General features: G+C 42.3%; 1 protein-coding gene across 6 annotated transcripts; it reads left to right on the top strand.

The window, feature by feature from the left end:
- Positions 1-51,883: 51,883 nt before the first annotated feature.
- Positions 51,884-280,856, top strand: App (amyloid beta precursor protein). 6 transcript variants are annotated; one of them, XM_021184768.3, is made up of 18 exons: positions 51,884-52,144; positions 101,955-102,122; positions 119,294-119,423; positions 146,380-146,492; positions 149,091-149,284; positions 172,003-172,205; positions 184,476-184,643; positions 187,872-187,928; positions 198,397-198,530; positions 203,673-203,747; positions 204,166-204,324; positions 213,814-213,942; positions 215,473-215,572; positions 257,503-257,724; positions 264,302-264,355; positions 269,978-270,078; positions 272,871-273,017; positions 279,863-280,856. In XM_021184768.3, the coding sequence occupies exons 1-18, from the start codon at positions 52,088-52,090 to the stop codon at positions 279,962-279,964; spliced, it is 2,313 nt and encodes a 770-aa protein (XP_021040427.1). In that variant the 5' UTR covers positions 51,884-52,087; the 3' UTR covers positions 279,965-280,856. The 6 variants fall into 6 exon arrangements, with proteins under 6 accessions (XP_021040427.1, XP_029326334.1, XP_029326333.1 ...); XM_029470474.2 differs by lacking the exon at positions 187,872-187,928; XM_029470473.2 differs by lacking the exon at positions 264,302-264,355.
- The last annotated feature ends 7,502 nt before the right edge of the window (positions 280,857-288,358 follow it).

Below are 288,358 nucleotides of genomic sequence, written 5' to 3'. Positions count from 1 at the left end.
TGAGTATATTCCACAATGGCTCCTCAACCTACCCTGAGACTTCTGTTCACTGAGAGTTTACAGTCTAGGAAATGTACCTTCTCAGTTCATTGCCAGAGCTAAGGTTTACAAGAATACAGGCATGTCCCTGCTGTCCTTGGACAGTCCACATATGAGATGTTAACTCTGGTCACTTGTAATATTATGTTAGTAGTAAAAGTTAGCATCAAAAATCTTACCTGCCCACACATGCTGATTCTGGCATCTGCACAGTGACCACATATCTACATACTCACTTATGGTTTGAAAGAAGAGGGAAGATTTATAAACTGAGGGGGATTCTTTCCTGACTCTGGATGACCCACTAGACAAAATCAGAGGAGATGTATTTGCTGTCTGACTCTTGTTTGTGCAAGCTCAGTCACCTGCAACTAATTGAAGATACCTTTTGAGTGAAGCAGGAAAATAGGCCTGGGTGAAACTGGAAATATCAACGTGAGTGGTGACTGTGCCAAGGTGAACAGCAGAAGGAGAGAATCTTGCTCACACCTTGTGGAGAATGTGTGGAAAGACGTTTAAGGCGATAAACACTAGAGAGATTGCTGAGGTAGGCGATATGCAGAATTCACAGCATAATGACTGGTGCCTCGTGTTCATCTTTGCAGAGGGAGGGGATAGCCATATTATGAACAAAGGGAAATTACCAAAACAACAGAGTAAGGGTAAATATGGAACATTCTTATCTCACAACTGAATGTATCTTGACCTTCAAAGCTACAAGACGTCCCTGATTCTTTCTCCTAGTGTAATATGAGGCAATATATATTTTTGAGATTTGAGTGGGTTCTAGCCACTGAACAAAACTGACCTTCCCTTTCATAGAAATGATGAAACTATTGTCCTCTCTGTGTAAATAGGAAATCACAAGATTCACAGGTAGGTGTTAAATATGTTTGAGATTGTACAACCAGCAAGTGAGAATGTTGGAATCGCCATCTGGATCTACAACCCTTTCCTAAATGCCAATTACACACCCCAGACAACAGATGAATATTCTCATGTCAGAGGAGTATGTGTTACATGCCTGCTTTAAATTCTATGCATCTGTCAACATTAAGTGATAATATGATGGTTGTTGGATTAGGTTAATTAAAGAAACAGTGAAGTCCCTGGCATAGTCATAAATAATAGACTGCATAAACAATCCACATAAACTTAGACTTCCATTTGTCCTACTGTCAGCAGGCGGCTGTGTGGAATTTTCTTAGATTATAACCCAATGCACAAGCTAAGGAATTCTCCTTAGCACTTTTGTCTTTGAGAAATTGATTTAAAAAATACTAAATTCCTCTAGAACATAACAGTCCTTGAGAATGAGTGGAAAACATGCCATGCGTGGAAGTTAGAGTCCTTTATGAAGAATCTGTCACTGCTGATTTGATTCTTGCTTCGTCTTTAATTTTTTAAAAATCCTATCAAAATATCTCAGCTCACTTGAGTCACAGGCTCAAAGCTTTACCTTTGTCTCCATATGGCTGTTGTGACAAAGCCCCACAAATGAGTCTGTCTTAGCAACCCCTAAAGTCAACCGCATGGTCAACCCAAGGAAGTATCTGTGCAAGACTGGCCTTTGTAAGCAGGACTGTGAATGGTCTACAGACTAAAGTATTTGTGGCATTTTGTTTAACCAAGACTGCTCTCAAAAGAAAGCTACAAAGAGAAGAATTCTGTCTTTCTGTCTTGTTTTCTATACCTTCAGCATGTTGAGTGTCAATGATACTTCTTCACCATTCAGAAGGATCAGGTGTGGAATGGGACCGGAGCATGCTCTGCATTTGTCTCCTTCTCCATCATCCTATCATTATACATTAGGCCAGGATCCTAGTATCTGCATAGTGACATGATCTTTTAAAAGACTTTTATGTTATGTTGATTGTATATGTGTGTGTTGTCTGTGTGTATGTTTATGAACATGAGCACAGGTGCCATTGGAGGCCAGGGGTGTCAGATCCTCTTGGTCTGGAATTATCAGCAGTTATGAGCTGTTTAATGTGGTCCTGGGAATGAGATGAGTCCTCTGAAAGAGCAGGATGCTCTTAACCATGGAGCTATCATTCCAAGCCCAGTGACACCATTTTCATGATATCTATTCAAACAAACAAGAGAATTAATATTTTATCCAAGAACAAAACTCTAACTGACAAGCATATTTTGTATTGAGTCTCACACAGTACAAAATAGAGTAAAATGAATAAAGTTAAAAATGACAATGTCAAGTGATAGAGAAACTCAAGGACATTCATTTTTCTGTTACAGAGGATACAGATGTAATTAATCAGCAATCTCCTGTCTGTGTTGACAATGGAATAAGGTCATAGAAAGATTTAGTCAACTAATGTGAAGTGCTCATCCCTCAACAGTATATCTAACACACACACACACACACACACCTCTAAGGTTCACAGAATTAGAAGAAGAGGCAGCAGAATGAGCCAGTGCAGCACCATAGTGTCCTCTAAACATGGCATGATCAGTGCACTCATGAGCTCACTGCAGTGGTGGTTACATACACAAAACCCACACAGAATTAGAACAACATTTTATCATCAAAGGAGGAAGGACTCATAAGACCCATCCCTTCCCTGGAGGACTATTGATTGTCACTGCTTGCTCAGGGAGGGATGTCACTTCAGTGGTATGGCCACTAATGAGTTGTCCACCAACCAATAAATAACCTCCTACCCGTGCTCATACAAGCAAGCCTGCTAAAACTCAGTGGTACACACACACACACACACACATGCACGGGCATGCACAAATGCCCATGCACACACACATACACAACATAAAAATAGAATGGGGACTTTCTGAGGAGAAGAATGGTTTCAGTGAAAAAGTGAGGTGAGACAGAGAAACAGGTGGTACAAAGAACTAATGTTCATTAAATACATATATGAAGATACCAAAGAGTAGAACAAGTTTTAAAGTATATTAAGTCATCACTATATAGAATAAGCAAAAGAAAGATTCAGTCAGCTAATGTGACTCCAGAGTCAACATTACAAAACTGAGACTATAAATACACTTATGTTTTTAAAGGGAATTTCACAGTAATATTAAGAATACAAAACATAATTTAAAAAAAATCAAGCATCATGCACTAGTAGAGTGTAGCAGGCAAGAAGGCCTGGCTTCAATTTCCAGAAGCACATAAATAAAATAAATATCATATCAAAAGCCATCCAGGATAAATGTGGGCTTCCATAGAAATTACAGTACATAGCACTAGTCTAAAGCCAGCTCATGTATCATTGGGACAGACACAGCAGCCACAGAGAATTCTCCAGGGGAAGGAGAAAAGAAAACAGATCTCACAAAGCTCTCAACCAGAAGCACAGAGATATATCCTTAGAGCATCTTTGATGGCCTCACAGTGTCTGTCGTGACGAAAACTTGAATGTAGAATGAAAAGTAGCAATTTGGGATAAGGATAAAGAGGAACAGTGGTAAGATTTGCCATTAATTATTTTCCTTTGTTTTGTCTTATGAGTTAGACTCACTTTGCAGGCAGGGCTAGTTTTTCATTCCTCCTCCTCCTCCTGACCTTCCCCACTCCCATACTGGGATTACAGACACATGAAATGCAAACTGATTGGCGTTGTTGCATTAGAATTGTTTAAGTTGGATCACTAGAGTTCTTTACATTAAGATATAGAGAAAGTCACCACCTTGCTGTCTATAGCAATGGGAGAGCTGGCTCCAAGGTCATCACAGCTGGAAAGCTGGCCCTGCCCTTCATCAGCTGCAGCACTTGAGAGAATAGCACTGCACCTAGCCTAGGCAGCACAGTAGAGCTGGCCCTGCTACCATGGGCATGGGTGATCCAGCCCTGAGGGCACGAGAGAGGGAGATCTGACCTGCCCTTTGTCAGCTTTGGTATTGGGTAAGCTACTCAGAGCCATGTTGGCGAGCTTGTCCTGATGTGTGTGGGTACAGGAAAGCTGATGGTCAGACCAACTCAGCGAGGCTCAGATCCAGAGCTTTGAGTTGGCCCACCACATCTATCCCATCTATAACATGCTGTACTGTGAAAGGACCAGTCCTACAGATCTAAAGCTGCAGGATCTTCACGACACAGAGCAACATCAACAGGGTATTCGAGAGGAGTCCCCATGAGGATCCAGTATTGATCATGTAGCAAAATCCAGAGGCAAAACAAAACAAAACAAAACAAAAACCAAAAAACAAACAAACAAAAAACCCAGCAAACCATGACTGGACTCATTGCAATGAGCATTTAAAAGCAAAGATGTGTGGACAGAAATGTATACTGAGTGACACACTGACATACTACAGCTTCCATGACAAGATGGGGTTTTGTTTTTGTTTTTTAATCTATCTTATTTTATTTTATACTGGGAGAGATTGCAAGGACAGATATAAAGGGACAGGGAGATGAATGGGATTGAGGTACATGCTGTGAAGTTCACAAAGAATCAATAAAAAGTTTAAAAAAAAAAGATATGCAGAAAGGCATTGATAAGGAAGGGAACGAATCTTATAAACTCTAAAAGAAAAAACGAAAATCTAACTTGCCATCTACTGTTCCCAGCCCATACAATAAACCTTGAATTCTTTTAACATGAGACTCAGCACATGGTCTGAGTTTATCAGCAACGGTTTTAATTATCACCTGCGGCAAAGGACCGAGTCATGATGACTGGCGAAAGGAGGTCAGTCGGGAAAGTATGCATGAGCTGATTCCTCTTCTTGTTGCTGTGACAAAATGCCCTATAAAAGAAGCTTAAGGAAGGTCGGGTTTATTTGGGGCCCCCAGTTTGATGATAAGAGTTCATTCTGGCAGGAAGCAGACAGATGAGTGCTGTTGTTCAGCCGGCTTTTACTGGTTTTTATTTACTCACGAACCCCAGTTTATAGCCTAAATGAACTGCCCACATTTAGGGGTGGCTCTTCTTTATTTGGTTAAATATTTCTGGAAACACCTTCATAGATATGCCCAGAGGTGTGTCTCCATGGTTGATTCTAAATTCTCTCAGGTTGACAACCCAAATTAGCAAGCAAAGAGTTAAAATGTGATTAAATTAAACTGGAAAGTCTTAAATAGTGGCCCTTTAGGAAAACTCATTAGTATCGGAACTGTCTTCTTTGGGCTGAGTTACACTTCTGAAAAGATGATATATGCTTTGAGAGCGTTAACAACAGCAACAATGACAACAACAAAAACAAAACAAAACAAAACAAAACAAAAAAACACACACACATGGAATTTTCTGTAGTTCCTCAGTACAGCATTAAATGAATTCCTAGAAAGATGTTATGTCTGCATTGTATGCCTCCCACGTAAAGAAATATCTAGATCTCAAAATTAACACAATGGTAGTAACAGTAGTAGGCCTGCCTGCCACACCCCATTCTACTATCGCCAACCACCAATCAACACAGCTCTTCAATGTGTTAACACAGGGTGTCTCTGCCTTTGCCTCAGCCCTTTCTTCTCTCTCTGTGGATATGATAATGGTGCTGTCTTCCATTTTGTACACAGTAGAAATTGTCATATGATAATGATAATGGGGAAATTATAAAGAACAAAAGTCTGTTTGCTGTAGTTCTACATAGTAGGAGTCATAAAGGTGAAGAATCCAAATCTGGTCAGGACTTTATATTTCTCTGTTATCCATGATGGGAGGCCCAAGGACAAGGAGGCATGGTACAGAGAGATGGAGGGCCGGGGAGATGGAGAGGAAAAGGAAGGAGGAGAAAAATAAGACTAGAGACAAAAAGATCAGGGAAAGAAAAGTAATTCACATTTTTGAAGAGCCAACTTGTAAGGTATCAGCATTTAGGGTCCAACTTATTAACGCTAAATTGCACTGGAATTATATTCTCAGTATATGAACTTTGAGGCTACATCCAAACCATAGCAAAGTGTATCAGCAAAACTATGGTCCCGGTGAAATGGAGATGAAAGCAAGGACAACTGACAAACACATAAGCCCCGTGTTTGTCCTGTTCCTAAGCTAGCTGAGGAACAGGTCTTCTGCATTATACACATGTCTTTTAATAACTTAATCATTGGCATCTAATCAATCAAGAAGCCTGAAGAACCATTCTATGATTAATTAACATTCTAATGTTACGTGAGTTTCATTAACAACCTGGTTGGGGCTTCTCGTAAGTATACGTGGAAGAACTGTAAAACGTGTTTGAGAGACTTGAAAAAGTATAGTGAACTTAAGCAGAGAATGAATCCTGGAGATCCAGAGTCCCTGGCTATTTTCCCCGCAAAGGATATATAATAGTGAATTAATTCCACAGCTTCATCCTTCTGTCCCCTGCCCTAAGCCATATGGACTTTCTGTGCATGGGTGGCAGACATTCTGTGCTAGCTTCATTTAAATAGCATCTCTCATATCAAGGTCATTATCCCACAGTAAAGTGAACCACCAACCCCATTCTAAACTGAATTAGACCTCTCGGTTAATGCTTTCTTATGGTATATTTTTTGCTTTCTTAGTCCCTAAGAGAGTTGATGAATATGATTTATCAGTATGCTTCTTTGATTAATATCTGCTTCTCCTGTGTAAAGTCATTAAGGTAGAGAACATAATTATTAAGTTCACTACTGTATCAATTCTGAGCCTTGTAGATGGTCTAGTGCATAAAAAAAGCTAAATAAATATTTGGTATGTTAATGAAGAGTGACAACTGGAAGCCAGATTTTTCTGACACCAATCTCGTGTTCATTTTACTGCCAAGGAAATATCTTTGTGGAAGTATTGCTTGGGAATTCTATAGAAATACACATGCCTTGGGCAGGGAGTGCAGAAGGAGTGCTTATTCTGCAGACATGAAGACCTGAATTTCAATCCTCAGGACCCATGGAAAGGCTGGCCTATCCTTTGTGTATATTAATCCAGCACTGGAATGAGGAGACAAAGCAGATCCCTGAGGTTGAAGACAGACAGACAGACAGACAGACAGACAGACAGACAGACAGACAGACAGAATGATGAGTTTCTGGTTCAGTGGCAGGCCCTGTCTCAGAGTTAAGGCAGAAAGAATAGAGCAGGACACATAGTGTTCGTCTGTGACATGTTCACATGTGTACAGGCAAGTGTACATATAAATGCAACACACACACACACACACACACACACAAAATACCTCCAATCAATAGAGTGAGAAAGTGTACCTTTTCGAAGTTGAGTGGCATTACAGTTTGAGGTTGCAACTAGCTCATAGACCAGTTGTAAGAACAACTGGACTATATACATGCACTCGAGCACACACACATATATATGCACGTGCATATACAATAGCTACAATTACCAACACTGTGCTTCTACACAGAGAACCCAGGATGTTGGTGTTTTGATTGCTTGCCCTCTATTCCATCACAGATTAGACTCAGGAAGCAGAGATGAAAAGTAGCCCTTCTGTCTTCACTTGGCATATTACCTATGGAAGCCTTTCCCGGAATGGTAAATCATATGTAGCTTTAAAACAGAATTTGATGGTAGAAATAGGTCAATATATGGTGAAACACTTTCCAAGCATGTACAGAGTCCTAGGGTCAATCCCCAACATTGAAAGATGATAGGTAGGTAGGTAGATAGATAGATAGATAGATAGATAGATAGATAGATAGATAGATAGATATCTTTAAAAGAAAATGAAGCTGTAAGACATATTGCTAAGTAAAGGAAGCTGGTCTAAAAAATATATATACTACACAATTGCAACCATGTGACATTTCGTATTTGGAAATTGTGAAAATACATCTAACAAAATACCAGTAGCTACTAGGAATCCAGTAGAACAGAGAAAGTACAGAAGACATGGAGGATTTTCTAGGTGGCAAATTTCTTCCGAATGAAACTACAACATTGATGTCATGGAAGAAAATGTTCCTTTATTCCCTAAAGTTCTCTGAATGGAACCTGAAAAATTAAGCAGACTAAAGATAGAGAGGTTATTAAGAGAGAGGTCATAAAAAGTATAATTTATATTCTTTTGTGAGCATGGGCTCCACAGAAAACAAGCAAAACTTACAGAGGGGGTCAAACCCACCAATGTGTATGCAGGGGGTGGGGGAAGAGAAGTGAGCACACAGGAATGGGGGCGGAGTCAAAAGGAGGCAACTAGAAAAATAGGTAACAGGTTCTCTAGTGAAATTCCTTCAGCAAGTTCAAGTCCTACCCACTGTAAAATTCAGAATTATTCTCCTCTTCATTTAGGAGAAGAGAAAACCTCTACCAGTGAGATTTATTACTGTGTTTAGGCAAAGGGGGCTGCTTGGAAGTGAGTGCTGCCTGAGCTTGCTTCAGCTCCCAATAATCCCTACACCAGGGCAATGCATCTCAGAGCTGCATATTCTGAACCATTCAGCAGGCACCTGTGATTACACCTTGGTCAAAGCTCATAGCACAATGAATGTAACACAAAGAATGGGGGCTGATGCAAATGGCAGACGACTGCTGATAATGATTTGCTATTGGCTCATTGATTGTAAAGTGCACCACAACCTACAACAGCACAAGGCACAAGTTGTTCATCGCAAGAGGACCTGTGAGGAGAAATGGAGGGGTGGAGTCAGGCGGGCTTTCAAATTCTGCAAATCTAAGTGTATTTTGGGGGGCCTTAAATATTATATTATTGATATTATAGTATAACTGCAACATTTCTTCCTTCCCTTTCTTCCCTCCAAACTCCCCCATATGTATGCCCCTTAGTGTTCCTCTTTACTCACTAATTGCCACTGCATGTCTGCATATATAGCATGTGTGTGTGTGTATATATATATAATATATATATATATATTATATATATATATGTGTGTATATATGTGTATATGTATGTATATATATATACACACACATATATGTGTATATATGTAATATATAAATTATATATAATACACATTGTGTAACTATATATTATATTATTTTAAATATACTATAAAATATACTTAGTAATATATTATATAACCATATATTTATTACTAAATATAACTTGTTTAGTTCATATGTTACCTCTTTGTTTTCCGCATGGCTGACCATTTGGCATGGGACCACCAATTCGTGTTCTCTGCCCCTGAGAAGTCAAAGCACACACGTAAAATAATGTGCGTGGAGCACACTAGCAACCATCCCAGGTCCTTCTCTGGGCCATCCAGGTGTGGGTGTCACTTCACTGAACCCTAACACCAGTTCTGTAAAGTGCCTGATAGAGTGTTAGTCTGGTTTCCTTTCTGTTTCTGCGGTAAAATAGTACAACCAAAGCAACTTAACGGAGGAAGGGCTTTATTGGGTTTCCCGTTCCGGGGCTGCAAGAAAGCCAAGGCAGCTCGAGCAGCCAGTCACATCAGATCCAGTCAAGAGCAGAGAGAAGCAAGGCACCCACGCTGCCTGCCTGCTCACCAGCTCTCAGCTTCTGCTCAGGCTGCTCTCTCTTACTTACAGAGTTCTTGGATCCTGTCCATGAGCTAAAGCTACTCTTCTGATGTCAACTAACAATCAAGACAACTCCCCACGCCCCCCAGCCTCCACTCGTACAGGCCAAACTGATCTAGAAAGGTCCCCAACTGAGACTCTCTTCCTAGGAGATCTAGGTTGTGTCAAGTTGACAGTTAAAGCTGACCAGCAGTCACCAGTAAATTGAGCGGGTAAGCTTCCGCTCCAAGGGCACAGGCAGTGAATTTCATCAGACTTCAAAGCTAGGTCCAGAAAGCTCCAAGGCCTTTATGGCAATTTCCCACTAAGTTTTTGTCAGTAACAATAAGTTAAATACAGAGATTCCGTCTCCATCTCCATCTCTGTCTCTCTGTCTGTCTCCCTCCCTCCGTGTGTGTGTGTGTGTGTGTGTGTGTGTGTTCACCTTTCCTCCTGCGATGAGATGATGCGGCACCCACGTGACACGGACCCAATAAGGGGAAGTGAAGCTGACGATAACACTCCTACCCCACACTGCGGCTGTAACTTGTGCAATTTGCAACCTGAACAGAAAACTAAAGTGTGAGTTGCCTTTTTCCTCTTGCTAGTCTCATGGGAGGATCTGTGTTTACTCTGTATCTTAGCAACCTCAGCTTACATTTCTGTTTCTTTCTTGGCTGAGAACTTTCACCTTTTCACTTAAAGGAAGCACGTTGAGTGGTCTCTGTGGCTTGACTGGATCCCCCACATAGATGACCCTTTGCTCCGGGGCTATTACTGAACACGATAAGGATTGCTGGCACATAAGCACTGTGTTACCTCCACAGCTGAACTGAGAATTTTGATGGCTACCGAGCGGCTCAGGGTGGTGGATACAGAGCAGAGATGCCAGGAAAGGTTAGAGCAGAATGGGTGGTATAATTTTCCACTACACTACCCATAGCACCATACAATTTAAAACTTGTGAGCTGGGTTTTTTTCCTAAAATTTTATATTTAATATCGCCAAATCATAGTGTGTGAATATTAAATGTCCCTCAAAGCTCTGTGTGTTAAAAATGTGGCACACTGAGTGGTGCCCTTAGGAGGGAGTGGTACCTCTAATAGGTGTGACCCAGTGGTCGGTCCTAGGGTGATTGAAGGCAGACCCTCAAAAGGTACTCTGAGATGCCGGGCACTTCTTTTTCCTTTTCTCTGTTGTGGCCATGATATGCTTTGCTGCACTGAATTCTCCTGTCATGACGCACTGTCTCACCCCAGGCCCCAAGTGATGGACCAAATAATAATGAAGTGACTGTTCACCAAAGCAAACATAGTCTGTGTGTAAGTTTATCATCTCAGGCTTTCTGTTTGACTGATGGGATGCTGACCAACACTTCAGGTACTGCAGCTCAGAGAGGACCATCACACCTAGGGAAGGGTCAGACTCAAAAACCCTCACAGTCAATCTAACGAGGATGCTGCAGAGCCACATGAGGTCATACAGACTGATGCACTTCCCTAATGATTTGGTGGAGATGCAGCAGGGGGTCTGGGACTTATTATGACTGCCTCAGCACAGCATCAAGTTGCCAAGGAAACAAGCGTGGAAATTTTGAGGTGCAAACCTAAATAACAAAATTTTACTATAAAGCAAAGCTATTCCCCTTCGCACCAAAGATGGCGGAGATAAACAGAGATTGGGAGAATTACTGGCTGAAGGGAGACAAATGGGTCTTATCAGACTGATGCTGATGCAGTGGATAAGCTGCATGTGGACTGCGTTGCTTTGTTTTGTTTTTGAGACAAATTCAAATTTCACTGGTTTGATTGGTTGGTTGGGGTTTTTTTGTTTGTTTTTTGTTTTGTTTTGTTTTGTTTTGTTTTGTTTTGTTTTGTTTTGTTTTGTTTTTGGTTGGTTGGTTTTGGGTTTTTTTTTTTTTTTTTTTTGGTTGGTTTTGGTTTTGGTTTTGAGTTTTTTTTTTTTTTTTTTTTTTGTTTTTTGGGGATTTTTTGTTTGTTTTTTTTTTTGTTTTTTCGAGCCAGGGTGTCTTTGTGTAGTCCTGGCTGTCCTAGAACTCACTCTGTAGACCAGGCTGGCCTCAAACTCAGAAATCCACCTGCCTCTGCCTCCCAAGTGCTGGGATCAAAGGTGTGCACCACCACTACCCTGCTCAGATTTCACTTTTAATTGCAGCCTGGTCTCCACTTTCTATTACCTCAGCTTCCCAAATACTGGGATTACAGATTTGTGTCACTGTGGCCACCAGTCTCTTATGGTTCCTGATTTTAACAACTCAATCCTGGAAAAATTAAGAACATTGATTGTTCATTAGATGGCACCAATGAATGTTTAACTTTTTGGTGTGACAATTTTATTCGAGTTCGATCTTGGGGCTGGGGAGAGGGCTCAGAGTTTAGGAGTGTTTGTGTTTCTTGAAGATAACCCAGGATCAGTTCCCAGCACCTATACACCACAGTCTCTAACTCCAAGTCTAGGGGATCCAACATGCTCTTCTCTTCTGACCTCCCCAGGAGTCAGGCATACTCATAGTGCTTGTACAAAACACTCACAAGAGACAGGCAGATTTCTGAGTTCGAGGCCAGCCTAGTCTACAGAGTTGAGTCCCAGAACAGCCAGGGCTACACAAAGAAACTCTGTCTCAAAAAACAAACAAACAAACAAACAAACAAACACAACAAAACACTCACCCACATGAAATAAAATCTTTCCATCTTAAGGTAAGACCTTTAAAGCCCCAATCAGCTACATATAATGCCAGAAAACTGTCATCCCACAGTGGGGAGGCTGAGCCAGGAAGATGGTAAATTTCTGGCCAGCCTAAGCTACTTAGTGAGACTCTGTCTCAAATCAACTAAGTAATGATTTAAATGAATTAGTATATAATTATATATAAGAAATATATTTGAAACAAATTTTATAACCTATAAAAATTATTGAAAGTAAGCATTATTTCCAGAATTTGTGTCAACGCGCTCTTAAGAGGACCAAGTATGTACAGGTCAAATTAAAGTGGCCGTGACCTGAATATGACAGACTGGCTAGAACAGGATTTGAAGACATGTGGGTTCCATCCTATTGTTGAATATTTTGAATGCTTAGAAAGTATCAATAAAGAGTTTGTTACAAAGCATTGCTAATGTCTCATATTGGTTTTATGCAATAATACGGAATGTAAATATTAATTCTAAGATTAAAGATCATTGAAGTTAAAATATGAGCACACCATACCCAAGAACTTCTACTTATTATTCCAATGAATTACAGCCTGTAGTTTCTAGTAACCTTTAAAGCAAGTAGCTGCAAAATCTTAACTGCTTTCCCTCCCCACTCTGTATGAAATCTCTGCTCAGGCATTTCCCAGTGTCTGCAGCCTGAAAGGTGTGTCCTCGCAGACACAAGGAATCAAAATGACACTGTTGCCTGTTGGTGTGTTCTGTCTCTGCTTGAAAGTCAAACTGAATCCCCAAGTCTGACTGGGCCTACTCTGAGCCTTGAGCAGCAGGTTTGCTAAGTACCAGGGATCACCTACTGTATCCAGGGACTGGATCATGCAGACCCTCCCAAGAGAGTTTCTGTAGTCTGTACAGAGTGTGAGTTGGTTCGTCATTCGAGATGCCTGGGAACGATGATCCCAAAGACTCTTACTGACGTATAGGGATGTAGAAATCATAATAAGGGCCCGGGTGTAGACAAATGGCAGAATGGTTTGCCAAGCATGTGCTAAGGCCCTGGGTTCTATCCTTAGCAGTGCAAAACGTAAAATCACATCAAATAAGGAAAATAAAGTTTGATCTCTTTCCCAGAGTAGTAACTACAGTGTTGAAAAATTATATTTCAGAATAATTCTCTTTTTTGCTCTTCTCTGTCTCTCTGTCTCCTCTACCATCTGTCTGCCTGACTGCCTATCTCTCTCTCTCTCTCTCTCTTTCTCTCTCTCTCTCTCTCTCTCTCTCTCTCTCTCTCTCTCTCTCTCTCTCTCTCTCTCTCTCTCTCTCTCCCTCCCTCCCTCCCTCCCTCCCTCCCTCCCTCCCTCCCTCCCCCCATCCTGATCATGATCTTGGTGTCTCTGTCTGTCCCTATCTCTGTGTCTTTCTCTCATGTTAATAACTGATCCTGGGGTTTTTTGCATGCTAAGCAATCACTCTACTCCTGAGCTCTCTTTTAAATTTTAGTTTAAAGTAGGGGCTCAAGAGGTTACCAAGGCTGACCTGGAACTCAGTCTAGCTTAGACGGTCATTGAACTTGTAATCTAGCTACTGAGGCCTCCCGGAAACTGGCATTACAGGCTAGGCCAGAAGGATCATCTTTTTGAAAGATCTTTGACAGACCTGACACAGGTCTGGACTCCAATGTGCTTCCTTGGGTTTAAACTTTGACTCATGACCTCTGTATAGCACAGTGAATACATTTGTTTCTAGAGGTAGCAGGAAGAAAATGCACTTACCACGTTTCTTTCCCTGAGAAGCTTCCAGAAGGAAAATTCCATAGGCAAGTGAAACACTTCAACTTGGATTGGTTTGTTTGGCCAGCTGCTAGGTATTTTTTTAAATGATGTTTGCCATTTACCTCGGCTAGCTTTGGATCCTAGTACTCAAAATACTCCAGTGCCTGCATTCCTCCGCCTGTCCATAAGTATTCAGTAGTGTCTGAGGGATTTCACTAAACCCAGTGATTTAAAGTTGGAAAGGTCAGGAAGTGGACCACTGTATGATTAGATGACCCTGTGAGATGCAAACATAAAATATTGATTATGCCGGGTGGTGGTGGCGCACACCTTTAATCCCAGCACTTGGGAGGCAGAGGCAGGCGGTTTTCTGAGTTCAAGGCCAGCCTGGTCTACAGAGTGAGTTCCAGGAAAGCCAGGGCAATACAGAGAAACCCTGTCTCGAAAAACCAAAAAAGAAAATGTGTATATATATATATATATATATATATATATATATATATATTATGTAAATTGACAGGTGCATATTGTCTCTGATGACATTGCAGACCATTGAACTGAATTCAACTCTAAGTTACTTAAACCCATCTGCTCATAAGCTATTTGATACTAGGTACATTATTCACTCCTGTGAGGTTCTGTAAAATTGGGGCTGCAGATTATAAAATGGTCAGTAATTATTCAAAACACACACAATTATCCTAGTAATTTACTGACTTAGAACTCTTCAGTTTTTTCTAGAGTAAGAATCTTTTATAAAGAATATTGTCTAAAACCTGAACTCCATTATGGTATTCCCTATATTAGGAGTTTTCGCTGACTAATGGCTGTTTGCACAGGGCTTTCACTTCCTGCAGGTAAGTCCATCTGGGGCATCAAATTACAGAAGAGACCTTGCTTATTGAACTTCACATTGGAACATATGGCATTGTGTTTCCAAAAGCCACTTCTTTCAAACCAACAGAGCTTGTCCAACCATGGCCATTCCAACAGTGTCTCCATTTAGATACTCTGCATTAACCTTGACAATCAGAAGGAGGCAAAGAAAGTTCTTGTAGGGAGGGAAGACCTTTTATTTTCTCTAATTTTCCTAGTTATTAGTGAGGTAGAATCTTTATAACAAAACAATTCGAAAGGAAAAAAATCTCAGTCATTTAACACTGTCTGTGTATGAGAAAGGACTGACTCTCTGGTAGATGGTTGCAAATGTCTACTGCATCAAAGAAGGGTACTGGGACTGCCAGTGAGACAACCTGAAAAAACAGGGAGGCAAAGGACGATTTGCTGCCTTTACTCATCAATGTCTGGTGATTGTCTTACTTCTTTTCCTGGCACAAAAAGGGGATTCCCTTTCTAGAGATATAAATCCCTCCTCAAAAAAATAGTAATGCCTGGGTTTTCAGAGCTTTAGTCACATCACAGTTTCTTAAAGTATCTTTACAACTCATGACACATTTTGAGGTGGTATATTCTGATATCTATATACACATAGCCCAAGGGGATAGTACATTGCCTCTACTTTTTTCAAGATCTATTTGATTTCTTTTAATTATGGGTATAGTGCAGGGGTGAGTACATAGGAATATGGTACCCATGGAAGGCAGAAGAGGACCATAGATGCCCTGGAGATGGGCTTACAAGCAGTTGTGAGTCATTGGACATAGGTGCTGGGTATCAAAATCAGATCCTCTGTAAGAGCTGAAAGTGCTCTTAACTTCCAAGCCCCTGATTCTTCCTTACAGTTATTGAATAGGCATGACTTCATGAAGTCCTGGACACTAACTACCTATTAACTCTTTGCTTTGTTTTCTCTTCTTTTATATTATGTAGTATGCTGTCCTCATACCTTGACCCAATAGACTTCAGAACAACTGTGAAGAACATACTTATATGGCAACCCACCCACAACTCACTCTATACTGGAGCATCTTTCAAACTCTGGACATTCTCTTAAGCCACTCGTAGCAACTTAGCCCAATTCTTTTCTAAACAGAGACAGTTTAGAAGTGCATAGTGAAAAGCTATGTCCAGAAACACCTCCCAAAGGAGAGACAGGCATTAGAAAACAGATGCCTTGGCTTCCCTGAGGGGAATTCTACACATCTCCATAGATGGTATCTGGGATTATAGGACTTCATCCCCAAGGGTTCTCGGGTTGAAATTTAATCTCCACTGTAAATTAAGAGGGTAGAACTCTAGGTTCTATGAAGAGGAAAATAGGAAAGAACATAGTTGGGGACTTTAGCTGGTGAGGGGAGAAGAAGGGTAATAGAGAGGGGAAGAAAGGAAAAATACATAAGGATGTTTGGGAAAACCATAAGGAAACATTGTTTTATATAAAAGTACATACACTGTGTGTGTGTGTGTGTGTGTGTATTATACATACACTTGAGTCTCATGAGTGTCATGTTTTAATTTGATGTGTCTCTTGAAACAAATATTTAATTAACCCTTCTACAATTTGTGTAATCGCTGGTACCCTGTGCGTGTGCATCTTTCTTGTGCTACCCTTGGGATGTCAGGCTCCAGGAATCCTCCAGAAGAACATTATATGTAGTAAAACCAACACTATCTGACAGTTTAAAAAAATTAGCCTACTTTATGGTAAGATCGGATTGAGTTTTCCAGGTCTCCAACTCATCATTGCTCAAGCCTGAGAATCCCATCTATCTGATTTGAAATCAGATGTCCAGCTCATTTCGAATAAGACTCAACACATTTCTTTACATTAACAGACTCAAAAGCAATGTTATCAAATAGGAATAATGTTGATGGTAAAGCTAAAATTGGTTTTGTTTTATTTCTTAAATGTACTTGTTTATTTACAATTTGTGTTTCAATGCTTGGAGTCAAACCTGGGATTTTACAGATGCTATGAAAGCACTCTATCATTGAACTGTGCCCTCAGCTCATAACTTGTTTGTAGGATTTTTTGAAATTAAAATATTTGAAAGTACTTTGAACATCTAATAAGGGGTTACACATTAAAAGAATCAACATTTGTATATTCATTAAATTTGGAAGCGGATTTACATTTGAACAACCAGAATCTCTCAACAATTCTTAAGGTGATGCTACTCATTATTTTTCTTTCATGTGACTTTTTCTCAATGGATCATTTAACCTTTAGAGAAATGAGATTTTGCAAAATACCAGTGGTGCCTCAGATTTGCATAATACTTTCAAGTATCAAGATGATTTGACTTAAATTGTTTTAACTGAGGTTCAGAAAAAAAAAAGGTTTTAAAAAAGCTTTTTATAAGAACTGATAATGTCCTACTTTACAAATGAGGAGTCTATAGTTCTGTCCCTAGTAGCCAGCAGTGCTAGCATTTTATCCTAGGCTAATGTGAAGATTTCAATACTATGCGCATTCCCCATTGGCTCACCATATTTAAAACACAGTACAGTTTGGAAGAAAGTTTCCAGACAGACAACAATCATTCCAAATCCAAGTACACAATAAAGCTTACGGTCTGACTACATAGAAGTCCCTAACGAAGTATATGTGACCGTGAGGGTTGGTTTTATAACTAAAAGGTCTAGAATCTAATATGGTCTCTGACCAAGATAGCATAAAGGTCAGCAGTACATAAAATACATGCAGCATCTCCCATAAGGATGAAGTCTGTTAACTGGGAGCAAAAGATAGTGGTCTAGGGAGAGAAGAGTCTAGGATAATCACTGTGGGGAATTTAGACAAGGTCTATCTCTATAGCAAAAGGTGGGTGAGATCTGCCTCCATAGATAACAAAATGGCTACCAGATGTTAGCAATATCCACTCCCAGCCTTCTGGGCAGAAAACAGATATTTCCTTCTTTGACTTTAGCCTCCTACATTTTTAACACTCCTGGTTCCCTAGTGCTCTGTGGATGCAAGGAGTTTTGTGTCCCCAGCATTGGTGAAATTGTTTGGGAAGGATTAGGAGTTATGACTTCATTAGGAGAGATGTGTCAGTCAGAGCGGGCTTTGAGATTTCCAAAGCCCCAGCCATTCACAGTAAGCTCCACCACCCTACTTCTCCCTCTTTGACTCAAGCTTGGAGATCAGATGTAAGCTCTCAGCTACTTCTCGGGTACCATGCCTATCTGCTTGCTACCTTGCTCCCTGCCATGATAAACTCATCTTGTGGAACTGTAAGTCCCAGTTAAATGCTTTCTTTTATAAATTGCCTTGGCCGTGGTGTCTCCTCACAACAAAAGGAAAGTAACCAAGACAACCAGGTTCAGTTATAAACCATTTGTCCACTAAGTATTAACCTTTCCATGAGAATGCCTTAAAATCATCTCAAGCATTCCATGCAGCTTAATAGAAACATACTCCTCAGTGACAGCATTCAAGTGCAGGATGTCAGGGAATGTGCCAGTAATCCTAACACTCAGGTCAGAGGCAGAAAGAATGCCTTCTAGGACAGCCGAAACTACATAGAATATCCTGCTATGAGAGACAGAAAAAAGATAGGGGGAGGGAGAGAGGGATAGGAAAAGGAAAAGGAAAGTGGAATTGAGGTTTCTCAATTGTGGCGTGAACAGAACCATCTCTCGCTGTTGGAGAAAACATCTGCACATAAATGGAAAAGAAAAGGATTAAGTCATTGATGTTGAAATGGGAGAAATGAATAAGAATTCATAGATTCCAATACAGATAGGTGTGGTGTAAATAGTATATAAACATGAGTGTACATGTTGTCATAGATTCCCTAGTCATCACTAAGGTTAGCTGTGAACAACAGCACGCTGAGGGCAATGAGGACATTTAGCATAAAATTTTGGTTACTCAATATTATTCTCATTTCAAGGAACCATAAATCTTGGTAAAATGCTCAATTGCAGAATAGAAGAGGACAAATTCAAATACAGCCTAGAACGTTTTGTTGTGCCAGGGCTCAGGAAATGCAACCAGTCAATTTGTGAAAATATTTTTTAGGTGAAAATATTTTTTAGGTTCCTATAGCAAGAATTTGAGCATTAAAATACACAAAGACTAGGTTGGGTTTTAGAAGCAATCACTAGAGTAATAAGTTTTTAAAAGATTGAGATTATTTGTTTGGCTCTAAAGGGACTCATTATGACGCACTTACTGAGAACAAGGCAGCCTGACTGCAAAGAAGCCCAGAGGGTACCACCTTACCAGTTGCCAAAGTCAGTCACTGAATGCCACCATCATGGCACAGCCATACTCTAGTGAGAAATAAGCAGCACCATTCCTGTGATGTTCCTGCCAGAGATGTGCATGAATGTTCTTGTCAAATAGCAGGAATAAAGGAAACAGTTGGGGACTTCCTCCCAGCCCGCAGATGTTAGGAACAGGGTGACTCTACGGAGCAAATGACACTAAAGTATACTTCAGCTATCAGGGAAGTAAGCAAGGAAAGCAGGTGAAGGGTGATGTTAATAGTGCATCCTCCTTGGAGTTTCCTGACTTTAGCATTTCTGGTTTGTTTGTTTGTTTTAAATTAGATATTTTTCTTCATTTACATTTCAAATGCTATCCCGAAAGTCCCCTATACCCTCCCTCCGCCCTACTCCCCAACCCACCCACTCCTGCTTCCTGGCCCTGGCATTCACCTGTACTGGGGCATAGGATTTTCGCAAGACCAAGGTCCTCTCCTCCCATTGATGGCCAACTAGGCCATCCTCTGCTACATATGCAACTAGAGACACAGCTCTGGGGGGTACTGGTTATTTCATATTGTTGATCCTCCTATAGGGTTGCCAACTCCTTTAGTTCCTTGGGTATTTTCTCTAGCTCCTTTATTGGGGGCCCAGTGTTCCATCTAATAGATGACTGTGAGCATCCACTTCTGTATTTGCCAGGCACTAGCATAGCCTCACAAGAGATAGCTGTAACAGGGTCCTGTCAGCAAAATCTTTCTGGCATATGCAATAGTGTCTGGGTTTGGTGGTTGTTAATGGGATGTATCCCTGGGTGGGGCAGTCTCTGGATGGTCCTTTCTTCCATCATACTTCCAAACTTTGTCTTTGTAACTCCTTCCATGGGTATTTTGTTCCCCATTCTAAGAAGGAACGAAGTATCCACACTTTGGTATTGTATAGCAGTGTGTGGTTAGTTTCAAAGTGAACTTGACAGCATCTAGAACCTCCAGGGAGATAGTCCCCAGAGCATGCCTGTTGGGAGATTGTCTTGATTACATTAGTTGGTGCTACAAAGCTCATCTTCATTGCGAGTAACATTTGCACTGTGGATGGAGCAAAGGCAGTCTGAGCACTAGCATGCATGTTGTGCATCCTCTGCTCTCTGTTTCAGGTGATGAATGTCATATGGCCAGCTCCCTCAAGCTCCTGCTCCTGTGGTTTCATTGGTACAATGGGCTGTAGCCTGAGACCGTGCAGTGGAATTTACCCTTAAATTGTTTTTGCCAGAATATTTTAAAAATTTGGTAGGACTTATTTTATTTCATTTTATGTGTATTAGTGTGTTCCTTGCCTATGTGTATACACACTTCCTGCATGCCTGCTGCACACAAAGCTCAGCAGAAAGCACCTGATCCCCAGGAACTGAAGTTAGTGATAGTGGTGAGCTACCATGTAGATACTGGGAATCAATCCCAGATTTTCTACAAAAAGCAAGAAGCGTTCTTAACCATTGAGCCATCTCTCCAGCCCTTTATCAGAATTGACACTAAGACAAGAAGGCTGTCTTAAAAAAGGAAAGCAGCAGGGCTGGAGTGATGGCTCAGTGGTAAAGAGCACTGACTGCTCTTTCAGAGGTCCCGAGTTCAATTCCCAGCAACCACATCATGGCTCACAACCATCAATAATGGGATCCGATGCCCTCTTCTGTTGTGTCTGAAGAGAACTACAGTGTACTCACATACATAAAATATACTTACATACACAAAATATACTTACATACACAAAATATACCTACATACATAAAATATACTTACATACATAAAATAAATAAATCTTAGTTTAAAAATGTCCTGCATGAGTGTGTGTGAGTGTGTCTGTTGGTCTGTCCAGGAGGCTGGAAAATGCAAGTGTAGAGAGGCAGAAGAAAACTTGCAAGAATCAGTTCTCTCCTTCTGCTTTATGATTCCCAGAGAGGACAAGTTCCTTTACCCCTTAAAACACCTCACTAGTCCCAAGTAGGATTCTTTTATCAAAGTCTGTTGACCATAGACCATGGAATATCATGTTACCAATCTGTTTTCAAAAATATGGAGGAAATCAAGCTTTCCCTGAACTTTTCTTCTAAGTTCCTATAAATTCTTGAATGCTTTTAAATGCATATTCTTAATATTATTATAAATATTTGTTGCACATCAATAAATTCATAAATAGATGAATAAATAGATGAATGTTTGTTTATAGTATGATGTTGGGATTGAATCCAAGGGCTTTGAATGAACTAGGCAAGTAGTCAACCACAAAAATATATGTCCATTAAAATTCTCATAAAAATATGAATCAGAAGATGGCCTAGTCGGCCATCAGTGGAAAGAGAGGCCCATTGGTCATGCAAACTTTATATGACTCAGTACAGGGGAACGCCAGGGCCAAGAAGTGGGAGTGGGTGGGTGGGGGAGTGGGTGGAGGAGTGTGTGGGGAACTTTTGGGATAGCATTGGAAATGTAAATGAAATAAATACCAAAAAATAAAAAAACAAACACACTCCCCAAACCAAAAAAAAAAAAAAAAAAAACTTTATATGATGTTCATATAAACCTAAACCTTTCACAGAGTTTAAATTAATACAAACTTATCATATGAGATAAATAACATACAGAATGGAGAGAAAATGAATAAACTCAATTCAACTCAGTCATTATCCCTCTTACTAATTTACAACCTAACTGAAGTTGAAGAAAGTCTCAACCAACAAGAAAGACATATTCAATTTAATAATTACATTTCACTTAGTAGCATTTCTTTTATTGCATCAAAGGTTAAGTACTGGTAGGAAAACAAGGTTGCAGATTGTCATTCCTGCTGCCAAGACTCTAAAATATGTTTCCTCCTCACATAGCCCTGATTATAATAATGTTATTTTAGACCATAGTTGATGGCAAATCTCTTCTTCTTGAGCAATTATAATTATCAGGCACACATCTTTCTGTTCATAAAAGGCAACAGGGGAAAGCAAAAGGAAGACTGAATAAACATTAGGACCCAGATCTGACCCTAAAAAAAAAAAAGTCTCTGGATATAATCATTTAGCCTCAACATACATGCTTCCATTCACATAAAATTAAAGAACCAAACATGACTATCTTAATCAGTGTTCTGTTGCTGTGAGGAGATACCATGACCACAGCAACTCATAAGAGAAAGCATTTAACTGGTGGCTTGCTTACAGTTTCAGAGTTTTAGTCCATTATCATTATGGTAGGGAACATAGTGGCATGCAGGCAGGCATGGGTGCTACAGAAGTAGCTAAGAAATCTGCATCCTAGTAAGATGTTCTCTTATGCTCTAAGAAATCTGCATCCTGATACATAGGCAACAGGAAGAGAGAGACACCAGGCCACGCTTAAGCTTTTGAAACTTCAAAGCCTGACTCTAGTGACGTACTTCCTCCAATAAAGTCACATTGACTAATGCTTCAAAAATTGGGCCGCTTCTTGTTGACTAAGTATTCAAGTATAAAATAAGTCTATGGGAGGGTGGCATTCTTATTCAAACCACTGCAATTATAATTTACTTTTAAAATTTTTACTAAATGTGTTTAACAATTTCATATGTGTATACAATATAGTTGATTATATTTGCTACACACACAGGCCCCAACTCTCTTCTAGCCCCCTCCTACCTCTGTCTGCCCATCTCCTCTTTACAAGTTCCTTTCTCTCATTCATATATTTTTCTTTTGTCTTATGACCCACTAGATAGAACCAAGGCCAACTGACTGGCCATAGCTTTAAAGCCTACTGGGCACACAATGGAAGACAATGATTACCCATTTCCAGAATCCACCAGCAGCCAAATTGTTCACCAAGACTGGGTGTAGCTCCATGAGCCCCTCTCCAATCCATGCAGGCAGCCACAGCTGTTGTAAGGCTGTGGTTGCAATGGCCGTATCATGCTCAGGAGAGAGCATGTCACCACTCTTCTCCTTACTGTCCTTCTTCTGAGATATTCCTTAAACTTTAGATGGGTTGTATAAGGGACCTGGCTAGGATTAAGTACTCAACTACCAGTTATTCTCAGAACTGAACAACCACGAGTCTCTGCCTTTAGTCTTCAGAAAGAACTTTCTCTAAGACTGAACATAGTATTTAGCTACGGATATAAACTTAAATATTTAGGAGGCCGTTTGGTGACATGTCAATTTAATTAAATGCCTGTAGCAAGTCCCCTCCTAGGTCTTAAGACGTTATCAGTTATAGATTTTTTTTCCCCCACTGGTTTTATGCTTCTAGTCATGAATTACCTCCAGCAGACCAGGCCTCTAATGCAAACATAGAACAACTGACATAGAACAATTGGTAACATCTATAACAGTCTTGCCACTGTGGCACCATTCATTGGGCTGCTCCTAGCAAGATGCTCTCTTAATGCTCAACTGAATTCATTTTGTTTACTTTGTATCCACAGCCAAGCTATTGCTTTACTTAAGTTGCAGTTGACCAACTTTAATTTCCTTCCACTTTTTAAAATACTGAATAGCATTGTTTTCCTTTATTGTAGGATCTCATAAAGATTCCAGCCTATAACTAATATATGGTCTTAAATTTGTGAAAACCTTCTACAAAATGGTGCTAAAAAAATAGCCATAGAGGTGTCTGTTTTCTCTATGTTCTTGTGATTCAGGATTCCAACTTTTCATTTGCCTAGAACTTTTTGGGTGTTGGTGTGAGTGACAAACACCTGCTAATGCTAAGTTACTAATAACCCTGTGTTTGTCTTCTTATATATACATTTGAGGGCCAACCTCAGCAAGGAGAATCATGGTTAAAAATTTTACTCTTTGTGAAGTACCAATGAATCAGAAAACATTGCAATGTATGAATTCTAGAAGTGAGTGAAATCTATAAAATATAGAATTTCTATAGAATATGCATTTTCTCCTTCAAGATACTCCTAAATTATTTTTCTTGCTAAAGTTTTTCTTAGAAATTAACCAATTAAGAGAGAAGTATGGATTTAGAACAAATGATCTGTGAATTAGATTATGACTGTTTGAATTTTTAATATTTCTTAATGTTATGCCCATTGCTTCATTATGTGAGTGATTTGAGGAATATTAGCTCTGTCTGAACAATGTAGTGGGATGAAGAAAAGATTGATAACCAATGGAATTAATTCTTCCTAAATTAAGTTTCTCAGGGACAGAGTGCTGATAATGAAGAACTCTAGGCTAATGTTAGATTAAAACATAACTTTTATTTATAATTATGTCTTTCTATTGATGTAAATAGCTTGCTTAAAACATAATTATTCCTAAAAGTGACAACCCACAAATACTATGAATCCATATGTACATCTAGTTGAAATAGGTGTAAGCATACTAGTAAAATTTCAGTAATAAAGACAATTTATAAAGAGAATGTGTTTGTACATTAAAATAAGTTGCAGTAATATAAGAGATCATCTCAGAGTGTAGGCACTTCTGGAAATTTCATATATCCAAAATTCATTTACATATTTCTATTAAAGAGTATAATAGAAACTCCTTACAGTCATTAGCAGGGAAACAATGTTCTTTCACGAACAGATAAAAGATTCATCATCAATCACCATAAATAATTTTCTTTTACATGCTGGAAAATTTGTTTCTACAGATTCATCTTAGAGTAAAATCAAAATATTCACCAAAATGTACCAAGTCCTAGTCTTACCATGAAGCCAAATGTCTGCTCTTTCCTCACCCAGAATCGTAACTGTTTTACTTAGCAAACCCACAGGTACTGATAACACATTTAATTTACTAAAATAACTTTCTAAAAGTTGTGACAAGACAGATGTAATGAAAAGGTACTTCCAGTGATTAATCACTATGGTTACCAACCTGCCAGTGGGCTGAGGGAAGACAAGAGGAGATAGATCACGACAGTGGACTTTATTGTGAGACACATTGTGGCCTAACTATGAACAGAGTATTTGGGCTAGGGGATGCTAGATCATTTTACCACTTTTGTGACCATCATTCTGAGCAGAATTTTTTTCTTTTTAGCGAGAAGAATTAAGATACTATGTATTTACTTTAGGCTAGTAACACATTAGAATGCCAAAAGCACAGGACTCTGGGTTCATGTTTGTTTGCTTCTGGACGGAGGGGTGCTTCATTTTTCCTGGTAACAACACCAGAATATAAACTGAGAAGGCTAAGGGCAACAGAAAAGACAGTTATTTTAAGATGTCTTCAATCCCTATTAAACCACAAAAGTGAGCATGGATGGAGGCACACACACAATAATCTCAGAATCTACAGTGGAGGCGATATGGTCATTGCAAGTTCGAGGCTACCCTGCTCTATTATCACAAGTTTCCCACCAACCAGGGCAGTGGAACGAGACCCTGCCTCCAAGAAACAAAAGCAAAAATTAACCATAAAGAAGCTGTATACGTTCGGGAAAAGCCAAATAAACCCAGAAGTGTTTTTGCAAGAATCCCAGAACTACAACCAGAAGCAATACGAAGCAGCTGAATTGTTTGTGAGACACCTGTACCATTCTATGCCTGTCACCGCAGCAACAGAACTCAGTTTCAGCACATAAGAGGTGCTGTCTAAATACTAGTTGAATCAATAAATGATTGGCACCTCCAATATCTTGTCTTTTCCTTTTGAGAAATAAGAAAGGAACTCTTTGTCCAGTGTGTGACTCAGCGGTAGGTATTTCCATTTCGTGCTTTGTCTCCAGCTCCATCCATGGTTCTCTGGGCTTACATAATCTTTTGTCCTCCTGCCACAGAAGCACAACCTGACCCAGGAGATGTGCCTTCCACCCTCTGATTGTTAGGGCAAAACTAGGATGTTCAGTTTCCCTTTCCAGTTTTAAACATTTGAAATCGCTGACCTCTCTGAGTCCACATATTCTTAGTGCACACTCAATAAAATGTGTTAAAGATTCAGCTTTTGCATGATTCCTAATGATAATGAATTCATCAATCCTATTATCAACCACCTTTCTGTAAATGTCAGGCAGGATGTAGCTGACAAGGTCATCGCCATTTAGTACAAGTTCAGCTGACATCTCTGGCTCACCTCTACCTTCCCTGGCTCCTTGGCTTGAATGGTGATAATCATGTCCATTTCTTTTCATTATTCACTTCTGTCAACATTTTCAAGTCCATGCATGTTTTCACACACTTAAGCACACATCATTTGCTATTTTACAAATGAATGCCCTCTCTGGAAAATAGTTTATATAAGTTGAACTTATTTGTCAATATTTATCCTTGAGACTGCCGTGCTTTAAATGTTTTATCCAAAGTTCATCTTTGAATTTAATTGCTATTAAGAAGGATCTGTTAAGAGGTGATCAGAGTGATTTAATACTTTTCTAAGAATGGGTTGAATGTGAACAGATCGTTCAACCTCTCTTGCTCTTGTCCTTCTGCCTTCTGTCATGGGTGATGAAGCACAAAGGCCAACACCATACTCTGAGATTTCTCACCCTCCAGAATCAAGTAAATTTTTGTTCATTACAGATTACTCATTCTCAGACACTTTGTTACAAAGAATGACGGAAGACACATGGCTCTTTTCCAATATTCTTAATTGGAACATTCTAGATGCTAAGGGATTTTCCTCCCTCCCCTTCCCTCCTCCTTGTGATTGTATGGATCATAATACATTGTCCAGGCTTGTAGAGGAATTTTAATTCAGAACATGGCTACTCTGGCAAGAGATCACATCCAAAGACCTTCTAAGTCTGTGTGATCCAGCTGGAATACAGACCTTCATTTAATTCTAGGAGACAGAGGCAAGCAGATCTCCAAGTCCAAGTCCAGCCCTGTATAGAGCGAGTTTCAGGTAAAGAGAAGCTTAGGTCCAGATGTGGGATACACAAGCTTAATCCTAGTACTCAGGAGACAAGAGGCATGCAGCTCTCTAGTGCTATGCAATTCTGTTCAGTAAGTTCTATTGAGTCAGTGAGTGGAGAGGCAGGCAGGGGAGTTAAGTTTCTGGAATTCAGAGGCAGTTTTATTGGGAAAGATATAGTAAGACAGGTTGCAGAGACTGGAGAACAAGGGAGACACAGGTGAAGACAGAATGAGCCAGAGAATGAGAAGGATCCAGAAGATTAGAATGTATTACCAAAATTAATATGAGACCATAGAGAACAGTTCTTAAGAGGTAGAGGGTGAAGGGGTACTTGGGGGGGAAGAGAGGAAAAGAGAGAGAGAAGAGAGAAAAAGAAGTCAGATTGACTCAGTCCACTTGGAGAGGGTTTGAGCCAGAACAGCTGAGCTGAACCAGCCAGCCAGAGCTCAGAAAGAGCTAGAAACAATGAGGTTATTCAGCAGTAAGTCTCAGAGGCTGAAAACATTCTAGGCCTAGATTAGGTTGTACAGAAGCCAGAAGCTTCTAGAATTAGGTCTAGGTTAGCAGAAAGAGGCAGAAAGCCTCCAAGACAACAATTTCTTCAAGAGAATAAAAGTTACTTTTATATAAGTTGAAATCAAACTGGTCAAGCCCATCTTGCCTGAGCCTCCTGTATGCTGGCAGGATAGGTGTGTGCTACCATGCCCTGTGGTTTTCGTTCTTCCAGTTCATAAGCCAGTTATTTATTGAGGGAGTGCCTCACTTCTGAGGGAGACATCAGAGAGCTGAGAAAGAAGTGGAACAAGAGGCGTGGTTTCTGCTTCCACAGAAGGTTGTGGGAGGAATGACACCTCAAAAATTGTTCAGAGTTGAGATAAGGGGTAAAATCTTTCCACCCATCAGCCAGCCTTGGTGGAGGGAGATACGTGAGGTGGTCCTAACTATAGAGAACAGATCTCCAAGGAAATGGGGTAGGAAGGCATTTGCTGAAGGGTGACTTCAGAGTAGCCAGGAAGAGAGTGGCATGCATGCCATGTTTAGCTTAGCAAAAGAAAAGTGTGGCTTTAGATGCACTAATGATCTAGTTTTAGTGTTTTATAGTGGTTTCTCTTAGTTTTCCATCTGACAGGATTTGGGATCGCTGTAGAAACAAATTTCTGGGAATCGCTCTAAGGGATTATCTAATTAGGTCAATGAGGCAGGAATATTCATCCTAACATGGGGGACACCAACCATGGACTGGGAGTTCCCAGTGGATGGGGATGGTGAGTTGAGATTTCAACATTCTGCCTCCCTCCTGGAGGCAATGTGACCAGCCACCTCCTGCTCCTCCACCATCCCATACTCACCATTATGCCCTAGTCTCTGTGTGAACATAAGCAAAAATAAGCAATTCCTTCCTTGAGGCGGTTTTGTGAGGGCTATTTTATTGGAGCAATGAGAAAAATTATTAATATGGTGTCTTAGAATGAATATAGAGAATGAATCTATATATTATACTACATATGCATAGGTACCTATATGAATCCAATAACCCAAAGTATTATAAAGAGATGAAAACAGAGTGTCTAAGTAGTCCTTGTAATAAAAACTTAAATTCCAAATACAGTCTCGTCCTGCAAGTTCAGTTCTGGAGGCTGTGTCAATGGATTTCGATGGATTTTGCAATGCTCTGTTTTTTTCTATTACAAATACTGATAACTTAAGCAATGTCTAGGCTAGTTATATCAGCAGTAGACTGATCAGCACAGAAGTAGATGTCTCTTCATTCAAGACCACGATGGGACTTCAACAATGGCCTCTAGGGTACTTCGATAGAGAACATATGCCTCTTGAGTAACTTGGGGGTGTAGATTTTCAGTTACTTAGTGAAACCTGTTCTCCATTTCCCTTCTATAATCAATGTTGTACAGAGTCCACCACTGATTCTTCCAGAAAGTACTTCTTCTTCCGTGAGGATGACTGTTAAAGATACAACACTGTGCTCCAAGTGGATGGAAGACTCAGCAAGGGAGACAAAACTGTCTCTTCATCTCACTCATGTGCATCTCACTCAGTCTGACGGCACTTTTGCCTTAGGGACAGGGGCATAGGCAGCCTCCTGTCTCCCTTACGGCCTTTATCACTTTGAGGCAGAGCAAGAGAAGGCTCTTGGCCCAACTCAAAGGCCTACAGTGGACTGGGGATCCAGTTCTGCAGTAGAGAATTTGCCTATCCTGAAGCAATCCCTGAGTTTGTTCTCAAGTACAGCAAAACAAAACAAACCCAAGCAAAACAATTCATTAAGGATTGTGCTGCTTCGAATATCATGTTCCTACTTGCTAAGTTACAGCTTCTATGGGCTACAGGCAATTAATGGAGATCAAAGAGAAGGATGGTTACCTTTCTAAAATGACCACAATGGCATCATAAAATGACAGAGTATATCTAAGAAGAAAAGGTGAGGTCACTATTCGTGGGCCATCTTCTGTCAGGAATTCACGGGTGTACAGTGTGATAAGATGCACACTCCTATGTGGTCACATAGTTTCAGAGTATTGTGAACGATCACCCATCTCCAGAGCACAGGGGAAATTCCAAAACAGCCATCTGGGTGGAGCTGAGGTTAAACAAAAGGTGAGCCCTTTCTGTGAATCATGGAGGGTGGAGCTGGGGAAGGATAAGTGTAGACTTGAACTTGGGGTTTGGAAAAGATCTTCTCCAGGCTGAGACATGAGTGGCTTGACATTGCCCGGTCAAGTTTACAACCTACTTGCAATGCTTCTGCAATCTTTCTCAATAAAATAAAGGAAAATAAATTCTTCACTCCAGTCTTTAGTGCCAACTCTAGATCTCATCATTATGTGTAGTTTAATCTGCTCGAGACTTAGCTGTATTTTAGAACAGTGTTAGAAAGTTCTTGAGGTTCAGTGCTCCATGCACACCTTTGGAGAGGAGCCCTCTCTTATATTTAATTCCTATTCAACAATTGGTGATAAATGGGGCACAGAGAGGTTAATGGCTTGCCTGACACCACACAGCTATCTAATTGACAGTTATAAATCATGACATAATTTTTCTTCTTTTAATCATCATTCTCCATTGATGGGCTATATATCAATCAGATAAATGTTCCCTCCTTATCCTAGTGGTATGACCCAGCAACCCTGAGCGATTCTTTGGCTCACAGAGAACACGTCACTGCTTTCACTTTCTTCATAACAAGAAAGTCTCCTGGCTCCATGCCTGTGATTGTGCGTCCCGTCTCGCCACTGGGTGTGTGAACTCTGCTCAGGCAGACTAAATGCTAATACCCTATGCAGCTGTCAGGGGTTGGGCTTGTGGGAAGCACTGATGAGGACTTCAGCTTGGGTGAGAAACCATGCAGGCTAAGGCCGAAATCGGAGCTGGAAACAGAATCAGGAATGGGATGAAGAGGGTGGTCCAGCTTAGCTCAGTGAGTGAATGAATTGGTGTGTGGAGGGGCCTTCTGCAGGAGACCTCTGCACAACAGAGGCTTCCTCCAAGCGCCCCACAGCCGTTCTTGATAAGAGAGGCAGTCCTAGCTTGTCCATTCTCTTTATTGATTGTTCATCATGGAAAATGAGTGCATACTACCTCCTCAGTGTGGGCCAGAGATTAAATAAATATCTTTTGCAGAAAGGAATGTCTGGGGAGGGAAGGTTATTGGCCTATCTACTAGATACCTCCATTAGCATGGAGAACTCTGTGTTCTGTGCTACGTGACCAATGGTCATATTCTTTATGTGGGGAGTTGTGGTCACATGTTCCAGGCCAGGAATCTGGCCGGGAGTAGGTGAAACACCTACCGTTCTCATGTATGAGTTGCTGGGGTTTCTGAACCTATTCAACCTTACCAAGTTTCCTGGCATGGTCCACTGCCCCACAAATGCCCACCCTTTTGTGTCTCCCTTCACAATTTATTCCTATTGTTAGAAATATACATAGAGATCTAGACAGGGGTAGAGACTATCTCATCAAGAACACATTCACCTACAAGGTTGCCTGCAGTTATATCTGCTGCAAAAGCAAAGTGCTTATGGTGTCATCAGGAGATGGTACGCATTTGTGCTCCCAACACTGCTCCGTGCCTGGAATAGCGTCTGATATGCAGCAAATTCTCAGTTACTTTAACAGTGAATATGCAGTCAACAAATAGGATTCTCACAGAAGATTCTTTAAGGGAAGGAAACAGACTAAAATGACTAATGCTTGTTCTTTCCAGTGATAGAGAAATCAAGCAAAGCATCAGCAATTGCAATTCTACTCCTCTCTCTCTCTCTCTCTCTCTCTCTCTCTCTCTCTCTCTCTCTCTCTCTCTCTCTCTCTGTGTGTGTGTGTGTGTGTGTGTGTGTGTGTGTGTGTGAGAGAGAGAGAGAGAGAGAGAAAGAGAGAGAGATTGTGGTGAGAGGGAATGAGAAAGATGTTTAAAAGCAAATACTTATAGCAGCATTGTTTATAATAAATGAAAGATAGAAACAACCAAATGTCATAAGCTAAAGAATAGACAAATAGAATATGAATATGAAATATGAAATCATGTATGGACATAATAAATTGATAGGATACTATAGCATGGGTGAACCCTAGAAACATGCTGTGTGACAGAATCCATCTCAAAAAATGCACATGGCATCAAAAGCATTGTCTGGTGCCCTGTGTGTGAAATGTCTAGAAAGTGACATGTACAGAGGTAGGGAGTAGATTGGTAGTTACTGAGGAGTTGGAGGAGGGGAGAGAGAGAAAGGTGTTATTGGATGATGACAATTCTCTGAATGTGACAACACTGGTGAGTCCTATGTCTGCGATTACACTAACCACACTGAGCTGACACTTCAAACGAGTCAAATCTTCAGCATGTGAATTATATCTTAATCAAGCTGTGTGTATGACAGGGGGAGACACAAAGAGATGGGAATAGGTTTGTAAAATGACCCAGAATAATGGCTGCCTATCATCACCCCCCCCCCCCCCAGGATATTAGTGACAGTATGTGCTGATGATATATTGATGACTTTGGGCCCTCATTTCTCATTTGCTCACTTCTAAGCTCATATAGATGCATTTCAATTTAGTTAAATTATCTCACTCAGATTTCTTCATCATTGTTGTGAGCTGTAAACAACTGAACCAGATGAAGCTTCGGTTTCTAAACCATGTCCATAGTTCCAGTGCTGAGCTAGCCTTTATTGGCTATCATTGGATGCCAAGCACTTAGCAGATGTCACCACTAAGCTTACTAACAGCTCCATAAGGCAGACTGCATTGTTCTCGAGTTATAGAAGCGGGATGGAGCTTTGCCTATCAGAAAAGTATCACCACATGGGGACTTGATAGATCCTGGTTTAATGCTTATGGTCTGATTCCCAGTATATACATTCTGTTCACAATTTATGCCCTCAAAGACTAGTATGCTGGAAAGGATACATAAAAACCAGTTAAAGAGAGTGTGGCATGTCATAGAAACAAACCAGCCAATTTAGCATGATACTCTCCAACAGAGACCAGGGATGTGAGAAGCCTGCAGAACCAGCTGCCCGAATAGTCTGGAGGGAAACCCATGGGCTCTTGGTCTATTCGAGCTGTCTGCTAGGAGAAATACCTTTTAAATCTTATTCCAGCTGAGCAAGCAATAGCACATGGGTCAGTTTCTTTTCTAAAAGATCTAGACTTCAGATTTCTATTTCTAGTCATCAGCTCTACCCTACCAATACAATCTGCCCTCTGAAGGCATATCCACTTCCCCATGTTATTAATAATATCAGACTGTTTTTATCCCACTTTTGAGGATGGGCACATAAACACTGGAGGACTGTCCAGCACATAAATCATTTCAAAACTGAGCTCTTGTTTTTTCCTGTGAAATCTGAGGACCTTTTTTCTGTTTATTCCCTCTGTTATACATCCTCCTGCATCCTCCTTAATGTGATTTTATGGAGACATTTATCCTCCATCCAATCCCCTTTGTCAATTTAGTTGGAAGTCATTCTAACAGTAGATTGCCTAATCTCTTGTCATGATATTCTCCGTGAAATGTAAGCTCTTCCCTGCTTACAGCATTCAAAGTCAGAGATTCAAGTCTAATCCTCAAACACAGCTTTGCCATTCTTCAGGGCAAGCAATTTTTGTCTTTCCAAGCTTTCCTTGTCCCCCAAAATGAATCGTTTCAACTATCAGCAACCATAAAAAGATCACCTCCCGGGCTGGAGCGATGGCTCAGTGGTTAAGAACACTGACTGTTCTTCCAGAGGTCCTGAGTTCAGTTCCCAGCAACCACATGGTGGCTCACAACCATCTGTACTGGGGATCCGATGCCCTATTCTGGTGTGTCTGAAGACAGTGACAGTGTGCCCACACACATATAAATTTTTAAAAAAAAAAAGATCACCTCCCTACAAATAACCATAAGTGTATAGGCTTTATTATTAAAACCATTGACATAAAAACAGACACACAAAAGAAATAAGGACCATTTGAAGCTGAAGCTGGTAGGTTCAGCAAGGAACTGCATGCTAGATTAACCTCTATTAGATAAATGTGGCTGACACAGCAACTTTGGACTTTAGCGGAGCATGTGACTAAGACTCTCATGATATTTCTTTGGATAAGCTAGATCGGGTAAGATAATAGCATAATTATATATAATCATACCTGGCTGATTGAAGATCGAATATATTACAGGATGTTTGTGTCCTGAGAAGAATGCTGCATAGAAATACATAGAAATAACTTATAGCTTCTTTCCTACCGTTGGACCTGCCCTGTCCATTGCACACACCGCTACTGGGTATTTGAAATTTGCCTCTTGTAAGCTGAGTGTAGAGGGGAAAAATACACACCAAACTTGGAAAACCAAGCATATTTAGAAACATGCCACACATCTTGTTAGTTTTTATACTGATTGCATGCTGAAATAATGTTCTGTATATATATAGCATAAAATATTTTATTTTTAAACTTATTGGCTTATCTCTTATTTTTCAGTGAATGTTATTAAAGAGTTGAAAATTGGGCACTGAAGAGATGGCTTGGAGGTTAAGAGTCTTCCAGAAGACTGAGGTTTGTAGAACCAAAAGATAGTTTAACATGTGCTTGGCTGGCTTTAAATTTTTTAAAAGCCAATGAGAAAAGTAGCACAACCGCTAAGATACACTGGATTTTAGAAAGGACTGCTGAGTTACATCAGCCTGTAGATGTCCTAATTCCAAAATGGAAGAAAGGAAGCACGTTATGTTGGAGAGGAGACTTTGCATCTGTTCCAACAGAAAAAGAAAAGCTATATCTTCCATACAAATTATTGAAAATACGATTTGACCAAGGAAAACCCCCTGAAGATCTTGGCTACCGACAAAAAGAGGGAGATTGGTAAGATCAACAAGACAGGTAACATGTGTGCTCATCCTGCTACTTGAGAACAGCTCTGAGACTGGCTGAGACATAAAAAAACAAAAATCTTTGTATAGCCAATAGATCTTGTTGACTACAAAATCCTCGCCACTTTTCATGCCATCCTTTTAAATGGTACAGATAAAAAATGAAAAATTGGTATTACAATCTAATATAATCCAAACTAGCATTTAAAGAAAGACACATGTCTTTCACCTGCCCAAATAAAGAGCAGGAAATTGTCCTTAATTGATCTGTGCACCCTGCGCCTTCCATACAAATGTCTTTATAGAACTATATATTGCTTGTAAGATTTGTGTATTGCAGAATGGAAGGCAAAAAGAAAAAAAAAAAAGGAAAAAAGGATAAGAAAAAAAGCAACCCTGGCCAGATCCCTCCTCCAGGTTGCTATTGGCCAAATCCTGCCTCAATTGACATCATTTCCAGGGATTTGCTTTGAGAACTTCAGAAAGGCAGGAAGGGCTACTAATACGAGATGACATTGGTTCATCCAGGCTTTCAGACATTCCAATCAGGGCTTCATTTAAGCCCTAAACTTTCTTTACACAGACTGCACAACAAATGCTACTGCTAGCTTTCTTACGTCTAACCATTTTTCTAACTTCCTTGGGCTCCCAAGAAAGAAATTCTTCAGCCCAATTCAGCAGGAAGCAATTACAAGAAGACCATCATCTCAGTTCCTTAAGTTGGGGACGGATGGTTTTTGTCATTTTACGGATTATAGATACGTTGTCATTTTAGGGGATGATTATAAGTAGTTATGGTCTTGGATGAAAAGGAAACAAAATAGAGAGCTTAGACAGGGATTTCTATCTCTCCTTTCTTTTTCTCTATCCTTTATTTCTTAGATAAAGTATAGGGGGCTAAAAAGAGGGAGGTATAGAAATATGAAAAATTAGACAAATAAAAAACAAAAAGGGTAGAATATAGTAATATTATAAGGCATCGGACAAATAGGGGTAGCTTAGTGAATATACTCAAACCAAAAATCATAGCCATAATCTTACATTGGTAGCGATCTTTATATTTTGATACAAAACTGAGGTTATATTCTATTACATTAGTACACAATTTTATAGTTTGATACAGGTCTAAAGTTTTTATTCGTATAAATCTTTGTATATTGATACATTTGATACAAAATTTAAGATTAATTTTGTTACAACATAACATATGTATTATTAAACTCTTGTATAGGTGTTATGCCTATGCAATTCACTTAAAAATACAAATTTTTCTCACAGTCTTTTTAATCGATGCTATTGCAAACTATTGGAGATGATAAAAAATACAAGTTATGAACTATTAAGGATGGTTAAGAAATACAAATTAGCAGTCAGATAGTCAAACTCATGTCCACATAAGAGTCTAATTTAATTAATTACAATAAAATGCTTTTAATCTTATTCAGATAGTAAATAGCTAAGAATAAACAACGTTTAACAATTCAGATATACTATAGATAAATAGTTGGTCTTTGAAAACCTCAGCAATGCACAGAAAATGGCATTAAAATTATTTCATTTTTAAACATGTTTTGACTATGAGACAGATCTGTTCCTGATAGCACCCCCACCCCACTTCAAAGAAGATGATAAGCATCAATATCCTTCATGTGGATTTGTTTCAAATGTGGCAAGCTAGCTACTGGGCAAAGAAAATGTCCATGCTTCACCTACAGACAAATCTGTCCAGAAAGGACAAACAGACCCAGGGCAAAGCTCTGCCAAGACAGGGCAACCAAGTACTTCATAATTCCTGCTTCACAAAAAGCCTGTCAGATATTCTGTGCTAGAACGCTGAAGATGGCTGCTCCAACATTATAGAGACTGCCAAAGACAGTCCAGGTGGTCAGCCATCTCTGTCATTTTTATATTTTGGGAAGCTGAATCCATATACTTCCTGCCTACTCACGAAATATTCCTTTCTTTCTCAGGTCTCTGATGGGGTTAAAGATTAAATAGTCATACTCTTAATATAAGATTAAATTGATTAGGATTTAAAAAGATGTTCTAGGTCTAAGAAGGTAATTTTAGGATGGTAATACAAGTTATGATAGAAATTGATTTAGATACAGAACTCTGAACTCACCTGGATAGAATAGATAATAAAACACTTTCTCCTGAGTTGCCAAATACAAATAGACTAGATTTTTGAATGTAACTCTTACCTAATAATTTTCATAATAATTTCATTATTATTTATTATTATAAGAGAAGTCTTTTCATTTAGATTTAAAAGGGGGGGAATTAATGAGGTTTGGTCTGTTGCTATGTATTTTAATGCTAAATTCTGTACCAGAAGGTCTAGGCCTGCAAGTGAATTCTCACCTTTACAAGCTTTTGTTGTGTAAACCTTGTTTGTTAATATAAAACTATTGGTTAAATAAAGTTGGCTACAGCCAATTACTAGAGCAATTAGAGCTAGGTGGGTTTTGAGTTACCTAGTTGGGGGTGGAGAAGAGAGAGACCAGAAGGAAGAATGAGGAGAGAGAGGAAGCCACTATGAGGGGAGACAGACCATGAGCACCTGGCCAGGACAATCAGTACATATCTGAGATACACTGCTGGGGAGGTAGCCAGGCCTGCAGTTAGAAGAGTAGATTAGGGGGTTGACAAAGCCAAATGAAATAACATAATCTGACTCTCATTTATGTGTAAGCTAGTCAGGAATAAGCTTAAATTGGTTGTACTACAGAGATTCAATTCCCAGAACCCACATGTCAGCTTACAACCATATATAATTCCAGTTCCAGGGGGATCCAGGGCCCTGTACTGGCCTCCTGGGTATCAGAAATGTACACGGTTCATAGACACATATACAGAAAAACGTTTACCCACACAAAGTAAAATTTTTACAAGTTGAAAATTATCTGTGTGATTTGTGTTGTATTTCTGTTGATTGAGCTGATTTAGACAAGCTTGGCAATTCTCAGTTTGCATTTGTCACCCAAGAAGCCCCCAAATCCTAGCTTACCACTTATCATACCTCAGTCTTGAAGGCTCAACTGATACCATCTTCTGTCATTCAGCAATTCCTGAATCCCCTCCTTTGTACCTAGCGGTACTCATGGACCATCAAGAGTAAGATTTCCTACTTCACACTTATTGTTTGTTTGCTTTTGTTTTTGTTTGCTCTGTATTCTTTCTGTGTATACATGTGCATATGTGTGTAGGAACACATGCATATACATGCATGTGTGCTCACATGTATGTGGAAGTTGGGGAATAAAATCAGTGTTGTCTTTAAGTGCCAATTAATGTAAATTTCTCATTCCTCCTCTGCAGATTTTTACATAGTAATATTCACTATTTAAATATATAACAATATAAGCCTTGCTTGTCTCTCTCCAGGCAGCTTTTAGCTTCTTAGCCTTGTTTAAAGCAGAAATCTTCAAAGAAACATTGCTGTAATGTGTGCCCCTCACTCTTTTCCCCCATTCCATTCTGAATCCACTCTAAGGATACATTGGTGCCTGTCATTCCCTAAACCCATTCTGGTCATGTCCCTTGGGACCACTGAATCACCTAATCTAATGGAGTTCTTGTATTATTTGATGTACTTGAAACATTTAGCAGGTAATCTAATCATTTTCCCCTGGTAAAACATGTCTTAGATTCAGCTTCTTGGAAATTATTCTACCATTTTGTTTTTCCTGCTTGTGACTTAGTCTTTGCTTGCTTTTTGTTCATTTCTGCTTATCGTAACAACCCCAAAACTTCAAGTACTAGAGTACTGAATACTATGACTAAGTTCCAAATTGTCTTTTTTGTCCCCACTGCACACTAAGTAATCTCTCTCAGTACTATCTCTGTCTTTTCCCTGATTGTCCCTATACATTGTACATCTATACAGTAGGGATCTTAAACTCAAAGATGAGGGGGCATCATAAAGTTAGGATGCTCAAACTATACTCTTTGTCATCCCCAGTAAAACCTGTTGTTCTCATGGCTTTCCCCATTATGGTAAGTGACAACTTACTTCCTCCAGTTGCCATGGCTAAAGCCTTGCGGATACCCTTAGCTCTTTGGCTTTTCATTCACATAACAATCCCATGTAAGTAATCATATAATATCCTGGGCTGTAATTTAAAAGTATATTCTCACACTTCCCTCTTCTTACACCCTCCTATTCTTAGGTAAATTTCTCCAACAGCCTCTTGCTGGTCTCTCCTCTGCTCTCCTTGCTGCCCCTGGACCACTTTCCGTGCAGAAGCTACACCTGTCCCTTTACCATTTCAACTAAGTTATCCCCATCACCTGAAAAACAATTCTATTCGCTCTCATTCTGCTCAAAGTACATAAAGTGGCTTCTGAGGACTTGTATCACCTGGCCTTTAATTTGCTGAGGCTCTCAAAACGACTGGAGGTGGGAGACTTAAACAATAGTTTCCACCGTTCTGGAGGCTGCAAGTCCAGAGTGAAGGCATCAGGAGCGAGGAGTCTTCTGTGGCTTCCTTCCTCCAGGTGGTTGCTTCCTCCTGCATCTTCATATAATCATCCTTGCATACAAGTTCGTTCATGCCCCAGTTTCATGTCCTTATGAGGCTGTCAGCCAAGGTTGGATTAGAAACTTCCAGAATGATCTTAACTTCAGCAACTCTTTAAAGTCAGCGTTTTCAAACTAAGTCACATTTTAATATACTGGAACAAAGGACCTTGACCTATGAAGTTTAGAGAGGGAGACAATTTATCCCATAACAATCTCTTTGACCTCACTACTTAGGGCTCTCCCCCATTCTTCTACTGGAACCTCAAAAGATGTGAGACTCATTCTTACCTTGGCAACTATTTTCCATTCCCCAATACCTGTTTCCCTCTCAACAGTCATAAAACCTCCTCTGTTGTCTTCCTTATTTGTCTGTTGAAATGTTACTTCCTTAGTGAGACGTTTCCTGCTCACCCTAAGGATGAGTGCAAGCTTCCAGTTCCCCTAATACACTCTCCCTGTCCCCTCACTCTGCTCATCTCCCTACACTCTGTGCCAATCCACAACACACTATGTTTTCTGATTTGCATGCTTAGAATTTCACAGTGTTTTCACATTTGTTAAATACATCTCAAGTGAATGAATACATAGGCAGAATGGCATTTGCAGAAATGAATTCATGCATCCAAAGTTTAGTCTCATGAGGAGCTTGGAACCTATACACTAGAAGTCACAATTCAGAAAATCAGATAGAAGAGGACAGGGGATAGGAGGGGAGGGAAGGGGAAGGGATGGGAAATGATTAAGTCTAAAGGATTATTGAATAGCTGTGGGTCCCTCCAAGTGTATTCTTTGGTTGGAGGGGCATGAGCGGGGTCTCTGGCTGTTTGACACTGTTGCTCAGTCTATTGTTTCAAAGACGTGGTTGCCGAATGTGAAGGAGGCAGGAGAGGGGTTGTTCTGTGACTTCATGCTGAAGGAGAATCACATTAAATCAAAATCTTGCTTATCACAGGAGTTCAGAAAGAGGAAAGAGTCATTTGGGCCAGGTGCCCAACTTCTTCTCTTCAAGTGTGTAAAAGATAAGAGAGCTCTTAGCTTGAAAATTCAGGATGAAACTCTTATTTATTCAGAGTCTGTTACTGTGACACCTGATACCAACTGCTCCCCAGTCCCAAAGGTGCTATAAAGCACTTTACTGTGCGGTGCTTTGGTTCATGAGACTAATCTTTACACTGAATGATTAGCACTGAGGACTAATTTCAAAACCAAGGAAGCCTGTGGGTAAAGACACATCCTTGTGCTTCCCTGAGCTATTTCATTTCCATTGTTTTAACATCACGGCTTATCTCCTGGGTGTTGAGTACCTGAGACCAGTGGAGGCACACGAAACATGAAACCTCAGCGCATCCTGTATATATTACCAAGCCTTTTTCTAAGCACGTCTTGAATGTAGTTTTGGAAGTCGTTTAATGATTTGAGTGGAAAGCAATGGACAGTGCTGGTAGAGTCAGACAAAAAAAAAAAAAAAAAAAAAAAAAAAAAACAAATTACCCAACCATTCCCATGTACTGGTTCCATGGTTAAGCAAATCTGGGTTGTGTTCCCTTGTACAGGCTTCAAAATAATTAGTATGTTTGACATTTTCCAGAATTTGAGCCAAGATACATGGTCAGACTCTAGAAAGATCTGAAACACAGAGTTTGTAATGTCAACTGCCCTCTCCCCCCCCCCCCCGCCCCATCATTTCCACTGAACTGTCCTGTCCCTTCCTCTGAGCGAGAAACTGGATCTGCTGTCAGCATCCTTTTCAGATTTCACAGACCCCACAGAATAAGGTGGGGACTGGTGCCTTTTGCTCTGCAGTGCAGATATCAGAACTGGGGTTCACAGACAATTGAAAGAAAATGATGGCAGTCTTGCCATCGGCTTCACTACCTTTCTTTCTTTCTTTCTTTCTTTCTTTCTTTCTTTCTTTCTTTCTTTCTTTCTTTCTTTCTTTCTTTCTTTCTTCCTTCCTTCCTTCCTTCCTTCCTCCCTCCCTCCTTCCCTCCCTCCCTCCCTCCCTCCCTCCCTCCCTCTCTCTCTCCCTCCCTCCCTCCCTCTTATCCTCTCTCTCTCTTTCTCTCTTTCTCTCTTTCTCCCTCTCTCTCTCTTTCTTTTTATTTTGCTACAGTAGTGAGGGTTGACAGAGCTCCTTAACACAGTTAGTGGTAAATGAAGATTTCAATAATGACTCACAGGGAAAAATTACACCCTTGCTCTCCATGTATACTTCATGAGAACTTTTGGCAAAGGTGCCTCTCAAAATTAATCCCACAGCAGTCTCCTTCCACCCTCTTCCCTTCATCTCTTCAGCAGTTCTCCCAAGGGTCCCTGCTCCTCCTTGAGGGCTTTGCCTTGGATAATTAGGGGCAATGCTGTGGATCCAAGGCTTACATTGAGCCTTTTCTTCCTCAACTTAGCAATGCTTTCTCCTTTTCTCAGATGAAAATTTAAAAAGAAGCAATCTCAAATATGGCTTGGATGCTGTCCCATGTTCCCCCCAACTTAAGAAGGAGCTGGTCATACACTTGGATGCTGACATAATAAATATCCCTAAGACTCTAAGCCTGTGTCTTCTACAGAATACTCAGTTTTACTCTGATATTAAACTTTTGAAACAGTTGGGTTTTTTAAAAAGATTTATTTTATTTATATGAGTGCACTGTAGCTGTATAGATGGTTTTGAGCCATCATGTGGTTGCTGGGAATTGAACTCAGGACCTCTGTTCACTCTGGCCCTGCTTGCTCCAGCCCTGAAATTTATTTATTATTATATTATGTAAGTGCACTGTAGCCATCTTCAAACACACCAGAAGAGGGCATCAGCTCCCTTTACAGATAGTTGAAAGCCACCATGTGGTTGCTGGGAATTGAACTCAGGACCTTTGGAAGAGCAGTCAGTGCTCTTAGCCACTAAGCCATTTCTCCAGCTAGCCGTTGAAACAGTATTATGGCTTTAAAATGTCGGTCTACCTAATATCTCTACAATTTCTTTCATTAATTCATCTTCAGAGTCATGCATTGAAACACCTTTTAGCTAAAAGAACCTGTTTAGACAAACTGTGCCTATAAATATAAATTTCTGCAAGAAATATGACCAAAGTCTAATTAGAATGCCTGTAGACCACAGTTACCTAATCCCAGCACCTGATATAACAAACAAAAGCAAAAACCTAAAGACGAGAGGAGCTTCAAGCTATGGTTACCTTCTCTAAAGTTCACGGTGCATCTTAGCACTTTAAAGGGCTCTGGACATTCTAAAAATCAAGATGTTAGTTTAAGTTATTTAATTGTTTTTCAAACATTTGGTTACAGAGCACTTCTAGTATGCATTGAGTACTTATGAAAATTCTTGATAAACTGAATTCCATTGTACACACGTTTGGAAATTTTGCTGGAAAATGTTAGACCATGTATGAAGATATGATATGGAAGTATTAGTAAGAGAGTTTAGAAGACAGAGACCTCATGGGAGGGATAGGGGAGAAAGAGGATGGTAGAGGGATCTGGGAAAAACATGTCAAACACACATGATATACTTGTAAGAAAACTTGCAAAATAAATTTAACATATTTTCTTCTCTAATGCATTTGTACATCAGAAAATAACCTTGATGTGGAAATGTAACTGAGTTCACTCTACATCCATCCTTTTACAGGATATGATAGCCAACTAACTGTATACACCTGACTGCGTAGGGAGATGCCCAGAGAACAGGTAAAACATTGTTTTGGGGTTTGTTTGGAAGACTGTTTCTGGGAGAAATTCACATTGGCATTTACCAGCAAGACAGGTAAATAATGCCCTTCCTCAGGAATACGGGTGGATGTGTTTAAACCACTAAAGTGGAAATGTTTCGAGAGGCACAGCCTTGTGCTCTCTTCTTGAGCTCGAGTGTTGTATTAAATATTTAATCTCAGTTGTTGTTGTTGGTGGTGGTGGTGGTGGGCTCTATTCCACCTTTAGTTATTCAGTTCCCAGAGAAATGACAGGAAACTTTTATAATTACAATAAGCCTTAATCAGCACTAGAGCTGGGCAGATATTTACCCTCTAAGCTGTTAGCATCTACTTCCCCATTAATAACTCCCCAGTTATAACCTGCCATGTTCCATCTGGGCAGCTCTTAACTCCTACTGGCCAGTTAGGTTTTCATGGATTCACCTATTCCGGGGCAGCTTCCTCCTCTCTCAACCTTCTTCCTCTTCTCTCTTCTCCCTGTCTCCCACTCCAAGCCTGGGAACCAAACCACCGCCACCCCATCCCATCCCAACCCTCCACAGCCTCATCCCTGCCTTTCTCTCTTCTGCCCAGCTATAGGAGATTGGCATCTTCATTCACCAATCAGGAATATTTTTGTGGTCAAGGTTACAGAGCATCAGACTACTTTCTCATCCCTGGTAGCGACCAAGCCTTGAACATTACAAGTATTTAACACTACAACACATAACAAAAGACCAAACCTCAACACTGGAATGTTTACCTTCTCCTGTCCCTGGACATCAGAGCTGCAATTTCCTCCGTTTCTTAAGCCTCCAGACTCTCATACTTAACAGTCCATGTTAGTCTCAGGCCTATAGACTCAGGGTTATATACTAGCTATGAAGGATCTCTAGTCTTCAGAAGGCTGTCTGTGGGATTTCTGGGATTGTATCACTTAAGGACACAATAACAAATTCATATATATGTGCAGGAGGGTATGTATGTATGTATGTATCTATCTGTCTGTCTATTCTGTTGACTGTGTCTCTTTAGTACTCTGACACACAAAGACATTTACAGTTCATTTCTAGAATGCTAGTTAAGTCTCCAAGTGCCTACTGGGTTCTTATAAGTAAACATAACACATTCCTGCTTACTTGTGGTATTGTATTTATTGGCTTCTGAATAGCTTTGGGTCCAGTGTTGGGGAATAGCAGTTACAGACAGTGACTTCTACTGATAATTTTCTTTTTTCCTTTTATTGAAAATAGATTCTTTTCTCATATGATATATCTTGAATATATGTAGGTGCTTCCCCCGCCCCCCATTCTCCTCCCAGTTCCTTCCCACCTTCTAACACTACTCTCCCTTTGGCCACCTCCTCTGTACCCTCCTCTGCTTGAACTCTCCTGATGTGTTTAGCCGGCCCCTCCTCCTGACATTCTGATTTGTTCTTCCCAGGGCTCCAGGCTTGGAACTCCCAGTTCCTTCTCGCTAATCCACATACAGAGACACACATACTTTACACCACATGACAATTACTAATGCATTTTTATGGCCCCTTTTTTCTCTTCCCACATATTTTTCTCATATAAACACATGGTTTTAAGAAGCGTGAATGAGTTTTGTTTTGAATTTAGACATTCTTTTCTTTTTTTTAATAAAAGTAGAGATTTTTCATACAAAATATTTTCATTAAACTCCCCATCCCCCAACTCTTCCCAAATCCTCCCTACTTTCCTCCCAAATTCTCCCTACTTCCCTTCCCACCCAAATCCACCCCCTTCTTTCTTGCTTTTTAATCCTACCACAGAGTCAAGTATTAAAAGCCACGATTGATATTTCAACTGATAACTCAACTTTCAGTTTTCATAGCTACATTTACTTTAACTAGAATAAATCACACATGGGACAGAAGATGTTGATTGACAGCTAGATTAGTCTGTTTGCTGGGGACAAGTTGTGTACCTAATGAATATGAATCTGATGCTTTGTTTATATGTTTGTTTAGTCATCCATGTTGCTGTTTACATATATGATATATTCCTACATACCCAAAGCCTGTCCACCTCAGGGATAGGAAACACTGTGCTGTTCGGTTACTCATCAAAGTCTCTAGCATTTCTCTGCCATTAAAGAGAACCCAGTGAATATGTCTTGAGTGTAATTTATACAGGGGTCTGGTTATCTTTGGAATTTACCATCTCCTTAGCTTCAATATTTGTCAGTGTTGAGTGATTACAATGGTTCCAAATGCCAGCAATTCCAAGTGAGACTCGAGACTCTCTGCAGCTGACTCTGGGTGGGGCTTCCTCTGAGCACATGTCCTCCATTCTATAGGACAAGCCCATTTTAATCCTTTCAGTATCCTTCCCCAGCGTGGTGCCATCTGCAAATGGGATGCGTATCTTTTACATACTGGGCACATGTCTTTGGGAGGGGCCAGGGTTTTGCTTAATTCTTACCATACCAACGAAAACTCTAGTCCTTCCTCTCTGACTGAAGAGTATGCTGGGATACAACCAAGAATAGATTAATGCTAAATTTGAGTGGGCTCTTAACCACCTTAAAAAAAAAAAAGATAGTTTACTTTCCAGTTTGAGAGTTTTATTTCAAAATCTTACTAAGGAATTCACCTGTGGAATATTGGGTTGGTATCTGTTGTGCTAGTTGGCAGCCTCTGGCAAAGTGAACACAAAGTCATTGTGAGTGGCTGAGCTTCCAATAAAAGCACTGGTTTTCTACAGGAGATGAAGGCAGTTTCTAAGCAGCATGGGAAACTCCTACCATCACAGATGATGCCCCACTGAGACTACACTGGTAGCATCTCCAAAAAACCTATGGCAATCTCGACACCTTTGGATTTCTACAGTGATAGAATGAGCTAGCTAGCCAATAAAGAGTCAGGGAAAAACAACAACCCAAATGGGTTGACAGTGCCTGTGATCCCTGTGTACAAGAGTGCAGAGGCAGGAGGATAGACCTTGTATCCAAAAGAATTTTTAAAAGAAAATAAGAGGATGAGGATGGAAGAGGGTGGTGGGGAGAAATAGAGGAAGAGAGAAAGAGGAAGGGAAAGAAGGAAAGAAAAGAAGAAAAAGGAGGAAAGAAAGAGAGAAGGAAAGAAAGAAAGAAAGAAAGAAAGAAAGAAAGAAAGAAAGAAAGAAAGGAAGGAAGGAAGGAAGGAAGGAAGGAAGGAAGGAGGAAGGAAGGAAGGAAGGAAGGAAGGAAAGAAAGAAAGAAAGAAAGAAAGAAAGAAAGAAAGAAAGAAAGAAAGAAAGAAAGAAAGAAAGAAAGAAAGAAAGAAAGAGAAAGGAAGGGAGGGGAGAGAGAGAGAGAGAGAGAGAGAGAGAGAGAGAGAGAGAGAGAGAGAGAGAGAAGCTCTGGATATCCAGGATGTCCTCTGGCCTCAAGAGGACATGAATGAAAAGTAATAAGAGTTCACTCTCAAGATTAGATATGAGATTAACTTTAAAAATATATATGACAATCGAGATGCACACACTTTATAGTAGTACTTGGGAGGCAGAAGCAGGAGGATCTCTGTGAGTTTAAGGCCAGCTTGCTCTATATAGTGAGCTCTAGGCCAGCCAAGACTACATAGTAAAACTTTGACTCAAAAGCAAACAAAAGAGAATACATGTGACCATAGAGACAAAGCAATGAAATGCTCAAGCCTTCTATGGAAAGACCACAGGAAGACATAACTAAGGATGCTCAACAAACAGTGGACAAAGCCCTCAGAGGAATCTGTCTGACTCTGCTCTCATCTGTATCTTAGACTTTCCCCAAGGTGTCAGGAAATACATTTCTCATCTTTAAAGCTACTGATATTCTGTTATGACAGTACTGGCTAAATTAAATTGTCAAAACTTTTTCCAAGGGAGACTATCGAGTGCCCTTTTACTTATTCCCAGTGGCCGATGCTCGTGGGAAAGACAAGGCAAGCCAGCTGCATGGGGGTCAGCATGTTGACCTGGTGGAGGACAGAGAGAAAGAAGGCCTTTGCGTTTTCATCTTTACTGTTCACCAGAGTTACCTTCTACCTCAAAAGGATGGGAAAATTGCTGGCCTTTGGTGATAAAGGTGAAGGCTAGTTGGAAGACTCTAGACCGTGTCTGAGCTGATCTCAGTGTGTTCCCGTGATATCTCCTTGATCTAAAATTCCTATTTCAAAATTCTAATCACCTCAAACCTCAGGATGTATCCACGTTTAGACACAGGGTGTTAAAAGAGGTAATTATTCAGTGAAGTCGGAGGGTAGGCTTTAGTTCAATGTTTGGTAGTCTTTACAATGGAGAAATTAAACATTAATACACACACAGGGAAGAATATATAAAACCAGAGAGGGAAGATAAGCAAGAGCTGGCCAGAGGCAGATATCTTAGTAGACATTAGCTCTGATAACCCCATGATCTGGGACCTCTAGCTTCCAGCAATGGGAGAAAGTCTCTCTTATTTACATCACTAAGTTTTGTTGTGGCTTTTGTTTTGTTTTGCATTTCTGGGAACAGATTCCCAGAGCTGCAGAGAGACTAGCCACATACCCTGCCATTTGATCTCAACCCCTAGACTGAGGTATTTTGTCATGGTAGTCTTAAAAAGTTATGGTCCCATCTTCTGGCTCAGACTTACCAGTACTCTTGATGGTGTTTATGGGGCATGGGTGACTGCCTAGATGTGAGAAGGGTTTTCTTTAGCAGTGCCATGCATAAAGCTGGAAGATTTACTGGCAAGTGTAACCATCCTGAGTGCACTGTGCAATGTAGATCGTAACAAAATCAAGGACAGCATTAGGCTACAGACACAACAAGCCAGAACTTATTTACAGTATGGAAGGAAGAGAAATTCTGCCATTTGTGGGACTTAGCTTGTGATAAGAGGACTCTGGAGGTGGGAGTAGCCAGATATCCTTTAGAGATATACAGTGTAGAAATGGTTATTCTGCTGTGTTACAAGGGATAAAATATGTATGGGATCTATAAGTAGTGAGGAGAACTTTCTAGTAACTGGATATTTCAGAGCTAGTTATCCGAAGATAGACTGGCCTGCACAGATGGCCACTGAATGTCTCACAGCGGTCTTATTAAGTCCAGGTTCCAGAGGGATTTCTGTAGACATCTGGTTGGTTTCCTCCCTGAAGATTCTTTTTGTTTGCTTGAGACAGGGTCTGTCTTAGTTAGGGTTTTAGTGCTGTGAACAGACACCCATGACCAAGGCAACTCTTATAAAGAACAACATTTAATTGGGGCTGGCTAACAGGTTCAGTGGTTCAGTTCATTATCATCAAGGCAGGAACGTGGCAGCATCCAGGCAGGCATGGTTCAAGAGGAGCTAAGCGTTCTACATCTTCAGCTGGAGGCTGCTAGCAGAATACTGGCTTCCAGGCAGCTAGGATGAGGGTCTTAAAGCCCACACCCACAATGACACACCTACTCCAACAGGGTCATACCTTCTAGTAGTGCTACTCCCTGGGCTGAGCAAATACAAACCATCACAAGGTCTCACTATGTACTCTGTCTGGCCAGGCCTGACCTGCCTCTGTCTCCGTTGGATTTAAAGGCATGTACCACCATGCTGAGTCCTTCCATAAGGATTCAAACTAGAGATGTTGCTGTGCCTCCTGTGTGCGGGCATGGAAAGATACATCACCTGGGACAGGAAGTGATATTACATTACAGGAGAGGAAGTTGTAAGGTGTAGAAAGCCATTGGAATCTCTGAGTAGTGATGAAATAGGAGAGATTTTAGGGGATCAGGTCGGAGGGCTTGGCCAGTCGTCGGGTAAAAGTCTGACAATGTAAGCAATCCAGAATCCACACCTGTAAGAAAGCCAGGTGCAGGGGCACACATCTGCTGCGATCACAGACTCCCTAAAAGTGAGATGCAAGATGGTGACAGATCACCTAGAAGTTCAGCCTGGTGGAGGACACGACAGGGCAGAAATGACAATAGGGACTCTGCCTTAACAAGGTGAAAGGAGAGACCAGACCACTGAAGTTGTCCCCTGACCTCCCCATATGAGCCATAGACTGTGCTTGCTTGTGCTCTCTCGCACACACTCCATACACTCTTTAATTGGTTAAGAGCACTTTCTGCTCTTGTAGAAGTCCTAAAGGGTTCCTAAAACCCAGGTCAGGCAGCTCACAACAGTCTACAATCCTAACTCTTGGGAATACGACTCCCTTTTGTGACCTTAGTGAGCACACTCACACTTGTGGGCACACAGAGGCGGGCGGAGAGGGAGAGAAGAGAGAGGAGAGAGGGAGAGAGGGAAAAGAGCAGGAATAGAATAAAAGAAAAACAAACTTTTAGGAAATTTTAAATAGAAAACAGGAAAGCTCTTTCTGGCACAATGCCAAGTTGACCGTTTCCTCTGAGCTCATCCTGCTCAAGAATGTGAATGGGATGAACTTCAGTCATGTGAAAGGAGACCCTCCTCTTTTTAAAAATAATTCCTGCCTCTTTCCCCTGGCACATATGGGGGGGGGGCTCACTCTCCTCTATGTTCAGAAGCGCTCAATATAATGTCCCACTGTCACGATCTATAAACGTTTAATCTTGGACAAAAGGTCTCGAGCTTTCATTTCCCGTAAGATCTTTCGAGATCTGGAACTGGATCTGTTCTCCTGGGTGTTCAGGTTCCTTCCTTGTTCCTACAGACAGGAGATCGTGATGATAGGTAAGTGTATTGGGGAAGGAGTGTGATATTTGAGGTCCGCTGTCTTGTTTCTCCTTGAGATTTTTTTTCCCTGTGGGTCTGACTATCAGAACCTCCATGTTCTGATGTGTCAGTTCTTCAGCTTCCCTTCCCCAACTTTCAGATGCCAGAAAAAGGCTGCTGAGGGGTGAGCCTTCTGTGTATGGAATAACCAGTCCCCCTGTGGTTAAGCTGTAGTTAAGCTGTAAGACTATTTTCCTAACCTGTGAATGGGGGTTGGGGGGTAGTAATGACTTCCTTGGATTTGTGTGTATGTGTGTGTTTGTGTGTGTATTCTGTTATGTGTGTGTCTGTAAGTATACGTGTGCCTATGTATATGTCTGTGTATATATGTGTATGTCTGTAAGAGTATGTGTGTCTGTGTGTGCATGTGTATGTATCTGTAAGCATATGTGTGTCTGAAGTGTGCATATGTGTGTGTGTATTATAAGTGTGTGTCTATGTCTGTGTATGTGTGTGTGTTTAGGTGTACGTGTGTCTGAAGTACAGATATGTGTATCTGTGTATATGTGTGTGTCTGTAAGAGTAAGTGTGTCTGTGTATATGTCTGTCTGTGTGTATGTCTGTTTGTAAGTATGTCTGTAAGTATATGTATATATGTGTATATCTGTGTGTATGTATATATGTGTCTGTGTGTGTAAATGTAATGTGTTTGAAGTATAGATATGTGTGTATACGTGTGTGTGTGTGTAAGAGTATGCTTGTCTGTATGTCTGTAAGTATGTATATATGTGTGTATGTCTGTGTGTGTAAGTGTATGTGTATATGTGTATCTATAAGTGTATGTGTGTATGTATGTACGTGCATCCTTGTTGTAAGTCATCCTTAGATGATGCTCTGGGTGCTGAAGCTTTCCACTGTTTTTTTTTGTTTTGTTTTGTTTTGTTTTGTTTTTTTGGAGATAGGATCTCTTTCCTGACTTACTTTACCCAAGAGTCTGTCTCTCTCTCTCTCCCTCCTAAGCAGGTGCTAGCATGGCTGACATTTTTATGTGGCTTCCAGGGATGGAACTCAGGTCCTCGTGTTTAGACAGTAAGTACTTTATTGACTGAGCTACCTCCCTATCCTTTCCTTGGCTTCTGTAGGAAATGAATGCCATATGTAATCAAAGCAAACGTTACTTAGCAAATATTTGTTGTTATTTGTTGAGGACCTTCAGAGGACAGACATTCAGGACAAATACAAAAAGGTATCTGTAGAGTTGGGCAGGTGGTATGTAGGCATGCTGGTAGATGAGTGCTGGCTTCTCAGAAAGGAAAGGGTGGAGACCAGTCCTCCCACCACCACCAGGGATTGGATTCCTTGCTGTGGGAAAGAAAGAGGGGGCCTTCTAGCTTGCTTTCTATTGCAGAGTTATAAAAAGAAAATCACAAACCTAAGCAACTCGAGGACAGGGCTTATTAGCCTCACCCATTCTGATCACAGTCTATCTCAAAGGGAACTCAGAGCAGGAACACAGGGCAGGAACCTGAAGCAGGAACTGGGCAGTGGCAGAAACTGCTTGTTGTTTTTTTTTCCCTCCTGGCTTCTTCAGCCTGCTTCCTTACACAAGCCAGGTCCACCTGCTCAGGGCTGGTCTCCCACATCAACTAATAAGAAAGAATATGTCCCCACAGGTTTGCCTGCATGTCAGTCTAATGGAGGCATGTCTCTCAATTTAGGTTCCCCCTTCCCAGATGACCAGAGCTCATGTCAAGTTATTAAAAAATTAAGCAGCAAACTCATCAGGTAGAGGAAAAGGCTGTGGCCTCAGAAGCCAGGAATGCATCTGGTATACCCCCCCCTCCCCCCGCCCGCTCCTTCCACTAGCCTAGGGAAAGCCAAAAGTTTGGCGTCTGAAGTCACATTAGGTCGGGAGGGTGGTGGTAGTGGGAACATGTCTGGATGGTTCTAATGTAATTTTAACACTGGGAAGTTTGTGTTTAATCTAGGAGAAAATGGCTTTACGGAGGTTCATTTCATTGGATAAGGGCAGATTAAAAAAAAAAAAAAGATCGAGAGCAGAGTTCCAGGAAGAAGTCCTGGGTGATGGGGGTGGAAAAAGAGTCATCACTCAGTATCTTTTCTGGCCTAACTTTGATCTCTTCCCCATCTTAGATTTTTACCTCCCTGCCTCCTTCAATCCCAGATGCCGGTCCCCTTCTCTGAAATTATCCACGTCAAGCAAATATGCATTAATAATACATTTAAAAACCCACTTCCCATCTCCAAACACAGAGAAAAATGGGTCATTCTGCATCCTGTGCCCTTCTCTGGTACATTCTAAAGACAAAAATTCCAGATTGCAGTGGTGTGAAGGGTGACCTCCTACCAAAAGAAAAAGAAGAAAGAAAAAAGAAAAAAAAATCCTGTTTCTTTTGCTAATGTTCTCAGCCTCGCTTCACCTCTCCAAATAGAGAAAAAAGAACTGCGGATAAAAATGCATGCATCGCAGCCTTAGCTCCTCAACCACTTTTGGGAGAGGCCTGCGGGGTCGGGTGACTCAAGCTCGCGCGGGGACGAGCCAAGAGCGCTCCCGACTTCCCTGGAACCTTAACGTCCTACGGTTCACCTTCTCCCGATTGCGGGGCCCTCTCCCTGACCCAGATCACTCCCCAGCTTGGTTCCCAGACCCCATCGGGAGCGCGGGTCCCCTTAAGCCCAAGACGCCGCACCTGTGGGCTCTGGGTCGCCTCCCGCAGCGCTCGGGCGCAGCTCCCCGAGGCTCCGCTAGGGGTCTCTGTCGGGTGGCGAGCCGGGTGGGCGGGATCAGCTGACTCTGCCGGCTGCGAGCCCCGCCGCCTCGCTCCAGCTCTGTCAGTTTCCTCGGCGGCGGGAGGCGAGAGCACCGGGAGCAGAGCGAGCGCGGGGCCACCGGAGACGGCGGCGACGGCGGCGGCGACGCGGACACAGCCAGGGCGCGGCGGATCTTCTACTCGCACACAGAGCACTCGGTGGCCCACGCAGGATCACGATGCTGCCCAGCTTGGCACTGCTCCTGCTGGCCGCCTGGACGGTTCGGGCTCTGGAGGTGGGTGCCGCGCCTTGGGAACGAGACGGGGGAGGCGGGCGCCGGGAGGACGCGATCCTCCCCACCGAGGAGCTTGAATCTTGAGACGCGGGGGACTGTCACGGGTAGACCGCTCCTCGCCGCCCCCGCCTGCGGGCGCCCTGCGCTTCGGCGGCTCTGGCCCAACCCTGCCCGGGGACGCGCTGCCCGAGCGATGAAGAGGGAGCGGGTTAGAACGCTGGGTTCCCCATATCCGTGCCAGCCTAGGGCTGGAAGGCGAGGGGACCAGCCTGAACGCAGACCCTGACTCCTCCCTGCCTCGAGAGCGGGGCTCCGGGATGCGAGAGACACCCAGTTCGAGGGGGAAGGGACACGTGTGGAAAACCGAAAGCGCAGCGTCTCAGGATTCAGTGCCCTGCGAGGAAATTGCCGCCCTTCCCCTTCCTTGGGGTCCTGGGTTGGAATGGGGGCAGCCCTGGATGCTGGGGAGCGCCTGGCTCACACTCCCTTCCCACCCCCGCCTGTCTTGACTGGGAAGCTGGGCTTCGCTCCTGGCGGCCGCGGGCGGTGGCTGCCTGCGCAGCGACCCTCTCCCGAGTCGGTGCGGGGTCGCGCACCGCCGCCTTCCTTTTGCAAACTTTGTGCATTTCCGTGTCTCCCTTTTGTGTAAGTTCCAAGTGATGGGAGGGATCGGAAAGTGCGGCCACCCAGCACCGTCCCTTAACCTGGACGTCCAGGATTCTCCAGTGCACCTCCAGTTTCTCCCTGAGTCTGAGAAGGTCCCCGGGAACAAAAGCCGCGACACCCCGCCCTCGCCGTCCAGGGCGCGGTGGCGGAGCCCTGGTAGCTGGTGCGCCACCGCGGTTTCTTTCCCCGAGCTGCGCGTCTGCCCCCGAGGGCCTAGAGGTGCTGCTAGAGCCCCGCGGTCTCCCACCCCCGCATCACCACCACCTACTGGCAATCCTGTGCGGACTGCAAAGTCCTGAGAGAGAGAGAGAGAGAGAGAGAGAGAGAGAGAGAGAGAGAGAGAGAGAGAGAGAGAGAGAGAGAGAGCCGGGAGTGAGGCGTGCGTCTGGGAAGGGCACGCCTGGTGCCTGGTGGTGGGGAGGCTGAGGCTCCAGGGCATCAAAGGAGGCGTTTGTCTGATTAAGGTGCGGCCTCCTATGGGGCAGATTTGGGAACTCTAGCTTAGTCACCCTGGGGGGGCGCAGGATGCTGGGGAGGGTCCTCAGGGTTCCTTTTTTTAAAAAGGGGGTGCAGATAAAAGGATTGAATAGGGTGAAGATTAAGACGGAGAAGATGGCGCCTCTGCAGTGCAGCAAAGAAAAGCTGTGTGGAGGCTGCAGCCTGTGAAATCCACCCACCACTAGGTGTATAACAAGTCTTCCCCATTCATCCAACTCTCTAGCATGCAGCAGAAGGCTTGTTTTCCTTTTTATCCAGAGATGCCTGGAAGTTGTTTGCGTGGCAGCTGGTTTTATTTCTCTTCGTTTGTACCCTCTTCACCATCCAAGCATTTGCTACTAGCCCTTCCCCATCGTCCTCCTCTTTCCCCTCTACCTCATAGGAATTTTCCCAAAAAGCAATTTCCGGGCCAGTGTTTTCCTGCAATTTTGTGGGGATTGTCTAGGCTATCACACTAGTATGAGTTTTTATTTATTTAAATTTTTTTTAGCTCTTAATTTACAAGGTCATTGAACTTTTACCCCCTCTGATTTTTTTTTTTTTTTTAACCCACAAGTGGCTTCAGAATCTGTAAGTCACCTCAGACTGGTTAAAACAGGTCTTCTAAGAGTCTTAAGAATTTAGTGTTCCTTTTTTTTTTTTTTTTTTCAAAGCCATTTAATCAAGGGAATTCTGATTTCTCTGATGACCTAAGAATTTAATTGTTTTGCTGTACAAAAACACGACTAAGTAATTAAAGGAATAACTTTAATTTTTGGAGCATTTTACTTTTCTTGAGCATTTTTTTTAAACTTGTATAAAAAGAGTCACAGTGTAGGCCAAGATGAACTGGATTTATGTTTTGGCTTGTGCGATTGCATATCCTTTTTCTGCCGAACATTTGGAGATTCTCCTGCAGTTATCGTCACCTTTAAAGGGTGGCTGGGAGCACGACATTCGTGCCTTTGATGAATCACTGGAAGGGTAGGTAATTCATCCTAATGAGGCTTGACAGACTTTGCAGTTCTGCGTCCACTGAAGCCACGGAATTATGAGTTGGCTGCGTTTTGTAAATCACAGAAAATCCGTCTGCTGCAGGTGGCTCTGCAAAAGAACCCGTGTGACGGAGGGTGCTGATGATGGGGTCTTGAGTGTCCTGATGCTGGGGCTCAAGGGTGCTGATGCTGGGGCCTCCAGGGTACTGATGCTGGGGCCTCGTCTTCCAGGGAGTCGGCATTTCCTGGTTTGGTTTTATTTTCCTGGTATGTTGAACAGAGGTATGCGTTTAGCAAACCGTGATGGACTCATCTTGTTTGCTTGTATAGAGCTGATAACTCTCAACTTGCCTCGGTAGTGGTGGCTCCTTCACTGTCTGCGACTGCTGCCCGGTAGTGCCGCTCTGATGGTAGAAGCCTACTCATAGAACAGCGAAGCTGACATTATTTTTTTGACAGGGATCCATTGGAGTCACCGGTTACTGCTTGTCAGTGGGAAGCCATAATACTGGCAGGCTATAAATGCTTCTTATCACCCCAAGGGATAGCGTCCCTCATTACACTTGTAAGGCTGCAAGCAATTAAAAGATGGAACTGAGGAATTGAAAAGGTATATATATATATATATATATATATATATATATATATATATACAGGATCACAAAACTAAACTGGAAAATTCAAGATTTAAAATTAAATAGGAGAAAAATAGGATCAATGGGCTACTGGTTTGAAGGAAGTTGAAGTTACTTTTACGGTTAAGGTTTTTAAGTTTTTAGTTTACTGTTTATGACACACCAATTTTCTATATCTCTGTGTTAAAGATTATCTATCAGTCATCCTGCATATAGAAGTGAAGAAGGTGCTTAATAAAATATTATGCGTTATTTTTGCAGAGGTGTTGTCGTGGGATTTGCAGGGCATCTTTGATTAATACATTTCTTTTCTAATCTCTGCCTTTTATGTCAAGATGAACCTGCACAAACATACTTTAAATATCAAGCTCATGTTTACTTGACTGCATATATTTTATTGCCTTCTCCCACACTGGGTACAGAAGTATGCAGGGTGAATAAAGCATGCACATAATTATAAAATAGGAGTCTTACATTCCAAAAAAGAAAGTACGGATTAGGCAAAGGAAAAAAGAAAGGACACAGAAAGTGGGGTACTCAGAAACTGTACCAGGAGAAAGACCTAGAATTAAAAACAGTAAAGGGACAAGAGGATGCGATAATCCTGGGACGTTTCCCGGGTGAAAGTCTCCAGCCAGGTTTGTGTCCTGGGTCTGGGAATGGAGGTTAAGTATTTGCATGGATTGTATTTGCTCACACACAGACACCAGAGCCTACATGCAAGGCCTTTGTCTTATCTGTATTCCCTGCTCTCGCTTTGGAGCCAGGCATAGATAAGGTTTTACATAATGAAGGCGAGAACAAGTGTGGAGTTCATTTTGATTCATGGCCTCGTCTGTTCATTAGGGACAATTTGACTGATTGATATTTAGGCCAAATCCTGTCTCTCAGCTCTGATCACCTTTACGTAAACCCCAACCGTCTCTCCCCTCATGGAGCTTCCACTCATCCAGGCAAGACAGGAAATCAACAGAAACTGTGGCAGGTGTAGGCCAGACTCTGGAGCTGGGTGAAGAACTGGAAGGAGACCAAGGCTGAAAGCAGCCTGGGAAGTATCCCTAGCACCATGTTGACCAGGGGTGGGTAAGGACAAAAAGCCTCACCCACCATGCAAACTACCAGGAGGGAAGGGAGAAGCAAATTTTCAAACTGCTTCCATTAGGAACGTTAGCCAAGAGTTGTCATCCTCCTTTGCACATCAGGGTCACAGAGTGTCTCTGCCTCCCTCCCTCCCTCCCTCCCTCCCTCCCTTCCTCCCTCCCTCCCTCCCTCCCTCCCTTCCTCCCTCCCTCTCTCCCTCCCTTTCTCCCTCCCTCTCTCCCTTCCTTCCTGTGTTTGTGTATGTGGTGTTGGGATTTCATATGGAGACTTAGGCATGATGGGCAAATGCCTGCTGCGCTACATCCCCATCCCAAGGATTCATGAAGATGAAAACAAAACCAGAAGCAGAAAAGTTCAAGAGTGTTGTCAGAGTTCCACCCAGTACATCAGAAAGAGAATCCCCTGGAGCAAGGCCTGGACATTGGCATTAAGGGCAGAAAAAAACAAAAAAAAATTCTCTGGGCAATTTTAAAATAGAAACTGTGATTTTGAGGGCAGTTACAGATGGACCAATTTGAACCACATTCAGGATTCATCAAGCTGTTCTGAAACCAAACGAGCCAAGTAATGGCATGGAAGCTAGTAGCTGTGCAGGAAAACAGGGAGGAGGGCAGAGGAAAGCTCGGGTCTGTTTGCAGCCTCATCATCTCTCCTTAAGGCTGCTGTGGCTTGACATTACCTCTCTGTAGCCAGGACTGAAGTCACATTCCACCCCCTGGGCTAGATGACCTTGTGGCCTTTTGGGAAACTTGCCTCACAGAGCACACACCTGCGTTTGTGAAGGCCTGGCAGGCAGCCAGCACTGTTCAGCTCCCAAGCCCTAACCTGGTTATTATTGTTTTTTTCTTTCTGTACTTGTTTGTTTCTTGATGCAACCGTGACATCTTTTCCTTCTCGTAGTGGGATCCTAGATACAAACCGTGGAGTGCAGAGTGATAATCAATACTGTCTGATGCAAGAGCTCGTGAGTGCTGTAACCTCCTGCATCTTACCTTCCATGACCTACCCTCCTGAGTGCGTGGGAAAGAGAACAGGCTAAGGTGGGGGAGTGAGCGTGCTCCGGGGATGAGTAGCAAGGATAAGCACTACATATTATATTTCAGTCTCAGTTTGCCAGTGGAGGTATTATTCCAAAAGAGGAGATGTTACATAGCTCTTTCCTTAGTTTAACATGGATTGCTTTTGAGAGAGATGAATATTCATTATGAAATAAATGTTGGGTGAATTTTCTTTTCTTTGGATTGTTCTAGCTAGGAGGTTTGACTGGTACCATCTTTGGGATAGGAAATACCCCCAAGAATGCTGGATTAGAATGACTGCTGTAGTAATTTATTTAAAATGAGTTTGTTTTTTTTTTTTTTTTTTTTTTTGCTACTAGTTTTAAAGAAAGCATTCATCAAGAAATAGCTATAAAAGAGATTAAGGAGAACGTGCGTTCACATACATTCAGTCCTAGCTTCAGTAATGGGTAGAGAAGATATTTTATTTACATTTATTTTGTATGGATACTTTTTTATTTTTTGAGATGGGGATCTGTTTTGATTACTTTTTGTTAACTTGACAGAGACTCAAGTCACCTGGAAAGAGGGACCCTCAAGTGAGAATTGCCTTTATCAGATTGGCCTGCAGGGCGGGGCATTCTCCTGATTTATGATTATTGTGGGTTGGCCTAGACAACTATGGGCGGGGCCACCCCTGAGCAGGTAGTCCTTGGATGTATAAGAAAGCAGGCTGAGCCAACCCCGGAGACAGCGAGCCAGCAAACATCCCTTCTGTTTTAGTTCCTGCCTCCGGTCCCTATTTGAGCTCATATCCTTGGCTATCCTTGATGGACTGTAACGTGTAAGATGTAATAAGCCCTTTCCTCTCCAGGTTACTCTTGGCCATACCTTAAATATTGTATTATCATTTTAAAATTATGTCTATATGTGTGGCTATGTGCACGTGAGTACAGTTACCTGTGGAGAATACAGGCCTTGGATCTCCCGGAAGTTAGAATTTACAGGTGTCTGTGAATCAACTGAATTGGAAGAACCAAAGTGTTCTTAGTCCCCTCAGCCCCCAAGGAGACAGAACTGGAGTGAACATTTGTAATACTGATTTTGAGGTCAGGTGTATTGTTAGGTCAGTAATTTGAACCATTGAGTGTTTCTCAGATGTCTAGAAAAGGCCAGCATTTCACATTGCTTTCTGTTGCTGTGACACAGTACCTGAGACAGCCAACTTAAAAAGAAGAAAGGTTTATCTTGGTTTACAGTTTCGGAGGTTTAAGTCTATGATTGGTTGGCCCCATAATTATGGGCCTGTTGTGAGGCAGCATATTATGGCCAGCTGTTCCTGTCATGGTGGTCTGCCTGGAAGCAAACAGGAGAAAAGAAGAGATCAACATGTCAGATTCCCACACAGTCCCCACCTTTAACGACAGGGGCCCTCAGAAGGCTAAGCCTTTGACCCACTGACCTTAGGGTCATACTTATGATTTAAGCTATAACAAACATGAATCCAGAAACCAAATGGGGGCAAGGTTGTTTGAGCATGCACTCAGGATGCTGTGTCACCTGAGATACTGGCCATGGGTAAATTTCTGTGCTTCTGTAAAATGTAGATAGTGGTATTTAATGTTGTCAAGGATTAATTTAATATATAAGGTCCTCACAAGTAGATAAATTGATATGTATTAATATGTACTTGATGTCTAATGATAACTAGGTGTTGCTACTTTCATAGGAGGGTAGAAAAGTAATATGTTTTTCTCACGCATAGTTATAGAAATCTAAATAATCTTCATGATATTTCACTTATTAGAATAATTAACTCACTTATTGTCTAATTATGAGTAAGAAGAACTTGGCAGTTTGTTTTCTGTAAGGTTGAATGAATTTACCCAAGCATGACTTACACCTGTAACCCCAGCACTATAGGAGACATGAGTGGAGGATCACAGGTTCAAGGCCAGATTGGGCTATGTGAAAAAAAAAAAAGATTTAAATACAGCACAGGTAAAGGGGGTTTTATTTCTGTTTTGTTGTTGTTGTTGTTTGTTTATAAAATATCATTTATGTGATTTTCTATTTCAGTTGGATTTTTAGAAATTTTAGAATGATTCGTGTTCACTGAAAAAAAATAAACAGTAGAGAAATGTGCAGGGTTTGTACAAATAGAGAATGTTCATTTTTAATGCTGTGCATGCTAGCAGTTTTCCATGTGTTTAATATTAAACCACTTTATGCGCTGGCTTGATTATTAACACAATTATTAGTCAGACATCTTCGGGTTTGTGTGAGGACCTGGGGACAGGCTTAGTTTTGTCTTCAGCTAAACCTTTTCAATAAAAATGAATAATCAGGCTTTGTCATCAGAACAGATATAGAAGATTCAAATGCCAGCCAAAGAATGTTGGTCCTAGTGTAGACGGCTGCAACAGCTTCACTCAAGACAGGGCATGAAGGCAGCCTTCCTGTAAAGAAATCAGACTCAAAATAAAATGAGTTTATATAACTGTTGTGTTAGGCTATCAGGTCTTTTACCTATGTCTCAGTTAAAAATACACGCAGAAAACACCAGCAGGTTTGCTCATGTGCCATTTTCTCTCTGTGTGTCAAAATTAGTCTAATGGTATTTGGAACTGTTAGTAAATAAAACTTAGGACTCTGTGGTTAAATTCTGGTTGCAAACAGCATGGAAGGATCAAGAAGCAAAGGCCTTAGGGTTCCAAGTGGGTTTTTGTTAACCAGCTGTGTGTTTAGTATTTGGATGGAGGTTGGTTCTGGTCTGGCTGGGAGTACAGAATCCATTTTTAGGACTCACCTTACTCATAGAAGTTACACAGAGGAAGACCGGATGGTCTCAGGGCCCCGTGTGCAGGGCCAGTGAACCCACATGAGAAATGAGGAAAGGGAACACATTAGAGATGCTTTTGTAACCATGGATCCTGAACCTAGTACAGCAACGAGCACGGAACAGGACAGGAACCCCCTCATTTTCAGATGGCCTGGTTTTTTTTTTTTTTTTTTTTTTCTTTCCTCTCCAGCTCAAAAGATGTTTCAGGTTAAAAATTTCACTCCGAAACAATAAACAATTTACTTTGTTTTTGGTGATTTCCCAGTTATGAAGCTGTTCTTTGTCTGATTTTTCCCCCCTCAGGGAATCAAATTTGTACTGTGTCCTCGGTTTCTAGAGAGCCGAATACTGTCTTTATCTTCACTGAAAACAGTGGGGCTTTCTAAATGATAGTGACAAATTACTCTTCCCGCCTCTCTGGACACTTAGGAGAGTAAGAGATCCGTCATGGAAAGTCATTTGTGTTAAGTGAAGAAATGCTTTATCGTTCCTGTCGCCTTGCTAAATTTCAAAGCTTTAATGACACTCATATATCTTCGCCCCACGGAGACATTTTTGCAGGACAATAAACATGAGGTTTAATCTTACCCTGGAGGTATGTTTGTGTGTTTTAAGATGTGTCCTTTCAGGCCTGGTTACCAAAACTCTCATTTGTTCAGCTTTGCTTTGTCTGCACAATCTTCTGTTTGACATTAATTAAATTTAAAATTAATGTTTTATAAATACATTCCTAAGTTATTTAAAAATTATAGCTGGATAAGTTTCAATGTGTATATTTACTGTGCACAGGCCTCTGCTGCATGAGGACATTTTCATGCAAGTATATGCTGTATGCTGAAGATACTCTCCCCTCCCCTCCCTTCCCCTCCCCTCCCCTCCCCCCCCCTCCCCTCCTTCCCTTCCCTTCCGTCCCCTCCCCTCTCCATCCCTTCCCTTCCCTTCCCTCCCTTCTCTTTCCAGTTTCTTCCAGTTAGCTTCCTTAGTTTCACTTCTACTTTCATATCCCACATACTTACTTTTTATAAATCCACATAAGATCTGGGAACCACAAACGAGAATGCATACAAAACAAGAAAGCAATCCATCTTCCTGAAATTGGCCTGATTAGTGTACGGTGGTTATTTCCAGTTTCTTCTTCATTTATTTTTTTCAAGCAATATAATTTCATTCTTTACGACTGGAAATACTCCACTGTGCATACACACTACATTTTCTTTACCCACTCCTCTGCTGGACCCTGGATTGGTTTCATAACTTACGGGTTGTTATGGGCATTTCAACATTGCTTAGTTATTATGAACATATCTAAACATCGGTATGTCTACACATACTTAATTGGTATTTTACAGTAAAATGAATGAAGCAATATAAATTTATTTTTGTGGTTGTTTTCTGTGCTTTGGATTAAACTCAGGCCATGTGCATCCTAGGTACTGTACCGCTGAGCCACACACATCTCTGGCACTAATCTTTTTAAAGGATTGATCGTTGGAGTTAGAATACAGTCCATTGAGTCTCATCTGGTGTGGTCATAGCTGTGTGCCTCATTTGTTCCTCTACTCAGGGGAACAAAACCCCACTGCATTTCATTTTTAAAAGAAAATAGAATGCTATTATCTCTCAAGACTTGATGGTTAATCCTAGTATGTTCCAGTTATTGAATGAATTTTCAAAAGCATAATTACTTTTTTTTTTACAAATGTATAACTTAAGTTGTAGAGTATGATTTATACGCAAAAGTTACCATGGTAAATAAGCACCATTTCTCAGCCCAGTGGAGTTTTTAAAGCATTTGAAAATGTCCATCTTTTTTTTTTTTAAGTGATACAGCGTTTTTGAAATCTCAGTTTAGCATTTTGGGGAGTGATACTACAATTTACGATACGAAACGTCACATTTTATAGCAAATATTCCCCATTCTGATAATTGCTTGTCATAGCATGCTTGTAACAAGTATAATTTTACCGCCACAATATATTAATTTGAGATGAAAAGTTCTTCAGACACTCCAATAGAAATGAAAAGTTCAAATACGAAGATTAATTTTAAGAATATTTAATTCTCAGACTCTTGTCTATTAAGTAAACCACATTTAATATTAAAATCTAATTTCTTCAGAGAAGTTCCTGGCTAATTTTTCTTACCTGGTGTATTAGTTACATTTTTGTTGCTGTGACAAAATACTGGACGAAGGCAACTTAAGAAAGGAAGACCCCCCCCAATTCCCACCCCTCCACTTCCCACCTGTGTGTGTGTGGTAGTTTGTATCACTGAGGTAAGCTGAGTTATCTGAACTATTCATAGTAACATGAAAGAACAACTGTGAACTGGGGTCTGCTTTGAGGCAGTTAAATATTACAAATGAAAGTGGGACTAGGAGAATACTAGGAATATTAATCTTTGTGACACTAGGGACAATACCTTGAATCCAGATTTATCCAGTATTTGATAAATACTTTTGGTGAGCATTGTAGAAATTCTACAGTGCATTGATCAAGGGTTGCATGGTTTGGTGCATGGTAGACGGTTTAGCAGGGAGAGTGATTTCTGCTCAAGCCTGATCTGAGTGCCCATGCCCAGAACCCATGTGAAAGCATGACACATAACTGTGACCCCCATGCTGGAAGGGTAGGAGAATTCTGGAGATGTACTGGCCAGCAGAAATGGGAGCTACAGGGTCAGTGAGTGACCCTGCCTCAAAAATAATGAGGACATGATAGAGAGACATCACTGCCACCTGACATTGGTCTCTGATCTCTACACAAGCATACGGGGTTTGTTCTCTCTCTCTCTCTCTCTCTCTCTCTCTCTCTCTCTCTCTCTCTCTCTCTCCACACACACACACACACACACACACACACACACACACACTTAGAGACACACAGAGAGAGACAGGAGACAGAGAGAGACAGAGAGAAGAAGGAGGAGGAAGAGGAGGAGGAGAAGGAGGAGAAGGAGAAGAAGAAGAAGGAGGAGGAGGAGGAGGAGGAGGAGGAGGAGGAGGAGAAGAAGAAGAAGAAGAAGAAGAAGAAGAAGAAGAAGAAGAAGAAGAAGAAGAAGAAGAAGAAGAAGAAGAAGAAGAAGAAACTGTACTTCCCAACAGCTGAAAGCCAACACTACTTTATGCCATTCCATTGACAGGCATTAAAAATCTTGTTGAGGTCATTATCTTTCTCCTGTTTACTCAGGCTTGTTTTTTAATGTTTTATGTCAAGTGTTAAATCATTCTACACCAAAGGGTTCAGGAAATTTAAGTTTGCTAGAAGTAAGCTGAATTTTAAGATAATGTAGTTGTGTTGGGTGGGAAAGGTTCTGGAACAACCAATAAAAACTATTTTTTTCTCTCATTTTTTTTTTTTGAGATTGTTTTACTATGTAGCTCTGACTGTTCTGGATAGGACTCCTATCTATCTATCTATCTATCTATCTATCTATCTATCTATCTATCCATACATACATACATATATACCAGTCTGGTTTCAAATGCACAGAGATCAGCCTGCCTTTGCCTCCTGAGTGCTGGGATTAAAGGCATGTACCACTACAACCCAGCCTAATAAAATCTCTTGATGTGAAAGTAGCTTACATCTTGCTGTTAGTAGAAGAACTGCGAAGGGCCCTATTTACAGGACTATATTGGTGATAGTGTAGTGTTATTTAGTGAAAGATGACAGGCGGGAATCCCTGAGGGAAGCCAAAGCAATTTCAGTATGGCTTAAATAGTGAAAGGGAAGCTTGCAGGATGGACGGAGATGTGCCTACCACTGAGTAGTTTATTAACATGGCTGTCAGAAATGTCCAGGACCAAGATAATGAAGGATGGGGGCCCCTAGAGGGTATATGGAATTTATTTATTTACTTTGCAGATGCTCCTCTGTTTTTAGTATATTTTTACCAATTGTTGGAGAATTTCATACCTGACTACAGTGTTTTTAGTTTGTTTTTTAATCACATTCACCATTTTCTCCCTCTCCTAACTTCTCCCAGATCTACGCCCCCTTCTTTCACACCCCTCCCAACTTTATGTCCTCTTTATAACAATAAAAACACCAAGTACACTTTGGGCCAGCCCTATACTCATGGATGTGGGGCCATCCCCTGGAATGTGATCTGCCTGCTAGGGGCCACTCCCTTAAAGAAAACAAACTCTCCCTCCTCCAGAAGCCATCAACTGTCAATAGCTCTTCAGCCAGGAATGGGGATCACAGCCCCTCCCCCTCCAGTACTGGAATGTCGACTGGCTTGATCATGTGCACTTCTTTTACAAGCATTCATGCCTGCTATGTGTTAAGGTTGCATGCACCAGGCCTGCCATGTTTAGAGGGCACCATTTAACTTTGGTCCATCAAAACCCCTGGCTATTAAAACCCTTTTGATCCCCTTCTGTAGTTGGTCCCAAGCCTTGGCGTGAGTGAGGATGATAGGGCTATTCTATTTGTGGCAGAACACTATTCTGGGATTTTAATAAAGACTATGGGATCAGAGTCCTCTGCTCCTTTGTATTTGTGTTGCATTGTTGAGCTTTTATGAACTGGGCTCAGAGGTTCTCTCATGAACTTCTGAGGGTCATGTTGGAAGGACACAGATGACAAGAGTTCAGTGGGTTGACGGTGTTTCTCCTATGTGTGTGTGTGTTTAGTTGTATTTATTGACTTCATAAATAACTGATAAGACGAGGAAAATGTCATTATCAACCTCCTTCCTGGAGAAGAACAGACATTCAATAAAATATCCAAGGGTTTATTGTCACGTATTAAAATGTTTGCAATTTTGAAGTAACTTGGCATGTTGACTCATTGCTCATGGGCTCATTCATATCAGAGTCTGAATACATACAATCCAGTCCCAAGTCCCTGATTCTGTTGTCAGCCATGGAGCTGGGGTAAATGCTGAAATTTTAATGGGATTTTAGGGTTTGGGGTGTCACATGGCTCTATACCTACTTCACAATCTCTTAAGGAATTTGAGCATTTCATTGATTCTGATAGTGATAGGAAGTTATGATGTTTTTATAACTAATTTACTGCACATTGCTTTTCCTTCTTTGATTACATTTTTAAAAAAAGTTAATTCATGAGCATGTACAAGATGGCTTATGTTTCAACAGGAGCCCGTTTTGTAATCTCTGTGATGCTGTAATATGGAGAGGTAGTTCCTGCTGTACCTTGTTAATACCACAGTCTAATGTAGAAGGAAAATGCAGGAAAATAATTACGCATACTATGTCAAAGATTACAATAAAAGCCTATGTAATCTCTTCACAAATATGGCTGAGAGCCTTTGGGCAGGACTTTAAGAGTAAATGGAAGTCGGTCAGAGCAGAGTGGGGTTCCTAGAGATGAAGAACACACAGCCAGGAGGTAAAGGGTTAAAAGTAGAAGCCCTAGCATCTGGGTGATGGGGGTGTGTGGAGGGGTAACCGGGAAGTGGGGTATTATTTGAAATGTAAACAAATAAAATAGTTAATAAAAAAAAGTAGAAGCTGTTGTTATGTGGATATGAGACTCAGGGTTTCAGAAGCCCTTGATGAATCTGAACTTCATTTTCTGAACAACAATGCACTTTTACATGTTCTAGAAACAGCAGTGGTCACTGACAACTATAATTCATCTAGATTTAGGAGCTTTAATGAAAGATCGTGTTAATGTCTGCTTAAGCATGTCATTAAGTTTGTCACACCTAGCTGCAAGGGAATCAGGTAAATGTGTTTTATTAGCCAAGTATTCTGTAGCCAGGAAAGCCATTTCAGGATCTATCATTAGGGTTATGTTTTGTTTTGTTTTGTTTTGTTTTGTTTTGTTTTGTTTTGTTTTGTTTTGATTTGATTTATTTAAAATAGGGCCTCCCTATGTAGTATTAGCTACCCTGGAACTCACTATGTAGACTATTCTCGTCTCCAACTCACAGAAATCCTTTTGCCTCTGCTTCCCACGTTCTGCGCTTAAAGGCATGCACCACCATGCCCAACAGGCTCTATTCTTAAGGACAGAGGAGTCAAATACTTGGCAACAGGCTAACATTCTGTAATGTAAAGGTAGGAGAGGAAAATGAGAAGACCAATAAATGTTCTCCATTAACGCATTATTCTTCATGAGCAATTAGAGGGCAGTTTTGGAATGTTCCTTCCACCTTTCTTACCTGCTAGCTAACCACATGGAAAATATTTGTGGAATGATGGAAGAGGAGGTGGAGAATGCTTCTCATTTGTATGTGAAATCACCGAAGAGTAAAGCTGATTGAACTCAGAGTGTGTTCAGATTCCTGGGGAATACTTCCAACGAAAATACTGAGGGGTTGGGGGGGTAGGGGGGTGGGAGTTGGGGGAGGAGTAATTTCAGGTTCTGGAAAGAAATGACAGCGTCAGTTTCCTTTCCCTGTTTGTAAACTTTTATTTCATCTAGAAACTTTGTTGTTGAACTTTTACTTTGAAAGGGATAGCAGGTGAAATGAGCTTTGAGGCTTTTAGAAAGGACCACAGTATTTAGAACCTTGCCTGAGCCAGATCTGCCCATTATATAAAATCACTTTTTTGCCACTACAGAGCTTTTTCACATCTGTTTATACTTAGTCTCTCTTACCCAGAGTGGAAAGATTTATGTAAAAGGAGAAGAGAACTCTAAATGTATGTCTCACATCAGTGAAAGCGGGGCCTCAGGCTTAACATCCATTTGAAGTACATAGCTACTGTCTAATCATTTCAGTTATTGTAGAAGTAGCCAAATGAAGATATGTCTCTGGAAATTAGAGATGAAGATGTGGGGAAAACCTACAGGTCTAAGAAGGCTTGACAAGATCATCAACATTAGGGAGTGTGTGAAGGGCCTGCCATAGACATTTGGAATTCAGGCAAAGGTTTCATTTAAAATGTCTCAATGATTCGTGACATACTGCACCTGGATCTGTATAATAATAAATGTCTATCATGGTTCCTCAATAGTTTCTCTTTGTTTTATTTTCTAAGTTAGTTGGAGTTTTTCCTTCTCTTAAGTGCAGACCAAAGCCATAGGAACCTGTATAAAGATGTATTTATGCACACACACACACACACACACACACACACACACACACACACACACTATATGTATCTAGATAGATAGATAGATAGATAGATAGATAGATAGATAGATAGATAGATAGATAGATATAAAGTGGAAATAGAAGTTCCAAGTCCACTGTGAGGAGCCAGGGATGGCACTGTTCCATGCAAGTGTTCCCTGGAGACATTTGATCTCTACAGTTGTCTGGCCTGGCCCTATTAGACTGCGCTGTCCAATAAAACTATTGTAGAACTGTTAAAATCCAATTTGAAATTTCAAATAGCCACATAAAAATGTAAAAGAAGATAAAGTCAGAGGTAGAGTGCATGTTTAGCATTTATAATACTCTGGGTTCATCACCAGCACAGATTAGCAGGTGATAAATGATAGATGATAGATAGATAGATGGATAGATAGATAGATAGATAGATAGATAGATAGATAGATAGAAATTCATTCCTTTTTAGTAAGTTCAAATAGTCTTTCAACATGTAATCCACATAAAGCTAATTACAAGATAAATATATTACATGGATTTTTATATCATGTCTTTAAAGTTTTACTGTTGTGCACATTTTAATTCAGATCAGTCATAAGTAGCTGCCATATTGGACAGTGGAGCCTTACAAGGCTGACCCTTCCCACTGCCTTCCAAAACAGGTTCACATTTAGAGGATGGACTCTGCCATCACTGTCTAAGCCCCTTCATTTTACAGGTGAAGATGACCAGATCTAGAGATGCTGGGTTGCTTAGAATCCCATGGCCATTCACCATCAGAAGCCCCACCCTTTAGTCTGACTTCAATCTCTTTCATCATTCTTCCTTTCCTTAGGTCTGTGTTGCTGCAACTACTCACTGTGAGACTGTTGCTGTTGGTTAAATATTGAGCCAGGAGTCTTAAAAACATTTGGTCCACTCAGAAAAGCCACTGTTTGATTTGGTGGAAACTGTTTTGAGCAGAGTAGGTAGAACAAGGCACATTGACAGTTCTCCATGAGATAGTAATAGGAGGTGATAATGGGGACAGGGGTGACTTTATGCTTGTTGGTGTTTCTGTGGGCATTATAGGAGTACGTGACTTCGAATTTTGAAATGCCAGCTGCCTGCTTACAGGAAGGGAGATGAGCTGTTCCCATGCAAAGTTTATTGTCTCGTTGTATGTATAAGCCTACACATGATGAATGTCTTAATGCTTAACTCTCTCTGGAAATGGCAGGGTTAAGCTTTTATATTTCATATTTTTTTCTTGTGTTAGGAACGTGTGTGTGTGTGTGTGTGTGTGTGCGTGTGTGAATGTGCTATTTCTCATTCAGTTATACTTAAAGTGTGATGATTTTTGACAAGTTAATCCCAGTACACTCCTGGCATGTAAAGTATTTTCAGAATGTAAGCCCATGTGGAAATTCGTTGGCTTGGTATGACGGGTTCGGGCAGGGGAGGCATAGTGTGATCCCGTGAAGTGTTCGTAGCTGCCAAGTATTTGTTCTTCGGTGTGAAAGCGTGCTTGACGGGTGGACTTTCATAGCTGGAAGGTGCTTTGCCTTCCTTCCTAAAACATTTATCAGCACGGATGTTGTAGATCGTGTAAGAGAGCTTCTAAGAGAGTCACCTTTATTCGTGTGACTTAGTTCAGTGATCTTAGATTTAGACTTAAGTTTATGTGTTCCAGCATTGGGACTAATTCCCAGCCATGGCCCAGCTTTACCCACAAAGGAACTACCGACCTGTAAGGATATTCATTTGATGCGTTTGCTTTTGTTCCTGGTGCCAGTCATTGGATTTTGCCTATGGTGCTTTATGTGGCTATACTTAGAAGTTTTATAGCTTGTAGCAGTCAGGTGAAAGTACAGGGATATGGCTGAGTACTGTAACTTGCGTCTGTAATCCCAGCCAGAGGCAGGAGGATCACCAGTCCAGGGCAATTTGAGCTACAGAGGCAAACTGAAAAAGGAAAAAAAAAAAAGAGAGAGAGATTCCTTTATTTCCTTTGGCCTTCATACACAAATATTTACATTCTTAATGTACAGTTTTAAGTCAGCCCCTCCCCCCCTTGGTAGTTTGCATAGTACACATTAGCATTTGAAACAAAAGTTTTGAGCTATAAGATGCTCATGGGAGTCATTCTGAAATATGTTTAAGGTGGACTGATTCGGAAAGGATGCAAGTCCAAGTTAGGCTGGCTGAGGCCTCCCCGCTTCTTTAGAGGGTGATACGGAAGGTGTGAGGACCCAGTCTGCTTCAGTCGGAGTGTGGACAGCCAGCGAGGGCAGTGCAGCAAAACCGTGTCTCAGAATCAGGAAGTAAAAAAAAAAGAAGAGGGCAGAGGTTATAGTGGAGAGACAGGGCATTTGCTTAGCATTCGTGAGGCCTTCCATTTAAGATCTCTAGTATTCTGGGAGAATAAAAATAGTCATAAATTCATTGTGGGAAAGTGAGAAAAAGTGTATAAAAGTATGTGTTCTAGCCACTATTGCTTTGTTGTTGTTGTTGTTACATCATATTTAAAAGCATTTTTGTAATTATGCCATAGATTCCATTTCATATCTGGTTTGTTATTTTTATGGTTAAATTCCATTCCTCATAAATTCTTTGTAATTATAACATTTAAAGGGTGCATTCATTTGTTTAAAGCAACCAGAGCTTGGGGCTTTGCTTTGTTTGTTTGCTTGGTAGTTATTTAATATTTTAACAGAGGGGGATGTCTATGTGCTAAGTAAGTGATGATACTCATTTGTCGAGTGATCTAAACTGCTGCTGTGCTCACGCTTCGGCTATAATATGTCCTTAAAAAATGAGATGAACAGATATCATAAAGATGAACAGGGATTTATAAATCTCCCTGCTACCACCCCCCCAGAAAAAGCAAGCAAAAAATCTGGTCTGCTGATTGAAAGAAGCGATACCCCCCACTTACCAGCTCTAGAAGTTTGTCTGTAAGAAGCTGTTAGACTTGACAGGCAAACCTAGCTGCGCCTTCAGCGTACACGTTGGTGATATTGTGCCGTCAGCTTACTGGAGCTACTCAGTGGGAACAGGATTGGGTTGTATGATTTCACAAATGCAAGTAGAACATCTTCTTCCTCGTTTCCTTGCTGCTAATGTCTCTCTTGGTATTACGTGGATAAAGAGAAAATTATAAGCATTAATTCTCGGGAGTTCCCAAAGGTAAGACTGGAAAGCCACCAAAGAGTACTATATTTATCTTTAAATTCAACAATGAGGTGAAACGCTCTTCTCAGAGGTCACCGTGTAGAGTCTGGAGCCCACTTAGCCAGACCCACATCAGCTTTATTAAGGGGCTGCCTACATGTCCAGCTTTATACTACTGCATGGTGTATTAAATAGTCTGTTGTTTGTTTACTTATTTATTCTGCTGGATACTGTGGTTGTGTTCTGCCACTGAGCTACACCCCCGGTCCATGTTCACTTTTAATAAGATAATACTATAAACATATAGTGAATAAATGCCAGTACAGCGCACGATAGATAAATTAATAAAACCGAAGTTCCATACCATCAGCAGAACAGGAATTATAAAAGATGACTTCAGTGTAAGAGGCGAAGTCATTTGTTGAGCCCCAACTCTACATGAAGAAGAACTCACATTCAACCATGGGGGGAAAAAAATGAAAAGACGTGAAATGCCTGATCTCTCCAAACTTCTGCACGACTGGGTAGATAGCAAGCCAAACTCACCAATCAATATATCCTGTGACACTGGGGATTAGTTTGTGGAGGGGAGGGGGGCTATGTAAGCAAGTGAAGGAGTCAAGAGACAAGTCAGAGTCAGTACGAGTGTTAATGGGAACAGAGACCAGGCACTTTGCTGTATGGATTCTTTTGACCCTAAGGCAACAGAGAAATAGCAGACACTTGAGGCTTTTACCCACTCCTCTCTGCCTACATGTGGATCAATTTCCATCATTGATGGTGTGAGCTGTATCAGGAAGGAGTTTATCACTGATCCCGTGGACATGGCACTGACCTTAGTCTACAGAAGCAAACCCCTGGTTTCTTCCATCTTTTTTTCTTTGCCACCAGTAGCTGCTCTTAGCAGCTCCAGGTCTCTTAGACTATGAATCAGTTTAGCCTTCCCTTTGCATGTTAAAATTTAGGATAGTGAGAAATACTGGACTATCTTATAGCCATTTCAGAGTCTCTGCGGGGATAGAAAAAGGAAAGAATTTGCATTAAAGTCTGCTGATCTGTCATGCCAGAGGTGTGATTTGTTAGTTTGGGGAAAACCACTATTCTTTATGGTACATGTGAAAATACTGACTGTGTAAAGAAGCCCCTTATCCGTGGTGAAAACAGTGGTGATTAATAGCAGATCGACCTTCTAGAAGTCAGTTGTGCCCAGAAGTGTGTTTCATGTAATCCCCCGCTGAGTGGGAATTTAAGATTGGACCACATGAACAGTCTGTCCTTGGTGCCTCCTGAGCCACCTCTGCTCTGCCTACGTGAACGATGGGTGGAACTGAGCTATTGGTTCCTGTCGAGCCAGACATCCTCTCCTTGAGGAAGACAGCCTTGGGGTGGGATGGACTGATAAGAAGGCAGGCAGACTGGGAGTTTGTTAAGCCATCAGCCAGTTCTCAACTACTCTGGATCCTCCCTGCCACAGGAGGAATGCTGAGGAGTAAGACCTCCTCCCACCTCCATTCATATTCGCTCCTTGGCTTGGTGTCTTCTCTGCCTCTTCTCGCATCACCTTTCTCCTAGTCATCTAAGTCAGCAGTTCTCAACCTGTGGGTTGTGACCCCATTGAAGGTTGGGCAAAAGATTTTTTTTAGGGGTTGCCTAAGAACATCGGGGAAGTACAGATACTTACATTACGATTCATAACATTTGCAAAATCATAGTTATCAAGCGGCAACGAAAATAACTTGATGGTTGGGGCTCACCACAGCATGAGGAGCTGGTTGGAGTCTCCTTCTCTTTATCACAGCTCCAAATAAGGGAACCCTCAGAAGATCTGGGGGTCACTCAGAACATGGGTCTGCAGATCATGCAAGATCCAGATTATGGATTTGGGTCCTGACTCGCACAGCTCAATAGAAATGCGGCTGTAGAGGAGTGATTAGCTTTCTTAAGCTTCCATTTCCATATCTACAGAGTATTTGTTAATGTAATAGTGCTGTTAGGAGCAATGCTGAATTAATAAGAACGACAAAGATAACACGTGGAAGGTGCTGAATGAAGGATGAAAATGGCTCTTCTTGTCATTTCTTGGCCCCTTCGTAACAGCTCTTTTCTGACCTTTGTATACAGTCCCAACTGTACAGGCCAGTGCTGTGACCCCTTTTTACAAATGCAGGGGCTGAGAAGAGCCCATTTGTCCAAGATTCGTGTCTTCTGTTTCAGCTACTGTCAGATAGCCGGAAGGCTTCCGTTCTAGACGAATTCCCTCCTTGACTGTACCGGTGACCAGGTTGTTAAGATTTTCAGCAGGGCCTTTCTTTCCTTGCTTATTCATCCCTCCAGTTCTTGACCTTCTTGAACCCTACAAAACCTGCTTAGGAAGGAATCTAAAGCATGCTGGTCACAACGAGGACCATTTCCCTGTCCTTCCCTCTGATTCTCCACAGTTGACCAGGCGCCGGTGACAGCCTTGGCTGCTTGAACCAGCTAGAGAGAGCCACGGAATTCCAGGCTGCTTGCTTTCAAAGGGCTCCACTAACCCCTCTGAAAACAAAGGGTTGTTTATCACATATCAAAGCATACCGGGCAGGGATAATTGAGAGATCTTCTGATAGGTCATGTGGTTTGTAGTCTCTGCCTAGGCTTCTGGAGTGGGTGGGTCATGCTCCTGCCTCAGGTAGCATTGACTTCTGTCTCCCAGGATCTGTTCTGTGCACCGTGACTGTCTTGTAGGTGTGCGTAGCATCCGTTCACGATCAACAGTTTATATTTCTCTGCCAGGTCCCCAGAAAATAGATTCACAAAGAAAACCATCTTGTACTTGGGATGGTTTCAGGTGACTCTGATATTTCATGAATTCATAAAACCCGAGTTGAACACAGCACCACCCAGTCTCTGGTTTAGGAGAGGTGGGGTTTTTTTTGTTTTTGTTTTTTTCTTTTTTTTTTTTTTTAGAATGGAAGTATCAACCTGGGTTGGGTTAAATGTTTTCAAGACAAGCCCCAGGCTGCAGGAGGGTTTTGCTATTTAGACTCTAGAGGAACAAGCCTTCTCTTCTCGCCATTGCTTTGCCCTGACCCTGCATGTGTCAGGCCCTATCATATGTTCGGCTGTGTGATCCTGTTACACCCACATCCTGTTGCTGGATCCAAGTGCTTTGAGGCTGTATTAACACAGATTAATTGAACAGTTGCCCTGTGAAAACAGATGCCCTTCGCCGCTCGTTTCTAATAAATTGTCAAGCCATTTAAAAGACTTCCCCTTGAAGAAGTCACATCTCCCCGAGAAGCTGAAGCAAAAGTGGAATGTTTATGTCCCAAATTAGTGTGCTATATTTAAAACAAGTGGCCTCGGCCTGACCAGGACATGATCCTTTGCCGCTTAATGAAACTGCCATCCTCTCCCTCTGGATTATATAGTGAAGTTGGTTCTACTTTCTGTATTCCAAACCAGAAAGCTGTTGTAAAGAACTAGCCAGAATAAGACATAAGACATAATAAGTCTTCAGCTATTTGATGTTTTCTTTATAAATTAAAATTATAACTGACTTTGAAATAGGAAACTAAGCCTGGCCTCCCCTGAACCAAAAATTAAAATTTTAGTAACATTTTGCTTACGGGATGTTGTAATAAAATGCTCTTTGCTTAAGATGAGGGTATTCCGTCCAGTGACATTCTGAGTTAAAGAACATTGAGAATGTATTATAGATAATGTAATATGAAACCAGAAGAACATTCTCTCTAGTTGACAAAGATATGCACAATACAAAGATCCAGGTATCGATCTGATGCTGTTCAGAGATTGAGAAAAGCCGAGAGCAAATCCTATTTCAAAGTGCAATTCAAGTAAAATTAGATTCAGTGAGACTCTATCATTTACCCTCTCTTGTAGTAAATAATAAGGTAGAGGTGCGAGTCTAAGCTGTTACCTAAAGGAAGTGAAATGACCCAGAGAGATGAGCATCCCATGACCTCCCAAATGGAATCCAAGCAGTTGAACTTGCAAGAGTAGACACTAGATGACAGTGGATGGGGGAAATGGGAGATGTTGTTCAAAGGGTAGGAATTCGCAGTTAGACATGGGTACATCATAGAGAGCTGGAGTATAGTTATTGTCACTGTAGTTAATAATAAGTGTTAGATTCTTGAAATAGGTTTTAAGTGTTCACACACATACAGAACGGTATGTGTGGTGATAGGTAACTTCATTAGTTGGTTGTTATTTAATTACTTAAAATTATATATATATATATATATATATATATATATATATATATATATATATAAAATCTCAAAACATTATCTCGTGCATGTTGGATAAGATAACTTTTATTTGCTACTTCTTTTTCACAAACCCACCTTGCACTTCATTTGTAAAGAGAAGTGAAGTCCCTCAGCTGGAGGGTAAGAATATCGTGTAGGCTTCAGTAAGCATTTGTCATTACTGATGCTGCTGTAAGCCAGTGCTCATAACTGGCTCCTCTCACCTTCCTCTGCCAGATGTTCTCAGTGGCTCTCTGTTGATGCTTGCAGCCGTATTTCTGAGGGACACCACAGAATGTCCTTAACCCTCTGTCTTCAGGATCAGTGTTTATCCCACAGTAAAAGAAACAAATCACCCAGGTTGCTTTGTAGCATGTACAAACCCCAAAAGCTCACATAATGACTATGTGACACCGTAGCCACCACGTAACGGCTGATGACAGATACTTTCTCCCCGTTTTAGTAACACTCTGATGCTCTTCTGTCCCATCAGACTTCCATGTCTTTACATTATGTGTTTATTAGATCCTAGGCATGATGTATGCAGGACTGGTTGCCATCAAAATAGATTGTAGAGTTTAATGGGAAGTCTGGGAGTTGACATCCGTACCCTATGTAAAACAAACCAACCAACCTTTTATCGTTGCTGATGAGCTGTCATTGAGTAATAGATTTCCCACATGGACCACCACTTATACTCTACTAATTCTAATCCAGATTCTGTAGCTCTGTTGTCTGTTTAAATCTGAATTCTTTTCTCTTTACTCCATCTGTTTTGTCAGAGCCTAGTGTAGAAGCGGTGGACTTTGAGCCTTACATGGACCCAGGCCAACAGTTCTTCTCCCCATATCCGGAGACCAGGCTTTGCCTTTTACAAGAAGGAAACTGCCTTTCTGTTCCCAGGACAAAGCTCCCTCGACTATAGTTGCCGCATGTTCGGCTCAGAGGTTTGCACAGTCTATGTGTATAGGCAGGCCATGGCCTTGCTGGACCTGCTGGAAGATGGCTAGCTCTCTCTGGCTAATAGTTGACTCACTCAGCCTGGGATGGAAGCTCTGGCCTGGACCAGACTCTGGTCAGTGTTTGTTAATCTCAGGGAACATTCCACAGCTGCTGATGTAACTCAAATGACTGGAGCCAACTCTCCTGGACCGGTTAGAGGGCTTGCCTGGATCAGTTAGAGGACTGGCTGTCACTCAGTTTATCTGGGGGAATTCTGTGAAGTGGGTGTTACTTTCAGTTCCTCCATGGTAAGGGGAACTTCTCTCCTCTTATCTTCTTTTTTTGCAAAGTGTGTTGTTTATAAAACCAAACTAGCATCTTTGGGACTGTGGTGGTGCACCGATCCCCGATTAGCATCCTTGGGAATAGGCTGCAGAAGGATTCATAGTTCAAGACAGACTCAGCTACAGATGTTCCAGGCCAGGCCAGGTGACATGAAACAGTGTCTCAAAAACCCACAAAATAAAATCATCAAAAATAGAGATGGAGTTTATAAACGATATGGCTACTATTTCATCTGGTACCCTATTCAACATGATCCTCACAGTGCTTATAATTCCTTTTGCTTGAACATTTTTTTTTTTCTCCTGAGCTGGGGCTCAGACCAGAGCCTTGTGTACTAAAGTAAATAGTACTGTACCAGTGAGAGCTATCCCAAGACTGAAATGTCTTCTTATTGAGAGATTCCTCATGAAATGTATACTGAGGCTTTTGTTTGTTTGCTTGTTTTTCTAAATGTGATTGCAGAACCAGATAATTTGTGAGACTGCCCATGGTATGAAAAGATTAGTTTTCATAGTCTGGGTGTGGGCCAAGACCTATTGTTTCTGATGCAAACCCAAGACCAAGGACTGCTGTTGCAAACCTACTTATATGACTGCCATCTTCCTAAAGAGATTTTTAAAAACTTAAATTAAAAAAGCTTCAAGCAGCCCAGGCACAGTGTGCACACCTGTCACCCCAGTACCTGGAAAGTCAAAATCAAGAGTTCAAAGTCATCCTCTGCTATGTACAAAATTCCAGAGAACCCTGGGCTCTGAACCTGAGACTGTTTTAAAACTCGAAACAAACAAACAAAACAAACAAACAAACAAAAAACTCTCACATAAAAATTAGACCAATAGAGTTAGGAAAAAGGCCACTAGATACCAACATACATTTTGTTACTAATTTTAAAACTATCCCTTAGATGCACAGAAGTACTTATCAGATAACCGCAGCTTAGGGGTCGCCCAAGTTTACTAGGAAGCCATCTGTTTATGGGACAAACATGTATCTGCTGTCATCAGGAAGGTCACTGGGGTAGCTGTGACTCAGATCCACTAAGGGACGGGACAGAAATAGGACTCCTATCTTTTGTATCTCTGGGATGGTGACCAGAGTGGTTTATGTTGTTGCTATGTAGGCCCTTTTTTAAAACTCCAAGCTGTAAATACTGAATTTTAGAAGCACATCGTCATGGCTTTAGAAAAACAACAACGGGCTAGGATTTCCGAAGGAGCTTGTGGCTTCTGCAGCTATTCCTGATTTGGTGTTGAGTTTCTGTTCTTACCAGGTATTCTGACCTCCAGCGTGGGCTTCTTTCAGAACACTTCAATTAAAAATGTAATTATTAGTGTGGCATTCGTGAGATCATGCCCTGGTAGAGCTTTAGAGATGAGAAGACAATGTTTGAAAATTGATTGTCTCCTTCTGACATGTTATCCCGGGTTGGAACTCATGTTCACATGCAGCTCAGGTCGCTAGGGGTGTTGGTAAGTACTTTCACCTGAGTTATCTTCCCGGCCACCAATCAGAACTCTTAGCAGTCAAAATAAAAGGGGAAAAAGGGTTTCATTTAGTTTTAAAAAGTCAGTGTGGTTTTTTTTTTCAAGAAAAATAGAGATTAGATTTAAAAAAACACATTATAAAGTAATTTTTAAAGCCCTCTTTGTTTTTATTGCAACTTGTATCAATTTCTTTATTTGGCTTACCTTGGGACACCAGGAAAAGAGCCAAGGTTTCCTAGAACACAGCTTGAAATCCAGTGTTCCAAAGGCCCCCCAGTCTGCGCTACCATTTTTTTTAAATAAACCCAGATTTGAAGATGAAGAGATAAGCTGACTGGCCTTGAAGTTAGGGCCAAGGCCTAACAATAGCTTTGAAACCAGTTTTATGTTTACAGAAACCACCAAACCAGCCAGGCATACTGACACATGACTTTAATCCCAGCACTCAGGAGACAGAGGCAGGTGGATCTCTTTGAGTTTAAGGCCGGCCTGGTCTACAAAACAAGGTCCAATACAGCTAGGGCTGGTACAAAACGAAATCCTGCCCCCCTCCCCCCCCAAAAAAAATCAAAAGAAAAAGAAAAAGAAGCAAGCAAGCAAAGGGAAAGGAAGAAAGCAAGCCACCAAGCCAGCCTTAGGTCCAGTGTCGTTGATCAGACAGTTCATCTGAGTTTGTCACCACTTAGCTTTCTGGGGAGGAGAGCAGGGATTATATATATATATATATATGGTGGATAGAGATAAATGAACAGCTATTTAAAATGCCTTTTTTTGTACTTACTTATAAGTCAAATCTGTGTAGATACTAAAGATGAGTTATAGAGACCAGACTTCTGTTTTATACATCAAATTTCAATTTTTTTCAACAGTAACCTTATTGAGAACCTACGTGATTTACTTAAATGAAAAAAGGCTTTCCCTAGATCCTTATGGCTTTAGGATGGAGCCTAGTGGTTACACATTTCTCACTGCCTTAGTTTTCTGTTACGTGATCCGTGATCCCTGGGAGCCCTTTTGACCTGTGGCAAGGCAGCACAGCATGGTGGGAGCGCATGGCTCATTCACCTCATGGCTATGACTGGGGAGAGAGAAGAAAAGATTGGAGTCTCCACGTCTTCATTAAGGACACACGCCCAAAGACAGGAAGACCTGCAAGGGAAAGATCACCAGTGTGGAATTTATTCTCAAAAGTAAATCCAGATTTCACCATCAAAGCCTCTGGCTTCATGGTGAGGCATATGCGACATGCCTCTGACTTGGTAGAGCTAAAGACAGGAAAGGAGAAAAGCTGAGGGGCTGGGGGGTGAGGGGCACTTGTACTTTTCATGTCTTCCAGCCAGCGCTTGCACTTGCCCTCTTATGGAAGACTCGCCATCCGGACAAAGGAGGATAGTTACGGCTGAAGAATGAAGTTGCTGAGTAAAATGAATACCTTCTCTATTTTTTTTTTTCATTTTATCCTGGTACCTGGCAAAGAAAATGGAAAAATGAAAATTTGTTTGGAAAAAAGTCAAAGACCCGTGTAATTGGATTAGGGCTGGGGATTGTAGCACTGTTCAGATCACTTGGCTAGCGATGCCCTCAGTTTATTCCTCAGCATTGGTGGGGAGGGGTAGGGGGAGCATGAAGGGCATAAAGGACATATGAAGGCAGAAATGGTGGGGGCTGAAGAGAAAGCTTAACAGTTAAGGTCACTCTTTGCATAGTCAGGAGGACAGAGTTTGGATCCCAGTTCATTTAACAGCCCGGGCTTACACTGTAAGTGTAATTTCAATTCTAAGGGGTCAGAGGCAAGAAGACCAGTGAGCATTCTGCTCCCCACCCCCACCCCCAGCACATAAAAAGTCTCAGAGCCAAGAAAGGACGGTGCCTCAAAGGAATAGACAGAGTGGTGGAGGAGGAGGAAGGCTACACACCACATGGATGCACATATACTCAGACAGACACACACACACAAATAAAGTATGCATGTACTCACACCAACAGACATACAAAAAAGTATGCATCTACTCACGGACAGACGGCAGACAGACGAAAATAAAGAAGTCTTTCAGCAGAAAGAGAGAAACTGTTGTTCTTGATGCTTGAGGCAGGGGAATCACAAGTTTAAGGCTAGCCTGGGCTTAGATTCTGTCTTTAAAAGGAAGAGGGTGAAATGGCTTAGTGCATAGAGGTGATTGCCTCTAATTTACCTCTAAGTTATAAAGGTCATAAGGCATTCATATTTATGTCTGGTTTTCAAACTTGAACTTCCTAGTCGTTTGGTCAGATTTTTTCATTCCTGAGTAAGAAGTTGGAAGCCTCTACAGGTAATCATATTAGCCAGCTCCACCTTCATGAGAAGCTAGGATCGCGAGGTAGGCTAATCTTGGCTTTATCCCTGGCTTACTAAGTGATTATACACAGAGATTGGTTCTAATAAGGGATATCTCTTCCTGTCTACTCCTTGGAAGGATGAGTGCAAAGGTCAGGGAGGCCTGATGGAATGCTAAGGTAGGCTGATTCTGAACAATAATCTTAGGGATGAATGAAGGGCGGTACATTTTTACTCTGAGTCCACTGAGTGCGTCAGACTTGTAGGGTTTATGAAATGTCGAATTATCTTGACTCTGAGAAAAATGGTCAGTTATAGTTTTAGAGGAATCTTTATAAAATCCTGGGTTAAAAAAACAATGTATTCTCAGTTTGCATCCTGCTTTATTCACAGTAGCTCTGAGTCACAGAAGATAATCACCCCTGTTGTGTGGGGACCCAACGGAGACAAGTGACTGTGTTCCCCTGGAATCACAGAGAAACCTAGTATGAAAAGCATATTGTTTTATAAAAGAAAATAATTATGCTTCCTGTTATAATGCCTGAAAATCCATGGAAGAAAGAATCCAAGGAAGGCTACTGAGGATCGGTGACGATACTAGTAGTTGTAGTGAAGAGGTGGAGGAAAACATTGCCAACCTCACCACGCGGGCTGGGTGGACAAGCTGGAAGGTGAAGCAGGATTGAAGGCTATTGGACACCTGCCCTTAAGTCTGTCACACATTGTTCTAAGTCCACAGAGTAAGCACCTATCTTCAGCGAGTTGTCATGAGAAGACAGGTTTAAGACAGGATTTTATACAGTGTGTACCCCCTGTAGATTCAAGTTTCAAGTAGGATTTTTTTTTCCCCTGCCAGTTTGATTAGAACCTGGCCAGTTGCCTCTTAACTGCTAAACACTAATACTTTGGAAGTTCCCATGAAATATAGAATAAAACAAAAAGCAGAAGCAAAGGTCTAACACAACAAAGGGTGGGCAGACACCTGCTCAGTCCTGTCTTCACTGCATTTGAAAGATCCCTGCCGTGTGACTCCAAGTCAGTGGATTAGAGACAGAAACTTACGCTTTTCATGTTCAAAGTCAAGGTCAACACTAAGTTAAAGTTCTGATGCGGGACAGGAAGGGAGATTTATTATGAGTTATCTATTGAATACATAGTCAACCAGATCCTATTGGGTGGTGAAAGCTCTCTCTTACTAGTTATGGTTGGTTTTTCTCTTATTTTATTGGTTAATTAGTTGCTTTAGTCCAAAATATGTGTAACAAGATGGAGTCTCTAATCTGTTACTGATTAGATGAGTCTACTGATACGTCCCCTGACCAATCATACATAACAAGCAATTAGCACACTGAAAAGCAATTTGGATCTAGCATGACACAAACAATTACGTCAGTTGCTGACATCAAAATCCCAGCTAGAGTGGTAATAATAACTGAATGTGTGAATAGGTTCTCTTTTTTTTTTTTAGGCTGCCAGTAAGTTACAACCTTTTCTTGAGTTGAGTTTCAGCAATGAAATATAGTGAACTTCTAGTGTAGATTGGATTGAAGTAGGAAGACCAGTTACCTATCTATTTTACTGTTCTTGACATCAGGCAATCCTTAGGGTGACTGCACAAATATTTAAAATTAGGTAGAGACACTAAAGGGAGGGATCTTTTCTGAGTCACCACAGATTATTACTCTTAGAAGGGGTTTGAAGATTCAATGCAAAGAACTCTGCGCTGTGGCCTAACTTAGTGCTGCTTTTCCCCTTCAAACAGAATAGGAACAACCCAGTGTTTATGTGCTCTTTGGGTAAGCACTAAGCCAGAGGATTCCGTACTTATAGAGATGAGTAAATATGGAGATGCTGAACAAGTCAGGCAGAAAGCACAATTGCATAGCAGGCCTGTGGGAAATGAACAGTGGGGGACCGAGTCTTTAAATGTAAGGAAGAACTGATACTAACTTTTGAAAAGAATATTTTATGCGTCCAGATAATCTAATTCATTATACAATGTTCAATTTGTAGGTTTGTTTTTGGTTTTGGTTTTTTTTTTTTTTTTTGTCATGAATGAACGATTTGCTGCAATGTCTAACTAAGGTATATATTTCAGGCTGAACTTTATTCAGAACGTGAGCATGTGGCATTGCTAATAACTTCTCTGTTCCCTTTACATGGAGGCTTCTTTGATGTTCCTTAAATATCATATGTCAAGCATAATTTTTTTATGATGATATAATGTCTTATCTTGATGAGATTCCTTTCTAAATGTCCCTGCTTGCAAGAGGAATCCTTCATTTAGTGGCTCGTCACATCAGATTTTTGATAATCCAGACCTGGATGTCGTTTCATCTCAAGGTCATAATTATAGATCGTGTTAATGTTGCTTATGCTCCCCTTAGGAGAGCTGTTGGATCTTTAAGATGACTTGAATTTGGTGACAATATTAAGTCTATTGCCATTGAATTGCTTTTCGATTCAGAGGGGTTTGCTTTGATTAGGGCTTTTTCTCTAGTTTATCATTCCTTTTGGCTTGTATAAAATATTGTCCCTTCATACTTAAAGTTGTACATACCATAATAGGTACTTTCTTTTTCCATAATGATTTAGGTACAGACAAAACTAATAATGCTAGTTTGTCGATTTTCTCTTAGAAGAAAGGAGTCAACGTATTTAAATGCCTTGCTGAACACACTGCTTTCTGCTCTGGTGTCTTTAAGAAAGAAAGAAGTTGATAAGAATCCCCATGAACTGGAATTCTGTTATATTTTTGCTAGTAAGCCATGGCATTGGTAAATAGTGCAGTATTCTATTTCATGGACCCTTTCACTATTTTATTGATGACGTAAATTTATATTGCCCCAAGATAGGTGTACTCAATGGAAAAACAGAATTTCTTTTTTGTAGTAAATTCCCATCTAAAGGATGGTTTTAACTGCTTAAGCAGGGTCCCCCTTACTCCCACCCCAGGCTTCAGATTTGTTGTTTTCTATGATGGTGAGGAAGGACGGGAGCGGGGCTGCTACTAAAAATAAGAATTGCTCAATCAAGGTGAAGTCTCTGTTTTTGGTGTTTTAAGTTCACATACTTGTGCTGTCCAGACTCGAATGAATATGGAGACAGGAATTAGCCTTCAGCGTAGTCTTGGCCAAGCAGCTGAGTCATTTCTGTATACATATCTTAATGGTTTGGAATATTTTAGTGAAGTCAGAGTACCTAGAACAGAAATTCTCCAGAGTTCCCAGTTGTATAAAACTCAGGAAGGACCTTGACCTTGATTCTCAGAACTTTCCAAGTGTTAAAGAAGACATTATGCTGGATGTAGTGGTCATGTCTGTAATGCCAGCAGTCTGAGGCAGAAGGATTGGGCGTTCGGTTCTAGCCTGGGCTATTTACTGAACCTCTAGCTTAAAGGGAAAGAAGGGTTATTAGTTTTCATGTGTTGCTATAGTCAGCTCCAGGACACACTTGTGTTGGGCAAGCTTTTCTAAAGGAGTGGGGTGTGCCCCCCTCTCCTTTTTTCTCCCCTCCCTTGATCTTCCTTGTGTCTCCTCCCTCTCTGGCCCCCTTTTCATTCTTCCATTCTCTCCTCCTCAGCTCCATTCCCATCACTCCCCTCTCTCATTTCTTTCAAAGGCTCTTGCTATGTAGCCCATGCTAGCCCTTTCCTCATCCCCCTGCTTTCCTTAACCTCCATAGTACAGTGCTGTGATTCCAGGAACATGCCCAGCACTGTGCCAGCCTCTTGCTTTTTTTTTCTACAGGAAAAATTCCTTTCCGAATTTTCGTCTTCATTTCCTTCTTTCCCTTCAGTCACCTCACTCCACACTCCGCTGGGGATCAAACCTAGGGCCTTGTACTTCTGTTCTGTTACCAAGCAACGGAAGGAGCAGCATCCCCTTGACCTTGTCATCTCACCCGTTCTGTATTTTCTTTATTAATTAATTTATTTGCTTTACATCCTAATTGTGGCTACCTTCCTCTCCTCTCCTCTCCTCCCAGCCCCTCCCTCTCCCCTCCCCTCCCCTCCACCTCCCCTCCCATCCCCACGATTCTCCTGTCCTCCCTTTCTCCTCAAAGGAGGGGAGACCTCCTATGGATATCAACCCACCTTGGCATGTCAAGTTGCAGTAAGACTAGATAGATCTTCTCCTATTGAGGTTAGACAGGGCAGCCCAGTTAGGGGAAAGGGATCCGAAAGCAGACAGTAGAGTCAGAGACAGCCCCTGTTCCTGCTGTTAAGAGTCCCACATGAAGACCAAGCTGTACACCTGTTACATACATGGAGAAGGGCTATGTCAGTCCAATGCATGCTCTCTGTTTGATCAGTCTTTGTAGGCCCTAATGGACCTAGGCTAGTTGATTCTATAAGTTTTCTTATTATGTCCTTTACCTCTCTGGTTCCTTCTATCCTCCTTCTCTGTTTTGTTTTGTTTTGTTTTGTTTTGTTTTGTTTTGTTTTGTTTTGTTTTGTTGTTCTAAGGCTATGGCCCAGGATTGCACACACATAAGTGTACCACCATTGAGAGTGGCTCTCATTTCTCATCAGAGAAGTTTTTCTCTGCAGACTATTATAGAAAATCACACTTGGCTAAAAAGCAGAAAACAAGTGATCATGCAGGGCTCAGCTCTAATGGACCCATCTACAACATAATATATTTCCTGCACCCAACACTCAAGGAACATCTTGGAACAGTGGCTAGAAAGACTGTAAGAGCCAGAGGACCAAAAGCGTGAGGTGAGATTGTGTCTCCTAGAACTAACAGAGAAGCTACACCCAGGAAATGTCAACAGTATGGTCACCTGAACAGCGATACGACCACTAGACATGATAAGGTGGAAGGCAGAAATTTCACAGAGGCCCCATCTTTAGACAAATAACTGTAGACAGCTAAGGGATGCTAAGAGTGTGAGATGGAGTCTTCCCTAGGGATGAGTCTCTTAATTAGTCATTTCTTGTCTTTTGCAAGCCAGTGCCAGGTAAATAGAAAGAAACTCTGTGATCCTCAAATAATGTGTCTGTCTTTCACATGACTTTTTACAACATTTGGCTCGATATCCTCTGTGACCGTATGAGATGCCACCATCAGCAATCTTTTCCATGCATTAAACAGCAGTGTGCATCCTGTGTTTTAAACAAGACAGAGAAGGCGCTCTGCTCTGCCTGCTCCGAGGGGTGGAGATTTCCTGCGTTTCACTCTGTCCTTCTAAGGGACGTTTAGCCGGTTGGCCTTGGTATGGTATTCACCATGTCATGTGGTACCCATAAGTATAGCAGTATTTACCAAATAGTAAGATTCTGGCCATTACGTCATCTTTTTACTTAGCTGCTGCAGGACATGCATAACATGCAGGACATGCAGGAGTGCACTTCAGCCGATTCTGGCATCCGGAGCTCCTGCCCTTTCTCTTCTGGTTCTCGTTCACTAATCATCTTTACTTGATGCCATTTTGTTAAATTTTGCAAGTGTCATTTTGGAACCTAGAGATGGGGTTTGAATATATACATCTATCATCAGTCATTTCATGTTTATTTTGTAAAATGAAAACTTTTTTTTTTTTGAGAGGGGAGGCAGTGTCTTTCTATACAGACCAACCCAGCCCCAAATTCAACGTTCTTTCTGACCCTGAGCCTTCTGAGTGCTGACATCTATGTGCCATCCGGTCTTGCTGGAACTTTAAACAAACCATCTTTGTTCATTTTACCTGTATTGTCTAAAAGGCAAAACAGACCCAGCCAAAAAAAAAAAAAAAAAAAAAAAAAACCCAACACCTTGACTTTCACCCTGTATAAGGCCCTTATAAGATCGAGGACTTTTGTTTTTTTGGTTTTTTTATCCTTGTAAGTTCCTGAATTTTATTTACATACACATTCGAAATTCTTGCGATTGACCTCTGAAATACCACAGGCCTTTGCAACCTCAGATTTTTTTTTTCTCAGCCTGTTTACTTCCTGTCTCCTCTCCTCATTTGGCATGGTGGCTCTGCAGGAGTTTTATAATAGCACTCACCACTCCTGTTCCCTGGAAGGATTCTTGTGGTTTTATTCACTTTACTTAAATACTAGTTAAGTTATGATTGGTCACCCATTTCAAACGGCCTAGCACGCTGTAGCCCGATGTTTGCTTTAAGGATGGCTATTATTTCGACTTCTTAAAAACTTGTTGCTCTGTATGGAAGCAAGATATATGTATGTGTAACATAAAAGATACCTTCTAAAACTCTTCAAACTTGTCTCTTTATAAAAGGAACATGTAATGGAGGGGTCTGGGTGAGCTCTCCCCTACTGTGTAAATGGACCTCCTAGCCAAATGCATTTGAGAAAGCTTGGTTAAAGTGACCCAACGCTTCTACTCTCCAGATACCATGAAGGAGCTTCTCCCCGTGTTTGTAAACAGAATGCGTCCCCCCTCCTTGAAATGGCATTTTCTATAAACCAGTTTTTGAGAACATTCATTTAAGAATTAAGTAAGGTCTATAGTCATACTTTTAAATTTCTCAAATACCACTTGGCTGTTCTGATAGATAACCACCTAATGATAGATCTAGTAATTTAGTATTAATAAGTTTATACTACAAAAAATGTGTCCATATGAGAAGTTCTTTATAAGAAACAATTTTTCTTTATTCTATTATTTTCAGAATCTTGGTATGTTAGCCTTGAATCCATGCCCTCCTACCTCAGTTTCAAAACTACAGACACCGGTGGCTGCCGTGCCCAGACCTAGGACAAAAATTGACTGCTGTAGCTACCTAGATGAACCAAGACAGCCTTAACAGTTTGAACTGTGCTCCTTCGTCTCATTTAGAATTAGTGATCCACTGCGAACGAGCTGTCAAGAATGGAAGTTCATCATCCACGTATTAGCCACCAGAGCTCACTTTGCCGTTGAACTGGGAATTAAGGGCTCTAAGGGCTCGGAGAAGGTTTAAAATACCACACGGCCTTGGTGAGTCAGCTCTACCACACACACTGCACTTGTCGCTTCGTAGCTGGGAGTGACGACATATGAGCTGCAGTGTCCTTACTCGTTGGTCTCCTAGAGACAACTTGGCAGGCAGACATCTTGCAGATAAATGGGGAAAGATTGTCTATTTCAAGTGGCATAAGACATTCCTTAAAGCAGTGTGTCATATCTGCTTATACAGTCAGCATTTTCTGTGGAGCAGAAAATCTCCTCTCAGGCTCCCTGAGTACACAGCAAACATCTTTGTGTGGGTAGCGTTCAGGAGGCTTCAGTGGCTGTCCATTCAGTAGCTCTGTTGTCTGTAGATGGGTCAGGAAATTTCTTGTGCCTGCATACACTTCTTTTTTTTCTTCTTCCTGTTGAATGCAAGCTTGGTCAATCTGGGTAGCTTTTTTAAATGCTCACTCACTATATACATCTCCTGTGTATTACTGAACTGGAATTTAAGGTTAGGCATTGAAAACTATTTCAGAGAGAAAGGAACTAAGGATGAAAATCAAAAGGCTTGGGCTGGAGAGATGGCTCAGAGGTTAAGAGCACTGACTGCTCTTCCAGAGGTCCTGAGTTCAATTCCCAGCAACCACATGGTGGCTCACAACCATCTGTAATGGGATCTGATGCCCTCTTCTGGTGTGTCTGAAGACAGCTACAGTGTACTCATACACATAAAATAAATAAATAATTCTTCTAAGAAAGAAAGAAAGAAGGGAGGAGAGAGAGAGAGAGAGAGAGAGAGAGAGAGAGAAAATCAAAAGGCTCTCTCTTCAAAGTTATAAATGCTAAATTCTAAATAGGACCTTTTCTCATGATACAAACATACCAATCTCTTCTGTGATTTGTTCTGTTATCCAGTTCCTAGAGCAACCCTGAACCAATACTCTGAATTTTCTAGATATAGGCAGTGATGGATTAGACTTGACTAAAGATGCAAGACACGGGGAAGTTTCTGGAAACATTTTTTAATTCATAAGTGTTCATAAGGGTTTTGCATTAGGTAATCAAATGATACAAATGATATGTGTACATATGGTTGTTATCCCAGAACAGTTAATACATTATTCAAATAGTTTCCAGTGACGTAGCTTCTCTGAGTTGGTCTAAGGCACTTAAAGAAACAATGACGACTATTTGGAAGTCTTTAGTGACAAAGAGGATTCCAGCTGGCTGTGTTGATCTTGGAACCAGGAAGGACACTAGAATGAGATTCTGTGGATGTGCTCAGAAGCAGAGACCAGCCCATCGCCTACAGTTATGTAGGGTGGTTAAGATCACCTGCACCTGTTCTTGACTGATAAATTATAAGTTGAATGAACACAATGAAGGGGTGTGTCCGTTACTGTATATAATGTAATTATGGCCTATCCCGTGTGATCACGTACTGAAGGGATTACCTTGCTTTTTAACCTGTGAATTTGGATCATTGGAGTCAGAGTGGGGCTTCATCCTAATATATTTGTAATGTTTTATCCCCCTTTGTATTGTATTGTAGGATTCACGGTTATAACGTCACATTTTGTCGTTTGGATTAATTATTTTGGTATGTATGAGAAGCAGAGACTCGTGGACTCAACCTCTGTTTGAGTACATGTTGGTATTTGGTTTTCCTGTTGGAAATTGACCAGGATTTATTTCATGCATGCTTTACACGAGCCTTACCACTCTACCTAAGACTCAAGGCCAATTTTGATGTATTCTCTTAGAAACACAGAGGTAAATAATAAATGAGTTTTCTCCTAAAGATTTAAACGCTTAGCTTAGAATTTCAACCAACACACTGTTGAGATTTTTCAGCCAAGTACTTCGGTTTCCTGGGAGAGGGTGGCCTGTGGGGGAACCCTGATGTCTTCATGGTAGGTACAAGCAGGGCCAACCATAGTGTGATGACCGACTATCCCAATGACCTTGCGTTTGCACATGGAAACAATTCTGGAAGCAAAGTGACTTCAGAACCATGGGAGTTAGCCAGTGGAGAGCCACTGCATGGTTGAACTACACATGTGGAATCAGTGGTAAGCCTTCACTGAAAACTACACTGTGAGTGTAAAACCGAGTGTTTGTGAGAACTGAAAACCCATCTTCCTGAGGGTCTGAGAAGGATGCTCTTGCTAATTACTGCCTCCATTTTCCTTATTTAGAATGATATAGAATCATGTAGAAAACAGCCCCAGGAAAGAAGGAGCCATTGTAATACATGGTGCCATCATTTTAAAAATCACAGCTATGTGCATTTTGCTTGGTTTATTCAAACAAAAGTGTCTGTATCTGTATCAGTGTGGTTTGTGTGTGTGTGTGTGTATGTGTGTGAACACTCTCTGGATAGATTGTGTAGTAGGACTTAAATCTTCCTATCACCTCTTATACTCCAGAGAATGATGTAGCTTGAGCCCCATATCACATCTCCATCTCCATTTCAGGACTTAACCTCTATAGATCTGTCAGAACATCCCTGGAGAACAGGGCGTACATGGTGACAGTGGAGTTCCTTCCCCCCCCCGCCCCCCCCCCCCCGCCTGTCATAGGAAATGGCTGGCATACCCCTCCCCCTGAACTCTCCAGCCCAAAGGCTGGGCTACCCTTCTCTTCTGGCTCTTTTCTGTATGATCCAATGGTCCTTTTGTGACCTCCTGTCCTTTTGTTGTCTTGATCTTCCCTCTCCCTTTATGGCTCTCCTCACACTGCCGGCCTCATCTTTACTCTGGGCTGTCCCAGATGTTTCCATCTCTGGCTATGCTCTCCCTCATATTTACAGTGAACTTTCTCCTCTACTATACCTAGGAGCAGTCCTGTCTGCCAGTTTCCTTTCTTACGTGCATTCTCCTGCAATACAATTCACTTTTGTAGGGGCTGAGAAGGGGCTGGCTCATCCTCTTACACCAACGAGCATCCTTCTCTTCTGGTTTTTTGGCTATGGCAGTAGTTCCATGTATCTTCATTTAGTATATACTCAAGGCTGCCTAGCTGCTCATCCTGAGATGTCGTGACTCCTTCCCACACTCTCCTGTGCTTCTTATCTGCTCCAGTCATCATTGTGCCTAATCCATACAAGTGCCCCCGTCCTGTGGTGTGTCCAGTGAGACACCACCATCCTACCTTTCTTTATTCTTTCAGTGCTTTCTGTTCTGAGGTGAGCCTTGTCTGAGCCTGTACCACTGGTTTGGATCTCCCCACAGTCCTTCTCTGTGGCTATGCTTAGTTCCTTGGAAATGTTTACATGACCCTAAGTCACCAAACCAGAACTTCCCTGAAACTTTGCCTCTGACCGACCGAGACAATTCTGTCCTGTCTGCTGGAAGTGGCAAGGACTCCGTAGCCATCAGCACCGAGTTTGAGTTTGGCTTATCTGTCAGCTGTTGGTTTCCCGTATGATCCTCAAAGTATTTTCCATTCACTAGTTCACTAGCCTTTCTTTCACTTCAAGTGTTAGGTTAGGAGTGGAAATCTCTTGAGAATCCCTTTGTGCAGCTGAAGGCATCTCAGCTGCAAGAACTAAAACAAAACAAAGTAGCTGATTGGGTGCTTCATTCACGAAGTATGGCTGGCCACTGTGTTTGTGCAATCCTGGAGCCCAGTGGGACAAGCTGATGTTACTCCTCTCAGGAATGTGCTATCCGAGCACCAGGAAGTGAACGGAGCTGCCTGGCTCAGAAATCCCCCTTGCTTTGTGAGCCTTTGCCTTTAGAATGTCCCGAGGTCAGGCCAAGTTCAGCTGCAATTGGTAATGGCCTAAGAGGGAATTCTGTGTTTTCTTTTCTCCACTTGCTCCCACTGCAAAAATCTTATATATCCCTAAGTCGGGGTTTATTTTGTATCGTTGCACAGATTTGTCAATATCGACAATTTCTTTGCATTTTGATTTTTATGTTTTTATTTTTTATGCCGGGCATTCTTTAGCTCTTGTATTCATTGTGGGAGGGAGGCAGGCACGTTGTAGAGAGCAAGGAAGTTGTCACAGGAGGTGGAGTCGCGTTTATCTTGTTTGTACTTTACAAACTAAACACAAGCCTTCGCTCTGCACTTACAATGTTTAGCTGGATGCTAGCTGGCAGTAAAGACTTCACTGCTCTTATCACTTTCCACTTCAAATTGCCCCCCTAACACAAAATAGAGTGTTGTTATATCCCTTTCAGAATTATAGTCCACCCCCCTCCAGCATTGTGGTTCTGAGAGCCTTTGTTGCAAAAGGAATGGCAATTTGAAAAAGTGTTTTTTGTTTTGTTTTTTGGTTTTGGTATGGCTGGAGGCCATGAATAGGGAGGCATCTTTGATAGTGCCTGACTCTAAGTTATTTGAGAAGGATAGTCTCCCTGTTCTTATCAAGCACATAGCTGGAAACAGAAACCTTTGAGTATTCTTTACAACCCTGGAGAACAAATAATCTTGGCTTACCCTAAGAGAGATAAGGTAACAGAAAGCGACTGGAACAATGGACAGGAATGCTGTTTTTAAGTGACCACCAATTTTCACATGGACTCCGTATTCGCTCTGAGTCTTTCTTGTGCCCACAAGGCAGTTTCTGCTACACCCAGTGCCCCTGTGGTAAAAATACAATACCATGAGAGGTATAAACGCAGGGGAACGGCAGATGAGCCAATGTTATGAAGCTTTGGATAGAACTAAACCAAGGGATACAATGTAAATATTTGTTCTGCTCATGTAAAAGAGTGATTCACGCTCTCATCCTGAAGCATTCTCTGTGACTCTGGTACACAGAGAAAGGTGACGTCCTAAGGCCACAGATGGTTGCTCAAGTGAAGACCTAGATTCACTTCAGTCCTGTCTGAGTTGGTCACTGGTCTCTTGGTATCTTTACATGAATATGTACATGCGTTTCTCAGAATAATGTGTGGTAAGAACCCTCACTGGGTATGCCACACCCATTTGAGCATATATTGCTTTCACCTTGGGAACCGTGGCCATAGTGACGTGTTTGCTGATGAAATTTGTACACAACTGACCACAATTAGTACAGGATTTCCTATTCATATAGCTCTATGTAAAGTGTGAGTAGAGATATAGTCTACTTGATAAAACATTGTATCCACATTCGAAATATTTCCTTGTAAGTATGTATTGGCCAAAATAAAATATATACAACTGAAAAACCCTCAGGTGGCTAAATCGTGTCTTTGCAGACGTCTCAAAGAGAAAGAATCGGAGGAGGACTGTGTAATTAGTCAGAGCTAGAACTTGGTAGCAGTCGATTGGCATCTCCCTATAGGCTTCAGGGCTGATGCTTAGAAGAAGATTGCTTCTACTTAGGTTTTTCATTCCCAGATCTATGGTAAGAACCAGCATCATATGGATCATACACCAATGCTGGTCCTAAGTCCTGTCATGCATCACATACTGGACGTTTACGGCAGTTCTGGCTTAGAAGGCTGCTATTCAATGCAGCTAGTAGTTGAGATTTTCACTTGCTAAGGGAAGGTATTTACTGTGTATAGTGAGGCCCAAGGTCTGATAGAAAAGACGACGGGAAGCAAACCTGAAGGTACATTTACCAAACACAAGTCTTCACTGTTGCTTATTTTCAAGCAAAAGTCTATTTATAAGTGAGGTCTGTGGTAATATTTTGACTTTTAGTTGTGACACTCATTCCCCCCCCCCCCAAGGCTTACTTTTAATGATGGTTCTTAAATGCTTTAACCTCCCTTTTAGCCCTCTACCCACCAGATATAGTGGAAAGGGATACAGGGAAAGTACATCTGTTTAGAAATGGTTCTTTGGAGCAACTCCCTTTTGTTTTGTCTATCAATCAGCAGTTCAGTTTACAGGTTAACAGGGCAGCTTGACTCACTCACAAACACTTCACGGATACACCAGCAGTACAGTTTGGCAAAGTCGGTATAGCAAGCATGAATCAGCAGTGGTGGCACTACCTATCAGAGACAGCCAGGCCTCAACCTCCACTTGAGTCAGCAGGAGGGACCAAGGCCAACAGGAATGCCAGCAAAAGTTCTCAGCCTCTCTCGGCAAAACAAAGATCAGTGAAGACAAAAGACCAACAAGCATTTCACAGCTAGCTCTATAAGCAAGCCTAGCTCAGCCTCCATCACTGTCCCTTGAGTCCTATTTATAGGCTAGGTGCGGCAGAAATTGAGGTTCCCCAGCAGCAAGTGTCTTAAACAGGGATGGGTTTCATATAGGTTATATCTTAGAAGGCTTGACATTGGGGAAAATGCTAACCTCATATACGTCCTATACAATCAGTCTCTTTTGAAGTGGTTTGTTTTTTTTCATATTAACTATTCTTATTTTCATTATAGTCTCCTTAAAAAAAATGACTTGCCTCCAGAGTTTCAATTGTGTTGACAAATTACCTTTAATAATCAACTTCAAAGGAGGATAAGGTTTATTTTGGGTCTTGGATCTGGTGCTATAGACCTGTTGACACAATACATCATGGCGACCCAGATGCAAAGGGGTAGAACGAAGTCTTAATTAGTTGCTATTGTATCTCTTTTCCCTTTCAGAGGCATAGTGAATGACTTGACTTTTAGTACCTGTTAAGGGTTTCCCTACTTGGCTGGCAGCCAAGCCTTTGACATGGACATTTAGGGGACACTCCAAACCCAAACTATGACCGTTACATTCTCTAACTGTAGTGTTTCTCTGAAGGTGAATGCATCATTGTAGATTCGACTTGATAAAGTAAGACAGTGTAGCTGTCTTCAGACACACACCAGAAGAGGGCATCAGATCCCATATCCAGATGGCTGTGAGCCACCATGTGGTTGCTGGGAATTGAACTCAGGACCTCTGCTAGAGGGGGGTCAGTGCTCTTAAGTGCTGCACCATCTCTCCTTCTTGAGGCCATCTCAAACAACAAACAAACAACAACCACAAACTCAAATCCGGAAAGCAGCTCAGTGAGGGCCCATCAAGAATGCTCTAGAAAGTATAGAACAAAGAGAGTTAGAAATCCAAGGTATTTAAAAAATACACCAGTGGAAACATTAGGAGAGCAGTTACAGCCAGCCGAAGGATCTCAACTACAACCTCCCAGTCCAACCTGATAGATAGCATTCCAAGTCTTTCCATAGGTGGAGGATAGGTTTTTATTAGGTTAATACATTCCAAAAGATTTGATTTGTTACTCCAGTTGCTAGGTCAACAAAGATGGGCAAGGTTTGGCTCCTTAGCTGGGCTTGAGATAGCCTGAAAATAATAATTAATTGTCGTGTTGAATCAGCAGCGTTGCAAACTGAATGGAGTCACTGAAGTTTTTATCAGTGTTATCAGCCTGTGTACAGAGGTGCTTTCCAGGAATGTTCCTGTGCAGCGAGCAGTTCAAATTCTAGTCTTTTTTTTAAAAAGGGTAGTGGGGACCTAAATAGGCATTTGATGGATTGCAAAATAACTTTGAACCTAATCCTTGGGTTATCTCACAAATACTTCTTTTTTTAAAAAAAATTCCAATTTCTAATTCATTTATAGTTGGTTAAGCAGCAGGCTGCCAGCCTTTGCTAGGCCTTCCTATAATGCAAGCTTTCAGCGGCAGTTATTAATCTCGTGGGTGTTGAATGATAAATGCTGCTGCTTTCAATAGACCTCTTGATTTCCTGCTGGGCATCAGCAGGGAGCATGCTTCAGTAGCCTTGATATGGGGCAGAGTTTTGGGGTCAGCTGGAGAACACCTGTGTGGCCCCACATTTGCAGAGCATGGCGTCCACAGAAGCCAGGAAAAGCTTCTAAGAGCGCTGAGTTGTAATTTGAAGCTACATCAGCAAGTGACTCCAAAGAATGACAAGTTTCCAGGTGTGAAAACTACCTACATTAAGTCTGTGAAAGGGGTTATTTCCCTGCCCCTCCCCCCTTCTCTACTCACTTGTGACAGATCCTTGTAGGCTGGAACTCAGGCTGGACATGGCTATACTGTAAAGGTACTGTGACTTGCTGTGACCACCATGTGAGTAATTTGAGGAGCAGGGTTCTAACAGCTGTACGTGTTTGGTAGGCAATTCTGTTCTTTGTCCCCACACACATATGCATCTGCCTTTGACAGACAGTGGCCAACTTCTCTCTGCCTCTGACACGCTAGCCACGGATGAAATCTTAGTCTAGTCCTGCTTCAAGTTGGCCTAAATGATTTTTGCACTTTCTTTCCTTTCTGCGATTGTAATTTAAACCCTAGTTTCCTGTTATTGATGAAACAATGCTCTGCGTATGTCCTCTGTGGATGATGGGTTAGAGGGACCCTTCCTGGAAGAGTCTTGTCTTTTGGTTGGAAGCGCAAAATTTGCTCATAGTGATTATTCATCCTTAAAAGGAGCTCACAGGCAAACTTCCTAGATTGTCATTATGGAAATCAGTTCATGACCTTTGAAAGGGGAGAAGGCTTTCAGGGTTGAATTTAAAAGAAACTTGGAGTGTACAGTGTGTGTGTGTGTGTGTGTAATGTAATTGAACTGTGCTTAGGTTATGAGCAAGCAAGTATTATTTCTGCAAGGAAAACCAAGGACAGGATAGAAATAGAATCCGTCTTTTTTTTTTTTTAAGCTTATACAAGAATCCCACCCAAAGAAGAAAAAAATACCAAATACTGCACCATAGGAGAGAGAATTATTCAGGCCAGTGAGAAGCCTGCTTGGATGTAGAAACCAGATGGTCTTCATTAGCCAGAAACCTTAAAACGACATAAATCCACTGATGGGGCCAAGCGATGGATCCATGCCCCGTCTTGCCAAGCTGGACTTTTTAGCCAGGAAAACAGAGAGCTCCTTGTTCAAGCCCCTCTTAGCTTGGACTGGGGTGAAGAATGCTGCCAAACTCGTTCTATAAGGAATTTTGATCTTGATAATGAAAAGGAGAGAAAGTTCCTGGAGAGAAGGAGCGCCCTGTTTGAAAGGCAGAAAGAGAGCTTGTTCCAGACACTGCCTCTTCACTTCATTGTAAATGGTAGTGGTTGGAGGTGTAGGTTTCCACATTCACCCTCTGCACATGGGTCCAAGTCAAGTCCATATGTTTACCTTTATTTTAGCTGTGCTGATTTAAGGCCAACATCTAGCTACAGTACCATGAGGAGAGTCCATGGCATTTCTTTGCTCTCTGTGTTGTGGCTCAAGATAGCAAAGGTTTGTTTCCAAAAAGTTTAGCCGTGTTTTTAAGAGTAATATTTCCGTGCCTGTAGCTCAGCGTTTTTTTAAGTAGCCTCTTTGCTTTTGAAGCCATGGCTGAACACCTACTGTTTCAGCTGGCTGTTTTGTTTGTTGGCACCGAACACTGTTTTCCCATGGGAAAAATATCTCCAGTTTCAGGATGGCGGCAGCAATCCATACTGGTTATTTTCATATGCAGCCTCCACAAAACCACACGAACCACGCAGAGCCACCTGTGTACAGTATCGGTTCTAGCCCGCACTGTTGACTTACATTTCTGAAAAAAAAAAAAAATAACCTGGTGGTGCTAATCCCACTGGTTGAGAATAAGACCACTGAAAGAATTTTTTGATCCAAATTTGAAGCAAACTTTTAATTAAATACTGGTCAGGATGATGAACTCTGGCCGGGTCCATTCCTGGGGTCCCAGGAAACAGTAAAGAGTAACCTTCTGCAGAGGTTTAAAAAGGCAACCCCAACAGGCCACCATGTTTCCCATCAGGTCCATCCAGAGCAAGTGTAGATCTAGACGTACTTCCTGCTTGGGTACCTCCTACCTACACCCATCCACTCTGGGCCAAAGGTACTACATCCTGAGATAATTCCTGTCTGCATGCACCTAGTGCAGTTAAGTCAAGCAAACTTGTTCAGGGGAGCAGCTTCCAGCCTCTCAGAAAGGATCTGTCCTTGGGCAAGGGACTTACAGGTTAGAGGCATTGTTGTTTAATGGATCTCTTAGGCACAGTAATTAGAACATAACTTTGGCTCTCGAGACGGTTCAGTGAAGTGGTTATTCCACTGATCATATTCTCCACTTACTAAGCTGCATCTGCTGCTTTTCTACGTAGGGAGATATTTTTTAGAAGTGAGGAGTAGATCTTCCAGTTGACTTTGAGAGGAGAAGAGGAATCTGAGAGCAAATACATTCTAGGATCGAAAGACTTCAACATTATGAACGTTCAGATTCTCAGGCTTTGAGTAGGACATTACATGGGATTTATTAAGCTTTTTCTTAGAGACTTTGTTCAGGAAAAGAAGTTTGAGTAAACCCGTTCGGACTGGCGTGAGGCAGGAAGATCTTACGTTCTGTGTGGCCCCAATATCTGATGCTGCTGCTCTCTTCTTGGCTGGATTCTGAGGCTGGGTTGCTTATAGCAACCAGCCTGTTGACAGATGTAGATGAGGATGCTGAGGGTTGTCTTGTGCGGGTTAACTTAGGTGGGCTACAGGAAGAACTGAAAGGCTTCTGGTTCACTTTGTGTGTTTGATCTAATTGATTCTTCAATATCCAGCTGCAGCTGATTTGGAAAAGAATTTTCCATTAGAGACATGTTTTTTTGTTTGTTTGTTTGTTTGTTTTTGTTTGTTTGTTTTGTTTGTTTTTGTTTGTTTTTCCTTTTAAGTACACATTTGTAAAAAGTAGCAAAATGTTACATAAAACCAATTCTGCTGTTCCTAGTTCAGTAATCTATTATAATTTTGGAGGGACTAGAGCTGAAGTTCCCAAACTGGCTCTACTTTATGGAAATATAATATGTTGTTTAAAACCTTTTCTATCTATGTATTGGCTTTCACACTTAATATTTGTATCAGCTGCTTCTCTTGTTGCTGAGACAGAACATCTGGCAAAAGCAACTTAAGTAAGGCAAGCTGGCTCTCTCTCTGAGGGTAGCATCCATCATGGTGGGGATGTCATGGAAGCAGAAGGATCAAGAGCTGGTTGTGTCAGATACATAGCCAGGAAGAGGAGAGAGATGAATTCTAGCGACCAATTTGTTCTCTCCTTTTTTTTTACTATGCCTGTGGTCCCAGCCCATAGGATGAACCTGTTGGTATTCAGGGAGGGTCTTTACTTGTCAGTTAAACCTGGGTGGAACAACCCACACAGATTGTTCACAAGTTCACCACAGACACACCCCAGGTTCGTTTCCACGGAGATTCTAAATGCAGCCAAGTTGATGGTGACGATAACCACTACAACATTAACTCCCCTTGCACAGAAGACTCGAAGAGAACACAGGCATATATTTTCTAGTTTAAACTCACTTTGCTGAGCTCATGACATCATCAGGAGACTACAGGGCCGTAGTCAGTTTCTTTGAAGAGATCTGGAAAAGATCACCACCTTTTGTCAGCACATGTATTCTACAAACAGATGGCATTAAAATAATTTTAAAGGTAAGAGGGAGGGTGGCATAGAGAAGTATGAAAGACAGAGAAAGGAAGTTCAGCAATCACACTTAGGAAAATAAAGCATAATTTATTTGATAGGTTTAATTTAAAAAAAAAAAGGCCAGGTAGTATGATGACAGTTGTGGAAAGGACTTGACTGGTTTTAGCTGCTCCATCTGTACAATACTAGGCCTGTCGCCAGTGTCATGGATGTGGGGGGCCTCCTGTGCTGAGCTATTGTTAACCATTGGATTGCATGAGGTGCGAAAGAGAAGATCATTTATTGTCATCGGTTGTGCGTCAGACTATGGGACCAATGGGCTTCTACAGCTAGTTCCAAGCGTGTAGCTATGCAGATGGCCCGGGCTAGCTTAAAATCAATGAAGAATAAAGCAATAAAGTAAAGCAAAATGTCATGAATGCGGGGAAGGGGCTTGTAGAGAGGAGAGGAAAGGACAGGAGTGGGAGGAGCGTTACAGAGGGTGGGCGTGGTTTAGAGGGTGGGCGTGGTTTACTTAGGGTCTCTATTGCTGTGAAAAGACACTATCACCATAGCAACTCTTAGAAAGGAAGACATTTAACGGGAGCTGGCTTCCAGGTTCAGAGGTTTAGTCCACTGTCATCCTGGTCCGAAGTATGGTGGTACACAGGCAGACCCGGTGCTGGTAAAGGACGCAAGAGCTCTACATCTGGTTCATCTGACAGCAGGAAGAGAGAGTGTGTCACTGGGCCTGGCTTGAGTATCTGAAACCTCAAAACCTACTCCCAGTGACACACTGCCTCCAACAAGGCCACATCTTCTAGTAAAGCCACTCCTGGTGACCAAGCATTCAAGTGTATGCGCCTATGGGGGCCATTCTTATTCAAACTGCCACAGGAGATGAAAGTAAGCAGAAGACACTCCATACTCGTGTGAATGTGTCAGAACAAATTTAGTCCATTAAAAAACAAATCCAAGGAACAAAAACCTCAAATTACTCTTCTGATGGTTCGGTTGAATTCTTTGATCCCCGAGGTACACCACCAGCTAGTGTTGTTCTGATGTAATTGTGTATCTGCAGAAAAGGGAAGGTCTCTTTAGGCAGAAGGGAACAACAGCTCCGTCATTAGGATGTCCTCAGCTGTGGGTGGAATTGGAGGATAAGACTCAGAAAGGGGGTGATTAGGGAACAACTGTGACATTTCATGGTGACAGAAGCCAAAAGGCAGAGACTTCTAAGGAAGAAGGATTCACATGTTGCAAATCAGCCCAGTGGGGACACAGGTACTAAGGACATCCTCTTTGGTTTCTCACATTGCAGTCATATGGAACCTTTGAGAGGCAGATGGGTCAGGGTGAGATGAGTAAACCAGGTTACAGGGCCCTTAAGGAACAAGTGAATGGACCAGCAAGATGGCTCAGCAGATAAAGGCTCCAGCAAGCCTGACAGCCTGAGTTTGATTCCCTGGGACCTCCATGATGGGAGAAATTGTTTTCGCCTACAAGTTGTTCTTTAACTTCAACATATTTGCTAGGCCAGTTAGTTGTCCACCATCCCCGCCCCACACACCTCTTATCCTCACAACATACACAAGACAAATAAAAATTTAAAAGAGCAAGTGGAAAATGTTAGCAGCCAGTGTTTAAAATCACAAGACGATTTAAAGTTTGTGACCAGTGGAAAAAAATATGCGGACGGACAGGGTGGAGTTGGCTATGTTGGATTTACTGCCTGCTTTGTACATACAGGTCTGGATGGGGAAAAGCCTTCATTCCTTCGCATGTTGTTAAAGGCCCTTTCTCCTATATAGCACGAGCCTTAAATACGTACTAGCCGGTCCTTTCAGGAAGTTCTCTGACCCCTGACTGTAGAAGCATGGGCAAAAGTGAGGAAGTGTTTGTTCCTCATTTGGTGTGTTCAGCAGAAGAGCTCAGAGGCTGTTGAAGAGCAGAGCAAGAGCTGTTAGTGTTTCTTGCTGTGGGACAGGTTGCCTCAAACTTACTAGCTTAAAACGACAAGCGGTTCCATTTCAGCTTCTGTGAGTGAGGAACTTAGGAGTCCTTCTAGGTGCTCTGCCTCTGGATCGCTCTCAAAGCCACATTCTTATGGTCACCCATGGCTGTAGCCAGATGTCATTGGTGTCACTGAGGTGTGGCTTATGTCTAAACTTGCTGGTGTAGCTCTGAAGGAGGTCAGACCTTCTTATTCTTGGGATTCAGACCTGGGGCAAACAGATGAGGTGCATATTTAACCAAGTGGGCCTGACCTCCAGATTCTCCCAGCATCCCTCAGTCCCTATTTATTACAGGGCATGGCTGGCATACCCTGCCTCTGTGCTGAACTTTCCAGCCCAAGGGAGGGGCTTGCTCTCCCCCCAGAAGGAGGTCTTCCCTACACAATCCAGATATTTTGGTCAGTCTCTTTCCCCCTCCCTCTCACCCTCCCTCCATCCCTTCCTCCCTTTTCCCCTCCCCACTCCCCTCTCCCTCTCTCCCTCCCTCTCTGCATGCACAGATTCTTTCTCTCCCCCTCCTCTATCTCCCTCTAAATGGTGACGTCCTTGGCTTCATTCCTTGGGGCCAGTGAACTCACCCAAGAGCTGCCCTGCTAATACCCGTTTTTATACTTTAATTTGGCTTGAACTGGCTCTTTTTGTCAGCGGAGATAACCTATCACTTACGATTGCCCAACACTGAGTGAGCCACAATGCATGACCTTACTTTTGAACTTGCACATCCCCATTTCTGACAAGTCTGTCTGCTGCATAGACAGACTAATGCATTATGGGAAGGGACTGCCCAAGGTCATGATTTCCAGGAAGCAGGCAGGATCGTGGGGTCTTTCTTGGGCCTTGACTATCCCAGGAGAGAACTTGTTACTTAAATTCTCTTTGCATTCTGCATTTGCCTTCAGTGAGAGGTGGTGAGCTCACCTGACCTGTGGGAGTGAAGAGGCTGTGAGGCTCTTACTGAGGCGAAATGGTCCTCAAGTTGAGGATGAGATTCTTTTGATGACATATTCACCAACTTCCAATGAAAGTTCTGTAACTTCTCTTTGGTTAGGGATAAGATGGCAAGGTGTGCTAACTGTGGAAATCTTTGGGACAGAAGAGGGCTCACAATAAGGTTTGCAGTGACCACAAACAAGCCTCCCCTTAGCCTCCACGCCAGGGATTTTCCCACAGGTTGCTGATTATGATTTGACTTTTCTTTAACTTCCCTGCCCTGTTACCCACCTGCTTATTTCAGTAAAATTGGCAAGATGTATATTTTGGTCTCTAAGATCCAGGCTTTGAATTTCCTTCAAACTCTCGGGTGAGTGGCTAAGGTCAAATTCACAGAACATTCTGTTTGGGACACAACTTTGCCTCTGGTGGAGAATGAGACTTCCAGTTTCCTGGATTGGTGGGAGATGGCAGGGTCCTCCTGTGGAAGAGCTGAGCGGCCACAGCATCGAAGGGAGTCCTTGTTTGTTTGTATGTTTTGTTTTATTTCAAAATGGTTAATTCTCCAGTGGAATTTTCTAACGAAAACTCAGATACAAGCTGGCCTAGCGACACACGCCTGTAATCCCAGCACTCAGGAGGCACAGGCAAGTGATCTCTGAATTTGAAGTCACGCTGGTCTATACAGTGAATTCCAGGCCAGCCAGGGCTACACAGTGGATTCTAGGACAGCTTAAGGCTACATAGAGAGATCCTGTTTTGAAATAAAACAAAACATAAAAACTAACAAAAACTCAATGCAGCCAGTGGCTCAGCATTGAGGCACTCTGATGACATCCTGCTGTCACCTCTAGTCTAGGCCTTGTCATCAAGCAGGGACTGGCATTGTGCTGTGTATGAGCAGCTGCGGGATATGAGAATATGGGTTCTTCCATGGGGCTTATATTTATGTTAGAAATCCCTCTTTATTGTTAGAACCTTCCAACAGATACTGCAAAATCTTCTATGGGAAAACTAAAGAATTTTTGAATGAACAAACGTCCTTCAATATTCTTAATGCCTTCCTTTAAATACTCTGTTAAAGAACACTCTGTCGCCGGGCGTGGTGGCGCACGCCTTTAAACCCAGCACTCGGGAGGCAGAGGCAGGCGGATTTCTGAGTTCGAGGCCAGCCTGGTCTACAAAGTGAGCTCCAGGACAGCCAGGGCTATACAGAGAAACCCTGTCTCGAAAAACCAAAAAAAAAAAAGAACACGCTGTCTTCCGTAGGTCATTTTCCGAGTCTGTAGCATGTATATTAGTCAGTCCAACAATGCTGATGCCGGGATGCTGTGTGACTGAAGAGCACTAGGCATCACCATCATATGTTCTGTTCTTCGTGGAGCTATGAATTCTGTTACTAACTAGGACTTATTCTCTTAGGTGCCCACTGATGGCAACGCCGGGCTGCTGGCAGAACCCCAGATCGCCATGTTCTGTGGTAAACTCAACATGCACATGAATGTGCAGAATGGAAAGTGGGAGTCAGACCCGTCAGGGACCAAAACCTGCATTGGCACCAAGGAGGGCATCTTGCAGTACTGCCAAGAGGTAAGTCCCTAGTGGTGCATCACCGGCATTCACTAAAAGTATTCACTTTCTTACATCTTATATTTATATTTTCTTTCATAAAAAAATCCTGGTTCCTAATGATCCACTATACCCTTCATACAGTTTTTCTTTACTCTGCAGTTCACACAGTTACATATTGCGATGTGTTATGACCATCAATAAACTGGGTAAAATTTAAGTTTTCACAGCTTAATATGTTCTACTGTGCCTGTGTAATAAAGGGATAAAGGAATTAAAAGTGCTAGATGTAATTATTTATTTTTGTTCAACCTCTTTGATATATTTTAGTACAATTACAACTTGATATTTTTCTAGCTTTTCTCTCCTGTAATATTGTCTCTTTGAAGTAAACATTCATGCTGATAACTCTAGAAAAGGATACAGAAGGTCACTTCCACTTCATCCCTTGTTGATGCATATTTTTATCCTTTAAAACATACATTTTTATTTCTTGTATATGGATGTTTTGCCTGTGTACATGTCGTCACGAGTGAGGCTGATGCCTAAAGAGGCTCCAGAAGAGGTTGTCACATCTCTTGGGACTGGAATTACCAAAGTACAGTTGTGAGTGTTCATATGGGGGCTTGGAGGGAAGATTGAAGTTTCCTTTTCTGAAATGCTTGCGTTCAGAGTATTTTGGATTTTATAGAATTTGAAGTCTTCGAAGGGTCATGTTGAACTGCTTTGTGGATGGGACCCAAGTGAACATGAAATTCTTATCTATTTCCTGTATCCCTCACACTCACAACCGTAAGGTCATTTTATGTGGTGCTTTTAGTTTGAGCTCCTTTTGGACTGCAGCCTGTCCCATGAGATCAGGTAGGAATGTCCCATATATAGATTCAGAGCAGCTTTCAAAAAGTGCCTGGTTTTGGAACATTTCTGATTGCCTATGTTTGGACCAGAGATGCTCAGTTTCCGTCTTCTTTGCCTTTCTCACTAGCCTTTTTTGAAAGTAATCCACAGTTGTCAAGGACTTGTCCTTATCGCTATATGACATTGGAAGGAGGCTGTCTCTTCAGGTAGCTACCTGTCTTTACCCTAAGTTTCCCATGATTCCAAAGTGGTAACAGTGACCGACTATTCCAGTAGACTTCAGCAGAGGCCAGTAGGAAGGCTGGACACACGCTTTGTCCGTGATGTTGACTTCTGAATTTCTATGTGAATGGTTGCTAGTGCCTGTGGATCATCACGTAAGCCCATGTTTTCCACAAATAACCACATGTTTTTAAGCCTATGAATATTGATCCTACAAAGATTATTTTCCTTGACTCTGGGAACAGCCCTCACTTCCTGCTGCCCTGAGCCTAGTCATGCCTGGGGAACTTCATTTTCTGTTTTAGTTTGTGGTTTGTGCAGGCATGAGCCACAGAGTGGATCTTTCCACTCCAAGCTGCCTGCTTGCGGATAGCCATGGGGGAGGAGCAGGGGAAAGCCTTTTGGCAGATTTCTTCTTTCTGCAGCTAATGTAGCATTCATCTCTCCTTGCTCATCACCTGCAGTCCATTGGACAAGAAAGGGCTAACACATCAAGGGTTTGTGAGCCATTTTCATGAATTTGGTCTGCATTCTATAACAATGAAAAGTCACTGAAGCCATTCGTTGGTTTAATTTTTGAAGAAGAGGAGAGACTAAGTTGGAATTTCAGAGTCAACCCTATCCAGTGTATCACTGTAGAACATTCCAGACACCTGGTCCCAAGCCCATGTGACGGAGTTTCCAGTCCCTATGCTTTTTGTACAGCTTGAGCACTTGAAATGTGGCCAGTTAGATCTGTACTGTTGAGATAGATGCCATGTTTCAGAAATGTAATACCAATAAAGGCATACAACATAGATTTCGTTTTGAAATGACTATATTGTGTGTCATAAGGATGTTACAGTCAAACTATATGGGATTAAAGTTGATTTCACCTCTTTGTGTGGTTTTTTTTTCATGAAGCTGGAAAAAAAACTTGAATGTCCACTGGCCACTTGTTTGTATTTCCACTCAGCAGTGCTCTCGGCTTGTCCAGTGTCGCTGTGACAGGGTCGTAATCAATTCGTTATCCGGTCATCTGAAGAATAAGAGAGAAATGAGCTGGGGAGTCCCCACAGATTGCCCCTCAGAAGGTTCTTGGAAGCCTTTAAATCACATTGTTCAATCTGGGTGTGGTGGCTCTCTCCTGTAATCCTTACACTGGTAAATCTGAGCCTTAGGTATAGAATGAAATGTTGTCTCAAAAGCACAAATGAGGGAGACAGAGAGATGGCAGAGGGAGACAGAGAGATGGCAAAGCAGCTTAGAGCACTTGTTCCTGACTCAGAACCAAGGATAGATAGATAACTCTAGTTCCTGAGGTGTGCATACCCTCTTGTGGATTGCATGGGCAGCAGGCACACATGTGGGTGCACATACATGCACATGCATACATGTGGGGAAAACACACATGATATAAAAATAAGTAAATATAAATTAGTATCTTTTAAAGAAAGAAAATCATCTTACAAGAATATTTCAATGTGTGGAGAAGATATAAGAGCCAGTGACTTCCTCTTTGAGACATTTGCCTCTGGATGCTAAGATCTCCATGTCGACCCACTAATTAACCTAAGAGGAGCACAGCTGCAGACCCAAGGTCTTAGTGCTGTAAACTGACAGGGCAGAGGTGATGATGTCACCACTTGTAATCCCTTTTTATTCTTAACAAAGCCTCAGCCTCAGGGCCAAGTGCTTCTGTTCCTTTTACCCACTTAGTGACACTTCTGGAAAGGAGCCTTGGACTAGACCTTGGGGAAATGCAACATTTAAGGGGAACAAAGAGACACTATGAAGTGGCCAGAGACAGGACCAGAACTGGCATGTGTCATGTGCTGGGAGACAAGCTAAGTTAATTGCTAAACAGAGAAAAATGATGAGACCACAAGTATGGTCAAAAATGAGAGCGACTGAAGTGTAATTTTTAACAAGGTCAGCGTGTGCCTCCACGAAAACTGACCGCATGCCAAAAGCAGGTCTTCAGTGCCCTTCTTAAGGGGAGAAGAGTGTCAGCTTTTCAGACTGGCCCAGGTTGACTTGGACAGGTGTAGATTCTTAGTACATTTCAGTTGCATGGATGTGAACAGGGATCACCAGCAATTATTTCCATAGGCTAGGAAGCATTGGCATTGCTCACAGGGTCTGTGCCCATAGTCCTATAAAATCACCATTCATCTCTAAAACAGTATCCCTCAAATCAAATCATCTTTCTCCTACTAGCTTTGGGTCCTGGACAGCCACATCTATCTGCCTTTTACTGGCTGGATACTGCCTTTTATTAGACAGAATGGTTGTCTTTTCTTCTTTCCTTCCTTCCTTCCTTCCTTCCTTCCCTTCCCTTCCCTTCCCTTCCCTTTCCTTCCTTCCTTCCTTCCTTCCTTCCTTCCTTCCTTCCTTCCTTCCTTCCTTCCTTCCCTTCCCTTCCCTTCCTTTTTGTTTGAGAAAATGAATTTTGACAAAGGACATTACCCTTAATAGAGACAAGTCTAATTGCTACAAATATGACATGACCAAGTGGTGAGGATAATTAGCACTTTGAGAAAAAAAAAATCTAGATAAAGAGCTTGAGGTGAACAGAGGCAAAGGAAACCATCTTTAGTATTTATTTATTTTTTGTTTGGTTGTTTGTTTGTTTGTTTGGTTGGTTGGTTGATTGGCTTTTAATGAGGGCAACTTAAGCCAAAGGAGACTGAAGCCAAATCAAGGGAAGAATAGTTTGTCCATCCTAAAACTCAGGTGTGTGCATAGGAGGAGGCTAGATATTGCGTTGGACACAGCTATGCTGTCCAGTACCTGGGAGGCTAAGGCAAAAGGATTAAAAGTCAGAGGCCATCCTTGGCTACACTGTGAGATTCTGTGTCCAAAGAGAGAGTAGGGTGAGCCGAAAGATCTGAAGGTGAAAGGAGACTCCGCTGAATCTGGCGAGTTTTGGAAATGGCAAAGAATGATCTTTTTCCAAGAAACGGTTAACTAGGTAGGTTCTGTTGCCCAGAGACAAAACCAATGGAACAGCTTGTGTGTGTGGAAAAGGGTTTCTCCTACATAGAGAAAAATCCTGTGCTGAAGGCAGCTTTCAAAGGGAGGAAGCAGGACTAGGTCCCTGAGTGTTGGACCAGAGAACTATTCCCAAGTCCTAGTTCTCCTGTTAATGCCATTCTTTGTTCTGCCTTTACTCCTCTTCTGGTGCTAAGATGGGTGCCCCTTGGGGCTCAGGAAGGTCGGAAGCTGGCAGCCAGTGCTTCTGGGAGTGGCATCCCAACTTTGTTTGCCATTGTGTATTGTAATTCCAGGGAGAAGGGATTCTGAGTGGCTTCGTGTTGACCACACAAAGATTTGGCGCCTGCACCAGGGTACTTACCCATGTGGCTGTGTGGTCTGGCAACCCACAAGGCATGGAAGAATGGCTGCTCACAGAAGAGGGAGAGAAATGCACAAGGACAAAATGGAATGACTGTGGCCCTGTGTACAGTGGCGACAGAGCTGGGTAGTTGTTTTGGCTGAAAGTGCTGGCTGGGATTCACATTGGGTCTTGACTTTAACTGGCATAGAGAAAATGGCAGAGTGAGTGAAGATGACCATTTGGGGCCTTTAAATGTAGTTCGACATTGCCTACAAGATATTTCATTAGTGTTTTAGGGTCTCCCTGCTACTTGCCACATTGTAGCTACTCCTGGTATTTTTAATAAATAGCTCTGATTTATAGATCTGAATTTTTTGTGTTTTGCTAGAATTCATTTCTTTGCTTTTATTCCTTCTTTAACTATGTTTATATATTAAGTGACATTGATTGACTCATTGCATGGAATGAAAAGGAAAATAATACTCAACAATTTTTGCTAAACTATAATATTTTTATATTTTTAAGGTTGAATATTAAGGTCTGTTCTGTTGCAGGAATTCCCATGTCAGAGATTTCTTTTCAACAGGCCTTGTTTAGAGCCAATGCTTCCAGCCATGTTCTAATTTCTGTATTACTTATTAGGCTGTTATACTGTTATTATTATTTTGATGACTTTTGCCTTAATTAGTCATTTGCAATAATTTTGCTTAGTACCATAAAGGTGGTCTTCTTTTTTGCCATCTCTCATTGCACAGATTCCTTTGAAGAATTCTTTGCAACCCTGAGACCAGAGTTCTACCCCCAGAACTCATTGTAGAAAAAGCTACATGTGGAGTACAATTATAACCCTAGTGTTGGGAAGCCAGAGACAGACAACTGGTCAACCTATCTTACTTGACACATTCTAGGAGAATGAGAAATCCTTTTCAGGGGGGAAAAAGATCAAAAGATGAATGGCATGTGATGAATGACACCCAAAGTTGTCCTTTGGCTACCACACACATGAGCACACACACACACACACACACACACACACACACAAATACATAGAAATGATCTCTACTCATTACCAGTAACAGGACTAAACAGTTAATGGTTTTTTTGTCTCCCTATAATGGTGACTTTATTTTATGCATGAACTCTAACCTCCCAAGACTAAGACACAGATGTTTTAGAAGCAATCTGCTGAGTCAGAGAGGCAGCTGTTAGCAGTCTGAGCCTAGGGCAGACAGGAGGAGCTGAACTCATGACTATAACCTCATTTTGACCTTTTGCTAACCAATTGAATTTTCCTGCTAAATATATCTGTAATAGATGCCTTTAACTGTTTGCTGGTGCTTAGCCCAGGGTGGTATCTTAATATTGATTCTATGGTGGGGAATTAGCTATTAACTAGTTTATGTCCTCTGATCTCTCTCACTCTTCTTGGCTTATCTTCCCTCCTATTGACTTGATTTGGAAGTCTATAAGAGTGGCATTTATGTCCCTTTGGTTCCTTTGGAGCTATCCTTGGTCAAGGGAAAGACTGAGGAGAAACAGTAATGGTTGAATATTTTACCTCTACTCCTAGGTACACATAAGGCCTTATGAAGTTTGATTGAGAAAATAGTTTGGATTGTATGACCTAATGTGTATGTTTGTTTTAGCCACATGTTTACCAGGTCTTCCAAATGTTTGATGTCTATATATTTCCTTCTGTTCCCAGTCATAGTAGTTTTTCTTCTACCCAGTCATTGTTGAAGTACATGTCTCTCTTTTTTGTTTCTGTGCTTTTTATTAGCTCCATGTACAGTTTTTCTTCAGCTCCTTATCAAATACATATTGAGTGCTGTTAACCAACTAAACAATTCTGCATTCCCAAAGTTCAGAGGTTAGGCTAACTCTCTTTAGATAGGTTTTGGAGACACAGCCTTTCAGAGATGACTAGTATTGATGGCATCATGAGGGCAGAGCCCTCCAGATGGAATTGATGCCCTTATAGAAACTGCAGAGAGCCAGCTCTCTTTACTTCCTCATACAAAGAGGTCATGTGAGGATGCAGTGTGAAAATAGAAAAATGTCCTCAGCAGCACCATTAGACTTGTTTTTGTCACTTTCCTGAACTGTGACAAAATAGATTTCCATTGTTTGAGTTGCCCAGGGTGTGGTATTTTACTGTAGCATGTCCGCCAGGACCCCATTATGTCTCCTGTAGGTAAAGGCTCTAGAAACCCATGGTGCTACAGAGAGTGACATTTTTAGGGTCGTGATTCACAAAGCATTTTATCTGACAACGAAGCACACTGGTAGCCATTTGGTAATGTTGGTGGATGGTTTTGTTAGCATGAGACTGTAGTAGGATGGGCAGAGGCATCCTTGTCTATACTAAGGGAGACTTCCCTGCCGGAGCACCTGTGGTTTCTGCCTGAGGGGCCATTCTGTTCTACTGTTCCTGGTTTTAAAGTTGTTAGACAAGAGTCGTGGGACTGCACAGATTTGACCTCATTTTATATACCCAACAAAAAGTGCTATGAGAGGACCTGCAACCTTAGAGAGAAACACAGAGTGTAGCTTTAAAATTCTTTAACATTGTCTGTGAATCTTTGATGGAGGAAAATAGCCTTTTCTATGGTCTATACTAGAAGCAGAGTGCTGACATGGAGAAAGATACTTAAATGTAACTTCATAAATTTAATGATATAACAATAGCCATTTGTGCTAATGATCTGTTGGGGTACCATAGCAAATGTTCTGGCTGAAGAAATGTCAAAATAGAAAAAGCCTCAGAGAAACAAATATTACGTATTTTCTATTTGTGGTTCCTATGCATTGTATAGATTCATAAAATCATATCTGTCTATATGACATGACGGTATCAATGAGATGTCTAAGGGAACAAGGGGTGACAACGGGTGGTATAGGATAGGGTAGGGGAAGCTATGGAGGAGAATATATTCATTGTACTGTTTAAACTTATGTGAGAGCTCTTTATGCATCTGAGTGCCATGTACAATGGGTGGACACACTCAAAGCTGTAAAAATATTAAAAATAAAAGAGATCAAGGCTCGGGGGTCATACCCTCTCAAAAAACATTAAAACTTAGGGTCAGAAAATGAGACTTATTAGGTTTCATTGCATGGCTTTCAGGTGAAATGAGATTAAATATATATATATATATATATATATATATATATATATATATATATATAGTTTCACGTACACCAAAGGCTTCAGGGTGTGTTTAGTTCCATGTCTCAAGACTTTATTTCTTTACTTTTAAGCCAGGCAAACCTGGCCAGTGTAGCTAAAGACTTCAGCGAGGATAGGGCTTTGTGTCAGACGGTGCCTTTCTTGGCTTACATCCCTGGCTTACAAGGGGTGCAAACATGCTCTGTTCCATCAGGTTGAGAATAAAACCTAGAAAATGGAGACAGTGGTGGGTAGCAAGAAGGGTCTTGATGGTGATGTGGAGACTCTGGATCCAGATTTTGAGAGATGGAAGCCAGGGGGATGTGTTGGTATGAGTACTTTTAGTGGGACATTTCAGTAGTGTGTTTCAAAGGTTGGGTTGACTGGGGAGAGAATTTATTTTACAAACAGAGGTGGGAAAATGGATGTGAAAGATCGTCCTCTAAATTCTGTCAGTGATCCCATGGTACAGTGTATGAAGTACCATGATTCAGGGCAATCCACAAACAATGTCTCAGACCGTGTCCTTCCTTTGTAACCGGGACAGGCAGATGTTATGAAAGCCAGTTGTTATGAGAAATCATATACAGCCTTGATCCTCCTCTGTCCCCCTCTGGTCTTAAGCATACAGGAAAGACTCTTGCTAGGCAAGGCTTCCTGAAGGCAGGGTTGGCTCTTTGAGCATCCACTTGGAGCCAGCCTAGCCTGTGGAGGCTGGCTGAGGATGGGAAAAGTTTCAAGTGTAGGCAGTCAGATGGATGCACTTGGCTTTGTGCATTTCCTCTACTCTTAGATTATTCGTGCATTCTTAAGTAAGTCCTTTACATCCATAACAATGTCTGTGATTTCTTTATCCTTGTTCCTCTACTTGAGTGCTTTCTTTGGGATTAACAGGCCCTCAAAACAAAGTAGTCCTGTGTAGAAACAAACAAACAAACAAACAAACAAAAGCTGGCTATATGAATTGAACACAGCTCTTTCTTTTCCCTAACTTTCTATTCTAAAATTTATTATATAACCCAATGTGGGATTCCCAGGAGTTATTATTTCTCTTTTCGTTGTCCTTCTTCATTAATAGGAAGCAAAATTGTTAAAAGACAAAAACAGATCATCCTCATCGATCAACTGTCTTTCAGGGTTGCCTTAGTTTGCCCTCTGCCGCTGTGATAAACAGCATGCCCGAAATAAACTTGCTTTGTTCCAGTGCACAGGTTACAGTCCATCACTGAGGGAAACTAAGGTAGGAGGAACATCAGGCAGGAATCTAGAGGTAGGAACTGAAGCAGATCTGGGCCATGGAGACGTATGGGTTACGGGCTGGCTTGCTCCAGGCTCCTGTTCAGCTACTTTTCTTGTCTAGCCCAGGCCCACCTGCCTAGGGATGGTACTGCCCACAGTCCCAGGGTCCCCCTGTATCATTTAACAGTGAAAACAAATGCCCACAGACATGCCTACAGGCCAGTGTGTTGGAGCCACATCTTTAGTGGAAGTTCTTTCTTTTCCAGTTCCTAGGTTTGTTACAAATGGATAGCGGATGCTATAGGAGTGTATTCTGTATACTGTTGTTTCTCTCTGGTCACCTTCTGGCTTTATGTGCTCAAAATTAACCCACAGATCATAAGCATCATAGTACTGATACTTAAAAGGTCCAAGAATTCATATTAAGTAAAGCAGCTTTTTTTTGAATAGGTGGATCATAATTTTTCAATATGAGTCCTGGTGTAAATTATGCATCGGTGGTCTATTTGGATTCAAGGATTACTTAGAACTTAGGGCTAAAAGAGATGAAGTCAGTCTAAATATTGTAACATAAAAATTATAGTGAGGGTGTGTGTCTTAGTAAGCCTTCTGCTGCTGTGATAAAACCCTGACCAAATCCAACTAGGGGGAGAAAGGGCATATTTGGTATTATACTTCCAGGTCCCACTCCATCACTGAAGGAAGTTAGGTAGGGCAGGAACTGAAGCAGAAACCATGGAGTATCACTGTTTGCTGGCTTGCTTTCCCTGGCTGGTGCTCAGCCAACTTTCTTATACAACCCAGGACCTCTTTCCTACCTGGGGTTGCATCAACCACATCAATCAACATTCAAGATGGTTCCCCACAGCTCAGTCAGTCAGGCCTGGGCAATCCCTCCAGCGAGCCTCCCTCTTCTCCAGTGACTCTTGGTTGTGTCAAGTTAGCAATAAGAACTGACAGAGAGAAAACTGATGTCTGAATGAGGCAATGTGTGTACACATGTGTCTTTGTTTTCGCATCTGTGCCGTGCCTTACACGCTAGGCATCCCCTCTTTGCTTTTCTCATGAGTGCTTTGGGAAGGCAGCGGCATGCCAGCCTAACCAGGCTCCTTCGTGCCTTCCCGCACCGAGTGTGAATGTGCGGCTAGAACGACACATTAATATGCAGTGTCACATGCGGAATTGGGCCAAATGGTTGGGAAACACACTCTTGCCTTGCAGTGCTTTGCCTTCTGTCTCCTGTAAGGCATCCTTGTGAGAGCAGGGCCCACTCTGCTCCCCCTCCCTGACATTGCAGATGTGTTTCATCAGCTGCCTGTGCCTCTCAGCACCTCATTAAGTCACGAGCAGCGGCCACTTTTCGGCTTTCACTTCTCTTTCTCAGCTGAATTAGATGTTCTGTTTTCTATATCCCCTCTCCTTAGCAGAATCGAGGCGGAAAACAGTTTTAAGATGCAGTTTTTTTTCATCAGGTTTTAGAAACTTTAAAGTGTGTCACTTAAATCTGGAAACAGAAATGTATTCTCTTCCGCACACCCCGGTCTCGGCTTACACACACCAGTTTTAAGCAGCGAAACGCGTGCTGTTAATGTGGTCTCCGTGTGCTTAGAAAAGGCACCTGTGTTAGTTGTCAATCCGCTGTGACATGCTGCCCAGGAGATGTTTGCAGTGATGTCTGCCATTGGGGAAACCTTTATTATGATCTGGTTTTATTTTCTTCTTGAGCGTGCTCTTCGGACCACATCAGTTCTGGTCGCCATAGTTTGCTCATGCCGTTTGCCTACCTGTGGGCTAAATGTCTTGAAGGAAGCATCTCAGCTTACATCTGGGGTTCTAGTGTACAGACTTAACAGTTCCTGACCTTAAGAAATGACAGAGAAACATCCTTTAAGATAGTACTGCATCCTTTAAGATATTTTATTTTAAGAATAAAAACACTGACTACCGATATCATCTTTTTGGGGTTTTTTTGGTTGATTTTTTTTCGAGATAGGTTTCCTCTGTGTAGCTCTGACTGTTCCGGAACTCACTCTGTAGACCAGGCTGGCCTTGAACTCCGGTATCCACCTGCCTCTGTTTCCTGAGTGCTGAGATTAAAGCCGTGCGATACCACCTTGCTGCTACCACTTTTAATATGGAACCCAAGATGGTTTCTACATGACCATTTTTTCTGGCTTTTGGTATTTTGGAATTTTTTTTCAATTCTCTATTTAAAAATAATTTTTATAGACTGATACTTAATTCTTTAATGATATGGCATGATTCTGGGACCAGGTAAATGGGCCTTTAAAAAAAGTGGTGGGTTTCATTCTTCCAACAGTTCATCTTCAGCTGTGTATTATTGTTAGCTTATTTCAACCCAACATACTATTAGAAGTATAACCTACCACCTCTGTTTAGAAGAACAACATTGAGAGGATTATTTTTCTCAAAAAGCATAAAACCAACTAGCTGTCTTATAGTCACTGGGCCTAGCAGATAGGAGTGTGATGCCCAGCAAGAGCCTAAGACATGTAAACCATTTCCATATTGAATTGTATCAGGACTTAACCAGAAATAACATTAAATATTTGTCAGACATTTACTGTGCTGGCATAGTGGGGGGTGGGGTGGGGGACTCCAACTGCATCTCATGGCTCTTGCCTTCAAGGAGGACATGTTCCAGCAGGTGTCTAGGAGGTAGGACATGGTCAGTTGCCAGGTGTTGTCAGTGATAATAGCCATGGCATGAAGTGGCCTTGATACAGAAAAAGAAGGATTCACGGGGGCAGGGGGGGGGTGCATTTGTGAAACCAGCAAATAAAGCGGTCCATTTCTACTCAACTGAAAGGAACATACGCTAGGTTTTAATATCTCTGAGGGAGGTATATTGTAAAGGGGTGTTTCCTAGAAGCTGAATGTCCTTGCTTTGAGTTTCAGAGGCGCCGTGCTCTTCTGACTCTCACCCGGGCAGCTTCTCCCTCTGCACCTCTTCCTATTTACCTCCCCTGGATGGCCCTGGATGGCTCCTGCTGGGCACTGTACACCTATCCACCAAGCCCAATCCTATAGCCAGCTACTTGGTTTTATGCTTTTTGAGAAAAAGCATTGTCATCCCGATGCCTGGTTTACCTGCCCTAGCTCTGGCTTACCCGAATACCCAGAACTGGAACTACAGGTGGTTTCCAGCTACCATGTTGATACTAGGAATGGAACCTGGGTCTCCTGTAAGATGCAAGTGCTCTTAACTGCTGAGATATCTTTACCTGCACCCATCAAGTCCACGATTTTCATCAAGAAAGCAACCCTACACATAAAACGTAGAAAAGAAAGGACCACAAATAAGGATTTCACATGTCTGTTATACTAGCGTTCTGGTACATACATCATTAGTGACAGCTGTCCCACTAACAGCGTATTTCGAATGTAAAGTACATGCAAATTACATGTAATTTGTAATGCATGTGAGAATTGAGGACTAATGTCCAAAGTTATTCTTTAACTTCTAACAACTTCCTGCTGTTTAGGATGGCAAAATATTATTCTCTTTGGCGATTCCAGGTTAATAATCCTTCATTTCTGAGTAAAAGTGACTGAGTCAGGTTGAAGTTACTGCATCCATGTCACAGATCAGGGAAATTAGACAAACTGCATGTGTCATGACTGACATATGCCAGCAGTCACATACAGGATTGCACCTGTACACATAATATATACATACATACTTAAACACACACATACACAAAACTCATGGCATCTTTGCTTCCTTTATTAAAATTTACCGTGTCACAAAAAATATTAAATGTTGTCCTGTTTCTTGTGATTAAATATGATGAATAATTAAATATTGTTACAAGGTTATTTACACATTATAATTCACTTAATTTTTGTTTTGTTTTGCTTTTTTGAGACAAGTCTTTCTATGTATTCCTGGTAGCCCTGAAACTGGCTGTGTAAACCAGGCTAGCCTCAAACTCATAGACATCCCCTTGCCTCTGCCCGTCAAGTGCTGAGATGTAAGATGTGTGCCACCATACCCAGATAATTCAGTTTTTAATTCTTGACTAAGACAGTGCATTCTGTGATCTAATCTGTCAACAAAAAAATGCATCATTGTCTCTATAGACTTCTTCTGGAGCTACTTAAACAAGCGTTCATAATTTTTTTTGAAATTTTAAAAAATGTAGGTACTTTGTTGAGTATGTTTGTCTGGCATTGCTTTGTTGGGGTTTGTTCCTGTGTAAAGTCATCACATTACCTAGCTGGCCATTCAGTACTTCAAAAGGAAATTTATTACTTCAACTTTTTAAAAAAAAAATCATCTTTTTCCCCTTTAAATAAACTTCCTGCTATTTAGAATGGCAAAATATTATTCTCTTTGGCGATCCCAAATTAATAATTCTTCATCTCTGAGTAAAAGTGACTGAGTCAGATTGAAGTTACTGCATCCATGTCACGGATCAGGGAAATTAGGCAAACTGCACGGGCTTTATGCGGTTCAGGTTTTATAATCTCTCATCTTTCTGCATATGAACACTGCTGTCAGAGCATGGAGGGAGGTGGAGAAACCCAGAGAGTCACATGTGTGTCCTAGATTCTCTGGATAGAATTGGAAATTAATTGTCTGGCTGATCGCCATTCAAAGCTCTGGTAATCTCAAAGGAGAGCCACATGTTCACAGGTTTGGTCTGTCAGCGTGCCATCTTCTCTGCACAGACACTGGGCACCGAATGATTTACTGGTCCGCTGCACCAGATATTATCCTAGGAGTCTAATGGTGGTGTGTGAGCAATGGGAGCAAGGAGGCCCTTTCTCCTGCTGGTCCACTTATAAACTCAATTCCTTGGTTGTAATGGAAATGAAGGAAATGTGGTGTGACTGTATTAGAGGAATTTACAGAAAACTGACGTCTAAGAAGCATCTCGGGGGGGCGGGGGGCAGCGTTTCTAAAGTGCCAGCTGGGTTCCCTTTAGAAAGATGCAGTAACTCACACTTCACTGCACATAAAGTCCTATCCCCCAGGGCGAACTCTCATGCCATCGAGTTTATGACTCACAAGTGCTGTTCGCTTGTGGTCTAATAAACAAGAAAAGGTGGGAGAATTATATTTCTGTACACAACGCTACCCGCCCTTCATTATAGAGAATAATGCTATGGGGCTCTTAAATTTTTAGTGGCATTTTCAAGGGGAGCATTGCCCGGGCCTTAAATGCATGTACTCAGGGTTGGAGATACTTAAGCACAAAACCAAGTGGAGCGAAGGTAGCTGTGCCCTTTGCAGCTCAACTGCTGGTCGTGTTTGAAGACCAGGGTTCTGCCTTACAGACGAAACTAATTATTACATTTTGATGTTCTGTTGTTTGTGCATGCATGTGATTGCGTCTGGGTGCACAGGTGCCAAGAGGTGATTGCCAAAGATTGAACTCAGGCCAGCGGGTGCCTTCATCAGCTGAGCCATCTCACTGTCCCCGACTTGGTACTTATGTATTTGTTTAGCCACATGATTCCTCTGACTGATCCCTTGTGCTTTATTATTTGAGACTATAGTTCCTTTTTTTCTTTGAAAGAGAAGTCATACACTTACCAAAAGGCACAAAGGACAGCAGAGAGATGCAGTAGATTTCTCTTATCATGAAGATACCCTACCGGAATGAGCCAGCCCTGACAAGTCATGAACCCACACTGTCATGCTTTGTCGCTCACAGTCTATAGTTGGTCTTAGGGCTTGCTCTTGGTGTTGTAGCTTCTATGGGTCAGGTAGGGGTGTGTGTGTGTGTGTGTGTGTGTGTGTATACAGGGTTATACCTACAGGGATATGGACAAGCATGGACACCAACTTTGAGTGTCTATTTATTCTTCAAGAGCCATCTCCTTTTTACTTTTTGTAAGATTTATCTTATTTTGTCTGTGAGAATGTTTTGCCTGTATAGATATGCACCATGTGAGGTGTCTTTTATATACACCATGTATGTGTCCGGTGCCCACAGAGGTCCCAAGGGCTGCTAGATGGCATGACACTGAAGTTAAGGATGTTTGTTAACCACCATGAGGGCGCTCGTAATCACAAGCAGTTCCTCTCCAAGAACAATAACTGCTTTTTGTTAGCCTGAGTTGTCTCTCCAGGCCTATCACCTTGTTTTATGAGACAGGGTCTCTTAGCCAAGGCCAACTGCTCAGTGAGTCTCAGGGATCTGGCTGTCTCCATCTTCCCAGCTCTGTAATTACACATGAGCCCCCAACATGCACAGGTACCAGGGATTCAACTCTGGCTCATAGGCGAGTGCTTTGTCCAGACACTGATCGTTTTGCTACCCGTATAGAGAATTGTCTTTATAGACTGTCATGTCTTTATAGGAAGTCATAACAGTATGGATCCTTTATAGACTGACTTCTGTCACTTAATGGTAGGCATTTATTTCAGTTCCCTCTGTGTATTTTCTTAGCTAGATGGATCATTTTGGGGGGAGAGGATACTAAATATTTCTGTGTCCACAATGTAGTTATGTAGTTTTTAAATATCCATTTTCATCGTCCTGTCTTTCTTCCTTTCCTTTCCTTTCCTTTCCTTTCCTTTCCTTTCCTTTCCTTTCCTTTCCTTTCCTTTCCTTTCCTTTCCTTTCCTTTCCTTCCCTTCCCTTCCCTTCCCTTCCCTTCCTTTCCTTTTCCTTTCCCCCCTTCCTTCCTTCCTTCCTTCCTTCCTTCCTTCCTTCCTTCCTTCCTTCCTTCCTTCCTTCCTCCCTTCCTCCCTTCTTTTACAAATGTCTTTTACAAATGTCTTTTAGCTCACAAAGTAAGGTGAGGTAATCAAGGCATAAGTAATATCGTTTTATAGTATTTCAATTAGATGCCCCCCCCCATAATTGCAATGGACAAGATGTCAGCATCTTAAATGAAGACAGGGTCACTCTGACAATCACAACAAAGTACTGCGTATCCACAGCTCCCGGGTGGGCACGGTCCTCTAGTTCAGGTTCCTAGGTTCTCTCAGCAGTATGCGCAGAAGCTGGGGATGAGTCTGTTCTGCATCTCCATCTCCAGGCCCTCTCCCCCTAAAAACCCTTAAACCTGTCTATGAACTCTAGTGCTTTCAGCCTAGACCGTCTTTGTTGTCTATGGATGGAGTTGACCCTGAGCCCTACTAGCCTGTGGTACACACCTTGAATCTTTGAAGTCTTCTGCTTCTGGCTTCCTGTCATCCATTCCAACCCTTTTGTAGGCTGTAAGTTATCTGGGAGGAGTCAGTGATACCTCTGGTACTTCCGTTTCTCAAACCCATATCATGAATCCTTCAGTGACATTGGCTTCTTTTTGTTTTGTTTTGTTTTGTTTTGTTTTGTTTTAGTTATCTACTCCCTTTGATGGCCATATTTATATTCCTTGCAATTACCAATAATTGGGACTTTCTCAGATTCCTAATTTTAATTCCCAAACTTTACCAAGCATAGTCCTTCCTGGTTCACTTTCTATAATATGTCTACACCAAACCCTTTAGCCCATTCCAGAATTCGAATTCTGTTGTCTTACAACCTTTTGACTGTGTCCAATTCCCTTCATGTTCTCACCTTCACCTCCTGGATTCATCACCTCCAGTTAAACTATCTGCTTCCTTAAAGCCTTGAGTAAACTATTTCTCTGGTTATTTATCTGGCAAAATGGCTCACTTTAGAGCCATATTTTGTATTGCTATTCTTCTTTCAAATCTCTAACCCATTATTATTATTACATAGAAGTGGCTTGGTATTTCGCAAATACATTTTGGTTGATTGAGTTTGACATTTCATTCCAAGTGATCAGCAAACAGCATGATTCATGAACAGCAGTCATCGCAGACAGAGATAAGTGGTTTATTACTGAAGGAGGAGAATTCCTGAGTGCCATCCTTTAAATGGCTCTCTTGAAGATGCACTTAATAAAATATTTTTGTGTAAACTGTTTTGAGGACAGAGGCTGATTCTTTGTGTGTGTGTGGAAACCATCTATGTGCCATGCTCTGTGCATAAAGTATTTTTCAGATAGCAGTGAGTTGAATATAAGTAGAGATGACAACCTGAATTATATCAATCCCAGGGCTTCTTTAGAATACTACAAGCTGTGGTCTTCCCTAATGGTTTATTTTGCATAGAAAATGACCTCATGCTTTCAAGAATCTCTGCTTTCCCATGGTTCTAGTTTAACTCTCCTGGACAGTGTGAAAAGACAGCTCAATGCAAGTCACCTTGGAGTGGAATACTAGGTACAGCCGCTCAGGCATTTTCCTTTGTACCAGTGTTTGTGCTTGGCCAGAAGCAGAGCAACTTGGCTCTTAGAGAATAACGGAACCTTTGAATAACAGCAAAGGTTCAACATGTACTCTGTGTACCAGGCTTTGCCAAGAGTAACCATTTCCTCTTCTCCTGTGTTCCCCAGGTCTACCCTGAACTGCAGATCACAAATGTGGTGGAAGCCAACCAGCCAGTGACCATCCAGAACTGGTGCAAGCGGGGCCGCAAGCAGTGCAAGACACACACCCACATTGTGATTCCTTACCGTTGCTTAGGTGAGCCAGTTAGCCAGCCAGCCCCACAGCTCATGCTGAGGGGAGGATGTTTTAATTAGGTCATATTCATGCATGCACTGCTCCCTCAGCATGTCACTGCCAACATATTGTTGGTTCCATATCTTTGGGTTTCATATCTGCAGATTCATCCAAAGATGGGTGGAAAAAAATGGAAGTTGCAAACTCCAAACAATCCTGTGTCTGTCCTTATGTTTCATTTAAATTGCATTAGATATTATAAGTAAGGAGAGGCGATTTATTTGTTTCTTCATTATTTAGTGTGGTAATTGAGAACGAACATAGGACTTTATAAAGGTTAGGTGAGCATTCTATTAATAATGTGTATCCTAAGCCTGGGGGAGGTGAGATAAAGTTTGTAAGGACTTGTATGTAGGCTGTAGGAGAATACTCATTTTCTTTTTTTTTTTTTTTTTTTTTTTTTTTTAATATTTTTATTACATAATTTCCTCAATTACATTTCCAATACTATCCCAAAAGTCCCCCATAGCGCCCCCCACTTCCCTACCCACCCATTCCCATTCTTTTGGCCCTGGCTTTCCCCTATATTGGGGCATATAAAGTTTGCAAGTCCAATGGGCCTCTCTTTCCATTGATGGCCGACTAGGCCATCTTTCGATACATATGCAGCTAGAGACAAGAGCTCCAGGGTTCCGGTTAGTACATCATGTTGTTCCAACAATAGGGTTGCAGATCCCTTTAGCTCCTTGGGTACTTTCTCTAGCTTCTCCATTGGGAGCCCTGTGATACATCCAATAGCTGACTGTGAACATCCACTCCTGTGTTTGCTAGGCCCCGGCATCGTCTCACAAGAGACAGCTATATTTGGGTCCTTTCAGCAAGATCTTGCTAGTGTATGCAATGGTGTCAGCGTTTAGAAGCTGATTATGGGACGGATCCCTGGATACAGCAGTCTCTAAATGGACCATCCTTTCATCACAGCTACGAACTTTGTCTCTGTAGCTCCTTCCCTGGGTGTTTTGTTCCCAATTCTAAGAAGGTGCACAGTGTCCACACTTTGGTCTTCATTCTTCTTGAGTTTCATGCGTTTAGCAAATTGTATCTTATATCTTGGGTATCCTAAGTTTTGGGCTAATATCCACTTATCAATGAATACATATTGTGTGAGTTCTTTTGTGATTGTGTTACTTCACTCAAGATGATGCCCTCCAGGTCCATCCATTTGGCTAGGAATTTCATAAATTCATTCTTTTTAATAGCTGAGTAGTACTCCATTGTGTAAATGTACCATAATTTCTGTATCCATTCCTCTGTTGAGGGACATCTGGGTTCTTTCCAGCTTCTGGCTATTATAAATAGTGCTGCTATGAACATAGTGGAGCATGTGTCCTTCTTACCGGTTGGGACATCTTCTGGATATATGCCCAGGAGAGGTATTGCTGGATCCTCCGGTAGTACTATGTCCAATTTTCTGAGGAACCGCCAGACTGATTTCCAGAGTGGTTGTACAAGCTTGCAATCCCACCAACAATGGAGGAGTGTTCCTCTTTCTCCACATCCTCGCCAGCATCTGCTGTCACCTGAATTTTTGATCTTAGCCATTCTGACTGGTGTGAGGTGGAATCTCAGGGTTGTTTTGATTTGCATTTCCCTGATGATTAAGGATGTTGAACATTTTTTCAGGTGCTTCTCTGCCATTCGGTATTCCTCAGGTGAGAATTCTTTGTTCAGTTCTGAGCCCCATTTTTTAATGGGGTTATTTGACTTTCTAGAGTCCACCTTCTTGAGTTCTTTATATATATTGGATATTAGTCCCTTATCTGATTTAGGATAGGTGAAGATCCTTTCCCAATCTGTTGGTGGTTTTTTTGTCTTATTGATGGTGTCTTTAGCCTTGCAGAAGCTTTGTAGTTTCATGAGGTCCCACTTGTCAATTCTCGATCTTACAGCACAAGCCATTACTGTTCTATTCAGGAATTTTTCCCCTGTGCCCATATCTTCAAGGCTTTTCCCCACTTTCTCCTCTATAAGTTTCAGTGTCTCTGGTTTTATGTGAAGTTCCTTGATCCACTTAGACTTGACCTTAGTACAAGGAGATAGGAATGGATCGATTCGCATTCTTCTACATGTTAACAACCAGTTGTGCCAGCACCATTTGTTGAAAATGCTGTCTTTCTTCCACTGGATGTTTTTAGCTCCCTTGTCGAAGATCAAGTGACCATAGGTGTGTGGGTTCATTTCTGGGTCTTCAATTCTATTCCATTGGTCTATTTGTCTGTCACTATACCAGTACCATGCAGTTTTTATCACAATTGCTCTGTAGTAGAGCTTTAGGTCCGGCATGGTGATTCCACCAGAGGTTCTTTTATCCTTGAGAAGAGTTTTTGCTATCCTAGGTTTTTTGTTATTCCAGATGAATTTGCAGATTGCACTTTCTAATTCGTTGAAGAATTGATTTGGAATTTTGATGGGGATTGCATTGAATCTGTAGATTGCTTTTGGCAAGATAGCCATTTTTACAATGTTGATCCTGCCAATCCATGAGCATGGGAGATCTTTCCATCTTCTGAGATCTTCTATAATTTCTTTCTTCAGAGACTTGAAGTTTTTATTATACAGATCTTTCACTTCCTTAGTTAGAGTCACGCCAAGATATTTTATATTATTTGTGACTATTGAGAAGGGTGTTGTTTCCCTAATTTCTTTCTCAGCCTGTTTATTCTTTGTGTAGAGAAAGGCCATTGATTTGTTTGAGTTAATTTTATATCCAGCTACTTCACCGAAGCTGTTTATCAGGCTTAGGAGTTCTCTGGTGGAATTTTTAGGGTCACTTATATATACTATCATATCGTCTGCAAAAAGTGATATTTTGACTTCATCTTTTCCAATTTGTATCCCTTTGATCTCCTTTTGTTGTCGAATTGCTCTGGCTAGGACTTCAAGTACAATGTTGAATAGGTATGGAGAAAGTGGACAGCCTTGTCTAGTCCCTGATTTTAGAGGGATTGCTTCAAGCTTCTCACCATTTACTTTGATGTTGGCTACTGGTTTGCTGTAGATTGCTTTTATCATGTTTAGGTATGGGCCTTGAATTCCTGATCTTTCCAAGACTTTTAACATGAATGGGTGTTGGATCTTGTCAAATGCTTTTTCCGCATCTAAGGAGATGATCATGTGGTTTTTATCTTTGAGTTTGTTTATATACTGGATTACGTTGATGGATTTCCGTATATTGAACCATCCCTGCATCCCTGGGATGAAACCTACTTGGTCAGGATGGATGATTGTTTTGATGTGTTCTTGGATTCGGTTAGCAAGAACTTTATTGAGGATTTTTGCATCAATATTCATAAGGGATATTGGTCTGAAGTTTTCTATCTTTGTTGGGTCTTTTTGTGGTTTAGGTATCAGAGTAATTGTGGCTTCATAGAATGAGTTGGGTAGAGTACCTTCTGTTTCTATTTTGTGGAATAGTTTGTGAAGAACTGGGATTAGATCTTCTTTGAAGGTCTGATAGAACTCTGCACTAAACCCATCTGGTCCTGGGCTTTTTTTAGTTGGGAGACTATTAATGACTGCTTCTATTTCTTTGGGGGATATAGGGCTGTTTAGATCATTAACCTGATCTTGATTCAACTTTGGTACCTGGTATCTGTCTAGGAACTTGTCCATTTCATCCAGGTTCTCCAGTTTTGTTGAGTATAGCCTTTGGTAGAAGGATCTGATGGTGTTTTGGATGTCTTCAGGATCTGTTGTTATGTCTCCTTTTTCATTTCTGATTTTGTTAATTAGGATGCTTTCCCTGTGCCCTCTAGTGAGTCTGGCTAAGGGTTTATCTATCTTGTTGATTTTCTCAAAGAACCAGCTCCTTGATTGGTTGATTCTTTGAATAGTTTTTCTTGTTTCTACTTGGTTGATTTCACCCCTGAGTTTGATTATTTCCTGCCGTCTACTCCTCTTGGGTGAATTTGCTTCCTTTTGTTCTAGTGCTTTTAGGTGTGTTGTCAAGCTGCTAATGTGTGCTCTCTCTAGTTTCCTTTTGGAGGCACTCAGAGCTATGAGTTTTCCTCTTAAAAATGCTTTCATTGCGTCCCATAAGTTTGGGTATGTTGTGGCTTCATTTTCATTGAACTCTAAAAAGTCCTTAATTTCTTTCTTTATTCCTTCCTTGACCAAGGTATCATTGAGAAGAGTGTTGTTCAGTTTCCACGTGAAGGTTGGCTTTCTATTATTTATTTTGTTATTGAAGATCAGCCTTAGTCCATGGTGATCTGATAGGATGCATGGGACAATTTCAATATTTTTATATCTGTTGAGGCCTGTTTTGTGACCAATTATGTGGTCAATTTTGGAGAAGGTACCATGAGGTGCTGAGAAGAAGGTATATCCTTTTGTTTTAGGATAGAATGTTCTGTAGATATCTGCCAGATCCATTTGATTCATAATTTCTCTTAGTTTCACTGTGTCCCTGTTTAGTTTCTGTTTCCATGATCTGTCCATTGGTGAAAGTGGTGTGTTGAAGTCTCCCACTATTATTGTATGAGGTGCAATGTGTGCTTTGAGATTTACTAAAGTTTCTTTAATGAATGTGGCTGCCTTTGTATTTGGAGCATAGATATTCAGGATTGATAGTTCCTCTTGGAGGATTTTACCTTTGATGAGTATGAAGTGTCCCTCCCTGTCTTTTTTAATGACTTTGGGTTGGAAGTCAATCTTATCAGATATTAGAATGGCTACTCCAGCTTGTTTCTTCATGCCATTTGCTTGGAGAATTGTTTTCCAGCCTTTCATTCTGAGGTAGTGTCTATCCTTTTCTCTGAGATGAGTTTCCTGTAAGCAGCAAAATGTTGGGTCTTGTTTGTGTAGCCAGTTTGTTAGTCTATGTCTTTTTATCGGGGAGTTGAGTCCATTGATATTAAGAGATATTAAGGAAAAGAAATTGGTGTTTCCTGTTATTTTTGATGTTAACGTTGGCATTTTGTTCTTGTGGCTGTCTTCTTTTAGGTTTGTTGAGGGATTACCTTCTTGTTGTTTCTAGGGCGTGGTTCCTGTCCTTGTATTGGTTTTTTTCTGTTATTATCCTTTGAAGGGCTGGATTCGTGGAGAGATAATGTGTGAATTTGGTTTTGTCGTGGAATACTTTGGTTTCTCCATCTATGTTAATTGAGAGTTTGGCTGGGTATAGTAGCCTGGGCTGGAATTTGTGTTCTTTTAGTGTCTGTATAACATCTGTCCAGGATCTTCTGGCTTTCATAGTCTCTGGTGAAAAATCTGGTGTAATTCTGATAGGCTTGCCTTTATATGTTACTTGGCCTTTTTCTCTTACTGCTTTTAGTATTCTATCTTTATTTAGAGCATTTGTTGCTCTGATTATTATGTGTCGGGAGGTATTTCTTTTCTGATCCAGTCTATTTGGAGTTCTGTAGGCTTCTTGTATGTTCATGGGCATCTCTTTCTTTAGATTTGGGAAGTTTTCTTCTATAATTTTGTTGAAGATGTTTGCTGGTCCTTTGAGTTGAAAATCTTCATTCTCATCCACTCCTATTATCCGTAGGTTTGGTCTTCTCATTATGTCCTGTATTTCTTGGATGTTTTGAGTTAGGATCTTTTTGCATTTTCCATTTTCCTTGATTGTTGTGCCGATGTTCTCTATGGAATCTTCTGCACCTGAGATTCTCTCTTCCATCTCTTGTATTCTGTTGCTGATGCTTGCATCTATGGTTCCAGATTTCTTTCCTAGGGTTTCTATCTCCAGTGTTGCCTCATTTTGGGTTTTCTTTATTGTGTCTACTTCCCTTTTTAGGTCTAGTATGGTTTTGTTCATTTCCATCATCTGTTTGGATGTGTTTTCCTGTTTTTCTGTAAGGACTTCTACCTGTTTGATTATGTTATCATGTTTTTCTTTAAGGATTTGTAACTCTTTAGCAGTGTTCTCCTGCAATTCTTTAAGGGATTTTTGTGCTTCCTCTTTATTGTCTTCTTCCTTTTTAGCAGTGTTCTCCTGCATTTCTTTAAGTGTGTTATTAACGTCCTTCTTGAAGTCCTCTATCATCATCAGGAGATATGCTTTTAAATCCGTGTCTAGCTTTTCCGGTGTGTTGGGGTGCCCTGGACTGGGTGAAGTGGGGGTGCTGGGTTCTGATGATGGTGAGTGGTCTTGGTTTCTGTTAGTAAGATTATTACGTTTACCTTTCGCCATCTGGTAATCTCTGGGGTTAGTTGTTATCGTTGTCACTATTTAAAGATTGGAGCAGAAGCTGTGTTCCACTCACCAGCAGTCCCAAAATCCTGCGGCGGGGATCGTGGGTAGCTGGCGGGTGTCAGGCAACCCTGCGCTCCCGCTACCCTGGCGCTGATCCGGCCGGGTGAGGCCTGTGGCCCTACTCAGGCTGGTTTCTGCTTCCCTAACTAATGCAGTCTCAGGTCCCGCGCAATTGGATTGGAGCAGAAGCTGTGCTCCCCTCACCAGAAGTCTTAAGATCCTGTGGCGGGTGTTGTGGGCAGTTGGCGAGTGTCAGCAGACCCTGCGCCCCAGCTGCTCAGGTGCTTTTCTGACCGGAAGAGGCTTGTGGCCCTGTGTGGGCCGGATTTCTCTCTCCCCAACCAGAGCAGTCTCAGGTCCCGCGTGATTGGACTGGAGCAGAAGCTGTGTTCCACTCACCAGCAGTCCCAAAATCCTGCGGCGGGGGTCGTGGGTAGCTGGCGGGTGTCAGGCAACCCTGCGCTCCCGCTACCCTGGCGCTGATCCGCCGGGTGAGGCCTGTGGCCCTACTCAGGCCGGTTTCTGCTTCCCTAACTAATGCAGTCTCAGGTCCCGCGCAATTGGATTGGAGCAGAAGCTGTGTTCCACTCACCAGCAGTCCCAAAATCCTGCGGCGGGGGTCGTGGGTAGCTGGCGGGTGTCAGGCAACCCTGCGCTCCAGCTACCCCGGCGCTGATCCAGCCGGATGAGGCCTGTGGTCCTACTCAGGCCGGTTTCTGCTTCCCTAACTAATCAATACTCATTTTCTATGAGGCTTGAGATTTTAGTGTCCACAATGCATGAAAGAGCCTCCCTCCCTTCCTCCCCACGAATACCATGGGAGTATATTCTGCTATATTTTGGATGGTGCAGGTATTGCCCTATGTTCTTTTAATACAAGACCAGCATTTCTTAGCTCTCTGCTTCTGAATAGCTTTCCTGTCTCCCAGCCAGTCCTTGGTCTTCTGAGTGGAAAGTATCTGCTGGTGAAACCCCAGTCTTGCAAGGGATTCTCATTTACACTGTCCAGTGTTACAAATGGCAGGCCTTGTATATTTCTTCACAGGATTTCACAGGAAGACTATAATGTGAGGTTTCCACACTCTAGCTAATTCCTCAGAAAGTCCTTTCCCAGGGCACCCCTTGTTTCTACAGTTGAAAACGGTCAGGAAGTATGTTTGCTGGATTGTTTGATTTTATATTTATTCAGATCGAACCGAAGGAAACCATGTGTTCACAAAGGCCTGAAAATTTTACTTTCATTTTTATCTTAAAAACTGGAGTCCTATGCCGGGCGTGGTGGCGCACGCCTTTAATCCCAGCACTCGGGAGGCAGAGGCAGGCGGATTTCTGAGTTCGAGGCCAGCCTGGTCTACAAAGTGAGTGCCAGGACAGCCAGGGCTACACAGAGAAACCCTGTCTCGAAAAAACCAAAAAAAAAAAAAAAAACAAAACAAAACAAAAAAAAAAACTGGAGTCCTTTTTGTCTTTTGAGAAAGCCATCTTAAGTCCATTTTCAATCTTGACACACCTTCTTCCTGGCATTTCATGTGAACAAGCTTGGCATAGCTAGCCCTGTTTGATGTGATAAATCCCATTTGAATGTTTCCATTGTTACTGATTAATAAGAAGGTTGTAAGAATGGAGATCTTTATATGGATATTGATGACTTTGAATAAAGTCTAAAAGAAATCTTTTTTAGAGAGTCACCGTTCCCCTTCCAGGTACAAGGAGGTGAGTTTGCATTCCAACACTTTAGCTATAAGGGCCCCAATCTAAACCTTGTAAATAAAGATAAATACTGAAGACTCTAGAAACTTGTATAGTTTTTATTTAGCAATGGATTCCATAGAGCATACTGGAAGCTGGTGGAACAGCTCTGCACTTAAGAGTTCTTGCTGCTCTTCTGAAGAACCTGAATTCAGTTCCTGGTACTCAGGTCGGATGACACACAATTGCTTGTAGCTAGCTCTAGCTCCAGATCTGACACCCTCTTCTAGACTTCAAGGGCACTTGCGCTCAAATGCACCTCCCACTCCTATTTTTATATATTCTTTCAAGGACATGCTGATGTCTGCTTATTTGCGCATGTAATTTGAGACATCAACAGAAAACATGGGCCATTAGAATGAAGATCTCACCTGTGTTTCATATTCAGTAAGTTAACAATGAAGACAATGTTGAACCAGATGCTTGACCATTTGATAGTCTGTGCATTCTCTTACACTCCCTTATTCCTTTAATCCCTTATTAGCTCTTTAAGTATGGTTGAGAAGTCAAGATTTCATAAGAGAATGATAAGAGCCAGAGTTTACACTTTAGGCACATAGGAACTATCAAAATCTTAGTTTTCGTTATGATAAACCTCATTATATCATTCAGGGACAGCCTCACAATTTGCCTTTTAGTTCTAGTTTGCGTAGCAAACACCAATTAGTGACCTGCCCCCTGCTTTTCCCTCAACTGTTGGAGAATGATTTTTCACTGGTTGAGGTTTGTAGAGATGTCCATACAGGTCAGACAGGGGTAAGAAAAAGTGGAGAGGTGCCTCAAAATTGTCCAAGAGATCCTGTGAGAAAATGAGGAAGACCGAATTCTCTGCTGCCTCTGTCTTCGGCAAGGACCAGATTTCTCTTTTATCTTCTAAATAGATTCTGAGCTCCTTTGATGTTGAAGTACATAATTCAAGGAGGCAGGCCACTTGTGACATGTTTAGAAAATTTCCCGGGTCTGGGGCATCATCTGATCTAAATCAGCACACTGACTCTAACTGTTCCTGACTGCTGATAGACTAGATGATCATTAGATACTCCCAGCAGGCATTTGGCCTGTTTGAATCTTTTATTGTGTTTCTCCTAAGTCCCTGGTCTTTTCCCATTGGATCTGAAACAAAGGGTCAGTTAACAGGCAGAGCATACCTGTCTCTTGCTTTGCCAAAGAGCTTAGATTAGAATTAAGCAATGTGAACATTGTCTATTTCTTAGGCACTGGCAAATTTTCTATGTGTCTCAGGTATGTCACACAAGGCATATAAAACACGCTGATGTGTATGTGTGGTGTATCTTCAGTTTTGAGAAAAAGGAATTACAGAACACATGTAACTCATGTCTATTGTTTGCATGAGCATTGTAAGTTGCACCTCTTCACCTACTGTCTCTATTCCTTCCCTCCCTCTTCCCCTGGCTTCCTGATCTGTCCTTCATCTTGATGTCCTGTCATTAGTGGCATGGGGCATCCATTGGAATGGCTATCCCATAAGATTGACTCTGTTGGCCTTCTTTCGGGAGTATAAGTGTTCATTGCTAGAGAAGTTGGATTTCTTGATATAAGTCACACAGCCACGATGTGTTCAGATCAGGACCAGAGCCCACAATTTCTTGATTTCTTATTATCTGTATTCTTTATCATTTTTTTAAAAAAAGAATTAGGCCTGGCAGTGGTGGTATGTACCTTTAATACCAGGACACGGAAGCATGTGGATCTCTTGAGTTCAAGGCCAGCCTGGTCTAGAGAGTGAGTTCTAGGACAGCCAAGGCTACACAGAGAAACCCTGTCTCAATGCCTGCCACATAGAAAAAAAAAAGTATTACAACTGTCCACTTGGTTTGTTAATTCAAATCATGCAAGAAAGGTTGTGAATTTGAGACAATAAATATTAAAATCCACAGTAGATATCATGTTGATAAAGGTGGCAATTTGGACCTTTGGTAAGGAATAATTGGGAGTTCAAAATTTTTCTGATAATTACAGAGGTAGTCATTGACTTTCTTCTCTATAATTTGCTTCTGAAACAAAGAATTCTTGTTTAGCACTAATCTACAAACTCTCTGAGACTTCCCGCTGTATCCAAATATATATTTTAGACAAAGGAGAGTTTTACTGGAGTTAATTCCCACAAAGACGTGACCTAAAAACAAGAGGAAGATTGTCTTAGACATTGCCATATTGAAATTCAAAACATTCAAAACAAATCTGGAGAGAGACGCCTGCCATTCCTGGCTTGTGACCTCCTAACCCCTGCCTATCTCAGAGGAAGGACCAGCATGGATTCTCTCTATAGGGATGTTTGCCTCGGGCTCTTAGCTCTGCACTATCTCTCTTTGCTGGTGAGATGGGGAAGTGTATCATGTTACCTTTGGCACCATTCTCCCATGGAATGGATGGCCTCTGTCCCTTGGGAAGGAAGGCTAGCTCTCTCCTTTCCCTTTTTATTTTTCATACTTCCAGAAGCAGAGTATAGGATCTGACTTGATCGAGTAAACATCTTATCATGTGCCATATGTGGAATCTAAAGCACATCGTTCATCGTCCCTCAGGGAAGCGGTGGGTTTTTGTTTTTGCTTTTTCGAACCTTTTCCATTTGAGTGACTTCTCTCTTTATGGGATAATGGATGCACTATTGAAGTTGGCACACTTCTGCACTTGTGTCTGACTAGTAGTGCCACATTATGTTGCCTAAGATAAATCACTGTTGCTTTTACCGGGCCAAAGTGCAGTTAGTAGTGTAATCCAAAAGAGGAATTAGAAGTTGAGGAACTACAAGTCGACACCGCAGTATGCCACTGTTGCTAAGGAAGATACCCCAAATTTGCAGGTTGTAATGGCCTTGTGCAGAATGAGAAATTAAAGTTCCATTCTCTGCATTTTGAATTTTATAGTTTTAATAACATTTTGGTTCCTGCCTTGGTTCCTACATGGCTGCTTCTCTGAAGCATCTAGAACCATCTTGGTCTTCTTTAGGTCAAGCAGTGTGTATTTGTTTACTTGATAGATAATTGTACAACAGATGTGTCAACTTATGCTCAACAGATTTTTGTTGTTGTTGTTGTTATTATTGTTTGTTTTTTAAAACATATTAGCCAATGGTAAAATGTTTAAGAGTAAAAATGTTACCAAAGTGTGAAAGTAGGAATGAGAATGGAAGAACATTTGTTTTAGACTTTAAATATCCTTTAAATGTCCAGAAACCTAAATGTTGGACTCCAGAGAATTCATAGACTTAACATTTTTTTCAGTTTTAATATGATAAATTAGAAATTAGGTACCGTTTTTCCTGATAATGAATCTACAAAGTACTCATTAAAACCTCTTTAGTTGTTTTGAAGGTAAGAATTTTATCAAGAATACTGAAATTGAATTAATGAAGATATTATACTTTACTGATAAAATACTGCTGGCCAGGGTAGGAGATGATAGACTTTTAAAATCATTATCTAAAAAATAACCTTAAGAATATAAGGATTGGGGCTGGTGAGATGGCTCAGTGGGTAAGAGCACCCGACTGCTCTTCCAAAGGTCCAGAGTTCAAATCCCAGCAACCACATGGTGGCTAACAACCATCCGTAACGAGATCTGGCGCCCTCTTCTGGAGTGTCTGAAGACAGCTACAGTGTACTTACATATAATAAATAAATAAATCTTTAAAAAAAAAAGAATATAAGGATTAACATGACGTTGTTATGTTGAATCTAAAACTCAAGTTAAAAGACAGTTTAGTATCAATATCAGCTATGGCCCAGCATGGTGGCCCAGGCCTTTAACACCAATACTCAGCAGGCAGTGGCAGGAAGAGCTCTGTGAAATATAGGCCAACCTGGTCTACATAATGAAGTCGAGGATAGCCAGGGTTGCAAAGTGAGACCCTTTCTCAAACAAAGAATCAGTAAGGAAGGAAGGAAGGAAGGAAGGAAGGAAGGAAGGAAGGAAGGAAGGAAGGAAGGAAGGAAGGAAGGAAGGAAGATTGGTTGATTTAAACATAGGTACGTGCAGAAGGCTCTCATTATTTTTCTCTACAATGGAGATAAATTCAGGTCTTTGTCATGGTAGTTGCCAAGTAGCTGATTAAACATTCTGGTTTTTTTTTTTTTACATACCCCTCGATGAATTTCATATCCCCAATGATGTCCCAGGGCCCCTTCTCTGTCCCTCTTCCTAGTCTCTTTTCCTATGAGTGAGTCTTCAGCTTTGGCTTTGATCCCTAACAGAGAAGGAAAGTCCCAACGCAGCAGCTGGGCAGCAGCAGTCTAGAGAGCAGCAAGGGAAGATTGCAGAAGAGTGGGGAGCATCCCAGAAGTGGGGCTCTTGAGGAAGAGATGACACTAATGGATGACCTGCTGTAGAGTCCCAGCCTGGCCCCTTGTGTGGCTTTAGAGTCCTCTCACAGAGTTTGGGAAAGGTATAGTGCCGAAGAAAACCTAGGAAGTGAAGCAAATTTTAAAGTGTGGGCTCTCACTAGTTTTGGCGAAAGAAACACAGAACATAAAAAAAAAATTAAAAAATTTAAAAATTTAAAAAAAAACAGCAAAAAGTTATTTTATTAAAACACACAGACATCAGTGTGAACAGCTATGTCATCTGTGTTGTTGGTAGGCTTTCTGTGGAGCTCCGAGGACAAGGCTCTTGGTTTAGCGGTGCAGAGTTGGTTGGCCCAATTGTTTTGTGCCTATGGTGAGGTAAGGTGGTGAAGGAATACACAGATTACCTCATGGCCAGCAATAAAAAGTAGTGGGAGAGGAGGAAGCTAGGGGCTTCCCACACCTCTCTTGGAGGGCAAGGCCACCAATCACATAACCTCCTCTTACCTCCAGGCTCCATCTCTCAAGCATTCCGCTACCCCTTTAGTACCTGTCTCTTTGGGGAGACATTGAAGATGTGATCTTCACTGCCTGTCTTGAGGAAGGTACCACATGAGGCGACTCTGGTAACGTTGGTGTGAAGAAAAGGCAGGAGACTTAAGAGGTGGTATCAACTCCCGCTTTGGGGAGACTTAAAGTGGAGAAATCACTAAAGCAGGTCCTTACCCGAGTCACCAGCACTAACCTGTTCCCTTGGACTCTGACAGATCCCTTTCATTAGGGTTGCTTCTGGGAGTATGGATCAGGGCTTGATTACAGGAGTCTTACCAGTGGCTACATCATTAAAGAAAACGTCTCAACTCCCAGTTTTAATGGCAGTCAACTGTGAGGGTATCGTGTCAGGAAAGTATTACATCAGTGAATTGGAGAATCTGCTTAGGGAAAAGAATAATTGCAGGGCTATATTAGGAATAAATACTTCATGGGGCAGAAGATTAACAATGCTTCCTCGCCATGCTTTCGCATTCGGAGATAATTGGTTTCTGTGTGAAATATAAGCTCTTTGGTGATTAGGACTTTTGTTCGCTCACTGAAAACTCCCGAGAGCTTAGAACATGTCACAGCCCCTTAGTTCCCGCTTGTCACGATATATTGAAAGAATGAACTGAAGATTTAAATGAATGGGAGGGACGGGGAGAAGGCAGAAGACAGGGAGTGGAACTTCTCCTGCCAAACATTTCCTAAGGTGACAGCAGGCATCAATGTCCTTATGTCAGCCTATGCTGATAGCAGCATGACTACAGTCAGCCTTCCAGGAAGCTCCCTTGGAGTTTGCCAGTTGAGTGATTTGAGCTGTTTTCATCAACCGCCATGGCTCTTATAGTAAGATTGTAGTCAGAATTCGAAGTTGAGTTTAAAATGTATGAGTACCAATGCATCCTTGTATTTTTTGAAAAAGAAAAAAAATTCTATTGTTTGGGGCTGGAGAGATGATAGCTCAGTAGTTAAGAGCTGTTCTTCCAGAGGAGCTGGGTTCAGGTCCCAGTACCCTTTTGGCAGCTTACTGCTGTCTGTAACTCCAGATGGAAGGCATCGGTCTAACACCCTCTTTGGGCCTCTGGGCATTCCTGCACACATGTGCTTCACTGGTACATATACACACACTCAGGCACAGAGAGAGAGAGAGACTGAGACAGAGACACAGACATACGCACATAGATAGATGATAGATAGATAGATAGATAGATAGATAGATAGATAGATAGATAGACACTATATATATATATACATATAAACAAATGTTTTTTGAACTGTAAGAGAAAAAGTATTACTGTGTGTATGTATGAATGCACTAATTGCGCGGACATGTGTGTGTGTGTGTGTGTGTGTGTGTGTGTGTGTGTGTGTGTGTATTGTGTCATGGTACAACTGTGGAGGTCAGAGAACAACTTTCTGGAGTCAGTTCTCCCCTTCTGTTTATTACCTAGGTTTCTTGGTCAGAATCAAGTCACCAGGCTTGCATGGCAAACACTTTAAGCTCATGAGCTAGGCCTTGAGCAGGCCTTGCAGGCCTGCGTGCATGTATTTTCCTCGAGATGTTCTTTAGTCTTCTGTCTCCCTTTTGACTTGATGAAGACCTTTGCCCCACTGCCCGTTTGATTTCCGTTATCATTACTGTCCAGGCTTCTCCGGCTTTCTTTGTTCTTCAGAGAACTCTTGGCCTCGTGTCAGTGTGCTGATTGCATGCATTTCTTGAGCAGACATCTTTGCTGTCTGTCCTTCACAGTTCTGCCTCCTGATCTGGTGGTTAGAGGTCATAGGAGGGCCTCTTAGCCTTTGACTCTTTCGCAGTCAGGCAGCATCAGGAGTCCATGTCTCCAGCTCCAGTTATCTGTGGAATCACTGATGCTCTGAGCACAGAGTCTCTTGATTGTAGTCTTTGCCTTGCTGTTCCTTCTGGGCATTCCTTCATTGTTTTCCATCACAGGCTCTTTTTGTAGACTTCAGAAATCCTAACTACTGGTGTTTTTCTACAGCCCTTCTCCCTGGTCGTTCATTTTGTATAACTCACATGCTTGCCAGAAAATTCCATCCATGCAGCAGTTTCCCTAATAGCCGTCCTGAGTTACCATGCCCAAGGCCAGGTTTCTTCTCTAGGAAGAGTCTCAGATTTGGTGTGACCTCTGGAGTACTGGCATATAGCTTTCTTGGACATTTCAGGAGAGGTAGGTTCCAGTTCCTTATGAAGAAATGCTGGGCAGTGGTCGAGCATTTGCCTGCCGTGAGTGAGGTCCTGGGTTCGAGCTCCAGCACTGCCAAATGAAACACCACTAATAGATGATAAATTTGAGATTTTTAGATTAAGCCATGCTTAAACAGTATGCTATTTTTATCACTTAATTTATTGCTAAATACCATTTGCAATGATTACAATTTGTCATAAGAGAGGAGTATAGTTATTCTCAGCCTTCTGAAAACTATGCAGATAGGTGTATCTGTGCACATGCATGAATGTGTATGTGTGTGTGCATGTGTGTGGTATACACTCATGAGAGAGAGAGAAGGTAGTTATGAGAGATTGAGAAGGGCTGGAGAAAGCAAGAAGGGAGGGTGTTTGTGCATGTACACCCCCTACGCCTGTTCCTTTCTTTTATCAAAGTCTCCTGGACTCTTGGTTCCTTGCATAAGAACCAATTAAGTCCATGTGAACTAGGAGTCCTGCTGCCAATACCTGGCAAGCATTCATGGCCTGATTTTTAATATATTTTAAAGTGGTGCTGTGTAATTAACACATTCTTAAATTTTGACTCCTAAAAAGCATTTTGGAATACTTCGGTATAAATATAAGATTGGTTGCAAAGTACTGGTTAAAACTATAGATGTGGTCTCTAGTTTAGAATGATGTTATTTTGTGAGGAGAATTTAGGGCTGTCCTAAAGCTAGGGACCAACGATATGGCTCAGTGGATAGAGATGCTTGTGCATAGGATGGGAAAGCTGAGGTCAGGGCCCACATCGTGGAGAGAAATGACCTTTGAGAGTTGTCCTTTGACCTTTACATATACAAACTTGCTTGAATTCTCTCTCTCTCTCTCTCTCTCTCTCTCACACACACACACACACACACACACACACACACACACACAGAGAGAGAGAGAGAGAGAGAGAGAGAGATTTAAAATTAGAGCTGAAAAGAAGAGAGTTAGATCATCTGCAAGCAAAATGCAGAAGGCCTCTTGCTGAAGGAATGCTAACTAGAGTTGCCTAATGAATCAAAAAAATGACAAATGCTTAAAATTCAGGAAAATACAGAGACGACCTATTATTTATTGTTGTGGTTGAATATTCTGTTGAGATGGGACTGGTTATCAAAGATGTCCTTTGTGCTCACGTGGCTTTTCGAATGTCAGCTCTATCTTCTCAGAGAGATGGGCTACTGTGTCTAGGCTTGGAGAAAGCCATATAGCTTGAATAGAACCCCAGATGAGCTGATCGTGCAGACTGTCATGTGACATCCACTGAGGTCAAGAGGGAGAAATGACTTTGGCTTTATTTATTTTCCTTTCTGATGAATGACCTGAAGGGCACATTTCATACAACTGTAAGCTTAGACCAGAGAACTCCCATAGCCTGCTAACGTGGATGCTGTTGGAAGGGCTACCTCACTCACACTTCTTCCAGAAGATTCTGCTACCTATTGTCAGTTTGCCTCAGTGTTTTTCCTACACCACATTCCTGGGGTAGAACAACTCAGATCTGAAGGATGACTTTGCTTGTATGCGTGTTCGTCAACAAGAAAGGCAGAAATCATACCATCTGAAAGGGGGTACCCCTTTCATTATTGCAAGCCTTAGTCACATAGCGTCCTCCTTCTGACTGTTTAATATAAAATGAGAGCTCTAAGTTCTCCAAAAGCTCTGCTTGCATCTTCTTATTTTGAGAAACGATTTAAGTGCATTTAAAAGCTTAGTCTCTGCTTGCCCAGAATGCTTGCTCTTCAAAATATCTGCTCCCCGGAGAGGTAAACTCAAGTTAGTCTTTTCATGTGACTCTGGATCGTTGACCTGGAAGACTTTGGGGTAATGGAATGGGCTTTGGCACTGATCGCTGTTTTCTGGTTGAGTACCCAGCCTGGAAAGGAAGGCGTGACTGAGCCATGTGCAAAGGGGGAGGGTGGGTGGAGTCTGACAATGTTTGAAGCATGAGTACACCTTCATTTGATGCCTCGATTTACTGAGGGAGAGAACTCTAAACTGCTGCATCCATGGATGGATGGAAGCGCCTCAGCTTGTAAGGATGTGTATTTAAATAATTTTGCATATTCAAATGATTCTACAGCCAAACAAACGCATTCATTCCCTGCCTGGTGAGTGAAAACTGAATGACACTTGTGCTCCCTCTGAAAGGAACAGACGTTTTCATTATCAAATTCAATCAAGCAGAAAATCTGGCGAAGGGAGCAGAAATCTCCATTTATTTACATCTATCATCGACTGTTTGGTGATAGGAGAAGATTAGGTTGAGGAAGAGCCTTGTTCTCATTTAGCTATGTGACCCTAGACTTTTGTCTCCTTGGAAATACTTACTTAGGGTCTGAGCATGAAGCCAACCAAAAGTCTCAAATTATACATACATATTTAATTCTCTATAGATATTTCTGGTGCTTGTGGGTAGAGAGAAGTTCTAGTTACATATTAACATTCTATGTCTTCCTTATACTTAAAAGCCATTGCTTATCAGTTGTAAAAGCTTAACTGCTATCTTTATGTTCTGTTAGCGGAGTGTCCCCATCTGACTTACATTTTATTTGCATCAGCCAGTGTAGTTCATCATAAAACTCTGCATTAGAGAAGTGGATCAGAACCCTCCAGGGGAATTTGCTGCCAAAGCATAGTTAGAGATCTACCTTTTGAATCCTCCATCAAATTCTTTCTTGCCCAAACCTTTCTCCGTACAAGTCCAGGAATTCAATTATTTCAGCTCTCTGAGGAGTGGTAAGCTCCAGAAAATTGATTTGCAATAATGAAACTAAGCCTTGTTTACAAATCTGAGTGGCACTTTCTAACGCTGTGGCACGGTGACAGGAGGAGGGTACGCATGTATCTAGGGGCTCATCCCCTTTGAAGAGATCGTGTTTGTGGAAATCCGACTGGAAAGGATATAGGTGATTTCTAAAAGACCTTGATGGGTCGTGTTTTAATCTGCTTCATTTTTAATTCTATTATCTCCTGTGCTGCTCATCCCTAGGTGCGCTGCTGAGACTGTGGGGAATCCTAATCCCCCTTTCTGTGCTTGAGTGCTGATAGTTGGCCATAGTGCTCTGATGCCCAGTTAAAAGCTGAGCCAGTTTCAAGGGGTATGGCCTCATTTCTTTGCAGTTGACTTGTTAAGTGCTGTGACATTTTTTTTCCCATTCTCTTCTTTCTCCCCATAAGATATTTGACCCAGTGAGAAATGGGCCATTTTTCTTTGCGTACATGGGATTTGAAAAGCTGGTTGGACACCATGACTTCTCTATGTGTCTAGCTGGTGACTAGAAATGTCAAAAGGGAGGTCAGCCTTGGAAGAGTAGAGAAAGTGACTGAATCCTTAGGCCCGGGCGGTATTCCTGAGTGACAGTGGAAAATGAGCAGAGGGCAGAGCTTTATGCAATCAGGACTGTTAAAAGGTGGGGGGGGGGGGGGGAGACTGAGAGTGAGCTTCACCCAGAAAGCGGAGAACAAGAGCGATCTGGCTTGAGGGAAGCGGGAGGAGAGGACTGAAGCTACAAGAAGACTGTGGTGTGATGGCGTGGTCAGGGAACACGGGGACTGAGACCAAAGCATTTGGTGTTGACCTTGAAGGAACTGTTGTCGATCGTCATGTGCTGAGCCACGTGGAAAGGATCGGAAAGATTCCGGCAAGGTTTAGAGAATGACGGACGGGCTAGAGCTCTGGCAGAAACTCTCTAAGTGCCTCTTCCTGTCTTGATTATAGCCTGCCTCACACAGAGGTTTCTGGATCTGGCACATGGAAGACCGTGCTGTGTACTTTTTCTTCCCACAGTGATGTCAGGTTTTGGTAATGACTGGTGGTTGTCGTGCCTCACTGTACCTCAGCCTGGTTGGCGTTTTGTAAGTAATTATGTGGGTTTTTTTTTCTTCTCTTTCCTTTTTTTTTTTAAAGCACCGCATATAACTCTAATTAATTACATCTTTTTTTTTTAAATCTATGTGGTTTTGAATTTTTTTCTTTATGAGGCAGAAAAAGAAAAGCGTTGGGGGAAAGGGACCAGCAAGGATATTTGTGTTTCAAGAGACAATGTAATTTAGGACGGTGCCCCTGCAGGGTCCACTTTTTAGCTCCTAGGAAACAAGACTGAGTTTAACCAAAGGAGGCTGGGGCCTGGTGGGAACCGACGTCCTTCGGTTTCCATAGCTGAGCTAGTCACATATCCTATAAATACAAAATATAATAACAGCAGAACTGTAGAAAGTGGAGGCGGGAGAAAGGCAGGTAATGGTAAGCACAGATGAGGGCGGTAACAAAGCCAATCCTGGAGGCGCATCTCTCAGCATCTAGGCCGTTCACGCTCACATGATGAACAGTATGCTCACATAGTAAAACCGTGCGGTATCAGTGAACAGTTGCATTCAGATCCAGTCTCCTGTTCCTCTGCTATCCCCTGTCTTGGGCTTCACATGTTCTCCCAAGACCCCTACCTGTCTGAATTTAGCTCATTGGTCCTCAAAAGATATTCCCGATCTTTAAAATCCTATGGAAGGTGTCTTGTGCTCACTGCCAGCCACCAGCCACAAGTGGCCTTACAACATTGAAGTCAGCTACTCCAGACAGCTTTGCAGGTATAAAGGCAAACCGTGTGTAGTAGAGTGGAGCAAAGGAAAATACAGCATGCTTTAATAAGTATTTGTGCAATGGTTTCACGTTAAAAAGATAAAATATAGGATGCATAAATAAAATATGTTCCCAGAGTGAATTTAGTATATATTGAGTATGGAAAAATGCATACTGCTTTTTAGAATGTGCCTGAAACCACATATGTAAGCTACTTTTTATTTCTGTTGGGCCTGACTGCTCCTGGTGCACACTGCTTGCATATGCCTCATTTCTCCCATCTTCTACGGACGCAGCTCCAGGAAAGGTTAGCATTTAGTGGTACCCACTGATATTGAGTAGCCACTTAAAATTGCATCACATCATGTTAGATTTCGATGTGTATTCTCATTACTCTTTGAATTTCTCTGGCCAGTAAGCCTTTCTTAGAGTGTTTCCATTATGACAAACTGAGCATTCTTATCATAAAACCTGAAATCCCAAAAGCTTCATAATTGGGAACTTTCTAGATGCCACATCCTGCCATAAATAGAAAATCCTATACTGTAAAAATTTGTTTCATGTCCATACTATGAAAGGAATTGCAGAGGGTCAGTGTGGCCTCATGTGTAAGCCCAGCGTTCTGGAAGTAGAGATGGGATTGGGGGAGTATTCAAGATACTGAAAGAACAAAAATGTGGTAAAATTGTTGGAGAAGTGGCCAATTTTAAGAACTGGGCAGTAGATAAACAAGAAGACCCTACAGCATCTTGTCAGAATCATAAAGTCTGTGCAGGGGGCTATGCCAGATGAGTACAGGAGACAACTCCCAATAGCTAAAGGTAGACCAGTTTAGGCGCACAAACATAATATGTACACTGTATGCGAAATATAACACATATACTCAACACACACACACTCTCATTTTTAAAGAATGTCATTACATGGAGCCTACGACTAGGATGGAGAATTACGCCCCAGTTTTCCTAGGTTAGAGTTTATGTGTGTAAATTATTTAGAATTCTTCTGAATAGGAGATTGTCTTTTTATTCCAGTGTTTCGTCATGTAGACTAATGAATTTTCCTATTATACGTCGATATATAATTCTGTCCTGCAGAGTGTGTGTGTGTGTGTGTGTGTGTGCACACACAAGCACACATGCTCACTTTATATATACCCCCTATAAAACCTTTGTGATTCCAACAAGATGCTGTAGGCTTCTCCTTCATCTTCCCCACAAATCTAAGAATCACTCATTTCTCCAGACTCCTGTTTCCTGTTATTGGAGAATAATAGAAAGATCCAATATCTAGGCTTTGTGTGCTCATTGCTGCTGAAGTGTCTGCTTTGTTGCTGATGGACCAACGAAGTCCCCTTGCCCCTCCTCACTCCTACAGTATGGATTCCTGGAGATATTTCTGTAGCTCTCTGTGTCTCAGTTAGCATCCCTAGGAGCTCACCCTGTTGATCCCTCCATCACCCACTGGACTGTTCTACTTTCCGCGCTTGTCTGTAAACTCTCACCCCACTGTGAGCATCTGCCTTCCACCCACCTTCCTTTGCCTCCACCATTTAATTCAGAATGCACTGATGACAACATCACAATTACAGTACTTTAAATTGTGAAAGCTCTTTTAAAATCCTAAAATTGTTAGCCATTGTTGATCACTATACTTTGAAAAATATCATTATTATTTCAAAACAAGTATTGTTAACAGAGAGGTGCAGGTAGTCCGTTTCTCTTGAACACCCATCTCACCGTTAGTGTGTTCACGAACGAGAGCACATCTGCGTGTGGTATGTATGTGAGGCTGAACTCTCCTCACCTGAATGAGTCTGAAAGACTTAAAGGAAACTTTTAGTGCTCACTTCTTGGCTTGTCGCTTACTTGAACCATTCACTCAGCTTCTGCCATCTGCCAAATTGTTCTCTGAAGAAACCCAGCTGCCAGCTGTTATTCTAATAGTTACGGTGACACTCGGGGTGACGGCACAGCCACTTTACAGAACCGTGTCATTTACTCATGTGTTCCTGAGAACCCAGAGGTGACCCTCACCATGAAGCAAAACTCTGCCTCATGCCGAGCCAGTAGAGAAGCATTTTGGTGAAATGCACTTCTGAAAACATTCTTTCCACACAAATACCTCCCGGAGCCGTGCCAGCTGGTTGTCAGCGTGCGCCAGTTATAGGGCATCAGTACATCTAACATGCTGAAACAAACAAAACAAACAAAAAAAAATATATATATATATATATTTAAATAAATTGTCCAAGTCAATATGAGTAAACATTTCTTCAGTCTGGAGCTATCATTTTGATATGTACATATGCAGTGTGAACTAAAGCGCACAGAAATCTAGAGTGGGTATTTGTACATTTGCGAATGTATGGGGACATGTGAGACACATCTAATCCTGGGCATCTCCGTCGGTGTGAAGTGGCTTCTAGTTTGCACGGCAGGAGTAGGCAGGCTTTGTTTCTTTCCTCCTGGATCTTTTCAGTTTGACCTCCCGTCTAAAGTCTTCATCCTAGTCTGAGGCGGTGTCACTTTTCCCGTGAATAATTCCAACAGCACTAACCTAGTCAGCTATGATGCTAATAACAGGCGAACATGCCCCTCTTCCTGTGTTCCTCCAGAGTCCTGACAAGATTTGTAGCTGAACACTGTGTAGCCTGCCCTCACCCACCCATGAGCTCATGCAAATTGCTCTTCTCTGAGAATTCTCCCCCTCCTGTTTTTGTCTGGCTTCGTAGGCATGCGTTTGCTAGGGACTCCTGTACCCTGTTGCTCTGTGCCTGGAATGTCTTCTGTCAACGTAGGATGTTTTTCTCTTCCCTTTCCTCGCTTTCTCCAAGGTATTCTCAACCTATTCGCTCTCACGACCCAGTAAAGTTCTCCACCTTGTCTCTCAGATTAGTCCCTTCTCCAGTTCCTCCACTTTTTCTCCATCATATTTCTCACCAGCCAACAGTTTCTTCCTTATTATCATGTCCCTCTAGAGTGCTACCTTATTGCATCGCTTGTCGGTTTCCTGGATTCTCAGCCCTAAGAGAAATGTAAAAAACTTGCAATGAAGACTTGTGTTAGGGATGGACTGAAGTGCTTGGGAGAGGTGTTTGAAGATACCCAGACTTCTCTTAAGAACCACCGATCATTGTGAGACTTGGAGGCTCACTGCTCTCATCCTGGGTCTCGGCCTCCCTCTGCCTACTGGAGCTGTTATCTAGCATACGTGATGTTCAAATGTACAATGCACCACTTCCATCTGTGAGGCTCCACAGAGCTCCACAGAATAGCTATAATAAATGTGGTTCTGTGGCTTGCAGCTTTTCCTTTGAAATCAGTTTATTCAAAACAGTCCTAGTTCTGAGAGAAATTTCTCAATTGTCTCACACTGGTTCCTTCTTATTTTTCCCCTGTGGGGAGAACTGGTGGGGGTCCCCTCATGTTTCTGATAGTGGATGTTTATACTCCTAATACTACCTCATTGCTGGGATCTTTTTTCTGTAAAGTCACAATATAATAATTAGAAGTGCATCCCTGCCCTTGAACGAACGGTACTGCAGAATCTACCTTTCACAGGTTTCATAGCCACCATTCCCTCTCCTTTTCTCAAGCATTCTTTTGTGTAAGGGAACCTTATACAATAAGCTCACTGGCAAATATTTTCTACTCAATTCCATTGCAACTCAATTCGAGCAGCTAAGACAGTGGGTAAAAATGCAGCCCGTTGGTGGGGAATCACTTGGAGGGAGAGTCTCCCTCCCTGGTAATACTGGGAAGCTTCGTAGCAAGGAAACCTAACATCCTTGCTCCATTCTGCCTGGAGCGTGACCATGAGGTTATAGGTTTCCATGGACAGTCTATCTTGTGACTACAGAGCCTGGTGTCACACAGTCCCACTGTGTTCAAGTCACTGTTCGATAGGTTCTAACTGATGCAGCAGAGTGCATTCACAGCCAGTTTATTTGGATGACTGGAAATTTTAGTCTCATTCTTTTCTAATTACCAGACTGATCAGATCATAACATTAAAATATTTCATGGGCTTAGAATAAACCATTTTCTTATATCAAAGTCAAGGGTAATTGGCCATGTAAACCATAGTGACCCGAGTTTCAATGAGTCAAGGTATCTCTCTTGAAGGCTAGAGAGCAGGGACACGTGAAATTTCAGCTCAGCTCTGCTGCCTGCTGGCTCTGTGAGCAAGCCACTGACCTGGACTTCTTCCTGCCCATCTACAAAATGAGGTAATTCAGGTTCTCCCCGACACCAGAGCCAGCATTGGACGCCTGCAGGGGCTCTGTTGATTTCCACATCTTTGTTTTCTTGCCAAGACATCAGCCAAGTGTGCATTTTATCTACTTTAAAAACCCTCTCTCCTCTGAAATTTGCATATGTGCTTTAAATATGAAATTCTTTTTTCTTTCACATAAAAACAGTTTGCATGGCTACCAAAAAACATGCCCAGTGTGTATTGGAGAATTTTTCTGTTTAGAGTAAACGTTGCCTTATTTCCCACAATATGTAGATGTGAGCACAGCTTCTCCTTACTCTGTTTAGTTTGAGCATTGGCCGCCTTCATCTGAATTCTGTTAAGAAATGCTTGAAGCATGAGTCCACATAAACAGGTTTATTTCCAGACCCTAAGTACCCAACCTTCTGTATGGAAACCCCAGGTTATACCTATCATAGACTTTTTAAAAAAAATCAATAAACTTTAATTTGCATATTGCTCTAAGTCTATGTCAAAACATACATCTTTCCCATAAAACTAAACTATGTTCTAGCATAGACTTTGTTAAAAAATTAATTTCTAACAAAGTTCAGTCCTCTCAATTCTTAAGAATTTTTTGCTATTTATTTCCATCTTTAACTGTATCATGTGGATAATTCTCAGTAGGACAATCTGCGCACGAATGCAGATATTCACAGTTGTCGGAGGTGTTGGGTAGCAATGGTGCAGGACATTGGATGCTAGGGACTGAACTCAACAACAGTACGCCCTCTTAACTTCTGAGCCATCTCTCAAGTCTCTCTCTCTCTCTCTCTCTCTCTCTCTCTCTCAGAGAGATTTTTATAATTTAACCTTCTAACCTTCTTGATGAGTAGCATTCTAATATGCTTTCCCAACCCTCAGGGGACGATAAGAAAGGCTGTCCACTGCTAAATTTCACTCTAATAATAGGGCACAATGGGCTTCCATTTTGCCCTTTGTCCTGAGGCCTTTTAAAGTAGCTCGTGTTAATCCTTTGCTAAAGCAATTTTTCGTTAGCTATAGGCAATGCCAGCAACTTACAGTTAAGTAAAATAATTTGCAAATTAAAAATTCCAGTATCCTTTTAAAATAGAATGAACAGTTGTTAGAATGTAAGCATCTCTCAGCGACTGGCTCAGCACTGTCATCGAGCCCTGGACAGATGAAAACGGATGGATTTGATTTTGTTGCTTGCCACCAGTTTTTCTATTTGGAACCCCAAGAACTCATTTAGGCCATGGACCAGAACATCTTATGTTTTCTTTTGATATTCTAAAAATGGGTTCAATATTAACAGTCAGCATTTAATAATAGGCCAGCATTTAATCTGTCCAATAATTACTTATGAAACAGGAAAACATCACAGATGCAAATATGGCTGACCATGTTAATTAAGGAGGGTGGCTCTATTAAGGGTTGTGGTCACTTTTGTCTTCCTATTTTCCTGAAATACCTCAGTGAATATATATATATTCACTTCCTCATAGATGGTATCTGTTTAGCTCTGAAACTAGGTTACAACCTGCTGTGGTACACACTGCCTTAGGCAGGTTTCTTTGCAGAGGTTTCTCACTAGGGAACTGGATTTGTAGGAGATGACATCATGGCTCTGTGTGAGATGCATGATGTAGTTGCTTCCCATCCCCCCCCCACCCCATCATTTGCAGAAGTGGGAAGTTTTGAAATGCCCTTTGCCCTTCCCTTCCTCCAGTACAAGCATGCTTGCCAGAGCTGTGTCAGGGATAGGGATGGAATAGTGTGATGGCCAGCGTTAATCCACAGAATCTAGAATCACCTGGGAGATTGGCCTATGAGCATGCCTGTGGTTGATTATCTCATTATGTTAACTAGGATGGAATAAGTCGCCCACTGTGGGTGGCACCATTCCCTTGCCGGGATCCTGTGCTGCATGAGAGGAACAGGGGAGCAGAGTAGCCTGTTGTATTCCTCATTCTCTGCTTCCTGGTAGTGGATGTCACAGCTGTGTGAGAGACCGATTGTCTTTCTCTCCCACCATGATGGACCCTGTGTGTCCTTGGATCCTAAGACAGAGTCGGCTCTTTCTCCCTTAGGTCGTATTTGTCAGAGAAGTTTTATTTTTACAGCAGGGAAGATCCGATGATAAATGAGGTGCTGTCCATACATTGTGAAACTTATCTCCATGGCCTACTCTACTCTTCCACTTAGACTAACCTTTAGTGATATTTCTACCGGAAGACATTCCCCTGTGCACCCGGTCAGATGCATTCACTGTATTGACCCAGTACTTGCTTCATTCTAGTAGGAAAAGAAATCTCTTCATTCTTCAACAGACATTCATTGTCTAGTAGATGCAGACTTTGTGCTGAAGCAGAGGAATGCCACAATGGACAAAACCAAGAGAAATTAATTTCACAGCCTATGTTATTTTTCACTGTCCATCTTTTACCCTCATGACTATGTATGAACATGCATGAACATGTATGTATGTGTATACAGGAAGGGTAATATGTAACATTTCTAAACTTGGAGTACCAGTCAGGCTTGGGAACCTTTCTCATGAGATGTAAGTTCAAAGAAAACAAGATCCCATAATTTGAATGAATTACTCTTTCCAGAGTGTTTTTATATAAACACATATATAATACACATTGTGTATGTACAGATTGGAGCTTAACATTTAAAAATGCTGCAGTCTCTAACAATTTGCAAGCAGTTTAAATTTACAAAATACAGAAACAGACATCAGTGTTGACAGTGCTCAAATTGAAGCTATCTGTTTTTGTGACAACGAATGTCAGTGGCTACTTGTGCAGCTGTTATATGGATGCAGAAACTGAAATTAATTCAAAGAGAAGGCACTGGGAATATATAGGGAACATACAGCCATCAAGGCCGCATGCATAGGGAATGTATGGACATAAGGTCTTCAGGGTAACAAGGAAGTGGGTTGTTTAAATACCCACCATGCTAAAGGTAGTGTAGCCTTTGTGGGGGTTTTCGTGCATTGAAAGCTGGGTAAGTTCTCTGACCTCCGTCAAGCCTGTGTGTGTCCATGGTGAGATCAGCAGTCGTACGCGAATGATACAGGTCCACTCTCCTCTCTTTCAGTTGGTGAGTTTGTAAGCGACGCCCTTCTCGTGCCCGACAAGTGCAAGTTCCTACACCAGGAGCGGATGGATGTTTGTGAGACCCATCTTCACTGGCACACCGTCGCCAAAGAGGTACCAACCTGTGCCCGCTTTCCTGCAGAGAGACCTCCTTGGGGGAGGGGGCATAAAAAGATGTTTTAAGAGGGTTGTTGAAGGCAGTAAGTTCTTGGGTTTTTTTGTTTTGTTTTGTTTTGTTTTTTCGAGACAGGGTTTCTCTGTGTAGCCTGGGCTGTCCTGGAACTCACTTTGTAGACCAGGCTGGCCTCGAACTCGGAAATCCGCCTGCCTCTGCCTCCCAAGTGCTGGGATTAAAAGCGTGTGCCACCACGCTCGGTGGCAGTAAGTTCTTTATGCAAGCAATGTTCAAGCATTTTAAAACTGAGTTTACTTTTTAAAGTAATTTTTTTTTTTTTGGAAAGGTCACTGAACAGAAAGTCTAATGAGCTACCCTGTACCATGTCTGTACACGTTTGTGCTTCTCTATCCATGAACAGCCCTCATGGTCAGCAATAGCTCTCATTAGATACATGTCTGGGCTACATCTTACCGATGAACATAAAGCTGTCGTGTTTAATAGGCATACGTAACCTTCCATTGAGCATCTTTTTCTATTTATTTTCTACCATCGCTCTTGTCCCATGTGGTTTGCATAATTTAACTAGCTACTGGTGAATGACCTGGTAGAACAAGGAAGCCACATGTTGAAGGCCACCTGAGGCCACAGTCATTAAAGTCATACCCTCTCCTGCTACCTTCCTTTCCACGGTGAGTGCATCTGTGGCAGCACTCGCAGCCCTTTGCTGGCCTCTGCTTTGGGCTAAGTCGGTGGAATATTAAGGACAATAGAATGTAGTGAATCGCCACTCTTGGAACTGCACTGTACCCTCGATATAATTATAATGCTTTTCTCCTAAGTAGTTATGTCAAGATGGGGGAGCCAGTGTTCTAGAATTAGGGTCCTTTATCTAGCTCAGGAGTTCACTACCAGGGTCAACTGACCTGTAGAGGCACTACCACTGACAGGTAACAGTCAAAGACCAACAGCTAAAATCCCTCCCCAGAACAGGGCAGACTCCACCTGGCGACTTTTCTTTTCCACATTAATCCCATGGAGGCTGAGCTGTAATAGCCCTCTGAGCTATATCCAAGGCCTTGTTTCTAATGTGCATTCTGAGATCCAAAGTAGATTCTTGCTAAGGGGCTCACTTTGGTCTTGATATGGCACTATAGTTCAATCAGGCCATGAACTTGCCACAGCCTTCCAAGTAGCCAGAATTATAGATTGGTACCACTAGGCCTGGCTCCTCAGCAAATTAATTAAGTCCAAAATATCAAATACATTGATTGACGAATTAAAGGGAGAAAAAAGGTTTAACTTGACTTTTATAAATTTCATGAAATAGTGTGCTCTGACTCACTGTAAAACACAACTTTCTTTATCTAAAAATGATTTTGGAGTGGAGGAGCTGCCCGAGCGAGCTTACAGTAGACCACATCCTTTGAAGCCCAGCTTCCCAAATGATAACCTCACTTCGCGCTTCCTCTGAGTTTGCAAAGGCAGACTCCCTTGCTACTACCAAACAGCAAACTGGTGACTCCTGTGAGGTTAAAATGCATCCATAATACTTTTACTGTTTCCCTAGGCATGCTGAATTATTCATTTTTTTTCTCTGTCACGGGGAAATCGTTTCTCAGTTATTCTCTTCGTGCCGATTTCTGCAAAATTAGCAGATCCCAGGCAATCAAAAAGAAACTGAAAGAGAAATCAGGGCTGTGGAGGGCAGTTTCTTCCTTCCTGGGACTGGGACTCTGAGATATGAGCCAAGAGACACCGTTTCCAGAATAAGATGCAACTAACTGCCTATAGAAAATTCTGTATCTGGGGTAGAGAAAAGAGGGGATAGGCAAATGTAGACGGAGACTTCAATTCCTGAAAAGCCATCACAGCCCAAAGCGTAAATCATTCCCTGATGTTTGTCCCCGTGTTTAGCCTTCTGGAACCTGTTTGTTTTTCATGTTTACTTCGTAAACATAATACATTTTAAAAAATGTTTTTAGGTATATTTATTTCATTTTATGTATATATTGCCTGCCTATATGTATATGCACAGGTCTGTGGCTGGTGCCCCATAGGCCACAGAGTCAAAATTGGATATTAGATCCATGGACCTGGAGGTGGGTATGGTTCTAAACCATCATGTCTGTTCTTAGGGTGGGTCAGGGGTCTGCTGCAAGAGCAGCAAGTGCCTTTAACCACTCAGGCATCTCTCAACCCCACATACCAAGAAAACAATATAAAGATAGACTACCAGGCAGCCTATGCTGAACACCAGGTTAGAAACGAGTTCAGACAGCAAGCCGCCCTTACCTTCTGGAGCAGGCTCCAAATCTGTCTGTCCATGCTGATTTTCCTGGCTGTGACTGCAGTTCGATTGTTCCAGCTGTGGCTGTGTTCGATTGTCTGGCCTGTGGCTGTGTTCGATTGTTCCAGCTGTGGCTGTGTTCGATTGTCCTGGCTGTGGCTGCGTTCGATTGTCTGGGCTGTGGCTGTAGTCTGACTGTCCTGGCTGCGGTTCCATTGTCTGGGCTGTGGCTGTGGTTCGATTGTCCAGGCTGTGGCTGCAGTCCGCGTGCCTCTGTGCCCTCACTGAATCCTCCTTCCTTTTGTAGACGTGCAGCGAGAAGAGCACTAACTTGCACGACTATGGCATGCTGCTGCCCTGCGGCATCGACAAGTTCCGAGGGGTAGAGTTTGTATGCTGCCCGTTGGCTGAGGAAAGCGACAGCGTCGATTCTGCGGATGTAGAGGAGGATGACTCTGATGTCTGGTGGGGTGGAGCGGACACAGACTACGCTGATGGCGGGTAAGGTGGCTTTTGAGATGGATCTCAGATTGGCTGAACCATCTTGTCTCTTACAGTTTTTGTATTCTCTGAGTGTGTCTCTCTGTCTCACAGTGGAAAGAGATCTCTCACTTCAGTTATATTTGATAATACCAGAAAAATCTAACCCTAAAGGGCTGCTCTGATTCTTGTATGCCACTTACTGTTAGTGCTACTGTATACCTTCATGAAGTCATTTGACCACATTTGAATGTCAAGAGTACTGATCAGGCTCCACTCACAGCTGCTCTGCAGTAGGTCTACCAGGAAGCTGGTAGATTTGAGCCCAGCGCTCTGGCATGCCATTTTATCCTGCCATTTGGAAAATATTTTTTTATTAGATACTTTCTCTATTTACATTTCAAATGTTATCCCCTTTCCTGGTTTCCCCTCCGAAAACCCCCTATCCACTCCACCCTTCCCCTGCTCACTAACCCACCCACTCCCACTTCCTTGTCCTGTCATTCCCCTACACTGAGACATAGAGCCTTCATAGGACCAAGGGCCTCTCCACCCATTGATGTCCAACAAGGCCATAGTCTGCTACATAGGCAGCTGGAGCCATGGGTCCCTCCATATGTACTCTTTGGTTGGTGATCTAGTCCCTGGGAGCTCTGGGGGTACTGGTTAGTTCATATTGTTGTTCCTCCTATGGGGCTGCAAACCCCTTCAGCTCTTTGGGTCCTTTCTCTAGCTCCTTCATTGGGGACTTTGTGCTCAGTCCAATGGTTGGCTGAGAGCATCCACCTCTGTATTTGTCAGGCACTGGCAGAGCCTGTCAGGAGACAGCCACATCAGACTCCTGTCAGCAAACACTTCTTGATATCCACAATAGTGTCTGGGTTTAGAGACTGGCCTCTCTCCCTATCTATTCAATATAGTACTTAAAAATACTTTTAAACACTCTTTGGTGAACTCAATACAAACTTCTGGTTAAGGAAGACTTGGTTTGTGTTTGTATATTTACTCTTAAGGATTTCTTTCTTGTTTTTGGTTTGGTTTTGGATGGGTGGGTGGGCCCCTCCCCTCAACCATCTTTTTCCTTTGTGTAGTGAGCAACACTAATAAATGTTTGCAGTAGTTCTTTAACTATCTTCAGTTGCATGATTGCTGGTTGACATGTTTTTTTGTTTTGTTTTGTTTTGTTTTTTGCCTCATTTTCCTTGGGATCTTAACCCCTTCGTTCATTTTCTTACTCTTTTCACTTGTGCACAAATATCCATATTCAAATCAAAAGTCTATGAAACCAGAATTTTTTGAGTTACACATATGACCCGGTTTGTTGATGAATTCAGGCTATCCTATCCCTGAAATGTAAGGCTCAGGCTTTCCTGCCAAGGTCCTCTCAGCTGCTCCTCAGGGTTTTCTAGCTCAAACAGAACACCAAATAAAAATCACAAAACTTACTATCAGTAAGATGAGGCTTCATTTTAGTGCTAGTTGCCTGAGATTATCAGGACGTGTGTGTGTGTGTGTGTGTGTGTGTGTGTGTGTGTGTGTGTGTTACAGTCTTTTATATCCCCTCTTTACCATTTACTTTCATCCATCTATCTATTTGAGTCAGGATAGAGGCTACATAGAGAGGATACATATAGGATAGAGGTTGCATATAGCCCTGGCTGGCCAGGACTAGCTATGTAGAATAGGCTGGCCCAGAACTAAGAGCTCTAGCTGCCACTGCCTTCTGAGTGTTGGAATTCAAGCCTTGCACTACTTACTACATCCAAGTAATTGTCTTGCTCCCCCACCTCCCAAAATAATTACATTTGATCTAGCTTGACATAGAGCCAAGGAAACTGAAAAAAGATGTTCAGATACTTCTCGGTGATGTAAAAGTTCACCACCTATGCACAAGTCTCCTGTTTCCCAGGCAAGAAGTCTCAGGGAGGCAGAATTTGCTTCTGAGATTTCTGTCATCTAATGAGTTAGGGGTTCCCCATAATGGCTTGACAACCCACCCCCTATACCTCTGTTCTATGTTCCACATGTGGGACAGGAATGGGTTAAACTTAATTATCTCTCTCTCTTTTTAGAAACGAGGTGGCCTAGTTCTCCCTTATTAGCCCACTCCTATCCTTCCTTGGCCACATCTAGATGTGAAAGTTTCAGAGGCTTCTGAAACAAATCCTGTCCTTAGGCGTCTGATCACAGAACCAGTACAACCAGCATTCCTAAAGGAAAATCTAGTTACTTAGCCTGGACGTTGTCTGTTTTCATAGGCTGTTGGATATTTGATTTGCTAGTTTCCAATGGCTAACCTGACTATGGATTGAGAAAGTATGCAGAATGGTATTTAAACTTGGAAACTTCCATGGCTGGTGTTAAAACTCTAAGGCACTAGATATGTATTTGTAACCATGTTGTTAACGATCAACCTTGTGCTGATGTCACAGGGAACGTGTGTGTGTGTGTGTGTGTGTGTGTGTGTGTGTGTGTGTGTGTGTGTAGAGTCTAGAGTTCAACACTGAGTGTTTTTCTCAACTATCCTCCACCTAATTTTTTTATGCTTAGACACCGAGGCTCAAATTCAGGCTGTCAAGCGTTTAATCAAACCCCTATCTCCCAGCCCCAGCAGGGACTTTTTACATTTTAAAATAATTATTTTTATTTTCTTGAAAGCCACCAGCCTCTGCCAAGCTTCTTCCACATGTAAGACATGTTATATGTCTCATAAAACCTTTTTAAGTTGGGTCTAGTTTTCCTCAGGTCTTGATCTTTTCATCCTACACTTTTTTTCTGAGATACTGACACCATTGCCACTGTATCTGTGGCCCTTTCTCCTGCTGCTGGAAACTGATCCGGGCAGATGGCTTTGCATTCTGACCCAGGTCTCTAGTCTATTCACCACGTCACTGGGTAACTGTACCTTCTCGATACCCATCTCTGAGTCTATGACTTCTTTTAGTTCTCACTGTTACAACTCCCAAGCTAGGAGACATTTGTTTTCCTCCTTTGAATGTGCTGTGTTTGAATGTGCTATGCTACCTCCTAGAGAAGGGATTATAGTATGTTATCTAAACCAGAGAGAACACTCAGACCTCAGCCATCCCCTGCGTGGGTAATATGGTCACCCTGTCATTATCATCAACTTGAAATGCAAGCTGGCTCCTCTCCTAATTATCTTCCTTTGTATTCTGTCTCATGTTCCAACTCCCTCATCCCTTGGAGACAGTGCACGCTTAGTATTCCCAACCATTACTCCGATCGTACATCTAAACCACTCACGGGGTCTTGCTGCCTTTCAGAATCATCATCACAGCAGCAACATGCAATCTGTCGACCTTTCCATTCCTTTGCCCATGATCAATCCGGACAGACTGAACCACTCACATATACCCCACACATCCTAAACTTGCAGATATGTTCACATTTCCCAAATATATTTTGGTCAATTCTCCATGCCAGGGAAAACTTAACTTCTTCCTGTAATCACTTCTGAATTTCCTGAGCTATCGAGTTGTGTAACTGAACCGGTTGATTCCACGTCGTAACAGCGGCTGAAACCTTAATGTTTCTGGATGCTTCTGATTCCTATCCCCATTTGAGGACAGATCATCTTCCAAACCAACTGCCTTGGTCCCTAGCATCACCTTTCTTCCTTGCTGTATCTATGACCCTTTCATAGCTAACCTCTGTGGATGTCTACAGCAAGGTACCTGGCATTTGGTGGACACTCATGTGCAAGTCTCCTCTGCTACCTAAATATCTTCTGTCCCTTCTTCTTCTAGCCTAGATTCCTGATTCTGCCCCCCCCCCCCCGCCCCCAACTCCCTCCATTACCCTTTCCAGCTCACTGGCTCCACCTCCTTTACCTATAAACCTGTTCTTTCTGGAATGATCATTCTTTGGTACTTCCTTATTTTGGGAGCACACCAATGAAAGTGGTCATCTCATACTGTCCCATCCTTCTCGGCAGGCCCATCAGTGCTCCATTTTTGGGTTTCTGGGGTTTATTTGGAGAAGTTAGCGAATGATGCTGACATACTTCTTGGGATGTCAAAATAAGAAAATGTCGTAACCTAGGAAAACTGAGTTCAGGACCCAGCATGTGTTCTGGATGTACAATACGTTACGGTGGACTTGTATGATGACTAAATAAAATGAGTTTTGCTTAATTATTATCATTTTTCTCCAAGAAAGAGTTAAAGTTCAGAAAAACTATTCCTTCTTAGAGTTACTTAGACTGCCCAGAAATGTAGCAAGTGGTGGGATTCCAAGGGTTAACAGCCCATCAGTTCCTGAGAGTTTGTCACTTCGCAAGTGGAAACACCTGGCATAATTGTGTAAACATTAGGTGCTCAACAAATATTTGAGTAGAATTGGAGTGGCCCTGACATCAAATCCATACAGAGGCGCAGTCATTGTCACCAAAGGTTGGCACATATACACAAACTGATTGGTATAAAGAAAAAAAAAAAAAAAACCAAACAAACAGCTGAGGAACATCATTCTTGGTAGGCAATGATTACATGAAATTGCATCAGAAATCCCTGAAGCTAGAAATTGTATTGAAAAGGTACTGAGACCAAAGGAAAGTTAATCCTTTCTTAATAACCTTTAAGGTGGAGCCTACATGAATACCTCATTCAAAAAGTGTGATAAAGTTAGAAATAAAGTCAAGATTACTTTTCTTAGACCCTTGGGTAAAAGTCAGTTTGTGTTTGTTTTGGTTTGTGTGTTTGACAGTGCCAACCATTGTACCTAAAGCTAGGGTGGGGGTGCTTTACCACTGAAGTTCAGCCTTTGCCCTTTTGCTACTATTTGTTTTTCATTTCCGCTGGTGACAGACTCTCCCTCTGCAGTACAGGGAGCCTTCAGCTTTCTGTACACTTGCATCAGCTTCCGGATTAGCCAGGATTATGAGGCGGTGCAACCACACTGGCTCCTAAAGTCCATTCTTAGACAGACTTCTTCCCTTTGAATCAGTAAGTCCCTTTTGTTTCTGTCAACTGGAGTGCTTAAAAAAACAAAACAAAACAAAACAAAAAAAAAGAAATCAAACAAACAAACAAACAAACAAACAAAACCTGTAGGTAAAATCCCAGTAAATACAAGTTATATTCATGGGGCTACCAGCTGTTGGCAAGCATTCTGTGATTTGAGAAACAAACTTCAGTGAAGAACAGTATTTCCCAATGGGGAATGATTTTCACTCAAGGGGCATCTGGAAATGTCTGCCTGCAGTTTGAGTTGTCACAGTGTGGGTGGTGTGAGAGAAATGTCATTGTCATCAAGGGGGCTAGGGATGATGATACTGCCAAACATCCCACAATGTATAGGACATCCCTATGACATTGTGGAGTGTGCTGGGGTCCAGGAACCCCAATTTGGATGAAATAAAGATGTTCCAAGGCCAAGAGCACTTGTTGCTCTTGCAGAGGACTTGGGTTTGGTTCCGAGCATCCACATGGCAGGGAACAGCCATCTGTAACTCTAGTTCCAGGGCGTCTGCCATCCTCTTTTAGCTTCCATGGGCACTACATGCATACACTGTGCACACATACATGCAGGCAAAACATTGTACACATAGAAAAAATATATATCAATCTAAATTAAAACCAGATTTTTTCCCAAGTGTCAGGGTTCATACCTATAGACCCAGAACTTGGGAGACAAACACAGGAGTTCTCTGGGAGTTCAAGGTCAGCTGGGCCACATAGCTTGTTCTAGGCCAGCCAAGACTGCATAATAAGACTCCATCCAACAAAACAAAACAAAACAAAACAAAACAAAACAAAACAAAACAAAACAAAACAAAACAAAAAAAGGGGGGAAACCTCTATTTGAAGGTTTGTTTACCATTTAACTTCTAGGGAACTTACTCTCCATTCAAGGCTCTGCCTCTAACTCTGCATGGACAAAGAAGCAACCATCTACCCACCTTGAGAGTCTTCCTCTAAAGTACAGTTAGGGGATTGTTTTATCCCTCCTTCCCTCTCTCCTTCGTTCTCTCTCTCCCTTCCTTCTTCCCTCCCTTCCTCCTCCCCTTTCTTCCCCTCTCCTTCCTAGTCTCTCCCTTCTCCTTTCCATTCTCCCTCCCTCCCTCCCTCCCTCCCTCCTTCCCTTCCTTGATTCCTTCCTTCCATCCATCCATCTAAATAAACCTTCCTAGCCTCAGCTGCAGCCTTAAAATTCTGTCATCAAAATGTGCTTAAATGCTGGGAACTTTTTTGAGACTTCTCATTTGTACCAAATTATTTTATGAATCTATGATCTCATTTTTGCTACTGTAAATTACCATTATACCTTGGGGGGGGTGTTGTAGCTTAAGATATTCAGTGAATTTTAAAAGCATGAGAGAATCTGTCTTCTTAATGTCCATTGCATCCCATTTGAATTTTTTTAAAGCTGTCAGATGAGGGGTAAATTATCATGGTTTGATCTGATTGTAAGTTTTATCAATTTGGTCCATATAGATTTAGTTATAACTAAAACAAAAACTTTAATCCCAAAATACTACCATCATGTACTTTGCATTCAAAGTCTTACTGTTTACACCTTGAGTTCTGTTTATTATGGCTCATTGTCTGTCTTTATCCCACTGTGACATGTTACACAAGTGGTCAATGCAGAGCACAGACTTCCACCAGCTCTTCCTTAACCAGTCCTCGTAGGCAGGATAGGAACTTCACATTAAGGCGGTGAGCAGCACTCTGCTAGATATCGTGACTGAAAAATCCCTTTCATTATGGCCTCTGTACCCCAAGATCCTCTCAGACATTAATAGCCACATGGCTTTATAGAGTACCATTCACAAATACATGGTTTGGAGTTTGTGGGAACTTTCCATCGAAACAGTAAATTTCCTCACTTCTCTCTTCAGTAATGATACCGAAACATTCAGAGCTTTTCCTGATACCCAGCTGTCGTGAGAATTTATGTCTATGTGTAGGTCAACACTTTCTATCTTTAAAATTAGATGAGAGAGAAAGAGAGAGGGGGTAAGTTTTATTTGACCATCTATCTTCTCCTTTATATCTGTGGAGTCCAAGTTCTTAGAATAGTCTTGTTCAGTTTCTGCCTTGGGCTTTTAGAAAAGGCTACTCAAGGCTGAAGGGAGAAGAAAACACCACGGATGTCAGACGGACACCAAGTGAATCACACAAATGATAAACGAAGGCCTGCAATCTTTGTCAGTGGATGAGTCAAGTCTGAATGGAAGTGATGAAGCAGTGCATGGCTTTGCGATGTGACTGTCACCATGCTGGCTTGGCAGCTTCCAGAGCTGGGCTGGGCTGTCTGCCTCTGGTCTGAATAAAGGAACTAATTTGACAATGATGACGAGGAGAATTGCAGAGACTTGGACTTGTACTTGTCCTTGAGGACACTGGCCGCCACTACCAAGCTCTTATTAGAAATGCTGTCTCTATAGTTAATAAACTTGGACCGCATATACATTCAGAAGAAAAACAAATCATGATAATAGTCTTTACCAGAGTCCAGACGATGTGAGGCCAAGCCAGTGGGGTTTGTTTTGGTTTCTGAGCAGGAGACGGCAGAGAGAAGAGCGTTTTTCCTGTATAGGACTTGGCTGCTGGTATCTGAGGTCCAGCTGGCGCTGCATTGAGCTTACCAGCACAAGGTGCCCTCTAATAGGAAATCATCTGATGACATAACCTACACTCTTGGAAGTGTTATTTTAAGGGCTGGGTTATGCAGTGATGGTGATTTCAGGACAGTGGTCCATGGTCAGAGACTACGACAAGAGGAAGAAGATACAGGTTCTTATTGTTTTGACTGGATACAGTGACTCCTACCCACAGGAGCTAATTTCCTGTTGAAGCTGGGATCAAGATAATGTTATCTCTAGAGTAAAATCCCTTGTTTGTATGGAATTTATCACTGTCTCGTGTCAAAGTCATGACATTTAAAATTTTTAATTTACGTATTAAGTTGTTATGCCAAAAGATATTTCTCTTACTAGAACTACACGGCATGAAGCAGTGCCAATCGCTTTCTGTAAGAAACTCAGCAAAATGAGAAAGCATGTAGTTCGGTAGAAGGAAGTCAGTCTTTAGGCAAGTGTGAAACCACTTCCTCTCACTTCCCATATTTATGAAATAACATTTTACGGGAACCAGTGAAATTAATTGTGAAACTAGAGATGGTGGGCATGCCCAATTTCGTTGAAGCCAGGACTTGAGTGTGTCCAAGGAGATGAGGAAAGGGAAGCCCTGTTAGCAAATAAGATCGTCTGGCTTTGCAATCGATGACCCTTAGACAGAGAGACTCACACAGGGCAAGTCGCAGAGAAGAAGAGACCGTAGAGTGTTCAGCCATAAATGACATCTGTGCCATGCTCCCATGGCTCAGGGATCATCACAGAACGTGTAAGAGCCAAAGGTTGCAGAGCGCTACTTCAAGAAAGGGTTCCTTTGGACATCATAGGCCTCGCTGCCCACGTGAACCCATAGCAGCTGTGACTACATGCAGAAGACCTGTGTACGATCAAGCCAGTCAGAACTCTAATGTAGGGACTGGAAGGACTCAGGAAGCCCCACTCCTAGTTGAACAGCTATTGACAATGGATAACTTCACTGAGAGGGTGTGTCAGTTTTCTTCAGGGGTGCAGGCCAGGGTAGGTTGCCCATGCACCAGTGGCTGGCCCTATGCCTAGGCAGATACCCGCAGCACCGCACCAGCTAGACTGCCTGGTTAATATGTTAATAAATAGCAGGCACATGAAGTTGTGAGGTAGCTTTGGACAGAAGAGACATAAGAGGGGGCAGAGAGGTAAGACGGTCTGAATTTCATCAAGACATTATAAACATGGATGAAATTCTCAAAGAATAATTTAAAATATACATTTTTTAAAAAAACCATGCTTTAACCCTAGCATATCTGTTTGAGCCTCTTTCCTCTGACAGGGGTAATGTTAGATAACCTGTATCATGGTGCTTTTTGGTCTACTGACTAATGTACAGACGCATTCACAATGTGTAGACTGGATCCCGAAGGAGATCCAGTAACCCCCTATGGAGCTGCTCTGTAGGCCACACCACCCCAGCCCTGTCTCGTTCTGTCAAATATAAAAGCACTCTTTGGGGTGTGGAGCCCAGTGTCCTACATCTGCTCCATAATCATGGCCAGTATACTGTGTTCTTCTCTCAGTCGACTCTTAAGGCCTTGTCACTGTTATAACCGATACTGAGAGATGAGCACATCTCAGACCTCTTGTTTTAGACGAGGCTGAGAACATCTTAAAGCAGCTGTTGGTAGCAAGCGAGTGATACTCCTTTTTTATATGCCTGTCTTATCTCTTAAATATCCAAGAATTATTTTAAAGATGCAAAAAAGGACCAAAATATAAGATTCCCTATGACTGGAAATTGCCCATTAAATTAGTTGTGGTTGACTTTGGTCCTCTTGGATATTTTTAAATAGAAACTTAATGACTGTTTAAACTTTCAATTTCCACATCTGAAAACCTTCCATTTTCTATCTCAGTTATATATTTCTGAAATAGAGAAGAGTTGCAAGTAAGAGAAGATTAAGTTTTTAATCTTCTGCCCCCTGGAATATGCTGTTCATCGGCTTCCCATTGTAGAACCGTTGATTGTCATGTTAATCGGCCTTCAGCAGAATTTTATAGCCAGTGTTGTTAGAGCTGGAGCTGAGTTGTACAAGTATCAGATGTAGTAATGAAAGACTTTGGCTTTATGAAAATGTGTGTCCAGGTTATTCCAGGGACAGCGGCACCTCATTTAATCGAGGAGTATGCAGGTCCTAAGTCCATTGACACAGCATTGCCAGGCACCTATTCCACAAGGCTCCAGACCCATCCAATACTCATGCAAGTGCTGACACTCCCTTAGCAATGCAGGACGTAGAACATCTGAAACTGGGAGGCCTTCTAAGTTCCTTCAGCTTGACAGTATTGTTTCTACCCATGCAAAATGGGAATTGACCATATAACCATTTTAGATACACATTTATGACATCCGTAGTCTCTGATTTAACCCCCTACATTGATTTTTTTTTCTCTGTCATCAACACTAGTGACAGGCTTTTCCTTGGATTCCCTTGATTTTTACCGTCAGGTACCAGTACAGGTACACACAGGCCCAGGCATCTGTGGACGCAGGAGTTCGAGCAGCCATAGCAGACCATGGAAAGCTTAGAAGGTCCTTGGAATCCTTTATTTTCTCTCCATATCTGACTTGTCTATCCTACTATTTCCAGCCTGCTCTTATTGTGTGCTCTTCAGTCAAGGCATTGATTGGGTCTTTTGTTTATGGGATTATAACTACCTGTTCGCTCTTGTTGTCTTTGATTGTAAATATTAGTTAAGGCAAATAGGTCAAGACTTACTTCTGTAGCCTGGAAGACCTCCTTATTTTACAGATAAATGGATTCCAGTGCATACAGGTGTTGTTATTGGCTGCTGGCCCCCAGCCCCAGTCGGGTTCCGTGATATCTGTTCTATCTTTAGAAACACTCTTTGAAGTATTAGAGCCCAGGGCTCTGCACTGTTACTTCTGCAAATTCTGCCAGGTTTGCTTCACCTATTCTGTTTATCCTGTCCAAATACAATCTTAGGCTAAAGTACCTTAAAAGACAACCAAAATTAGTACCCTCCTAAAGTCTTATCATTAACTTTCTCCTATGCATTCATACTTCTTCAACATACAGATTGAAAGCTTACAGCCTCTATAGAGCAGCTACAGTGTGGAACACGTGAATACATAACCCTGATGTAGAACTCCCCAAGATGCTTTGGTGAGTTCCCAACATACTAAAGAGCCGATATGCAGGGTGAATGCAGGGAAGCCTTGCTTGAAGCAATGTAAGTGGATACAGTTACAGAGATTGTCTTTGTGCCAAGCCCTCATATAATCTATGATTCTGTGTGTGTGTGTGTTCCTGTTGTATATATGCAGGTGAATGTATGTGTGCATATGTATGTGGAAGCCAGAGAACAAATTTGGCTATTGTTCCTCAAGTGCTGTCAACCTTGTTTTTAGAGACAGGCTACCACTGGCATAGAGCTCATCAAATAAGCTGAGCTGGCCAGTCTGTGAGCCCCAGAGATCTTTTGATCCCAGCCTCCCCACTGTGGGATTATAAATGTGGAACACCATGCCCAGCCATACATATATATGTATGTAAACAGTACGTACATATGCTGGGATTTGAGGAGGGAAATACCCTTCAGGGTGTCAGCCCTCCATTTCCGCCCCAACCCCCCACTTCCCCACACATACCAAGTCTCTGCGGGACTAGGCACAGCCTCTCCCACGGAGGCCAGACAAGGCTGTCCATTTAGGGGTGCAGGATCTACAGGCAGGCAAGCAGGCAACTGGCTCAGGAACAGCCTCTGCCCCAGTTGTTTAAGGGTCCTGCATGAATACCAAGCTGCTCATCTGCTTCATATGTATGGGGGAGAGAGGGAGCTAGGTCTAGCCTGTGCTCATTCTTTAGTTGGTGGTCCAGTCTCTAGGAGCTTTCAAGGGTCCAGGTTAGTTGACCGTTGGTCTTCCTGTGGAGTCCCTGTCCTCTGTGGCTCCCCCAATCTTTCTCCCAACTCTTCCATAAGACTCCTCAAGCTCCATCTAATGTTTGGATGTGAGTTTCTACGTCTCTTCCCATCGGCTGCTGGGTGGAGCCTCTCAGAGAAAGTTATGCTAGGCTCCTGTCTGCAAGCATAATGGGGTATCGTTAGTAATGTCAGGGATTGGTTCTCGCCCCTGGGATGGGACTCAAGTTGAGGCAGTTTGGTTACCTATTCCCACAGTCTCTGTTCTACCTTTGTCCCTGCACATCCTGTACGCAGGACATATTTTGGGTCAAAGGCTTTGTGGGTGAGTTGCTGTCCCTATCCCTCCACTGGGAGTCCTGCCTGGTTACGGGAAGTGGCCACGACAGAATCTAGGAATCACAGCTAGAGTTGCGCCCTTAGACCCTCTGAGGCTTCTTCCATCCTAGGACTCTGACACTTCCTAGAGATCGCCCCTGCCCTCAGCTGATCTCAGCTCTCTCTCCCCTGCTCTCCCTACATATGACCTACCCCACTCCCCTCCCACAGGAGCGGACAAGTCTCCCTGCCTGTGGTCCTCCTCCCCTGACAGGCTCATTGCCAGTTTGGTGTTTTTTTTTGTTTTGTTTTGTTTTGTTTTTGTCTTGGATATCAGCTCCTTGTTTCACAGAAATGAAAGGGGTCACCCTTTTCAGAAGATCCATGCTTCACTATTTCAGTCTTGGCATCCCGTCTGTCTGTGTGTCCTGACACTGACCCCATGCTTCAGCATCTTATTTGCTCCTTGTCTTTTTCTCCTCCAGTGGAATGTGCACCATGAGGAGGGGAAACTTGCTATCCTTGTCCCTTTGGGAACCTCACATCTGGCCCAAGTTCTAGCGCACAGATCCACTGGCGTTCTCTTCTTGTGTCCATTGTCTGTGGTTTTGGCTTCCACGATCTAAAAATATTAGCTGGAAGTATCTAAAAATAAGATTCATAAACTTTTAAATTACGTGCTGCTTTGAGTAGCATGGTGACATTTGGCGCCATCTGCTCCCTTCTGCTCAGGACATGAGCCACCCTTTCCCAACAGATCCACACTGTGTATGGGTCTTGCCTGTTAATAGTTGTTTCAGTTCTGCAACTGAAAGTTGTAGTATTATAATGCTTATGGATTTTTTTAAAGCATTTTGTTTAATAATGGTTGTATAGGGCAAAGATGGTGCTGACAGCTTTTATATTTGTTTGTTTGTTTATTGTCAAGAGAAGTCATAAAATATCATCTTACACCGTCACATAAAGTACTGTGGAAAAGGAACCATTTTCATACAATGTCTATTATGGGACATTGTTCTAATTGCTTTATGTAGTTTCTTACTATGTCTGGTTTATAAAAGTAAATTTTATGAGACATAGATGTGCTCAGGGGATAAAATCTATAATATGTTTGGAGTTCCGTGCTCTCTACAGTTCCAGGAGCCCTCGGGGGCCTTGGGATGTCTCCTCTCACATAATGCTGTTTAAAACATTGTTCCCAATTAATAAAATGGGATATTTACTGTTGAATAAAACCTGTAAGGCATCTCAAAATCTTTCTCATAGATCTCTGAATTGACAGCAGTCGTGAAATACGCTCCTGGGTGGATCAGGGACAGAAGCAAGAGCTGTACAGTTAGAGTTCAGAAGACCAGTCTCAGTTTCCACTCCGTGGGATAATGTAAATGCGCCATGTTAGCCATGCACGAAGTCAGGGGCCATCTGCTCCACTATCAGTGGTCTTTCAATGCTGTTTATTTAAGAGTCATAAGAAGGCCAATTCAAACAGACTGTATTTGTGGCCCAAATTTCTGGCCCTTCATTTCTAGCTGTCTGTTGATGATCCTTTTCCAATAGTATCTGTCAGCATGTCAAATCCATCATGATCAAAGCCCAATCCATTAACTTCTGCTCCTTGCCACTGGGCCTTCCTGCTGTATCCCGTTGCCATTAGTAACCATCCCTACCCTATTTCTCCATCTTGAAGCACAAGATTCATCTTCCCACAAACCCCGCCCCATCCACATGGCCCCCAGTTCTGTTATTCTCTGAAGCCCCTCATGGTTTCTCAGCCTCCTTGGCTGTGCTTCCCCTGAACCTTCTCTACACAGCCCCTGTCACCCTGTCACCTGTCTGACCCCCATGCCGCTCCCAGCGCACGAATGTCGATGTGTGACTGCTCTTCCATCTTTTAACTTAAAGCTTGTTTATTTGACGCTGGGTTCTTGTGCATAAGGATCCAGATGAGTCTTCAGCCGGTGAAAACAAACTCTTTCATAGTACAGCCATGGCCTGCCTTCTGTTTTCTGTGAACACTCACTCGTGCTCCACAGCCTACAGAGCTCTTGGCCCTCTGTCGTGCTCTTTCCCATGTGCTCTTCCCTGTAGCTTCGTACTCATTTATTGCTTCCCACTTTATTATATTTTGATTCTGTTCTTAAGTCTGCCTTTCCCAGATCTTGTCTATACATATATATGCAAACATATTTATATTTATAAATTGTTATTGTTGCTTATATACTCTATTGTTCTATATATTATTTTTATATATTTATATTTATTGTTTATACATAGAAACAAAAATGTTTGATTTATATAGTAAACTGATAATAAATAGGGTGAACAATAACTAGTAGTAAAATAGGGCCATTGTATCAGGTTGTGGCAATAAAAGCTACTCAAAATGCATGAATTGTTTCTCTCAGAAACTTTTCACTAAATATTTTAAGTCCGAGGCCGACCCGAAGGAGAGTAACTGAAGCCACATCTAATCAAGTGACTAACTGTGTACTTAGTGTCATCTGTCTTCGTGATAGAACAAAGCACTCACGGAAGCAGCTGTTATCAGGGACTTAACCTAAAACACAAGACGTCGCCACACTGAGCGCACCATGTGCGACTCTCCATCTACCCTTGCTGCACTGTGTAAGGAGCACTGGTGTCCTGTGTGCTGACTCTGAGTTTTCCAGATACTTCTTGAGAAAATTCTTATCAAGGCAAGAAACTGGCCTTGCTGGTAAAGGGGAAAAAAAAATTACCCATAGTGGAAAAGCCCTTTTCCTATCTAAACACGCATTCCTCAGTTTCCTGGCTACCCAGTCCTTTCATGATGCAGTAGTAATCGGCTTAAATTTATTTTACCTCTACTTTATATCCAATTGAAAAGACTCCCTTACTCACTTCAAACCCTCAGAAGCAAAAAGAAGTGGGGTATGTGGGCTGTAAACCCCGAGGATCCCTGGCGTGGCTTCCTTTCTTGCTATTTTTTCCGGGATGAGACAACAAGACATGGCTGGTCCTTCTGGAAAGACTCTCCTGAGAGCGTAGGTGCAACCGACATTCCCCGGGCTCTGCGCTTTCTTAGAAGAAGGGTTGCAGGTTCCTATGGTTACGTCACGTATGAATCCAATGTGGCTTTCATAAAAGCAGGAAGCTTCCCTTTCTCCTTCTCCTTTCCGAGGTCCTGTGTGTGTGTGTGTGTGTCTGTGTGTGTGCGTGTGTGTGTGTGTGTCTGTGTGTGTCTGTGTGTGTGTGCGTGTGTGTGTGCGCGCGCGTGTGTGTGCGCGTGTGTGTGTGCGCGTGCACGTGTGTGTGTGTGTGTGTGTGTGTGTGTGTGTGTGTGTGTGTGTGAGAGAGAGAGAGGCTTGATTTGTTTCTCACGTTAAGACACGCCTAGAAAGCTTGGTAACCATTTAGCTCACAGATCACCTGCAGTTTTATACTTGTTAAAAGAAAGCAGAAGAGAAGACTGGGCACACTTTTCCTCAAATGCTTGTGTTCATGGTGTCTTCTCCCACTGCCTCTATTCAATACTTTTCTCAAGGCTGGGACCAAATACCAGGACAGGCTATAACCTAAAGCTTCCCATGAAAGACCCACTTCTTTTTTTTTTTAATTAGATATTTTCTTCATTTACATTTCAAATGCTATCCTGAAAGTCCCCTATACCCTCCCCCGACCCTACTCCCCTACCCACCCTCTCCCGCTTCTTGGCCCTGGTGTTCCCCTGTACTGGAACATATAAAGTTTGCGAGACCAAGGGGCCTGCCTCTCTTCCCAATGATGGCTACTAGGCCATCTTCTGCTACAAATGCAGCTAGAGACACAAGCTCTGGGGGTACTGGTTAGTTCATAATGTTGTTCCACCTATAGGGTTGTAGACCCCTTCAGCTCCTTGGGTACTTTCTCTAACTCCTCCATTGGGGGCCCTGTGTTCCATTCTATAGATGACTGTGAGCATCCACTTCTGTATTTGCCAGGCACTGGCACAGCCTTACAAGAGACAGCTATATCAGAGTCCTTTCAGCAAAATCTTGCTGGCATATGCAATAGTGTCTATGTTTGGTGGCTGATTATGGGATGGACCTCCCAGGTACGGCTGACTCGGGATGGTCCATCCTTTCGTCTTAGCTCCAAACTTTGTCTCTGCAACTCCTTCCGTGGGTATTTTGTTCCCTATTCTAGGGAGGAATAAAGTATCTATGCGTTGGTCTTCCTTCTTGATTTTCTTGGGTTTTGGAAGTTGTATCTTGGGAATCTAGGTTTCTGGGCTAATATCTACTTATCAGTGAGTGCATATCAAGTGACTTCTTTTATGATTGGGTTACCTTCTCAGGATGATATCCCCCAGATAGATCCATTTGCCCAAGAATTTCATAAATTTATTGTTTTTAATAGCTGAGTAGTACTCCATTGTGTAAATGTACCACATTTTCTGTATCCATTCCTCTGTTGAGGGACATCTGGGTTCTTTTCAGCTTCTGGATATTATAAATAGGGCTGCTATGAACATGGTGGAGCATGTGTCCTTATTACCAGTTGGAACATCTTCTGGGTATATGCCCAGGAGTGGTATTGCTGGATCTCCTGGTAGTACTATGTCCAGTTTTCTGAGGAACCGCCAGACTGATTTCCAGAGTGGTTGTACAAGCTTGCAATCCCACCAGCAATGGAGGAGTGTTCCACTTTCTCCACATCCTCGCCAGCATCTGCTGTCACCTGAATTTTTGATCCTAGCCATTCTGACTGGTGTGAGGTGGAATCTCAAGGCTTCGTGGCCTCCTGAAACAGCGCTACCACCTTCTAGGAACCAAGGGTTCCAATACACGAATGTTTGGGAAATGCCTCTCACGCAGGCCATAGCACAGCTTTGGACAGTCCAAATGCTCATCCCTTAGTCATCCCTGTCTGTCCTAGATAGTGTTCCTGAGTTCAGTTCCCCTTTTGTGCTCAGCACCTTGGACTGTGCCAGTAGACCACCATTTCTTCAGTTTGTACTCTTTTTTTGGTCTACAGGATGTGCGTACCAGGAGGGTAGAGACATTCTCTGGTTTGTTTCTCGCAATCTCCCCCAGATTTTGAACATGCCCCCAAACCTAGTATGGACCCTATGGTCCAAATCGATGTGAGATCATGAATTCCCTGATCTCCATTTGCAATCTACACACGGTCGGTCACCCATACTCACCAAGACCCTGATCTTCGGGAATTTGTTCCTTCAGAAGTTTCTGGCATAGCCTCTGATGAACCAGGATTTTGTTTTCTCACATCAAGAATTTAGAATGGTTCTAGGACTTTTTTTTTCTTTCTCACTGCAGGTGCTTCTAGTTAATCCTGCACAGATCATAAAGCTGTCAGGACAATGTACTTTATATTATATATCACTTTTCTTACTTCCAAGATAGCCTTGGGGGTTAAAAAGCACTTTAGTCTTTTACTGTAATTATAGTCCAGATTTAGAAGCCTTGCCAGAATATCATTCTACCACGCTTTTTTATGATGCTGAAATATTTTAAAGAAAAGTTCAGTTAAGAGCATACTAACTAAATATGTCTGTACATCTCTAAAACTACTGCTCTGCAGAACACACTGACACCCTCTCACCCACAAAATTAATAAAAAAAAAATGGTACCAGGAAATACTAAGTTCACAGATTTGTCTAAACTGTTTTTCATGGTTTATTTTTTATTTAACAGATCCTTCCTAACAAGAGAGTTTTTTTTTTTCAAAAATATTTTATGGTTGGGGTTTTTTTGGTTTTTTTTTTTGGGGGGGGGTTTTGTATTTTACCTGCATGTATATCTGTACACCCCATAGACCTACCCCAACACCCTATTCAGTGTCCAACCTTTGAACTTCCAATCCTCCCTGCCTGTTGTCCACTCCATTAGCAAGATCAAACAAGTAAAAAAAGTCTCTGGGTATGTGAAGTACTTGTATGCTAATGAGCAGGTAGGATGTATGTTCTGGAGACCAGGAGAGCATTTCAAGTGCAGTGTCCATGAGTGACCCTGAGCAAGTCAAAAGATGCCATGGCTACTGAATGGCAAAGAGTATAGTCTAATGGAGGCATTCAAGGTTGGATGAATGACTGCATTGCCTATTTATTCATTAACTTACATTGAACCTGCCTATATCTCATTTACATCCACGTTTAACCACTAAGGAAAAAGCCCTGGTTTCCTTCTGTCTTTCCTCTCTGTTAAAACTCAGTGTCCCTGTGAACTTTTGTTGGGATCATAGTTATTTGCATATTGTTCCCAATTGCATAATGAATGCATATTCCTGACTCATCCCAACTGCCCAGTAGCCTCTGGCCTGTGCCAGTCACTTTCTCCTTGGAATTTCTGAAGCGAGTGTTATGCAAGTCCCCTGTTGCTCACTGAGCCATTAGTAGAGACTCTCTCACCCAGAATAGGCATTACTAAATGCGTGATGACGACTCAGTCCAATTTCAAACCAAGGTTGGGACCAGCAGCTCACTCTTAATTGCCTGAGTCATGCAGTTTTGGTGTCTCAGTCTTGTTATTTGGGATCTTCTTAAAGTGGCAATCCTTAAGTTGAGGCTCCAGCTGGGTTTGAGATCCTTCCTCAGCAAGGAATACTTTAGCTGCAATGTCAAAAATCATCAGGATTGGTTCAGAGTCTTTCCAGTGAGCTGTGCTTAACTGATGGTCCACTTTGATAAACCTAATGCCATCCCCTCGTAGCTGGCAGGGGCTTCTGCCTTTCAGGTGGGCACAGAAGCTAGGAGTAACAAGGCAAAGAAACAAAGACACAGGGGCTACCTTTTCATCCAGATGAGGCTTCTCCATGAAGTACAAGCATGTAGCCTGGCTTCTGGTTGTTTAGAAATTGCTGGTTGCAAGGCCTTCTAGCTGCAAGGGATTCAGCAATGTGGACTAATGGGCTATTTGGTTCATATCTCCTGTCAAGGGAGGGGAGGAAGGACTTGAGAATGACCTTGGGTAACTTATACAGTATCTGCTACAAGGAGTTTATGCCTTCTTCCCAAGGGAAACATACATCGGATTTTGTTTTGGAAAACTTCTAACTGAAAATTTGATATGCCTTGCTAGCTAGCATGTGTCACCAAGGCAACTACTCCCCTATATCTGCAGGAGATACAGCCTATAGGGTTCTGTCATCACTACATTGTGTATATACTTTTTGTTGCTTTCCTTCTATACCTGTGATTAGAGTGTGTACTCATCCAGAGAAAGAGGTCATTGACAGATAATCAACAGATCATGAAAAAATGGAGTGATCATAACGGTAGTGTACTAAGAATTACTTGAAGGTTATGAATTGTTTCTGGAGTTTTCCATTAGATAGTTTTTTAGACGGTGTTTGACCAGGTAACTTAGAGTGTCATCATAGTATTGTAGAATAAAATAGGAACTACATTAAGTCTATAGCATTAAAAGAAGACTTTTTGTGTATGTAGATCTGAATTAATGAAGCAATCAGTGTAGAGGATAATTTGACTCACTCAACCTGGTTCAGTGATGTCATGACAAAAGGTACTATAGATATGAAAAATTATAGCTCTGTTTTTGCTTTCTTTTGTTATAATTACCTTTATTGTACTTGGAATAGGGTTCTTGGAAGAGGGAATATGTTTGCAAATTGCAGGCCCTCAAAATGGCAGTTTTGCTACTGAGAGTTTTTAATGACAGATCAATGCACAAGTATTTATAAGAAGAAAAGTGGTTTGTTACATTAGGAAAATCTACTTCAAGTCTTTTTTTTTTTTTTTCTGAAAAAGGGGTGTGCATTAACAAAGAACTCATAACACAACTCTACAGCTTTGCCTAATTTTTAAAACCAAAAATGACCTGATAGTCTAAATCAGAACACCTACCCTTACCAGCCACCCTCTCTTGCAGTCCAGGTTTCTTCTCACCAGATCCTACAACTCCTGAATTCATCTGCTTGAACCTTTGCCTATATTCATTGTTTCTATAAGTGAGTGGGACATGGTTCATGTCAGTAAGGACAGCATTTAGGAGGCCGAGGCAAAAGGTTCCTAATGATATCAAGGTCATCTTAGGCTGCTGACTGGAACCTTCTCTCAGAACAGTATAAACAAATAAGTAAAGAAATAGGCTAAGAGTGACCTTGTGTGTTTACTTTTGGAATGGGAGTGTTCTTGACTTCACCTTCCTTGGGCTGTCTTTTGTTGACTATTTCCTGGAGACTCACAGGTGGCAGCATCAGATGCAATTATATCAGGTTCAGCCTCGTGGGAAATGGCGATCCACCTTCATGATAGCCTTTATCCTCCATCAAAGTACAACCTTAAATGTAGACCTCACACTGTGTCACTGGTGACTCACTGCACTCAGATACTCTTAGGATGGTCAGGAGCTCCTGTTTCCTTGGTATTTCTTAGTATTTCTCCCTTTAAAACCTAGAGAAAGCATTGGCAATATGTAAGCTGATGGTCTTCGCAGTTGAGGGGTGGGATGAGTGTGTTCTTCCATCTTATCATCTTTCTGTGAGTGTTTCTTGCCTGGCTTGTGAAGAAATGGCTCTGCCTCACGTTTTCACAGACTTCTCCCCGCCTTTTTGTTTTCTGTTGCTGTGCTCAGCTTTAGACACCGATCTCACCTTTCTTACATCACAGAACAAACTAACTGTCTGGCCTTTCAGCTGGTGGCAGAAAAACATCTTTCCCGCCTGCTAATGCTTCCTGTTAGCCCTGAAAGCTCCAATTAGAAGTCGTAAGAGGGGCACATTCAGGATTCTCGGAGAAGAGGCAGCCTCATTAAAACACAATTGTGTGCTTCTGCTTTAAATAGTGTCCAAATAGATAAGTGAATTCAGGTCCGCCTAAATTTAATTCCAGAAATCAAAGCCACGGCAATAAGAACTGGACCTGAGTTCTCTTAGGGCAAGTAATTTAATTTCTCAGCCAGTTGAACTATTATGCATCTCAGTTCTCAGTTATTATGACAGTAAATTATGCCGACAGAGGCAGTGAGGGGTAATGTGCACGTAATTCCTTCTTTTTCCTGGCTAGGCGCACACCAGAATGCAGATGTCTTAAACAGCTGTCCCCTCAGCCAAGGATTCCGTTTGGAGCTTTAAAAGCAGCGTTTTTACGTAATAACGGAAGACGGATAGGCACCTCAGGGAATCCAGCTGTGTATATGCTTCACCCTACCTGACAGCCCAGGGCTAACCAAATCCTGGACTGTATACCAGTGATGGACACTGTTACAACCGTCATGGAGTGAGATCATGGGTAATTCATGGTTTATAGAGAATCCTGGCCTGGACTTAGCTTTTCTCCCTGCCATTGCTTTTGGATTACCACCGACAGTGGAGAAACAAAGGGAATTGTGACTGATTCCGTTGGACAAAGAAGGGATTCCAGACACAATCAATTCAGGAATCAACCTCTCTTCACTAGAAAAACAGCCTTGAGATTAAGTAAAAGACTGTACCCCAAATCAAATCTGGGCCAACTGTAGGTTTAGTTTGGAAATCCCGCATCGGTGGTAGGTGTGTGCACAGAGAGTTTTGTGCAGGCAATCAAGAAATCAATTAGTTTACTCTATTTATATCTAGGCAGATGGAGGCTTATCCCATCTGATTTTCCATTTCTCACCTATTTCTTCATGGTCTTGATGAAAATGTAAAAATCAGTTATAGTCTCCTACCTATCAACACATTATGCATTAACACTTCACTAAATTATTCATCTTAATAACTTCTGTACATTTTAGCCAAACGTTTCAGAACATGTTATGTTTTTCATCGTATTTCACCAGAGTTGGGGAAATGTCCCCTTGAGGAGCCCAACATAGTTTTATAGGATTTTTTTTCAAGTCCTGCATCCTGGGCTTGTACCCAAGGGCCTGCTATGCATCATTCATTACAGAACCTGTACAAAGTATCCCTGGAGTTGGAGGAAACGACACCGGTCCCTTGGTGCTACATCCATCTCCTTGGATTTCCTTTCCCTTTCATTTTCAGGACAGCATCTCAGTGCTACGCTGTCAGACACTGACTGTGAGAGTCTTTCAACCTCTGGAAGCATGTGAAATCACGGCTGGGACCATTCTAGTCTCTAGCTCACATGATACAGTCTATGACACTGGACGCACACTCTCCTAGCCTTTAGAGCTGAGCTGTGTCCTTCTCCAACACATCCAGAGCATCGTGGTGTCACAGCTCATACAACCTCCAGATTTCCATTGCCTTTCCCAATGGAAAAGCACGCTCCTTCTTGCTGGTCACACTCAACTTCGGGGTGATAGTTTCCATGTGCTCTGTTTGTTGGTGGGGACACTGACCTGGCAATGGCCACCTTTCCACTCTCTTGTGTAGTACTTCTCATTTGACACGACTGGGCCAGAGAGTCTCAGTCTCAGCTGTTTGTCTTGTGTTGGCTTTGTGATGTGGTCCAACATGTCTCTGTCCTTTCCCATTAGGCAATACAGGGTAGGCTCTCCCTTCTTTTATCTTCATCCGAGTGCTCTTGGCCAAGCTGGCATTGGCAGCCAGTTGTTTTCCGCACAGGTTCCTTAGTAGTTCCTTAAATTGTGTCCTAGACATATCCTTTAACAATTTTATCTTGCCGATTGCTATCTGCCCTGTGTGTGTTGGTACATAGATGTTTACAGCCATATTATCTCTCAACAGTCTACATAATTTCGCCTTGACCGAAGCGTCATATAATTGGAGTCAGAGTATCTTCTTTCTGCAACCATTAAAAGAACAGCTATGTCCACTTGTGAAACATTTTGTGGACCTCAGATAGAGTTCCTAGTTAACAGCATGTTAACCTTCCTAGTGTTTTTCATCAATCCCATACTCCTTCACGCATTTCCAAAGTCCCTTGATTTTTTTCTTCTTCACTTTCCTAAACTTTCATTCAGCCGAGTCTCTCACAGCTATTTTCATCTGTTCTTCCAGGGAAGACAAAGTAGTAGAAGTCGCCGAAGAGGAGGAAGTGGCTGATGTTGAGGAAGAGGAAGCTGAGGATGATGAGGATGTGGAGGATGGGGACGAGGTGGAGGAGGAGGCCGAGGAGCCCTACGAAGAGGCCACCGAGAGAACAACCAGCACTGCCACCACCACCACAACCACCACTGAGTCCGTGGAGGAGGTAGTCCGAGGTACGCCACTGTTGGATTGCTATTTAACTGTCCTGGGATAAGAGAAAGCAAACTGAGACAGGGGATGATTTCAACCAGTGCTTCTCTTCTCCAGCCCCCTGCCCTCACCTCCCTCCCACCACTCCCCCAAAATCACAAGGCTTCTTCCTCTCGGTTTATTGCTGGTGTTGGTTTGGTTTGCTATCACAAGCCGTCCAGCAGTCCATTTAAACTAAAACAAATCTCGTTTGCATAGTCACTTCTATGCCTGTATATGCTGTTGAAGGAGTCCTAGACTATATTTATATAAGACCCCACCTAGCCAGAAGGCATCAAATTTGAAAAGTGCTGAATCATGCCCTGGTGGTGGGCCTTCACTGTTCAGCATTGCCCGTTGCATCTTGGACCCCTGAGACTGTGAACTCCTTGATTGGAAGAACTATAGTTTGGGTCATTCACTGTGCTGAACTTATAGACAATTCCAATGACGTTTGCTTGTGCAAATAGCTTTTTATTAGATTTTACTAATTTTACTAAATCTATTTTCTTTTTATTTACTGAGTCAAGCTTTTAATATGATTTGGTAAGAATCACTTTATTTCGTGCTGTGACGTTCAACATGGGCAATTTGTGTTACTTGTTTAATCGGGACGTGTGTCAGCACCTTCTTCAAAACACTGGTGTAATTCCCATGCCTTAGCTAATGCTCCTCCTGAGAATGTTGTAAACCAAAGAAACTAAAAAGACTTTGCATCACCAAGAAGTGAAAGCAAATACTTAGATTATGTTAAACAAACCAAATGTTATGCCAACTAGTGTGTTTGGGGGTTGGGGAATTTAAATGGGTATGTATTGGGTTTTTTTCCCACAGTAAAATCTGCCTCTAGATCTAGATTGAGTGAACGTGGGTTGACTTCATTTTAGTGTAATTCAGATGATGTTAGCTTTCGTCCACAAATGCTAAAACTCGGTAAGATTTCCTTTCCCTTGTGACTAAAGTGTAATGATTACAGCTCATTAGAGTTTAATATGGGACACTGTCCAACCCAAGGACATTGCTAATTATTATTGCTAGCCCTCCCTCTCCCTTTGCTGCATTTTAAAGAACTTTATTGAGGTAAGATTTTATATATCATAATATTAACTCATTTTCAATATATAAGAGAGTGACTTTAATAAATTTACTCAGTTGTTTAATCTTGCCCAGGGCCTTCCAGCACCCTAATGAGATCCCTTCTGCCCACTCACAGAGTTGGTCCTCTCTCATGCCCATCAATGGCTGGGCTACTTTGACCTCCACTGAGTTGCCTTTCTCTGAATACTTAATACATAACTGAGGTTGTACCCGGCACAGCTTAATGACTGACTTGTGTCCCTTAACAGTGTTTTCTGTTTTTCACTTGGAGTTTTTTGTTAGTGACGAATTGAATACTCAGCCACCTTAGATCTAATGGAAGTATTTTATATTGTTTAGGAAGATAGTCCAGTTTCAGGTAGATGGTTTAGTTTTATCGTTTCCCTACTTAAGGCAGCTTCTTATTGAACGCATGTGCAAATAGAGGTATCCTTGATCTGAATGAAAGGCTCTTCTTCAAATGCCTAAGGCATCTTTTTCCAAAGAAATTTTCAAATGTCTCTGGAGGCCATGACTGGTAGATCTGGCCTAATGAATTTTTTAGCCCTGATTTTCTCAGCAAGGAAAGAGATGTTTTTGGGTTTTTTTGTTTTTGTTTTTTTTTATTTCCCCACTCCACTTTTCTTGGAGTCACATTACAGTGACTGATAATCTGCAGTGAAGTGAGGTCTTCAGAAGTAGAGGACACTTGCCGGCTGCCTGTAAGTCTGAATGGCGCAGGTGAAGACCACACACAGGCTCATGATGACCATGAGTGCTGAGATCTAGGATGAAATCAAAGCCAAAGAAATGCAAAACCTTCTACTCTGCAAATTAAGAACACAGAGCCTACTTCAGAACAAGCTTCCAGGTTGGCTAAAAAAAAGGTTCTTAAGTAGATGGCATTTAAGCAAGGCAGGGGAAGTGTCACCAGGTAAATTTTGTTATGACGCACACACATCACAGTCAGTCAGAAAGAGCAAACAAACCCTGTGCTCTGGAAGAGAAGGGTCATGCTTGGGAGACGGGACTAGTTGGTACTCTGTGGAAAAGAATCTAGAAAAACTGGGTTGGGACAGATGCTGAGAATGATGGGAAATGGTGCGAATTTGACCATCATGAGTCACAGGGGAACAAGGAGTGGTGATCTCAGGCTTATATTCTAACCAAGATGGAATTTTCTCGAGATCTGTGATCTAGTTAACTTCCAAGTCTTGTTATTTTTCTGAATTTGTTCTTCCCTTTTTCAGTCTCACCAGTACCTTTGTAATTTTACATATTTAGTTTTAGTATACAGTTTTCCATCTAAGGTGTAATTTTTAGATCTTCAGACAGGACATATAAAGACATGAACACTATGGAATTTTTCTCTAGAAAGCCTCAAGTTCAATTGAAAACTACAAGAGATCTCTAAGCAAGATGTTTATAAGAAAAATCTAAAGCAAGCACTAATTTTAAAGATAAGCAGGAGCTGGGGATTGGCACAAGAGATAGAGTACTTGCTACAAAGGTAGGAAGAGCTTAGTTCAAACCCTCAGAGCCTGATGTAAAAAGGCAAGCATGGTTATGCGAGCCCGCAACCCAGAGCTGTGGACACAGGAAATTTGTTGGGGGATGTTGCTGGATGTTCTGTAGAAGACTCTGTGTGGAGAAAATAAGACAGTGTTAAAGCAAGACATCCAACATCCTACTCTGGAAAATACAAACGTACATACAACACACATATGCACGAACACACACACACATTAATGCTATAAAAAGATTTTTTTAAATGTGAACACATTCACTCTATGTAAGGCTTATGGAGTGGACCAACGACATAAATTCAGGCAAATCTTTCCGAGATGTTAGAGGATATTCATTAATGATGCAGATGTAGGATTAAGGCCGACGACCCTTCCCTGTGTATTCCTAGTGTAGAAGGTGAATGCTAATTCTTCCCTTTAGTAGGAGCACCAGCAATGGCAGAGCTGATTGCACACTTTGTGAAACCCTCCCTGCAAAGCCGGCTTCTGTGCCTGGAAAGCAAACACTCCTTGCAGAGAACAGATTAGTATTGCACTCTTATTATCAACGTTAATGTTTTAGCCTCTGAAAGGAAACGAATGTGATTGACCACCATTCATAGAAAGAAAAATCATTTCGCCATTTCAAGACTCCAGCAACTAAGCCGAGTCCTTACTGTGCTTCTTAAGAACTCGGTCCTTTCATAGCCCATTGGCTCCTGAGAGGACTAAGCAGAGGGGAAGGAAGCAGAAGATATTTTTACCTGATCATAAAACGACTAACCCCAGCTGTCTCTTCTGCGTTACTGAGTTCAGAGAGAAGGGAGTTCTTTGGAGGTAAGCTCGTTACTGCAAAATCCATTTGGTTTCTAAGCTTTGCTAATTAGGAAGATGTTGGATATCAGTCTAATGGCTCAGGTTGTTACCAGTTAAGTGAAGCAACAGTCTTAGACTCTTGTTCTCAGTTTTTCAGATTGTAAGTCCGAGATGTGAGGGTTTTCTTTTCTGAAGTGTGAATATTGTAAGAATTGGCTCAGCCTTGGCTTTTGAACCCAATTCTGCCTGTCCAGAAAAAAAACTTTTTCCTCATGTTTATTTATTCAGGAAATAGTCTTTGTGCCCTGCTGCTGGCTAAAGTCTTTGCTGCTGTAGAAAGCAGAGCAGGGCTAGCACAGACAGGCTTCCACCTGCTGGAAGCATCCACGTTGGAGTTCTTTACTGCAGATAGAAGTGTTCTGGCTCACCGTTTCCCTTGTTCTTTAAGGCCATGTCTTAGTCAGGGTTTCTATTCCTGCACAAACATCATGATCAAGAAACAAGTTGGGGAGGAAAGGGTTTATTCAGCTTACACGTCCACATTGCTGTTCATCACCAAAGGAAGTCAGGACTGGAAATCAAGCAGGTCAGGGAGCAGGAGCTGATGCAGAGGCCATGGAGGGGTGCTGCTTACTGGATTGCTACCCCTGGTTTGCTCATCCTGCTTTCTTATAGAACCCAGGACCTCCAGCCCAGGGATGGCACCACTCACAGTGGGCCCTCCCAGCCTTCATCACTAATTGAGAAAATGCCTTACAGCTGGATCTCATGGAGGCATTTCCTCAAGGAGGCTCCTTTCTCTGTGGTAACTCCAGCTTGTGTCAAGTTGACACATAAAACCAGCCAGTACAGGCTGTAATTCTCCTTTTAAGCCTTATAGCTGTAGTATGCCGTAGAAAAGTTATTTCCCCTATTTGAAGTCAGGGCAATTATGACTTAGGGAAACTTTAAACATACATTAGTCATATAAGTAGTAATTGATGAAGCCAGGATTTGGGTCCACATGAGCTAGGCTATTTCAGTTTCGTTAATGCCTAAATGATATTTTCACTTTTCTTTCTAAATACATATTCTTCTGTTTAACTTGCACCTCGTGTAAGTGCTTGTTCATATGCTATGGACATGGATGCATCTTTTATTTCTGTGCCGTAAATTCCTGGAATTTTCTGTTTTCAAATTAAACAATAGTAACGATCAGGTGTCACTGATCATAATACATGAGTAGTGGTCACAATACTATATATATATTCCAGGGACCACAAGTAGCATGTTACCTATTTTTTAAGACAAAGGTTTTCCTGGAAGACACTCAACCCCACTTATTTAGATGTTGTCTCTGGCTATGTTCACGCTATAAAAGCAGATCATAGAGCTGAGGAGATGGAGATTATATGTCAGAAAAGACCAAGGTATATACTGTTTCTTAATCTCAGATATTGTTCAGAGAAAGAATTCTACTTACTAAAATCAAGTTGATTTCAGTGTGTGTATGTGTGTGCGTGCACATGTACACCCATGTGTATTCGGGTACATATGCATACATGTGGATATGTGTATAGAACTCATAGGACAACCTCATTCATGCATGCAAATATGTGCGTAAAAATCATAGGACAACCTCAGGTGTTGTTCCTCGGGTGGTCCCAACCACCTTTTCTTGTTTCTAGACTTTGGACAGTGATGGGAGGCAGGGCCTTTTACTGGCCAAGAACTGATCCAGTAGACTAGGCTACATGACCAACAAGTCCCAGATATGTTTGGAATGGTAAGCAGTCCCACCTTGCCTGGCTTTTTCTTAATGTGAATATTGAACTCAGGTCTTCATGTTTGTGCAGCAAAGAGTTTATGGACTAAGCCATCCCCCTCCCCTCAGCTCCAACTGTAGTATTTACTGGAGACATTTATCATTTTATGGCCTTGGGCCAGTCGAGTAACCTGCTTTTTATTTGTCTAATATAAGTGCTGACGTTACCTTGCATGTTTTAAGAGTGACTTTACATGATCTATGACAAGCACTTACCTAGGAAGACTTAGACTTAGTTGCTCAAGTACAGGTTGCTCAGATTTGAGTCCTACTTAGCCCTGCAGCCTGTGAACTGCAAATCCTGCACGATGCAGCAATGCAAGTAGTCCTGCATCCTCGTATGTCTCTGTAAAACTGGGGTTAATATCTAGCCACTCTGTGAGAAGCAAGTGACTCCTAATAACCCCTGGGAACCATTGAGCCCAGTTTCTGATAGACAGGAAGTCCTCAGCCTGGAGTCTGTGGTCACTGTGGTTGTAGTCATCATTCCAATACCCTGGTAGATTCAGAACATTAGACAACTAGTGTTTACTACCAGTCAGAAGTGTTAAAGGTAAACCAACAGATTGACATTTTAATTGCAGTGTGATGCATCTATGAACTGTTGGTACAACAGAGCTGGTGTTTGTAGACAGCATTCTGTTACCATTAAAATGCAGCATGAACTGGGTCTCCTGCTTAAAATAGTTTTGTGTGTGAAATATTCCACATATCAAGATATTTGCAATTAAACTTTATATCTAGCAGCAAATTGAACAAGATGGTACTGAATGTCACATTTCAAGATCGACTGTTTATTCCTTCCAACCATTTTATGCCCCATGGGAGGAAATTCATCAGTAAGGGGACAGAGAGAGACACGGATACAGGTGACTTTTTAAACACTTATGTTTGTGAAACTAAAATCTCCAGTCTAAACACTGGCTGACTTATGTTAGCTGGCTGACCTTGTGAAGTTATTGCTCCAGAAGTATCATGAATTGACATGAAGACATCCCCAACAGTGATGAGGCACATTTACACACTGGGCACAACATTACTCTCTCAGGGCCCAGGGATATGAACCCAGGTAGTTCAGGTCTGTCCATCCAGATCTGCGTAGCCTCTTTTCACCCTGTGTGGAAAAGGACATCCGTATCCTTTGGGAGTTTTGACCCACGGACAGAGCATCCGAAGTAATGCTTCTAACAAGCTTCATAAATAAAGCCATGTTGCTCTGCAGGGTATAAAAGAGACAAAGCTTATGTTTCTCCCCCATCTCCATTGGTATGGCTCAATAAAGGCATGGCACAGGCATCCTGAAACTCATGGATTCTTGCTTTGTCTGGCATGCTCAGCTTTTTCAGACTCCGGAGAAACAGTAAACATGGCTTGCTCTGAGCGTGCCAAGGAGCTCAAAGCTCTAAGGTGTGTTTGGGCTGAGGGGTAGGAAAAAGAGCAGTAGTATGTTCATTCTTCAAGAGCCAGCTATAGATAGGCTTTTACCTCTGCTCTAACTAAGGCAGAGAATGCATTCACACATTTGAACCAAGGTGTGGTGCCCCCTTTAACATCGGGAAAACTGTGTCAGTACTGGCCATGTAGGTGACAGGTGGCAGCCTATTATTTTGTGCCCTGTGGCATAACAGTCACTGATTCTAAGCCATTCCATACATGCTTTGCTTGGGCTGAGGGCGTCCCTGTAACTGTTGCTTAACTGTCCTAATCTGGAAAGCCTACGGTAGCAACTAGTGTGCTTAAGACACACGACTGGGGAAGGAGGTTTACAGAGACAGAGAGAGATAGTATGCATATATGTGGTTTTCTTAGTTTCAGTAAGAACTTCATTGACATAATTTCCTATCCACAAAGCTCATAATCCCATGGCTTAGTAAATTCACAAAGATCTGTTTGCCATAAGAAAAATTTTTGTGCCTTAAGTATGACTATGTGTCTACTTAACAGTTTATATTGTAAAAAATGAAAATAAGTTCCTTAAAATGTAATGCAACAAGCTGGAGAGCAGGTAACATGATTATGTGTGTACATTTTCTCCTTCTCAGTTAGTCGTTAACTCCAGCAGAGTGTTGTTGTCTCAGATAATAAAGCTATGGTTCTTCATGGAAAGATTTAGTTCCCTTAATGTAAGTGTCTAGAACTTTAAAAGTGGGGTGGATTGCAACCAAAATATCTGTTTCTGTTGGTCTTCAGCAATCCTGCCCTTCTGAAGATCCATCTGTGGCTTCCAGGCATGTCAGAGCAGCATGTCTGTCATTTTGTGTTTTTATTAGGAAAACAGGGAGAATTCCAGAAGAGATGAGACTGAGTAAGTCTCAAGGTGTGTGTGTGTGTGTGTGTGTGTGTGTGTGTGTGTGTGTGTGTGTGTGTGGTTTTATGTATGCTGAAACACAAGAGACTCATTGTATGACTTTAAACTTGATCTCTCTGTGTCTTGGTTCAGCTAGGTTCATGTGCTAGGATCAGCAGCCTGCACCATCCCTGGTATAACACTCACTACTATGTATGCAGTGAAGTGTGGAGGGAACCCTTCTCGGATCGGGTGTTTCCTCTTCCAAAGGAATCCATTGTCCCTAATACACTGCGGTGAAAGGCAAACCTTGGTCATGGGACAGACTTTACGTAGAAATGATGCTGTTCTCAGTTTGAGTCTTAGATTCTTCTCTGTTGGAGACTATGAAAGGAGGAAGCCAGCCACTGTGGAAAGGTGGGCATCTTCCTCAGATAGAGTCGTGTTTCCTGACCCGAGCTCACTGGAAGTGTTCTTTTGTTCTCAAAAGTGTGGATGCCATCTTGAATGTCTTCCCAGGAAAGCGCTGGGAAAAGTTAGGTTCCGAGTTTGCTTTAGTTCATTCCTTGATTTTTTTTTTATTTTTTTCAGCATTATTTTCAAAATAGCAAAATAATAAAAAATATAGTATGAAAATAAAAGCTGTGGTGTGGAAGGCGAAGAGGGCCACTAGAGGTCATATTTCTGAGAAGTGACGTTTTTATAGGTTTAAATGTAAGAGAACTATTATCTCAGTATTGATTAAGGCAGAAGTGTTTTGGTGTTTTTAAAAAACAGTTGATTGTATAGAGTGGGAAAAATATGTATTGGCAATCTGTTAAAAAAAAAACAGTTCATCTGTTATCTTTCTGTATTTTTTATTCTAAGACTCTTCTCATTTCCCACATGAACCAAACGTTTTTCAGTTTTTACCAGTTCCTCCCCTCACGTCCTAAGGGGTGACTGTGTCTCTATATTTTTAATATAACACATTTCAACTACATTTAATAACTTAGTTGGGCATGGTGGCACACACCTGCAGTCTTCGAATTTGGGAATCTGAGACTGGAGGATTGATCATAGGGGTTTACTGTCTACATGAGCCACGTCATGTGACCTTGCTTCTCAAAACACAAGCCACACCCCCCCACACTCGCCACAGCCTTACATGGTGCTTAGCATCCTTTGCTATTCTTCTCCAGGCACCTGTGGCTTTCACTGAGCCTACATGCTGGAGAGAGGGCGTGGCTGGTCTGTGAGAGAGGGGCATGGCTAGTCAGAGAGGGAGCGGGGTGGGGCTGGTCATGGAGCATACTTTGAAGAAATTTTAGCACCATTTCTTGCCTTCTGTGTTTTGAGGATTTGAGCATGGGAACAGGAAATAAGAAACTTAAGGGGAAAGCTTTCCTTTTCTAGTAGCTTTCCATTCGTGCCTGTTTTTTCCTGGTGTGGCATAGTCGGATCCCGACTAGGCTGGGAAAACTAATTATTACCATAGTGAGGAATTTTGGGAGTCCTAACCACTACGGCTTGAAATACCAGTCTTGGGAGTGTTTATACCTAGGAAATAGCCAAATTCTACAATGTATTCATCTTTCCAGATAAACACAATATTTTTTTTAGCAAATCCTTACATCTCACTCAGTTAAAAAAGAAAATATTTCCCCTATGACACAAGGTATACCTCATCCTTACCCTGTTCTAGGTTTAAGCTTGTTGATAACATGCTGTGTGTCCAATTAACCATAGCAGACAGGAAATCAAGGTTGTGGAAACATCATAGTGGTCTATGAGCTCTATAACAGCACCGTCTCAGGAGCACTGACTGGTGTAAAACCCATTTTACAGACCCATCTCCTTCAATTGCCATTTTATAAGAAACCTTTCTGCATAGGGAGGTGTGAGAATCAGGTCAACTCTAATTACAATGACAGAGAACTGCACATTTCAATACAAAGTCCAGCCAACTTGAAGCTGCCTGCTACACTGCTTCCCAATCTGGTGGTTGTGACCCCTTTGGGGTTTGAATAACTCTTTGACAGGGGTTGCCTAAGATGATTGGAAAACACAGATATTTGCATTGTGATTCATAACAGTGGCAAAAACTACAGTTATGAAATAGCAATGAAGATGTTAATGGTTGTAAATGTAATGGTAATAATTTTAGTAGTAATTTTCATGTTTGAGGGGGGTCACTGTAACATGAGGAGCTATGCTAAAGGTTGTAGCTTTCCATTAAGAATGCAGCCTTAGGAACACTGAGGACCATTGTGCTGGAGACTTCTATAAAAAATTCACACACATCATACTTCTGAGTCTATGGCTTCAGTAATGTGCACAGCTGCTCGTGTGATTTGCTGATATTTCAACCTGTATTTGGAACATGAGATTTCATCTCCAGCTTGCTGGCCTAATTTGCATGATTATATTTAGCACAACATGATTACTAGATAATAAATATTTGATCATTTATTTCCTGGTAAAGACTCATTTTCATATCGTTTTTATGACTACTTGTTAGCATTCACAATGCATGATGAATGTGATTTCTGCTAGAAGTATGTGATTTTAGCATTGGAGTTAACATGTTGTTTAAAAAAAGAACCACTTTTCTAATGTGTTGTTTTAAATTTTGCTTCATCTATGAGAACCAAACGAATATTTACCTATAGAATATAGTTTTTGTTCAGATAAATTAGGCTCTTGGAATGTTGCTGTATTGCAATTGTTAAATTTGTAGCAATAACTTAATTGGGATTTTAAAAAATAGTTTTCCATGCTTATTTTATTAGGATTATAATTCTTTTTTTGGTTTGTTTGCTTGCTTGTTTCTTCTTGTTGTCGCTGATAGTTTAGAACTTGCTATGTAGACTAGACTAGCCTTGAGCTTGTCAATATAGTCCTGTCTCTGTTTCCCAGGTACTGGAATTGGCGGGTATTCACCGCCACATCTTGATCATGGTTGTTTTAAAGGACACTGACATCAGAGTTTTCCATTATTATGGTTGAATGTAGACCACAATTTATTTGAATGAAGTATTGATGATCAACACACTTTAGTACAACTTGAATGTCTTTACCTTTTGTTTTAAATTTTATTTCACCGTTAAGTTAGATAGCAAAGCTGTATTTGTCTTTGTTCTCTATAATTAGAGAATAAAATTACAAAAACAAGGTTTTAAAAGAGGTACATTTATATTATGTATGTCTCTGTATTGTGTTTAATTTAGCATGTTTCACAGAACGTGGAGAAAATCGTGCTTTGGGAATGTTTTTCTCCGCATTCTGAGAATCTGCATCTCCTAATTTTATCCATCAAACCCTAGTATCGGAAGGCGCTCCATCCAGGGACTGTCTGCCGGATGCTGAAGGGAGGGGCTCACTTTTGTCCAGTTCTTCCAGGCTCACACAGACCCACCCCCATCCCCTCCCCAACACACTCTGCATTTGCCATTGTTTAATTCCATTCCCTCACCTGTGCCCGGAGTTCTGGCTCTGTTATTCAGTGAGTGGGAGAGACTCTGAGGACACGCCCCTTGTACCAGATCCAAGAATGGATTTTGCTGACAGTCTCTGTTGACTGAAGGTGGTGCCAGTGGATTCAAAACTTCATTCCTCTTGTGGCCACACTACAAACCCAGTGCAGGACACCACTGTCCAATATTGGCATTAATAAAACTGGAGAAGAGAAAAGACTACTGAAAAGTAATATCACGTTAGGAACAAACGAGGGTGTTAAAGCATGTACAGTCCCAGCCCTCAAAAGGAACAGGAGGAGGCCCACAGTAGGGATACCAGTGAGGCATGCTGGAATCACGTGGTTCCTCCTAGAAACTGGGAAAGTCAGAATTCTTTCAGATGCTTGTCGCATGGATTGGATCCCCGTGGAGTTCTGTTTGAGGCTCTCCAGGGTTAGAAACCCCCAAATAAGAGATGGAGCTATTGTTCTCCTTGCAACAAAAACAGACATGTGGAAAGTCTAATAGGGAGGAACTTTTAAAATGCAAGTGAGTGGGTTGCTGCTTTTTAAACCAGTGGGGATATGGAACTAATTTGGGGAGACAGGGGCAAGATAGACTGACAAGTAAGGTGTGTTTTAATGTAAGATAATGTGTGGTATATATTAATAAATTTGAATGTGTTAGCTGTGTATGTTACTGTTTGGAGCATGACGGGCTAAGGGTCAGATAAAAATACACGAATAGATAATTTCTCAGAGTTACCATGGTTGACTGTCAGTCACTCTTGCAGATGTTACGTACGTTTTCAGGTTTAGTCCGTGGGCAGGCTGGAAACATTAAACATAAATGTGATTAATTATGCATGAGTCTAGGCGATCATTTACTAAGAAAAACAGTCAGAAGTTGGAGAGAACGTAATTTTTGGCATCACATCCGGAGAAATCCTTTTTTTTTTTTTTTTTTACATCAGAGTTGACTCAAGGTTGTTTTAGAAGATGCCTTTTTTTTAAGAGAAATTTTTGATGTGCAGAGAGAGATACTTTTTATCTTTAAATCGAGAAAAGGAACCTTTTCACTTCTAGCCCAAATCCTGTAGCTGCTACTGCATCCTACACATTAAACAAGCCGAGAATGTCTTGTTTTGTGGAAGAGGTGACTCTGAAGTCTGAGTGGGTCATTCAGTCCCTCAAGGAAGACTTAAAGTAGGTGCTGCTTCCTCTGTTCAGCCCAGGTCACCACTGGGAGGATCAGGTCTTAAGTTGAGTAAGTATGTATATGAACAGCCAGATGTCTTTTCTTGCTAAATGTGGTTCCCCTCTGATTAGAGGTGTGCTCTGAACAAGCCGAGACCGGGCCATGCCGCGCAATGATCTCCCGCTGGTACTTTGATGTCACTGAAGGGAAGTGCGCCCCATTCTTTTACGGCGGATGTGGCGGCAACAGGAACAACTTTGACACGGAAGAGTACTGCATGGCGGTGTGTGGCAGCGTGTGTAAGTGGATCCTTCCTCCAGCCTGGCCACCTCTTGTCTTTCTCGCCACTGGCTCTGCTCTTTGTAACAGATCGAGTTTCCCTCTTGTTCTTGGGAATGGGCCCACTGTTGCTACCACTAACCACATGCCTGTCAATTTCTCTAATTACCAGAAGCCTCCTCCACCACGGTATGTTCAGTCATGAGCGCATCTCTCCGTCCATCTCTAATAAAGCATGGCCTTGGATGTATTCTGTAGTAGTCATCATAGAGTCTTCTTTCAGCTCCTAGGAACTTCTGACTGCTTCTCTTTACACAAGGGCTAGAGTGGCTTTTGTCTTCTTCAGTCCTTCCTGCAGATGCATAGACATCTGTGTCTGTCTGTGTTCTTACATGTCTTCGTGTTTCTGCATGTGCACATGGGCAGTAGCCTCTCACTGGTAGCTGGCTTATGACGCTGTCTTGATAAGATTGCTATAGAGAATTCCTTATTTCATCATGTTTTTTTTTTTTTAACTTCATTCTGATAATGACATTTAATTGAATTGAGCTCATGCCGCCTCAGATGCTATCATGGAGTTTCATTGGTGTGAAGAGACACCATGACCACAGCAACTCTTATAAAGGGCAACATTTAACTGGGGATGGATTATAGTTCAGAGGTTTAGTCCTTATCATCATGGTGGGAAACCATGGAACACATAGTTAGACATGGTGCTAGACAGGCAGCTGAGAGTTCTTCACCCGGATCAGCAGGCAACAAGACGAAGAGAGGTACTGGGCCTGGCTTGAGCATCTGAAACCTCAAAGCCCATCCCCATTGACAGACTTCTCCAACAAGGACACACCTACTCCAATAAGGTCACACTTTCTAATAATGCCATTCTGTAGGGGCCTATATGGCCCATTTTCATTCAAACCACCATACCATGGGTGCCCATGCTGTTCCCTGAATGAACCTAGGGCACATATTCTTGCCAAGTTTTTCTTTTTTTCTCGTGAAATTAGGTAGACAAGAAATAGGGATCGGGACCATTTAATAAAAACTCTTGCCATGCAACTGTGAGGACCTGAGTTCAAGTCCCCAGAATGCACATAAAATAAATGTGCAGTCCATGCCTCTCTAATGCTAGCACTTGCAAAGGGAGATGGGAGGCAGTGGCTAGAGAAGCACCTGAAGACTGGGACCAGCTAGCCTGGCCTATGTAGTTGAAATAGACTGTTCCAAACAAGGTAGAAAGCTTGTGACCTGGGGCTATCACATGGGCTCCGTGGCATGTCACACATGAATGTGTACATTCATGTGCACACAAAGGAAAGAATAATGCTAGCACCTTTCAGTGGCACAAGGCTGAAGGAAACTTAACTTACAGTGTCTCTCTGGAAACATCCAACTGTCTTTACTGTGGGAGATAATGATGTGAAGTCCTGATGACTTCAGTGTAAAATGAAGTATTCCCCCCAGAGAGTCAGTCCCCAAGAAGCTATGTCTCAGATATATGGAATATCTGCTTTTGTTAGTAGCCTTTCAGGCAAAGTCCTTAGTTGTATTTGTTTATTCTTCATCACAAGTTGGATATATGAATTATTCAAGGATCTTAGTGACTGTGCATGCCTTTATTGAAAGATTCTTGCATTTTAATTCTTGGATTTGCAGGGAGACAAATCCCTTCCCTTCCCCTGGAATACCTGGAAACATTCTGGCAAATTTCCAACCAAATCCTAGAACCAAGCAAAACAAGGAAGACTTGCTCCTCCCTGAAGACCTCACACTGTGAGGTAGCTAATATCTGTTTGGGTCCTAGAAAGGTCTTGTTGGTTTCCTAGGAGATAACTCCACTCCAGTACTCTGAGGAAACTAGTAGTGGAGAGGCTCTGACTTCAATAGGATGATTATAGCTCCTAGTTGAAGATACCCAAGCTCATTTTCACCTAGAGGTTAATTGGGTTAGATAACTGAAACACAATAAAGGAGTCTGGCGCCTGGAGCCTTTGGAACAAAGGGCCTTTGTTATGGTGGCTCTAAAGGGTTTAGCTGCTAGGTGAGGATTTCCTGGCAAAGTTCTCAGGTTTTTCCCCCTTTCCCTATGGTAGGTTTAGTTTCTGGAATATCATATTCTAGCGATTAGGAAGTTTGCTTTATATTATTAGCAGAGATCAACTCATCTCAAGTTTTGGACACTGTTTTCTTACCCACCCTAGTGTAAACCCCCCTCATCTCCCTTCCATTTGATTACTCTGAGCAGGGAGTATAAAACATTATATACCTTCACCAGGGGTTGGGGCATACATACACTTTATAGACGGATTTGTAAAAATTCAGTGCCTCCAACAGGGTCTTATGAGAGAAGGACTGTAGTGCTGATTTCATTTTTACAGAGTCGGGTTACAAGGTATCAAGGAAGCAAAGACACAGCTGGGTACCAGACTCTGGTCTGATTCTCAGAACCTTTGGAGGAATAAGGCAGGGGATAGGAAGGCTGGAGAGATGCTTCAGTCTTCTTTCAATAAAAGAGAACCAGAGTTCAGGTCTCCAGCAGCTGTTGAGTGTGGTATTCTTAGCACTTAGAAGGCAGGGGCAGGAGCATCCCTGGGGCTTGCTAGGCAGCCACTCTAGCCAACCAGCAAGCTCCATGTTCACTGAGAAACTTTGTCTCAAACAATATGGCGAGCAATGGTTGGAAAAGACTTACCTGGTCTCCACAGGCATGAATGTGTAACCCTGTACACATAGACATTACAAACACACACACACTACGTACAGTAATACAACTTTTAAAAGAAGGAAAGGGAAGAATGGGGTTGAAGGTGAAGGTTGAAGGTGAAGAATGGGAGCTTCATCACATATCTGAGCCAGGCCTCAGAAGCGTCCCCGTGAACAAGTGACATATGAGGAGCTACTGCTGAGGAAGGCGCTGAGAGAAATGAGGGTCATTGGTGCTAATAAGGGAGAAGAGACCCCTAAGTCCTCCTGCAGATTTCCCAGTGTCCTGTCAGTGACAGAATGGGCAGCAATTTCACAATACTGCTCTTTACCAGTAACAAATCTCACCTGCATTTCCTTGGTTCTTTGTTTAGGTTTTAATTTCAGTTTCATGATTTCCCTCCCCGCCCTCAATTTTGTTTGATTGGTTTTGAGTCCTGTGGGTGTGTTTCTGCCATCATTCCCACCTTTCTGTTGTTGGGGTTTTTTTGTTTGTTTGTTTGTTTTGTTTTGTTTTTAGTTATGTTCTCTCGTTTTCTCCATAGCAACCCAAAGTTTACTCAAGACTACCAGTGAACCTCTTCCCCAAGATCCTGATAAACGTATGTTGTCATTGACTTGGGGGAGGGGCGAGGGGAAGACTATGTTGCATGGCTGAATGTGACCTTCCCTTGCATCATCTGCTTGGCATGGGTTTTGTGTGATTCTTGACCAGGTACCATTTGATAGATACTATTTTCCCATTGTCTTGCGTGTCATTTCATCCAGTTTTACTAGGCGACTTCAGATGTTGGGCAGAGAGCATCCACTTAAACCATTTACACTTCTGAACAAATTCCTTTCTGATTTGTGTTGTTCTGTGAAATACCATACAGAGAGTATTTCTTGATTTGGCAGAACTTTTTTTTTAATTTCCCAAAAGCTGTCAACATGCCATAATTTAATGAAATCATATTTGATAATACAGGTAACCCCCTCCCTAAAAATGTAATATTGCTTATTCAAGACAATTTTGTGTGCACATTTCAAGGTTCCTGCGTTAAATGATAACTGTGCAGCATTGGGAGGTGAAAGGTCAGCCACATAGATTTCAGGACTCCCCTCCTTCCCCTCCCAGAGTGCACACTGGTTGGTGTGCTATCAGGTCTTCCACTTAGGGAACTTAATGGAATTTCGTATAAAAAGACATTGCTTTAACCATATAATATACTCTTAGTCTTAACAGCATCTTGCTTTCTGGTTGCCCAATCAGTCTAATTTCATTTTCAAATGTCATATCTAACACATCCATATTCGCTTTTAAAATTCAGTCTGTATTTAGAAATGGATTCCCCCTCTCCGGGGATGGTCTATATTGTTGGTACTTACTGAGGCTTGAAGAGGAAACCCAATTTCAGTTGGAAATGATATAATTAAAATTCACCTTTGTCACGATTATCCTGGAGGGGGTGGGGGGATCCTAACCTCAAAACTGATAAAAAAAAATGATTTAAAAAAAATGTAGTATAGATGATTACATCATCCTATACCGTTATTGTTCAGGGGCCTCCATAAGATATTACTGTTAATTCAAATAATGGGATGGTATTTGAAAGATGTGTTTTTTTTTTTTATTGACACAATAAGCCCATGTCCTGATATTCTGAAATTGTTCCTCTAAAACCTTAAGTCTGGCAAGTGGGTGGTAGAGGACTAGGGAAAGTCTCTGAGCATCACGCCCAAAGACTAGGAAAACATCCTTTGTGTGTGTGTCGAGTTGTGCCCAGGGTTTTCAAAGATTGCAGATCTCCTGACACACTTGTATACCTTTTCCTTGCATCTTTGGTGCCTATGAGAAAATCCGAGGCCAAACACTCCCTGTGCATTGTCTGCAGGCATCAAACACCAGAGGGCCGTGTCTGAAACCTAAGGGCACTCTGGCTGGGCTCCACACCAAATGGCTCCACACTGAGTTCTGACATTTTCTAGGTTAGACCGTTTCCAAGGTTCAGAGAGCACGTTTTCAAAAAATATAAGAAACCACACAAAACTGGAAAATGCTAACATACCTCCCCAACAAGGCCACACATATGTACAGTAGGCATTTCTCATCCTGTCTTGAAAACGATGGTAATTTGTTTTCTTCCATTTTATTTCCTTTCCGTATATAAAAGGCTGTTGGTTTTCACTCTTCTTCATTGATTAGAAGTAAACATTATTTGATCATTTATTTTTATAAAGTATACATAAGGTTTTCCAGACAGATCCTGGAGGCGTCCCTTTCTTCTCCCACCTGCGGTGTGGTACGGACCCTAACATCCTTCCATCCCGGGGGGGATGAGGTGATTTTTGTCAGCTTTATTTCTTGTCTCCCTACAGAGACTATTCAATCACAGCAAGTGAAGGGTTTTGCAGTGCTAGTCCCAACATACGGGAGAAAGCATATAATTTCTAGTTATTTATAGCTGTGTGGTTTGCTGCCTGCCTTCTTTATAGCTAAGCCACACATTTGAATTGAAAAAGTCATGGTCACCTGGAGGTCAAATGCAGATCGCAGCCTTGATTCTGAGGAAATGTGTGCAGAATGAGAAGAGGAACCAGCAGCCTGTTCCACTGGAAAACTCAGGCTTATGCATGGCGTCCTCGCCCACTTAGAGTTAATTGAATGGCATCTCTTTGCTCGGAGGTGATTGGTTCTACAGATGCTCTGTCTGAAGTGCTGCTAGTGGGAGAATAAATGCTAAGTAAGCTAGAAAAAGCCCTTCCACTGAACGGCTTTAAGACTTTACGTACAGAGAACTATGCACTGGGACTGCATCATGAATCATTTCCTGACAAGTCTTAATGCTCTAACCAGGCACTGCTAGATTGTAACTTCTCCCCCACAAACACCAACACTGAAAAGCACCACAATTTTCAGGACACTTATTTGTCATGACTGCTCTCCCAAAGGCCTCTGCGCCACAGGGTCAGCGAGAGGCCTGAGACTGAACAGTGGTCTTATTCATAACCATGGGTTCCTATCTCTTTGAAAACCCTTTCCATCTGAGGTGAAGAACTTCCTGTGTCTCAGCAGCTTCGGACGTCAGTTCTGCATCTATTTGACTTAATACACAGGCCTCACCTCCATTCCCTGCAATGCAGTTCTTGTAAAATAGTAAAGTTATTATGTAAAGATTTGACCAGCTTATATTTCGAAGGTGAGGAGAGCGTTGCCTGTCTGTGTGCTGTCTCCATCAGACCGCATTTCAAAAGCAGGCAGATAAACTCCATGATGAAGACAAAAAAAAATTACACCATTTTTTCTGACTTATTTTTTATTTTATTTTATTATTATTATTTAGTATAGAATAAAGTTTATTCAGGGCATGGGGAGGGGAGTCAAGAGGGTAGTAGAGGCAGAGAAAGGCAGAGTAGAGAAGTAGAAGAGTGGAGGCTGGCCATGAGCACACGGAGAAAGGGGGAAGGGAATGGGGAGAGAAGAGGAAAGGGGCAAGGGGACAGAGAGGGAACAAGAAGAGAAGAGACCAAGAGGGCAAGAGCTACTTATTTATTTTATGAATGTGAGTGCTCTATCTGCATTTATGCCTGCAGGATAGAAGAAGGCATCAGATCCCAGTAAAGGTGATCGTGAGCCACCGCATGCTTGCTGGGAATCCAGCCCAGAACCTCTGTGAGCGAGCGCTGCTGAGCCATCTCTCAGTTCCTGTTACACCGATTTTGAGTCAGCTGACTGACTGGGGAATTTGCCCCATAGGTTAACCCATTTCTGTTCTGTTGAGTTGTAAACCTTGGCACAAGGGCTTCTTTGCGACTTGTCACTTTGTTTCAGATAATTCATTCTGCCCACACACATGTTTAGCAGTGTTCCAGATCCCCTCCCCCTATACACCATTATCTACATACAGTAACTATCAGTTTTCCAGAGTTTGCTAACTTTGTGCAGAAAGCAGGGTACATAGATCACCTCAGGCCTGTGGGCTCCAGGGATCTACCAGGTGCTCCCACTTTTCCACCATGATACAGTATACCACGGTACCAAGATGTACCTCTGTTCCAGTCTAGTATTCTCTTCACCCCTGACCTGACTGAGAGTTGTAACTACGTTCATATATAGATTTGTGGTTCACAGATGGGAGATCCTGTTAAAGTATAAGGATGCCTGTAGCCTTTAACTATCAACAGATGTTTATGACCCTGTTAGACCACCTTCCTAGATCCGAGATGCTGTTGTTCTTTGACTATAAGATCAGATGTCTCGGTGTTTTTTTCTAATGTATTGTAAGCTACGGTGGATACAGAAGGTAGACCAGCAAGCTCGGTTAATCATGGTTTACCTGCATACCCCTCCCCACTTCCCCGTTTGTTTCATCCTGGTCTCCATTAACCTGGCTATCTGTAGAGATGCTGGAGACCCTTGCTTCTTGTTTACCTCTATCTTGGCATTGTGTTTCTGGTCTTAGGTCCATGATTACAGCATATTGGGGGGAGGTATGGCCCCATACATGGTTAAAACAGGGGAAGAGATGGCTTTGTCCACACATAGTGTGATCCAGTAGTCCCGAAGTAGTTTTTTATATCAGAAGGTTATGATTTGCAAACAGTAGCTGACTCATGCCAACATGAATAGGGTCTACCAGTGAAACCCTCAGCCATTGTCCTTGGCTAGTTTTGGGCTATTGTTTTAAATTATTCTTCATTTGTTCTTCTAGCTGTGAAATAATAGCCATCAATTTGTTAGCACATCATGGAATACTAATAATGGAACTATGCTATTCTCTTAGGCTGCCAAACTATATTAAAAATAATTATTTGGCTAGGCATGGTTGGCGCACTTCTTTAATCCCAGAACTCAAGAGGAAGAAGCGAATGGATTTCTGCAAGTCTGAGGCCAAGCTGGGCTTCAGAGTTACTTCCAGGCTAGTCATTATAGTCCCATATAGTGGGACCCTATTTCAAAATAATAATAATAACAGTTATTATTGTTTAAATAATTCCTGCACAGATATGTACTTCTTCCATTAGCTACTTGATAAAGGCATGGAAGTGCATCCTTTTTATTAAAGGGCATGCTTTTCTGTCAGGCAGTACAGTCACTATCCTATCTACACACTGCTGCAACCACAGACAGTAAATTAGTAGGTAGTCATGACTGTGTGGTTGCCATGGCAGCCAGCATCCTAGGAGAGGGCTCTGTTGGTGATGTGCCTGCTATGTAAGCATGAGGACCTGAATTTGAACCCCCAGCATTGGAATGCAGGGACTGCAACACAGGAGGAGTCTGGAACCCTGGTGCTAGGGTAGAATGTGAAGCCAGACTAGCCAATGGGCTTGCTCCAAGTTAGTGAAAGACCTGCTTTTAAAACAAACAAAAACAAACAGGTAAATAAAAGAGGGAGTGGCCAAGGAAGGCACCTTATACTGGCTTCTGGACTTTGCATACATCTACATAAAATGGAAAGCAGCCAGCAGCAACATGTCTGCTTTAATACAAAGGTTACATTTATTAGCCCAGAGTGTGACAATGCTACCACTATGCCTCTTGAGAGACTCAGCAGGATAATGTAAGCAGGCCACCTTCTGTAATTTACTTACAGGATCAGAGATGTGGTAGGTAGGATTAAATCTCAGCATATGAGTGAATTGGGAAAGGTTGCTCTGGAAGGATGGGGTAAATTTAAATTCACTGTATCCTTAAGGCTTTAAGAAGTTAAGGGTCCATCACCGCTCACTATCAGAGTTTTTGTGATACGACTGGTAGTGAAGACTGGCGTTCTGAACTCATCTGTTAAATATTGAGTAGTTATGACTGTTCATGTCTTTGTGAACCACTGGTAATGAAGTCAAGGAAGCTTCCACCAAACTAACAAGAAACAATACCCTACAGCGAAGCGAGTCTGACTTCCAGTTACTATTACTCTTGTTTTATGTCTTTCTGCCTGGTGGTTGTTCATATTCAGACTAAAGATAGCATTTAAGTGCAGGGAATATAGCTATGAATAAAAATTATGCTAGCATTCATTCTTCTACATTCATCTCACATATCTGATAAAAAAAAATGTCCCATGTCAGTACAAGTTCATAGACATAAAAAGAAATGTAGCTTGACTGGTGGAAGAGTAAACAGAGCGTAGATTATATTTTTATTACCTTCTGTCCACGTAGGACATTCATAGCGTTCCCCAGCAACTGTGATCGAACTGGCCGTAAAAGAAGAGAGGCTCAAGAACACACCTCTTTAAAATCTAGTGTGCTGTTGAAAGATCACTCGCTTCTATTTTCCTGTTCTGAATGGCTCATCCAACTCAGACTTGGTAGGGGTGGCCGCTATTTAGGTTTTGAGTGGAATGTACTAAGAGTTTTAGCTACTTTGAAATTAGAGAGAGGAAGGAAACTTTATATTAAAAAAATGTTTTTGCATATGTATCGAAAGATGGCCTAGTCGGCCATCACTGGAAAGAGAGGCCCATTGGACTTGCAAACTTTATATGCCCCAATACAGGGGAATGCCAGGACCAAAAGAATGGGAATGGGTGTGTAGGGAAGTTGGGGGGGGGGGTATGGGGGACTTTTGGGATAGCATTGGAAATGTAATTGAGGAAAATACGTAATAAAAAATATTAAAAATTAAAAAAATAATAATAATAATAATAAAATTTAAAAAGCTACAAAAATAAAAAAAAATGTTTTAAGTGGAGATGGCAGTTTGAAAGCCTTGTCACGTAGAGATTAAATTTTCCCATAAAGTCCTTCTTTACAGGTTTATAGTTCACTCATACATAAATTACTCACGGTGCCATAGCCCATAACTCGTAGCCATTTCAAGGGACCGCATTACTAGCTCTCAATCAAATAGAATTTTCAATGATAAGGCAGTGAGTTATGTAAGTCTTCACTGTTATCTTTGCTTGCCATTGTCGTATAGATAAGCTGCATTCTGCCGGGGGTGGGGGGGGAAGAATATATCAAATAGATGCTATCCGTGGGGAATTTTGTCTAGGAATCACTCCCTTGTGTTGTAGTTTAGATGGTCAAGGGCATTACACCTGACCCCCCACCACACACACACACACACACAAACACACACACACACACACCCAGCATACACAAAACAAAATAAGTAAATCTAAAACTAATATTAAAAGAAATGGTGTCACCTTGCAAATCGAGGAGTCAAATGGATATGAAAACTGTAGGGATTTTTTTTTTTAATATCTTGATTGTCAGTGTGAGGATGAACTGGAGCCCAGTCAGTCCTCAGTCTCCTTATCTATGCATTCAAGCAACCATGAGTCAAAAATAAATGCCTCTGTACTGAGCATATACAAGCTTTTTTTTCTCGTTTCTCAAACAATACAGGAAGAAAAACCACTCCCTTTAATGTTTGTATTATCTTCAGTTATATAAACAGTCTGAAAAAGGACAGTGTAGACATTAGATACTCCAAACTATATACAAATATACAAAAGGGAGGTGGGCAAACTGGAGTTTGCTCTCTATAGCGAACCCTGGAACCAACCGCCTCTGCACACACCCAGGGACAGTTAACCTGCGGGGAGCTGGAATCACAGTGAGGGAAATTGGTGTATGAAGAGTCGGGCTTGATCATTCCTCTCTGTGAACCCTCTGAGCTGCATAGTGACTTCAGCCACTCCCAGGAACCTCAGTGGGTTTCACTTTTTTTTTCTTTTTTTTTTTAATGATTTTTTTAATTAGATATTTTCTTCATTTACATTTCAAATGCTATCCCAGAAGTCCCCTATACCCTCCCCCTGCCCTGCTCCCCTACCCACCCACTCCCACTTCCCTGGCCTTGGCATTCCCCTGTACTGGGGCATATGATCTTCACAACACCAAGGGCCTCTCCTCCCAGTGATGGCCAACTAGGCCATCTTCTGCTACATATGCAGCTAGAGACACGAACTCTGGGGGTACTGGTTAGTTCACATTGTTGTTCCTCCTATAGGGTTGCAGACCCCTTCAGCTCCTTGGGTAATTTCTCTAGCTCCTCCATTGGGGGCCCTGTGTTCCATCCAATAGCTGACTGTGAGCATCCAGTAATTTCCTCACGTAGTGAGGCCTTTCCCAGGGGACAGCAACTACAGAAAATGGTGTCATGTTCTCAGGATAGTATTTTTTTTTGTGAGAGACTATGCACCATGATGACTCAGAAATCGGAAGTAAGCCTGTTCCCCACCAGCCAGAAAATAGACATCCAGTGGATATTAAGAAGACCTAAGACTGTACAGTGGGTACTGTGACCAGCACTGGTGAAATGAACTCTTTTACATGAAACTTACTTTCATAATATTCAGCTTCCTGGGCTTTAGGTTTAGGTAGCGTAGTTTTATTATGAGAAAACAGACACACCCGTGTCCCTTCGTGTATCTGACCAGCAGAGGAGGGAGACTGCAGAAGGTGTGTGTGTGTGTGTGTGTGTGTGTGTGTGTGTGTGTGTGTTTTAGCGCTCGCAGGAGCACACATACATATACATTTATATAAAGAATTCTACACTGAGGAATTTCCTTCTGTGATACTGGTAAGTGGATATGATTATGGATACTGGTAAGTACATGATTGACTCCAAGCCATGGGAATCAGTATGTTCCCAGTCCATGGGCAAAGACCGGTGTCTCAGACAAGAATCCAAAAGCACAAATGCCTCCCTTTGCCTTTTTGTTCGGTTCAAGCTCTTGGAGAAGTGCCTGAAAAGATCTTCAGATCCAATAGCCAAACTTATACAGAAACACCCCTTGCATGCCTACAACAAAATGACGATTGACTCTGGCATCCTGTAGCTCATTCAAATTGGCCCATGAAATTAACTAGCATAGCGTTATACCTTCATGAAGCAGAGTAAATGGTAATAGCACCATGTGTTCATTTCCATGTTCCTGTAAGAAATCTATTTGAAATAACCCTGATACCCGTAAACATACCCCACTTGCTCGTATCCTGATTATTATTTTATTCTTATTTTTGCAGGCCTACGTTTTCATTTAGACCAATCAAGGCAGGTTTTGCTAAGGGGAACCATAATCAGATAGTACTTACAGCAGATTCTGTCTGTACCTGTGCATTCCCACTGTACGGAACAGAAAGCGCAGTTTGCCTGGTCACCTCCGCCTCTTACTATTCTATTTACTGGTGTTTACTGTAGCTTCTCATTTTCACTCTGCCAGTAAGAGGGGAAAAGTGGTTAGGTCCATGGGAAACAAGTTTTGATAAGGTGGTTAGGAAACACGTGTGTATTAATTTGCTTGAGGTTGTGCAAAACAAATATATTTGTCTTTGTTATCTTTTCTGTTACATACAGTACTTAAAATTGCAGATCATTTTTCAGTCATTCAGGAAAAGAAACCATATATTTTATTTACTTCTGTATTCTATGTGGACTATATATAAGTTGAATTTTTCTGGGGTTTGTTTGTTTGTTTGTTTGTTTGTTTTCTGGAAAATGTGTTGCTTTTCCTGTAGATGACATTACATAGTCCTGTGTTCTAACTTATTTTCAGTGAGTTAGAAGTAAATATATCTGAGTTTTCCCCAAGGTTAGCATAAAAGAGTTCTGTAGGACATAATGGCAGGCAATAAAGGCACCGGCGTGCGTGGAGTTACCCTGTGTGACTAACACTTAATTGTAGGATGCGAGGCATGTTATCACCCCTAGATTAAAATCCTGGGATGCAGAGTGCTCGGGTCACTTGTCACGGCTCGGGTACCAGCGGGTGTAAAAACATTGTTCACACCTAGCTGGGCCTAATTTCCAAGTCCTGAGTGGACCTTCCTTCCCTCTCCCCATTGGGCAAGTATTCCCTTCTGTATCAGCTAGATGAGGACAGATGTTTGAGGTTCCAGGAATAAGCCTCCGCCTCCCTCCTTCTGCCCGAATGCCACACCTGGCCAGACATTTTGGATGCTGTTAGGTTTTTTGGAAAGTTAACCAGTGACCACAGAAAAAGGAAAGAAATCAGAATGCAATGCCTCTCGTGTTTATTGAAACACACTCTGGTCTCTGTTAACATGGCCAAACCTTTGATTCTAATGTCAGTCGTTTTCTTAAATATATAGACAAGGTACTATCTTCATGTGTGACTTAGCTGTGACTTCTCATCCAGTTGCCATTGGAGATATTGCATCCCAAGCCTCTTTACTCCAAGAATTTGATGAAAAGTGTGAAGAGAATATGCAAAACAGTGGTTGATATTGTTAAATGAACATTGAAAGTGATTTGAGGATGGTGATATCATTTCCTGATAAGGGGGAAACCACGTTCCTTTTAAAAACTGTCTCTTTTCCTCTCTGTCTTTCTTGACTCGCTTAAATACTTCCAATTCTTGCAAATCTCGACTCATTCGTGAATTAGAATATTTTTGTTTTATAGTTCAGCCTTCGGTTTTAGGAGCATCCCTGTCGCCACGTAACATCACAGTGAATGTGGCAATTCAGGTGCTGCCTGGTGGTATTGGATCCAAGAGAGAAATCGCTGTCTATTTGACGAACAGTGCGATGAATTACTGACTGTTGCCAAGCGTGTGAAGGCTGAATGTCCTTACGTGGTTTCAAAACTGCACTTGTTGATGTTTATGGGACTTCCTGTCGTGTTCTAGCTCTCTCATGAAAGGTAGCGTCGTAATTAAGCTGTCTAAAATACAATGTGCTGAATTCCCATCTCGCCGAGATGCCTCAGTTTTTGCAATAGCCTTCTTCTCAGATTCCATTGGTGTCTGTGGGACTTATAATGATGCTGGTGATACCCTTAGCTACTTTCCAGATTACAAAATAGCCAAACCGAGCGTGAGGATTTGATGAAACATGGCCATATTAAGCAGTGGATGCTGGAGGAATGCCTGTCTGGGCAAGGCATTTTTAATGCTATAGTTTTTAAATGTGCTTTTCTTGCTATGTTCTACAGAGGTGAAACTTGCTCCTGCCATGGTAAAATGTCTCTGGGTGCTTCTTTCGGCTGCATTGGCATCTACTGTGTGCTCCTCTTTCACACGATTTCTCTATCCTGGGAAATGACTGGCTTTCTTACAAAGGTTGGGCATCCTGTGTCTCTTCTCAACTTGCCTCCCATCTCCTTTCTAGTTCCCACGACAGCAGCCAGCACCCCCGACGCCGTCGACAAGTACCTGGAGACACCCGGGGACGAGAACGAGCATGCCCATTTCCAGAAAGCAAAAGAGAGGCTGGAAGCCAAGCACCGAGAGAGAATGTCCCAGGTAGGGAGGAATCTTCCATCCTCTGTTGTTTTGTTATATAGGGAAGTCTGCGCTCGCCTCTCCCTCAGCTGGATAGACATAAAGTTTAATTTAAATGTTTGCTACAAGGCCACAGATTGTAGGATTCCCCCCACATCTATCCCTGTGCACGGTCATGTCAAGTAAAGGCAAGTACAAGAGGATTTTGAAGCACAGATCCAATCCTCTGCTTAAAGAAAAGTACTCTGTGAAGATGGTGTGGTGAGGGCTGTTAATTGATACATTGTAGGAAACTTTATCTTGTGTGTGAGTCTCATGATAGGCTGTGTACTTTAAATGTGTATTGTAAGATTGACTTAAAGAATAAAAAGGAGTAGTTCAAATCAGTAAACTAGTTCCTGTTGCCCACTAAGCTCAAGGATCTGAGTTTGATTCCCAGAACACACATTTAAAAAGCCAGACCTTGTGGCCTCTGTTTTTAATCCAGGGCTGTGGGGGCAGAAGACAGGCAGCCTGTCTAATCTGTCTGGAGAGGTCCAGCCCCATGAGGTAAGCTGTTTCCCAGGAAGTGTGGGGTACTAGAGGAAGAACACCAATACCTTTAAGCTATGCCTTATTCCTTGGGCCAAATCCTAGCTAACTTCTTTATCAGGCTTTGGGTTCCAGGCTCCAACCCTGCAACAGGCACTATTGCTTTGTGAAATGTCCCCATGCCATAGAACTACCGCCCAGCTGAGCCAACCAAACTAGCTCTTCCTAAACTTACCTCAAGTCTTTACTCCATCCCCTAAATGCGTTCTAAGGTGTTGCTCAGTCCTCCCGTCGGTCCTCCCATCAGTTCTCTGCCTGAGATTGGCCCTGGCCCTGTGTCCCTGTAAATCACTGGGTCTCCTTCTTGGAACTCATCTCCTGGGCTGTTGACATCCCAAACAACAAGAAAACCCTCATTTTAAGAAGAACTAATGATGTATCTCAAAAAGCAGGACAAGGTTGCTATTTCTTCAAAGACGACTAGCAATAAAAGGTGACTAGCTATAACACTTGGCCCTACTCTGCAGTTATAACCCTGAGAGAAAAGGTTTTTTTTTTTTTTAAAGATTTATTTATTTATATGTAAGTACTCTGTAGCTGTCTTCAGACACTCCAGAAGAGGGCGTCAGATCTCATTACGGATGGTTGTGAGCCACCATGTGGTTGCTGGGATTTGAACTCCGGACCTTCGGAAGAGCAGTCGGGTGCTCTTACCCACTGAGCCAGAGAGAAAAGGTTTTACAACCACACTGGACCACAATAATCCTGGCCATGAGCTATCATTCGCATCCTACCAGTTGCCCACGGGGAAAGCCTGAAGGCCGTTGAGCTAGAAAGCCAACTGAATGCAACAGGCAACTAAAAGCAATCCTCTGGAAAACTAGAACTGTTCACATTTTCTTTTTCATTAGAAAAGTCATTTAGGCCAGGCAGTGGTAACTTTAATCCCAGCACTTAAGAGGCAGAGACAGGCAGATTTCTGAGTTTGAGGCCAGCCTGGTCTACAGAGTGATTTCCAAGACAGCCAGGGCTACACAGAGAAACCCTGTCTCGAGAAAAAAAAAAAAGAAAGAAAGAAAGAAAGAAAGAAAGAAAGAAAGAAAGAAACAAGAAAAGTCATTTAGGAAGGTGTGGAATTGGGAATTACTACAATTCCTTCCTTTTTAGACTCAAGACTGATCTCATTTTCTGAAGCTTTCAGAGGCTGCCCTAGGCACATAATGGGGCAGAAGGCCAGAAGAAGTGTAATAAACACTGAGCACTCCCGTGATGTTTCCAGCCCCTGCCAGGGCACCCTGACCCCAGCCTTGCCTCCAGCTGGAAGCTCCTCCCTCTCTGGTTCCTCTCCTCTCTGGGCTCTCTTTGCTCTTGATATTGGCTTATTTTAGAAATGCCTTTCTCCTCTTCTTCTTCTTCTTTGTTGTCGTCGTCGTCGTCGTCGTCTTCTTCTTCTTCTTCTTCTTCTTCTTCTTCTTCTTCTTCTTCTGCTGCTGCTGCTGCTGCTGCTGCTGCTTCTTGTTCTTCTTGTTCTCCTCCTCCTCCTCCTCTCTTCTTCTTCTTCTTCTTCTCCTTCTTCTTCTTCTTCTTCTTCTTCTTCTTCTTCTTCTTCTTCTTCTTCTTCTTCTTCTTCTTCTTCTTCTTCTTCTTCCTCCCACCCACAAATCTCAGCAGATCCGCTGCTGCACATCTTGCTTGACTCAGGGCAAGTGGTTACTCGAACCTTTTATTTGATTCTAAAGATTTGTATAATAGTTTATTTATTGGTGGTTTCTATATCATATGTTCTACTACACTCTAATTCCTTTTAAATCATACAAAATTATATAAGGCATACCAACTTTATATTTCCTCCTTAAATCCATGTGAATCATTTTTAAAAATATTTTTTCACTGTCTCCAAGATATTTCTATGTAATTAAGAAAATTAGTTTCAAGTAGTGTGTTAGCTTCTGACATGATATGTTGTGGAAATAAGAACGCTGGTAAGCATCTATTTAATCCAGGGTTTAGTTCATAAATTTCCGGGAGACTTTCTCCATCTTCACATCGCAGATCAGAGACTACTTAGCTGTAGTCATTCCTAGAGCAGAGAATGCATCTGGTAGTCCCCAGTGTTACAGCGTTAGCTGCCATCTCTCGCTGTAGTCTCTGCTGCTCAATTCCAGGGACTTTTTGACTTTGAACTTGTCTGTCTCTTCAATCTCTACTTAGTAATCGTCATTTTCTCTGCATGACATAGCCAGGCCTCTAAAGAACCATAAATCCTGATAGAATTGGTGCCTCTCTGCACACAGTGAAAAACTGCTGGACAGGGACCCACAGTGCAGCCCTGAAGTTCAGATTCAGAGGACTTCAGGTTTTCAAATTCGGAACCTTCCAACTTGACTTTTGTTGTAGCTTTCAATTAGTTTTCTGGGTTAACCCCCAAAATATTGGACCTCCTCTCTTTCCGCTGCAGGGGCAGGGGGTTAGGGAAGATGATATTTGTATTGATGTTGATGGCCTAGTGATCTGAAGATCTTGGTTACAGTGTGACTGGCATGTGTCAGATGCAGATAAGCACACATGCACAACCCAAATGCGCTTCATCACTGTATTAGTGACTTCTTGGTATGCCAAGCAACCTGATAAGAGCAACCTAAGAAAGGAAGCCTTTGTGTGGGTGTAGAATTCCAGGGTACAGTCCAGAGTGACACAGTGATCATGGTGTGAGGCAGGAGCTTGAGGCAGCAGCAGGTCACATGGCACCTGCAGTCAGGCAGCAGACTGCATGCCTGCTCTCTCCTTTGCCTCCTGTCCAGAAACCCCAGCCACAGCCCAGGGCTTCTTAAATTTAGGGTGAGTCTCCCCACATCAATTAACCTAATCCAGAAAATCCCTGCCCCTGACATTTCCAGAGACTTGTTTCCCTAAATCCCATCAGGCTGGCAAGCAAGATCATTGGTCACACTTACTTCTATATCTAGTCCATTTAGTGTGTATGCAGAATGAAGTCCTTCAAAACAAAAACTTGCCCGATGCTGAGTTTTTTAATAAATTCAGTGGCATCTTAGGGACATCTACTGGTACTGACCCTTGACTTGCCTGTAGATAGATGGCCCACTCTGCAGCAACACACTGGGCCAGGAGGATAGTAGGCTCATCGTCATTCCTCGTCCATTGGTTACTCTCACAGCTTTCTTAAACTGGTCTATAGAGTGAGATTACTGAATACAGAGCCTGCTGTAATCAGGCATCTATTAAACCAGACAGACTCTGTAAAGCACTTAACCCAGTAATATTATCTATTACCAGTGTACCCCAGTAAAAGCCACTGGATAAGGGGGTAAATCTTCTGCCTACATCGTATCTGTAAGTAGTCCTTCAGTGATGACATAGGCCATGGATGTGTGAGAGTAGAAGATGTTTGCTAAATTATTCTGAAAAGTCAACATTCAAGTTCATTTATATAGTAATGCGTATTTTCAATACATTACCTAGGTAAATCTTAATTATTTCATGGATCTGCAATTCCAAGAGGGTGATCCAGGTTCCGAATGTCTAAGATAAGATGATAGCAAAGATACATAATGCGGGGGAGTCAGTTTTCACACCCCATTAAGACATTTAGTTTCTATCTCAAACTAATTTTGAGATGTCTTGCCTGAGGAATTCTCTTTAGAACATCGCCACTCGGGAACGTTCCCTTCCATACAGGAAATTGAAACATTTTTCTTCCCAGGCTCATCTATAAAGCGAAGCATCTCTTCAATATCTCCTCGTCCACCGCTGCCCTTTATTAGCTAATAGAAATACTCAAGTACCTGGAACCGTTTGTACATTTTCCATGTATCTTGTTCTCAAGAAACCAATTTAAAAAAAAACAAAAAACAAAAAACAAAAAAAACCTCTCGTGCTGATCGGATAAGACCTTATAATAAAGCCTGGTTTTCCTCGCGGATTCGGGAGATGGATTAAAAAGTCCACAAGAACCCACTCCGTAATCAACTTTGTATATTGCTTCATCTTCCTCCATTAAGCTTACATTACAGCAGGCTGGCCTGCTTCCTCAACTAGTGTCTTATCTTTTGCCACATTCAGGAGATTATAATGCATACTTTCTGGGGCTTTCTGGGTGGATTTGGAATAATCCCCTTGCTACTCATGACTTAGGTTACTGAACAGGAAGGATCCACTCTTCATTTGTGCAAGGAGTAGACTTTGGCATTGTATTCCTGGTTTACACATACACATTCCCAAAATATACCACTTGGAATGCTTTGACTTGATGTCGTAAAAGGTTAAAATCAATGTCTTAGTTTATTGATGGGAGACTTCGCTCAGATGGCATACACCTTTTATGGGTAATCGGTGCTTACTCACGTCAAGTAAAATGACTTTCCGACAGTTCTCAAGGAAAATGGAAAGATGAACCAACCTTATTTTGGGAGGCTGCAGTACATGTAGGCATTTATATTCACCATACCGCTGGCATAAATTATTTATATTCTTGTAGGACAAATATTATTCACATTGGGATGGGCGTGTGATGTGTTTTTAATAGGAAACATACTGTCGTATAAGCCACTGTGTTAAATCTGTATTTGAAAGGAGAATGGGGGATTTTCATATTGCCGTATGTCCTCTTTATAGGTCATGAGAGAATGGGAAGAGGCAGAGCGTCAAGCCAAGAACTTGCCCAAAGCTGACAAGAAGGCCGTTATCCAGGTAACACCCCGGTCCCACCTACACCAGACAGAACATGCCACTCTCAATCATCAGGGCCTCCAGGAATCTGCTGGAAACCCCTGTTTTATATATTTTCATGACCTTCACTTGTTCTTCACTTCTTGTCTTAGTAATAAGTTGCTTCCCTTACATTTGCTCCAACTATTTAAAATTAGAATTAATCACCCCAAATTTATTCTATGGCGTGCAATCTTCTTTCCAGTAATGATACATCTTTTAAGAGACTGAAGTTTTCAGCTCCTCCAGTAACCTTGGAAAATTTAAGTGAGATTAGGAATTTAGGACTAAACCCAGTCTACACATGACCTCGTGCAAACAGAGAGAAACTATCTTTGCACTAATCGTTATGTTAAGAAACAAATATGTTTGTGTTTTTTTTTTTTTTTTATCACATCAGCATTTCCAGGAGAAAGTGGAATCTCTGGAACAGGAAGCAGCCAATGAGAGACAGCAGCTTGTAGAGACACACATGGCCAGAGTTGAAGCCATGCTCAATGACCGCCGCCGCCTGGCCCTCGAGAATTACATCACTGCACTGCAGGCGGTGCCCCCAAGGGTAGGTCACATTGAGATGTCACTTCAGGTCACAGCATCAATGATGGTGTCCAGACTGTGGAGACTGGAGGCCGCAGGGAAGAAGCTAGGAGAAATGCCATAAGCACTTTATTTGTAGGTGTGACTTAGGTACATTGTATCCTAAAGACATGGGGAAATAGACCAGTGTTGGCCCTCCTTCTCTTAACTCTTTTGGCAGTTACCTTTATACTGATTTCCATGCTGCATTCTTATTTTTCTTTAAGCCATCATTTTTTAAAATCTTTTTTATCTAATGAGGAACTATTATACCTTTTTGCCTAATATAGTCATGAGTTTTCATAGTCATATTCTCTGTTCACATTTACCATGTATCATTTTTCTTCTTGGGCATCCTTTATGTTTTCAAGTGCAGATAAGATGAAGTTTGAATTCTTTGGGTTACAGTGTGTATAAGCTAGTGATTTATTTATGCCTGAAAAACACCTTAACTTTACCATTGGTTTTAAAAGATATTTTTGCTGGGTATAGAATTATCAGTTGAAGTGATTTTCTTTTACTACTTTAATGATGTTTGCTGTTTTCAACAGACCATTCTTATCACCTCTACAGATAATCTTTTGTTTGATCTGGCTGTGCTAGAGGTTTTTCTCTTTTCACAGTAGCTATTTTATCCATGTAAAACGATGGAATTCCATCTGTCCTTAGTCTCTTATGGCCATCCCTTCATCTCATACCTAAGATTATGTCTGATATTTTCATGCTTAATTTCTTATTGGCTATCATATACTATAAAATTTATGTTGTTGGGTGCTAGGTACTTTTGCATAACTATGAATATATTCAGACTTTGATTTGAAATCTAGCTAGTTTTCCTAGAAGCAGCTTCACCCTTTCACATTTTGCTCTTTTTAGATTTGTTAGGTGGAGTGACTCTTCTTGTAGCTTGTTACTTCCATTTTCAAATCAGGATCCTTAATAGTCTACCATGAACTCTGAGTTTCAAATTGGATTGACAAGAACCAGGCAGTCCTGTGTCTGTGGGACTTCAGGCACTATTACCTCTAATTTTCTGGGTGCCTTTTACCTCTAGCCTCTGTTTCTTATACCAGCAGGCACTGAAGAGTCCTCAGCTACAGTCAGTTAGTAGGATAACCTGCAGATCTCTTATAGAGCATCTGGTCCTGTAAAGTCTAGCCACCTGGGTCTCCAATGCTCTTCCCCTCTTGGGGTCCACTGCCTGAGAGCCCTACCTTTTACAGTCAGGGAAGCTCAGGGACCATGGTTGCTGATAGTTGTAGGACCTCACCTTGTGTGTCTCCTCTTCCTCTGTGGTCCATGGTCTGTACTCTGCAGAAGCTGTTCCTGTTATATAGTCCATCTATTCCTTTTCTTTGGCAGGAGGGTGAAATTTTGGTCTTCTTAGCAGATCTTGACCAGAAGTGGAGATTTGTCCACATTATGTAAGGGAACCCAAACTCCACCCACCCACTTGTGCTAATTTCCCTCACCACACTGATTGTCCTTTCTCTGTTAAGGAGCTCCTGGCATTCCTCCGGGTATCGAGAGGACACTGGTTCTTTTGTACTGATGACATCACTGTGATCTCGGAGGATGGGGTGGCTGGTTCAGGGTGATACCAGTAGCCATAGACAGAGAAAGCTGAGAGTCAGTTGCCTGCTGCAGTGTCTCTTCTCTGGATCACACTTCCTCCCTGAACAAACTGCTCCTGACAATAAGATGTCTATATTAGCATTTTATTTTCTGTGAGCAATCTCTGTCTTTCCCAGGCAGTACTTAGTGAAATCCTGGTTACATCTCTTTGCAGATGACAAGGTTCTGGGTTACTCTTTCTTTAGAGAGCATGCTTTGGTGAGGAGAGTTGTGGAGGTCATTTGTCGAGGCAAGAACTGCTAGGTGGATTTTTAAGCCACAGGCCTGAGTCTTGGGGCACTGACTCCTGTGCATAAAGTTACCGACCTTGAGTTATTTAAATTTTGACCAGCCACTGCAGATAGCTCTGTATTTTTGAAAGGTGTTAGAAAACTCTCTCTTCCCGATTGCCTTTGTGCAAATCTCTAAAAAGATATAAATCAAGAGTTTTCATTAAATCTTGTAATCGATCTACAAACTGTGTTTGGATATGCTGCTTATAACAACCACTGAGCCATAACAGGTTATTATAAATATGACTTAAATGTGCGCTGACTATTTGAACACAAGGGTAAAAGGGTTTTATTTTTCTCTTTTAAAACAGTTTAATCTTATTCTAAATGTTTGCCAAGCTTCATAGACCGATCTTCCTCAAGACCAGTGAGAAATACGTGACCAGGGGCATATGTGTCCTAGTTTTAATTAATTCAAACAGAAAATTAAGGAATAGGTTGGAAAGCTTGGAAGCTTTCCTGTTTCTCAAAATGTATTCCTTAACATGTACCCTCCAGAGAGGAGCTGCCCTCTGGCACTTCCTTCTGGGCACGGCTTCACGGGTAGCTGTCCGCACCTGCAGTGCTGGGATGCTCTGTGGCCCATTTCTGTGGTGCTAATACCTGCTTTTCTTTTATCTTTGAAAATGAAAACACTTACTATGAAATTACAAGTGTTTAGATACTTAAAAACATTTTATTGCACACAAATGAAAAGTGATTGTTACCAGAGTTTACCCTAGAGAGCAGGGAGTTGGTAAGAGCTTCTGAGAATGTGTGCACATGGCTTCTCTCTCTCTCTCTCTCTCTCTCTCTCTCTCTCTCTCTCTCTCACACACACACACACACACACACACACACCACTCTTAAAACCATTTCCAGGGGTGCATTTGTTTGCTTAAATTTAACATGCATTCTAATCAAGTAATAATAATACGTGTCAGAATAAAAGTGACTTCAAATAAAATATAAAATATAATCAGTTCGGTTGCAGAGAAGGTTATGATAAGGAGAATTTGTAAGCTAGCTAGTATGGAAATATAAAGTTTCTGATATGTAATTTTTCCTTTTTTAAATGATTTTGGCTGACTATTAATATTAATGGTAGTAATCAGTTGTGAGAATGATTAGTCGTGTGCATGAGGGGTCTGAGGGAAACATAATTGAAAAATTTAGGCAGCTTTCATAATTTTTGTCATAACAGCAGTAGGCTAATGAGACTTACTAAGAAGCTATAAGAGATTACGTTTGTTCAGGGTATTTTTTTGGATGATTGTGATAATCAAGTTAATGGGAGAAGTATTAGTGATGGTAAAATAATTTTTAGCATTGTAGAAGGTTAAGGTTTTGTACATAGTCTGTTCCATACAAACTCATCAGTTATAACTGGATTCTAAGAAATCCTACTTTAGTTTTATTATATAAGTGTTTTTAATTAAAAAGAAAAAAAAAAACAAACAAGAACTTCCAGTTGTTTCAAAACAGTGTAGGCGTTGGAAAAGGAGGGAATATAGTTTAAGCAGCCTAGATTCATTCAACCTTGGATGGTTGGTTCATTAGAGAGCGTTTGAAGAAAGAACAGAGGATCTCAAATGCGAATATGCAAAATTAAAACAGATTGTTGTAAGTCACCCTGGAAAAAGCCAAGAATATGTCACAGGTGGCATTTGTTGGATGGTCAGACCTCTTGGCAAACCTTTCCCAAGGTCTGTGTTGCTTTAAAACATCTTTTGTTTACTAATTCATGCTTATTACTCTGTGAGCTCTGCCTTCTGGGTTGTGTTATTAAGCCTGTTTATCCCCAGAGAGCCTCGGTCTGTTTGGTTTGACTAAACAAGGCTTAAAGATGCAGAAGTCCGTATCAGACCTGGCCTTTCAGTGCTGTGGGGTTGGAGGGGGTTAGCTCTCTCCCCAGTGCCTGTACAGCTAACATTTAGCTGAAGGCATGGGCTTCATCGCAGAGCTGTGGGCAAGGGCTAAATCTCAGTCTAAACCGAATGTAATTGACAAAGGTCGCTGGTTTGTGGGAGAGGACTGCAATCAGTTTGTTTTCCAAAGGTTCTGGTGTTATATAAAGACCTGTGTTTAATGGCCAAGATAGCCATTTAATCTGTAACTAGGGACAAGTTACTTAACAAAGGAATTCTTCCTCCCCAGTCTGCAAATAGGGGGTTAAATTTTCAACATTGTTGAAACAGCAACTAGCCTGTTTCTAGCTTTGACTGGCCATAATTCAAAACCAGAAGGATTCACTGAAGGTTGAGACAGGACTGTAGAGAGTACAAAGACGTCTTCCTTCCCAAGGGGTCTGAGAGGTGGTGTGGGACACATGGAGGCTTTGGTGACTGTCCAGTTGGGAAGATCTGCTTCTTAGGTAAAGAGGAGCCAATGGGCGATGACGTATCGGAACTCCTTGAGCATGTGCGTGCGATATGTCTGCTCTAGCAGTGTGAACCCTGCACCAAAGACAGATTATGCAAAACCTTTCCATGTAACACATCAGTATTATCTGAACAGAAAGAAGCCTCCAAAAATAATCTATTGCCATTTTCTCTACTCAGTGAAATTTGTGTTTGACCTACCTAGATGGTTTTCTAAAGAAAAAGATTGGAGATACATTTTATATCAGGCTTTAAATTTTTCACTCAATCACTAAACTTAACTGCAAAAGAAAACCTTATTTTCTAAAATTTGCAATGTAAGTTTCCCCCAATCGGTTTTGATTTGTTTCCTTGGTTTATTTTTGTTTGCGTTCATGTTCCTGGGGGTCTCCTCCTGGATTTCTTCTCCTGTGGCATTGTGAATATGTATACAAGGTTAATGGCAAAATCGGGAATCAAACTCAGTAGGAGACAGCACAAGGGTGGAGGTGTAGCTCTCTCAAGTGTGTCTTTAAACCACCACACAGTTGTTTCATACGGTTCATTTTGCTGAATACTTTTTGAACTCTAAGATATTAGACTACAAAAATCTGTGGCCTTATAAAAACAGGAGAAAGTTACTTATTTTTCTGCCGAGCTAAAGTTCAAGGTTTTAGAAACCATTAGCATGCAATTTAATGTTTCAGAAAGGGTTTTTATAGTATCGAAAACAGGGACAGGCCATGATTTCCTTCCATTCTGTGGACACCAGCTTGGTGTCAACATGTTATAAAGACAATGGATAGATATCTTTTGGAATTAGTGAAATGGGCCTCATTAAGAGAAAATTGGATATATCTGGACTCAGTTAGGTATTTTCTGGGACGATTGACCACTTCAAACACCTTCTTAAATGGCCGGGGAATACTGGGTAAATACATCAAGTGGGTTTGGGATTTCAGTGTGGTCTATGAACATTGGGAGACTGTTTTTCTCATCTGAGAGCTATTCACTTGCATGAATAAGATACAAAGAATAGTTTACAGGCCGGAAACACTGCTGAAATTATACTTGGTTCTGAGTCACGCATCAGTTTAATTAACGGTAAATTTTTAGCAGCTACATTGAGCCAGGAACTATTCTGGGAGGCAGGAATAGGCCATACCTTTGTTTCTATCTCAGAATGTGTGCATTCTGCTTTGCCGTGAGTTCTTGTCTTCTGTGCTCTCATTGTGGACGTCATCTAATCCGTTTCCTTGCTGAGTATCTCTCATCTTTCCAGAAATTAATTTTTAAATGCCTCTTTTAAAAGGCAGTGTGATCCCAAGGTGAAGGAGGTGCAAATTGAAAGGACCACATCAGCTGCAGAGAGAACGCAGTTACGGGGCAAAGATGCACACAGAAACAATGAAGATGATAATAAGGGGGCTGGGTATAATTGGTCCCAATGGGGCAGATCTGTTTCTTTATTCTTAACCATGAGTTTTAGATCCCACCCATTGCCAGTATAACCAAATTGCAGTGTTAATACTTAACTGAAATAAGAATTTCCAAGTAAAATACACATGAACACATACATGTACACACATACAACACATACATTGCACACACAAACAATATGCACAAACACACATACATGTCTGTATGTGTGTGTGTGTAGAGAGAGATGCATATAGATGTGTGTGTGTATATGTGTGTGTGTGTGTCACTAGTTAGAGAAAATTTCAAGACGTAATATTAATGAATATTAAATTATTTATTATCAACATATTTATAATGAGCCACTGAATTTTTGCTTGTTCTGTGAACAATTCCATTTTGAATGTGAGTAACATCAGGCTAACAGTTATTAACAACAATTACTTTAAGGCAATTTACTTGTGAGCTCTCTATATAGACACAGTAGAGATACCAGGCATTCTTTTTTTCTACCATTCTTAAGAGGACATTTCTTCTTTTTTTAATTAGAATTTACCAAATTCATCTTTGTCTGGCATAATCAAATGAAGATCCCTAGACAACGCTGGTTGCTCATTACTCGACAATGGATTATATAGCTCTAGAAATAACTAGCGTCCACCTTGGAGAATTGTGGCTGAAAGTTGTAAAGAGGGCCGTCCCTCTTTACATTTCATTTCTTTTCTTTATTGAAGGAAATGTGCATGAATCATATGCCAAAGCCAAGCCATTTTCTTTGTAACAAATGAAAACATAATAATGTGGGGAAATGCTGCTTGTTTTTTTTTTTTCTTCTTTATCTAAACACACTGTCTGTCGTCTATGAGGTCCGGACACGCACCATTTTAGGTGGTTTGTCTGCCTGTTCTCCAACGTAGAGATTGATCTATCTAACTTTTTAACTTTCTAAACATGATCCTTGCAAATTGCCAGCTCAGAGCAACCAAGCAGAAGCCGGCAGCTAGGGCATCTTACGGTCTACAGAGTTATCTGATGTCACCAGGCTTTGCTCATGGGGGTCTCCAGGCTCACAGGATGATGAGGTCAGAGCTCATTCTGAGCCCCCAGGGCTCATGGCGTATACAGATGGGGGATCCTCGAGGCCTGCTGTGCTATTGCTCTGTATCAGGCTCTGGGGGATTTTTAGGGGAAAGTTAGGAATATCTTTCCAAAACACACAAAGAAGTAGTGGTGTTAAGCGAGATAAGAGCTTGAAACCATGTGAACACATTCTTTCTTTAATTATCACCAGGCTTATTAGAAGATAAGGATGAATTCAGAAGGCAGACCCATGAATATCATAAAAGCCCAACTTGTACCTAATACCTTGAATCACTTTTCAGTAATCTTCTAATGAGATTGACAGGGGACGTTCCTATCTTCTATTTCTCCTTCCTGCTTCAGACCTTTAGCAAAGTACAGCCTCCTGCCAAGAGCCTAGGACCAGAAATGAGATTCAGTAATCTAAATCCAGATCTTCTCCTCTGTTAAAAAAGAACTGCAGTCCGAGTGCTCCACAAATTCAGCCCTGTTATCTGCTCTAGCCACAGTTTCATTTTTGCACAATTTTAGTTTCTTGCGGTCATCGCTGTCTCAGAATATTAAATGGAAGATTCCGAGTGCCAGCCATAAGTTTTAAATAGCTTTTATTTCACCATATTGCTGTTGTTTTATTGGGGAGTGTTGGTGTTTTACTGACTAATTTATAAATCAGTCTTCATCGTAGACATGTGTGTATAGTACCAAGCACAGTCAATGTACGAACGGTACCTGTCCCTGAGTTTACAGAACTTGGAATTCAGATGAGAACTCCCAGAACACAGTTTTTCACCCTCCAGTTGCATCATTGTCAAGCCTATCTGCGCCTTGATAGAAACCTAACATGTTAGATTCTAAGACGGACTCACATAGTGGCCAAGGGTACAGAGCTATGGAGGCAGACAGCTTTTTGGGGAACACTGAGTGTCTATGGCACCTGGACTTGTGTGTCCCTTACATCATCCCTTCAGGCCAAGCATTAACATCCAACTAGTCAACTGACAAAACTTTTTCATCCTGAAATTCCTACTCCCCTTCTCCCTCCCTCGGTCTCTCCTTCCCTCCCGTTCTCTCTCTCTCTCTCTCTCTCTCTCTCTCTCTCTCTCTCTCTCTCTCTCTCTCTCTCTCTCTCTCTGTCTCTCTCTCTGTCTCTCTCTGTCTCTCTCTGTCTCTCTCTCTCTCCCCCCCCCAGGGGGGGGGGACAGTTTATTTCGATTGTGTGTGGCTCTGTTTGTATTCTAAGGCACAGGAACGTGGCCTGTAGCCTGCATATTTCAAGTACAGAGCACCAATGCCGGGTTGGGCACCATGGATTGGAGCTCCTGATGGAGCTCCTGATAGACAGGAAGTGAGATCTAATCTGGACCTGTGGCTGTCACATTGAAGAGAGGGATCTAGCATAATAACGGAGTATACTGAATGCAACTACTGGGTTTTGCACAGCAATTCAAGGTAGAACAGAGAAAGGGCACCAGATTCCAATTAGAATTGCCAGGAGAATGCCTCAAAGTTATATATATGCATAATAAATAAATATGTATATACATATATATACAAATTATAATACACAGTGTATATTTTGGGGCTGTGCACAAAACATGCTAATTTGATATATATCACATTACCATGTTATATAATATATATGTCACTGCATATAACCTTGAAGCATTATATAATATATATAATAATATATGATAATAATATACTATACATTATATATAGTATAATAAGAATACTGTAATCCACCCTCCTATTTACTCCATATATACACTCACATGTGCAAACATGTACATAGCACATATACTGGTTCATATATGCATATAGGCATGCATATGTACTTAACATACATAGTTTCTGGTAATAAACTCCATACCATCCAACTGTTTCTCTAGGTGTTGAACACACATTATTTAATAGCTGTATTTGTCTAAACATTCCTGACATGTCTTCGTGAAGGATGTATACCCTTGTGCATCATCGTCTGAAATCCTAGGCAGGATACCAACAGCAGCAGAACTGCTCGAGACAAAGGAAACTTAAATCCTTTTTTTAAAATGTCTTCATGTAAAACCAGAATAAATTGAAGTAGAACCAGTTAGGAATAAAAACACACCGAAGAAGCACCTAAGAAGAAACTTAATTGTTTCTGGGAGTTTTAGCATCTGATTGTTTGAAAAGAGCTTAATTAAATTATTTCAAAGTAACATAACTACAGTTTAATGAGGGCCTTTGTTCTGGGGAAAGATAATGTTTCATAGAGCTTATCAGGTATTCCTGGCCCAACAGTTGAATAGTAGTTAGATTGTCTGTTATTTTCTTATTTTGATTATTGCACCACTGTAAGTTACTAATGAAGGGATTATTTGGGAAACACTAATTCTGGTCTTGGGGCTGTGCACAAACATGGTAATGTAATCTCATGAACACTCCATGAATACTTCTGTGGTTAAATAGAAGGATCTTACTGAAAACTGAGAAATCCAAAGTTTATTCTCCCTCTACAGCAGAAAGCAGCTATTTAGAAAGAACGTGCTGATTTAGGGCAGTGTCAGAAATACTAAACATGAATATAATTCGTAAAAAGGAAAAACAATCTGGGTATCCATTTATGAAGAATTGGGAGAATTCCCTTGCAGTGCACACATCATGGGACCCTTGAACTCAGTGCTAGAGGAAGAAGTGATGTTTTGCTCACACTTGAAACCCATGTTCTTGCGGTTTTCCTCACAGCCTCATCATGTGTTCAACATGCTGAAGAAGTACGTCCGTGCAGAGCAGAAAGACAGACAGCACACCCTAAAGCATTTTGAACATGTGCGCATGGTGGACCCCAAGAAAGCTGCTCAGATCCGGTCCCAGGTAAGCCCTGACTTGGGGAACCTTCTGCAACTTACAGTCCAGTTGTGGCTTCCTCAGTTGGTGGGAAGGTATTTACCTCCCTCCAGAGCTCCTATGGTGAGGGTATTGTATCTCTTTGGCAAGAATTCTTTAATGTCTGAAACTCTAAAAGCTAATCTTCAGGACACGCAGTTCTACAAGGCTTAACAGATGGAGGCAGAAGGATTGATAGTTCAAGGCCAGCTGGGCTACTTGAGAGAGATGCTGTCTCAAAGAGGTGAGAAACAAGAGAGATGACTCACCAGTTAAGAGTGCTTGCTCTTCTTGCTGAGGACCTGAAGTTAGTACCCAGCCCCCACATTTCACCACCACTTAAAACTCTAGGTTCAGGGGATATGACACCATCTTCTGGCTTCCTCTGGTTCCTGCACAAATATCTGAGTGCACACAAGCACACATACATATACACATACATAAATAAGGTGACTCTTTTACAAAAGGAAGGGTGTTTTAGTAATGTGTGCCTTGGCATTTTCGAAGTTTCCCCAGGAATATGGAATATAAATTCTGAAGTGTCGAGAGCAGCCAAAACTTTTAATGCTATCCATTCATCTTTTAAAGCTAGCCACCAGGTAGTCATTCATCATTTAATGCTAGCCACCAGCTCTGGGAAGTGGCTCACAGTTGAAAAAGTGGGACCAGAGTTTGGATGCCACTGGGTGTGGTAACCCACCAGTAATTCTAGCACTGAGAAAGCTCAGTTGGGGTCTGTGGAACAAGGTGGTTAGCTAACATAGTCATATTAGTGGGCTCTGGGTCCGTCTGAGAGGCTCTGCCTCAGTGAACAAGGTGCAAAGCAGAAGAAGAAGATTCTCAGTGTGAGCCTCAAGCCTCTACCCACTCCCACTCGCGTGTGCATCCACATGTTCAGCTAAACACGCAAATATTCATACATGCACACATACATACATAAATAAACAAAAAATAAAGAATAAAGTCACCAAAATGGTGAAAATGATAACTCAGTAAACAGAAAGCTGTATACTCCAATCAGTAAACTATGCCCTGTCCTGGCAAACTCCATTGTAACTGCCATGTTTAAGGGTTGCTAGAGTCTAGATGAAGATTTGTAATTATTTTCTGCTTTCTCATTCCCAGAGGTTGAAAACCTAGGGTCTGCCTCCAGAAATATAAGATTTTAGATTTTCTCGAATGAAATAAAACTAAACATTGCGTTTGCCTTCCGTACAAAATAGCCAATCAAATCAAAATATTCCTATGTATTAAAAAATCTTCAAAGGTATTTCTGTAGGGAAGAGGGTATTTAGGAAGCTTTGGTGGTCGGAGTGTGGTGAATGATGTGGTCGTTGAAATCGACTGTTACAAGCATGCAGGCTACTGGTAAATATTGAGGAATGAGAGAATAAAAAAGAGGCAAAGAAACAAAAAAATCTTTAGTGTTCCAGCTGTGTGTGTGTGTGTGTTGGGCATGGTCTTTGTCACTGTTTCCTTAGCAGGGATTGTTCACGTGGAGGTGCCATTTTCTAACAGGTTATGACACATCTCCGTGTGATCTACGAGCGCATGAACCAGTCTCTGTCCCTGCTCTACAATGTCCCTGCGGTGGCTGAGGAGATTCAAGATGAAGTCGGTAAGTGAGCTGTCCTTCAGATGTTCTCCGAGAGATAGGCTTACCCCCAGGACACATCAGGGCTGAGAGTCTTCTGTGTCTGTCACCCGTGCGCAGGTGCCTACGCGCTGTACAGTACATTTTGTGGGTTGGTGGAGGGAAGGGGGGGGGTTCGCACATGTGTGTGAATGAGTCTAAAATCCTTCAGTGCACATGGCAGCCAGGGGAAGGAAGATACCAGGTGTTGGAAGATACCAGGTGTTGGAAGATACCAGGTGTTGGAAGATACCAGGTGTTGGAAGATACCAGGTGTTGGAAGATACCAGGTGTTGGAAGATACCAGGTGTTGGAAGATACCACCAGGTGTTCTGCTCTCTCACCCCGTTCCCATGAAACAGTCGCTATCTGAACCTAGAGCTTGGGTGGTGGCCAGCAAAGCCCCATGATTTCCCTGTCTCTGCCCTTAATGGTGCTGGGATTCCGGGGCCACAGGCTTATACATGGATGCTGAGGGTTGAAGCATAGCTCCTCTCGTTTACACAGCAGGCAATCTCGCCCATTCCGCCCTCTCTCTAGCCCCAAATCGCTTCTTACAGTGAAGCTCGCCTTGGCTGCTGCTTCAGCTCTTAACTTTCAATGCCTGTGAGGCCTAAAGATGTAACCTGGTACAGAGAAGACCTTGAAGTCTTCAAGCAGTGAATCAGTTGTTGAATCCCATGTCAATGGTGATATTCTAATTTATCCAGTCTTGTAGGTAGATACTCACTAGGCTTCTCTACTTTATAACTAAGCACAGTAGTTCTAGCCTACCCTGTGTATGGAGAGCTCAATTCCCCATTTGTTTCTCCCTTCCTTAAATTTCTTTTGACTGCACGTTTCAGTTATGTTTGGAAGACAGAGATCAGTAATAAGTCCTCTATATAAGAAGTCAAGAACTGGGTACAGTAATCCATGCCTATAATTGTGGCGCTTGTGAGGCTCAAACAGGGAATTGCTTCAAGTTCAAGTCCAGCTGGTACTACGGAGTGAGTTCAAGTCCAGTCTAGGATACACAGTGAAACCTATCTCAAGGAAAAGATAGATAAAAATAAAATAAATGTATATAAATGAAAACAGATCTCCACAAGGGAGAAAAATTCAAAACATAACTCATAATCTTACTGAATTGAAGTTAAAATTTCTAGATCTGTGCATTAAATGAGTGTGCTTTGTGGTTAGCTTCACCCTCTTATCCTGTGTGACTTACATTAAGGTAGCGTTAACAATATCAAACGATAGAACAATAAGCCATTAGAAAGGGACTGTACCTAAACCCGCTAATTACAGTTGGCACTCTCTGGATTCTAATTTTCTCTTAGTAGAGCTTCTCATTTGGCATTGTGCTCCTCTAAATATTAGCCACAAGTGAGTCGGACAGATGGCGACCCAAATCCCTCAGTGCTGCAAAATACCCAAGAATGGGACCACCCAGTAACTTAAAATCTCAGTGACCAAGAGATGGTTAACTAGAATCACACTTGGGTTTCTGTTCTTTCTTTCAATAAAGCAAGAAACTGCCATGGGGGTAGATCAGGAACAATTACGTAACAACTAGGACTGGAGGGATGGCTCAGTGAGTAAAGTGCTTACTGGACGGTTAGAAGACCTGGATTAAGATCCCTCGCACCAACATTTAAAAAATAAAATGTCAGTCATGATGACATGTGCCTGTAACCCTACTGTGGGGGCAAAAGTAGGTGGATCGCAGCTGCTTGATGGCCAGCGCTACTGCACCTGTGTCAGTTGATAAGGAGAAGAAGCCATTCCAACATCAGCCTATCAGCCTTCGTGCACACACACACACACACACACACACACACACAAGAGTCCTGTCATTCTACATATACTGGAGACCACATAATTACAGAAAAGCTTTCTAAGATCTTTCACTTGGAATCCTGGATGTTACGTAGGAAAAACCACTTGCTGTAATGAACACATTACAGCCTGACCACTACAGGCCTGTGTGCCCTTTAAGCTCCTGACAAAAGCTGGAGGTACGAGTTCTTCAGGGACAACGGGCTTCCTTGGTTGTCCTTAGTAGGCTTCCTGGAGAACTGTGATCCAAACAAGCAAATGAATAGCCAATAAAACTCTCAATCGCATCCATGCAGACAACCCCAAAATCAGCTCTGTGTGCTGCTTACAAAATCCTTTATATTTTAATCTCTTTACTTTTGTTCATATTTGAAGTATTCCGTAATGAAAGTGTGATTTGTTTGTTGTTATCCAATGCGAAGAAGAACCTCATAGAGTCCTTCCGATTGGCTCCTTACAGTAGAAACAGTCGTCTGTGGATTCCCTTCGCCCACCATTTTTCCCTAAGTTATCAAACTCTAGGTTTGAATCAGTTCAGTACAGATAAGGAAAAAGCCAAAATTCAGTTGGCAGAAGGGTGAGATGGGAAATCTAGAGATACTGATGTGTTTTGCATAAACGTTGGCGCCTTTGTGTACCTCAACTAGGATAAGTTCAATACAGTCTACAGCTTGGAAAGAATGCAGCATTCTACTGCATAACACTCACGGTTGCTTCCTGAGTAAAGGGTTTTAGGCTGAGGATCTGCCAGTATCAGTTTTTCTTCAGTGACACAGGTGTATCTCTCTCAGTGAATTATGCTTCCAACCTTAAATCTCTATTATAGGCCAAAATGGGTGAGAAGGGGGCCTTAGCTACAGAGGTTATTCTGTGTGGGTGGAGGTGGGGACTGGAATCAAGCCTGCAAGAAAGAATAAATAAACCAACCATACTGACTAGGAATCATGTTGCCAGGGAATCCTGGCCCTGATCATGTTACCCCATTGTGCTTCCCTGACGCAGCCCATCTGGTTAGGCTACAGCTAGCTCTAGTAAATCCCAAATCTGTAGTTCTAGTAACCACACACATGTGGCCTTCCATTATCCAGCATCTTGTGTGCCTGAGAGACTCTGGACCAGTCCTTTTCAACCTTCCTGATGCGGTGACCCTTTAATACAGTTCCTGATATTATGGTGACCCCCCCCCAACCATATAATTATTTTGTTCCTATTTCATAACTGTAATTTAATATTATGAATTATAATGTAAGTATCTGATATGCAGGATATCTGATATGCAACCCCCGCAATGGGGTCACAACCCACAGTGTGAGAACCAGCTTTGGTAGACTCTGGAACCACACATTTGACCTTGTCCTGCTCCCATGGTCTCACGAACTTCCGGCTGAATATCTGAGCCTTTACCTCACATTGGCCGTCTCACCCAAATTCTCCCTCTGGATGGCCTGAGCAGGACAGGTCTCCTGTCCTTGGAAAGTCACATCCCTCAGGATCCAACTGTAAGCCTCAGCACCTCTGTAAAGTCTTAACTGATAACCTAAGAGGACAGAGCAGGAAGCAATGGTTTCATGAACTGAGACGGGTCTGCCCATGACATCAGTGTCTAGGTATATTATGAAAGGTCACCTTGGAGTACTGGACCATCGCATATAGAAGGAGCAGGAGGTCTAGGGGAGGAGTCAGGGCCCTCAGTCACTCTAAAGCCCTTCAAAGAGCCAGTCCCTCAGAGATTGTGTGTGTCCACTTTCAGCAAGGTTTTCTTGTATTTTGCACAAAGGCAGCATATGGGCTAATATCAATGGTAAAGAATTCTGTGGCAGTATATCCAGCTCATGATTGAAGAAACTGGATCCTAGAGAGGCCACTTAGGATGATAGTGGAGGGATAAAACTGACACTGAAGCCAGGGTCTGCCTGAATCCCACATCTGTGTTCTCTCTGGCACCCATTGTCTTGCACAGTGAGTTCTCTTCTCTTTAACCTTAGTGTCTACACATAGGGTTTAAACCTGGGAGGCCATACTCTAGCTTGTGTTAATTTCTATGTTTCTATCACAGTAATGTCCAACCCACTGAGCTCTGCAGCCATCCATGGTCTTTGACTGTGGTTCTAGCGTACAGCCTAAGTGTGCTTTAGAGGTTTCCGTTGCTGTAGTCTAGGAATGAGGCAAACCGTCACGCTTTGAGGTAGCTGTCCCTTACATTATGAGATGATCTGTTTCTTGATAATCCCCAAACCTCCATGCTAAGCTCCTTCCTTGACCCCTCCCATACCCATTGCACGAAGTACCTCCCTTTCTGCTGTGACAATGTTCCCTAAAGCTGTTATGGTTGATCTACTCAACAGAATGATGTCATCGGGCAGTGGCAGCAAAGTAAAGAAGAAAGCAGACTTCCCAGAACCCTTTTTAACACTGTCTAAGGAGGTTGTGCGTCGCAGCCTTGACGCTGTGTCCTGTGGTCATCTGCAGAGTTTACACAGTCACATGGTTGGTTGATTGGTTGATTAACCATGCATCTGATTTGGTTCTCCTAAGTATTTTCTAAACTGCTGTTAGTTCTTTTTACAAAAGGCTGACCTTTTATCATCTTGCAATTTTTAGTTCAGCTTAAATTATTATTCACAAACTCCAAAGCACACATACTAGCTACTATTTTCTTTTTAAAAGGTTTTGCATGTAAATTATGAAGCTTTCTTGTTCAGAAAGGTTGTAAGAAATGTTGATAAAGAGGAGACATTGCCTAACATCTTCTAAATCCTGTCTAGGAATGTGGTGTTCAATTCAGTGATGACTGAGTTACTGATCTGACGAAATGAGGCTGCTCAGAGTTCCTGCCCGTGTAACTGGTCATCACTTCAGTCCCCACAGCTCTTCAGCTCAATCCTGATTTGGCCAACTTGCCATTCTAAGCAATTAGATGTTTTTGTCCCTTGTAATTTCCCTTAAGTCCCTTAAGTCCTTGCTAAATTGGTTCTGGCATTGAGGAATTTTTTTTTAATCATTGTCCCTCAAGATTCTTCAGATAGCAGCCACCTCAAGGCTGTAAAACTGTAGCAGCATTTCATTCCGAGATGTCTTTCTCACACAAGGCTATTCTGACCAATTTATGAGTTAAACAGAAGGAAGGAAGGAGGAAGGCAGCTCTAATTGTTTCCACACTGTTTTTTTTTTCTTTTAGCATTTAAATTAATAAAAAAGTGAAATACTATAAACCAGAAAGACAGGTGACTGGGTAAATCTGTGGTTAGTGGGGCTGGTATTGAATGATGTACCAAGGAGACAAGAAAGCCACTTTCATGAAAGAGTGCTTACTGTTGTTACAACTTTGCTTTTTATTACAATTTCACTGTGGCCTCTTGATAAAAATGTCCAGCCTCCAGGAAAAAAAAATCCAGCATGTCTATTTCAGGGACAGTGTCTCTGTTGTCTGTGCCTATGTGGGGGCTGGTTACAAATCCAAATTGGGTTTAAAGTAGAATATTTACAACCCTTCTCAGTCTGACAAAATAGAAGTTAGTACTGCCTGAGAATTATTTACCATCCCGTGGGTACTTGTCAGTTAAGAGAGAGCATTAGTGAGAGAGAGAGTGTGTGTGACGCCCCGGGAGATGGAGTTCGAGACCAACCTGGCTGCCTAGCTAGACACACTGGCTTGTTGAGAGTGAGGGAACCAGAGAGATAGAGACAATAAAATTGTTAGTAAATAAGACAGAGGCACTATTTAATTTATTCTGTTCTTACTTGATTTTTAATAAAAGTGACTGCTACTCACATGTAGACTTTACAGCTGAATTAGGCACTCGAAAACAACATGTGTTCATATCACAGACAGACATGAGGACCTTCCTTTGTTGACTTCATTATAGTCTCAAAGCCAATCTGTTGTTCCCAGTATCATTAACTGAGTGTTTGCCTTGCTTGTTGCCACCCTTATTTAAATGGGTATCTTTGACTCCCCCTGAAAAAGACAATATTTTTGTTTTTTGATTTTTTTTTCAAAATAAAGCCCCTAGTTCCACGCATGAAAATGTCTGAGCTAGTGCAAAAATCCACAGCAGAAGATAGTAGCCTTCAAATGAACCGCCACAAAATTAGATGGTATGCCCAGTTTTCTGACAGAGTGAGACTGGGTTGACACGTCCCCAGACAGAGAGGTTAGGAAATGAGCCTCCTCAGAGTCCCAGCCGGTCTTTACAAAGTGGGGAAGAGGCCTTTAACAGATAAACTCGCCCAAACTGCCAAGTGCTATTCTTTATATACATTCCTGGCTATCATATAGTATAAGTTACATTATCTGACTCGGGAGTTAAATTAGATCAATAGATTATATGTCTTTAGGAAGATCTGTTGAAGTCACTGATAAGGTCACATGAATGTGTCAAACATCCCTCTTGCATTATTCTCACATAGATATTTCCAGTGCCCAATAGTGGGGAAGCCAGTCTGCACTAGCAACACCCAGAAAGTACACTGTCCAAGAACAAATGTGTAGGCTTGGTGTTTTTATTGGTTTGGCTTTTATTTTTAACCAATCAGTCTCCACCATCTAACCAGAAAGGCAAATTGTTGACACTAAAACCTAGAATCCAACACAGTGCATGGAGCTGTGTTCCTGTGCTGTTCGTGGATGCTGACAGTCCTCAGCTGAATTAAAAGTCATCCACGTTGTGCTGACTCACTACGGAGCTCTTTTTTTTTTTTTTTTTCCTGAAAAATTGTTATCTTCTCAAATCCTTGAACCACTTTAATTGGTTTCTTTGCTTTTTTATTATTACGGTTGAGTTGTGTGAGTTCTTTGTATATTCTAGACACTAACTTATCACATACACAATTTGCAAATGTTTTGCCCATTCAATGGGTGCTTTGGTGGGTTTTTTAATTTTTGCTTATTTTTTATTAGATATTTTCTTTATTTACATTTCAAATGTTATTCCATTTCCTAGTTTCCCCTCTGAAAATAAGTCTACCTCCCCCTGCTCCCGAACCCACCCACTCCCACTTCCTGGCCCTGGCATTCCCCTATACTAGGGAATAGAACCTACACGGGACCAAGGGCCTCTTCTCCCATTGATGACCGACTAGGCCATCCTCTGCTACATATGAAGCTGGAGCCATGAGTCCCATCATGTGTTTTCTTTGGTTGGTGTAATAGATAGACAAAGCCACTTGAATTCTGATTAGATTCATTTTGTATGGGGCACTAACTAGTTAAGGGTCTCAGTTTACAGATACGTACCATGTGATGAAGAAGAGGTTCTTCCTAACTAAAAGACATTGTACCGTGTGCAAATTCTGTTGACTGTAGACTTCTATACCCTCAATTTCCTGCCTATTCTTTGGTCCATCCTTCTACACTACTTTGATTACTGTGACTTTGTGGTTAAGCTTTGAGATTGGCAGGTATGGGTTCTGTACTTTTGGATTTTTTGGTGGTGGTCATTGTTGTTATTGTTTTAAGATTGCTTTGAACGTTCTAGTTACTTTTGAATTTCTACTTCAATTGTTATGTTTTTCTCAGGACTGTTTAAGAGGTATGGGTTTGTATTGCTAAGACAAGATATCTGATAAGGACAATTGAAAGAGGGGTTCTTAGTCATTGTTTCTATTCCTGCACAAACATCATGACCAAGAAGCAAGTTGGGGAGGAAAGGGTTTATTCGGCTTACACTTCCATACTGCTGTTCATCACCAAAGGAAGTCAGGACTAGAACTCAAGCAGGTCACGAAGCAGGAGCTATGGAGGGATGTTCTTTACTGGCTTGCCTCTTCTGGCTTGCTCAGCCTGCTCTCTTATAGAACCGAAGACTACCAGCCCAGAGATGGCAGCACCCACAAGGGGACCTTCCCCCTTGATCACTAATTGAGAAAATTCCTTGCAGCTGGATCTTGTGGAGGCATTTCCTCAACTGAAGCTCCTTTCTCTGTGATAACTCCAGCTGTTTCAAGTTGACACAAAACTAGCCAATACAATTGACCCCTTGTCAACTCAACAGAGAAACACATCACTAGTAAGCCTCAACCCTTAGTTTCTTATTCATCCCCAAGATCTAAACAACTTTAAAAGTCCCACAGTCTTTACATATTAAAAGTTCAATCCCTTTCAAAGATCCAATATCTTTTAAAATCCAAAGACTTTTTACAATTAAAAGTCTCTTAACTGTGGGAAAAAACTTCCTTCAAGAGGGAAAAACATCAGGGCACAGTCACAATCAAAAACAAAAATTCTGGGATCCATTCATGATCTTCTGGGCTCCTCCAAAGGCTTGGGTCACTTCTCAAGTCCTTTCCTTTGTAGCACACAGCTTGTCTTCTAGGCTCCAGCTGCCTGTACTCCACTGCTGCTGCTGTTCTTGGTGGTCATCTCATGGTACTGGCACCTCCAAAAACACTGCTGTCTTCCATTGTAACTTGGCTTCAACAATAGCCTCTTATAGGCTCTCATGGTACCAAGCCTCAACTCCTTTGCATGACCCCTTCAGTCCGGAACCATCAATTGCAACTGAGGTTGCACCTTCACCAATGGCCTTCCATGGCCTCTCACAGTGCTGAGCCTCAGCTGCTCTACATGACCCCTTCATGCCTTCAAAACCAGTACCACCTGGGTAACTCTTACAAATTACCAAGTCCAGCCACAGCACAAGGTACAGCCTTGGCTATCTCTGGAACACAGCCTCTGTGCTCTCAGAACACACTTCCCAGGAGATGTCACCTCAGTCATGCTGGTCTCTTCTTAATTACAGCTAGGTTCTTAGCTCCAGATAACCAGAATCAATAGTCAATAGTCCCAGTAATACAAAGGTTTTGCTTTAGTAGTTCTGATATCTTGTTGATCACAGCTGATTCTTCAGCCCCAGCTAACCAGAACCACAGAATCTTCACAATCAAAATAGCAATGGCCCTGAAAAAGAGTCTTTAATCTTCCCTCTGGAATTTCACAAGCCAGGCTTCCATCTTCTACACTGTTCTCAACATTATCTTCCAAGCTCCTACACAACATCTGACAGAGCTCTTAACAATGAATGGATGGATCTTCTAGCCCAAAGTTCCAAAGTCCTTCCACAGTCCTCCCAAAACATGGTCAGGTTTTTACAGGAGTATGCCACTATGCTGGTACCAATTTGTCTTAGTCAGGGTTTCTATTCCTGCACAAACATCATGACCAAGAAGCAAGTTGGGGAGGAAAGGGTTTATTCAGCTTACACTTCCATACTGCTGTTCATCACCAAGGAAGTCAGGACTGGAACTCAAGCAGGTCACGAAGCAGGAGCTGATGCAGAAGCCATGGAGGGATGTTACTTACTGGCTTGCTTCTCCTGGCTTGCTTAGCCTGCTTTCTTATAGAACCAAGACTACCATCCCAGAGATGGCAGCACCCACAAGGGGACCTTTCCCCTTGATCACTAATTGAGAAAATGCCTTGCAGCTGGATCTCGTGGAGGCATTTCCTCAACTAAAGCTGCTTTCTCTGTGATAACTCCAACCTGTGTCAAGTTGACACAAAACTAGCCAGTACAAGGATTTTACTTCAGTTCGTATGTATGCATTCATGATGGCTGGAAAGTTACCAAGGTAGTGGGAGCACAAGGCAGCTGGCCTCACTGCTATCCCCAGTTAGTTAAGAAGCAGTGTCAGACAATCGCTGGTGCCCACCTTGCATTGGCCTTTCCATTCCTCTGAATATTCCAGCCCTGGAAGAACTGCTCTCACCCACATGTAAGGTGAGCCTTACCATCCCAGTTAACTCAATCTAGAAACTTCCTCATAAACTTATCCAAAAGTTTATCTCCTAGGTCATTCTAGGCCCTATCAAGGTGACAATACTATTCATAATTAGATTATAATGGCTCTCTATATAGATCAGCTTGGGAATTATTGCTGTTATCACATTTCCCCTATTTTCAGTGTATGTGAATGTGTTAGAGGCACAGTGGCCTACACGTGAGTACATGCATTTATACACACATGTTGGGTACATATGTGGAGGCTGGCAGCTGATGCTGACCAACTTTTCTCCTCCATTCTACTCCATTTACAGTTCCTCACTCCCCACGTGCTGGGGTTGCAGGTGGGCTGCCCTCTCCACCCTGCTGGTACTTAGATCCTGGGAATTCAAACTCCATTCACACTTCCAGAAAGCCTTGTGCACTGAACCATCTCCCCAGACTCCTGTTATAAAGTTTTAAATAAGGATTAATTAAACAACAGGATGCTACAGCAGGCCGTGAGAGGATTCTAGCTGAGGCCCACTGTGACAAAGCGAGTTCTTAAAATTAGTGGAATTCATGCTTTTGGCTTTCACACTATATTTTAGTAAAATTTCGAAGGTTCAGTGGTCCGTTTGTCAAGATGTGCTGTCTCTACTACCTCAGTAGCTTCTGTCCATTTTCACGAACATACTTTGAACAGTAAGGAGCATCTCTCTACCAGATGGGTGAGGCTTGAGGCAGCGTCTCCCACTCCAAGCTGCTGATTCTCACAAAGATGCGGGGAGTTATTTTCCCAGCTCCCCAACTCTTATGTATGGTGCTGTAATTTGAAACAAAACCAAAAAAGAAGCCCTAGCAAAAACTGAGTGGGGTGTGAACGCAGACCACAGTGGTGGCAAGATGGTTTCCTGGCACAAAACACTGCAACAGATGTGTCCTGATTCCTTTTCTTTTCTACAGTCTTGGGAAAAACCAATGATTTTGGACGGTAACAGGGGCTAGTTACTCTGTTTTTCACAAGCAGCTGCCTTCAAGGTTCTTTTTTTAAAAAGGAAAAAAAAGTAGAGATATTTGCCACCCAGAATATGGAAATGAAGCCAAATTAATTTTGAAGTGTGCTTCCACAAGGATTAACTGGAGATGAGATGAGATTGTTTGCATGTGAGTCAGAGTTGGGAACGAATGTAATTTGCCTCTTGCTGTTCCTCTCAGAAACAAATTCTGCAATGTAGTCACTGAGGAAGCCTCATTATTCTTTATTAATAGCTCTTAGGTAGTATGTCTTGTGCAGACACTGTTAGCTAGGAAATCATAAACAGGGAAGGTGTGTCATCAGGACTGGAGGGATGGCTCAGCACATAATGCTCTTAGAGAGGACCCAGGAGAGGTTCCCAGCACCCATGTTGGACTGCTTACAGCTCCTGTAACACCAGCTCCAGGGGATCTAATGTCCTCTTCTGGCCATCACAGCCATGTGCACACAAGAGCACACATGAGTGCACACACACACACACACACGACTTAATATTCTTAATTCATGGATCAACCTGTTGTGTTTTATGAGAGAGAGAGAGAGAGAGTTAGTTTGGTGGAGGCACAGTATGGTGTCTGGGGAAGAGGGTGGCTCTGTGGGCCCATGCTGAGGTATCCCTTCCCCCTGAGGTACCAGCCACAGAAAGGTATAGTATAGAATAACTTTATATGCCTCAGTACAGGGGAATGCCAGGGCCAAGAAGTGGGAGTGTGTGTGTGGGTGGGGGTAATTGGGGACTTTTGAGATAGCATTGGAAATGTAAATGAAGAAAATACCTAATTTAAAAAAAAAGAATAGAGTTTATTTAGGGCATGGGGAGGGGAGTTGAGACAGAGAAAAGCAGAGAGACAGGGAAGGAGAGGAGAGGAGGGGAGGGGAGGGGAGGGGAGGAGAGGAGAGGAGAGGGAGAGGGAGAGGGAGAGGGAGAGGGAGAGGGAGAGGGAGAGGAGAGGAGAGGAGAGGAGAGGAGAGGAGAGGAGAGGAGAAGAAAGGCTGGCCATGAGCACATGGGGGGGAAGGGGCAAGGGGAATGGGGAGAGAGGGGGAAGAGGGTAAGGGAACAAGAGCAAGAGGAGAAGAGAAGAAAGTGAGGAGGGGGCAAGCAGTCCCTTTCATAGTGAGTCAGGCACACAAGGCCATTACCAGGGAACTGTGGGTGGAGCCTAGACGAAATGCCAACACAACCAATTAACCTATTCTATTATGAGCCCTGTCCAGAGAAACAGTATTTTGATATATGTCAAGACACTATTCATTCAGGGTATGTTAGTATACACCTAAAACCTTATCACTTGGGAGACAGAAAGAGGAGGAGCTTGAGTTCGTGGCTGGCCTTGACTCTACCAGGAAATCCTATCTCCAAAAGACAAGGGATTAAAAACAAGCAAACAAATAAACAAGTAGCATTTGCAATGCCTTTTAGACTTGGGGAACAAACTAGGTTGTTAGTGGGTAGAGTCCAGTTCATTTCAGCCACTGCTGACAGATGATGTGTTAGCAAAGACAAAGAGTTTACTAGCTATTTGGTGCACTGAACTCATTGTTGCTGATTTGCATGTTTTCATAAAGGTGTTAGCTACATCTTTTGCTTGAAAAAAGTACCTGGCCTCTATGAAATCACCCTGTCTTTGCCTTTGCTTTCACTCTGTGTAGCATTTTGATGTATCTTCCCGTCCTGAGACAAGGCTGTGTCCTTCAATCTGCAGTGTTCCCTATTACACTGAACTCTGTACAGCTGCTTAAGTAGGCCAGTTGTGAAACCAGACACATCCTTGGCCTAAACAAGGGAAGCAGGCTGGGTAGAATTTCATTCTGGTACAAACACTAGCCTGAGCCCTTCTGGCCCTGGCACACCAGCTGTGTCTCCTCTTTCCATGGTTGTAACCATGAGAGGAAGCTTTGCTGGTGCCTGGGTTCCTCCTGCAGCCTTGCCTCATTAAGAAGGTGCTTCCAAGTACAGTAGTGCGAAGTTAAGAGTGTAAACGAGAGTGTAGCACGTTGATAGGCTCATGCTTACTTGCATTCTATAATGTTTTTATTTAGGAAACAGTGAAAGCAAACCAAGTTTCACATTCTGAAATAGTGGGTGTGGAGACCTCTTTGTTTGGTTTGTTTTTTTAATGTGTGTGACTGTTGCCTATGTGTGTGTATGTCTATCACATGCATGCCTGCTGCCTGAGGAGGCCATAAGGGTGCTGAATCCTTTGGAGCTGAGGTGATGGAGGGTTGTGAACTGCCAAGGGGATTCTGGGAACCGAGTTCTGGTCCTCTTCAAGATCATTGAGTACTCAGGACCACTGAAGCTTCTCTTGGGCCCCATCCATGTTTCCTAGTGAAAGTCTGTTATTTGAAATTCAAAGTTAATTGTTAGCTTTAAATATAGCTACCTTCTTTTCATAATTACTGAGTCTTAGAAAGCAACTGAGAGTCTTCTCAGACGATAGCCAATATCTTCTCTATAAAGGAAGGTTGCTACACATACTCGTCCTGTGATATAGGTATCCTGTGGCATGAAAATGAATCATTGTGTCATCCTTCTTTGTTATAATAAAACTCCCCTAGGAACTCTAGCCAAATGAAGTGCTTATTGCTAGAAGTTGCCAAAGATACCAATGAACAGCTCTCCAGAGTTCCTACTTGTGACATGTGGTGGTTGCTAGTGTAGCTTTCTAATAGTAAATATCTTAGTGTTGCCCCTGTGGTAGGTGAATGACAGTTTTCAGGCATTATTCTCCATTATCTGAAAGTAATCTTTGACGATTTAAATATATAAGTTTTACATTATATATGTGTGTATATACATATACATACACATTATTAGACCTTTATATGACTTTCAAAAAATAAGACATGTAGGAAGGCTGGGTGTGAGTTACTTACTTACTTACTTACTTAGGAGAGCGCTTCATAGCCTGTATGAAGCCTAGGTTTCATCCTCCCACATTGCACAAAACGTGGTATGATGGTGTAATACCTGCAATCTCAGCACACAGGTCATGAAGACAGGCAAATCTAAGACCTTGGCCACTTAGTACAGCTAGGCGTGAAACACTGTCTTAAAAAGAAAAAATGTCTATCAATGTACATACACGGCTATCATTTGGCCACTGTGAGTAACAAGAAGATCCAAGAACTAAGCAAGGACATTCAGCATCAGTAAATTATTTATTAAATACCTACAATACTCCAGGACTGTTAAAAATCCGGGGCACAATCTTTCTTACTCAAATAACTTAGAATAATTTCGAATTTGCTTAGAGACTGCAGATCAGCAGCCATGACAAGGCTTTGTTCTCACTGAGGCAATTGATGAAGGCTGATCTGGTAGCACGAGGTGGTCTTGTCTAATAACCACCCCTTCCTCCTGACCACCTAAGGAAGACTACTAAGCAAGAGGGAAGCTTGCTTTTCAACGGCTCAAGCCACATTCTTTTATAGGTTCAACTAAGGCCATACATCACATCTGGTCAATAATCTAAGGCCATACATAACGCCTGGTCAATAGCCTGCAGACTAACCCATTCCATTGCTTTTGATCCAAAGGCACTCACTTAGTGATAATACCAAATTCAAGGCTGAATCTGGGAATAATATAGGCAGCTTCAGCATCTTTTCACTGAAAGTGTTACACACTGAAGAGTTGTCGCTCTTTGAACAACAGCTTTGCACACATACATCTGTGTTGAGGTGTTAAACATTTTGTAGGACTTAGGGGTCATGCCATCTTTCTCCATTTGATCGGAACTCATATGCTGAAGTATGAGTCGCTGACAGTTCCGTGGATCATGATATCATAATTCCCCATGATGACTTCACCATTTATTCTCCAGGACCAGCCATTCAGGCTAGGGCTTTGCCAATGTTTTGGGGCAGAGACTCCTGGCAAACAGCATGGACGTGGTGTATTGTTGCTGGCCGTTAAATCAGACCCATAAAGTGGCCTCCCCTGCCAGCAGAGCAGGTCGCTTCTTGATTGCGGAAGCATGGTTCATTTTTTTTTCCACTCAAATTTACAAAGAAAGGCTAACAGATAATTTAATGAGAAGCTCTGTTTATGTTTTTGTTTCTATTATTGTTGTTATCTTCGTTTTGATCACAAACTTTTTTTGTCTCCCTAAGTCTTGCTTAATCCTCAAAATAATCCTAGATAAGCAAAGTGTATGGCTTTTCCCGTCATTTATTACAGTATTACTTTATATGTTTTGGAAACAGGCCTGTGTATGCCAGGCTGCTCTTATATTCGCAGTCCTCCTGGTTCAGCATCTTAGGTGCTAAGGAGCACTGTAGTTGTCTTCCTTTCTTCTCCTTGCTGAGTCTGACATTGCAGGCAAGCTGATGCCCTGCTCTCAGCCCTGGATACACTGACATATGTTCAGCTTATGTTTACAGTGCCCATCTACAGTGTTGACTTTTTCAGGTCGAATATGCATTTGTATCTCTTCACAAAAAAAATATGCCCACAGCCAAGGGATGATTAATAGAAACAGTTCTCATCATGTGGCTTTGGACCGGCAGCAGCAGCATCAATGAGAAATTGTTAGAAGTGTGCATTCCTTGGCCGCATTCCCAGCCTAATAATCCAGCTATGTGTGGAATAGATGTGTCAGCTTTTATCTCTGTGGCTAAATACCTAACATAAATAAACTTAAAAGACCAGCTTTATTTTAAAATATATCTATATTTCAGAGGTCTGAGTCTATAGTCTATTGGCCCTATTGCTTTGGGTTTGTGGCAACTATATTATGGCCAGAAGAGCTTCTTAGTTTGCGGTGGCCAGAAGGAGAAAGGAAAGATGGGAAGAAGAACTGAAACAAGAGGTCCCATCTAAAGATCCTGCTGCCACTCAATACCAACTTGGGCTGCAGACAAGTCCCTTAAAACATGGACCTTTGGAGGAAATGTAAGATCTAGAAGTAATGGTGCTCAGTCTGTAGTGATAGTGCTCAGTTAGTACTAAAGTTATGATGCTCAGTCTGTAGTGATAGTGCTCAGTTACTATTATAATAATGATGCTCAGTCTGCAGTGATAGTGCTTAGTATTTATCGTAATGATACTCAGACTACAGAGATAGTACTTAGTATTATAGTAATGATGTTCAGTCTACAGTGATAGTGCGCAGTCTAGACTATGTTAATGGTCCAAGGTCCAGACATAGTAATGGATGTAAATAATGATACACACCTTGTCTTCAGAGAGAGATGCTTTTGCTATTGTTAGATCTTTTTTAGGGGAGCTGGACTGAGAAAATGACTCAGGAGGTAAATCACAGGCTGCCCAAGCTTGAAGACCTGAGTTTGAATCTCTCTCCCCTCCCATGTAAAGCTGGACATAGCATCATCTGTAATCCCTATACTCCTACAGGAAGATGGGAGGCAGACACAAAAACCTGGAAGCTCACAGCATGAGCAATAAACAAGAGACCCTGTTTCAAACAGGTTGGAAGTCAGAGACTGGAGACTGACAACTGAGGTTGTCCTGTGACCTCCACCTACACACCAAAGCGTATACATGCCTGTACTCACATACAAGCACATGTACATACATCATACATACTAATACTCTCCTTGAGTGATGTTACCTGTAAAACTATAGAGATGAAAGGATGAAAGATATTCAAAGACGCGGGTTCTCTCTCTCAGACTCCCCTTTAGGCTCCCTTTCCCAATGTCCTTAGACTTTAGAACAACCGCGGTAGACAGTGTTGGCTGTGAATACTAAAGTTCAGGAACTACCGGTGGAAATGGTTGGGCCTAAGTGATCGATGAGTGTGATCGATGAGTGATCGATGAGTGTGAGTTGTCTGCTTTCTTCCTCCAGGATATTACACGTGCTCGTGTGAGCTTAGAGCTCTTAATGTGTATGTAACTGGGTAAAGGGAGAGGACTATTTCCTAATATGCTACCTACCATCTTCCCCTCGGATTCATTAGAGTAGGTGATGTCAGATAAAATGGGTTCAACCAATTCTTTGAGTTTCTGTTTGTTTCTCTGTACTTTGTCTGGAATCTTTTATCCAAAGTCCTTGGGATTGGAAATGTTTCAGATTTCAGAATTTTTCAAATTCGGGGCACAACGATACCAATTATAACGAGCTATCATCTTTAGTCCCAAGAACTGAGATTCAGAATGCTTTGAAAGCTTTAGCTTTCAGAGCATCCCACATGTAAAGTCTGAGGGCAAGCCCATGCAATATAGGTATTCTGAATATATCAGAGAGCAACAGTAACCCTGACGTTTACTACTGAGGACCAACCTGAGCCATTTCCAGTCTGCTGCTGGCAATGTCTGTGATCCTGAGCAAAATGGGAGAAAGCTGTCTCAAGAAAAAGAGGTGGAAGCCAAGGGAAGGGCTTTGTAATGTGTTCAGGCCTATAGGAGTGCGGTTAGGGCTGAGCCTGTGCTTACATTCCCTCCTTCCCTTGGGCAGGGAGCTAGTGTCTTGCATTGAGTGTTTTGTTTTCTCCCACCTTAAGGAGAAGCCTTCTTATACCTAAAGAAGAAAGTACCTCCTTCAGGTGCAGGAGGGAAAACTTAAGCAATCTGTGGATTGCTAAAAACACAGTCTGTCCTTTGATAAACCAGGCATCGCCCTGCAAGTCAAACATTGTATGAAAATGTGAGAGGTTTGGCAGTCTGTTCTCTTTGATGTGGAGAGAGAAAAGCTGGCTTCCTTTCCCACATTCAGCGCGGGTCTGCATCTACCCTGCTGCTAAGAGGCTCTTCAAGGGAACTTGAAAGTGGTGCAGAACCCTCCAGGTTTGCAGATTAAGGATCTAGGTTGATTAACTGGTTTGATCAAAATCAGAGACTAAAAATGGTCAGGGGTCGAGGGCTTCTTCACATCTTGCCAGAGTTCTTCAGAAATCAAAGTGAGTTTTAAATACCTGGGGTGTGAATAAATGAGACGCTTTTCTTCCTTTAAAGAAAACTGGCCACGAGGAATGGGGAGCTCTTTGTAGACATCAGAGTGTTCAAATATGGCCTTGTGCCCAACATGGCCTTGTGTCCAACACAGCCTTGTGCCCGGAGCTTGCCATGAGTTGAGGCGATCGTCTAAGCTGGCAGGTTCCGGTCCCTCGGGAGTTCATCCTGTCATTTCTGCATGTCTGTCCCTTAATCCGCTGTCAGTAAACAGTGTCTATATTTTTCAGGATCTTACTTCAGTTGCTGTAAATACTTCAACAATCTGAAAGTCTCATTTAGAAGCCACTTAGGAAGAAAAGTTACTCAGTGGTATCCTGAGTAAGTAATTGGTATCCTGGAAGTCACTGTGTCTCAGTGCATACTTGGGACCAACTAAAGTATAATGTGGAGGAGTTCTTGTTTAAAATACCGTGTCTTGAACTCTACCTCACACTCAGAGAAATCCACTTATCTTCTACTTCAAATGATGCTTTAATAATTCAAAAGGTTTAATGTTTAAATGTGCTAGTAAAAATACAAGCTTTTGTAGAAAATTGAGAGTGTATTTGTATATATTTTTGACCTAAAAACTTAAACATTATTAATTTATCCTACATGAAGTTATACCAGTCTTTACCTGCAGTCTCTGATTTACAGTGTTCTGACTTACAAGATTTTCTGACATTGTAGCGAGGAGAAAGTAATGTGTTTTGAATCATAATCTGTTCCCGGGTCACTACATGTGGTGCCAACATACAACACTGAGTGGCAGGTCCTTATCTTAGTCAGGGTTACTACTGTGCTCAAACACCATGACCAAAGCAGCTTGGGGAGGAAAGGGTTTCTTTGATTTACACCTCCACTTCACTATTTATCATCAAAGGAAGTCGTCGGGACAGGAACTCAAAAAGAGGTAGGAGCTGATGTGGCTGCCTTGGAGGGGTGTTGCTTACTGGCCTGCTTTCTTCTAGAACCCAGAATCACCTGCCCAGGGAGGGCCCCACCCCACCCTCATCAATCACTAATTAAGAAAATCTCCCACAGACAGGCATGTGTGCAGCCTAATCTTATGGAGGCATTTTCTCAGCTGAGTTTCCCTCCTCTCTGGTGACTTTAGCTTGTGTCAAGTTTCACATGATCAAGACAATAATCAACTATAGCCCCCACTCTCTCATCTTGAGCTCTGCTGTTCAGTGGACTAGTTGCAGCCGTGGCATGTTTGACTACGAATGTTGTATGGAAGGACCACGAGGCTATATTCGCATCATGAAAAAACACATGTATTTCCAAGGGGCCCCTGCATAAAATACTTCCGGGAGATAACATTTACTTTGAAGGTTGAATACAGCTCTGTTAAGTGAGTGACACAATGTTGAGGTTGCCCTTAACTTACCCAAGTCACTGGCATAAACTCCTTTTCTCTTCGTTTTTATTGTGTTCATGTGTGGGCACACGCACATGTCTAGGCCAGAGGACAGCAAAAGGTTTTGTTCCTTAGCTCTTTACACCGTCTGTTTGAGGCAAGGTCTCTCTTTGGTGTGCAAGTCACCCAAATGGACTAGAGTGATTAGCCAGGAGCCCCAAAGATCCTCCTGTCTCCATTCTGAAATTATAAACCCAACACCACACACAGCTATCTCCCTGCCTCCCTCTTTCCTCTCTGTGTATTGGGGGGCAGGACAGGTTATATCCATACAACTCAGATCCTGTGTGTGTGTGTGTGTGTGTGTGTGTGTGTGTGTGTGTGTGTATGTGTCTGACCACAAAACTCAGGTCCTTACCTCCTGACCCACGCACACCCCCGACACCCGCCAACTTAACTACTTATTAACCTCAGTCACTGCTCTTGACAGAGTGAACAGTGTAAGCCTGGGGCTGGTGGGAACTTTTTGCCTAGATGCTGCTTTCCTTGGAAGTTCGGAACCTGCTAGTTCCTCCGACAGATCCTTTTCCTCTCTCAGTCCTGACCCTTCGCTCTCCTATCACTGATTCTACCATAGAAATACTCCATGGAGGTGGCCTTCAAATCCAAGATGATACTAACTTCATCAGAGCCAAAAGAGAAGATTAATGCTATGCCCAGGGTGACCAGCATTGTAGAGGACATTCATCCGAATCTCAGACAGTTGACTGATAGCCTAGCATTCTCTCAGGAAGTATGTGTCCGATAGTGAACGGACAAAACAAGAACACGAGAAAAGCTATGTTGGCTGCCAACATTAGATGCCAGTCCCCAGGAGGGAGCTCACTGTGTCACACGTTCACATGTGTATATTTTAGATTACATAGGAAAACCCTCTAAACCCCTCTGTGGTTTCGTGAAGTGACATGGACTAGAAATCAAATACCAGCTCTTCTTTTGTTCCACAAACAAATAGACCACCTGTTGGACATGCCCCAGAAATGTGGGAAAGCTATCATTGGGTATTTTCCCTCCACCTGTGGTGAACAAGGCATGTGGAAATAGAATGCTTAAGAAGAGATCAATAAAAATTAAAATCATTTCCTTGTCTTCTCTGTGAAGGGGCTGTACAATCATTTCTCCCTGTTTAGATATCCAGGCACATGCCTGTAATCTCAATCGTTCCCAAGTTCAAAGGCAGGCTAGCTACATAGTGAGTTCCAGACCAGCCTGGGCTATATATCTCAAAGGAAATGAAACAAAAAGAAGTATGTTTTTCCAAGGTTTTTTTTTTCTTGCGTATCCAGAGTGAGCAGGATTAATTTACCCTCAGCCTGCAGCTGTCACCTTTCTTGAACACAGAGAAGAAAGGAAACAGAATCCCTTAGAGAAGACATTTAGATCTCTTCCTTTTGCCTCAGTCTGGCTAGAAAGGTGCAGTAGTAACCTGGGTTAGAGTTCTGTTTCCATTTGCCCTCTCCAGACTCTGTGTATAAAATTGATAGTGCACACACGTCACACACACACACACACACACACACACACACAAACACCCACGCATACACCACCTGTTACCTCATAAGCGATAGTTTATTCTGAAGCCAAATGCATCTGGCAGTGGCCTGGAACACAGATTTATTTTCTCCAAATTCCATGTTCCTACATGGAAGCATCTTACAGTAACCAAACAAAGAAAGCCATACGTCAAGACACTCTGTAAAGGCATCGGTGGAAATATCAAGGTAGACCGGTTGAGGAAGAGCAGAGAAACCCCACCTGTAGTCCTTAGATGTCACCTGATGACATTCTAAGCTTGCTGACTGGTTGGCTAACTCTGGTTTGTACATCCGAAGGGATTTACCTAATGGTCGAAAAGGAGCTGGGTCAGGTATGAAGGAGAACAGTACATGACTGCTGCAGGGGCTAGCAAGGGCCCAAAGCTCTACACTTGCTGCTTTCCAGAATTTCTGGTCTCTGTGGTTCTCATCAGTTACATGGACTTACAGAAGGGTCAGAGAACTTTCCAGAATCCCCAAGTGTATGTGTTAATTGCCTTGAGGTGGAGTCTTTGGGTGGCAGTTAGGATTGGGAGTTCTGTGTAGCTAAAATCTTCATATAGAAGCTTGCCGTGGGCACTCTGCTCTGTGATGGCCCAGTGGGAAATCCCTTGCTACATACGGGTACCCTGCTCTCTCTTTTTTTTTATGTATTAGGAAGAGAAGGATTTGTATGGCTTTTGCTTCTTTTGTTTTGTTTTGTTTTGTTTTGTTTTGTACACTGAGAAGAAAGCAGTAGACAGGAACAGAAGAAGCCCCTGCAGAAACCCCCTTTATAAATTATTCATTCTCTGATCCTCAGTTATGACAGAAAATAGAACAGCCTCATGCTTGGGGTAATGGCACAAACTTATGATTTCAGCCACTCAGCATACTGAAGCAGGAAGATCCTGGGTTCTGGGCAGACCTGGGCTACATTGTGAGATCCTGTCTCAAGAAAATACAGTGTTTTGAATAGCTTAAAAATGAAAGTGACTTTTCTCATGTTTTTTGGAGCTCGTAAATTCAAGATGGTGGGTATTTAGGAAGGCCTTCTCAGTTTCTCCATGACACAATTTGTTTCATTGTATTGGGAGCAAGGATCCAGATGTTCTAGAGGCTGCTCCTGGGGAGTTCCCGCTATGCTGGAACAAATAACTGGCCCAGGGACACGTGGACAGTGGTAGAAAAAGACAAGCTTTATTAAGAAAAAGAAAGCCATTTTCAGGATGGAACTTTGAGAGATTTGGACACAGGTGGGCCACAGTTCAAAACACTGACAGTCCTGGGTTCTTGAGCCTTTTTAGATCATGTGTGTAGCACCCACCTTCCCCCATCCTAGGAGATCACAGAGTTTTTCTGTGTGTGCATGCTGTTTGGTCACATACAGCCACAGGAAGTGGAGGTGGTCTTCCTGCCATCGGTTGCTTTCCTGTGCTGATCTTGATGTTTCTTCCCATAAAGCCTGTCTTGGAAAAAGCAATCTCTCTGGTTTCTCCCCAGCCTCACCACCCAGTCACCCTGTGATGATATTTAGCGTCAGTCTTCACCTTAAATGGCTCTTCTCAAGAGGATGCCCTTGAGGGCTAAGGCCTCCATGGATTTCATCGGGGATCCAGTTCAGCCCACAGCACTTAGCTGGCTCAGTCCTTTGGATAGGTCTAATGTCCTCCCTCTCCGTTGACCCTTACCCTTTACCCACTTACAGCGCATGTGCTCTTTATTCTAAAAGCTATACCCAGAAGCCATGACATATAGTAGTACTCTTAATTTTTAATTTTTTGACATTTTGAATTGGAATAGAATTACATCAATTCACCAACCCCTCTCAGCATCCCTCCCTCAATCCCCTTCTAGGCTACCCCAGTCTTAGCTTGGTAGTCTCCTCTTCAAATCCAAAATTAATACTCTGTCCACCATTTTTTTTTTTTATGTTATGAAGCCTGAGAATCACAAACAACCCAGCACTGCACTAAGCTAAGCGTGCACTCCATGGCCCAATCTAGTCATCCTATAAAAGCAACAGCGTGACCTTCAGGCTTTTTGAAGATAGTTTTGTGAGACCCAGTTTGTCCAGTGTGAGCCCTAAGTTGAAATCATCAGGCTAAATTGCATGGCTTCCCCCAGCTGTCCCGGCTTCTCTAAATGGAGTCCCTGGGCTTGAGTGCAGAGTGCAGTTCTCCGGCCTCTGTGATGGTGGTGTCATCACTCTGAGTGCAGTAAGATCTAAAACTCGCCTGGTATTTGCCACATGTCTTGGTGCCAGGCACAACTCAGCTCCTCCGGCTCCCCAGGAAGGAAGTGACATAGCCGCTGTGTTTACTCGGTGTGTGAATGAGGCTACTCCATTTTCCTGCTGACTTGAAGAATCTGCAGACACTTCCCCCAAATACTCCCATGTTTAAATCAAACAGCTACATGTCTTGAATCTTCACCCTACATGTGAAAAAAAAAAAAAGATTAATTTCCATATTATGAAACTGTAAAAGATTTTAAGCGCTTTTCCTTCCTGTGAGGCTGATAAAGGAGTGAATTTGTAAACTGCGGCTGGGTTAATTAGCCAGGGTTAATTAATGTTTACCACACTGGGACGATGAAAAGAGGTGTACGAATGCACAGTAATGCGGGTCATTTTTCAATTTATTGTTGAAGCTTACGGTGTGTGTGAGTAAGGACAACATAAAGCGCATGCGTGTTTCAGAGGGCTACTGGTGCTCTGCGGTAATTATGAGGCGTAGGCTTCTAAGTGGATTAATTACATGTTCCTGAAGACGATCACATGTTAATAGTGTTTATTTAGGGACAGGCTGCTGTTTCAAGTTGAGCTATTTGTTGAGCTGGGTGAGGTGAGGAGAGGCTAACTGTGTGGGCATGAAAACAGCATTTTAAAGTAACCTTTAAAAATAAATAACAGATAAATTTCTAGAATCGTGTATTTTCAAGAGAGCCCAAAGAGTCTTAGGTGAAGTCCTAGATTAAAGCTGGGAAGTACAGATACTAGAAGCAGTTTGAAAAGATTGGAATATAATCTCCTACGAACTGGGTAGATATCCCTCAGTGTTGGGAGTTTAGGACCAGATCCCAGGACACCCCCACCTCAGGAATCCCCAAATTCATGGATGCTCCAACTCCTTATATAGACAGTTTGTATTTGTATAGGACTTCTGAGCATCTTCTTGGGGGCTGGAGTGATGGCTCAGCGGTTGAGAGCACTGACTGCTCTTCCAGGGGTCCTGAGTTCAAATCCCAGCAAGTACATGGTGGCTTACAACCATCTGTAATGAGATCTGATGCCCTCTTCTGATGTGTCTGAAGACAGCTACAGTGTACTTCCTGAGCATCTTCTTGTGTGCTGCTCATAGAACCTAATCCATTGCAACTGCTCAGTCAACACTCACTACCCTGTATTGTTTTGAAAACAGCATGGTACAAGCCCTATTTGTGTTCAATACAGACACAGTGAGTGTTTTCCCAATAACTTTTGATCTGAGTGCCGGAGAGTTGGCTTAGTGATAAAGTATTTGCTATGAACACGTGAAGACCTGCGTTCTGATCCCCAGGGCCGTGTCAAAAGCAGGAATAACAGCGTGCACCTATAATCCAGGCGCTAAATGATGGAAAGAGAAGTGTCTGAGGAATAGGACATCCTAGTGCTTGTGTGGGTCCTTTTCTGTCAGCCTTGAGTCCTTTGCATGCGAAGAAATTGAGTTAGTTATTTCTGGCACTGGTCTGGAAATATCATCGACAAATGAGTATCAGCAAGCTCACCACGTAACTCGTTTGAGTCTCCTTGTTCCAGATTCCTTACAGGGATTCCTTCCCACTCCTCACCTCTGTGCACTGAGTGCCTTCCTGAAGGCAGGTCGATTCCACCCCTGGCCAAACCCTTAATGCTTAGCACTTGCCATTTCCAGGCATGGATGCTATCTGACTTTTTCTGTTGCTGAGATAAAATACCCTGACCAAAGCAGCTTAAGGGAGAAAGGCTTTATCTCAGTTTGCAGTTCAAGGACACAATCGATCAAAGCAGAGCAGCCAGAGCTGCAGGTCACTTGACATCCAGGAGGAGGAAGCAGAGGGTGGTGATTGGTCAGGTTCACTTCCTTCTTTGGCATAGTAGGACCCAAGCAGAGAAAGGTGTGACCCACATTTAGGGTAGGTCTACCCTCTGTTAACCTAATGAAACCTCCCTCCTAGGCAGGCCTGGAGGCTAACCTAATCTAAATAATCCCTTGTCTCCTTGGTAATTCCAAAGCCTATCAAGTTGACAGTTGGCATTATTATTCATCACAGTCTCCCTGGGCCTCGTTAAGGGACCATGTGAATGAGCTTCTGCTGGAGAGAAAGGGCCATCACCATAGCTAGGAAAGCAAGATTTCATTAAAGACAAACAGGCCAGTGTACAGAAGAGCATACAGGATGTGTTTAGGGTTTCTAAAATATGCATACATTAGCATTTAAATGAGCTGTCATGCCTACAGAGATGTATTGTGTATAGGGAACATAGTCCTCCATTGTGATGACCTGTGTATTTAGGCACATTTTCCACACTGACCCCTTATCTATCAGCATATCTTTTAGGGTCTCCCCATGAAATTGTCTACAGATGTTGGCATCTTCCTTTCTACCACGAGCTCACCATCTTTTGACCCAGTTTTTTCATCCCCCTGAATATAGTAGTTGTCAGTCACTCATCAACTGGAATCCACTGTACTGAGCTCTCTTCCTGGCACAGCAGTGTGTGACTCCCATTCCGTACATCTGCTGTGGTCTTGAGCAGGCCAGGCAGAGTTCTCTTCCAGGTCTGAGAGAGAGAGCACTTGAGAGCCTGGGCCTCTGCATAGCTACAGTTGTATAAGTCGCACAGGACCCTGCTATTGAAAGAACCTAGTGGGGAAACCCCCACTCAATTCCTGATTCCGCGGGCACCCAAGAATCATGAACAGACGACCAACTTGATGTAAGAACACGAGGTAGTTTAATGACAGAGCTCCAGGCCGACACATATCTCTCTCCCGCAGGAGACAGAGGTGTTGACCACATGGTGGAGCCATAATGGTGGAGCTCCGGGTCGAAACGTGTCTCACGCAAGAGACAGTGGTTTCGACCCCGAGGCTTGGTAGCTAGGGACTTTTATAGAAAAGGGGTGGGGCTGAGGGAGGAATTGTCGTGGTTTTACATGATTGGTCCATTTAAACATTAACAGACTGTCAGAAGGGCGGGAGATAGGGAGGCACTAGGCCAGTCAGGACATATAATGACAGGCCTGCCTGGGCATGTCCTGGCCTGTTCTGCTATGTTCTTAGCCCCAGGTTTCAAAGCTCACAAACTCCTCTTTGGGCTATTTGACATAAATTACGTGAATCACAGGTCTCAAGTTTTATTTCCTTTCACTATCAGGGACAGCAGTCATGGAAACCACAGTGAAGAGTTGTCTGCAGCTCCACAGCCATGAACAGCAGTCCTGTGGCCATGGCAGCATGGCCACCCCTCTGCTTCTCTCTCTGGTGTGTTTGAAGACGCACACCACTGCTGAAGTCCAAAGCACGTGTGGCGGAGCCAGTCATGGGCTGTGCATGTGACTCATTTGCCTCAAAGAAAATGTTATGTCCATTTGTAAGGGCCTGGTGTTCTTTAGATGTAGAGAGGTTGAATTCATTACCAGCTGTCTCAGAGGTGGCTCAGAACTCAAGTGGGGATGAAAGAACCCCAAGTTATGACGCCCAGAACACCCTACAGAAGCCGAGAAGGAGCCACGGGACTCCGGGCTCAATTAATTTTTTTTCATCTCTTACTCTACTTTTGTTTTTTACTACTTACTCTACTTTTGGTCCACACTAAAAATTAGTTTATGATTTCATAATAATAGATGATGCTATTATAAATATTCTGACCTTTCACTTTTAAGCAAATATACATCAACACCAAGTATTCCAAAGAGCCCCAGTAAACTGAAAATTAAGGATCTAACCGGAAAGAATTCTTCCCCATAAGTCCATATTTATATGTCCCCAAACCTAATAGTAGTCTCAAAGATGTCATTCTCTATGGCCACAGCCATAAAGATTAAATAAGGAAACAAAATGGGACATCCTCTTGGAGTTGGGGAGGAGGTATGGGATGAGGAACAGTCAGAGGGTGGACTGGGAGGGGAGATAATGACTGGACTGTAAAAAAAGATTTAATAATAATAATAATAATAATAATAATAATAATAATAAATAATAAATAAGTAGATAAAATAATTTCTAAGAGACAAAAATGAAAAATAAAAATGTGAGTTAAATGTATAATGGCCTCCTAGTGCTAGATTTTCCACCGTGTGATTCATTTTCCAAGCAAGTACATCCGTGTAATTTACACGTATGAGCATTAGAACTTCAGCCCAAAGAACTTTCTTTCAAAGACCAGTGCTGTAGTGTGAAAACTGCACTCAGGGCCCCAGGTGGCTGACATCCCAGGGGGATTAAGACCCCCTAAAGTGGTTGGAAATAAGGTCAGGACCTTGGCCCGAGTTCCATAAATAAACACGGAAAGGGAAGCTTTTTTAATCCTCTTGCCAAGGCCAGGGAGCCTGGCTGTGTTTTCATCTTGATTTCTGGCTAATGCCGGTTAATAGAACGGAGCTGTTTGATGTAGGAGTTTGAAAGCCACAAGGAAACTCCTCTTCAAGGGAAAGGCACTTCTTCTGAAACTGCAGTCCAGACCAGACGATGGTATTTCAGGAAAATGTCACTTGCAATAAGGAGTAGCTTTCACAAGTGATGTACCGCCTTCTGTGAGTTCTCTCTGGGGACAGTTGCCTACCATAAGTGGACGGAACACACCCCCATTTGAAACTCTGTAGCCAGGAAACTTCTACACAAAAAATAAACCTTGATCTAGACAAGAGTCTGAACTTAGACTCTGGGCGATTCTAGTGTAGCTCCAGATAAAAGGGCTGCCTTAATTTTCTGGACGTCGAGGTTTGTGGGGGGAGCTCATTGCTATGTGATGTCTATAGAGGTTTTCCCCCCAGTTTGGGAAACAGTCCTACAATGATCATCCCCTCTCAGCCGCTGAGGTAACCTGCTCACTCCACTTCATTTGGGCACAGAAAAGATTTGTGGGGCAGAGCCCAACTCAATTTCAGGTTGCTCAAGTTCTCTTAACTGTGAAGTAGGGTTGGAGCCTAGTGGGGGTTCCTATGGCAACCACACAGCCTCCTCTTGGATTGGTTACTTTTCTCCTTGCAGGGACAACATCTGACAAGAACCAATTTGAAGGAGGAAGGGCTGGGGTTTGGCTTGCAGTTTAAGGGGAGACGGCATGCCTGGTGGCAGGAGGCAGCTGTTCACATAGCATCCAAAGTCAGGAAGCAGAGAGGGAACAGGAAGTAAGACTGGGTTGTAAGTTCTCAAGGCCCACCCTCCGGGACTGACTTCCTTCTTCTGTGAGGCTTCACCTCCAAGAGTCAGCAAACTGACTCTTCCCTGACAGCACCAGCAGCAATGAGCTAAGTGTTCAGATCCACAAGGCTGTGCGGGATCATCCACGTTGATATGGCAGTTCCCACAGTATTTCATGAGATGGACATTGAAGAAGGGAAAGACAGTGAGTGTTCCTGGGGGAAAGAAACCATTGTTGGGAATGGAAAATCCAAACAAAAATGATAGACGACAGCTTCAGGCTCTGTCACACTACCCTAATGAACCTCTTGAGCCACACCTTTAACCTCTTTGACCTAAGTTTATTGGGGGTGGGGGGAATAATAATCATTGAAATTATCTCTTTCTAAATAACATGAAAATTCTCATGGGCTGATGAGAAGATTACATTAGGAACTAGGGTCCTCAAGTGTCGGTTATAGTATCAGTTCTGCTACTCAATATGTATTTATCTATATATTATTTATTTTGAGGCATAATCTCACTCCATATGTAGTGCTGGCTTGGAACTCACTACATATCCAGGCTGGCATCGAACTTATGGCTCTCCAGTTTTAGCCTCCCAAGTGCTAGTATTGCAAGCATGGGCTAGCACATGCCTTGTTTGTTGATTTTTAAACCTTCTGAGAATGGATGTTTGTGCATTCTGTTCTCAGTGGGGGTTGCTATGGGTACCAAGTGAGCCAGTGAGTAGTTATAAAGGCCACTGATGTGGACAGTGTCAGGAGGGTAGTGGGTCTCCCCCTCCCCACCCCCCGCCAAGATATAGCAGGACTCGAGTACTTGGTGGACTGGTCATGGCACTGGAGATAGCTGTGGTTTGTGCGTAGTCAGAGTGAATACAGCAACCATAGGAAAATTCCATATGATCCCCTCAAGCATCTCTATTAGCTGCTGCTTCACAGGCCAAGCAAGGTCTGTCCGGCCAGGCTGGTCTGCGAAGTGTCCACAGTGCAGAAATATTTCTCCTTTCTGGGAAGAGCCAGGAATGACGTGTGGCCTGGTGCTTTCTTGTGTGTACGTTCTTATTCTTGGAGACTAGGAAACATCAACCTATTCCCAACATGTCTCTGTGCTTCCCCTTCCTGCTGAATAAATGATTTTGCCAAGAAGGAAATCATGGTTGTTTTCAGTTTTCCTGGGCTATCCTGGTACAGAAATGTGATCTTGAATGTTAGCTTTAAGGCAGCCAAGTGTTGGATTTGAAAACTAAGACTTTGTGAAGGCGTCCTCCAGCACACGTCTTCTCCTGGCAGTGTGGCTTCTTAGCTGAGTGTGACACACTCTCCGCAAACTGGTCTGTGATGACGGCAACTGAGGCCACTACATTCATGCTTCTGCACTGCATGGCTTCTGGCTCCAGTCCTCTCAGACTTCACCACAAGGGACCACTAGCCTTTGTGACAGTTGTCACCTGGGAGCCCTCTAAATATGCAGATTTGCTACCTGTATCCAAGGAGTGGAAGGGGCACTAGGATTCTGTCTTTCTTTTGCTATGTAACCTAGGAGATCCTCAAACTTCCTATATATATATATATATATATATATATATATATATATATATATATGTAAGCCCTATACTTGAAATCCTCCTGTCTCAGCCTGCCAAGTGCTGGAATTAATAGCATGCTTTAGGACACCTGTAGGACAATTCTGTACTTCCAACAAGATCCTCAATGGACACCTATGGCCCGAGTTTGAGTTTACATAACAGAATTTAAGCGATGGAGTGCCAGAGACTGTCACCCAACCTGGAATCTTGTGGATAAGGAATACAGGCTTAAGAAGTTTCAGAGGCCACAGGGACATTAATAACAGCATCACATTAATAGACTAAGCCAGGGGTTAGACATGCACGGGCTCTGGTTGGAAAATTAAATCTGATCTCATAGCTCCAGCATGGGCAAAATGCCTAGAATGGATGATGGCTGATTTCTAGTCAAGTCCTTTGATGGGGAAAAATTACAGGCCTTCTTCCAGTGCATTTGGAGCCAAAGGACAGTGTAGGGAAGCCGCAGGCAGATATATACGTATCTATTTAAAACATTAAAATCGGTTTTAGGAGAATCCTCAATCCTCTGTTAAACAAAATTAAAAAGAAACTCCCATTTGGTAGAGATCAGAGATCAGTAATTTTTCACAGGGTGACAAAGAATCAAAATTAAGACAGTTATAATGTCAATAAAGATTCAGTCCTAGAAGAAAAACAGAGCAAGCCTGACAAACCGCTGGTTCAGTGGTCACTAAACTAGGCCTTTAATAGCCTTGTTTGACAAGGTTAAGATAACTCCTCACTTGTATGAAAAATAAAAATTACTCAGTATGTCCAGTACCCAGAAGGCATCAGTCTGCAACTACCAGTTATTATGAAACTTGCAAGAAACATTGATTCAATGACTATAAATTTTATTTTTTAGAAACTTGAAATGTAGCCCTTAAGATTTTGAAATTTATTTGGCTGATGTGTCATTTAATAGTTATAAGGAGACTCTGGGATGGAATACGTAGGATTCGTGTCTTCCCTCCCCTGGCAAACCTTTATTCATGAGGCCCTGTCGCTAAAAACAAATGGCCGTGGACATCTTGAGTGTCCACCAAACCAAAACTAAAAGTTTGAAATCATTTGAAGATGAAATCACTGTGACTCTCTCTTGGTGTTGCTTTCTTTGAAGTATCGTGAACGTTTTCCACAATAGCTAACCCCCTCCCCTAACCCACCTTCCTGTTTACTCTAAGTTTGATTTGCCCACATAAATCATCAAAGCATTTTTGAAAGAGGAAAGTGATGGGGGTTCACTCTGCGTGTGTGTGTGTGTGTGTGTGTGTGTGTGTACTAGAATTCACAACCATTATGTAAACCATAAGTGAAATATTACCATCCCTGGGCTTAATTAAATATTCCCGATTTAACCTTGAAAAACCCCAAGTGTCTGGATATTACAGAAGAAAATTCTTGACTGCAGTAGTACCTGATGCAATGTTAGATGGTAACAAGGTACTGTCCTGAAGGGGAAAAGGGAGTCTTAGGAAAATGAATGTTGTCTCTTAGACTAATATAGCAATTGGTAAGCTTGGATATTTAAAGGCTTCGGGCGGGACCTGAGACTGCATTAGTTAGGGAAGCAGAAACCAGCCTGAGTAGGGCCACAGGCCTCACTCGGCCGGATCAGCGCCAGGGTAGCGGGAGCGCAGGGTTGCCTGACACCCGCCAGCTACCCACGACCCCCGCCGCAGGATTTTGGGACTGCTGGTGAGTGGAACACAGCTTCTGCTCCAGTCCAATCACGCGGGACCTGAGACTGCTCTGGTTGGGGAGAGAGAAATCCGGCCCACACAGGGCCACAACCCTCTTCCGGTCAGAAAAGCACCTGAGCAGCTGGGGCGCAGGGTCTGCTGACACTCGCCAACTGCCCACAACACCCGCCACAGGATCTTAAGACTTCTGGTGAGGGGAGCACAGCTTCTGCTCCAATCCAATTGCGCGGGACCTGAGACTGCATTAGTTAGGGAAGCAGAAACCGGCCTGAGTAGGACCACAGGCCTCATCCGGCTGGATCAGCGCCGGGGTAGCGGGAGCGCAGGGTTGCCTGACACCCGCCAGCTACCCACGACCCCCGCCGCAGGATTTTGGGACTGCTGGTGAGTGGAACACAGCTTCTGCTCCAATCCAATTGCGCGGGACCTGAGACTGCATTAGTTAGGGAAGCAGAAACCTGCCTGAGTAGGGCCACAGGCCTCACCCGGCCGGATCAGCGCCAGGGTAGCGGGAGCGCAGGGTTGCCTGACACCCGCCAGCTACCCACGACCCCCGCCGCAGGATTTTGGGACTGCTGGTGAGTGGAACACAGCTTCTGCTCCAGTCCAATCACGCGGGACCTGAGACTGCTCTGGTTGGGGAGAGAGAAATCCGGCCCACACAGGGCCACAAGCCTCTTCCGGTCAGAAAAGCACCTGAGCAGCTGGGGCGCAGGGTCTGCTGACACTCGCCAACTGCCCACAACACCCGCCACAGGATCTTAAGACTTCTGGTGAGGGGAGCACAGCTTCTGCTCCAATCCAATTGCGCGGGACCTGAGACTGCATTAGTTAGGGAAGCAGAAACCAGCCTGAGTAGGGCCACAGGCCTCACCCGGCCGGATCAGCGCCAGGGTAGTGGGAGCGCAGGATTGCCTGACACCCGCCAGCTACCCACGACCCCCGCCGCAGGATTTTGGGACTGCTGGTGAGTGGAACACAGCTTCTGCTCCAATCTTTAAATAGTGACAACGATAACAACTAACCCCAGAGATTACCAGATGGCGAAAGGTAAACGTAATAATCTTACTAACAGAAACCAAGACCACTCACCATCATCAGAACCCAGCACCCCCACTTCACCCAGTCCAGGGCACCCCAACACACCGGAAAAGCTAGACACGGATTTAAAAGCATATCTCCTGATGATGATAGAGGACTTCAAGAAGGACGTTAATAACACACTTAAAGAAATGCAGGAGAACACTGCTAAAAAGGAAGAAGACAATAAAGAGGAAGCACAAAAATCCCTTAAAGAATTGCAGGAGAACACTGCTAAAGAGTTACAAATCCTTAAAGAAAAACATGATAACATAATCAAACAGGTAGAAGTCCTTACAGAAAAACAGGAAAACACATCCAAACAGATGATGGAAATGAACAAAACCATACTAGACCTAAAAAGGGAAGTAGACACAATAAAGAAAACTCAAAATGAGGCAACACTGGAGATAGAAACCCTAGGAAAGAAATCTGGAACCATAGATGCAAGCATCAGCAACAGAATACAAGAGATGGAAGAGAGAATCTCAGGTGCAGAAGATTCCATAGAGAACATCGGCACAACAATCAAGGAAAATGTAAAATGCAAAAAGATCCTAACTCAAAACATCCAAGAAATCCAGGACGCAATGAGAAGACCAAACCTACGGATAATAGGAGTGGATGAGAATGAAGATTTTCAACTCAAAGGACCAGCGAACATCTTCAACAAAATTATAGAAGAAAACTTCCCAAATCTAAAGAAAGAGATGCCCATGAACATACAAGAAGCCTACAGAACTCCAAATAGACTGGATCAGAAAAGAAATACCTCCCGACACATAATAATCAGAGCAACAAATGCTCTAAATAAAGATAGAATACTAAAAGCAGTAAGAGAAAAAGGCCAAGCAACATATAAAGGCAAGCCTATCAGAATTACACCAGATTTTTCACCAGAGACTATGAAAGCCAGAAGATCCTGGACAGATGTTATACAGACACTAAAAGAACACAAATTCCAGCCCAGGCTACTATACCCAGCCAAACTCTCAATTAACATAGATGGAGAAACCAAAGTATTCCACGACAAAACCAAATTCACACATTATCTCTCCACGAATCCAGCCCTTCAAAGGATAATAACAGAAAAAAACCAATACAAGGACAGGAACCACGCCCTAGAAACAACAAGAAGGTAATCCCTCAACAAACCTAAAAGAAGACAGCCACAAGAACAAAATGCCAACTTTAACATCAAAAATAACAGGAAACACCAATTTCTTTTCCTTAATATCTCTTAATATCAATGGACTCAACTCCCCGATAAAAAGACATAGACTAACAAACTGGCTACACAAACAAGACCCAACATTTTGCTGCTTACAGGAAACTCATCTCAGAGAAAAGGATAGACACTACCTCAGAATGAAAGGCTGGAAAACAATTCTCCAAGCAAATGGCATGAAGAAACAAGCTGGAGTAGCCATTCTAATATCTGATAAGATTGACTTCCAACCCAAAGTCATTAAAAAAGACAGGGAGGGACACTTCATACTCATCAAAGGTAAAATCCTCCAAGAGGAACTATCAATCCTGAATATCTATGCTCCAAATACAAAGGCAGCCACATTCATTAAAGAAACTTTAGTAAATCTCAAAGCACACATTGCACCTCATACAATAATAGTGGGAGACTTCAACACACCACTTTCACCAATGGACAGATCATGGAAACAGAAACTAAACAGGGACACAGTGAAACTAAGAGAAATTATGAATCAAATGGATCTGGCAGATATCTACAGGACATTCTATCCTAAAACAAAAGGATATACCTTCTTCTCAGCACCTCATGGTACCTTCTCCAAAATTGACCACATAATTGGTCACAAAACAGGCCTCAACAGATATAAAAATATTGAAATTGTCCCATGCATCCTATCAGATCACCATGGACTAAGGCTGATCTTCAATAACAAAATAAATAATAGAAAGCCCACCTTCACGTGGAAACTGAACAACACTCTTCTCAATGATACCTTGGTCAAGGAAGGAATAAGGAAAGAAATTAAGGACTTTTTAGAGTTCAATGAAAATGAAGCCACAACATACCCAAACTTATGGGACGCAATGAAAGCATTTTTAAGAGGAAAACTCATAGCTCTGAGTGCCTCCAAAAGGAAACTAGAGAGAGCACACATTAGCAGCTTGACAACACACCTAAAAGCACTAGAACAAAAGGAAGCAAATTCACCCAAGAGGAGTAGACGGCAGGAAATAATCAAACTCAGGGGTGAAATCAACCAAGTGGAAACAAGAAAAACTATTCAAAGAATCAACCAATCAAGGAGCTGGTTCTTTGAGAAAATCAACAAGATAGATAAACCCTTAGCCAGACTCACTAGAGGGCACAGGGAAAGCATCCTAATTAACAAAATCAGAAATGAAAAAGGAGACATAACAACAGATCCTGAAGACATCCAAAACACCATCAGATCCTTCTACCAAAGGCTATACTCAACAAAACTGGAGAACCTGGATGAAATGGACAAGTTCCTAGACAGATACCAGGTACCAAAGTTGAATCAAGATCAGGTTAATGATCTAAACAGCCCTATATCCCCCAAAGAAATAGAAGCAGTCATTAATAGTCTCCCAACTAAAAAAAGCCCAGGACCAGATGGGTTTAGTGCAGAGTTCTATCAGACCTTCAAAGAAGATCTAATCCCAGTTCTTCACAAACTATTCCACAAAATAGAAACAGAAGGTACTCTACCCAACTCATTCTATGAAGCCACAATTACTCTGATACCTAAACCACAAAAAGACCCAACAAAGATAGAAAACTTCAGACCAATATCCCTTATGAATATTGATGCAAAAATCCTCAATAAAGTTCTTGCTAACCGAATCCAAGAACACATCAAAACAATCATCCATCCTGACCAAGTAGGTTTCATCCCAGGGATGCAGGGATGGTTCAATATACGGAAATCCATCAACGTAATCCAGTATATAAACAAACTCAAAGATAAAAACCACATGGTCATCTCCTTAGATGCGGAAAAAGCATTTGACAAGATCCAACACCCATTCATGATAAAAGTCTTGGAAAGATCAGGAATTCAAGGCCCATACCTAAACATGATAAAAGCAATCTACAGCAAACCAGTAGCCAACATCAAAGTAAATGGTGAGAAGCTTGAAGCAATCCCTCTAAAATCAGGGACTAGACAAGGCTGTCCACTTTCTCCATACCTATTCAACATTGTACTTGAAGTCCTAGCCAGAGCAATTCGACAACAAAAGGAGATCAAAGGGATACAAATTGGAAAAGAGGAAGTCAAAATATCACTTTTTGCAGATGATATGATAGTATATATAAGTGACCCTAAAAATTCCACCAGAGAACTCCTAAGCCTGATAAACAGCTTCGGTGAAGTAGCTGGATATAAAATTAACTCAAACAAATCAATGGCCTTTCTCTACACAAAGAATAAACAGGCTGAGAAAGAAATTAGGGAAACAACACCCTTCTCAATAGTCACAAATAATATAAAATATCTTGGCGTGACTCTAACTAAGGAAGTGAAAGATCTGTATAATAAAAACTTCAAGTCTCTGAAGAAAGAAATTATAGAAGATCTCAGAAGATGGAAAGATCTCCCATGCTCATGGATTGGCAGGATCAACATTGTAAAAATGGCTATCTTGCCAAAAGCAATCTACAGATTCAATGCAATCCCCATCAAAATTCCAAATCAATTCTTCAACGAATTAGAAAGTGCAATCTGCAAATTCATCTGGAATAACAAAAAACCTAGGATAGCAAAAACTCTTCTCAAGGATAAAAGAACCTCTGGTGGAATCACCATGCCGGACCTAAAGCTCTACTACAGAGCAATTGTGATAAAAACTGCATGGTACTGGTATAGTGACAGACAAATAGACCAATGGAATAGAATTGAAGACCCAGAAATGAACCCACACACCTATGGTCACTTGATCTTCGACAAGGGAGCTAAAAGCATCCAGTGGAAGAAAGACAGCATTTTCAACAAATGGTGCTGGCACAACTGGTTGTTAACATGTAGAAGAATGCGAATAGATCCATTCCTATCTCCTTGTACTAAGGTCAAGTCTAAGTGGATCAAGGAACTTCACATAAAACCAGAGACACTGAAACTTATAGAGGAGAAAGTGGGGAAAAGCCTTGAAGATATGGGCACAGGGGAAAAATTCCTGAATAGAACAGTAATGGCTTGTGCTGTAAGATCGAGAATTGACAAGTGGGACCTCATGAAACTACAAAGCTTCTGCAAGGCTAAAGACACCATCAATAAGACAAAAAAACCACCAACAGATTGGGAAAGGATCTTCACCTATCCTAAATCAGATAAGGGACTAATATCCAATATATATAAAGAACTCAAGAAGGTGGACTCCAGAAAGTCAAATAACCCCATTAAAAAATGGGGCTCAGAACTGAACAAAGAATTCTCACCTGAGGAATACCGAATGGCAGAGAAGCACCTGAAAAAATGTTCAACATCCTTAATCATCAGGGAAATGCAAATCAAAACAACCCTGAGATTCCACCTCACACCAGTCAGAATGGCTAAGATCAAAAATTCAGGTGACAGCAGATGCTGGCGAGGATGTGGAGAAAGAGGAACACTCCTCCATTGTTGGTGGGATTGCAAGCTTGTACAACCACTCTGGAAATCAGTCTGGCGGTTCCTCAGAAAATTGGACATAGTACTACCGGAGGATCCAGCAATACCTCTCCTGGGCATATATCCAGAAGATGTCCCAACCGGTAAAAAGGACACATGCTCCACTATGTTCATAGCAGCCCTATTTATAATAGCCAGAAGCTGGAAAGAACCCAGATGTCCCTCAACAGAGGAATGGATACAGAAATTATGGTACATTTACACAATGGAGTACTACTCAGCTATTAAAAAGAATGAATTTATGAAATTCCTAGCCAAATGGATGGACCTGGAGGGCATCATCCTGAGTGAAGTAACACAATCACAAAAGAACTCACACAATATGTATTCATTGATAAGTGGATATTAGCCCAAAACTTAGGATACCCAAGATATAAGATACAATTTGCTAAACGCATGAAACTCAAGAAGAATGAAGACCAAAGTGTGGACACTGTGCACCTTCTTAGAATTGGGAACAAAACACCCAGGGAAGGAGCTACAGAGACAAAGTTCGTAGCTGTGATGAAAGGATGGACTATTTAGAGACTGCTGTATCCAGGGATCCGTCCCATAATCAGCTTCTAAACGCTGACACCATTGCATACACTAGCAAGATCTTGCTGAAAGGACCCAAATATAGCTGTCTCTTGTGAGACGATGCCGGGGCCTAGCAAACACAGGAGTGGATGTTCACAGTCAGCTATTGGATGTATCACAGGGCTCCCAATGGAGAAGCTAGAGAAAGTACCCAAGGAGCTAAAGGGATCTGCAACCCTATTGTTGGAACAACATGATGTACTAACCGGAACCCTGGAGCTCTTGTCTCTAGCTGCATATGTATCGAAAGATGGCCTAGTCGGCCATCAATGGAAAGAGAGGCCCATTGGACTTGCAAACTTTATATGCCCCAATATAGGGGAATGCCAGGGCCAAAAGAATGGGAATGGGTGGGTAGGGAAGTGGGGGGCGCTATGGGGGACTTTTGGGATAGTATTGGAAATGTAATTGAGGAAATTATGTAATAAAAATATTAAAAAAAAAAAAAATAAAATAAAATGAAACACAGGAAAAAAAAAAATAAATAAAGGCTTCGATGGTCCTTAATATAGGCCATCAAATTAGAATAAAATATTAAAATAATTCAAATAAAAGTATAACCCATCCCAGCCACCACAAACACAGTAGAAGATGGTTTCTGGTGGCTTTGCCTCACCATGGGATCAAAGCTAAGTGACACAGTAACTCTGGTCCCTGCCCTGTCGGACACAGGCACAATTGCCCAGCGCCAATGCATTTCCCAGCGGTAAAATCCTGAGCCCTTAATCACAGAGTAGCTGGCTGTCTTGAACATTTTATGATCGTAAAGTAGAGTCCTACCGTGGTAATGGCAATCCTTTTGAATTTATCCAGCTCTCTGCCCTTAAGAGCAGACTGAATTTCTTATTCTAAATGACATTGCCACAAGTGGTTATTTTTAAATTCCCTACGTTACATTAAGATAATAATATGGATCCCTGCTACTTGTGCTAAGAGATTTTTCTCTCAACTGAAAATGTCGCTTTTCTTGAACATTTCAACTTTTCACATAAATTTCCTAATAGTTTTGTTGTTGTTTGTTTTCAGGTGATTTAGATTTTTTTTTTAATGTGTAAGAATGTTTTGCCTGCATCTATGTATTGGCACTACATATGTGCCTGCTATATGTAGCAGAAGGTATCAGATGCCCTGGAACTAGAGTTGTAGATGGTTGTGAGCTACCGTGTAGGGGCTGGGAACTCCACCCAGGTCCTGTGCAAGAGCAACCAGTGCTCTTAATTACTGAGCCGTCACCACCGCTCCGTCCCCATCCTGTGAATTTGTGTGCTGTTCACAGCAGTGGGCTTGTGTCTATTTGTCTTGTGTCTATTTGGAGGAAATATCTCACCAACAACTTTAAGGATAAATGAGAAAAGGGTGCCACAGTTATCTTTGCCTGAACTTTCCAGGACCCTGTATGCAAATGTATCCAAATATAAGATCTTCCTATGAGACGGACATGTGGTCTACTCTGCTCGCTCTCGCTCTCTCTCTCTCTCTCCACCTGCTCTAGTCTGAGAAACTCCTTTTGGGGTGGGAGTGGGGAGTGGTGAGAGGCAATGTCCACTCTATATGGTTACAAATCAGCCTCTCCAGATGCAAGGCTTATGTTTGATCTGCTCTGCAAATAAGCACTCCTAGGATGGTAACCCACGCTGTTCAATACCACAGCTCAAGAGGGATGCTGGAGACAGGAAAGAGTTGTAACCCACAAGGCTGGAGATATGCAGGGAGCTAGGAACACTGAAGAACCCTAGCATCTTGGATTAATTCACTACACAATGGAGACTATTGAAATGAGAAGGAGTCTTGCCTCAGTATCTGGGAAGGATCTAGGGAAGGCAGTCAAATGCAGACTGGTAAAGAGCAGCGGTCAGTCAGTTCATATTGCCTTAACAATATCTGAGCTCGATGCGGTGGTACATTCCTATGATCTTAGAACTGGGCAGTGGGGGATTATGGGTTCAAGGTTATCCTCAGCTACATAGAGTTTGAGGCTAGCCTGGATTCCATGAGAGATATGAGACTCTTGTCTTCAAGTAAAACAATAACAACAAAAACCAACAACCAGCAATTTATCAAATTTATATCAATGTATAACTAGGCAATTTATAAAAAATAAAACTTTGTTTCTCACAGACCTAACTACAAGTTTAAGAAGATGCTGGGAGCTTCAGTGTCTTAGAGAACTCAACTTTCCTCTTTCAGAGTGGGGACTTGTGGTTGTGCCCTCCAGAGAGGACAAGCCCTACTCCATTAATAGCAATGAGAGCCTTCACTTAACCCCATCCCCAAACCCCACACAAACCCTGTGTATTGTTACTTCTCCGGGGAGTAAATTTCAATACGGGAATTTTGAGGAATATTCATATGGTAGCAGGCAGTAAGTCCACAGCTACACTTCATCAAAGCAAAATTGAGGGGAGGTCACAGAACAGGGAGAGGATTCACAAGTGGACATTCAGATGTTGTCAAGTTGTTAAGTATGTATCATGGATAGTTCTGAGGCTGAGAATGTATCGACGCTAACTGCCACGGGTAGGCAGGAGGGAAAAGAACCAACTCTGTAGTCCAAGAGGAAGGCTCAAGCATCATATACCTTCCACGTTCTCAGAATAAAAGAGTCAGTCATGAAGAAATACCATTTCAATGCTGTCCATGAAGGAGATCTTTACACCTTCAAGCATAGGTCATTTTCAAACGGGAAAGTTGGAGAAGGAAATGTAAGGAGAAAATGTTAAGGGCACAGAGCTTGCTTACTCTTTCTCCTTCCTTCCTCCCTTCCTTCCTTCCATCCTTTCTTTCTCTCTTCCTAAGGACGGGCTGACATTTTCAGACATTAGGTGGTAACAGCAAGACAATGAAAAAGTTTTTCAAAGTCCGGGAAAAGCGTGGTAATAAATGCCATCGAGACCTCTCAAGCAGCCAAGAGCTCCTTCCTGGTTCTTGCCTCTCAAGGTGGACGTGTGGGCATCGATAATTATTGCAAACTATCTTGACTTCAGGGTATTAAGTGCTAACCAGTCAAAGCATAAGATTTATATAAAAGAAATGCCCACTTAATTTATTAAATCCGACTTTGGCCAAGTTACTGGCCATTACCTGTGACTTGGTAAGACATGAAAAAGTCTAGGAGAAGTCTAATGAGGGCCTTTTATCTGTGTGGGAAAGGTCATTGCAAGCATCAAATATTGAATTTTAGATCAGTGCCACACTGAGCAGGTATATATTATAACTCAAATTAGACTTCAAAAGGACAAATTTGCTAGGGGTTCTATCATTTAAAATAATCTCTTGTAATAAAACTGACTCTACAGGAAGATATTAATCACATACTTTAATGCTGTCCCTTCAAATTGTTTTAATGGGTACACATTTGAGCAGAATATTAATTTTTCCAGTAAATTGGCTTTTTTGTCAACTTAAAAGAGGATTGAAAGGATGATAGTAAAATGTTACAAGTCAAGTATAAATCCAGGTTTAATTTTCTTTATTTTCTCCAGCGTTGATATTAACTAGTGATTGGCTTGAAATATAATTCAGTAAACTGACACAGGCGTGACTCAGTAATGACACACTTAATTAATCAAGTATTAATACCATATGATCAATGGGCCTCTGATTTTTAAAAAAATATATAGTTAAAATGTCAGGGGAACTTTTTGTAAGATAATAGGAGATTCACAAATCATCTGTTTTGGAGGGTTCTGGTGGTGGTGGTAGCAACTACACTCATTATATTACATTCTGTTTTTCTGTTCCCCCAGTAAACTTTATTTTAATAATGAAATGTGTGATTGGAGGATTTCTCACTGGACTCTCAGGTCTTTGGGTAGGTCAGCTATATTCCATAAGGTTGATGATTTTTTTTTTCGGGGAAGATAGAAGCTACAGAAAAGAAATTCAGGGACTTTCATCTCAGTTCACTTACATGATGCTGAGAGGAAGAGATAGGAGATTAGCCCAGAGAGCGAGCATCCTTCAGGGTCCTCAGTGATATGCCTTGAAGGACAAAGTGTATGTTTGTAGCGCTGCTGCATCTGGGGAAGGCAGCTGTTTTCAGAGCAAAGGTCACGGTGACTGAATGGAGCAGGAAGCCTGTTTGTAATATTTTCTCACCCATCCACATCTGCCCAGAGGTAGGGGTAGACAGACACTATATCTTGGTTCCCAGGCTGCACCTCCGTGCCTGCTGTTAACACTCCACCCCGGGACCACATCACAGCATGCTGTAGAGTCCTTCATGATCACTGGATACATGGGGAGTCTGTGGAAAGGAAAAGACAGTTAGTTCACCCTCCAAGTCTTCACATCTAGAGAAGAGGATCAGCAACAAGATCAGCCAGTCTCAAAGCAGCCTATCTGGACAATCGCTAATCTCTGACTTTCTTTAAGGTGCTTCGTTTTTTACATGTTAGGTGGTGCCAAGTGACACCTCGTCACACACGGTACGTAGTCAGTTGGAATGGCTGCTGTAAGCGTACGCTAACCAAGGACACAATGGCTTTTCTTTTAGATGAGCTGCTTCAGAAGGAGCAGAACTACTCCGACGATGTCTTGGCCAACATGATCAGTGAACCCAGAATCAGCTACGGAAACGACGCTCTCATGCCTTCGCTGACTGAAACCAAGACCACCGTGGAGCTCCTTCCCGTGAATGGGGAATTCAGCCTGGATGATCTCCAGCCATGGCATCCTTTTGGGGTGGACTCTGTGCCAGCCAATACAGAAAATGAAGGTAAGAGTCCCTAACGAGAGCCAAAAGCCTTCTGTGTGTGTGTGTCCTATTTTATAGGTCCCAGTGGTAACAGTTGCCTAGAATACTTTTGAGAAAAGGACCTGGTGTGTGTAGAGATCTGTGTCATCCTCAGGGATACCACTCCTATAGATTAGAGGACTCACAATATATGCTGTGATTACCCTATGTGCCGTCTTCATTTCTACATTTTAAGAAAGGTAACAAAAATAAACTAGTACTTTTTATTTCTCCTTTCTCTTTGTAAATTTACATACATATTTACATAGAGAGAGGCACACACCTACCAGCTGCCCAAGATTGGTATGTACAATATAGGGAAACACCATCTCAAAATAAAAGTACATAAGGAAACATAGATCAGGTCATGGATGACTGTGGAGGTGGGGAGCGGGGGTGGCAGAGAGACAGACAGAGACAGAGAACTAGAGACACACATCTTTGGACTCCCAGAAACCCACCTGCCTCCTCCTATGTTCGGGAATTTAAGACACTGAGAAATGATTATTTAAAAATACTCTCACTGGGAGTTATTTTATCTCTTCCATGAAACCAGGATTTGATTTGCGCTTCTAAGCTTTTGGCCCAGAATGTCCACCTTTAATGAAAAGGGTGACCAAATTAAGGGCAGAATTTGATCCCCCAGAGAGAAGATTTGACAGGGCCTTGTACAGTGAAGTAGACAGACGCTGAAATAATCCTCCTCAGCCGCCGATTCTTACTGAGAGAATGCAGCGCACCAAGAGAATGAGTAGAGTGAATGAAGCAAGTTTACGTCAGAACTAAAGAGAAATGATTTCTTGATCAACGAATCTGCACACCTGGGTGATGTAATTCTTCCAGGGGGGATTATATTAGGGTTTGTATTCCTGCATGAAATACCATGGCCAAAAAGCAAGTTGGGGAGAAAAGGGTTTATTCAGCTCACACTTCCACAGTGCTGTTCATCACCAAAGGAAGTCAGGACAAGAACTCACACAGGGCAGGAACTTGGAGGCAGGAGCTGATGCAGAGGCCATGGAGGATGCTGCTTACTGGCTTGCTTCCCCTGGCTTGCTCAGCCTGCTCTCTTATAGAACCCAAGACGACCAGCCCAGGCATGGCACCACCCACAGTGGGCCCTCCCAGCCTTGATAACTAATTAAGAAAATGCCTTACAGCTGGATCTCATGGAGGCATTGCCTCAAGGGAGGTTCCTTTCTCTGTGATAACTCCAGCTGTGTCAAGTTGACACACAAAACCAGCCAGTACAGGGACTTAGAAGTACCTGTTTAGGAAACAACAAAATAACCTGTTAGCTTATTTTGCCATTTTTCCATGTTCAGTGCAAATTGCATGCACACAATTATCTTGATTTCTTGAAACTAAGCATGTTTTCCAAGAAGGCAACAGTGTCTGCCTGGGATTTTCCTCACAGTGTAAAAGCACTGAGCAAACAGGGTGATTGTTGTGTTTGGTTGGTTTTTGGTTTGTTTGTTTGATTTTGGTTTTGGGGTGTTTGTTTGTTTGTTTTTGAGTCAATATCTGTCTATGTAGTTCTGGCTATCCTGGAACTCACTTGTAGTCCAGGATGGCCTCAAACTCACGGAGTTCTGCCTGCCTTTGCTGGGATTAAAGGTGAGTTGCTACCATGCCCGGTGAGTGAGCAGTTTTTGAAGACAGGCTGCGGAAATCTTTGTATAGACTTTTTTTTCCCACAGCATAACAACCCAATTTGCTTCTTTAATCTGAAAAAACAAAGGCAACTTACAGGTATAATTAAATTAGATACTACACAGCATCAACATTATTTATGGGATATGAATAATTGACTTTCCCACTTGTTAAAAGAATCCTACCCAAACAAAACCAAAAAGAGTAGGTCATTTGATTGTCTATGCCCCGTGGTATTATAGAGATACATTTGGGGCTCTGAAGTCATTGTTACCACGTACATAATCTGTAATGAGATGAGTATGTCAAAAAATGTACAGCCTCATTTTCTAAGCTCAGTGCACATGAGATTGGCTCTTCATAGTAAAAGCACATACTGTGACACGCACATGTGACACACCACAGACACGATCACTGATACTCTTGACAATTGCCAAGATGTCGAGGCAGAGCCTTGATTTAAGTGAGTCTGGATGGATGCTCAGTATTCAGTGTGATGCAGCCTAGGTCTCATCCAAAGCAGGCTTTCTTGTTAAAGGTGTGCTACTGGGGCTGGGGAGGTCACTTAGGAAACTGGTTTTGCCTGGCAAGCATGAAGACCTGTGTTCAAGCCCCACCACCTATGTAAAAAGCTAGGTTTGGTGGCTCTGGAAAGGTAGAGAGATAGAGACCCCTCAAGCGCATTTCCCAGCCAGCCTAGCCTACTTGGTAAGTTCTTTGCCAGTAAGCGACCTTGTCTTAAAATTCAAGGTGATGGTGCAAATAATGTGTACACACACACACACACAAACACACACACACACAAACACACACACAAACACACACACACACACACAAACACACACACACACACACAAATCTGCTAATGATTAACACCAGAATGAGAGCAGGAACAAGAGAGGGCAGGAATCTAGTCCATATAAAGGCTTATGTAGAACATGTGAACCATCTATCTATTCAGTCTGCAACAATGCCAGCTTAGCTTTATGCCCCAGGGCACATGAGTCTTCATGATCTCCAAGTCTTGAAGTATAGGTCTCACCTTTATATACCCAATGCCCCATTAGAACAGGTATTTTGAAAAGCCTTTTCAACAATTAATTCATTTTGTTGTTGTTGTTGTTGTTGGTTGTTTGTTTGACTTTGATGGTCTGAGGGGTGAACCTAGGACTTGTGGATGCTAAGCCTGACCTCCACTATGGACCGTAGCCCCCCAGCCTATGACAGTTCATCTTAGAATAAATGGGACTGGCAAGGTCTTCCTGGAAAAACAATGTTGCATGTAGCAACAATGTTGCAAATAGCAAAGATGTTGCAAATAGCAACATTGAAATAATACAGTCCTCCCTGTAGTTACTCAGTAACACACACACACACACACACACACTAAGAACTGCAGGGGTTGGTTGGTTCAGTAAGTAAGAACAATGAATTGTTCTCTAAACATAAAGTCCTGACTTTGAATCTTCAACACTTGCATTAAAAAAAAATGGCTATACATACTCCAGTATTGGGGGCAAACAGGTAGATTCCCCTTTTGCCCCCAAAAACTAAATCCCACATGGCAGCATATATCATATGTATAACTCCTGTATTGGGAACAGACATAGGCGGATCCTGAGTGTTCATGGCCCAGCCAGCCTATATGAATCTGCAAGCCCAGGCTCAGTGAGAGACCCTGTCTCAAGGCAGCAAGGTACAGTGTTAGAATGAGATACGCTAAGGCCTGCTCTGCAGTGTGCATGGACCAACCAAGTGCACACACAGGCACACCTGTGTGCACACACCACTCATGACATGCACACACAACACTATGGAGCCATACTGAATTCATAAATAGAACGGAAGTGGGTTCTGGATTTACATTACCATTCACCCCTTACATTCAGTGGGAAGTTAGAGAACCGGGTAGGGTGTGGGTTGCTGCAATGACCCTGTGTACTCCGGCATTCAGTGACCTGGATCCTCACCCCCACTAAATGGCAGTCATGCCTCTCTTTGCTTAGTCTAGGGACTAAACACCACATTCCCCTTGGGAGAGTAGCCAGGGCTCCTAATGGTCAGGTCTGACGTTCCATTACAGCTCTGCCGTGTGACTGCTCACATGACTGAGCCTCCCCAGCCACTGTCCAGCCTGAGATAATTTGTATCTTCATTCCTTGCTTAAAGGCAGTTTGAGAACGTTTTCCTAGAGACCTCTTTAAAACACCTTTTCAATGGAACTGGGTCTTGTTAGAGAGGCGTGGTCATTCTCTGTCCAGATGGCTCACCATGTGCCTAAACCGTATGCCCTTCAAATGAATAAGTAATAAAGGCATATGATACAGTGTTCCTGTTGTGCATTTCCCATGATCCCTGTTCTCCTCTACACACACCCTGAGCTACTAAAAATACCTACAGCTCTCAAAGGGTTTCCTTTCATTGTCCATGAGGCCCTTACCAGCATAGTTTCAAATGCTTACTGGAAAGGGCCTGATTTTCTTCAACAAAAAGAGTCTAGACCAGTAGATACCTGGTCATTTAGTTCTTTTACATTGAGGAAAAAAAATAAAGAGAGTTAAGAGTGTGGATGGCTCTGATGAGAGTATTTTCAGGACAGATCAGGGCAGTTACTTACACAAATGGATTCAGACGTTGAGACAGTCAGAAGGCGAGACCTGCACAGGATCTGCATCGAGTGAAGAGGTGATCATAAGTGCCAGCCCTACCTCAGGACTTTGGCAGTTGATGGCTGCTGCGAGCCAGGGAGTCAGTTCTCTCCAAAGATGCGGCCGGCGGTCCAGTAGATGGCTCTCAGTCAGTATGCACGCTGGCGGTGCTGAGTGGACTCTATGGCTGAAGGAAAGGACACAGGAAGTTGGGAGGGAAGAATGGAAGAGGGTAGAGGAGGAATTGGGGTTGAGGGAGTGGAGTGGGGACTTTGGTCAAAGCACAGCGTGTGTATATCCCAAATTCTGAAAGGCAATATAGGTAGACAAGAAACAGAATTTTTTCATACCGTAAACAATATCATAAAACAAAGTTTTCCAGTCAGGGAAATTTGTCAGAATTGTGTTCATACCCCAGTAGAATGAATAGCACTTAGAATAATGTCTCTCTACACACTAGTAATTTTCATCATTATCATAATAATTGTGGGTGATGAGGCAACCCACTGTACACCTTGCCTGTGCACCACAGATTCAGGTGCTACCCTGAGCCAAACGTACATTTTCTGAGGTGTGACTGTCAACAGCGAGTGGAGCTTCGTTTGGCCACACCAGCAACCGCTGCACCAATTAGCTCCTTGGCATCAAGACATATAAAAAAGTAGAGTCACACCCTTCGGCTAACTCCATTTTACAGGGGTCATAAAAATCACAGTTCATATTTGCGGTGAGAAATGAGATATTGAGAAACTGTCCATGTCATTGTTGAAACATACAGGACATTCGATAAATGGAATCATACAGCGTGAGAACCTTCAGTGTAATCAATGTAATCAATCATATAGCGCGAGAAGCTTCTGAAGTGAATTTTGAAAACAATCACTCCTTACTGCAATAAAAAGACCAGGTGCTGTTACCTTCCTTTTTCCATAATCGGAAACGGCCTCGGGTGGCTATTTGGCCACAGTCACACACCTTGACACTGGTTCTGGCTTTCATCGATGCCACTCCTCCACTTCTTTTCTAGACCACATTGCCAGTTTGCACACCAGCAAAGTCAGGACCGCTTCAGCCTCCTGACACGCCCAATTCTCTTAATGCGCTCAGAAGCGCAATTGGCTCATTTTATGAAGACAGCTCTCTGTCCTTCTGTTCCCTGCTGCCATTCTTACCAACTGTGCCATCCAGAATGGATTTGGGGTTGTGGTCACTGCCGACCACTTGGCCTGTGAGCCTCTGTAAGCTAAATGGTTGAAACTGTGGGTCCCCAACGCTCCCATCAAACTCCCGCTGGCTTCCCTCCACCACTACGCTCAGATTTCTTTCTCTCTTTTACACTTGCCAGACCTGACCCAGGGGACCTCCTCCTCCCTAGCCTTCATCTGCCCTTCAGCCACTTGTTAATCCTTAAAGCTTGGTTGCCCTCTCTCCCTTCCTTATTTCTTCAAAATCCAGTCTGAGCTCAGGGAAGTTGTTTTCTGACAAGGGACAGAACACCGCCTTGGGAATGCCAGGTGGTGCCGAGCCACGGTGGGGGGATTACTGCACTTAGACGTTGTTTTCTTTGGATCAGTCCCAGAACGCATACAAAAGGATGATTGTGACTGTCAGCAGATATGACAGGAAATGGTCTCATTTCACACAATTCCGCTGAATGTCATCTGTACAGAGGAAGCCAGCCATTTAAAAGGAGAAACGGGGGGAAGCCCGTGGGTTACTTCTTAACTCTACCCTAAACTCAGAAGGAATTTGCTTCACTAAATGGCAAAAAGCGTTGCTCTTCCGATAAACTCATATTTGCATTTCCCCTGGCAATTGAATAATCCCTTAGTAGTTAATTAACTGTAAAAGAAGATAAGATTGAGTAGCTGTGGGAGGAGGTAGCTTTTAGGTTTACTGCTGGGCTGGGTATAATCTATTTTATTTCTAATCAAAAGCCAAGAAACCATCTCTAACCTAGCCCAGAGGAAAGTCTACCTTCCCCAGCCTTCATCTTTGATCCTATTGCACATCCTGGCGAGTGCATTATGAGCACGCTAAGGAGACACGTTGGCACGTCAGGGGCGCTAAGCCTTTGGAAGTAGTATCCCTCCCCATCCTTGATGCCCAGGATTAGCTCACCAAGGTTCTTTTTTTTCCAGCTGCTCCTTTTTCGACTTGTTTATTGCAAATGCTTTCCCTTGCTCTGTGTTCAGAAGCCACGACTTAACCATCCTGATTTGTCTCCTTTGCTCTCTGTCTCTTGCTTCCTGCGCCAGTCGAACCTGTTGACGCCCGCCCTGCTGCTGACCGAGGACTGACCACTCGACCAGGTATCTGACTCACCCCATTTCGCCTCTCCTCTCAGCACTGTGCGCTTCAGCAAACATGCCTCTCTGGGTTGCACGTGTTGCAGGACAGAATTTAAAACTACTGTAGGCACCAAGCGTCATTTCAGACTCTTTGCTTCTCTTTATGCTTCATTTCCCAAGTTCCTACGTGATCTAGTGTGTGTTTGTTTGTTTGTTTGTTTATTTCTGAGCTTTCTTTCTGAAACAAAGAGAGTCTTTTCAAATGTGGGGCTCTTTTTCTTGATTTCTTCCTTTCTTAATAAATGGAGAGTGTGATGTGGGCCCTGTCCTCACACACGGTAGAGGCCCAGGGAGGTGTAGATTTCAGTGGGAAATTGGTTCTTGCTGAAGACATCTCCTTCCTCTCTTGTTTAGTATTCATGGGGGTCCTTGAGTGGCCTCAGACTTTTGTTGGTTACTAAAATAGACACAATTTCCTTAAAATAGCATTATTGGTATTTCTCCAGCTCCAGAAATACTTTGTGTCCTTTGTGGATTGACTATACTTACTCTCAGCCAGTGGCTGAAGTAACACAACAGATGTATACGCATAATTTTGCAGAGAAGCGCTTTTGTTTTTCTGTCTTACAAATTTCTTCACTATCAAAATAGATATTTCTTTTTATACCGTTTCCCAAGATGAAAAAGAAATGGGTTTCGACCCCTTATTCTATGTTTAGCCCCCAGCTAAACTTAAAGTCTTAAGAATAATGTCACACCGCAAGAGACATAGAACCCGCTTGTGTCTACTCCTCGCACAGCCTCACCCCACTGATAGTGGCCGACAAAGTGAATCAGAGAGGGGAAAGTCAATGAATTGGAAGACCTGTGTATTGTGGAGAGATTTTCTTCCAGATAGCACATACCTTCCCACATTTACTTTCTTTATGCCCAGATCCCATGAGATACTCAAGAACAATGTTAACATTCCTTAGGGACATCACTCAAGGGAGGTAGTTTTGCTTCTTGGTTCAGAGGTATCCCCAGTAAGACCAGATATGGCCACGCCCCTCTTCTTGCCATTCAAATCTCTAGCCTTGGCTGCTGTCAGCCATGGTCCTAGGTAAAGACTTTGAGAGTCCTCCTGGCATCACGCTGATTCCATGATGTGGTTCAGCACCCGAGCAGAAATTGCAGAGTGATACGTCGGAGGACAGCTGATCTCATTGATCCGACGAACGTCTCGTCTGAAGTGCTTTTAAAGGAACCTTGAGTTATATAAGTTGTACACTCTTTGGGCTCTCTCATGTCCTCTTTAATGACAGTGTCACTAAGTAAATGTCCAGGGAACCAGCAGTTGGCCTTCCCATGCTGTTCTGCCAGCCAGTGAAGCCCAAGGCAGGGCCGGTAAGTCCAGTCAGTCCTCACCACAGCTACAACCAGCTCAAGCTGGCCTTCTAGACTTTTTAAAATAGCACGCTACTCATTTTATTTTTTAAAGATGACCTATTTTTTATCTATAAACATAAAATGTAATATTGAGGCATACATCCAGCTGATTTTATTACATTCCTCTCTTATATAAGGATGTACTTGTTCCTGTTCAAATAATCCGGCACTAACACAATCAACCAGCTCATCTTCTCACTCTGTTTATGTAAACTTAACATGTAAAAGGCATTTTCATACACTGGCAAGCAAAAGTCATCTGTTTTGAGAAAAGAAACTAATGGCATTCTACAGAACAGGGAAAGCCTACAATAACAACAGTATTATCCCATGAGACATCAGTGTTGTAAATTCTGTGAATACTCAAAAAGAATAAATGATAAGGCTCTTGCTCCCGGGGGCCTGAGGTGTAATCAAAAACAACTCACTCTGAATTTATAGAAAGATGGGAGGACAGGAATATATGAGGACACACAAAGACGTTTGGTGACAGAGCATGTTATCCAGGGAACTCTCTGGAAAGGAGCTTTCCACAGAGAGAGGGGACTGTGAGATTTAAGGCCCAGGGGAGGGCGAGGAGGAAATCAGTTAGATTAGAAACTCTCCTGGGCTTGTCCTTGTATCCATATCCACATCCTTCCGAAGATAGCCACCAAAGAGGAAGATGGTACATACCAGGCATGCGGAAGCCAGCTAAGCTGCAATTATGAGCATGGAACTTGCTCGCCGTGTCTGAGGAGTTGTGTAGGCTCTATCATCTGTACTTCTGTGTTGGCAATGAGTCTACCACATATTCAGATTGATACCTTCCTACGCTGTGCACCTGTTCCGATAACTCTACAGCCACATGTTAGGAACCCACACTCTGGACTCTACCACATTGCATCTGTAGACTTTTCCAGTCTTAGATGCCCTTCCCAGGATTGCCCTCCACCATTGCTCTTTAATAATCTTTCTTCTCACTCAGAAACAAAGAAATCAAGGGTGTGAGTTTTGGCTTAGTCCTTTCTATGCCCTGTTTCACATCACCATGATGAAGAGAATGATTTTCTTTCTTATCTGAAAACCCAGCATATTGTAATTTTTAGAAGATAGTGTCACCCACAAGCCACAGCAATAAGGATGCCGATTTCTAGACACAGTGACAATCCCAGCTACTAACTCTTCCTGGAATGTTTCCAAGCAAAAACTGGACTCTTGCAGACAATAAGAAAACACATCAGCAGTCTCTTGGTGTGTTAAGCTACCCCGCCATTATTCCTTGTCCCATCCTTCTCCAGGCCTAACAATCTAGTTTCATGACCCCAAGAGATATTTTCCTATTGATTTATTTCATTGTTCTATTGTTTTGTTAATCTCTCTGTAGTAATATTGCTTAGTGTGTAGAACATCTTCTAAATGCCATTACGTGCTGAACAGCAGTGAAAGAGGGACTCTTTCTGATGAGTCTTACACTACTGAACTGTGAACATTGCCCAGTCATGCTAGCATGTGACGTGAATTTGATTTTTTTTTTTTTGCCTTTTTCTGTCATCAGATACACTGTCAGTGTCCTCTCCACCATACCATGAGCTTATACGGTTTTAAATGGGGACTTAATAATTGACATATTCATCGCAATGCTGCGCTCTCTGCCTCCCTCATCCCCTGATATAAAAGGGAAGACTACTTAAGAGTTTTCCTTAAAATCTCAGAAGTAACTTTTAACTTCTGTGCTACTACTCGCATGTGGTGAGGAAAGGCTGCATCAGAAAGAAATCACTGTTGCTCTAACGAAGAAGTAGGTCAGGTTTTATAAAGGTTTGGAGGAAGATGAAAATAAGCAACCGGGGTGATTTAAAGAGCATTCATGTCACTGCCACATTAAAAAAAAAATAGTGTCAGGAAGTACAGAGAACAGAGTGAGTTATAATATGAAAAAAAAATAAAGGTAATTTTTTAAAAAGTAACATAAAAATAGAAGGTTGCAGGTCTTCAAGTAGCATCCAAAGACAAGGGCTGTCGAATGAAAACAAGCAAAGTTAAATGAGATGAAACAGAAAGGGGACTTACAGGTCTCATTGTGTCTTTCCTGTCCAAATTAATAAAAATGATCTCCTGATGAAAGGAAATTAAAGTTCAGATAGAACACCGTGAGAAAAGAAAGCGCTAAGCCTTTGTATTTGTCACCTAGTCACCTAGTGCTGTGTAACAAGTAGCCCCAGAACTTAGCAGCTTCATAGAGCAAGCATTTAGCTCCTTACAGCAGTTTTCAGCCAGCATTTTAGCATAGGGCAGAGCTGACTGGTTCTGGCTCAGGCTCTTTCATGAAATCACAATGAAGACACTGCCAAAGCTGTGGTCTCCTGAAGGTCTGGCTAGAGCTGACAGAGATCAAGCACTCTCGTGGCTGCTGTCAGGAGCCTTCGGTACCTTCCCAGGGCAGCTGGCTTCCCACACACCAAGAAGTACAATAGAGGGAATAAGAAAGAAGTTTTGGTGCCTTTTATAAGGCATCAGTTCTGCCGTGTTCTACTTACATAGATACCATATTATCCCCTGCTCCGGAGAACAGAATAAAAAAAGGTTTTGAAATCATTATTAATAATAAATGTGTGTTGTATACTCACATATGTAGACAAGTACAGTTCCCTACAACCCAGGCCAAGAACACATGAAGAGGAACTTGAACAACAGTGGCAAGTCGTTGTGAGAGTTAGAACAGAAGAGTAGGAAGGCCCAGCTAGAAGGAAATGGGGAAGTGTGATCCAGAGGCAGAAGCGGGGGAGAGCAGCAGCATTGAACTGTGAGCAGGTTGGCATTCATCATGAGCCTGGTTTACGGTGGGTTGTCCAGGGGAAGCGTTGTGGGCAGTGAGACAAGAGGTGGTGATGAGTCACACCCAGCATGGACTGCCCAGGTCTGTCAAATTATCCTCGCTCTCAGCAGAAGCCATGCCGACTGGCTGACGGGCTTTCTCAGTACTTGGGACCTTGTGCTTTTCAGGATCAGCAGGGTGTTGACAAGTTTTCCAATACTTGATGGACAAGATTGGAAGAGCCATTAGACCCAGAAGAGGAAATGAGTTCCCACAGGAGTTGCGGGAATTCACAATGTGTAGCCAGAGAGAGGAATCCTCACTGCTTTCCCTTTAATGTCTGACACACGTGCTCAAACCTACCTGGTGTCACAGACAGATGCCTGGCTCGCTCTAAATAGGACCAGGCTCTGCGGTGTAGGTTACAGGGACACTGTGTTGCATTCGTCTGTAGGAAACAAAATCATTCTCTCTGGTATGCAAACTGAGCTACCTTTGAATTCACATAGGTGCTAAGAACCTGCCTCCATTGGAAACATCATGGAGGAGGTGGCTGTAAAAGCCATTCCTTCATAGCCTCAGATTCTACCTCAGTAGGATCACTTCAGAAAACACGACAGCTGATGCAAACGGACATCCCTTCTGTGTGTCTTCACTTCCATTTCTAAAACACATTTTACCTTTTAGTTTTGAGCCTCAGATGAATAGTTGAACCATGAAACGCTGTAAGAATTTTTCCAAGAAGCATGCAGCCACGTATAGAGAAAGAAGAATTTAGGTAATGAATTCTATTGGTCCCAGAGACGCTCTCCGTTCATTGTGTGCTCCTTTCGAGTCAGCGGAGGAAGCGATTCCACGGGGCGTGTTCAGCTAGAGAGCTGGGATGCTGAGCTAAACGAATTATGTGACTGGCAGTGCTACCGCCGTGCAGAGAAACATGAACATGATTTATTTGCAATTAGAACAAAGCTCCAAAGTAACGGATTTGTTCTCCCAGGTCGTTAAAGTTCATTTCCAAAGCCGTGCATTTCGTTTTTCTTTAAGCAGCCCCAGCCCATCAAAAGTGCACACATAATAAACAACAAGCCACTAAAACCAAGTCAACATTTCTTAGGTACAATTTAACCTGGCATCTTAACCAGCATTGATTTTTCCCCCCTTTCCTTCCCCTCCCTCCCCTTTTAATTATGGCATGTGTTTGGCCACACAGGCATTACATATTCAGCTTTCTTCAGTCTTTTTTTTGCGAGGTGGTGGTTAATGGTTTAAATCTAGGATGTCATTTTTCTTGAGAAAAATCCCTAAATCCGTTTTTTTCTAAAACTTCTGGCCAAGAGAGAACTTTTAGGCAGCTTTTGCCTCCTTGTGGTTGGAGGTCACACTCATGGATGGCCCTGCATACTTTGTGTTTGACGCAGGTTCTGGGCTGACAAACATCAAGACGGAAGAGATCTCGGAAGTGAAGATGGATGCAGAATTCGGACATGATTCAGGATTTGAAGTCCGCCATCAAAAACTGGTAGGCAAAAATAAACTGCCTCTCCCCGAGATTGCGTCTGGCCAGATGAAATACGTGGCACCTCGTGGCTTGTCCTGGGTCAAAACTGAGAAGGACTACTGGGAATAAAACCAAAATGCCTGCCTAGATCTTCACAAAGATAGGAAGGAGAGGAAGTGGGACTCTGTTGATAGTTCTTTCTGACCAGAAGCCTCTGAGCCCAGGCGGAACATACAAGTGTAATTCAGTCCAACGTTGCAGCTACGTGAGCTGACTTCCTAGGAAAATGGTTTTTTCAGGTTAAACACATCTAATCCCAATATCCAAACTGGAAGGCAGGATACCACAAACAAGAAATTCAAGTCCATGAGGCTCTGATATTACTGTGTGGGGGAAGCATAAGTGAATTTCGTTTAGAGGTGGTCCCAGTTTCCAAGATGATCTCATTATGTAAATACCAAAAAAAAAAAAAAATAGAAATCAAGATTTTCGGAACCCTTTTGGTCATGACCATTCTCAGTCCACTATAGTTTTATTTGATGAGTTGGTCTTAAATATGCATGTGGGCAGTACTTGGTTGTAGGGATGCTCTCTTGCAGTGCTTGGTTAAGTTCTCATCTACAAATGGATTATTTCAGTCCATTCCAACCCCTCCTCCTTTCTACTGCTTCCCCACCTTCCAGTATTTCTTTGGCTTACAAGGGAAAGTTAGCAGAGACCCTTTAAGGTGAGTGAAGCCCAGAGGTGACTTTGCCGCCTCAGCTTCTCAGTCAGAAATCTTAGGCAAGGCAGATAGCAGTTTCTCTAAAGACAATGGCGGTTTTCTTCCTAATGTCAGAATTAGAATGAGCAGAGAAGCCAGGGTCTTCCTTATAGGTAGGCAGAGATTATATAATTCTCTACCAAAAACCTCAGAAATTCAAATAAGCCAAATTCCAGATTGTCAGAGTTCCTTCCATGTTACCAGTTATCGCAATAAAAGACTTGAGTGGGAATTTTAAAAACGGTAAGAAAATACCTGTATAGTGATGCACTTGATAAGAGCTCCAGCACTGTGGTTGGGGGGAGTGTGGGAGACTGCAGCCTGATTCCTTTGTGAAGTGTCTTCCCAGTGTTTGTAAATAAAATGTGTAGATCCTAGTGTGAATCTCCAAAAGAAAAGGCCTTTACTGTTGGGCTTCTCAATTCTGGATTAATGGAACAAATCGAAAGCTGGCTTGGGATTCAATTTTGCATTAATTTTTTTTCCTTTTTTTAATTCAGAAAAAGGCACCTAACCTTCTGAAATGTAGGTTTCACTGGAAAGTTTATTGCTGTTTTGTTATTGTGAAACCAGAGGCGCTCCTGAGCAGGCTGAAACTGCATGGTTTCAAAACAAATCTGGGGTAACTGCTGAAGGGCTGTCTGGGGGTTGGGGTGTGGCTCAGAAGATGAGTACCCAGAATCCCCTTTTCCTGAGCTGGTGTCAGAGACGCCCTTCTCAGTAATTACATGAACTTCTGTAATGCGACAGTGATTAATGACAACCGCAGCAATTAGGGGTATCAGCTCCCTCTACCGCGCTAGCTGGTAAGATAATGTACTATAATTAGTGCAATGAATATTACAGAATTACAGTATTTCCTTAAAGACGGAGGGATATGTCCAGACTCACATTTTTCCCGATCGCTTCACTGTAGTATCATTAGTTAATTAATGATCTCCTTTAATAAATATGTTGAGCTAGCACATTTGGTTGGCGAGGGGATTAATTACGAGCCATTTCTAATTTTGCCGCAGATGCGCTGTGAGTAACATCGGCTTAGAAAATTTTTATCTGCTCTAGTTTACCTCGCCTTTGCAAACTGCAGCAGGGATGGATTTAGCAATGGAAATCGGTCATTCACCTATCTTGAAGCCGCCTGGAAAGAATTATTTAGGGAGCTGTTGGCTCTAACTTACATAACAAATGTGCTCTAGATGGCTAGGCACAGCTGCCCCTCCCTCCCTTGTTTAACCCACCATAAGATCATCTCTTATATAACAAGATGATTAAAGTGCAGTCTGTATGTGTTATTTCGCCTAAGTAGATAAAGCTGGGAAACACTGGCTTGCTTTTCGAAAGAGCGTGGAGACGTATGTATACACTACAGAGACTTTCTCACTGTGAATACATTTCTTCTTTGTGACGTTCTCAGGATTCTTTTTTATGTTCAATATAAACAATCAGAGTAAAGCAATATTGCCAATTTTGGTTTCTAGGGGCAACTGGATAAAGTATGACTTGTTTGTCACACTAAGATTCTCTTTGCCACTGCTGCTTCCCTTGGGAAACATGGCGCTTTTAAAGTATGCATTCTGTGATTAATTGAATCTATGTACTATAGTACTATGAAGAAGGTAGCTTGGCTGTCCTTTTCTCTCTGATTAACTCCTGTGTTTCAGAATGTTTTTTGACCCATATAGAACATGTCCCTTCAAAGAAACGGAAGCATGCAGGTTTGAAACCTAGCTAAGGGCAGAGTCACCTGCTGTGGGCAGGAACGGAGTGACCTGTTTCCAGAACAATGGTGGGGACCTCTGTGGTTTTCACCAAATGCTTAGCTGTTAAAGGGTTTCAGATCCCTGCAGACATCTACCTCGTGATGCACTAGAGAAATTGACTTCAGAACCCTGGAAGCCACCTGTTGCTCATTGTTCCAGAGACTAGGACGCTCAGTCCTAGGGACCCACCAACTCACGCTTCGCTGAGCTATGGCGGAGGGTCCCCTGAAACTTTTCTACATCCGTTGCCGCTTGCGCTCACAGACCTTTTTCTCGGCTTCCTTTCGAAGGTGTTCTTTGCGGAAGATGTGGGTTCGAACAAAGGCGCCATCATCGGACTCATGGTGGGCGGCGTTGTCATAGCAACCGTGATTGTCATCACCCTGGTGATGTTGAAGAAGAAACAGTACACATCCATCCATCATGGCGTGGTGGAGGTAGGTACACCTGGAGGCTTGTCTGCAAGTGGGAGGCAAGCCAGGAAGTACAGGCACTGGCCAGGGGCCACTTAGGAGAAAAGCATCATCCCTCTGTGGTACTCAGGGCACAGCTGCTCTCTCGCTGTTTTGCATCCACCCCTGGGTACCATGAATTTAATGTGCTCTCATTAACATTATGAGTTGTTACTTTTAACTTAGTACAGGACTCGAATGTAACTAACTCCTTTCCCCTCTTGATGCGGGGAAGAAAGAGTGAAAGGAGGTAGATTCACAAACATTTAAATACACTTGTGGTGACGGGAAAGTTTTAAAGCATCCCCGTGTGAATAACTTTTAGATAGTTAATAGTGTAAACAATCTAGAACCCAAAGAACTCCGAGTCCAAGCAGATCTCATTTTGTAGGGGAGAAAAGTCGATGGAATAAAAAGAATCACACAGTGCCAAACTTAATACAGTCAGGGTTTCCCCCATTCTACCCGTTGATTTCCATCAGAGGCCAGTGTTAAGTAAGCATCTAATTAAACCCGAAGAAAGTGCTCTAAGCCATCCTTAATCATACAAAGGCAGGGACAGTTTAATAAACTCAAGCGAGAGAAAGCCAGAGATCTCACATTCATTGGTCCTTAGATTCTCGACACTTTATTCATGAGGATGCTCATGGGAATTACTGTGGGTTTTATTTTCCTGTCCTAGTTGATGTGGATATACTAAAGACCAGTGTGTTGGGTGAGACCCAGGACACTGAGGGGGCAAGAGGAGAAAGAGCTGAAAATTTCACACACTAGAGTACAAACATGTTTTGTTTCGTTTCGTTTTTCTCAAAGCAATAACTCTGGGGCTGGAGAGATACTCAGTAAAGTGTTTGCCACACAAATGTAAGGACCTGTGTTTGGGTCTGTAGCACCCTCACAACACATCAGGCACAACATACCCGGGATGCCAGTACTGGAGAGAGACACGTGAATCCAAGGGTTTGCTGGAATCGACAAGCTCCAGGTTCAGGGAGAGACCCTGACTCAAGAAATAAGGTGGAGGGTTTTGAGGAAATACCTACCTCCATCAACCTCTGGCCTGCACATGCACATGTCCACATGCAAGCGCATGTGTGTGTACATGCACACACACACACACACATACACATGCACAGATACCAAATTTGGGGTTTTGTTCTTTCTAAAATGGCACCTAAGTTTTGTTCTTCAAAGACTGTAAAACATTATCTCCAATCTTTCTCTCGTTTCTAATGAAATCTGGTATTTTTTTCCCCTACTTCAATCCCCTATTTGCATATGTGAATAATTCAAAAACTCCTTTGAATTTCATTAATAGAATTCAATTTAAATGGTCTTACATTGGACTGACTCTGTCCAAGCTGGGACTTCTGTCTGGGAGGAAAGTAAGTCTACCAATTCCTATCTTGATACCACAAGCCAGAGCCTGTCTCTGCTTGCTGAGTCTACCAGCAAGGTCCCAAGGCTACCACAGAGAGAACCACAGACAGAGTGGATTACACAACAAAAGTGTACTTTCCTGACCAGTGATGGAGGTTAGAAGTCTGAGACCAGGCTGTCAGCAGCCTTGGTCGCACCTGATGCCTCTCTCCTTGGTTTGTAGATGTTTGTATTCTCCCATGGTTTCCCGGGGGGTGGGGGGTGGGGGGGTCTTACTATGTCCTGATCTCTTCCTTCTAAGGACATACTGGGCTACCGTCTGCCCACATGACTTCATTTGGCAGTAGTCATTATAGCCACAATCTGAAGCCTTGGATTTGATAGGGGCACATTGATACCCAGTAAAGCTGAGCAAAAAATGTGGTGTTCTTACCAGAACTCCATTCCCGCTGAGACATGGGAATTTTCTCGAAGGCTTCAGTATAACACACACTAATGCTGACTGCTTTGAGGTACTCTCTAGGCAGGCCTTGGGGAGCAGAAAGTGATACCCCCTCACCTCCTCACCTAAGCCTCCTCTTAAACAGCTTTCCTGCAACCTGGACCAAGTGATTCTTTTGGTCAGTAACCAAGAGACACTGCCTCTTCAGAACGACAGAGGGAAAGAGGTTGACATGTTGGCCAGATTCTAAAGAAACTGCGGCATCCTGGGGAAGGCTCACTGCTCGGCGTATCCGGGTGGCATCTTCTTGAGCGCCTAGAAATGGTCTTGATTCTCACTTGATTCCCTATAGATGCACTTTGTCCTGGAGAGGGATGCTGTGGAGAGTCTGAAATCTTTTTCCCTTTAACAGTCTGTGTTTCTGTCCGTGACGAGGCTTTGTCCAGCTCTGTATTGAGTCCACACTGGGACAGAGGGTTGAAATAGAACTCACTTGTAGTGTTGTACCCGTACCCTGCCCTTGGGGAGGTGTCATTTAGCTGGAGTGGTAGAACTAGGCCACCAAGACCTACTCTTCAGCCTGGGGTGTCGGTATTGAAGCACGCTGCCATGGGCTTCAGAAAACCCTTCATCTTTGAGTACCTCAGGAATGCACAGGGTGGATGTCACCCTCCCCTGCTGCACACACTCGGCCACAGTGTCTCCACAGCCACAGGTTGAGCCCCCCTCCCTGCCCCAACTGATCAAAAGTATTTATGGAAAATAATGCACCTGAGCATGAACAGACTATTCCCTAAATAATCGCCGTGACAACCATTTGCATTTAGATTGTATTTGGAATTATATGTCACAGTCGTCTGGGGGTGCATAGCCATGCTGTATAGGGGAGAATGTGTGTAGGTCATGTGCAGAGACCATGCGTTATTAAGCAAGCAAGAACTTAAGCATCCTTCCTCTCTGCTTTTGGAACCCATCTCCTGTGTGTGCTGAAGAAACGCTGCACATGGAAATGACACTATTCCCGGCTCTACTTCATTTCCTTCATGGATGAGCGGACCTCATTCACATCAGTAAGAACAAAAAGGGGCAACTAATGGACTGAGTGTCCCAGTCACTCAAGGCCACGTCTTTGTATTTTTCCATCACCTGGGCATAGTGGAGGCATGTGTCTCCTGAGTATCTCTTGTCCTCACAATGAAAGACTCCCGTGGGTCACAAAGATAGCAAGCCTAGGAAAACTGTGGAGGGAAATGTGGGCATTCAAAGAAGCCTAGTGGCTATAATTATTATTATCATTTATTATTATTATTGATACAGTAGACAGCCATCAGGTATGAGCAGTTGGTTTGGGTTTTTAATACCTAAGAAGTAAATATTAATTTAATGATTTGCACTTGATGCCAAAGGTTCATTCTGCCAGGAAGGTTTCCTACTTTAGTAACAGCTATCATGCCCTTGAGAATATTGCCTCCTGAACATGCCCACAATTTCAGTCTGTTGCTAGAGGCACACAGTGGTCACAGAGGGATTGGCACAGTCCTCGAGGTAGCTTTGAGGGCCCTTGCTATGAGGAAGGCTCACCCGTGTTCTTTGTTTAGCTGGAGGTTTCTTCCCAGACATGAATATTCACTTCCAGAATTCAAGAGGGTTGGGGATTAAAAGATGCCACTTGGACTCTTCTCCTCGGGTGCCTTTAAAAGCAATCTCTTCGGAAGCCCAGAGCCCTGTGAACACTGAGGGCTAAGCTGCCCCCATGGCAGGAATCCGTGAACCCCTTCTGCTTCCCAGCAGCAAAGGGCATCGAGGATTAGCACGCAAAGCAAACCAAGAAAAGACAGGGAATTGAGATGCCTGGACTGAGTCAACTCTCTGAGCCTTGGATCTCCGGTGGGGCTCCCTTGAGCATTTATTTTGGAGTTTGAAGTCAGAAAACTAAATAACAGTACTAAACACGCAGATGTTCTGCTGTTCTTGGAAAATGCAGAAGACTGTTGACAGGTAGCTTGAGAGTTGCTGCCCCTCCTTGAGGTATAGACACACTAAGAAACAGCAGCTACATGCTTGATCTCCAAAGCAAGTTTATTTATTTATTTTTTAATTCCCTTACTTGACATTTCAGTTATGGGGTCCTAGAGAGTGGAGAAAATGACCAGGTTCAAGTGGCACAGGATTGCAGACAGGCTTGTCCCTAGCAAGCCAAACAGGAGGGTTGACTGAATGCTCTCACTTTGGGAGTTAATCTGTAGAGAGAAGGCATTTTAGCTTGCAAGCCTGTGGCCAATTACACAATTGCCAATTAAATCGAGGTGACCTCATTTGTTGACAGCAGAGCAGATCACAGCAAACAGGAGGAGATGGGAAAAACACCTGTGTGTTTCTCCCAAAGGGCAGTGTTGATGCTGAGCAGTGTTCTCTGAGTGCTAGCTCCTGGGAAGGCCTTGATATAAGAGGAAACACCCAGGCCCTTACTGGAGTAACCTGGAGACTGGACTGCAGGCAACTCTCACAGGAGGGAAGATGGGAGCAGCTCCCGTCTGGATACCACCTCGTGCAGGTGGGAGGAGTCAGGGCAGATGAGCAGAAGGAAATGTCCCATGCCCTGAGGGCAGGGCAGCTTCTATTCCCACTGCCTTTGACTGGGTCCTGAAGTCTGTCTGGTGCCCAGCCTAAAAAGGACTCACTGGTTCTATGAAGTGGGGTCACACCCAATGGCCATGAAGGAATTTATCTCTACAAGGCTCTCCATCTGAATCACTCCTTAGGTGGGACTAGGCGTGATCTATGTGTATCGTATGATCTATGTGTATCATACCACATGTCTGTCCATCACCTGGTAGGTAGGGCAGCACTGACACCATGTGCATATCTGGCTTTTGTTTTCCCCCCTTTGTTGTTTTAGGAGCCAACATAACAGTAAGACAGTCATGCAGGGTCTGAACTGTGCCACACTAGCAGTAGGCGGGGTGGGGGCAGGGGACAGAGACAAAGAGAAAGCTGGGGAATTGCCAGACATCATTTGACAGTGCTCAGCAATGGGAACTAGAGACCTCTGAAAAATGAGGCTGCAAGCTCAATTCAGTCCTGGACAGAATAAGAAATATCCCTGTGAAATGAATCCCATAGAACACACCTTAACTTTTCTGTGGAAAACATGGTTTATGCTATGTGCATAAGGAAAGAGTCCCCTCGTCTTCCAACGCAGTTTTACAGAGGCTTGGAGCTCATATTAATTCAGCAGACTTAAGCAAGCACCTCCTCTTCTCCTCACTGGGAGAGGTAGGACAAATATAGAAACAAGGAAAGCCATTAGCTACTGTAGAGAGGTATGTGCCCTGCACAGTCTGCAGAGACTAACACCTGCCCGGCTCTCTCTCCGTGACAATGGCTGAGGCAGAACATGTTTACCGTGCTGACCTGATCTTACAGCTGAAGCCTGCTGTAGAGCTCTGGCCTGGCGGATGTGAGGCCTGAATGCAGCCCCCAGGACTACAAATCCTGTATGTGTAGGATGAATGGGTGGGTGGGTGGATGATTCTGTACAATCATCCTGCAGAAAATTAATTTTTGGAGAATTCTTGGTAATTGGAGACCAGCAGAACACTCCCTCCCCCCACCCGTAAAAGTGCTTACGATGAACAGGGATAATTTTTTTTTAAATTTTTTTTATCAAAGATCCAAAGATACATGGACAAAAAATGTTCAAATTCTCAATGCCTAATGTGTGCACATAAAACAGGCACAAAGAAATCAATGTGTATCCTCTTATTCCTATATCACAAAGAGAGCAGAAGCAGCAATCTGTACAGTAAGATGCAGTCATGGAAAAAGAATTTTCTAAGTCATTTGGAATACTTAAAAAAATGTTCAAAATGCATAGTGATCAGGAAAAGAATACTTAGGAGAAGCAGCTAGACGCCCACGTTCACAAGAAGCATCCCCCATCGATTAGATGGATCCCCCATGGATAGATTAGATAGATAGATAGATAGATAGATAGATAGATATGTATGTATAATTACGGATGGATAGATAGATAGACAGACAGATAGATATGTATGTATTTTTAATTAGGATAGTGTCTATATAGTTTCCCTTTTTGTGTTAAGTAATACCCCTTTTTTTCAAATTTTTATTAGATTTTTTTTTCATTTACATTTTAAATGCTATCCCGAAAGTCCCCTATACCCTACCCCTGGTAATACCCCTTTGATATACATACACACACACACATCCATAAATATATATATATATATATATATATATATATATATGTATATGTATGTATGTGTATATATATGTGTATATATGTATGTGTATGTATATATACATATATATGTTACCTTTATTTATACACCTTATATATATTTATATATTTATACTTATATTTATTTATATATATAAAATAAATATTATATATAATACATATACATATGTATATATGTGTATATGTGTACATGTATACATATATGTGTGTATATATGTGTGTGTGCATATATTTGTATATATATATATATATACACACATCTTTTATATATATACACATCTTTTATTTAATAGTCTCTCAGAACTCTCATTAACATTTCTACAGAGATAAAAATACTTCGAAATGGCAGGAGATACCTGTGGCCCCACAAAGCGGAGTGTTATATTCTGCACAGATCTAAGAGTCATTCAGTCATTCACAGTGCAGCTTTGTGAGATGTTCTTTCTAGCTCACCATCCCACAACTCCAGTGCTGGCTGTTTCAGCCAATGTGCCCTGTGCAGACCCGAGTACTCGCCTCAAGATTTTCAGCACCACCTAGTGGCCAGATGCAGCATCGGCGTAAGCCATTGGCTCTGCCACGTGGTGTCAGAAGTTGGGGCTAAAGCTGATAAATCACGGTTGTTATGCACTTTGGGGGCAAAGAAAAGAACTGGACACCGTGTCCTGTTACTGCCTACGCGTACTGTGCTCCTTTAAAGTCCTCGGCGTATTTTAAACCCGGGTCTCTGTACCTGCTTTCTAGGTTGACGCCGCCGTGACCCCAGAGGAGCGCCATCTCTCCAAGATGCAGCAGAACGGATATGAGAATCCAACTTACAAGTTCTTTGAGCAAATGCAGAACTAAGCCCCACCCGCGCCACAGCAGCGGCCTCTGAACTTGGACAGCGAAACCATTGCTTCACTACCCATCGGTGTTCATTTATAAAATAACGTGGAAAGAAACAACCCCTTACGTTTATTTACTCACCCTCGGCTTTTGACAGCTGTGCTGTAACACAAGTAGATGCCTGAACTTGAATTAATATACAAATCAGTAATGTATTCTCTCTTTCTCTCTTTACATTCTGGTCTCTACATTACATGATTAATGGGTTTTGTGTACTGTAAAAAAAAAAAAATTAGCTGTATCAAACTAGTGCATGAATAGATCCTGTCCTGATTATTCATCACATACATAGCCCCTTAGCCCGTTGTATATTATTCTTGTGGTTTGTGGCCCGGAAAAACTCCTACTTGAAATATGCTTTAAAAATCGATGGGGGATGCTTCTTGTGAACGTGGGCGTCTAGCTGCTTCTCCTAAGTATTCTTTTCCTGATCACTATGCATTTTGAACATTTTTTTAAGTATTCCAAATGACTTAGAAAATTCTTTTTCCATGACTGCATCTTACTGTACAGATTGCTGCTTCTGCTCTCTTTGTGATATAGGAATAAGAGGATACACATTGATTTCTTTGTGCCTGTTTTATGTGCACACATTAGGCATTGAGAATTTGAACATTTTTTGTCCATGTATCTTTGGATCTTTGATAAAAAAAATTTAAAAAAAAATTATCCCTGTTCATCGTAAGCACTTTTACGGGTGGGGGGAGGGAGTGTTCTGCTGGTCTCCAATTACCAAGAATTCTCCAAAAATTAATTTTCTGCAGGATGATTGTACAGAATCATTGCTTATGCCATGATAGCTTTCTACACTGTATTACATAAATAAATTAAATAAAATAACTCCAGGCAAGACGTTTCTTTGAAGGGTGATTGTGTGGGAGGGAAAAGGCAAGATCCCTGCATTTATCAATCTAAGACGCTTCGTTTAATAATACTGACAGAGAATGAAAAGCCAGGAAGAGAGTAAAAGGGAAGAGAGGACACCCCGAGACAACCCCTGAGGGTTTGTATAAAATGGTGTTTTCATAGGAATACATTATACTGGTGTGATTCTATGGTGAGAGTTTATTGTTTAGTCATCTAGACCAGTGAGAACACCTCTCATCTGGTCACTCACACCTAACCTGTGAGTGTGAAGAGGAAATTGTGGGAACACAGCTCTTAGTGCTGGTAAACTAATTGGTGGAGTTTGTTGTTTTTAAAAGGCTATGCTGCCCTGTTTTGGTTCTTCCTTTCTGTCTTAGTCAGGGTTTCTGTTCCTGCACAAAAAACATCATGGCCAAGAAGCAAGTTGGGGAGGAAAGGGATTATTCAGTTTAGACTTCCACACTGCTCTTTTGTTTATCACCAAAGGAAGTCAGGACAGGAACTCACACAGGGCAAGAACTTGGAGGCAGGAGCTGATGCAGAGGCCATGGAGGGGTGCTGCTCACTGGCTTGCTTCCCCTGGCTTGCTCAGTTTGCTTTCTTATAGAACCCAAGACTACCAGCCCAGGGATGGCATCACCCACAATGGGCCCTCCCCCATTGATCACAATAATTGAGAAAATACCTTACAGCTGGATTGCATGGAGGCATTTCCTTGAGGGAGGCTCCTTTCTCTATGATAACTCCAGCTTGTGTCAAGTTGACACACAAAAACTAACAGGTTCCAAAAGTGAAACACACACACACAAAACAAAACAAAACAAAACAAAACAAAACAAAACAAAACAAAAAAAAACAGAAAAGGTGTAGAGTTTTGATTTGGGGGTTTTGTTTTGTTTTTTGTTTTGTTTTGTTTTTTGCTTTCAAGCTAGGGTCCCAAGTATCCCAATCTAACCTCTAACTCATGTAGCCAAAGATGGCCTTATACTCCTGATTGTCCTGTCTCTACCTTGCAAATACTGGGACTGCAGGATGCGCCATCGTGCCCTGTGTATATGAGGTGCTGGGATTTGACTTCAAGGCTCCCTGTATGCTAGGTAAGTTCTCTACAAGTGAGCTACATCCCCAGGCCCTGGAAATGATGGGTAGAGCAGCTGGTAGTCTGCAGCAAGCTCTGGACCTGGGCACTCCCCACATTTTGGGGGGGAGTCACTCTTATTCGTGGGGATACGAACGTTCAAGGATATTTAACCGCATCCACCTGATTCTAACCAGAAATGTCTCCCGAGCTGTATGATGTCTCACAGGCCTGTGACTCCAGTGCTTGGGAGGGAGGCAAGAGACCAGGCCTGCCTGGAAAACAGTGTGAGATCCTGTCTCAAAAAAGTAAGAAGCAGAAGTCTTTCCAGAAGGCGCTCTCCAACACCAGAAGACCGGTCAAGTGTCCAGATCCTGCCAAACATCGCTTACGGAAGCGAGTTGCAAACCATTGATCTATAAGCAATATTTTAACCTTTATTTTATGTGGCATGTGTTGTATATGATACAGTGAACGTGCGTTTGAGTTTCAAAGGACTACTGGCTGGGAAATCTGTGCCTTCCACTCTGTGTGTTCTGGAATCAGACTCAAGTCATCAGGCTTGGCAGCAAGCACTTTTACCCACTGAGCCTTCTTACCATCCTTCATTTTAGCTTAATGGCCTGTGCACACAACCTTTTCTTGAGGATGCTTGTATTAATTCCAGCTGCTATAAGAATAAACAATAGACGACGACTAAATGTCTTAAACTTCACATTTTTCTATTCTGCTACCAGGGAAGAAGATTGTGATGGCAGTAGGTTTGGGTTCTAGAAGAGACGTCTTCCTAGCTTGCACCTGACTGACTCCTCACATGATGGAGAGGGAAATCTCTAGTGCTTCATCTTCCTTGGGTGTTAATCCCATCCTGAGACCTGACCTAGCCCTAGGCCCTTCCCCAACATCTCATCTCTACATGTCATCCTTGAGAACTGGGGTTTCAATGTAAATTTAGATCTAGCTGCTCTTCCAAATGTCAGGGAGCATATTGCTCCTTCTTTATTGTCCTGTGTCTTAAGAATGTAGGGATCAGCCAAACACTTGTACTATGTGCTAGAGTAATGGTGGCACACAGCTTGTGGGAGTAACCAGCCAATAACTGATTTGATTTAAGGCCCTCTCCACAGGGTGTAAGAGACCAGATAGCCTTGGGACCTAGGGGAAGAACAAATAATAATGGTCTTTTAAAAAAAAAAAAAAAGCGATAATGAATCAGCCAAGCACATTTTAGCTTTGCATCACAATATTTTAAGCAATGTTTCAGTACACCACTATAGTATGAACAAACTGGGTGGAAACGCCTGAGGGTTAACATTTTCACAGAAGAATTAGGTGTGACTACACCAAATACACAGGACAAATTGTGAGTATGAGATATTATCATTTTAATTCTAAGACATTTACATCTAGTACATTTCTACTGATGTCAACGAAATTGAAAGCTGACTCCCATACCGAGCTGTATATGACACTTAAAGTCCAGGCCAGCCTTCAGTTGTTGTGACCTTAAGTTTTAGTTGGGTTTTTTTTTTCCCCAAGGAGGTAAGATTTGTGGTGTGACTTTCCCACAGGAGACATAAGCAAACATCTATCCCAGAGAGATCATCAAGAACAAAGAAATAATTTTCCTGAAGTCTAACAGCAAACATTGTGTTTATTGGGATTACCATGGGGGAAATGGATGGAGCACTATTTACAGAGGCATGGTTGACTCAAGAGTAGCTATATCACCAAAAGGCCCACCTCGGAGGAAAGATGAAACCCCACAGCTCTCTGCAGGCTCCGCTCTCCCCAGCAGTGTGCTTGTATAACCTTGAGAAGGAAGGGGGACTTGTTGATATTGTTTCAGGAGCTTTCCTAGATTGGTGGTCATTGGGCTCCTGAGTCTGAAGAAGTCTCCTGGACAGAATGATCTTGATAAAGAGCACACTAGCACTCATCGGGGTGCTAGGACAGGGACTTTGGTGTGGTTGGCAGGGTGAATGACAAAGGGTATCTAAGAAGAGCTTAGTTTGTATTTATCCCCAGTGACGTTGAGACTTCCTTGTGCTCCAAGGCTACTTTACAGTTCAAATTTTCAATTTCTACCTTTTGTATTCAGACTTAGTGTCTATATTAGTGTCCCCTGGTGTACTGGCTATTTTTGTGTCAACTTGACACAGCTGGAGTTATCACAGAGAAAGGAGCTTCAGTTGAGGAAATGCCTCCATGAGATCCAACTGTAAGGCATTTTCTCAATTAGTGATCAAGGGGGAAAGGCCCCTTGTGGGTGGGACCATCCCTGGGCTGGTAGTCTTGGGTTCTATAAGAGAGTAGGCTGAGCAAGCCAGGGGAGGCAAGCCAGTAAAGAACATCCCTCCATTGCCTCTGCATCAGCTCCTGCTTTCTGACCTGCTTGAGTTCCAGTCCTGACTTCCTTTGGTGATGAACAGCAGTATGGAAGTGTAAGCCGAATAAACCCTTTCTTCCCCAACTTGCTTCTTGGTCATGATGTTTGTACAGGAATAGAAACCCTGACTAAGACACCTGGCAACTCTTCTGTGTCACATTTCTTCTTGCAGAGTAGGTTTTTGTCTACAGTCTTAGTTAGGGTTTTATTGCTGTGAACAGATACCATGACCATGGCAACTCTTACAAGAACAACATTTAATGGGGCCTGGCTTAAAGGTTCAGAGGTTCATAAAGGTGGGAACATGGCAGCATCCAGGAAGGCATGGTACAGGAGGAGCTGAAAGTTCTACATCTTCATCTGAAGGCTGTGAGGAGAAGACTGACTTCCAGGCAGTGAGGATGAGGGATCTTAAAGCCCACGCCCACAGTGACACACCTACTCCAACAAGACCACTTCTTCTAGTAGTGCCACTCCCTGGGCCAAGAATATAGAAACCATCACATCTACCCTTTCTATTTCCAGCTGATCCGTCCTGTCATATCAACATAACTTCTGTATTAACTGTCATAGCAGAAATCTTCTGACATTTTAAAACATTTGACTTCTGGAGACTTAAAATATGAAATCTTCTAAGTTTGTTGTAGTGTTTTGTTTTGTTTTGTTTTGTTTTGTTTTGTTTAAGGTGCTGGACATCAAACCTAGTACTAAAGCTTTCTGAACAGACATAAACTCTGTATGGAAATATCACACCAGGAACATTAAACTAACAAAGATCACTGTATAAAATCAGCAGCAGGCTATGTGTACAAGGTCCACTGTGTAAAATCAGTGTCAGGTTATGTATACGAGTTGTATAAGAAAAAAAAAACAAATTACTGGTCTAAAATTGAGTACTGTTCACGAAATATTTCATTATGTGCATAAAATATGTTTTCCAAAATATCCAAAAGGTGAAAAGAAAGGGTCCCACATGCTAAATAAGGAAAGAGTGCTCAGTTTGTGTTTTCTGATAGAGTGCTGTTGTTGTTGTTGCTGCTGTTATTGCTGTTGTTGTTGTTGCTGTTGGTGGTGTTGTTGTAATACGTTCTGCAAAGGTAATCACAAATATTGACTTGCCCCAGATAGGTAACCAGCACCAGCCCAATAAGATGGTTCTACTGAGTGAAGTACAACTTTGCAAACCAATGAGTTCACTGACATTACTTGCAGAAATATTGGTGAGAAGTTACTTACACAAGCACAGATAACTCATAAGCAGCTGCTTCAATAAAACAAAAAACAAAAAAACCCAAGTCCCATTTGGGTGACCCTTCACAAAAACTATCTCTGGAGCTCTCTGCATGACTTGTAGGCAGGTCTGCAGGCTAGAAAGTCCCCTCTCCCCAGCAGTCCCTGTTGCTTATATAACCTTGATTTATTGAATAAATATGATGTATTTCTATTGAACTGATTTCTAAATATTTACACTCCCAGATTACTGCTGTTATCAGCTTCCTTTATTGTAATAGAGAGGTGCAGGGCAGAGACTCATACCCGGGGAGGAGCCTTGTGAATCTCCTAAATTTCAGGAACTTCCTGATACCTAGAGTTGTTTCTAGGATTTGTTGAGTCTCCAGGATCCTCTTTCCTGGATGGCTGTTGAGAACTTGCTGAGTCTTAAGGACCCTCCCTCCAGGGTGCAATGTTTGTTCCAATACAGAAGAAATTGCTGAATAACACTCCAGTCTTTCCTCTGGTTCTTAAGTTCTTGCTGCCACTTCTGCAATATTCCCTGAGCCTTGGAATAGGTAACACATTATTTTCATCCATCCATGGCCAAGTCTTGAGTCCTAATTCCATAGCAACAGGTGCTGTGTCTCCGGAAGCTTGAAACATAATAGGAGAAAGGGTTTAATGTGGCTCCAGAAGAACAGGGCCCATGTGATAGGGAATCACAGTGGCAAGAGCCGGAGGCCAGCTCTGAACAGCAGCCAGGAAGCAGAGAAAGAACGGGATGGAGGGCTGGAGAATACAGCTTCAGCATCTATCCCAGGGATGTATTTCCTCCAGCAAGTGAAACCTTAAAGGATCTACAACCTCTCAAACAGCACCAACAACTGGGGACCAAGTATTCAGACACATGAGCCTACAGGGCACATTTCAGTTTCAAACTACAGCACCCACGTACTTGCTTTATATGATGTTTATATACTCTTCTCACCCTTTGTGAGATTTCTTTTGGGAGGGGGAGGGTTCATAAAGGTCTAAGCATTTTGTTGTTGTTGTTGTTGTTGCTGTTTTATTTTTGAGGTCTAAGAATTTTACCAGCTAGATTTTAGGACTGGTCTTGGTTTTTCATAAATATTTTTTTAAATGTGTGTGTATGTTCTGGGGGATGGGGTTGAATGCATGCACATATAAGTTCACTTGCCCACAGAGTCTAACAGAGGGCATGGGACCTCATGGAGCTGGAATTACAAGCAGTTGTAAAGTCATTCAAACATGGATGCTGGAAATAGAACCCAGGTCCTCTGCAAGAGCAGTATGCGCTCTTAAGCACTGACCCATCTCTCCAGCCCCTTGGGGTTAGTTGGTTCTGCGGTCAGCTATTCTAGGAGCCCACCTGGGCCTTTGATGTGCATATTCAGTGTTCTCATCTCTGAAACATTTCCTTGGGTCTGAGTTCTAAGTATTCCCTTCTGTATTGTTCTTTTCCTCTTTGAGGAATATGTGGCCTCCGCCTACCTTCTATTTCACCCTCGTTCTATCTGACGCTCCTTACTTCCTTCATATCAGTCTTCCTCTTTAGGTTGTTTTCCTTCTTTTATTGAGTTAAATGTTATTTGAGATGAGTTTGTTTTGGGCACCCTGCAGTCTTTCCCTTACTCCTGATGCTTATAACATTCTGTCTGTTCCTGGGTTCTATTTCCTCTCCTCTTGCCTGTTTTCTTTTACCTAGTTTTTGTAATATATATATATATATATATGCATTATATATACATATATGTGTATATATACATTCCCATACCCCCAGTTGCATCTTGAACCTCTTTCATTAATTAATTAATAATATCAATTACTTAATACTGATGTTCTGGTAGCCTTCTCGTTATCTTCCCATTGCCTATAGATCCAATAGTGGGTAGAACAGGGAGAGGAAGAAAGGTTGGTGAGTCTGTAGGTGAGTCTCCTTTCTCTCTCCAGGATCTTTATTTTGGATTCCCAGAAGCACTGCTCCTTCTCTGTCCCGCCCATTTCTCTCAGAAGGACTGACGACTCCCTGCACATTTTTCTTGTTTCTTCTCTTTGGGAGGAGCTTTAGCAGCCAGTCCCCACATGGGTTCACTAACCTTGTCTATACTGTTTGATCTCCCTCTGACGGCTGCCTTCATTTGTTCTCCTAAGTCCTTTGCTCCCCTTCATTCTTTCACTTGGAATTCCCATCTCCTGGCCCAGGCCTCCCATGGTTTTGTACTGACTGCTGCCGGCCAGTTAGGATGCCTGTTGCCCTCCCTATAAACACAGATCGGTTTACAATTACATTATTATTTTTAAACATCTTACTAAGGTTGATTGGCTACCCTAAAGAGAAAACATTTACATTAGTGTATTTTCAAGCTCTTCAAGTGGTCCCAATGTGTAACCAAGGTGAGGGCCTTCTTTCTGTAGCACAATGTATTTAAAATAGGTTTTATAGAGAGGCTGGAGAGATTGGAGAGATGGCATGGTGGTTAAGAGCATTTCCTGCTCTTCCAGGAGAGCTAGTTTCAATTCCCAGCACTCACATGGCAGCTTACAAAGGACAATAACTTCAGTTGTGGCGTATCTGATGCCCTCTTCTGACCTCCCTGGGCAATGTATGCATATGGCACATGCATGCAGTCAAAACACTCACAAAAAAAAGCTAAATTATATGTGTATACACATACACATATACATATTGTATGAGCAGTGGTAGCACACACCTTTAGTTCCAGCATTCAGGAGATAGAGGCACACGAGTCTCTATGAGTTCAAAGTCACCCTGGTCTACAGA

The sequence above is a fragment of the Mus caroli genome, unplaced genomic scaffold (genome assembly GCF_978045245.1).
Source record: "Mus caroli unplaced genomic scaffold, Mus_caroli_1 scaffold_17, whole genome shotgun sequence".
Classification (NCBI taxonomy): Eukaryota; Metazoa; Chordata; class Mammalia; order Rodentia; family Muridae; genus Mus; species Mus caroli.
This window is presented reverse-complemented; position numbering and strand designations above follow the sequence as displayed.

Excerpts from the sequence above, each read along its gene's own strand:
- App (XM_021184768.3), top strand. The coding sequence starts at position 52,088 with ATGCTGCCCAGCTTGGCACTGCTCCTGCTGGCCGCCTGGACGGTTCGG. Across the intron at positions 52,145-101,954 it reads GGACGGTTCGGGCTCTGGAG|GTGCCCACTGATGGCAACGC; the intron begins GTGGGTGCCGCG and ends TTATTCTCTTAG. Across the intron at positions 273,018-279,862 it reads TCCATCATGGCGTGGTGGAG|GTTGACGCCGCCGTGACCCC; the intron begins GTAGGTACACCT and ends CCTGCTTTCTAG.